The sequence below is a fragment of the Lithobates pipiens genome, unplaced genomic scaffold, assembly GCF_037356315.1.
Source record: "Lithobates pipiens isolate NorthernLeopardFrog02 unplaced genomic scaffold, aLitPip1_a1.2 Scaffold_8, whole genome shotgun sequence".
In the NCBI taxonomy this organism is placed as follows: domain Eukaryota; kingdom Metazoa; phylum Chordata; class Amphibia; order Anura; family Ranidae; genus Lithobates; species Lithobates pipiens.
This window is the reverse complement of record NW_027507903.1, coordinates 191,164,071-191,452,428: the sequence shown is the minus strand read 5'-3', so window position 1 is coordinate 191,452,428 and position 288,358 is coordinate 191,164,071.

Below are 288,358 nucleotides of genomic sequence, written 5' to 3'. Positions count from 1 at the left end.
AAAACCCCCACAAATTACCCCATTTTAGAAAGTAGACACCCCAAGCTATTTGCTGAGAGGCATGTTGAGTCCATGGAATATTTTATATTTTGCCACAAGTTGCGGGAAAATTACAAACTTTAATTTTTTTTTATTTTTTTATCACAAAGTTGTCACTAAATGATACATTGCTCACACATGCCATGGGCATATGTGAAATGACACCCCAAAATAAATTCTGCTGCTTCTCCTGAGTACGGGGATACCACATGTGTGGGATTTTTTGGGAGCCTATCCGCGTACGGGGCCCCGAAAGCCAAGAACCGCCTTCAGGTTTTCTAAGGGCGTAAATATTTGACTTCACTCCTCACTACCTATTACAGTTTTGAAGGCCATAAAATGCCAAGATGGCACAAAACCCCCACAAATGACCCCATTTTAGAAAGTAGACACCCCAAGCTATTTGCTGAGAGGCATGTTGAGTCCATGGAATATTTTATATTTTGCCACAAGTTGCGGGAAAATTACAAACTTTTTTTTTTTTTTCACAAAGTTGTCACTAAATGATATATTGTTCACACATGCCATGGGCATATGTGAAATGACACCCCAAAATAAATTCTGCTGCTTCTCCTGAGTACGGGGATACCACATATGTGGGACTTTTTGGGGGTCTAGCCGCGTACGGGGCCCCGAAAACCAAGCACCGCCTTCAGGCTTTCTGAGGGCGTTACAGTTTTGAAGGCCATAAAATGCCAAGATGGCACAAACCCCCCCCCAAATGACCCCATTTTGGAAAGTAGACACCCCTAAATTTAGGGGTACACTAGTGAGACTAGGTAATAAATGGCGGGTGCCCTGAAACTATAAAAAAATAACTAACCAACCAGCGTCACCTGTAACAGTTATATGGTGATCACTGGTGAAAGGGTTAACTAGGGGGCAATCAGGGGGCTTTATGCGGTAGTATATGGGGGTCCCTGGCGCTATAAAAAGCTGCGGCAAACCTAAATACCTACCTGCCTAACTAGCGTCACGTGTGACACTAATACAGCGATCAGAAAAACGATCGCTTATTAGGCTGGGTTCACACTGGAGCGATGCGGGAACGCCACTAATCCGCGGCGGGTTCCCGCATCGCATGCCTCCCGGCGGCAGTTCACACTGCCCTATGCGAACTGCTGGGAGTGTCAGTGAAATGTTAATGACACCCCCAGATCAGTTCGCATATCGCAGTGCGATCTGCAAACTCGGATCGCATGGTGTGAACACCCATGCGATCCGATTCTGCTGCGGACCAAAAAAAGTGTCCCGTGCGAGTTTGCGGTGGGTGCGACACGAATTCAGCCATACTATCTGTATGGCTGAACTCGAATCGCACAGAGATCGGATGTGATTTGCACTGCAGTGCGGTTCGAATCACATCCGTTCTCATAAACCACTGCAATGTGAACCCAGCCTTAGTGACACTGGCGACGGGGGGTGATCACGGGGTTAAACCTTTATTGGGGGGGTTAGGGGGGTACCTTAGAACTAAAGGGGGCTAACCCTAACTGCCCTAACAGTTATTACAGTCACAAATGACACCCGCCGGGTGATCAGGGGGTTAAACCTTTATTAGGTAATAAATGGCGGGTGCCCTGAAACTATAAAAAAATAACTAACCAACCAGCGTCACCTGTAACAGTTATATGGTGATCACTGGTGAAAGGGTTAACTAGGGGGCAATCAGGGGGCTTTATGCGGTAGTATATGGGGGTCCCTGGCGCTATAAAAAGCTGCGGCAAACCTAAATACCTACCTGCCTAACTAGCGTCACCTGTGACACTAATACAGCGATCAGAAAAATGATCGCTTATTAGGCTGGGTTCACACTGGAGCGATGCAGGAACGCCACGAATGCGCGGTGGGTTCCCGCATCGCATGCCTCCCGGCGGCAGTTCACACTGCCCTATGCGAACTGCTGGGAGTGTCAGTGAAATGTTAATGACACCCCCAGATCAGTTCGCATATCGCAGTGCGATCTGCAAACCCGGATCGCATGGTGTGAACACCCATGCGATCCGATTCTGCTGCGGACCAAAAAAAGGGTCCCGTGCGAATTTGCGGCGGGTGCGGCGGGTGCAACGCAAATTCAGCCATACTATCTGTATGGCTGAACTCGAATCGCACAGAGATCGGATGTGATTTGCACTGCAGTGCGGTGCGAATCACATCCGTTCTCATAAACCGCTGCAATGTGAACCCAGCCTTAGTGACACTGGCGACGGGGGGTGATCACGGGGTTAAACCTTTATTGGGGGGGTTAGGGGGGTACCTTAGAACTAAAGGGGGCTAACCCTAACTGCCCTAACAGTTAGTACAGTCACAAATGACACCAATGCAAAAAAAATAAAAAAATTACATTGGTGTCACTGTGACTGGGGGGCAGGGGTAATTGGGGGGGGTGATCGGGGGGGTGTGAGTGTGCCTGGCATGTTCTACTGTGTAGTGTCGTGTTTGTGCAACTCACCGATCCTCTCTCCTCGGTGTCGGAACGAAAAATACCGACACGGAGGAGAGATTACATCACTTCCTCTCCTGTGTTTACATTACAGGAGAGGAAGTGATGTCACGGAGCATTTCCATTCGTCGGGAGCGATCGCGAGGGGGTGGCCATGAATGAATGGCCGTCCCCTCATCCCGGATCGCTCCCGAACGAATACCGACCGCCGCAGGCACCGATCGGGCCCCCCACCCACGGGAAGGCAGGGACGTACAGGTACGCCCATATGCCTGCCCGTGCCATTCTGTCGATGTACATCGTCGTGCGGCGGTCGGCAAGTGGTTAATCACCCCCTAGCATTAACCCCTCCCTGCCAATGTTATTTATACTGTGATCAGTGCATTTTTATAGCACCGATCAATGTAATAATGTCACTGGTCCCCAAAAAGTGTCATTTGGGGTCAGATTTGTCCGCTGCAATGTCGCAGTCCGGCTAAAAATAGTAGATCGCCGCCATTACCAGTAAAAACAACAAAAAATAAATAAAAGTCCCTAAATCTATCCTATAGTTTGTAGATGCGATAACTTTTGCACAAACCAATCAATATATGCCTATTGCGATTTTTTTTTACCAAGAACATGTAGAAGAATATATATCGGCCTAAACTGATAAATAAATATTTCTTTTTTTTTGGAATATGTATTATAACAGAAAGTATTTTTTTTTTTTTTTTTTTTTCAAAATTGACAGTCTTTTTTTGTTTATAGCGCAAAAAATAAAGACCGCAGAGGTGATCAAATACCAACAAGAGAAAGCTCAATTTGTCTCAAAAAAAGGACATCAATTTTGTTTCATTACAACGTCACACGACCGTGTAATTGTCAGTTAAAGCGACACAGGGCCGTATCGCAAAAAATGGCCTGGTCATTAAGGGGGCAATCCCTTCCGGGGCTGAAGTGGTTAAATACTTGTATCATTGAATCCCCCACACACTTCTACCCTTTTTAGACCTGTATCAAACCTCAGACAATTGTGAGGTATTTTCATCTGCCCTAAATTTGCAATAGCTTGTATGCTTTTCTACCAAGCAATATTATATTGAAAGACAGCATTGAACAGTTTACTAAAACATTGGCAAGGTTTTGTTTTTTGACTTATAATTGTAAAGACTGGCATTCTTAACGGATGTGTTATATGCTTCTAATCTGCCTGCCTAAGAATATTCACTCTACCTTCTCAAATCCTTCTCCATCTCAATGGAAAACATAAATGGCAGTTTGCACCTATGTTTTAATTTTTTATTTTGCTGATTAGCTGTGGTTGGAAGCAGGTAAGCTGATGCTGGGTCAGAGGGGATTTCACAGCAGATGCACATTCTGGTTACAAATTGGTGCTAATAATGGTGAGGTGGGTCATTTTGCAGGTATCCACCTGCAGCAAATAGACGGAGTCTTGTAGTATTCACACAGGCCTGCCTGATTGTCCCTCATGGGAACCAGCAGCAAGTTCTGTCTTCTGACTATGTAATGATATCTCCAGGCAGCTACATCATTTGGCAAATAATTATAAATAAATTGAATGTAGAAGGAGTTCTGGAACCTCTACCAGGTTGCAGTGAAAGCTGATACTGTGCTACTGTTATTAGTGCTTACTAATGACAAAAGTCTCAGTAATAGAGCTGGCTTTGGATGAAGGCCTGAAGGTCAAGGGTCCAATAATTACCTCTAATCCAGGATAAATCGACAGAAAAGTCATAGCTTATACAAATGAATCATCTTTGTACAGAAGACTGCTATATGTAAGACATATGCCAAGACGCCAGTGATTTGAACAATGCTAGGTGCTTTGTGAAGCGATCGCAATCAATTGGTACTGTAGCATCAGAGTTTATGCTAACTTAAGGCGATGTCTTGCTTTGCTGAGTGTATGAAATTTACTGCAGCTTACTTATTGCTAGATGTGTTGGCTGCATTAAAGGATAAGTTCACATTTTGGAAAAAAATAATAAATGCAAATTTTTTTACAGGTAAAAAAAATGTTACATATACAGTATCTCACAAAATTACACCCCTCACATTTTGTAAATATTTTATTATATCTTTTCATGTGACAACACTAAATAAATGACACTTTGCTATAATGTAAAATACTGAGTGTACAGCTTGTATAACAGTGTAAATTTGCTGTCTCCTCAAAATACCTCAACACAGTCATTAATGTCCAAACCGCTGGCAACAAAAGTGAGTACACCCCTAAGTGAAAATGTCCAAATCAGGACCTATTAACCATTCTCCATCCCCAGTGTGATGCGACTCATTAGTGTTACAAAGTCTCAGATGTGAATGGGGAGCAGGTGTGTTAAATTTGGTGTTATCGCTCTCACTCTCTCATACTGGTCACTGGAAGTTCAACATGGCACCTCATGGCAAAGAATTCTCTAAGGATCTGAAAAAAAGAATTGTTGCTCTACATAAAGATGGCATAGGCTATAAGAAGATTGCCACAACTCTGAAACTGAGCTGCAGCATGGGGGCCAAGACCATATAGCGGTTTAACAGGACAGGTCCCACTCAGAACAGGCCTCGCCATGGTCGACCAAAGAACCTGAGTGCACGTGCTCAGCGTCATATGCAGAGGTTGTCTTTGGGAAATAGACGTATGAGTGCTGCCAGCAATGCTGCAAAGGTTGAAGGGAGGGCAGTCAGCCTGTCAGTGCTCAGACCATATGCCACACACTACATCAAATTGGTCTGCATGGCTGTTGTCACAGAAGGAAACCTCTTCTAAAGATTATTCACAAGAAAGCTGAAGACAAGCAGACTAAGGACATGGATCCATGTCCTGTGGTCTGATGACACCAAGATAAACATATTTGGTTCAGATGATGTCAAGCGTGTTTAGCGGCAACCAGAGGAGGAGTACAAAGGAAAGTTTGTCTTGCTTACAGTCAAGCATGGTGGTGGGAGTGTCATGGTCTGGGGCTGTATGAGTGCTGCCGGCACTGGAGAGCTACAGTTCATTGAAGGAATCATGAATGCCAACATCTACTGTGACATACTGAAGCAGAGCATGATCCCCTCCCTTCAGAGACTGGGCCGCAGGGCAGTATTCCAACATGATAACGACCCCAAATACATTTCCAAGTCGACCACTGCCTTACTAAAGAAGCAGAGGTTAAAGGTAATGGACTGGCCAAGCATTTGTCCAGACCTAAACCCTATTGAGCATCTGTGAAGCATCATCAAACAGAAGGTGGAGGAACGCAAGGTCTCTAACATCCACCAGCTTTGTGATGTCATCGTGGAGGAGTGGAAGAAGAGTGGCAACCTATGAAGTTCTGGTGAACTTCATGCTCAAGAGGGTTAAGGCAGTGCTGGAAAATAATGGTAGCCTCACAAAATATTGGCACTTTGGGCCCATTTTGGACATTTTCACTTAGGGGTGTACTCACTTTTGTTGCCAGTGGTTTAGACATTAATGGCTGTGTGTTGAGTTATTTTTAGGGGACAGCAGATTTACACTGTTATACAAGCTTTACACTCACTACTTTACATTGTAGAAAAGTGTAATTTCTTCAGTGTTGTCACATGAAAAGATATAATAAAATATTTACAAAAATGTAAGGGGTGTACTCACTTTTGTGAGATACTGTAATTACATAGTAGGTGAGGTTGAAAAAAGACACAAGTCCATCAAGTCCAACCTATGTGTGTGATTATATGTTAGTATTACATTGTATATTACCGTATGTTGTGTTCGTTCAAGTGCTTATCTAATAGTTTTTTTAAACTATTGATGCTCCCCGCTGAGACCATCGCCTCTGGAAGGGAATTTCACATTCTTGCCACTCTTACAGTAAAGAACCCTCTACATAGTTTAAGGTTAAACCTCTTTTCTTCTCATTTTAATGAGTGGCTACGCGTCTTGTTAAACTCCCTTCTACAAAAAATTTTTTATCCCTATCGTGAGGGTCATCAGTACAGTATTTGTAAATTGAAATCATATACCCTCTCAATCGTCTCTTCTCCAGAGAGAATAAGTTCAGTGCTTGCAACCTTTCCTCATAACAACATAACAAATATCCTCCAGACCCTTTATTAGCTTTGTTGCCCTTCTTTGTACTTGATCCATTTCCAGTACATTCTTCCTGAGGACTGGTGCCCAGAACTGGACAGCATACACCAGGTGAGGCCAGACAAGAGTCTTGTAGAGCGGGAGAATTATCGTTTTATCTCTGGAGTTAATCCCCTTTTTAATGCATACCAATATTCTGTTTGCATTGTTAGCAGCAGTTTGGCATTGCATGCCATTACTGAGCCTATCATCTACTAGGACCCCCCAGTCCGCTGGACTTTTGAAATGAATGGACTTGCCCACACATGGAGTAAAGTCCGTTCATTTTGAACGTGACTCCAGATAGATGGGACTAGTGAAGGAAGTCAATGTCGCTGCCTCCATCGGCAAGATTGACACCTGGCGAGCCCCATCGCCTGGTATGTATTTAAAGGGGAACCCCTACGCCGAAAAACGGCTTGGGGGTCCCCCCAAAGTCCATACCAGACCCTTATCTAAGCACGCAGCCCGGCCGGTGAGGAAAGGGGGTGGGGACGAGCAAGCATCCCCCCTCGAACCGTACCAGGCCGCGTGCCCTCAACATGGGGGGGGTGCTTTGGGGAAGGGGGGCGCCCTGCGGTCCCCCCACCCCAAAGCACGTTGTCCCCATGTTGATGAGGACAAGGGCCTCTTCCTGACAATCCTGGCCGTTAGTTGTCGGGGTCTGCGAGCGGGGGGCTTATCGGAATCTGGCAGCCCCCTTCAATAAGGGGGCCCCCAGATTCCGTCCCCCCACCCTATGTGAATGAGTATGGGGTACATGGTACCCTTTCCCATTCACCTGAGGGAAAAAGCGTTAATAAAAAAAACACACGTTTTTAAAATACTTTATTATTTATTTAAATAAAAGATGCTGATGGAATCAGGAAGTAGTTTATGAGGTTGGTGGAGTGCACAGAAGGTGAGAACCAGTGTTGGTCATCTTACTTTAAAAAAGTAATTAGTTAAGTTACAATTTACTTCTCCCAAAAAGTAATTGCGTTTGTAACTCGGTTACTACATTGGAAAAGTATTTAGTTACTCAGCAAAGTAACTGTGACATTTTTTAATATTCTATAGACGGGACTAGTGAAGGAAGTGAATGTCGCCGCCTCCATTGGCGAGATTGACACCTGGCGAGCCCCGTCGCCTGGTATGGATTTAAAGGGGAACCCCTATGCCGAAAAAACGGTGTGGGGGTCTCCCCAAAGTCCATAGCAGACCCTTATGCAAGTTGCAGTCCGGCCGGTCAGGAAAGGGGGTGGGGACGAGTGAGCACCCCCCCTCCTGAATCATACCAGGATGCGTGCCCTCAACATGGGGGGTGCATAGCCACTATGCTCCCACGCCGACTTTTTCCATCATATATACGCATCCAAGCATATTGTTTTGCCCAATGGTCATCTGTACAGGCCTAAATTCTTTGCCACCTGTCAGTCCGTTGGGATAGTTTACATTATGATTTGCGATTGTCATGCGTTCTATGTCGGCAAGACTAAACGTCCCTTTTTTCCCCTCATCAGGGACCATGTTTCCATGGTACAGGGGAAGAAAATGGAGACGCCCATAAGTCGTCATATGGGTCTGTATCACAGCTTTGATGACACCAGAATGCGTTTTTTTGCTCTTGAATATGCCCCCCCCCCAAAGAGGAGGTGACAACGATCGGATCCTATTGCAGTGTGAGGCATGCTGGATCTTTGACCTTGGTGCCCTTACCCCCCCCCCCGGCCTTAATGATGCCTTAAGTTTTAGGTCCTTTCTTTGATATGTTTGGCCTTTCTTTTGTGTTTGTCTCTTGTTTTCTTTAATTGCAATTGTACTTCTAATTATTGCAATTATCCTTTCTATCTTCTCTTTTTTATGAATTTTTTATTTATTTTCTATCTTTACTTGCCTTTCCTCTTTTCATTTAACATTCCTTGCTGCCTTATAGTTTATTACATTTAAAATATTGTTTTGTACAATTTTGATGTGGTCATTAACAATTAAATTATAGCAATATTTGTACAAACAGGTGGCCACTTCCTTTGAACCTTGTCTGCCTCTTTACTGCTGATTGCCCTAATGCATGTTTATTGATCTTAACACACAAATTTATTATGGTTTATTGATTATTTGAATTAATACTTAGATTAATTTTTTTGTACATTCCATGTTTTTACACAGCTGTTTGCCACCGTAGTTATTGCTTGTATGGGCGCCCAGGGCATCCACTGGCTGATTTGTTAATCAATAATTTGTCTGGTTTATTGCCCTTTCTTGGCTTTGTCTCTCTGCTTGGCCCTGGTTTGCAGAGTTCCCACTATGTGATCGGGATGTGATGCCCGATTTTTGACTGCCCTCCTCCACGCATTGGTTATGTCCTCATTACAGCATGGTGAGGGCATTGAACTTTTCAAGATGGCGGCCGTATACCTATGAAGATTTGCGTCTGTGGCGCACGCGCCTTCTGTCATCCTCTGCGCCTGCGCAGAGACTATCCACGTTCATGCCTGAGACTCGGCGTGATGTCAGACGCCGCAGAGTCGCAGAGGGGCTATGTAAGAGGCAATAGTTTTCCCCTACAGTCTGACGGAGGTAGCCGACTAGGGATGAGGCTATATCCCTCTCGGCTCTCAAAGGATTTGCTCTAGAATTCATTCAATAAGATGCACATCTAACCCTTTAATTTATTTTCTCCCTTCCCAAACAGTTAATGAGAACAATAATTTTTTATTTCACCTCAACTACTTTATACCATTTTTAGGTTATCTGACAATTAATGTCTGGCTCGTTCCTAACCTTATTGCCTGCGATGTCTTTTATTATTCTGAAAATCATCTGCCATTTACCTATAGTGGCATCAGCCTAATCTTTCATTGATTCAACTTCATTGATTAGTCAGGTAATTACCTCTCCTGCAAATATATTGATCAGGACTTAGATTTTTCTATTTCTTTTTAGTTATCCTAATATATTTCTATTTATATATTTCCCTTTAGAAATATTATCAATTTAGCTCCTCTCTGCAAGCATCTTAGCCCTTGTACACACGGTCGGAGATTCCGACGGAATGTGTCCGATCGGACCGTATTGTCGGATTATCCGACTGTGTGTGGTCTCCATCGGACTGTTTCCGTCGGAATATCCGACGGACCAAGTTTTCCAACTTGTCTATAAAATTTTCCGACAACATACTCCGATCATGTGTAGCCTACTCCGATGGACAAAGTGCCACGCATGCTCAGATCAAATTCCTAGACCAAATCTATTGGCTACTAGCCTGAACGTAGTCCCGTCTTAATGAAATAATGTCCTCACGTTATGTACAATCGGATTTTCCGACAACTTTGTCCGACCGTGTGTATGCAACAGTTTTGGACAAAATCCGTCAGACAAAATCCGTCGGACAAAATCCAATGGATTTGGTTGTCAGAATGTCCGACTTTGTGTACAAGGGCTTAGGTGGCTCAGCTGATCGAATGGTTTGCCATATACATCGATTGAATCTCTTGTTTTATTTAAATTTCCTTCTTTGGAATTAAAGCAGTTTTGGTGAGGCATGGTTCTCTGTTGTGACCACTTGTTTCTGTGTCCTTTTGTTTTGATATTGTTTTTCTCTTTAAAATTAACCCTGCATAGTTTCCTCTATAGACTATGCCAATTTGCATGTTATTGTATTTTTCTTTAATATGCTCATTCAATTGTTTTGTTATTTTAGTATAAAAAGAGTCATACCAGCAATCTCCTGAAGAAACTCTATCGAGTGAAACATGTCGAGAGTGGTAGTGCCTTGTTTGTATATGCTTTAATAATTAAGTTTATTTTTTGTTATGCTTGAATTTTTCTTTCTCATGTTTTTAATCTTTTTCGAATAAAACCTTACATTTTATGTTACTCTTTGAATCTTGATCTTTATACATTACACCTCTAAAGTCCCGAGGTTTGTTACCTCTTAGCCGACGTTTTTAAATTTTTTAAAATTCTTAATATTTGGGATGTGGTGTTTTTTTGAAGATGGTGAGGAATGGTGTGATCTTCCTGTTTGGAATCCTGGGAATGCAGAGGACGGGACATCTCTCTGGTGGGTTCCCATTACTGGATCCATCCGGTGATGTAAGGGGCTGCTGATTCTCCATCATGACGTCCTTGTAGAGATCCTTGTATCCTTCTAAATACTCCCACTTCTCCATGAAGAAATAGACAGTGACATCCTAACACCTTAACACCTTATAGGAACCTATCCTGTCAGCAGCTCACTGATATTGTTGGTGACTTATAGAATCTGCTGATCATTGCTTCTCTTAAGTTTCAGGGAATGAGGTAAAGACACTCTTATGGTAAAATGGTTACGAGACTTCACCAAAGGAAAACTCTCTCCAGTTAGCAGGTAGATGATCTCCAGGGTGAGGTCTAATATCCTCTCAGTCATGTGAATCAGGTCCTCCGCCATCCTCATTGATGTGATCATGTGATCCATACAAGACTCTGATCCCTCCTCTGCTGCCAACTCTAATGTCTTGTCTCTACTGCCTCACATTTTTTTTATTTTTTTTGGAGCCTGTAAATCATTGTACCAGTGATCAAAAGATTGCTGGTGCCATGCAAATCTGCCAGTGTATCTCCCTGCGCATACATCCTGTATGAGTAAGCAGATACAATATGACAGGAAGCATGAATGAACTGTCATGGTGCTCCACAGTGCCATGGTAGTTTATTTAAAACTACAAGCCGGCAGCTGCAAAGACCTTGTCGTTTTCCATACACAGAGCCCTGTCAATCAGTGACATGGCCAGGTGGGCGGGGCCCCACTCAGCCACATTTTTGTTTAAATTGTGACAACTAGTGGGGAGCGAGAAGAACTCCTCTAGCTGTAACAACGGGGATCTGGAAGGTTCGGGGGCCGGTCCGTTCATAACATGTTACATGTTAAACTCTGAATATGGGTGTAACATGTTACGAAAGGCAAACTTATCCTTTGAATTTTATAAAATTTTTTAATTTTAGGCTTTTTTACTTGATTTTTACTTGGTAATCAAGCCAGTAAGTCAGTTATTTTTTAAATTCCTTTAAGAGCCCAACCTGCTCAGCAAAAGTGACAGCTGGGGGTTGAGAAAACCCCTTTACTACCAACAGGGTTGCTTACAATAGTCAATTTCTATTAATTTACAGTAGATAAAAGCTTTAACCCTAAGCAAAAAAAAAAAAGACTGTTGCTGTAACGCCTTAAAAAGTGTTAGCTGGAGCTGGGTTTTAATTTGCTACTCAAATCTGCCCACATTTGCTAGTGCATTGAACACTACTCTTTCCCCAGGCTGAATATGTTGCTGTCCAAGAGTGGCTTTGTTGCTTCTCGATCCAGATTGGAGACGCCCTAAGGCACCTTTCACACTGGTATGACACGACAGTTGTACAACTGTGGATCCCACTTTGCCCTGCGAATTGAAGTCGGACATGCGTCCGACTTCAGTGAACAGGTATCCGACTTTGAACCCCGACAATACCAGGCATTGTCTGATATGAATCTATAGGGGGAATGCCATGCACAATGTAAAAAAAATTGCATGGGTTCCTCCTCCAAGAGCATACCAGGCCCTTCGGTCTGGTATGGATTTTAAGGGGAACCCCCATGGCAAAAATACTGCATGGGGGTCCCTCCCAATCCATAGCAGACCCTTGTCTGAGCACACAGCCTGGCAGGTCAGGAAAGTGGGTGGGGATGAGCGTGGGCCCCCCCCTGAACCGTACCAGGCTGAATGCCCTCAACATGGGGGGTGGGTGCTTTGGGGCAGGGGGGCCCTGTGCTCCCCACCCCACAGCACCTTGTTCCCATGTTGATGTTCCCATGTTCCCAACAACCCTGGCCTTTGGTTGTCAGGGTCTGCGGGCAGGGAGCTTATCAGAATGAGCTTATCAGAATCTGGAAGACCCCTTTAACAAGGAGGCCCCCAGATCCTGGCCCCCCACCCTTTGTGAATGAGTATTGGGTACATTGTACCCCTACCCATTCACTTAAAAAAAAGTGGCAAAAATAGAACACGATACACAGGTTTTTAACCACTTGATCACTGGGCACCCCCTTCCTAACCAGACCAATTTTCAGCTTTCAGTGCTCTCACATTTTGAATGACAATTACTGGGTTTTTTATTTTTTGCGCTATGAATCAAAAAATACTTAAAATTCAGTAAAAATAAATAAATGGCAGAATATTGGTGAATATTGCAGCGTATTGGCAAGTATTGCAAAGTATTGGCGCATATTGGCAGAGTATTGCAGATTATGGGCAGAGTACTGGCAGAGTACTGCAGAGTATTGACACTGAGCAGCGCTGTGGGCACTACAGATCCAGCCCCCAGCGCTGCTACAAATGATCTCTCCTCCTCTCCCCCTCTCCCTTCGCACTGAACAGATTATTAGGGCAGCTCCGGCATCTTTTCCTATTTCTTCTCTCCTCTCCGGCTCTTCTGCCTCTCCAGCTGATGTCTTCTGCCTCTGCCAGTTCTTCCCCCCTCTCCGGGTCTTCTCCGCTGATGTCTTCTAGCTCTCTCCAGTTCTTCTCCCTCTGTCCACTGTCTATTGCATCTGCTGGGTCTTCTCTGCTGTCTTTTCCCTCTGTTCATCTTCCAATGTAGACTCAACGCTCTCTCCCGCTCTATTGCTGGGTGCGTGGTGTGCTACTACTTATATTGGCATGGGGCGGGGCCACCAGAGGCCCGTCCCTTATGACGTCACTTTCCATCATGCCCTGGGCGGTGACATCATAAGGGGAGAGTCTCCAAATGATGTTGTCAGGTCATCTGAGACCAGGTGACAGATGCACTCTGTAGGAATCGGAAGTGCACCAATAAGATAGTGGACCCTAGGACTGACTTTTGCGTATTGTACCCAGGGAGGTTCAGGAAGCAGGTCTACTGGATCATTAACACAGATCCCAGTTGGAGCTAGAGCATAGATTCCCCAGGGCGCGGAGTCTAAGAGCCAGCAGGTGTTCACCACAGCCTCTAGTGGTGAGTATGGACTGCGCTGACAGGAATAGTCGCGAACACACCAAGGTCAGTAACAGAGACAAACGTAGAGCACATGGCAAGCGGGAAACAGGAAGCCAAACACACAGTGAATACACAATGGTTGATCAGCACCACTGGCTTGCAGTGCACAGGTTAATATAGGGTTCCCTGATAGGGCCTGGGGTGGAGCCATGCTTAGAGGAGAGGTTATAAAAACCACCAAGTGGAAGTGGCTGGCCTCTTAGTCTGAACACATGAGGAGAGGTAAGCAGACAGAGGAAGATTACTGCATAACCATGACAGTACTCCCCCTCTTACGAGGCCTCCCCCTCCCCCACCTTGGTCCAGGCTTAAAGGTAAACTCCAGATGGAACATCCTCAACAGACGAGGAGCAAAGATCTCAGGTGCAGTGATCCAAGACCCCCTCCTCAGGACCAAACCCCTTCCAATGTATGAGATACTTTGCTTTGGATTATCCTCAGAGACCGGAACCAAGGTAGGGAAAGGATGAGAGGACTTATTGAGGACTAAAGGCTTCTTAGGAATGGGTAAGGGCATGAGAAGACCATCAGGAGTCTGAGCAGGGTCCCCTAGACCCTCAAAGTCGAGCTGGACATCCAGCACAGAACCATCAGACTAGGCAGAGGTCAGTGGATTCCTGAGGTCAGGTTGGTTAGAAGGTCCTGAAAAAGCAGGACGCTCACTGAGCACAGGCTGGACTGGCATAACTGGTGGAGAGGCCGACTGAATAGTATCGTGAGGTGTAGCGACCATCTCAATCGCATCACGGGGCGTAGCGACTGTGGAACTTGCGGACAAGTTAGCTTGGCTGTGCGTCCAAGGGAGATTAGGGACAGGCAAAGGTAAATGGTTATGCAAACTGGAGTGAATGATCGGCTCAGGTTCATAGGTGGGCTCCTCATCCAGAGTGCCACATGACCTAGCGAGTGCATCAGTCCGACTATTGCAGGACACATCCCAGAGATCGCTATATACAGCGGGAAGAGCAGATGGTACTGGGATGGTGGCAACAGGAAGTTTCTCTTTTGGGGTAACCTTGAGTAGGCAGGAAGAGGAACAGACAGAACCCCAAGCCAGGATCTGTCCAGCAGTCCAGTCAATGTGTGGAGAATGGAGCCGTAACCAAGGAAGACCTAACATGATAGGAGATGAAGCCTTAGGTAAGACAAGGAAGGGTATCCACAACTGGTGAGTGTCCCTACTGACATCTTAACAGGAAGGGCCTGGAAGCGGATAGGGTCCCTTGGGAGAACAGTGCCATCAATCGCCAAGACCACCAATGGCGTTGTAAGGGGCAAAAGGGTAAGTCTCATGGAGGATGCAGTTTCGCAATCCATGAAATTGCCAGCGGCTCCGGGAATCCAGATGTGCCAAGACAGAACTAGAGGAAGCGCCGACATGAAGGAACACAGAAAGGAGAAGACAAGAAGGTGAAGGTGATATTTCAGGGTCTAATACTCCACCTTCCAGATGTATTAGCCCCGAGCGGTTTTCCGGACAAAGAGAACAAGTGTCACGGAAATTACCTTTGGCCCCACAATAGAGGCACAGGCCCAGAGTTCTGCACCAAGCACGTTCTTCGGGAGATAACTTGGTCCAGCCTGGCTGCATAGGTTGTTCAGCAGGCAGGAGGTGCTCCTCGGATCGAAGAGAGGGGACAGGGAGCTCAGGCTGCCTAAAGAACGGGGAGTGCTAGCGTCTTTTTTCCAGGGCCCTCTCCTGAAAGAGAATATCGATCTGGTTACACAAGGTGATGACACCGTCCAGATCAGCAGAAAGGGATCTTCCTGCTAATTCATCCTTCACACTATCAGAGAGGCCATGTAAAAAGATTGTAACTAGGGCCTCATTATTCCAGCTCAGCTCAGCAGTCAAAGTATGAAAATGAAGAGCGTACTGTCCCACAGAAGTGGACTCTTGATGGAGACGTAAAAGAGTGCTGGCTGCTGAGGAGACACGACCCGATTCCTCGAAGATATTCTGAAAAAGTTTAAAAAAATCAGACAGGCTAGAAACCACTAGATCATTCAGTTCCCATAGAGTGGCAGCCCAAGTTAGCGCCTCGCCAGACAGGAGGGATATTATATAGGATATTTTCGCCCGATCGGACAGGTAGTTTTGGGGCAGTCGTTCAAAATGAATTGTGCACTGGCTAAGGAACCCCCTGCAGGCCTTGGAGATCCCAGAGAAACGGGCTAGAGTTGGCAGTTGTAATGAATGTGTGGCTGTGACTGGTGCGATAGGTACAACAGCAGATAGCAGTTGAGGATGTTGAACCAGGGGTCCTACTGAGCCCTGAACCTGTTCAAAACGGGAGGCCAAATCCTGAAGCAATCGCATCACCTGGGTCTGATGCGATTCTTGGGTCTCAAGTCTGTGGACTATGCCCTGTAATGGATCATCTGCATAAAGCTGCACATCAGCCAGGTCCATGGCTGATCAAACTGTCAGGTCACCTGGGACTAGGTGACAAATGCACTCCGTAGGAATTGGAAGTGCACCGCTATGATAGTGGACCCTAGGACTGACTGCTGTGGATTGTACCCAGGCAGGTTCAGGAAGCAGGTCTACTGGATCATTAACACAGATCCCAGTTGGAGCTAGAGCATAGATTCCCCAGGGTGCGGAGTCTAAGATACAGCAGGTGTTCACCAGAGGCTCTAGTGGTGAGGATGGACGGCCCCTAGGGTCTTACAGCTCACGCTCACGGTAGACCAAAGGAGAAGGAAACAGCAGGCTGGAACAACAAGGATAGTAAAGGGATAAGGAAGAGGTCAGGGCAACTAGCAGACAGGAACAACAGAGTACACGCCAAGGGTTCAGGGTCTCAGGCAGACAGGGATAGTCGGGGACATGCCAAAAGGTCAGGGTCACGAGCAGACAGGAATAGTCGAGAATGCGCCAAGGTCGGTAAAAGAGACAAATGTAGAGCACACAGTGAGCAGGAAACAGGAAGTCAAACACACAGTGAATACGCAATGGTTGATCAGCACCGCTGGCTTGCAGTGCACAGGTTAATATAGGGTTCCCTGATAGGGCCTGGGGTGGAGCCATGCTTAGAGGAGAGGTTATAAAAACCACCAGGTGGAATTGGTTGGCCTGTTAGATTGAACACATGAGGAGAGGTAAGCAGACAGAGGAAGATTACTGCATAACCATGACAGATGTCACCCGGTGACCCCGTCCCATGCCAATATAAGTAGTGGCACACCGCACACCCAGCATTAGAGCGGGAGAGAGCATCGAGTCAACATCGGAAGAAGAACAGAGGGAGAAGACAGCGAAGAAGACCTGACAAAGAGCGAGAAGACAGCGGAGAAGACCCGGCAGAGGCAGAAGACAGCGGGCAGAGGGAGAAGAACCGGAGAGGGCTAAAAGACATCAGCGGAGAGCAGAGAAGACCCGGAGAGGGGAGAAGAAATGCCAGAGCTGCCTTAATAAATTACTTTAAAAACATGTGTACTGTGTTTTATTTTTGACACTTTTTTTAGGTGAATGGGTAGGGGTACAATGTACCCGATACTCATTCACTTAGGGTGGGGGGCCGGCATCTGGGGGCCCCCTTATTAAAGGGGGCTTCAAGATTCCGATAAGCTCCCTGCCCACAAACCCCCGACAACCAATGGTCATAGTTGTCGGGAAGAGGCCCTTGTACTCATCAACATGGGGAAAAAGCACCCACCCCCATATGGTGAGGGCATGCGGCCTAGTATGGTTCAGGAGGGAAGGGGGCGCTCGCTCGTCCCCACCCCCCTTTCCTGACCTGCCAGGCTGTGTTCTGGGGTAAGGGTCTGGTGTGGATTTTGGGGGGACCCCCACGCATTTTTTTGGCATCGCGGTTCGCCTTAAAATCCATACCAGAGCGGAGGGCCTGGTATACTCTTAGAGGGGAACCCATGCCATTTTTTTTTCAAATTTGGCATGGAGTTCCCCTTCAAGATCATCAGAGCACAAGTCGGATGAGTTAAGACGGCAATCCAACTTTGATCAATTCAATGGGCTGAAGTAGGATCAAAGTCAGACCAAAGTAGTGCATGGGCTACTTTGAAGTCAGCACAATTTGAAGTCGTACTAATATGCATGGTTGTCATTGGGAAACCATGGGTCGTACAAGTATGAAAGGGGCCTTAGAGATGAAGTGTGCCACTGGCCAAATCACCAGGTGAAAATAAAGGAAATAAGAACAAAAAAAGAAAACCAATTCAACCATCACATTTGAAGATAGGTAAGCTGCAAAATTTTAAATGTTTGGCCCCTTTCACACAGGCAGTGTTGTAGGGTCTGCCTGTCCATTTTTTCAGACAGACCTGACCAGACCCTCCATTCTCCTCTATGGGTAGCCAGATGTAAATGGACATGTGTCCATTTACACCCTGCTGCCTGTGATCCAGTTGGCAAAAACAGATGGGGGATCCATTTCTCTATGTCTGGCCAGATCATACATTCGACAGCTCCTGTTAGGTGATGAGCAGATGGATTCCCTGCTTAACAAAACCAAATCTGGCCTCTGTGAAAGGAGACTTTCATTTTGTGTTTAACTTCTCCCCTACCACACTGTAGCCAATATATGGCTACAGCGTGGCTCTCCAGTTCTGGGAGGGCATTCCTGGATGTCCTCTAGAGAATGTGCTTCCCATGCACTGGGGTGCACATCGAGAAGTGTCTGTGACTGTTGTGTGCCTTTGACACAGCAGACCGCAGAACAGGGTAAAGGGCCAATCACAGCAGCCCTTTACCATGTGATCAGCTGTGTCCAATCTTCGTCAGTGCCGCCTCATCAGTGGCCATCAGTGTATCCTATCAGTGCTTATCAGTGTCGCCTCATCAGTCCCCATCAGTGCAGCCTCATCAGTGCTATTTCATCAGTGCCCATCAGTGCCGCCTCATCATTACCCATCAGTGCTGCCTTACCAGCGCACATCAGTGAAGAAGAAAAATGACTTATTTGCGAAACTGTATTACAGAAACTAAGAAAAACTTTTTTTTTTTCAAAACTTTTGTTTTTTTGTTTTTTTGTTAATTTAACAAAAAATAAAAATCCCAGTGGTGATTAAATATCACCAAAAGAAATCTCTATCTTCTCAAAAAAATACAAGTTTCATTTGGGTGCATTGTTGCATTACTAAGCAATTTTTATTCAAAGTGCGACAATGCTGAAAGCTGAAAATTTGCCTGGACAGGAAGGGGGGTGAAAGTGCCTGGTATTGAGGTGGTACTTGTCGTGTGTTCCTATTATGATTATTAACTTGCATGCTGCTCCATGCGCTTTTCTTTACTGTTGTACAGTTTAAAATGGCTACTTTCATGTTCGTGGGCACATTAATTAGTTTGTAGGAAACATTGTTCATTTGCCAACTAAATACAATGTTTTTAGCTGATGCAGGGTTAACTACATTTGGTCATGCTAATTTGTATTAAAAGAAGTTTAGGACATTGTTGTCTAGATGTCTTTGAAAGTAGAATGAATTGCAAACTTGATTCAGTGTAATGTAAGGAGAGGACACTCAGCAACTGGACTCAGGAGCACTAGTGTGGGACACCAGAGCACATTTTTTAGGGTGACCCACACAGGTGATCCAGTGGATACTTGGGGTGTCTCCATGTGTGAAACTTGGCCACAACAGGTAAGTATTCCAGCTTGGTTAAAAGGGAATTAATCATGTCTTCAACTTGGAACTCTGCCCAAACAGACAATTGTACCCTACTTCCAAGCAATGTTTCACATTCATATTTCTGACCACAAATATCTGTATGCTAAGTATACCTTTTGTTTCATTCTCATAGGGGAGAAAAGACTCACTCCGTCGAAGGACAACATGAACCCCCCACCTCCTCAAGAAGGGGAGCAGAGTAGTGTGGTACCTCAGAATGTGGAGGAAGGAGAGGTCGAAGAAGTGCTGGAATTTGGCACCACAACAGGTCAGTGTCGGACACCACAGATTCAGGTAATAGATGTTTGCCTGCATATTTTTAATACATGGTGTGTTTTTTTATTTTAGGTGATGTTCAGGTTGTGGTACCAAAATCCAGTAATTTCACCAGTGACAGTGCATAGCGGCTTATCCAGGAAATTATGTCTTGTAGTCGGGATTTGGACCTTATCAAAGAAAAAACCAAAGAGATTGAACAAAGACTAAAGAACATGATTGATATACTAGGGAGAATCTAAATCCTAAAAAAGATTCCTGTTTTTTTTTTTTTTTTTGCTAAAAATGTTATCTAAAGTTAGTTTTAATACAGTTTAAAAGCCAAATTTGGAAGATATAAACATTACAAGTAGATTAGACAAACATTATTGGCCAACATCAGTATAACATTGATTTTAATGCGTATTTAAAGACCAAAACATAAGGTCCACTTATCAGATTATTCACCCTCTCTGATGGCCCATTGTCTAAATTTCAGGGGGGGGGGGGTTCTAAATGAGTTTTTGAGCCCAAAAAAAGCCTATGACACTCTGCATGAATTTAAGGACAACAATAACATTTGTACACATTATAGGGGGTGTTTAGGGTAAAGCACTACAATGAAGCTGACAAAATACATTGTTAAGTGACTAGGCTAATACATTGTTAAGTGACTAGGCTAGGTGTGTATGGGCCCAGGATAGCATGCTGGGGAGGTTAGTGAAGGCAAATATGCATGTAGGCCAAAAAAGGAGCATTAAAGGATTCAAGAACGCAAGAGGACATTCACAGCATATTACAATCAGGGTAATTATGGAATGATGAAATAAATACAAAACATTAGCAAACATTTAATACAGGGGTAGGGAACCTCGGCTCTCCAGCTGTTTTGAAACTACAAGTCCCATGAGACATTGCAAGACTCTAGCAATCACAGGCATGACTCCTAGAGGCAGAGGCATGATGGGATTTGTAGTTTCAAAACAGCTGGAGAGCCAAGGTACCATACCCCTGATTTAATACATAGAATGTGATGTTAAAGGATAAAACTTACCCTTATATAGTCCTTCTGCAGGACCTGAATGATGGCAGAACAGGTCTCTGGAATAATGATCCTCAGAGCCTGGAGGGAGATGCCTGTAGACAATTTGAGGTCCTGTAGACTTCTCCTTGTCGCCAAGTACCACAAGGTGGTAACTAGCCTCTGCTCCGTGATGGCTTGCCGCATGCAGGTGTCCTGCCTGCTAATATAATGGGTGAGCAAAGCCAAAAAACTGTGAAAAATGGGTCCGTCATCTGAAGAAAATTCCTGAAATCATCAGGGTTATTCTCCTGGATCTCACGCAGCAGAGGCATATGAGAGAATTGGTCACGCTGGAGTAACCAATTATTGGTCCATGAACTCCTCGCCCTGTTCATGGACTTGTTCATGGGCTTGTGTCAAAGTAAGAACCCCAACACCAAGCCCCCATATAGCACGGACTCAACGACAAGTACATAACCGCAGCATGGCTTCAAAATGATCGGCTGGTCAGAACAAACTAACCAAACTCACTGAAGAACAGCACGGCCTTTGAAGAGCGATCTGAAAATCAGAAACGAGCGGACAAGAACACACTGAAAAACAGATACGAACTGACTACACGCACTGAAAACCAGATACAAACCCACAAGCACAAACTGAACAGCAGAAAAATTATCGGAATAAGCACGAGTCTGAAAAGTGTGAATCGTCTCTCACCAAACTTCGACTAACACGAGATTAGCAGAAGGAGCCCAAAGGTTGGCGCATTGGGTATAGAACTTCCTTTTTCTAGTCCCATCGTACGTGTTTTACGTCACCACGTTCTTGACGGTCACAATTTTGTGTGACTGTGTGTATGCAAGACTGCTTGAGTGAAATCCCATCGGAATTTGGTCAGAAAAACCATCAGAGCTTTTTCCAACCAAAATTCCGATCGTGTGTCTGTATCTACCCATTGTTGCTGTTCTCTAATTGAGCCATCTGCCATCTGCAGGAGTTAGTGGGCGACTGGGTGTTGTCTGTGTGGCTGCACCGCAGAATACACATGTATCTACCCTTTGTTGCAGTTCTCTAATTGAGCCATCTGCCATCTGCAGGAGTTAGTTGGTGATTGGGTGTTGTCTGTGTGCCTGTACCGCAGAATATACCTGTATCTACCCTTTATTGCTGTTCTCTAATTGAGCCATCTGCAGGAGTTAGTTGGTGTTGTGTGCCTCCAGCACAGCACAGTATACACCTATATCTACCCTTTATTGCTGGTGTTCTATAATAAAGGCATCTGCAGGAGTTAGTGGGTGTTGTGTGCCTCCAGCACAGCACAGTATACACCTATATCTACCCTTTATTGCTGGTGTTCTATAATAAAGGCATCTGCAGGAGTTAGTGGGCGTTGTGTGCCTCCAGCACAGCACAGTATACACCTATATCTGCCCTTTATTGCTGGTGTTCTATAATAAAGGCACCTACAGGAGTTAGTGGGTGTTGTGTGCCTCAAGCACAGCACAATATACACCTGTATCTGCCCTTTATTGCTGCTGTTCTATAATAAAGGCATCTGCAGGAGTTAGTGGGTGTTTTGTGCCTCCAGCACAATATACACTACCCAATTGCTGGTTTTCCCATCTCCCTGCAGGCCATTACCATGTCTGGAAGGCCAACAAGGAGAGACAGACAGGCACGAGCCAATAAAAGAGGGCAAGCAGGCTCTGTGTATAGAGACAACAGTGCTGGTCGTGGATGCGGTGCATCATCATCAGCACATGGCCATGGGACACACTTGTCCTTATTTTCAGCAACTGGATGTGTTGAGCTGCATCATGCTGAAGACTTGGTAGAGTGGATAACCAAGCCCTCTTCATCCTCCTTATCCTCTCTCACCCAGGCTCAGGGTACTACCAAAGCAGCTGCCAACACATCCTCTTCCCTCGTCTCAATGTCATCATCAGTGACTCCTTCCCTAGACCCACCACGTCCTCCTGAGGAGTCCCCTGAACTGTTTGAGCACAGTGTTGGGTACATGCTCCAGGAGGATGCCCAGTGTTTTGTAGGCTCTGATGATGATACTTAGCTAGAGGAAGGCAGTAGCGTGAGCGCAGAGAGAGGGGATGCTCAAGAAGGACAGTAATCTAGCAGTCATGTTCCACAATCTGCAGCATACTGCCAGGTTTGCTCCAGTGATGAAGAGGTAGGGGATGATGAGGGCGCTGACTCCATGTGGGTGCCTGGTAGGAGAGAGGAGGAGGAGGAGGCACATCTCCAACGAGGCAGGATGCCCTCCGGGGGCCAGCTTAGGGGCAGAACACCCCAGAGCTCCACCTGTGCAGGGCGCTGCCTCTGCACGTTATTCTAAAAGTTCTATGGTGTGGGCCTTTTTTGAAACGAGTGCATCAGATCGCACCGCTGCTATTTGCAACATATGTCTCAAGCGTATCTCGCGTGGCCAAAACATCAGCCACTTGGGCACCACATGCTTGACCAGACATATGTTGACCTGCCATGCAGCTCGTTGGCAAGCTTACCTCAAAGACCCACATCAAAGAACAAAGCGGACCTCTCCTTGCTTGATCCATCAGCTGGGATCTCCAACCCCACTAGACCTTCAGTCCTTTCTGAAACCTGTGCTGAGAGGAATGAAGGTGTAGAATTAGGTGTGTCACAGCCAAGTGCTGGCGGGCACTCTGCTAGCAGTACACCCACGTCCGATTGTAGCATGCAAATTTCCCTGCCCCAGCTGCTGGACCATAGAAAGAAGTTCACTTCCAGCCATCCACATGCCCAGCGGTTGAATTCTAGCTTGGCTAAATTGCTAGCAATTCAACTGCTACCTTTTCAGTTGGTAGACTCAACCCCCTTCCATGCGTTTGTGCAATGTGCGGTTCCTCAGTGGCAGGTCCCCAAACGCCACTTTTTCTCATGGAAGGCGATTCCGGCTCTCTACTGGCATGTGGAAGGCAATGTCCTTGCCTCGCTGGACAGGGCAGTCACTGGTAAGGTGCATATTACCACTGACTCATGGTCCAGCAAGCATGGACAGGGATGTTACCTGTCTTTCACGCCCCATTGGGTCACTCTTCTGGCAGCTGGGAAGGATGCAGGACAAGGTGCAGTAGTGTTGGAGGTTGTTCCGCCACCACGCCTCCAAAATGCTACTGCTGGTTGTGACACACCTCTCTCCTCCACCCCTCCTCTTCTTCTTCCTCCATGGCCTCTTCCAGTGCTCTGTCCTCGGAACCAGCAGTGCTCTGTAGGCATTGAAGGGGCTACGCAAGTACGCAGGCAAAACGATGCCATGCCGTGCTTGCGCTGGTTTGTTTGGGGGACAGGAGCCACACTGGGGCAGATATTTTCTCAGCTCTGCAGGGGCAGGCCGAGAGGTGGTTGACGCTACGCCAGCTTAAGCCAGGATTGTGGGTTTGTGACAATGACACCAACCTCCTCTCCGCCCTCTGACAGGGACAACTGACTCATGTGCCCTGTGTGGCTCACGTCTTTAACCTGGTGGTGCAGCGGTTCTTGGGCAGGTACCCGGGCTTACAGGATGTCCTGAAGCAGGCCAGGAAAGTCTGTGTGCATTTCTGCAGATCATTTAATGCCTGTGCTTGGCTGGCTGAGCTCCAAAAGGAGTTGAACCTGCCCAAGAACCGCCTTATATGTGACATACCCACCAGGTGGAACTCAACATTGGCTATGCTGCAGTGGCTGCACACACAACAGAGGGCCATCAATGAGTACCTGTGCGACTACGGCACCAGGACAGGGTCAGGGGAGCTCAGTTTTTTCTCACCACGCCAGTGGGGCATGATCAGGGATGCATGCACTGTCCTGTCACCGTTTGAGGAGGCCACAAGGATGGTGAGCAGTGACAGTGCATGCATCAGTGACACTGTGCCTCTTGTCCACCTGTTGGAGCATACGTGGAATAATGGACAGGGCACTTGAGGCAGAACAGAGGCAGGAAGAGGAGGACTTGCTTGCCTCTCAAGGCCCCCTTTATCCAGACAGTGTTCCTGCTGTCCCACCCATCACACAGGAAGAGGAGGAGGAGGATTGTGTCAGCATGGAGGTGGAGCCTGGCACTCAGCATCAGCAGCAGCAGTCTTGTAGGGATGATTTACAGTCCCAAGAAACCCGTGGACTTGTACGTGGCTAGGAGGAGGTAGCTGCGGATCATGTTGTCCTTAGTGACCCAGAGGACTCTGGACCGAATGCCTCAGCTAACCTACGCTGCATGGCCTCCCCGATCCTGCAAAGCCTGCGGAAGGATCCTCGTATTCTTCGGATCAAGGAGAGGGACCATTACTGGCTGGCCACTCTCCTTGATCTACGGTACAAGGGTAAGGTTGCGGACCTTATCTTGCCGTCGCAGAGGATGAGACATCTCTGGAAAGGTCTGTGCAATGCGTTCCCAGAGACTGGGAGGTTACAACTCCTGGTCCTGGACAACGTGTTGCTGAGGCATCGGTCAGAAGGAGCGGTGGAGAAGGTGTCCGTCTGACCAATGCATTCAGACAATTTTTTAGTCTGCAGCCCCAAGGTATGATCGGTTCCAGCAAGCATCGCCAGCGTCTGATTTACATGGTGCAGGAATACCTAGGGGCAAGGTCAGAATTGGACACCTTTCCCACCGAAAATCCTCTGGCTTACTAGGTCTTGAGGATGGATCACTGGCCAGAGCTTGCACAGTATGCAATTGAGCTACTGGCCTGCTCTGCATCCAGTGTTCTTTTGGAACGCACCTTCAGTGCTGCTGGAGGCTTTGTAACCGATCACAGGGTGCGCCTGTCCACCGTCTCGGGTGATCGACTGACCTTCATAAAGATGAATCAGTTTTGGATCACCACCAGCTACCAAGCACCTGAAGCTGATGTAACCGAATAATTTTTTTTGAAATGTCACATCCCTTCAAGACTGCCTATGCTGATGCTGAGTGACTGTTCTGTTATGTTGACTGTCTATCCTCTTCCTCCTCCACTGATATCTTGGAAGAACATTTTTGGTTCTGGGTGATGCCACCAGCCCAATTTTTTAGCCCCTGTTTAACAGGGGCGTGTAATTACAATTTTTGATGCAATGCTTTGCAGCAGGGCTCATTCCTGCACTAAAAATAGAGTATATGGGAGAGATTGCAGTGTCATGGCACCAGCACCAGTGCCTAAGGCCCAATTTTTCAGCCCCTGTTTAACAGTGGCATGTAATTACAATTTTTGATGCAATGCTTTGCAGAAGGGCTCATTCCTGCACTACAAATAGAGTATATGGGAGAGGTTGCAGTGTCGTGGCACCAGCACCAGTTCCACCAGCCCAATTTTTCAGCCCCTGTTTAACAGGGACGTGTAATTACAATTTTTGATGCAATGCTTTGCAGCAGGGCTCATTCCTGCACTACAAATAGAGTATATGGGAGAGGTTGCAGTTTCGTGGCACCAGCAAGCAGTGCCTAAGGCCCAATTTTTCAGCCTCTGTTTAACAGGGGCATGTGACTACAATTCTTGATATAAGATTTCACAGCAGGGCCCGTTCCTGCGCCCACTGAGAGTAACTGTGAGGACTTACAGTGTTGTGGCACCAGCACCACTACAACCACCAAAGGCCCTATTTTTCTACCACTGTTCAACAATGGCATGTAATTACAATTCTTGATATAATTGTTCACACCTTAGGTGCAAATTTCTGCAGAGCATATAGGGCAAGCCCCTACTTTCAAACATCCAACTTAAAAACGTCTCCTACTTGCAAACGGAAGGAGACAACAGGAAGTGAGATGAAAAAAGACGGACAGCAAAACAAATTATACAGGGGTGATAACCCTTCCCTATGTTTTCCAAAAAGCTTAAAAATAGATTTTTTTGACTGGAGCTACACTTTAAAAATGTACCAGTTCAAAATTACAAACAGATTCTACTTAACACAACAAACCTACACAGTCCCTGTCTTGTTTGCACAGCCTGTATACTCCTGTTCTGAGTATATAGGGTCTGGGGGCCCCACGCCTTTCCCTTTTTTAATATGGGTACGGGGTTCCCCTTAATATCCACACAAGACCCAAAGGGGCTGGTAATGGGCAGTTTCCGTTCGAAAGTTCTGGTGCGAACCGAACGGGGGGGGGGTGTTCGGCTCATCTCTATATGTGGCATAAGAGTACTACCCCAGTACTCATCAGCCATCCATCAGGCAAAAATTTCTTCCCCTCCCAAGCATAATTTCTTACCTACTTTCTTTTCAATAACCCCTATTCCCTAATTGAACCCCACTCCACTCACACACTTCCCAAATAAACCCAATTCCCAGAGAAAAAAATTCTTAGATAGTTTTTGGAGTATTTATGAGTGTGTACCTTAGGCCGGCCATAGATTATGCAATTTTCTTTCCTTCCACCATGGGGCACCAGGAGTTCACAATGATTAGTGTTGCCGACTAGTGATGGACGAACTTCCGACGGGACGTTTCGCGAACGCGAAATGCGAACGGACCCAAACGTTCGCGAAACCGAACGTTCGCCGCGGGCCCCATTGACTTCAATGGGAGGCGAACTTTGCAAACCTTCATGTCGAATTTGCGGCCACGTGGTAATTATTAGGGGGTAAAACGTAGTCCCACCATCTGGACAATGACATAATACATGTATGAGGTGAATTTGGGATCGATAACTACAAGCATTTTTATTTTATTTGGGAAATTGTTCTAACAATTCAGGACTATGGAGCTAATGAAGGCAATGGAGGAGAGGGAAGGTCAGGGACCAGGGTAGGCAAAGAAGAGGGTGCAGGAGATGATCACCAGCAGCGTGACATACCGGAATGACACATGCACCGTGATAGAGGCATCTGACAGCAGCACCGTAATACAGAGCACTGACAGCAGCACCGTGACATACAGCGCTGACAGCAGCACCGTGACATACAGCGCTGACAGCAGCACCGTGACATACAGCGCTGACAGCAGCACCGTGACATACAGCGCTGACAGCAGCACCGTGACATACAGCGCTGACAGCAGCACCGTGACATACAGCGCTGACAGCAGCACCGTGACATACAGCGCTGACAGCAGCACCGTGACATACAGCGCTGACAGCAGCACCGTGACATACAGGGCTGACAGCAGCACCGTGACATACAGCGCTGACAGCAGCACCGTGACATACAGCACTGACAGCAGCACCGTAAGCAGCCCCAGGAGGAAGTCAGCACAGCACAGGGATGGTGTGATCCCCTCATAATAAGAACCCCCAGGAGGAAGTCAGCACAGCACAGGGATAGTGTGATCCCTTCATAATAAGAACCCCCAGGAGGAAGTCAGCACAGCACAGGGATATCATAAGCAGCCCCAGTAGAAATATGACACCGCTCAACCTCTTCAAAGAGGAGGGTAGGGGCATATAGTACGGTGTGCTTTTTTGGGTCAAGGAAGTGAGCCAAATGAATTAAGAAGGTCTGTGTGCTTGATTAAAAAAATAGTTTATAGACATATACATGGTCTACTGGTCACATGTGTTGAATTCCTCCGAGATCCATGCCTCATTCATTTTTAGAAATGTGAGGTAGTTAACACTGTGGTGAGCTAGGCGAGTACGCTTATCGGTCACAATCCCCCCTGCTGCGCTGAACGTCCTTTCGGACAGGACACTGGATGAGGGGCAAGCCAACAGTTCGATTGCAAATTGGGCAAGCTCTGGCCAGAGGTCAAGCCTGCCCACCCAGTAGTCTAGGGGTTCATCACTCCTCAGAGCGTCCACATCGGCCGTTAACCCAATGTAGTCGGACACCTGACGGTCTAGGCGTTCCCTGATGCTGGATCCGGATGACACCTGTCGATGGGTCGGCTGAAAGAATGACCTCATATCCGAAGTCACCAACACATCTTCAAACCGGCCTCTTCTTGCAGGCGCTGTTGGATTGGTACCCGCAAATCCTTCTCTGGGAGTGGGAATTGCTCCTCTGCCAGCGCACGCAAAAGCAGAATGCAGCATTTCTCGAAGCAAGGCCTGGAAGTGCTGCATTCTGACAGCCCTCTGCGACGGCGGTAACATTTCCGCCATTTTGTGTTTGTACCGGGGGTCTAAGTACGTTGCCACCCAGTACTGGTCCTTGACCCTCATGCTTTTTATACGGGGGTCCCTATTAAAACACTGGAGCATGAAGGCCCCCATTTGCACTAAAGTGGAAGCGGTGTGGTGGCCTGGCTCCTGCTCATCATCCAGGATAATGTCGTCCTCTTCATTCTCCTCTCCCCATCCTCGCACAACAGGGATCCCAGAAAGGTTTAAAGCATGCTCTTCTTGCTCCTGCTCATCCGCCCCGGCACCATCCTCCTCTGACTCCTCATCAGACTCCTGTTGTTGACTTGTCTCAGATAGAGTAGCCCCCCCTGGGAATTCATCCAGCATTGCGACTTCCTCATCTTCCCGCTCCTGCTCCTCCACAGCCTGATCAATGACACGACGCAATGCACGCTCCAGAAAGAAGGCATAAGGTACCATGTCACTGATGGCGCCATGGCTGCGACTGACCAGTTTGGTGATCTCCTCAAATGGCCGCAGAAGTCTGCATGTGTCGCGCATGAGCAGCCACTGGCGCGGTGAAAAAAAACCCAGCTCCCCAGAACCGTTTCTTTCGCAGAGTTCATACAGGTAGACGTTAACTGCACGTTTCTGCTGGAGCAGCCTATCAAGCATATAGAAGGTTGAGTTCCATCGCGTCGGGCAATCGCAAATAAGACGTCTGACCGGCAGATGGTGTCGCCGCTGAATGTCAGCAAGGCGAGCCATGGCCGTGTAAGATCTTCTGAAATGGGCCGAGATTTTCCTTGCCTGCCGCAAGATGTCCTGGACCCCAGGGTATTTGACAAGGAATCGCTGCACGACCAAGTTTAAGACGTGTGCCATGCACGGCACGTGCGTGATTTTGCCCTGTTTCAATGCGCTAAGCAGATTGGCACCGTTGTCACACACCACTTTACCAACTGTCAAATTGAGCGGTGTTAGCCACTCATCTGCCTGTGAACGCAAAGCTGAAAGGAGTGCCGGGCCAGTGTGGCTCTTTGCTTCCAGGCACAACAGACGCAGCACGGCATGGCAACGTCTCACCTGGCATGTGGAATAGGTTCTGGGGAGCTTGGGCGGTGCAGTGGAAGAGACGCTAGCAGCGGAAAAGGAGGAGGCAGCTGAGGAGGAGAGGGAGGAGGATGGAGTAGGAGGAGGAGAAGAAGAGTCAGGCCTGCATGCAATCCGTGGCGGTAAAACCAAATCTACACGGGTGCCACGGGTTACATGCTTGACGGCCGTCAGAAGGTTCACCCAGTGGGCAGTAAAACTGATATACCTTCCCTGCCCGTGTTTGCTAGACCACGTGTCTGTGGTCAGATGTATCTTGGCACCGACACTGTGTGCCAGAGATACATTCACTTGCCGCTGAACATGGCCATATAGCTCTGGGATGCCCTTCTCTGAGAAATACTTCCTTCCTGGGACCTTCCATTGTGGTGTTCCAATGGCCACAAATTTGCGAAAGGCCTCCGAGTCCACCAGTTTATATGGCAGTAGTTGGCGGGCTATGAGTTCTGACAAGCCAGCCGCCAACCGTTGGGCAAGAGGGTTATCCGGCGTCATCATTTTTTTACGCTCAAACATTAGGCCCACGGAAGCCTGCCTTTTTGCAGAAAAATGTGAGCTTGGCGTGATGGAAGGTGGAGTGGAGGACAATTGTGAGGAGAGAGGAGAAGGAGAAGTAGAAGACGAGGCTGGACGGTGAGAGCCTGCAGTGTGGCTTTGTGTGTTCCGTTGCTCCCACTGGGCTCGGTGATGGCTGCTCATGTGCCTTCTTAAGGCGGTCGTCCCTAGGTGAGTATTGGGCTTACCGCGACTAACGCGTTGACTGCAAAGATTGCAGATGGCAACGCTATTGTCAGCAGCGGACACGTTAAAAAAAGCCCACACTGCGGAGCCATGTGCCGGTGTCCTGGGAGCGCCAGATGTGACCGTACATGGTCGATGACTCGCTCCTGATACATTTGCAGTCTGCTTTGTCCCTGCTGTGCAATGTAAGTCATTGCTGCTTCTCCTCCCTATCTGCTGGTCCATATCTCCCTCTGAACTCCCCTCCTCTTCCTCTCTTGTGGGCACCCACGTGACATCACTAGACACGTCATCATCAACGTCACCTTCCCCACCGCTATAAGTAGAGATCTCGGAGTAGGCAGCAACACCGGGGACCAACCTCCTCCTTGGGCTGATCTGGGTACTGGCGTCAGACTGCTGAGTAGCGCTTGTTGCTACCTCCTCTTCCTGATCCAATACCAAGAGTGGCTGCGCATCAGAAATGTCCTCTTGATATGGATCGGAAAATAATTCCAGTGACTCAAGCGGAAGGTATGTGGTGGTGGTGGTGGTGGTCGTGTTGTTGGTGGTAGTGTCTTTGGGGGTGCACATAGCAGAGAGTGAAGAAGAGGGTGCAGATCGAGAGGATGAGGAGGGTGCAGAAGAGTAAGGCTGAGCGAGCCACTCAACCAAGTCTGGTGCATCCTTTAAAGTAATTGAACGCACCTTCTGCAACTTCCCACTTTGGCTCAAGCCTGTTGCTCCTGCCCTACCCCTACCACCCCTGCGGAAGGGCCTGCCTCTTCCTCTGCCTGTCATTTTTTAAATGACCCTGTGACAAAACTCTTAGTCCCTATACCGATGAAGGACTGCTGCAGTATAGGGCAGCGGTCAGCAGTGGTGCACGTCAACCCTATCTATTGTGGACCGATAGCGGTCCTTACAGAACAGCAGACTGTACCGCACTCAAGCCTATGTACCGTAGCACCCTATACCAAGTTACCAGTCCTTATAAGAACTTTTGTGGAACAAGCAGGTTGTGTGTTAGTGATTAGCAGACTGTACGTCAGTCCCTATACCGCTGAAGGACTGCTGCAGTATAGGTGAGCGGTCAGCAGTGGTGCACGTCAACCCTATCTATTGTGGACCTATAGCGGTCCTTACAGAACAGCAGACTGTACCGCACTCAAGCCTATGTACCGTAGCACCCTATACCAAGTTACCAGTCCTTATAAGAACTTTTGTGGACCAAGCAGGTTGTGTATTAGTGTTTAGCAGACTGTACGTCAGTCCCTATACCGCTGAAGGACTGCTGCAGTATAGGGCAGCGGTCAGCAGTGGTGCACGTCAACCCTATCTATTGTGGACCGATAGCGGTCCTTACAGAACAGCAGACTGTACCGCACTCAAGCCTATGTACCGTAGCACCCTATACCAAGTTACCAGTCCTTATAAGAACTTTTGTGGAACAAGCAGGTTGTGTGTTAGTGATTAGCAGACTGTACGTCAGTCCCTATACCGCTGAAGGACTGCTGCAGTATAGGGCAGCGGTCAGCAGTGGTGCACGTCAACCCTATCTATTGTGGACCGATAGCGGTCCTTACAGAACAGCAGACTGTACCGCACTCAAGCCTATGTACCGTAGCACCCTATACCAAGTTACCAGTCCTTATAAGAACTTTTGTGGAACAAGCAGGTTGTGTGTTAGTGATTAGCAGACTGTACGTCAGTCCCTATACCGCTGAAGGACTGCTGCAGTATAGGTGAGCGGTCAGCAGTGGTGCACGTCAACCCTATCTATTGTGGACCGATAGCGGTCCTTACAGAACAGCAGACTGTACCGCACTCAAGCCTATGTACCGTAGCACCCTATACCAAGTTACCAGTCCTTATAAGAACTTTTGTGGACCAAGCAGGTTGTGTATTAGTGTTTAGCAGACTGTACGTCAGTCCCTATACCGCTGAAGGACTGCTGCAGTATAGGGCAGCGGTCAGCAGTGGTGCACGTCAACCCTATCTATTGTGGACCGATAGCGGTCCTTACAGAACAGCAGACTGTACCGCACTCAAGCCTATGTACCGTAGCACCCTATACCAAGTTACCAGTCCTTATAAGAACTTTTGTGGAACAAGCAGGTTGTGTGTTAGTGATTAGCAGACTGTACGTCAGTCCCTATACCGCTGAAGGACTGCTGCAGTATAGGTGAGCGGTCAGCAGTGGTGCACGTCAACCCTATCTATTGTGGACCGATAGCGGTCCTTACAGAACAGCAGACTGTACCGCACTCAAGCCTATGTACCGTAGCACCCTATACCAAGTTACCAGTCCTTATAAGAACTTTTGTGGAACAAGTGAGTTGTGAATGTTTAGCAGACTGCAGCAGAAGGGCAGCAGTCAAGTATAATATCCTTTCTATATTTGGAAGAAAGAATATTATACATGTACAAGCCTATTACTGTACCACTGATACCAGTCCTGAAAAGAACCTTTGTGGAACTAATAATAACAGCAAGTCTTTAAAATTACCCTCACTGCCTGACAACACTGCTTCCTTCCTGTCCCTATACAAATTGGCAAAAAAAGAGAACGATTAGTGGTTACTGGAACAGCTCTTTTGTGGACCTTGATAGTAACAGCTAATGATGATGATGATGATGATGATGATGAAAGACTAATCTGGCTGTCCCTGTAGCATACACCGTCCTTTCCCTTTCTCTAAACTAACAAAAGACACTCAGGCTGCTGCAAGAATCAGCAGCACAGCAAACCTATCAACACCTAACACCTATACCAGTCCTGAAAAGAACTTTTGTGTACCAAATAGCTAGTGGTTTATCTCTCCCTACTCCACACAGGAACCTGTCCCTATCGTAACAGAAGAAAGAATGTAAAATGGCCACCGGATCGGGTGTATTTATAGGTTAGGGGGAATGTACAAGTGTCCATGTGCTGTCATGTCTCAATTGGCTGTCCTGTATCACATGATAAACGTGTCACCAAAGGTTAAAGTTCTTGTATACATTAAACACGTAAGTCCGCCGCGGCGAACGACGGAAAAAGGCGTTCGAACGTGCGGACCGCGAATGTCGGAAATTCGCCGCGAAACGACCGCCGGGCGAACCGTTCGGCCATCACTATTGCCGACTATAGCCAGCGGCACTAATCTTTTAGGAAAAATCCAACAGGCTGTTTGTATACAAGTCGATCGGTAAACTGTACAACCAGGGTTCCCATATATGGATTTAAATTCCACTGGTCCCTGCTGAACCAGACAAATTTCAATCCATGCATGGCCAGCTTTAATATCATTAATATTTGTTGTCCTGACTTTTTTAACCTTCTAATTTAACCATCAAAAACCCATAAAACTCACAACACACACTAGAAACTTAAAGTATTTTTGCATTTTGAATGCAATCCAACCCCCTAAACATATATAAGATACTTATTTAGTCAAATTAACAATGCATAAGATAAGTTGTTTGCTCTAGCAATCATAATACTATTAGATGGCTGTGCTCATTTGGCACATTCTTTTATAACTTAGAAATAATAATTACATTTAATTTGGTCTTATGATTTGTATTCTACATGTATTCTACATATTTTTATTATCATAATTTTTGTATTAGGTTTGCTTGTATAAAATAAATGCATGGCTTAAATGTTGGTAATCCTTTTAGAAGTATGATAGATGACTTACAGTTAAAATAGAAATATGAGATATTATTTTACAATAATGTGTAGTAAGCTGGTAAACTGTAATTTAACAGGAACAGTTGAGGAAACACCAAAGGCATTTCCTTACATAATCACTATGCAGAGCATGTCCACTCGGTTAGCAGACAGTTTAAGCTGGGATGTTTCAGCAGGGAAAGCATATTTTATACTGTCGTTTGCATATATTAAATCAAGGGACCTGTAAAATGCCATGATCAGGGGCATAGGGAATAGAGAAATCAGTCAAGGTGATGGATGAGCTGCTGTCTCCATTATTTTTCAGAGTACTCCCTCTACCATTCAGTTTTGCTAATGACTGACACTTTTTGTCATAATCATTAGAAAAGCTATTGCCCCAAATAATAATAGTAGTCTTATAAGTAGCTTTTACACAAATATGTTTTAATTGGTTATATATTTGTAATAGCTCTTTGGTTGGAAGAAAGTGTGGGAAGAGAGCCTTTTTATTTTCAATTTAATTATCAATGAACCCAATTTAAGACTAAGAGAGGTTAAATATCTATCTATCTATCTATCTATCTATCTATCTATCTATCTATCTATCTATCTATCTATCTATCTATCTATCTATCTATCTATCTATCTTTCTATCTATCTATCTATCTATCTATTTAGAGAGAGAGAGAGAGAAATAGGAACATTTCATGACATAAATATGGAAGCTGTGATTAAGGTACATGCCCATGGGCTGTCAAAAATGGTGGTACATAAAGTGGACCTACACTGTATCTAAGCACCGCAAGCTTAAAATGCAATTTAATTGCATTTTTAATAATTAAAGCATACTCTTCTGCTAGCATTTCTAGCTATACCCATCTTGAGTAAGAGCATATGATACATGTAGTATTTAATTCCTGGAATCAATCTGCAATCAATCTGCCCTTAACTCAGGCAGGCAGGAGGGTGCGCTTAGCTGAGAAAGCTCTGACACCCCTCCTCCAGGTGAAAGAAAAAAACGACCATGAAGACTCATGGATGTATGGCATCATGTGGGCCTAGGCCAGAAAGCAATTGCAGAAATGTAAAAAAAAAAATTAAAACAAGTAAATATAATATACCTTTCTATCTATTTACTAATGCTAGAAGCATAAGAATTAGCAATAGAAAAGGTTGATAGAAAGAGTTTAGTTCTACTTTAAAGGATAAGTGTACTTTTAGTATGGTCCTTATTAGGGTCAAACATTGTCCACCAGCACTCCTTCCAAGGCTTGTCTCCACATTCCCCATTCCACTGAGATCTTCATTGTGAATCCCACTTAGGTGCACACAGCTTCTTCTTTTAAATTCCCCCAGCTTACGCCACAATCTCCTTTCAATTTTGTGGAAACCTCTCGTTCCAGCTGGGCACGGCCTTTCCACATGAATGGTGATTGTGGTGCACATGTGCAGGGCCAATGTAAGGGAATTTTAAGGGAAATGCTTTGTGCCAATCGGAGTGACACACATCAAAATTTCAGCAGAGCTGAGACAGGAAAGAAAGAAAGAATGGAGGGCCACATAGTGTCTGACCCTAATAATGATAACTACTAAAAGTACACTGTTCTAAAAGATCACATGTGATTGCACACCAATCATTGCTAAAACCTGCAACAATAATGTTTAAACTAGCTATACCCATACATACATTTTTGCATGAATTATTTATTGCTCATGATTACACAATGCTGTATCCAAATACTAAGAACTATATAAGTCCATTATTCTGTAGTTATAGATTGTTATAAACAGCACACAGTTCTTGGTTACCTGGATTATATGTATAAAAATTGTCCAAGTACGGTAAATTAAGACTTAAATCTCCTTCTGCAATAGGAAAGGCAAATGACTGTAAACTCTATGAATATTACAAAGAAGTTATTGCACAGCTTGAAGAAATTTCCAATGAAATCAAAATTTAACAAAAAATGTCTGTCATCCAAACTATATGTTCACTCTACAGGTACTATATAGTTCACCAACTGTGATCTGTGTGGTGGCGGAGAAAGCTTTAAAAAGTGTTGAATAAATGCTTGGTATGGTTTTTCAAAAGATTCCCGGAGAACAGCATGCCCTTTAAAACATAACGTTCTTAAAAATCCAAAAACAAAATGGTTAGCTTTTCTGGCAAGTATCAACATGCATTTCACAGCTGCTCTGCCAAACAAGATATTGATGCAAACATAACCTGAAACAAGTGCAATAAGGTATATTTTTATGTACCTAAAAGTTGAAATAGATTGTCAGCTTCTCTACCAAGGAAAATAAATCTGTAAACAGAGTCTAGCACAGTTTTCAAAGGTGGTATTATCTGCCTCATGCTTGTAAATAAGACCCTTGCCTGGCTAAAAATACAAATGAAACTATTTTTAGAATAGAAAAAACAAAGCATCCTCGCAAATGAGGCATGTCATAAAAATTAACTTTTACAAGCAAACCCAATTTCCCTATTTCACATTGGCTCTTCTATTTTCTGAAAACTGTAACAATAGTAACTTATCGCATTCATTCAATATGACTAGATCTTGACTTAGCTGCCTCTAAAATGTCTCTAAAATATTGATATCCTAATGATATTCAGCACTATATTATATTCTTAAACATAATTAAAATGAACTGTTATATAGTATAACAATATGAAAGAGTAATCGTGTTATAAAGCCTTCCTGTTGGCCATACAAAGGCTGCCCTAATCCACATGGCCGCTGGAGATGCAGATAATAAAGTTGAGTACAAGCCCGGACCCTAGAGTGCAGTTAACATCAATATTAAACATAATAAAAAGGCTATAAATCTGTAATACATGTTTAAATAACTGTCTGTAGACCATACCATTTATATTGATATAACATGTAAGTAATACACACTTTACAAACATTGTCTCTTATCGTAGTTAATTATGCCTACAATACATTTGCATAGTCAAGATTCTTGATTCATACAGACTGGGCTATTAGATATTGTTATTTAATTACACATGCTGACAGCATTCTTTCTATTAATATTCATAAATTATTAACATTAATGAAACTATTTGCAAACTGCAATTCTCAGTGAAATAATCTCACAGCTAATTTTATTAAATCTCTTCTACACCTCCCAACAGGATGAAAAATATATAATCTACCCACTGATCATGTATTTAAGCATGACTTCAAGAGCATAACAAATTCTTTCATTCTGCACTTGATTGCCCAAAATATTTCTCTTCTAAATCATTATGGAAATCAGGCTATTTTTAAATCCAGAACATTTTGTGATTTACAAAACGTTGCCTACATTAATTCACTCATAGTTATATGTGGGATACCAATTATGCTCTATGCAACAACTTAGTCCAGAAAAAAACATAGAACATAAGTTAAGTATTTAGTCTTAAAGTTTAAATCAAACTAATTACAGCTTTTCATCTGTAAATTACCATAGGTCCTTGAAACCTGGATGCCTGGACCAATTGCTGAACTTAACTATGACTAGTTCGTCTGATCAAAATCTGACTAGCTGCATTGAAAAAAATGGTTTGTAAACTATTTTATTAAATAGGTACCCTGTGTTCAGTGGAAACTGATGACATTAGGTATGTACTGGTTTGACATTTGGATTTTTATTTGCATTATGTCACTTCCTCTGACACTTAAAAACAAAGGATCAACCACTGTGAGACACATTTGCTATAAATGAACTGCATCAATTCTAGAATGCAACAACTTTGCAATAAAATTATAGACGGCCTTCTTTTGGTGCATGATATATTCCAGGCACTCTAGGAACCATATGTTTCACATCATGAACAAACGGAACCAAATTATATAACCAAATCGACATAATCAGTAATCAAATCTCTACATGACGAACTGTAAGTGATCCAAAAACTAAGGGGAGAAAAAAAGGGTGTCTACTCCAAGACTAAGTTCTAGCAGAAATAGTAACTAGATACTAGCTATCCACATTAGCCCAAGCGTAGGTCATTCTGATACATCACATAGCTTGCATACCTGAGAAATGTCAGTTACTTAATCTCTTTTTTTAAAAAGGATTGTCCTAGCCAAGTTTAAATTTGACCTTTGCTTAATACCCATTAGTAATTAGTCATAGCCCATAAAGGACTATTTTACCCAATGTGACAGTCGACCATCACATCTTTGGTTCTTACATATGGGGTCATTTCATTTTATCACATCACTGTTTGATTTATGGCAGTGGGGCAATCTAGTTTAACAGCTTCTTCAAGGTACAGTTGGAGCAGTCTCTTTTGCAGTTATCCAACTCTTGACAGACTCAGCATCTCAGCAGACCACCAAGCTCATCAGCTACTTCCTGATTCCATCAGCATCTTTTATTTTACCAACGTAATTGCTGTCTAACTGAAAATGTTGAGACAGGACACACACCTGATGCGGTTACTATTGAGCTGCAGACCTGGACTCTTTGATACGCAATGATTCTTCCTCATATTTGTGAGTTGCCTACTGTATATGTATTTACAATGCCTTTATATGCTGCCTTTAGTCTGGTGCCCTCTGGTGTTCTCCTAGCCTTATACATATATCCAGCTGACAGCCCTGAACACTTTACCCTGCACTGGAATCTGGCTCACTACTGCACTGAGATCTACACCTCCCAAGCCTGATTTTATTTCTAAGTAAATCTTTACTGGCTATTAGGGATGAGCTGAACACCCCCTGATTTGGCTCACAGCAGAACATACGAACAGGCAAAGAATTTGTTCAAACGCGCAACCACCATTAAAGTCTATGGGACACAAATGTGAAAAATCAAAAGTGCTAATTTTAAAGGCTTAAATGCAAGTTATTGCCATAAAAAGTGTTTGGGGACCTGGGTCCTGCCCCAGGGGACATGTATCAATGCAAAAAAAAGTTTAAAAAGAGTCAAAAAGTGAAACAATAAAAATGAGGTGTCCTTAGTATGCATGTAAAGTAGTGCATCTTTCCCATGTTTATAACAGTGTCACAGCAAAAGGACATTTCTAAAGGAAAAAATGTCACTGTAAACTGCTCGCAGCTGTAATATATTATCAGATCCCGACAATATAGATAAAAATACCAAAAAAAAGGGGTGGATGTCACTCCCAAAATCCATACCAGGTCCTTCAGGTCTGGTATGGATATTAAGGGGAACTTAACATTTTTTTTTTAAAATAGCGTGGAGGTCCCCCAGGCCCTATATACTCTGGACAGCGCTATATATATTATACGGCCTACCCTATATACTCTGCCGAAAATTGGGCCTTAGGTGTTGGTGGTACCAGAGCATTGTAAGCCCTCACAGTTACTCTTGTTGTGTGCAGGAACGGGCCCCGCTGTGAAATATTATATAAAGAATTGTAATTACATGCCCCCGTTAAATAGGGCCAAAAAAATTGGCCCTGGGCGATGTTGGTTCCACAACACTTTAAGCCCTCACAGATACTTTTGTTGGGCACAGGAACGGGCCCTGCTGTGAAATATTATATCAAAAATTGTAATTACATGCTCTTGTTAAACGGGCAGAAAAATTGGGCCTTGGGTAGTGGTGGTGGTGCCCTAAACCAAAAATATTGTTGGAAGCTAGCATTATCAAGATTGAGGAGGACTAGGATAGTCAGCATAGGCAGTCTTCAAGGGATCCCACATCCATAGCAAATTCAATCAGTTACAACAGCACCAGGTGCTTGATATTTGCTGATCCAAGACTGATTAATTTTTATGAATGTGAGCCTATCAACGGATTACGATGACAGGCACACTCTTTGATCCCTTACAAACCCTCCAGCAGCACTGAATGTGCATTCAGAAAGCATGCTGGGTTCAGGACAGGCCAGTAGCTCAATTGCATATTGAGCAAGTTCTGGCCAGTGATCCATCCTCAAGATCCAGTAACCCAGTGGAAGCTCTGTTGGAAAGGTCTCCAAGTCTGCTCTTGCCCCTAGATATTCCTACACCATGTAATGCAGACGCTGGTGATGGTTGCTTGAACCTATCAGACCTTGGCGCTGAGGACTAAAAAATCGTTTAAAGGCATCAGTCAGCCGGTCGCCTTCTACACCGCTCTTCCTCTGACTGAACGAAGCCTCAGAAACACGTTGTCCAGCACCAGGAAATTGTAACCTCCCAGAGTCTGGAAATGCAATTTATAAACCTTTCTTCAAGGCCTCCTGAAGATGTCTCATCCTCTGCTCCCTCTGTGAATGCAGGATGAGTTCATGCATCCTTACCCTTGTAACATGGATCAAGAAGGGTTGCCAGCCAGTAATGTTCCCTCTCCTTGATACCACGAATCCTAGAGTCCTTTCGCAGGCTTTGCAGAATCAGGGAGGCGATGCAGCATAAGTTTGCAGAGGCATTTGATTCTGAGTCCTCTGGGTCACTAAGGATCACATAATCCGTAACTACCTCCTTCCAGCCATATACAACTCCTTGAGTTTCTCGGGGTGGAAAACCATCCCTTGAAGACTGCTGCTAAGTGTTTTTCTCTACATCCATGCTGACACTAACCTCCTCCTCCTCTTCTTCCTGTGTGTTTGGTGGCCCGCAGGAATGCTATCTGGATAAAGGGGGCCTTGATAGGTAAGGAAGTCCTCCTCTTCCTCCTGCTGTTCTGCCTCAAGTGCCTTGTCCATGATTCCACAAAGCGTGTGCTCCAACAGGAAGACTAGAGGGACAGTGTCACTGATGCATGCATTGTGGCTGCTCACTATCCTTGTGGCAAAATGGTGACAAGACTGTGCATGCATCCTTAATCAGTAGCCACTGGCGTAGCGAAAGGAAGTCAAGCTCCCCTGACCCTGTCCTGGTGACATACTCACATAGGTACTCATTGATGGCCTTCTATTGTGTGTGCAGCCGCAGCAGCATTGCCAACATTAAGTTCCACCTGGTGAGCCTGCCCCTGTGTGGCTCCTGTCGCCTAGGCGGGCCAACTTAAACACCGCATGGCATCTTTTAGTTTGACTGCTCGCGTAGCCCTTGAACGCTTACGGAGCACCGCTGGTTCAGAAGACAAATCTGCAGAAGAGGCCATAGAGGAAGAAGAGGAGGGGGTGGAGAAGAGGGCTGTGGCAGATTTACCACTAGCATTTTGGAGGTGTGGTGGAGGAAAAAGCTCCAACAAAACTGAACCCTATCCTGCATCCTTACCAGCTGCCAGCAGAGTTACCCAGTGTGCCATGAAGGAAAGGAAATGGCCCTGCCCATGCCTGCTGGACCATCAGTCAGTGGTAATATGAACCTTACTTCTGACCGCCCTGTCCAACGAGGCCAAAACATTGCCTTCCACATGTCGGTAGAGTGCTGGAATGGCCTTCCATGAAAAGAAATAGCGTTTTGGAACTTGCCACTGAGGTACAGCAAATTCCACAAATTTACGAAAGGGGGCAGAGTCTACTAGGCGAAAAGGCAGCAATTGCAGTGCTAGCAATTTGTCCAAGCTAGCATTTAGACACCGAGCATGTGGATGGCCGAGACTGAATTTTTTTTTATGGTTCAGCAACTGGGGTAGAGAAATTTTGCCTGTTAAAATCAGATGGTGGTGTACTGCTATCAGATTGGCAGGGATGCTGTGCCCGCTCCAGAAGACGTGCGCCTATGCACACACGCGAATCCCAGACAGATGCATGCACACGCGAATTGCGGACTTCGCGCACAGATGCGCGCACGTGCGAATTGCGGACTTCGCGCACAGATGCGCGCACGCGTGCATTGCAGACTTTGCACATGAATGTGCACATGTGCACGCATTAGGTGCGTGTTGGCACCCAACGGTCTATAAAAGACGCTCCCGGAGTGCAGCCCATTGCGGTATAATCTGCTTATGCTGTTCACCCTCATGTGTATGACCCAGCTAGTCTGACTCTGCTTCTGTCTGCAAGCCTGTATCTGCTGACCTGCATCTACTGCTCTGCAAACCTGCATCTGCTGCTCTGCAAGCCTGCATCTGCTGACCTGCATCCACAGCCCTGCAAACCTGCATCTGCTGACTTGCATCCGCTGCTCTGCAAACCTGCATCTGCTGGCCTGCATCTGGTGCTCCGCAAACCTGCATCTGCTGACCTGCATCCACTACATTTGCTGGACTGCATCCGCTGATCTCCATATCTGCTGTTCGGTCATCCACTTGGTTATAGAGCTCCAAGCAGTGAGAACTAGACAGGCACCTTTACCTCACCATGCTCTTACCACCACTGTCCCCACTCCAGTGGTCTCAGAGCCGAGGTAGTACGGGAGTTCTCTCTCCACACATCAGGCTCACATCCAAGGTACGTTACAGGCTGCAAGTACTTGGGACACCTATTGCTATACCTTCATTCCTCTCAATGCTGGTTTTAGAGAGTACTGGAGGTATAGTAGGGTTGGAGATCCCAGATGAGGAACAAGGAGAAGTCCACCTTTTTTTTTGATGTGAGTCTTTCAAGTGCTGTTGCCAACGTACTGCATGGCAGGTCGTCATATGTCCGTTCAAGCATGTGGTGCCCAAGCAGCTGCTGTTCTGGCCACGCTCGATTCAGACATAGGTTGCAAACAACAATTGTGCGATCTACTGCACACGTGTCAAAAAAGGCCCAAACCAAGGAACTTTTAAAAGTCAGCGGGGAGTCAGCAACTCCCTGCACCTGCGGAGCTCTGCAGTGTGATGCAATAGGATGGCTACCTTTAAGTTGCCCCCTAGAGGACATCCTACCTCGTTGGAGATGTGCCTCCTCCTCCTCCTCTAGGCACTGTCAGTGACCTCATCTTCCCCCCCCTCCTCGTCCTGGAGCAAACTTGGCAGTATGCTGCAGCTGGGGGAACATGACTGTCAGTATCATGTCCTTCTTGGGCACCCCCTCTCTCTAGGCTCACGTTACTCCCTTCCTCAACCTGAGAACCAACATCCGAGCCTTCAAATCACTGCGCATCCTCCAGCAGCATGTACCCAACACTGTGGTCGAATAATTCTGGGGGACTCCTCCGTGCATGATGGTGGGGTTATGGAAGGAGTGACTGTGGACAAGAAGCTGTGGAATATGCCATTTTGGCAGCTGCATTGGAAGGCAAACTACTCTGAGTCTGGGTGACAGAGGATGAGGAGGATGAGAATGGCTTTGTTATCCATTTCAAAAAACTCTTCTGCATGTTGTGGCTCAATAACATGGCCAGCGATAGAAAAAATGGACAAGCGTGCCCCACGGCTATCTGCAGAGGATGCACCATGTCCACGACCACCACTGTTGTCTGTAGACATAGAGGCTGCTTGCCCTCATTTAGTGGCCTCTGAGAGCCTGCCTCTCCTTGATGACCTTCTGGACCTAACGCCGGCGCAGTTACTTTTAAGGCGATTTGTCTTTAGTGGACATTGTGAGTAACCTAACTTTTAAACAAATAAATCATTGAACAACAGTATTGCACTATGGTTGTACTTCTGTTTCCTCCTATGTTTAATTGCTAAACGGACCATTTGTGGAAGGAAAAGTGTAAAAGCATTCCCCCAGCACAGCAGAAGCAGAGCCCAAGGAAAGCTGCACAGTGGCTCATACTGTGACTGCTCGGTTAACCCCTTGTGGGTTCTTGATCTGGTGAGCGCATATACAGACCTCTTTTTTAACACAGAGTGGCGCACCGGAGAGGAATGCATTTAACCCTTCTGCACTAGTCACCTTGCTCTACCCCCCTCACCTGACAGAAATTCCATGCGTTTTCCAGCAACTAAATGATGCGATTTTGAACAAATTTCTGTTGGACAGTGAAAGAATTTTTTTAATTTTAATTTTTTTATTTTTTATTTTTTACTTTTCATTTTTTCTTGGTACTTTTACAAACGTTTTTTGACTGTCACTTTTGAGGATTCTGAACATAGAGCATATATTATAGACATTGGTTTATGGTTTGCGTATGATCACTAAGCACGCATGTATTATTATCATTTTTAATTGTTTATCTTCATGCGACTTATCCACTATTTTCTTGCAACATATGTGTATTTTTGAGCTGCAAGTTAACAGATACACATTTTGTTTTCTCCTTTTTTTTTCTCTTTATTTTTTCCTTTCAACACACGTATTTTGGTAGACATCACGTATACAGTGGATTTTAGGAGATTCCCACATTATTTCACAATAATTATTTAGATCATTAGCAGAGACTACAGATCACTTCACACATACACATAATTTTGGCACCCACAGTGCACGTAAAAATATAAAAAAAAGGTTTTAGCGCCAAAGCTCAATTCTTACTTCAGATTTCCAGCCTACCCCTATTTCCAGGGATAGGTTTCAAGCACAGGCAGCTTTAACCTTTGGAGTTCACTTTTATTTATTTTTATTTATTTTCATTTTACTTGATCTCGCTCAGTTTTCCTCCTAACCTGTGTAGTGAACAGGTAGAATTTGTCCATAGCGCAATCTTATTTATTTTATTGCATGATGTATTTTTTGTTTTGAAACACCACAATACACTGTATAGATATTGTGTACACTGCCGGAAGTGTATTAGAAACTGTACACACTGTATTAGATACTGTGTACACCGCCTGCACTGTGGTGTCCGTTTAGTATATTTTGATATTTTGTATCTCTCGAGTTCTCTGCTGTTCTCGGAGATATTTGTTCTCCCCCATGTGGCAGCTTAATATATCATGTAGATCACTTCTCCCATTGAGAATAGATGTGATCTACAAACGCTCTGAGAATCCTGAACGGCTTCTGTTTCTGTAATCTCACGATAGCTCATGAGATTTCAGTATCAGAACCCCAAAGTTAAATACGAAGCATTCCACATACACTGCACATATTAATAAAATATTAAAGATATAATCTCCCTAACCAATAAAGAGACACCCCATAACTGTAAAACATTACAATGATTAATACATAAGCATAACACATGTGCACATTTATGTGAATGGTGTAATCTGAAATGATTGTACTTTATTTATCATGCAGACATGTACCATTCATATAAAAACAATAAATATATATATATTAAATAGTTCTAAATAATTTTAAAAAGCATAACAATAAAAATATTGTTAAATTATAAATTAAATTAAATATTAAATATTAAAAATTAAATATTAAATAAATTAAATAAATTAAATAAATAAAAAATATAAATTAAAAATAAAAATACAGTCACTGCCCTATGCGAACTGCTGGGAGTGTCAGTGAAACGTTAATGACACTCCCAGATCAGTTCGCATATTGCAGTGCGATCTGCAAACTCGGACAGGAATCAGATCGCATGGTGTGAACACCCATGCGATCCGATTCTGCTGCGGACCAAAAAAAGGGTCCTGTGCGAGTTTGGGGCGGGTGCGATGCAAATTCAGCCATACTATTTAGGCCGGGTTCACACTGCTGCGGGGGGAGATCCGGATGTGATTCGCACCGCACTGCAGTGCAAATCACATCCGATCTCCATAGCGATGCGAGTTCAGCCATACAGATAGTATGGCTGAATTCGCATCGCTCCCGCAGCAAACTCGCACGGGACCCTTTTTTTGGTCCGCAACAGAATCGGATCGCATGGGTGTTCACACCATGCGATCCGATTCCTGTGCGAGTCTGCAGATCGCACTGCGATATGCGGACGGAACTGGGGGTGTCATTAACATATCATTGACACTCCCAGCCGTCCGCATAGGGCAGTGTGAACTGCCGGCGGGAGGTGTGTGATGCGGTAAAACGCCGCGGATTCGCGGTATTCCCGCATCGCTATAGTGTGAACCTGGCCTAAGGCTGAACTCGCATCGCATAGAGATCGGATGTGATTTGCACTACAGTGCGGTGTGAATCACATCCGGTTCTCGTAACCGCAGCAGTGTGAACCCAGCCTTAGGCCGGGTTCACACCGCTGCGATGCGGGAACGCCGCGAATCCGCGGCGTTTTCCCGCATCGCATTACTCCCACTGCCCTATGTGAACGGCTGGGAGTGTCAATGATATGTTAATGACACCCCCAGTTCCATCCGCATATCGCAGTGCGATCTGCCGACTCGCACAGGAATCGGATCGCATGGTGTGAACCCCCATACGATCCGATTCTGTTGCGGACCAAAAAAAGGGTCCCGTGCGAGTTTGCTGCGGGAGCGATGCGAATTCCGCCATACTATCTGTATGGCTGCACTCGCATCGCTACGGAGATCGGATGTGATTTGCGGTGCGAATCGCATCCGGTTCTCCCCCCGCAGCAGTGTGAACCCAGCCTTATAAACAAATGTGAAGGACTCGGAGGATATATATATATATATATATATATATATATATATATATATATATACACACATACAGATATATATATATATATATATATATATACATACACATACGGACACAACAGATATAAATATATACACACACAGATATAAAAAATTGTATATATATATATATATATATATATATGTGTGTGTAATTGGTAATTGTATAGTTAATGTAAATCTAACCTGCTCTTGATGGATGTTCCACTGCAGTAGAGAAATTTTTTACTTTCAGTATTGACCATGCAGGCAGATGGACGAAGGAAGAATCTATTCTCTCTCAGAGATCTCCTGATATCTCCACCTCTGGGCTGGAGAAGCCAGAAAAAAGAACTTGAAAGAGAATCACAGAGATAAAGTGGCATCTCTGTATACTAAACATGCCGTTTCTATTGCAGTCAATGCAGCCGTTCTGTGGACTGAGATGAGAAGAGAAAAATAGTTCTCCATCTTCTGATCTCAGTATATTAAACCTGCAATGCTCTGAGATGAGCAGAGATCATCCTGATCTCAGCTTATCTCAGTTTACTAAACGGACACCTGTATTAGCAACTGTACGCCGGCTGCATTGTATTGTGTACTGTGTACATCACCAGAAGTGTAGTAGAAACTGTACACACTGTATTGTGTGGGGCATGGACTTAGTTCCGCTGAGCCATGTTTGGCCAAAGGCACCCTGTCTTTGGCCAATTATGGCTCTCTTAACAGAGTCTGCTGTGATTGGCCAAAGCATGCACTGCGATCTCACAGTGCAATATGGGGTGTTCCGCAGTGCTCAAATTTTCCGCAAACGCCCCATATTGTTCGCTGTTCAGTGAACACCCGATGTTCGAGTCGAACTTATGTTTGACCTGAACATTGAGCTCATCCCTACTGGCTTTATGTGAGTTGTCAATTTGCTGTTTCTATTAATAAATGTACTACTACACTCAGGTCCGCCCTGTGCTATTTTTATTTGTACACATAGATATCCTTCAGTCTCATGGAGGTGCTGCACAGAGTGTTTGGAGATCAGCAAAAATTCACCCTGGAGTTTCCATGTGAGGACTTTAAGCTTTTCATGCTGAAAACCCTATACACAAGCGCTTTATACATATTGGCTCAACCAACTTTATACAGGCGCCATAACCACTATTTATTATTGCAAAAATGTTCTAAATATGTTTTCTTTTTTTCTTTAACCCCCTTGCACCAACATCACACAAATATGCAGCCCCACTGGACTGGGCTTTTTTTTCTGTGAGGCCGCATATTTGTGCTTCTCCCATTCCAGAATTCCAGATTCTGAGTGACCTGATCGCTGTTTTTGGCTATCACAGTGATCAGTCACTGTGAAGTCCGCCCTGTGTTTTCTGTTTGTCAATGGACTAGAAAGATACATTGTATGTTTCTCTGTGTTTTCAGAGAGAGGTTAAAAAGAAGTATGTGTGTATGTAGTGCTACCCCCACAGGAGCTGCTGGTTAATGTTGGTTATCTCCCACCCTGCACAGCCAGGCACATGGATTTCTTTGTTTTGTTTTTTTTATTTAGGGAAATTGAACTTGGATGGTGGAGGGTTATTATGGCATGCCCATTTGATCAGTAGAACTCTTGAGGGACACAACCTATATACATCCAGTATCAGTGGTGTATTTAGGTTTTGTGCTGCCCTAGGCCTGACTAAACTTGTGCACCCCATAATTTAAATATGACCCACCCCTTCCTGTCAATGTCACATCCCTACCTGTTTAAGACCCGCACTGCCATCTGTAAACCACACCCCTTCCTATTTAGGCTCCACTTTTTCCTCTTAAAGCCCCACCTCTTCCTCTCTGGACATTAAAAGTGGGTATCAAGTGCAGCCTCATCACTGCCCATCAAGGTAGCTTCATCAGTGCCCATCAAAGCAGCCTCATTAGTGCCCATCAATGCAGAATCAGCAGTGCCCATCAGTGCAGCCTCATCAGTGCCCATCAATGCAGCCTCATCCATGCCCATAAGTGCAGCCTCACCAGTGCCTAGCATTGCAGCCTCATCAGTGCCCATCAATGCAGTCACACCAGTGCCCATCAGTGCAGCCTCATCAGTGCCCATCAATGCAGCCTCATCAGTGCGCATCAGCGCAGCCTCATCAGTGCCCATCAATGCAGCCTCCTCAGTGCTCATCAATGCAGCCTTGCAGTGTCCATCAATGCAGCCTCACCAGTGCCCATCAATGCAGCCTGATCAGTGCCCATCAATGCTTCTTCACCAGTGCTCATAAATGCAGCCTCACCAGTGCCCATCAGCGCAGCCTCATCAGTACCCAATAAGGGTCTCCAATTGTATTCCAATTGTATTCTAATCATACCAACTTATGTGAGCAGACTGTAGTTCCTCTTTAAGCACCTGTTCACATCGGGCCAATTTGGCAGCAATGGCACCGTCCAAATTGGTGAGACACTGCAATGTTTCCCAAAAGTAGTTCTTGTACTACTTTTGGTGACTTCGGGTGCGATTTGTACAGACATCTGTGCATGAACCCGCACAGATGTCTGTCAAATCGCCCCCCAAAGTCAAACTGCATTGCCAGTTTGAAATCGTGCAAGCTCAGCTGAACTAACACGATCTACAACCCGCATCAGTGTGAACCTGGGTTTAATGTAGTCAGCAGGATGGGTAATAGCAGGTAGCTATGAAAGGTAACCACATATACAATTAGACAACAGGTGTTAAATACAATTTTTTCCAGAAGAACCAGCCTGTTGATAGAGTTAACCATATATGTAAGCAGCAATGCACATGTGTCCATTGAAGCAGAGAAGAGAAGCACAGTCCTCCTCTAGCACCAAGGACACAGAGGGTTAATTACCAGAGAGTTGTCCCTATTTCAGATAACAGGGAGATCTGAGAAACAAAGTGAAAGCAAGAGCACAGATAAGTAGAGGTGTGAGGTTTGTAAGGCTAGACAGCGAGGAGGCTTGGTATCTTACTTTCACTCCCTCCAGGATATGCAGAAGGTAGCTAGGTTTGCCAGCTAAAGCCACAATCCAACCGTTCTGGAGGTTCCATGTGCACCTGGAATCACAACACAGGAGGCTAACCAGTTATCTCTCTACTCTCCTGTCTGTGCAGAGGGGAGGGGAGAACTGTGAGCACACCTCTGGCAGTGAATGGACTGACTCCAGAGGGGGAGGGGGGCTTTTTCTTATGGGGGGACTCCCCCCAGCAATGTGCCTTCTGTTGAGGATTGGTCAGGGCCCTCAGAACACTCCAGCTAGCTCCTCCTGGACCTCTCCCAACTGCTTCTGGAATATTCTCTAAGTTTTCATCTAGCAGGGGGTGTCACTAGAGATGCTGTTGATGAGTCATCCAGTCTACCTGGGTCACTCACTCGACCCAGAAAAAACACACAGGCTTGGCTGCCAGCCAAGCCTGAAAATTTACCTATACTAACAGAAACAAAACTTCTATCACTAGCATTCTAGCAATGCTAGGGAGTGCTACATGTAGAAAAAAAATAAAATAATAATTAAAAAATATAATTAAAAAAATACCTAGATCAAGGTTTGACCTAGGTCAGTGCCAGGGTTAGTGTTTGGGTCAAGGCCAGGGTCTAAGGTCAGGATCACTATTTTTTGGACAGATTTATTTTTTTAATCAGACTAGGTCCGACTGGATCAGTCCGTCAGACAATCCGATCGTGTGTGGGATAGTCCGATCATTTTTCATTCTAAAAATCTAACGGAACTAGAAATAGAACACGTTTCAAATCTGTCCTATAAGGAATACCGTTCGTCTGTATGCTGGTACACATATGTGGTATCGCTTACGATTGTCAGTAGAAGGAGAATTTATTTTGGGTTGTTCTTTGGTGGTAGGTTAGGTGGTAGGTTAGGTATAATCTGCCTAAATGCACAAAGCAGTTGTGATGATACAGTGCCTTGAAAAAGTATTCATACCCCTTGAAATTTTCCACATTTTGTCATGTTACAACCAAAAACGTAAATGGACTTTATTGGGATTTTATGTGATAGACCAACACAAAGTGGCACATAATTGTGAAGAGGAAAGAAATTGATAAATTGTTTTCAAGATTTTTCACAAATAAATATCTGAAAAATGTGGCGTGCATTTGTTTTCAGCCCCCACTTTGATACCCCTAACTAAAATGGAACCAATGGCCTTCAGAAGTCACTTAACTAGTAAATAGAGCCCACATGTGTGTAATTTAATCTCAGAATAAATACAGTTGTTCTGTGAAGCCCTCAGAGGTTTGTTAAAGAACCTTAGTGAACAAACAGCACCATGAAGGCCAAGGGACACACCAAACAGATCAGGGATAAAGATGTGGAGAAGTGTAAAGCAGGGTTAGGTTATAAGAATATAGCCCAAGCTTTGAACATCTCGCGGAGCACTGTTCATATTATCATCCACCATTAGAAAGAGTATGGCACAACTGCAGACCTACCAAGACATGGCCGCCCACCTAAACTAACAGGCTGGGGAAAGGAGAGCATTAATCAGAAAAGCAGCCAAGAGGCCCATGGTAACTCTGGAGGAGCTACAAAGATTCATAGCTCAGGTAGGAGAATCTGTCCACAAGACAACTATTAGTCGTGCACTCCACAAATCTGGACTTTATAGAAGAGTGGCAAGAAGAAAGCCATTGTTGAAAGAAAGCCATAAGATGTCCCATTTTCAGTTTGTGAGAAGCTATTTGAGGGACAAAGCAAACATGTGGAAGAAGGTGCCCTGGTCAGATGGGACCAAAATGTAACATTTAGCCTAAAACAAAATACTATGTGTGGCGGAAAATTAAAACTGAACATCACCCTGAACACACCATTCCCACCATAAAACATGGTGGTGGCAGCATCATGTGGTGAGGATGCTTTTTTTCAGCAGGGACAGGGAAGCTGTTCAGAGTTGATGGGAAGATGGATGGAGCCAAATACAGGGCAATCTGGGGCAGAGGTTCACCTTCCAGGAGGACAACGACTGCAAACATATAGCCAGAGCTACAATGGAATGGTTTAGATCAAAGCATATTCATGTGTTAGAATGGCCCAGTCAAAGTCCAGAGATAAATCTAATTGAAAATTGCTGTTCACAGACACTCTCCATCCAATCTGACAAAGCTTGAGCTTTTTTTCAAAGAAGACTCTGCAAAAATTTCACTCTCTAGATGTGCAAAGCAGGTAGAGACACACCCAGCTGTAATTACATCGAAAGATGGTTCTACAAAGTACTGATTTCAAAGGGTATGAATACCTTTTCAAGGCACTATATGTACGATTTTACTAAGACATGTCAAAGTTGAAAAATTGGGCTTAGGCGTTAAGATTTGTTTAAAAAAGAAAACCCTTTGAACCTATGGGTAAAACCATCTAGTGACACAATAGAAGGGGCAAGTACAGTGAAAAATATTATGCCCCAACCAATTTGGCTATACCTAACTTAAACATTTTAAAATCTGGATAATACATAAAAGAAGAGATTAAAAGTTAGACTTGCAAATGAAGAAAAGAATCTGTAGCACTATTTGAATATGAAATGTGGCATTTTATGATTGTTGGAATGGCATGATTCCTCTAAAAGGACTGAATTCCATCAGGCTCAGTAAGAATTACAATTATTTAAATTTCCTGGTGGCAGTACAATGTCTCAGTGATCTTCCTGTGGCTATGGTGGATTTACTACTTATATTGAAATGCCTCTTTCCTGTTCAATTTCTTTCCTCTTTGTAGCAAGTCAAATAGCTCTTATACAGTTGATAGAAATGTAAGTGTAGGTTAATCTATCTATCTATCTATCTATCTATCTATCTATCTATCTATCTATCTATCTATCTATCTATCTATCTATCTATCTATCTATCTATCTATCTCTATGTATCTGTCTATCTCTCTATCTATCTATCTATCTATCTATCTATCTATCTATCTATCTATCTATCTATCTATCTATCTATCTCAGCAAAGATGCATGCGTTTCAAAAGTTATCTACACAAAACTTTTTTTTTTCATACACAGACAGAGCTCCAAGAAGCTGTGGGTGTTTTTGGAGTTCAGTACTGTGATGCCATAATGAGTAACAGATTTCAGACTTTCATCCTAATTAAAATGTTATGAATGCAAATTACAAAACAAAAACAAAGCTGTTCTAGGTAGAAGTAAGACATATTTGAAATTTATGAATGCAATTAGGATTTCAGATTGTAGCAGAACTGAATGTAGTCATCTTGTGTTCAGAAGCCAGTAGTACTTTAGAATGAACAGCAGCTGCCAGCCACGTACAAATCCAGTTTAATTGTAGCCACGTCGATACAGTATTATGTAAGAGAAGAGTTATCAAGAATTAATATTTTGTTTTAACTAAATTCATACATTAAAAAAAAAAATCTTGAAAAAATAATGTGGACATTTATTAGATGCATATTTTTATGAGAAAAATAATTTTCAAGCAAAACATTGTACATTTTCTTCTCTAGAGTTTGTCCTCTTAAAGTGTAACTATAGCTAATACATTGCCAAAATTCTGAATAGAGTAGGAAAGTGTTACAATCTTTGTCAGGTTTGTAATTACTGTCTGTCTCTGTCTGCTATGGTAAATCATGATTATTATTGGGATGTAAATTCAACTTTCGGTGAAGATATTTGCTAGCACACCATGGAACGACACAAGTAGCGTCCAAACAGGTGTTTTATTGCATGATCACAACACAATGGTAGTGCAACGTTTCGGAGCCGCGCATGGCCCCTTTGTCAGGCATGTGATGACATGCCTGGCAAATATCTTCACCGTGACTTGAACCAGTATCCAGCTGGTTGTTGCTACAGCACCCAAATCTGAGAGCGCATCCAGGAACGTGTGCGATGGGAATATGAAGTAGTAAATTCAACTTTGACACTTGGTTCATGGGCACAACTGTTACAGTGACAACCACCTCTTACTTTGGAGAGATGTCCTTGTGGACAGGGCTTAAGGAGCCATAGCAGGGGCACTGTGGAACTGCACTCATTTTCACTGATACCATAGGAAGGAACTGCGCTTGTGTGAAATCAACATTAAGGCTGAATATAGAAGCAAGCTATATTTGCACAGGTAACTTCTTGTAATTTGTGGTCATACTTCTTACACTGTTAACACTAAGTACTCGCTCCTGGTGTGCAGCATTTTAAGTGGTATTACAGAGCATGTACCGTTCTCCACCAACTCAGCAGTCCCAACATTTCACTTCCAGTGACAATATTCTGTATGTTGCTTTTGAACACAGGAAACACACTTCTCCATAACCTCATAACTTCATGTTTGTTCTGCTTCCCAGGGCCCCTTCTAAATCTTTCTTTCTCTCCCCAGTAAGTGGTAAACCGGCTGCTAGTTAAGGGGCCAAGCATAATACCTTCTCAAAACCACAGTAAATGTCACCTTTGTCATGGCACTTGTTTCCTGGCTAGTTGGCTGCATTAACACGTGACACAAATACATTAGTCTTTAGCAATGGCACTCTAGCTTCCTCTGGATGGCATTCTGTTCATTAGACCTCTGTACTATCACCTTGTTGTAAGCCCTGTTCTTTTCATATTCCATGCATGCACCCCTTTGGAGACATTTGAACAAGCAGTTTAGATGAACAAATGAAGATATTTTTCTGAAGTAGTTGCAAGTAACAAGTAACAGTTCTCAGAGACATCTTCCACACACTTTCCTATACAAAGCTCTCTAGTTCCGCATGAATTATCTGTACCTTAGGCAGATAGCTATATCCATAACAAAGCAAGAGTCGATAGAAAACCACAAAGGCAACAATGAACTCCCAACATTTGATCGATATGAACAGGCAAATTGAAGACCTGGACAACCGTGGTAGACGGAACAATATCAGAATCAGAGGAGTGCCCGAAACGGTGTCCCCAGACCAAATTAGACCAGCCCTAACAACCATCTTTAATACTGTCATTGAACGGCCGGAACAATCTCCCATCGACTTTGACAGGGCACATAGAGCTCTCAGACCCAGAGCGCAAGACGGAATCCCCCCAAGGGACATCATATGTTGCCTATCTAACTTCAGCTTGAAGGAAGACATCCTCCAAAAAGCACAGATGAAGGAAAGGATAGTGCACGAAGAAGCCACAATTCAACTTTTTCAGGACCTTTCACCCATCACACTTAAAAATAGAAGAGTACTACGTCCACTTCTAGAAGTGCTGAAACAAAAAATGGAATCAACTACAGATGGAAATTCCCATTTGCACTGCAAGCAAACTTCCTGGGGAAACAACATATGCTAAAAGTCCCTGATGACCTCAAAAAATTCTGTGAGGAACTACAAATCACACCGATGGACCTCCCAGACTGGTATGCTGAATTCCTCACACCACCGGCAATTAACAACCCACAATTCTCAGCGGGACCTCCCCACGCACAATCGCCTTACCAGCTAGGCAAGCATCGCAGAAGCACTGACAGAAACAACTTTGAGTCCCCGGCATCCTCTAAAAGTGCTAGGAGCCCGAGAGGAAGGGAGCCAAGAGGCTACTGAAGTGGCCATACCTTCTGCAATATACATCTTGGCCTGATGCAGGTTGTTATAACCCAGTTCCCTAGTATAGCACTTTGATATGGTGCAACCCATCTTGTTTTGTTTTTGAAAGACTCGCCCATTATCCCACCTTGGCGGCTGTCTCAATTTTATTGCAACAGGGGGGCTCACAACCCTAAAAGCTAAAAGTTAACAATCTGGGGCTGCTCTTTGAGACTCATATCTGCAACTATAACAACCTGTCTATATGGGGCTTTTTTTTCCCCTCAAACAAGGTTTGAATTCCGTACTCTGCGGAGAGACTATAATAACCTGCAGCAACACCGTATACTTCTATTCTGTTATGCTCTAATTTTTATCTTTCATTTAGGTTCTGAGAATGGCAAAATTGTTAAGTGACTTGAATGTCGCCATTTGCGCATATGACATTCCCCTACATCCCCCAAGATGGTGTCTCTCTTTTGACTGCGGAACTGTGAGTAACATTGCCCGAGTCACCGCTTTACATTCCCCTCCCCCCAAAAATAAAAAGGGGGAAGGTATATCCTAGAGGCTCACGGCAGGGAGTAGCAACAGGTTAATCCTAAGGACACTATTTAATACATCTTGACTATACCTCTTTAGGTATAGCCCCGGCAACCACTAGTGAAGATCCTCCTCCCTACCTTGCTATGATATATTTTGCTCTAGGACTGTAAGAGTGGACAGGGCCTATACGGGACGGAAACCAAACTGTGCCTTACTGTGGAAATCGACACACCTGTTATTGATCTTGTGGCTCCCCTACTTGGTGTGGGAAACTCACCGTCCTTGCACAGGGACTGGACATATGCTTTCTTAGGGAAAACACCAACTCTTATCTCACATAATGTAAATGGTCTGAATATACCTGAAAAACAGTCTAAATTGTTAAGAGAACTTAAAAAAGTGCGCCCCTTAGTTGTATTCCTACAAGAAACCCACTTTAAAGACAAGAGTATTCCTAAACTCACTGACAATGTATTCACGAAAGTTTACCATTCTACCAACCCCCTTGCCAAAATGAAAGGAGTGTCCATCCTGCTGAACAAAGACGCGCCCTTTGAACTGAAGCACCAACTTATTGATCCTGAGGGAAGATATTTGTTTCTGAAGGGCACCTGGGAGGGATCCCCTATAACATTTGCTAATGTGTATTTCCCAAATACCTCCCATGTGCCATTCTGTGGCAAAATAATTAAAGAACTTAAATGGTTTGTGGAGGGGTGTGTCCTTTTGGGTGGAGACTTTAACATCCCTCTTTCCCCCCTCAGGGATACTTCTTCTGGACACACCCATGTCAGTTACATGCTTTTTAAACGAATGAAATCGCTACCACAGTCTCTGACTCTGGTTGATGCATGGAGATCCATCCATCCATCAGAGAAGGACTTTACCTTTTTTTCCGCACCTCACAAATGATACTCAAGAACTGACATGATCTTTGTCTCACAAAGAGACCTGGGCAACTTACTCGCAGCTGAGATAGGAATTATTGCCCTTTCTGACCACGCACCCACAGCTATCTCAATAGAACTGGATGCACACCGCAAACCTGCATTTAATTGGAGACTCAACCCTACACTCCTTACTGACCAAATAGTGAGAGATGACATCCACAACACGATCAATACATACTTTCGCAACAACGCTGACACTGATACGAACCCGCTAAACAATTGGGAAGCCCACAAGTCAGTGGTGAGGGGTGAACTTATAAAATGGGGCGCCAGGAAGAAAAGGGAAAGAGAAGCAGAAATTACAAAACTATCCCTACAAATTGCTAACTTGGAATTACAACATAAACAATCTCACTCTCTCCGGGTAGAAGAGCAACTGACTGAATGCAGAACGGCATTACACCTTCTACTAGATCTCAAAATCAAAAGATCCCTTTTTTTTTTTTTAAATATTTTTTCCGAACAAGGGAACAAGAGTGGGAAACAACTAGCTAGGGCCCTGAAGGAAGCAACACTATCAAGTCATATCCATGCCATAAAGGACAAAGAGGGGACTCTGAAGTACAAATCTAAAGAAATGGCAGACCTGTTTCACAATTATTATGCCAAATTATACGATCTGCTGGCCCAACACAAACCATCCCACTTAACACAGACAAAACAAGAAGCAATCAAAGACTTCTTGGGAAATACTAAATTACCCTCCCTGACCAACGATGATGCACACAAGCTAGATGACCCTATAGCTATATCAGAAATCTCAGACGCAATATCAGATTTAAAAACAAGAAAGAGCGCTGGCCCTGATGGTTTTACATCACAATACTATAAGACTTACACAATCTCTCTCTAGAAACCCCTTCAATCTGCTTTTAACTTTCTAGCAAAAAACAGAAACAACTCCAATTCATTCCTAATGGCACACATAGCTGTGATCCCCAAACCTAACAAGGACCACTCCGAATGCGCAAACTTCAGACCCATCTCACTTCTAAATGTTGATCTCAAGATCCTGGCCAAAATACTTGCCAACAGATTAAAACCCCTCCTAGCAAAGATTATAGGCCCTGAAAAAGTGGGATTCATGCCCGGTAGGGAAGCTCGTGATAATACTACTAAGGCACTGAATCTAATCCACTTTGCTCAAAACTCTAAAACAGATGGAATATTGCTTTCTACCGATGCAGAGAAGGCTTTCGATAGAGTCTCCTGGGACTACATGATGGACACCTGTGCCCCTATTGGATTACGGGAAAACATGCTGTCATGGATCTCAGCCCTCTACCGAAACCCCCAGGCCCAAATTAAAGTAAATAACACACTTTCTGACCCCATCTCGATCCACAATGGAACACACCAAGGATGTCCTCTATCACCACTCCTCTTCATCATCCCCTTAGAACCCCTAATAAGAACAACCAACTTACACAGAGATATTCAGGGCTTCACAGTAAACGATAGAGAATACAAAATAGCCGCTTATGTGGATGACCTCTTACTCTTCATCACCAACCCACATATATCCTTACCAAACCTTCAAAAAGTGTTTCAAACCTTTGGGTTTATCTCCAATTTTAAAGTGAATCAATCAAAATCTGAAGCACTCAACCTTACCCTCCCTCCTGACCAACTTAAGAGATTGAAAGACAACTACCCTTATAAATGGGAACAGACCGCACTCAAAAATTTAGGAATAAACTTAACTAGCAACCTCGGCGCTTTATACAACTCCAACTATAAACCCCTATTATCCACAATAACAAAAGACCTGCTAAGGTGGCAACCCAAAAAATTCTCATGGTTTGGTAGAGCGTCCATTTTGAAGATGAAGATACTGCCCAGACTATTGTACCTATTTAATGCTCTACCCATAAAAATTCCGGAAACCTTTTTTAGCACTCTCCTTAAAGCACAGAGAGGCTTCCTCTGGGCAGATAGAAAACCCAGAATCAATTTTACTCTACTAACACTTCCCAAAAGCAAGGGGGGTATGGGCCTTCCTGATTTTAAGAAATACTTTCAGGCTGCACATATCACCAGACTCATAGACTGGCACTGCCATGGCCCAAACAAAGATTGGGTCCAATTGGAAAGCAATTTAACCTTACATAAAACACTTTACTATCCATGGTCCATACACTCCAAAAAAGATAAACAGATAGGCCACCCACTGATTGAAAACACAATCAATATTTGGCACAAAATAGCGAGTCTACACAAAATCGCATCCATCCCGGGCCCACTGACACTTTGACGCACTTAGCTCCGAGGTGGGCGAGGCATTTCCTGGCCTGTGGTTTTACATGCAATTAAGGGACTTTGGGGTAAACAGTAAGCACAAATCCAAATTCTGCCTCCCGTTGACGCAGTTGGAATCCATATGCTTAAAAAGATCACCGGTAGCTCACACCACATCCCTTGCATACTCATGGCTAATTTGTACGCCACAGGTGGATAACAATAAACACAAAAGGAAGTGGGAACATGATCTTAAAATGAAAATTTCTGAAAAGCAATGGGAAAAGGTGTGTATTTTGACACACAAATGCTCGTTAAGCTCCAAATACCAAGAGATTTCCTATAAGGTCCTCACTCGGTGGTATCTGACACCGCAAAAGGCTGGGAGATGGTCTCTTCCCACCTCGGATAAATGCTGGAGATGTAAAACTTGTATAGGCTCATTTATACACATTTGGTGGGAATGTCCTCTCATTAGCACCTACTGGGATGAAATTAAGACCTGGATAAGACATACAACGGAAACTAATCTAGAACTAAACGCAGCCGCATGCCTGATTGATTTAGTCCCAACTACCTTAAGCCATTACAAAAAATCACTCTCTCGACACCTACTCATTGCTGCTAAAATGCTCATACCCATCCATTGGAAAACCCCCACAGTCCCAGGAGTTAAGGACTGGTTAAATAGAGTGCAATACATTTTTAAAATGGAGGAAATAGTGGCAATGAAAAAAGAGAACAGCACATCCTTTAAAAAAACTTGCCAACCTTGGCTGGCTTTTACCCTCTCTTCAGATTACCAATTACTTATGGCCTGAACTTCCCTTCTCCATTACTCTACAGAGAAAAAGGAAATAGAAAGGAGAAAATAGAAGGATTGAGTTATACATGTCTCTATTAGATACACACTTAACATAAGGAAACAAACCCTAGTGCAATGGTATCCCCACACTTGGCTACCAACCCCCTTTACCCTGTACCCTCTTTCACCCTTCCCCAAATACATAACCTACCCCGTGATATCACTAGTTTCTATTTTCTCTATTTGTATTTGCTTTCATCTTTTGTTCTAATTGAGATACTAGCTTACAACACAAATGCTACCTAATTGTATCAATGCTTGTATACATACCATTGTTGACAACATTTATAATTCCATGCTAATTGTAAACCTGAACATACTCTAAATAAACCCTTTTTGACAGTGAAAAAAAAAGTTCATGTAGATCCAGACTCCCTTGGAACGCTAACTGGGTTCCCATAAAGGGGGCAAACTGGCAGCATAACAGCTACATCTTGACATCAGAAATGGAACTCGCCCAGGGCACTAATGAGCCCCTATTTATATAGCAGGATGTTCAGTGGGCTGTACTTTCCTAAAAAGAGTGGGAAAACCTGGCCAGCAGCATTACCCTTCCTTCTCAGACACCATCAGCTTAGCAGGTCAACCTGACGACACAGTGCAACATTTATGCATTGTAACAATTGGAAACAAAGTAAACCTGATTTACCCCAGAGCATAAACACAGTAAAATAAAACTGTTAATCATTCAGAACCCTCTTATTAGAAGCACCTGCTTACATCCTTTCACTTTCACTTTCTGCTTTGAATCCAAGGTGTGACGTGAAGGGAAATTGTCCTAGCAGGACAAAAAAATCCTTTTAAGGACTTTAAATTACTAGCACCTAGACACTAGAAAGTTACTAGCACCTACTAAAAGATCTTGCAGACAGTGTAGCTCTATTCAAACATCCCAGACAACGTTTTGGGCAGTCCTGTCTTGTTTGCACATTAATATCTTGTGTCATGTCAAAGCATTATTAAAAAAAACAAAAAAACAGTATTGTGCTATTTGAGTATACGTTTTGGGCAGTCCTGTTTTGTTTGCACATTAATAAAAAATATCTTGTGTAAGATCAAAGCATTATTAAAAAAAATAGTAGTGTGCTATTTGAATATAACTGTATTGAAAGTGGAAGTGTAGGTTAAATATAAGTCTTAAAATAAAAACGTTCCTCCTCCTACTCGGCTGCATACCATTTATAAAAGAGGGCAGTGTAAATAAATTTTCTGTAATCTAGAAACAAAACCAGCAGAAAAAGTCCCAATCTACAATTACATATACTAACAAACAAAGTGAGTCACTGGTACTGTATTGGAACATCAGACAATTAGCATAAAAAACTGGTTTAGACTCAACTGCAGTATGTAACTCTAAACCTTTGCAAAAAATATCCTTTTTTATTCAGACAGCCCAGCAATGCTTACTTGTATGTTATAAAACATTTGCACTCATTGAAAAACATCAAAAGCCCATGTTAAAATCATGTAAAGCAGGGGAGGGGCGGAGAGTATAGGGAAAAGGAGGGGTGGGGGAGCGTTGCAAAATAATGGACAAAATAGTCCAGGGGGATGGGAAGGGTGGAGGGAAAAATAAGGGATTTATTTGCTTCATCTTCTCCCCCTGCTCAAGGGTGACAGCAGAGAGAGGAATATGGATGGCAGGGACCAATGCTCTTCTAATGATGCATAATGGTTAGATTGTGACTTGGATTGTCAGGCATTAAATCCTGGTGCAGAGAGGAGCATGTGTAGGCAGTCCATGGCAGCCATGTATCCTTAAATTTGAATTCCCTGTTATATAGCATAGCAGTCAGGCTCTCAATGAATATAATTTCATTCAATCTAGAAAACCAATGACTAATATTCAGTGGGCGCATTTGCTTACATAGGTCAGGAATGCAAGCTGTCACATACCTGACTGTGGAGCCTGAGATGATGAGGCTGGTCTCTTGCACAATGCTTGTCCAAGCAGCGGAAGGGTGCAGGAGTCGGGAAGCTGGAACAGTGCTCTTGAGCTTGGAAACAGAGAAGTCCTTCCAGTGGGACTATGAAATCAGGTCACAAGCTATGTTCATCAGCAACTAGGAAGATATGCGCAGGGTCAGGGTCAAGTTCAAGATCAGGAATAGGAAGGAATCGGCAATGTGCTGGCAGCAAAGTACCAAGTCAAGATGCAGAATTTTGGTCAGAAGCCCAAGCCGTGGTCAATAGCACAGGTGAGCAACAGACATAACAGGCAGGGTTGAGAATTACCAGGTTTGCCAGGTCAGGAACAAGTTAAACAGATGTTCAGGAACTTGGGATGCAGGAACTAGAGCAGAAGAGAATCCAGCACTAAGGCTAGGCAGACTTTGAGTTTAAATAGGCCACTGGGTGCCAGTATCTTTGAGAGTGCCCATGCAAGCACCTAGATATGCACCATGGTCCGTTTGTGCTTGTGCATATGCATTCTTGTCCTTACATGTCTATCTAGGCTTCTGTGTGCATGACTCTACACATGCGCATGAAAATGAGCACTTGCCACATGGGAATTAGCAATTGTTGCATGAGTTTGCCTGACACAGGCACAGGCTGCTTTCAGAAAATGAACAGTCAGTGGGTTTTTGTAGCGATATAGAATACTGAATTGAAGTGTAACAAATAGGCCAGGGGATTTTTGCCCAGATCTACAGAGGTCAATTGAAAGACCAAATTCTTGACTCCTGTTCAAAACTGACATAGCTGGGCATGTCGACAAAAATATAAGAGTGTACCTGGTTCTTTATGACATTTCCTGAACATTTTGGAGACTTTATGATAAAATGGGGTGTAAAGCCTTTTTCAATACACAAATGTTTGGGTCAGTTGTTTGGTATAGAGGCCTGAGTCTGGGATCATTCGAAAAAAATTGTAAAACTGATCAGGAGTTCAGCAGGTGCTGCATCAAGGCACTGATATCTTGTAGAGACATCCATCCCTGTCTGGTTGTGAAGTGCACACATCTAATCTTAGCCTATCTCCACTAGGCATCTGGAATGTCTGTTTTTACTGCAAGGTAAGAACTCAGGATTAGATAGCACTAGAATTAGCAGACAGGGATAAGAGAATAACCCCTTTTGGAGAAAAGTTTGATGAATAACCTCCATCTTGGCTCCAATGGATGACCTTTAAGAGATTGGTAGTGTTTGACTGGTATACAATCCAGTGCCCATAAGAACACTGGGAAGCAATGTTGTTCAGTCTTTAAATTGTGGTGAGATGCAACACATCACAACCCTGAATAAAGTAAAGCTTTGTAGCAGAGCACCGTGAATTAAACATACAGTATAATTTGGTGCAATATCGTAATTCTGAAAGCGTTACAATGACTGAAATATTTGAGAGTTAAGCCCTGCCATTTTTGAAAATCTGAATGGATAGTTGACAGAGGGCTAAAATTAGGCTTTGTAAACTTAGATGGATTTGAATTATTGTTTGCACCTAGGTATCTCATAGGGGAAAAAGTTCAATTGAATTGGTAAGAATGCTGAAGATCTTGTATTCCATATGCAAGAGGTAGAGGTCGGTAACATATGGGTCTGATATGACCTGGCATAGAAATGGTTCAAGAGTCAATATAAAAATGAATGGGGAAAGGGGACTGCCCTGCCAGGTTGACAAAAAAAGCAATTGGCTCAGGTTTTGTTGATCTTCACTGTAGCTGGGGGGTGAGAATACAGTTCCAAGATTCACATAATCATTTGACTGCAAGGCCAAATTATCATGGATCATAGAAATTGCCAGTCCACTCAAACAAAAGCCTTCTCTGTGTCAGTAGGCAAAAGCATAAGAGGTTGAGCACTTAATTGGGTGGAATGGATTAGGTCTATAACCTTTGTCATGTTCTCCCTGGCCTTTCAGTGATTTTTAAGAACAATTTCAGGTCCACATTTAGAAGAGCAGGACATTTACCATATGGTCCTTATCTAATGTCAGCATGACTGTTATATGGGCCCTCAACATGTCTGGAGGAGTGACATGGCTGTGAGTGATCTAGTTATAGGAATTTAGGAAGTATGGTTAAAGAGTGTCTCAGAAATTTTTATATTAACTAAGGGTCAAAAAGCAGAGTCTTATTGGGTTTGGTAAATGAGAGAGTGAGAGCAAACTCCTCCTCTCTGATTCGTCTTACCATCTCCTCACACATCTGTGATGGGAAAGCATATCTGGCGACGACAAGAAGAAGGCAATCAGGTCCACCCTCTGAGAAGGGAGCCGAGGAACAGGACTGTTAAAGTTGTACAGTTGTACTGATTCTAATACATATGTATATGTATATATATATATATATATATATATATATATATATATATATATACTGTGCATCCAGAGTGTAGCCTATATCTGTAGTGCACTCAGTGATTTACTGTTTCTAATACACTTCAGGCAGTGTATTAATATATATATATATATATATATATATATATATATATATATATATATATATATATATATATTCTGCATTCAATGTAGCCTATATATACAGTGCATTCTGTGGTGTATAGTTTCTAATACACTTCAGGTGGTGTACACGATATATGATACAGTGTAGTGTGGTGTTACATAAATAATGACAAAAATAATAATATAAAAAAATATATCATGTCCAGAAGGCCACCAAGGAGAGGCATATGCTCACCGGCCACTAAAAGAGGGCAAGCAGGCTCTGTCTACAGGCAACAGTGGTGGTTGTGGACATGGAGCATCCTCTGCAGGTGGCCGTGGGGCACGCTTGTCCTTTTTTCTACTGCTGACCGTGTTATTGAGCCACAACATGCAGAATAGTTGGTGGAGTGGATAACAAAGCCATTCTCATCCTCCTCATCCTCTGTCACCCAGGCTCAGAGTAGTTTGCCTTTCAACGCAGCTGCCAAAGCAGCCTATTCCACTGGCTCCTTGTCCACAGTCACTCCTTCCGTAGCCCCACCATAATGCACAGAGGAGTCCCCAGAATTATTATCACCACGGCGACGGTTATATGCTGCTGGAGAGTGTGCAGCGATTTGAAGGCTCCAATGTTGGTTCCCAGGTTGAGGAAGGGAGTAACGCGAGCCTACAGAGAGGGGGTGCCCAAGAAGAACAAGTAACTGGCAGTCATGTTCCCCCAGCTGTAGCATACTGCCAAGTTTGTTCCATTGATGAGGAGGGAGGGGATGATGAAGTCACTGACTGTACTTGGGTGTCTGAGACAAGAGAGGAGGAAAGTGAGGAGGAGGAGGCACAACTCCTAGGAGGCAAGATGTCCTCTAGGGGGCAGCTTAAGGGCAGCCAACCTATTGCATCACACCACAAAGCTCCGCAGGTGCAGGACGCTGCTGACTTCCTGCTCACTTTTAAAAGTTCCTTGGTGTGGGTATTTTTAGACACACATGTAGCAGATATCACCATTGCTGATTGCAACCTATGTCTGAAGCAGATCAAGCATGGCCAGAACAGCAGGCGCTTGGGCACCACATGTTTACCAGACATATGACAACCTGCCATGCAGTCTGTTAAAACTCCAACAATATAATGTAGCGCTAAAAAATACTGTGAAAACACATGTGACAAATAGTGAAAAAGAAAGAAAATAAATAAAGTCCAAATGTTCCGTGAGTACAAAAAGTCCTTAGAGTCCTCACAGTACATATATTGTGATATATCACATAATATAAAAGCTAAAAGAGGATCCTGAAGACATCTTGAAGCAGTGGATTCTAAGTAAAAACGAACAAGATGGGTACTCTTACCAGAACCATGAGGTCATATGTGCATATAGAGATAGGTGGATTCCCACAGGTCTACCAGCCGTTGAGATTGCTGAAGGTCCTCTGGTCATAGGAGGAATGATCCGTATCGTCCCCAAGATTCGTCGCTCAAAAGTCTTTTGGAATATCGTACTGGCAGTGACGAAAAAAATCCAAGGAAGGGATGATTGCAGATCTTCGTCTTTGCATCTAAACCAGTCCACAGACCGTGTAGTCACTGACAACCAATAGGATTTTATAATCAGTGCAGTCTGTATAAGAGGGCTGTACATGCAGTCTGTTGGCAACAGCACTTGAAAGATCCACATCATAGAAAAAGGTGGACTTTTCCTTGCTCCTCATCTGGGATCTCCAACCCTACTATACCTCCAATCCTCTCAAAAACCTGCACCGAGAGGATTGAAGGTATAGCAATAGGTGTTCCAAGTACTTGCAGCCAATCTGCTAGCAGTATTTTAGCAGGCAAATTTCCCTACTCCAGTTGCTGAACTGTAAAAATAAATTTGGTCCTAGCCATCCACATGCTCAGCGTCTAAATGCTAGCTTGGCCAAATTGCTATATTTTTGATATAATATTTTTGATATAATATTTCACAGCAGGGCCTGCTCCTTCATCCAACAAGAGTTACTGTGAGGGGTTACAATTTTCTGGCACCACCAAAACCAAAGGCCCAATTTTTTTGCCCCTGTTTAACAGGGCCATGTAATTACAATTTTTGATATAATATTTCACAGCAGAGCCCATTCCTGCACCCAACAAGAGTAACTGTGTGGGTTTATAGTGTTCTGGCACCACCAACACCTAAGGCCCAAATTTTCTGAAGAGTACATAGGTAAATCTGTATAGTATATATACTGCTGTTCAGAGTATGTAGTGTCTAGGGGCCTGAGCGACCCCCACACCATTATTTAAAAAAAATTGGTGCGGGGTTCCCCTTAATATCTATACCCAAAGGGCCTGGTAATGGACTGGGGGGGACCCACGCCGGTTTTTTTCAATGATTTTTATCTATATTGTTGGGATCCGACAATCCATTACAGCCACAAGCAGTTTTAAATGACATGTTTTCCTTTAGAAATGTCATTTTGCTGTCGTACTGTTATAAACATGGGAAAGATGCACTACTTCTGTTTTAATAAAACTTTTTTTGCATTGATACATGTCCCCTGGGGCAGGACCCAGGTCCTCAAACACTTTTTAGGGCAATAACTTCCATATAAGCCTTTAAAAAGAGCACTTTTGACTTTTCACGTCCATGTCCCATAGACTTTAATGGTGTTCATACAAATGCTTTGCCTGTTCACATGTTCTGCTGTGTTTGGCTCATCCCTACTTATAGAATATATCTGAGGTCTGTACATTAAGTTAACAAATTAATTGGTTTTACTTCTACATGACTTTACTGTGCTCTCATAAATATAGCATACAAAAGGAGTACTAAACTGTTAAAATGCATATCATATAGGAAAAATAGGGTGTAAACTGTTTCCTTATTTCAAAGGTCGGGTGTTACTTCAACTTCTGTGTCCAGGGAACAAAGCTCCCAATAACCTCTGGTTATTGCAAAGGAATGGAAGTGTAAAGCACATTTTCATACTGAGACCTGGGTAAGATGAAGACATATTTTATCAATTTAATTTATGTAATCGAAGCCAACATTTCATTGTATGTCTTCCTGTCTTATAGAAATTTTAACACAATAAACTGAAGAAACAGTAACTTTGTTTAGTCCAATGGACACATGGTGTGCATCTTGCTTTTCTTGACTTCCTCCCACGCATGGAAACTGAAGTAGTGACAACCAGATTTGTTTATATCTGAGACTGTTATGTAATATGATGAAAAATTACATGTTCCAAAACCATCTCTTTCATAAATGTTTTTTCATATATCCTCTCACTAAACATTGCTGATTCTCCCAGTTATATAATATACAAAAAAAAGATAGTATCATAAAATACTGTAATATTTTATCGATTATACATTGAATATTTTGCTTTGGCTGCATTCATACTTGAGCAGAGCTTGTTCCTAGTGATTTTAAAGTGTTTTTTTCTGGACATTTTACAAGCATTGTGTAAGTGTTTCAAGCTTTAGGTATTTGTTTCCTGGGCAAATGGAGGAGAACAGTTCTAGAGGAGGGGAGGATTTTCAGGTGCAAAATAATGTGCAAACATGTGTCCTGTTTACAAACATACCTGTAGTCAATGAGGGCAAAAATGCCTGAATACATTTTAAAAAAAGCTCATGTACTTTTTTGAGCATAGTGTGCACAGCATAGGACTGAGCATGCAAATTAAACAGGGACAATTAGAAAGAATGTAATTCTGCATTCTGCATAGTCAGACATTGACAAAACGAGCTAAAATGCACAAGAGTGAATAAGGGCTTAGGGTGCATTCATACCTGTGAATCATTGGGGTATTTTTCTATCCTCTGCTCTCCTATAGAATCAATATACATCCCATCCTATAAGTATACACATACACTTATTTGCTTCTTCTTCCTTTCCATGATATACTTCATAACCAACAAATGTTGATTCTTTCTTATTGCCCACTGGTACGTGGGCATGTGCAACACGTTTCTTGTCTTTTTAGTAAAATTACTTGCTAGCTTAAGAGAATTGTGTACATTATAGTGTCAGGGCTGGGCTCAGCCCTTCCTTCTCTGAGCTGGCTGCTAAGCTGTTGGCTAATTGCCGGCTTCCATCCCTCTCCACAGTTACTCAGCTGTTGTTGATATCCTGCTCATCAGTCCTGCCTACTTAAGCCATCCAGTCCAGAGGAGTTCTGCCTTCGCTTTGGTCAACATCACAGAGACAATCTCCTGCTTTCCTGTTTAAAGACTTGCTTTTATGTCATCCCTTCTGACTCCTGACCCTGCTTGCTGTTTCACTACATTGATCCCTGGCTTCTGGCTTGGCTGACTATCTGTTCCGGTTACTGAACTGCTATATTTTGACTACATTTGTTCTTTTTTACTTTTATTATTAAACAAGTGTGATTTAACAGTACTTTAGTCTTGGTCTGATTTCATGGTTCTGACATATAGTAAGCATTTTGTTTAGTAACACACCTGTGAATTTGCACAAGTACTTTGGTGCTACAGTATATTATTAGTATACTGTATGGGAATATCTCAGAAAATGAAAACTCTCCAGTTAAGAATAGAGTGTAGAGTGCATATAAACCCTAATAAACATCTTACCAGTTCCCTTACCTGCTCTTCTTTAACCATACATAGTTACATAGTAGGTGAGGTTGAAAAAAGACACAAGTCCATCAAATCCAACCTATGTGTGTGATTATATGTCAGTATTACATTGTATATCCCTGTATGTTGCGGTCGTTCAGGTGCTTATCTAATAGTTTCTTGAAACTATCAATTCCCTCCACTGAGGCCACCACCTGTGGAAGGGAATTCCACATCCTTGACGCTCTTACAGTAAAGAACCCTCTACGTAGTTTAAGGTTAAATCTCTTTTCTTCTAATTTTAATGAGTGGCCACAAGTCTTGTTAAACTCCCTTCTGTGAAAAGGTTTTATTCCTATTGTGGGGTCACCAGTATGGTATTTGTATATTGAAATCATATCCCCTCTCAAGCGTCTTTTCTCCAGAGAGAATATGTTCAGTGCTCGCAACCTTTCCTCATAACTAATATCCTCCAGACCTTTTATTAGCTTTCTTGCCCTTCTTTGTACTACTACTTGCGCCATTTCCAGTACATCCTTCCTGAGAACTGGTGCCCAGAACTGGACAGTATAATCCAGGTCAGATCAGAGTCTTGTAGAGCAGGAGAATTATTAATTTTATCTCTGGAGTTGATCCCCTTTTTAATGCATGCCAATATTCTGTTTGCTTTGTTAGCAGCAGCTTGGCATTGCATGCCATTGCTGAGCCTCTCATCTACTAGGACCCCCAGATTCTTTTCCATCCTAGATTCACCCAGTGTATAGATTGCATTCATATTTTTGCCACCCAAATACATTATTTTACATTTTTCTACATTGAACCTCATTTGCCATATAGTTGTCCACCCCTTTAATTTTTTTCAGATCTTTTTGCAAGGTTTCCGCATCCTGCGGAGAAGTTATTGCCCTGCTTAGCTTAGTATCATCCGCAAATACAGAGATTGAACTGTTTACCCCATCCTCCAGGTCATTTATGAACAAATGAAATAGGATTGGTCCCAGCAGAGAACCCTGGGGAACCCCACTACCCACCCCTGACCATTCCGAGTACTCCCCATTTAGCACCACCCTCTGAACTCGCCCTTGTAGCCAGTTTTCAATCTATGTACTCACCCTATGGTCCATGCCAACTGACCTTATTTTGTACAGTAAACATGTATGGGGACCTGTGTCAAATGTTTTTGCAAAATCCAGATACACCATGTCTACGGGCCTTCTTTTATCTAGATGGTAACTCACCTCCTCATAGAAGGTTAATAGATTGGTTTGGCAAGAATGAATCTTCATGAATCCATGCTGATTAATGCAAATGATACCGTTCTCATTACGAAAATCTTGTATATAGTCCCTTATCACCCCCTCCAAGAGTTTATATACCATTACCTGGGAATTACAGACCAGTTAGGCTAACTGGTCTGTAATTCCCAGGGATGTATTTTGGGCCCTTTTCAAATATTGGTGCTACATTGGCTTTTCTCCAATTAGCTGGTACCATTCAAGTCAGTGGATTGTCGGTAAAAATTAGGAACAATGGTCTGGCAATTACTTGACTGAGTTCCTTAAGTACCCTTTGGTGCAAGCCATCTGGTCCCGGTGATTTATTAATGTCAAGTTTCCCAATTCTAATTTTAATTCTGTCCTCTGTTAACCATGGAGGTACATCCTGTGATGTGTCATGAGGATAAACACTGCGGTTTTGGTTACTGGAGCCTCCCAATTCCCTTGTGAAGACTGAGGAGAAGAATAAATTCAATACCTTTGCCATCTCCCCATCCTTTGTAACCAGATGTCCATCCTCATTCATTATGGGGCCAATATGATCTGTCCTCCCTTTCTTACTGTTTACATACTTAAAGATTTTCTTGGGATTTTTTTTGCTCTCCTCCTCTATGTGTCTTTCATGTTCTATCTTAGCCGTCCTCATTGCACCCTTACATTTCTTGTTGCATTCTTTATAAAGTCTGAATGCTGATGATGATCCCTCAACCTTGTATTTTTTGAAGGCCTTTTCCTTTGCTTTTATATTCATTTTTACATTGGAGTTAAGCCATCCAGAACTTTTGTTCACTCTTTTAAATGTATTACCCAATGTGGTATTACCCTTAAAGTGGTTGTAAACCTCACATTTATGTATAGGTAATCCTAGAATAAGGCTTACCTATAGGTAGTGGAAATATCTGCTAAATATGCACTGTTTAGGAGATATTTGCTGTATACTGATGTTATCGACACATGCGCTGTGAAAAAAAGGCGTTTCTTCACTCGCAAGTGTCGAGACTGACGGCTCTCGCATACATGTGGGAGTGACATCATGCGCCTCCGGCCAGTCACAGAGGCCTAGTCCGCGGCCCCAGAAGGAAAAGGAGAGAAGATGGATGCGGTCACCAGGGGGGCCAGCTAAGGCTTCCTTTGCAGGTAAGTGCCACATGATGGGCTAGTATGCGAGGCATACTAGGCCATTATGCTTTTACTTTGCAGGGGAAAAAAGAGTAAGTAAAATCCATCAGGGTTTACTTCCTCTTTAACTAATGAAAGATTTGCTGCAATACCTTTTAGCAGCTCTGGATCTTCTTTAGATACCGGTGTCAGAGCACAGCTGCAATTGGGAGACAGAATGTTTTCAAGTAGAATCCTTAATGTGTCCTTCATGCTTTCTAGTCTTGGGAATTAGAATAAGCATGAAGTTGCTAAAATATCTTACTATAGAGAGCAGTGGGATGTATAAAATATGCAAAGATTTACTTTGGGTTTAAGGCCACTTTAACTGGCTCTATTAACTTAAATAAGCAGTTTGACTATCTGTAAGTCAAGTGATCTACAGTATGAAAATCTTCAGATATTCACATTTCTTGTGTAGCTTAAATAAATGTCTTTTTTATATTAATGGTACTCAGTATGTAAATAATTCACTGCATATAAATATATACTGTATATGAAAGCAATATTTAGCATGTAACAGCAACCTGTCAAAATAGATGATGCTTCTTCATAGCTTGCACTTCAAATTGGATGTGAAGTATATTATCATTCACACCTACAGTGTCTTGCAAAAGTATTCACCCCGCTTGGCATTTTTTGTGTTTTGTTGCCTCACTACCTGGAATTAACATGGATTGTTTGAGGATTTGCATAATTTAATTTACAGAACCTGCCCACAACTTTAAAGATTTTTTTTTATTGTTGTGAAGCAAACAACAAATAGGAGAAACTAACTAAAAAAAGGTCAATGTGCAAAACTATTCACCCCCTAAAGCAAATACTTTGTAGAGCCACCTTTTGTGGCTATCACAGCTCCAAGTCACTTTGGATAAGTCTCTATGAGCTTGCCACATCTTACCACTGGGATTTTTGCCCATTCCTCCTTGCAAAATGGCTCCAGCTTCTTCAGGTTGGATGGTTTGCACTTGTGAACAGCAATCTTTAAGTCTCACCGTATATTTTCTATTGGATTGAGGTCTGGGCTTTCACTAGACCATTCCAACACCTTTACATCTCTCCCCTTAAACCACCCAAGTGTTGCTTTAGCAGTGTGTTTGGGGTCATTGCTCTGCTGGAAGGTGAACCTCCATCCTAGCCTCAAATCACACACAGAGTGGTACAGGTTTTGCTCAAGAATATCCCAGTATTTAGCACCATCCATCTTTCCCTCAACTCTGACCAGATTCCCAGTCCCGACTGCTGAAAAACATCCCCACAACATGGGGATGGTGTTCTTCGGGTGATATGATGTGTTGGGTTTGCGACAAACATAGTGTTTTCTTTGATGGTCAAAAAGTTCAATTTTAGTCTCATCGGACCAGATCACCGTCCTCCATACATTTTGGGAGTCTCCCACATGCCTTTTCGCAAAACTTAAAACATGTAATTTTGTTTTTTGCTGAAAGTAATGGCTTTCTTCTGGCCACTCTGCCATATGACTTATATGTCATCCTATGTACAGATACTCCAGTCCCTGCTGTGGAACTCTGCAGCTACTCCAGGGTTACCTTAGGTCTCTGTGTGGCCTCTCTGATTAATGCCCTCCTTGCCCGCTCCGTGAGTTTTGGTGCACGGCCGTCTCTTGGCAGGTTTGCTGTTGTGTCATATTCTTTCCATTTGGTTATGATAGATTTGGCGGTGCTCCTAGGGATCATCAAAGATTTGGATATTTTTTATAACCTAACCCTGACCCTTACATGTTTGGAGAGTTCCTTGGTCTTCATTGCAGTGTTTGGTTAGTGGTACCTGTTGCTTAGAGGCCTTTCAAAAAGGCGTGTATATGTAATGACAGATCATGTGACACTTAGATTGCACACTGGTGGACATAATTTCAATAATTATGTGACTTTGGAAGGTAATTGGTTGTACCAGAGCCTTTTATGATCTTCATAACAAAGGGGGTGAATACATACGCACATGCCAATTATCATTTTTTTATTTCTAAAAAATATATGAATATATTTTTCTCATTTGACTTCACCAACTTGGACTATTGTGTTCTGATCCATCACGTATAAATCAGATTAAACTAAAGGCTTTAATGTAACAAAATAGGTGAAAAGCCAAGGGGGGTGAATACTTTTGCAAGGCACTGCATGTAATTTTAGTTGTGCACACAATTAGCTTTTTTCATCAACTTCATAAGCAGGTTTAATTAGTTATCATGTTACTTTGTAGATGTTAAATTGAATGTATAATTTTATTTTTACTTCACACTTTAGGTTTTGTTAAAGCCCTCTCCAGCCTGCTGCCTACCACACATTCCCCTTCCCCTCAATCCCTCTAGGTAATCATTACCATTCTCTAGAGTTGGACTAAATCTAATATTAAAGGTACACTAAGCTACTGAGCCCCTGTTTGATTCAAACTTTAAAAGACTTAATCTGTATGTAAAGGCAAATAATTTTTACTAGCTTTGATTGAGTAGATGGCAGGTCCTCGGAGCAGAACCTGTGGTAGGGAGACCCCATGCACCTAACTGCATTGTGCGGGAGAGCTGAAGGAGTTAACTAAATGCACACATGATTTCCACGCTATGGCGGTCCCCAATTCTGTCACTGAGAGTGAGGTGACAGAGATACGCTGGACTGGTGGAGAGGGCATGGGTTCAGCAGTGTCCTTCCTAAATGGAACGTTCATTGGGCAAAGGTGTGTAGTGACATGGGACATAATGCTTCTAGAGAAACGCTGTACATCACATTACTGTACACTGTGTACAAGTCATCTGTAAGCTGGGGTACCATCTTAATGTTGACTTTCACATGAATGTGGCCCTGCCTGGTCCCGGGCATTGATGAGTGCGTACACCAGAGGAGAGTAGAGGTACTCCCCCAAATGTGCACGGGCGAGTGGGTTCCACCCACAGGCTTCAAAGTTAACTGGGCAAAATCCCATATACTGTACATGTATTCGGAATAGACCCAGGACTCCACTTTGTCCTGACACCCAACTGCCCACTGCAGATCACAGATAAATGTAGGTATCTAGATGTGCATTTTCAACTAACGTTATCAAAATATTATGACAATAATTTACTGTCATGTATATTCTCTCTCTATACCAAAACTATACAGTGGCTTAAACTACATCTTAGCCCTTGTACACACGGTCGGACATTCCGATGGACAATGTCCGATAGAACCGTGTTGTCAGATAATCCGACAGTGTGTGGGCTCCATCAGACTGTTTCCGTCGGAGTATCCGATGGACCAAGTTTTTCAGCTGGGCTATAAAATTTTCCAACAACATGATCCGATCGGACTTTGTCCGATCATGTGTAGAGAATTCTGATCGGACAAAGTGCCACGCATGCTCAGATCAAATTCCTAGACCAAAGCTATTGGCTACTAGCTTGAACGTAGTCCCGTCCTAACGAAATAACGTCATCACGTTAAGTAAGATCGGATTTTTCGACAACTTTTTCTGACTGTGTGTATGCAACAGTTTCGGACAAAATCCGTCGGACAAAAGCCGTCGGACAAAATCAGACAGATTTGGTTGTCAGAATGTCCGACCGTGTGTACAAGGGCTTACACTTATGCGAAAAATGAATTTATTTAAAATGATTTTCCTTCCAGTTCTTGCTTTTTGACCTTGCTTTGTGCACTGGTGCGCAGTCTTGTTGAAACAGGAAGGAGCTATCCAAAATTGTTCCCACAAAGTTGGGAGCTTGAAATTGTCTAAAATTTTTGTGCATGTCTTGGTTTCCCCCTCCACCAAATGATTTGGACCAGTGCACAAAGCAAGGTTCATAAAGACATGGATGAGTGAGTTTTGGGTGGAGGAACTTGACTTGTCTGCACAGAGTTCTGACCTCAACCCGACAGAACACCTTTGGGATGAATTAGAGCAGAGACTGCGAGCCAGGGGTTCTTTTCCAACATCAGTGCCTGACCTCACAAATACACATAGACACACTCCTCAACCTTGTGGACAGACTTCCCATGAGGGTTGAAGCTGTTACAGCTGTTAGAGCTGCAAAGGGTGGGCCATGTGCATGTATATGTGTATATATATATATATATATATATATATATATATATATATATATATATATATATATATATATATATATATATATGAAAATCAATCAACCCTGATGTACAGACAGCCATTTCTTGAGCCTCTGAAAATGCCTGAACAGTACAAATATCTCCTAAATGACCAATTTTTGGAAAATAGACAGTCAGAGGTATTTAGTAAGAGGCCAATTTTGAAAGGGGTTGTAAAGGTAAATGTTTTTTCACCTTAATGCATTCTATGCATTAAGGTGAAAAAACATCTGACAATGCCAGCCCCCCCAGCCCCCCCGTTTTACTTACCTCACCCCTCGAAAGTCCCAAGCTCGCCCCCGACTTCCTCTTCACCACTCAGTCTGGCCGCTGATTGGCTGGAGTAGATGGATTGAAGGCAGCGCAGCCATTGTCTCTCGCTGTTGTCAATCACATCCAATGACGTGGTGCGCCGGGGGCGGGGCCGTGTGATACAGCGAACGGCTATAGCTGTGTATCACGGGAGCGCACCCGTAGGTGCTTCTCACCATGCGAGGGAGCTCGCATGAATGTGAGAAGTACCTGCGGGAAGAAGCAGAGACAGCCGCCGAGGGACCCCAGAAGAGCAGGTTCGGGGCCACTCTGTGCAAAATGAGATGCACAGTGGAGGTAAGTATAACATGTTTGTTATTTTAAGGAAAAAAATACCTTTACAATCCCTTTAAAGTTGTAATTTTTTGTCACATTTTTTTGGGGGAAAATAAATAAATAAATAAAATCAAAAAAAAAAAAAAAATGTCTTACATACAGTCACCAGTGCAGTACAGATTCATCATATAATTAACTGATGTGGTGGTGAGCATGGACACTGACTGGTGGCAGCATTACAAATATATATATATATATATATATATATATATATATATATATATATATATATATATATATATATATATATATATATATATATATATATATATATATAATGTATTTATTTATTTATTTATTTCATACCGTGACCAGAGCACTACAGTTTTTACAATAGTCACACTGTACTACACTGGAGAGGTGATCAGGGTATTTTTTTGTCCACTTTGTTTTCTTATAGCAGTGAATTTCACTGTTACAATCAAGTATTTTTACTGAATGAAATAGATTAATTCAGTGTGTATTGTTGAATTAGCTGTGATTGACCACAGCTAATCACATGATACAGATGGGCTGTGATTGACTCTGTCTGTACCATGTGATCACTGTGACCAATCACAGAGATCCACACAATAGTACACAATGAATGGCATGAGTCAAAGCAATTTATTGTTTAAGTTTTCATGTGATCTACTATGATTGGTCACAGCAATCACATGGTGCCGACAGCAGGCCGGTACACTCATCTGTCATGCAATGTGTGCAGTGCAATGTGCTTTCTAGGGAAGGACGTCATGTGCAGTTCACTCAGATTAATAGGGCTGCCGCTCTGGGGTCATTTCACAATGGTGGTAAGTGGTTAAATGGGTTCCTACCTAACGCTCCCCATACGTTGATCAAAAGCAAATAGGGTGTTCACTTTGCAAGTGAATTTCCGCCTAGCTTATTGAATGAGGCGAAGTTCAGCTGACTTCCATAATACAGTCTTGTACAAGCAAAAATACTGTTTCGTTTTCTTAATTTCATTTCATCTGATAGGATATTCTTTGCAAATTAATAATTTCCATCACGTTCACTAAGCTAAGAGAAAGTTCCCTTTTGAAAATGAGCAGCCTGTCTGGTTTTGGTAAATTAACTCCCAGCTTCTCAAACATATTAGATCTCAACAGAAAAGCCAAACGTACAGAATGAAATGCTTCATTTGCTCACCTACACATGTAGCTAACATTTTGGGTAGGCAAAGACCAACAGAGGTGACAAGTGTGGCTGAAGGGTGATGTCAGCAGATGGAGGGGTGGAGGTGAAGAAAAAGCTGAAAGTTTCAGCTTGTATGCGAAAGATTGAAATCTGCGGGTTTCTAAAGTTTCTAATATTTATGTCTAAACAATGTAGAATAACAGAGTCTGAATAAAATGTTCAACTTTAATGAACTTATAGACAGTTATTAAACAAAGTTCTTATCAGGTGGGACATCAGAGCTTTATTCACTAATTATTGTTTTCTCTTTCCAGTAAGTGGCACATTATATATACTCTGGACTCTTATGATGTCATGTTAGTTGTTACATTGTATCTAAATATATAAAATGTTTTCTTAATTTATACACATATATCAAAAAACATTTTTCTTTATGGGTAAAATCTGGTGTCATTCACAGTGACATTGGTTTCAGGAATAAATGATACAAATATTTCTCCTTAACAGACATTAAATAGATGGACACAACTTACATTGTAACAATCATATGAGTCTCCCTTCTGAGTCACAAACACTGAATTAATTTACAAAAATATACTTGCAGATGCATGCATGACTAGTTATTTATTGTTTAGCAAAATACACTGAGTCATAGCAGATCTAAAAATACTGGAATTCATCCTTGTAATAGTAATGTTATTGTGATAAATATGTACTACTACTTCTATACATAGTTCCAAAGTGAACAAGCTTAAAGATTTTAACCTCTTAAGCCGCGTACACACGTAGCGGTATGTCCGACGTACTTAGTCTGGCGGACTTCCCGCCAGACTGTCCGTCGGACTTTCGGAACGGGCTACTTGCCCACACACGGCACTTTTTCAGCGGACCAATACGGCGTACTAAGTCCGCCATACTATCCACCCTACTTTTGAAATGAACGGACTCGCCCACACACGCGGAGGAAAGTCCGCTCATTTCGAGCGCGTCTCCAGGTAGGCGGGGCCCGCGAAGGAGACGTCGCTGGCCCCGCCGCCTGGTATGGACTTAAAGGGGAACCCCCCAAGTCCACAACAGACCCTTGTCCGAGCACGCTACCCGGCCAGCCAGGAAAGGGGGGCGAGCGAGCGCCCCCCCTCCTGAGCCGTACCAGGCCGTGTGCCCTCAACATGGGGGGTGCCTTGGGGAAGGGGGGCCGCACGGCCCCCCCACCCCAAAGCACCTTGTCCCCATGTTGATGAGGACAAGGGCCTCTTCCCGACAACCCTGGCCGTTGGTTGTCGGGGTCTGCGGGCGGGGGGCTTATCGGAATCCTGGAGCCCCCTTTAATAAGGGGGCCCCCGGATACCGGCCCCCCACCCTATGTGAATGAGTATGGGGTACAATGTGCCCCTACCCATTCACCTGTAAAATAAAGTACAAAAAAAAACACAACACACAAGATAAAATAATTTATTGCACAGCTCCGGGGGTCTTCCGTCTTCGGGGGTCTTCTCGCCGGACTCCTCCGCTATCTTCTTGTAGCTCTTTTACTAGCGGAGGAGCCCGGCATTCTTCTTCGTCGCCGCGGCCTCTTCTTCCGACTTCGGGGGTCTTGTCCCCCTCTTCGGTTCTTCTGCCGGGCCACCGCGCCTTCTTATAGCTCTTTTACAGGCGGTGGCCCGGTCTTCTGTCGCCGTCGCCGCCTGCCGTTCTTCTTCTTCTTCTTCTTCTCCAGGAGATGTTGACTCGACAATCTCTCCGGCCGCAATGCCAGGGACGCGCTGCGCTGCCACTTATATAGGGACAAGGGGCGGTGTCACATGGCTTTATGTCACATGGGTTGGTCACATGGGTTGATGTCACATGGCGACAGTCCCAGCATCCTCCGGGACTGTGACATCGTAAGGGGGCGGGGTCACCATGTGACACCAACCCATGTGACATTAAGCCATGTGACACCGCCCCTTGTCCCTATATAAGTGGCAGCGCAGCGCGTCCCTGGCATTGCGGCCAGAGAGATCGTTGTGTCAACATCTCCTGGAGAAGAAGAAGAAGAAGAACAACAACAACAACGGAAGGCGGCGGCGGCGACAGAAGACCGGGCCACCGCCTGTAAAAGAGCTATAAGAAGGCGCGGTGGCCCGGCAGAAGAACCGAAGAGGGGGACAAGACCCCCGAAGTCAGAAGAAGAGGCCGCGGCGACGAAGAAGAATTCCGGGCTCCTCCACTAGTAAAAGAGCTACAAGAAGATAGCGGAGGAGTCCGGCGAGAAGACCCTCGAAGACGGAAGACCCCCGGAGCTGTGCAATAAATTATTTTATCTTGTGTGTTGTGTTTTTTTTGTACTTTTATTTTACAGGTGAATGGGTAGGGGTACATTGTACCCCATACTCATTCACATAGGGTGGGGGGCCGGTATCCGGGGGCCCCCTTATTAAAGGGGGCTCCCGGATTCCGATAAGCCCCCCGCCCGCAGACCCCGACAACCAACGGCCAGGGTTGTCGGGAAGAGGCCCTTGTCCTCATCAACATGGGGACAAGGTGCTTTGGGGTGGGGGGGCCGCGTGGCCCCCCCTTCTCCAAGGCACCCCCCATGTTGAGGGCACGCGGCCTGGTACGGCTGAGGAGGAGGGGGGCGCTCGCTCGCCCCCCTTTCCTGGCTGGCCGGGTAGCGTGCTCGGACAAGGGTCTGTTGTTGACTTGGGGGGACCCCCACGCCGATTTTTTTCGGTGTTGGGGTTCCCCTTTAAGTCCATACCAGGTGGCGGGGCCAGCGACGTCTCCTTCGCGGGCCCTGCCTACCTGGAGACCCGCTCGAAATGAGCGGACTTTTCTCCGGGCGGGAAAAGTCCGCTCATTTCAAAAGTACGGCGGACTGGCATACACACGGCCGGATTGTCCGCCGAAATGCGAGTCCGGCGGGAAGAGTGGAGTGCAACACGGCATTCTAAGTCCGCCGTACTTTCGGGTCAAAAAAGTATGCCGGAGGCTACACACGGGGGGATTGTTTGGTGGACTTGAGTTTGCCGGACTTTTCCACCGGATTGTTTGATCGTGTGTACGCGGCATTAGAACAAAACTGCAGTTTTAGTCTAGACTCCGCAGGCCAAATGCAGCCTGCCAGAGAATTTTATGTGGCCCTTGCACCTGTCCTGCAGCTGCAGCACACCCCTCATCTCCACCTACACCTTGTCTCAGGAGCAGAGGGAAGGACAGAACTCCTCCTACAGATCCTGCACCTCTCTGTATAGCTGCAGCAACCCTAAGTTTTTTCTGCCACCCCAGTTCTTGACATTCAGCAGACTCTAGCAGCTGACTCTAGCCCTCCTCTGGTTCTCAAACCTTGCACTTTCTGCTTCACAGCTCCGCACCCCAGCTTCTTACCAGCAGCAGCACAAGTTAAGAGGGGTACACTGTGATATAAGGGAGGGTGGGGGACTCTTGACTTTTGATGGGAGGGGTATCTTGACATCTAATGTAAGGGGGTGCTCTGGACATCTAGTCTTACAGAGACAACTGACCCTTTCAGGGCAACCATAATGCTGATGCGGCCCGCAATGAAATTGAGTTTCACACCCCTGCTCTAGAGAAAGGCAAAACAAAACCCTCTGGATAAATGTTGTCAATTTTGTCTCATGGGAGAAAAAAATATTCTCATTGGCTCACCGAGAGGAATCAGATAATTTCCCTGAACCGAAAAAAAAACTGGTTTGTTAGCCTTTAGGACCATTCAGACTTGTCTGCTTTGGGGTGTTCTATTAACACATGCATATTAATGTGCATTATATTGTGTTATGGTACGAATGAGCTGCCATTGTACCAGAATGGACAATATATATAGACGTGCTATTTTTTTTATAGTGCAGTACACCACAGTGCACTGTAATGCATTACTATGTATTGTGTTTTGTGGATGTGCACTACCTTAGTGCAGTGGGGCATCATTGTAAAAGACTGGCACAACAACTTGTTAATACAAGTAACATTTAACAAACATTTGTGAATTACATTGCAATTGAAAGGTGTGGCTGAGCCCATAGATTTTCTAACCTTGATCATTGTTAGTTACAAAACAATTATTGTTATAGTCATTACTACCCATTGCAGTGAAGCACTTCACAGCTTAAAGTATACAGTATCTCACAAAAGTGAATACACCCCTCAGATTTTTGTAAAAATTTTATTATATGTTTTTATGTGACAACGCTCAAGAAATTACACTTTACTACAATGTAACGTAGTGAGTGTACAGCTGTATAACTGTGTAAATTTACTGTCCCCTCAAAATAACTCAACACACAGCCATTAATGTCTAAACCTATGGCAACAAAAGTGAGTACACCCCTAAGTGAAAATGTCCAAATTGGGCCCAATTAGCCATTTTCCCTCCCCGGTGTCATGTGACTCATTAGTGTTACAGGGTCTTAGGTGTGAATGGGGAACAGGTGTGTTAGATTTGGTGTTATCGCTCTCACTCTCTTATACTGGTCACTGGAAGTTCAACATGGCACCTCATGGCAAAGAACTCTCTGTGAATCTGAAAAAATAATTCTTGCTCTACATAAAGATAGCATACGCTATAAGAAGATTGCCAAGACCCTGAAACTAAGCTTCAACATGGTGGTCAAGACCATACAGTGGTTTAACAGGACAGGTTCCACTCATAACAGACCTCACCATGGTCGACCAAAGAAGTTGAAAGCATGGGCTCAGCGTCAAATCCAGAGGTTGTCTTTGGGAAATAGACATATAAGTGCTGCCAGCATTGCTGCAGAGGTTGAGGGGATGGGGGGTCAGCCTATCAGTGCTCAGACTATATGCCGCACACTGCATCAAAATGGTCTGCATGGCTGTCATCCCAGAAAGAAGCCTCTTCTAAAGATGATGCACAAGAAAGCCTGCAAACAGTTTGCTGCAGACAAGCAGACTAAGGACATGGATTACTGCAACAATGTCCTGTGGTCTGATGAGACCAAGATAAACATATTTGGTTCAGATGGTGTCAAGCATGTGGGGCGGCAACCAGGTGAGGAGTACAAAGACAAGTGTGTCTTGCCTACAATCCTACAATTCCTACAGTCAAGCATGGTGGTGGGAGTGTCATGGTCTGGGGCTGCATGAGTGCTTCTGGCACTGGGGAGCTACAGTTCATTGAGGGAACCATGAATGCCAACATGTACTGTGACATACTGAAGCAGAGCATGATCCCCTCCCTTCAGAGACTGGGCTGCAGGGCAGTACTCCAACATGATAACAACCCCAAACACACACCCAAGATGACCACTGACTTGCTAAAGAAGCTGAGGGTAAAGATAATGGACTGGCCAAGCATGTCTCCAGACCTAAACACTATTGAACATCTGTGGGGCATCCTCAAACGAAAGGTGGAGGAGCACAAGGTCTCATGGAGGAGTGGAAGAAGACTCCAGTGGCAATCTGTGAAGCTCTGGTGAACTCCATGCCCAAGAGGGTTAAGGCAGTATTGTAAAATAATGGTGGCCACACAAAATATTGACACTTTGGACCCAATTTGGACATTTTCACTTATGCCGTGTACACACTCGACCGGACTTTGCGGCAGACTAGGTCTGACAGAATCAGTCTGTCGGACAATCCAATCATGTGTGGGCTAATCCGATCATTTTTCATTAAAAAAAGCAGACGAACCTAGAAATGGAACATGTTTCAAATCTGTCCGACTGACTCAATTCCTATCGGGAAAACCGTTCGTCTGTATGCTGGTCCGATGGACCAAATATGACGCAAGGGAAGCTATTGGCTACTGGCTATTGAACTTTCTTTTTTAGTCCTGTCTTACGTCATCACGTTCAAAACGAACGGACTTTCGAACAGACTTAGTCCGTTCGTGTGTGAGCAAGTCCGTTCATTCGGAAAGTCCGTCGGAACTCTGCCGAAAGTCCATCAGGAAGACCGTCAGACCTAGTCTGCCGGAAAGTCCAGTCGTGTGTACATTAGGAGTGTACTCACTTTTGTTGCCAGAGGTTTAGACATTAATGGCTTTGTGTTGAGTTATTTTGAGGGGACAGCAAATTTTCAATGTTATACAAGCTGTACAATCACTACTTTACATTGTAGCAAAGTGTCCTTTCTTCAGTGTTGTCACATGAAAAGATATAATAAAATGTTTAAAAAAATATTCTCACTTTTTTGAGATACTGTATGTAAACAACCCATTCAGTATAAAATAGAAATGCAAGGCAAAATAAGTTTGTGTATTTACAGTATATATATATAAAATTATAAATCCTTTTTTCATTTTTTTCAGTTTCATGATCACATGCTTTATTTTCTCAGCTGCAAAGTGGGCTTAAGCCAGCCATACATGGATCGAAATTTGGCCAGTTCAGCAGGGACCAGACGAATTTCAATCAACTGTATTCTTCTGGCTGGGAATGCTCCCTGTGTCCCCTGCTGGCAGAATACAATAGTCAGTGGGAGGCATTGCACCATCAACACTGTGTTGAGTGGAAAGAAAGAAAATCATATAATCTATGGCCTGCTTTAGAGAGGTGGGGGTGGAGACTGCATGCGGGCATGGGGTAATTTCAGCATGAAGCAGAGCAAGAGCAGTACACTGATCTTCCCAGTGAAGAGCTCTGTATGAGAAGGGGTGTCAGCACAATTATTGGCCATTGGAGGAGAGGCAGACAACTGACCATGCTGGGAAGGCAGGAGAACTGAAAGGATCATCAGGTATTTTATACAAAGGAAGAAATACTGTAGAAAGATAATTGGTATATGGTACAATGTACACGTCAGGAATATGAAATGTTGGTTTAACATACACTTTATCCATTCTAATGCCGTGACACACAGTCAGGAAATGTTGGATGTGCGCTCATTGTCAGAAAGTCCAGCCATGTGTATGCTCCATCGAACATTTGCTGTCGGACTTTCCACCAACAAATGTTTGCTAGCAGGTTCTCAAATTTTCCGAATAACAAAACTTTGTCAGAAATTCCGATTGCCTGTACAAAAGTCTGCGCACAAAAGTTCACACGTGCTCAGAATCAAGTATGAACCAAAAGCGATTGATTGGTCTTGTAAAACTAACATTCATAATGGCGATATCACATTCGTCACGTGGCAAATTATGAAATCTCTCAATGCAGCGCATTCTCTTCTTCTTTATAATGCTATAGCAATGAAGTTGCTATGCTGCTGATATTCACAGAGTTCTGGCAAACTTATTTTTTTATTATTTCTCGTGATCTCCAGAAAAATCTTTTATTTTTTTTCTAGTGATCTCCATATTTTTTTTTCCTTTTGTGTGTCAAGTTACCACAACAGCATTATTATCTTGTATTTTTTAACCTCAAAGATAAAACTATGTTGGTGTCCCTTGTTAATTTAACATTTTATTTTTGAAATGTACTTGCCTACTCACAAACTGTCCTTTTTGAAGTAAAACTCATAGCCAAGTATTTGTCAAAACAAAAATTTGAAATTTAATAGGGTTTCATAACAAAATAAAGAGGAAGGCAACACTGGAGAAACAGTTGGAATTGGTAAAGCCTTTGTACCCCAGGGCAGACATCAATTATTTGACTGTCAAAATAGGTAAACTGAGGAGTCCATTTAACAGGGAGCACAATACGGTCCAGGACTCCGAGAGATCGGGAGCAGCAGCAGATAACATATATGTCCCGAGGCTGTGGTCTTACAGCAGCCTGCGTTTTTTTCCAGAGCACACCAAACCCAGGCCATCACTGTCAACACTTCCTTCCACACTTCCTTCCATGCTGCTCTGGTGGGTTGGGTAGCTGTGGTGTTGGTGGTGTTGCTGGAGGTCGTGGAGGAGTATGGTCCAACTAACACAGGTGGGTTTTATTGGGAGTTCGCCCCTTGTCCCCTTGTTTAGGGTCTTCAAAATGATTTCCTCACAGATTGGCCCTCCGCCGTGTGTTCCAGTTTGCTTGCTGTCACACAGCCAAATGTCTTGTGGTCACCAGGGGTCATGGTAAGGGCCACAGTAGCCTGGCAAAGGAAAACAGTCGCTGACTTCAGGTTCCTTGCCTTCCTGGTCCCTTTGGTTGGAGGATGGAGGGGAGGAGCCTGAGATTCCGTCAGGCTGCTTGCCACGGCCACCTCCTGGCTGAGTCTTTCCTGTGTATGAAAATGATACATAGTTTTAGTTTTTTGGTCATCACACACTATTTTGAGCTCATCACTGTTGCTAATTGAATGTTACCAAATAGAAAAGACTATTCTTCTGATCCCAGCATTTTTCATTCTTGTCCCAATCATTTTTGGCTACTACTGTCTATTGATATGTAAATAACTTTGTTAAATCAAAAATTTGTGATTAATAATACCATCTAGTTAACATCATTAAATTTTTTACAAGAAATATGTTCAACAATGCTATACCTGGGTCAAGCTGGGTTCCTCCACATCTTCCTGGGTGGAAGGCCCAGTTTGGACTTCAGGAGCCTCAGCTGATGTGGAAGGATGTGTTGAAGGAAGTGTAGATAGTGATGGCCTGGGTTCCATCTGGTCTGACAAAAAACGCAGTCTGTCGTAGTAGCACAGCTTGGCTACATATACGTCATCTGCTGCAGCTCAGGATCTCATGTTATCCTGGACCTTCTTGCTCTCCCTATTATATGTGCTCCTCAGGCTATCAATTTTGGCCTTCAAATAGTTGATGTCTGCCGTGCGACGTGGGATACACTGGCTTCACCAATTTCAACAGTTTATCCAGCGCTGCCTTCCTCTTTTGCTACTTGGATTAGTCCCTGCTTTGGACTTGCCAGAGACATGGCAGCTCCCTGTACATGTCTAGGAATTTGGGCAGGAAGTCCGGGTCAGTGAATTTATCCACCATTTTAGCTGCAAGACACAACACAAGACAGACACTAATGTTAGGCTAAACTTTCCTTATCTTGTCCCAATATAGGCCTCAATCTATAAGCAGTATAGGCCACTAACCACTGATGCCCCAAGTTACAATTGTACCTTTGTTTGCACTATCAGCACTTACGATCCTCCATCCTCCACTCACAGATCATATGTACAATGCTTGTTATGCTTTTTATACACTGCGCATGCGTGAAACTCCACCCCTCTCCTTCTTTCTAGTGTATCCTCTTCTATTTCCAGACAGTGGCTGAGACACAGCAGGTGTGTGCTGTTATTATCAGCAACAATGAAGACAGCCCAGAGCAAGGCAGTTCCAGATCCAGGAAGAGATATAAGAACACAAATATGTCCTTTAAAGAGATGGTGGAGATGGTGGACATCTTGAAGATGGCAGACTATGATGAGAAGCATGGATCATACAGAAACCCAAATGTGGGAAAGGCCAAGATCGTGGCTAAAGTTGTAAGAAGTCTGCAAAGGACTTTTGGGGTACGACGATCCAAGGAGCAATTGAGGAAATGCTGATCAGACCTGAAAATGAGGGAGCAGGATCAGTATCGAAAGATGAGGAAAGTGCTTCAAAAAAGTAAGTATTTGTCCTGTGTTCCTATTATTATTATTATTATTATTATTATTAGTATTACTTTAGTGCTGGTCCATTTGCTTTTCTTTACTGTTGTACATTTTAAAATGCCAAGTCTGAGGTTCATGAGCACAGTAATCGATCGTATTAAAAATTGCTTGTTCCACCACTAATAAAAAGTTTTTGGCAGATGCAGGTTAACTACATTTGTTCATGACTATTTGTATTAAAAGTTTATTACATTGGTGTCTAGATGTGTTTGTAACTATAATGAAATGACAACATGATTCAGTGTAAGGAGAGGACACTTGCAGCTGTTTATACATCTGGATGCAGGAGCACTAGTGTGGGACACCAGAACAACCTTTTTATGGTGTCCCATGCAGGTGCTCCAGTGGATACTAGGGGTCTCTCCATGTGTGAAACTTGAAAAAAATAGGTAAGTATTCCAGCTTTTGAAAGGGAAAAAAATCATGTCTTCAGCTTGGAACTTGCCAAAACAGACAATTGGACATCACTTCCAAGCAATGTTTCATATTACTATTTCTCGCCTCAAATATCTGTCTCCTAAGTATGCCTTTTTGTATTCACATAGAGGAGAAAAGAATTGGAACATCTGAGGACACCAGGAACCCCACACCTCCTGAAGAAGGGGAACTAAGCACACAACCTAAGGATGTGGATTCAGAACCTGAGAATATGGGTGAAGAGGTTCAGGAAGTGGCTGAAATGGTGTCCACAACAGGTCAGTGTCTGAGACCACAGCTTCAGGTACCGTATTTTCCAGCGTATAAGATGACCTTTTACACTTAAAAAAACTGGCTGAAAATCGGGGGTCGTCTTATACGCCGGATCAGCCCCTCCGATGCCTGCTGAGGGTTCAGTAATACTGTATGTAGCTTCGGCTACATACAGTATATACCGCTGAGCCAATCCCAGCGAGCGATGTATTCAAATGAATACAGAGCCTGCTCGGATTGGCGTAACAACCTCTGCCAATCCGAGCAGGCTACTCTGTAGCCTGCTCGGATTGGCTTTGAGAGTCAGAGAGGCGCGGACTGATGATGATACAGCCTCTGCCAATCCAAGCAGGCTTTGTATTCATTAATAGAATACATGGCTCGCCTTGATTGGTTCCAGCAAAAGCAGGAAGAAGGATATGGCGCCAGCTCCTACTCCAGCAAGAAGGGCTAAATATCAAGCGTCGGAAGCCTTGGAAGGGGGTCGTCTTATACGGTAAGTACAATAAAAAAAATGCTTAAACAACAGTAAGATTAGGGGGTCGTCTTATAAGCCCAGTCGTCTTATACACCGGCATATACGGTAATAGATGGATGCCATATTAATAGTACATGGTGTGTTTTTTTTTTAGGTGATGTGGATGTTGTGGAAGAAGAAACTCACTTCAGCAGTGCAAGTGCACAAGTCCTCATCAGTGAGATCATGGTGTGCAATCGGGATTTAGAAAAGCTGAAGCAAAATATAAATGATGTCCAAAAAAGACTGAGCAACATCATTGATGTTTTAAGCAAAATCTAAACCCCCCAAAAATGTAGAGTTTTCCGTTATTGTTGTAAGTTTTTTAAAAGTTGTAGTGTAATTTCAAAGCCAGATTTTGAAGATGCACACAGTGTGTCAACATGTGCTATCTGCCATCATGGGATATCAGTGTACATCTTTTGTGGGTGCAACCCCTTCCTCAAAACTAAAGTAGGTGAGAGGAAGGGGTTGTACCGCCAAAGCACGTCCATTGATCCCCCATGATGGGAGCTAACAAATGTTGACACTGTGGCTTATTTCAAAAAAGCAAAACCACTTTGCACTACAAGTGCAATCCAAGTGCACTTTCAAGTGCACTTGTAGGGCAACGTGGATTGTCCTTTCTGAAATAAGACCCAGTGTGTCAACATGTGCTGGCTCAGATCATGGGGGATCAATGGACGTGTTTCAGGGGTGCAACTCCTTCCTTTCACCTACTTTAGTTTTGAGGAAGGGGTTGCACCCACAAAACGCATACATTGATATCCCATGATGGCAGATAGCACATATTGACACAGGGGGGTTTATTTACTAAAGGCAAATCCACTTTGCACTGCAAGTGCACTTGGAATGCAGTCACTGTAAATCCGAGGGGGACGTGCAAGGAAAATAAAAAACAGCGTTTTTGCTTGCACATGATTGGATGATAAAATCGGCAGAGATTCCCCTAATTTCAGATCTTCCCCTCAGATTTACAGTGACTGCACTTCAAAGTGCACTTGTAGTGCAAAGTGGATTTGCCTTTACTAAATAAACCCCACTGTGTGTTTTGTGGCTTTATCAAAATAGATGTAGGGAAAAGACACACATTTTAGGCATGGGATCATGAGAGAAATGTATATTTTGAGTCCCAATTTGTGTGCATCTTCAAAATTTGGCTTTTACAGGGGTGAGATTACTCCATCTGGTGAAGGCAAAATCAACATAGTTTTGACATACTAATGTCTCATATGGCCTTCACTTTATCAAAGTTGAACTTTGTAAATTCCTGAGTTGGGGATGTGTATGTTATGGTTTTAAACATGCCTGTTAAGCCACAAAAAGGCTATATACTGTCAAACATACATGTTATACACCAAAGATGATGGTTTGTCAAAAACCCTTTTATAACGCACATGTGAATGTGCTTGGAATCAAATGTTTTCTACTCAACAATGTGTGGCTTCTTCTGTCAATGCTCAATACCAGTTTGATTTGTAAGTTGGCATAGTTACAGTGGCAATGGTGGGTATTTACTAAAAGGGGTTCCACCCCCAAAACACGTCCATTGATTCCCCATGATGGGAGCTAGCACATGTTGACACACTGTGGCTTATTTCAAAAAAGCAAATCCACTTTGCACTACAAGTGCACTGCAAGTGGATTTCCCTTTAGTAAATAACCCCCACTGTGCTTTAAAATTTGCCTAAATAAGGCCATTTTAGGGACTACAAGCAATTAATTCATTGAGATGAAAAGGATGATTAAATATGATTTTAGTTTTTCAGAAAAAAAATATTTTAAAGAGTTTCCAGATTCTCTGGTATATCAATTGCTCCCCTACCCACAAAGTACTCCACATAGTTTTGCCATGCTTCACGGGGGGGCAAGCCAGGATGGCCAGTTTCAAGCGCCATCATTGTTTGTGCTGGCGAGTCGGCCTCAGTCACAACTGAGGCCAGATAATTGGCTGCATTCTTCCTTAGGAAATTATGAAGAATGTAGCAGCTCAGAATTATATGGTTGAGTTTCTATTCGGCCATGTTGATGGCCGTTTGGAAAAGCCAGAACTGGCTGACCATTATGCCAAAGGCATTTTCGACCACTCTTCTGGCTCTGGCCAGCCGTTAGTTAAAAACCCTCTGCTCCGGGATCAGGTTCCTCATGGGGAACGGCCTCATCAGATGGTCCCCCAGTGCAAAGGCCTCATCTGCCACAAAAACAAACTGGAGGCCCGCCACGTTATCTGCTGGAAGTGGCAAGCCCAAGCTGCCATTCTGGAGACACCTGTAAAATTCGGTCTCTGCGATCACTCCACCATCTGACATATGGCCATTCTTCCCCACGTCCATATAGTGGAACTCGTAAGTCGCGGAGACAACCGACAACAGCACAATACTACTGTACCCCTTGTAGTAGTATGACGCCGAGTTGGGGGGTGGGACGATCCGGATCATGCTTCCCATCTATCACACCACCGCAGTTGGAAAAGTCCCACTGCTGGTCGAATTGGGAGGCCACACTCTGCCTTTCCTGTGGGTTGGAAGGAAACTGTGGCATCAAACAAGAAAAAAATAATTAGTACTTTTTCACGTAACATTGCAAGCAGATTAGACACAAACATTCTTGGCCAGCATAAGTAGAACATTTATTGAAATGAGTATTTAAAGACAAAAGAATAAGGTCCACTTATCAGATTCCTCACCCCCTCTGATGGCCCATTGGAAAAATTTTATGGTGGGAGTGGGAGATGTTTTGGACAGGTAACCGTCTCCACTTCATTGAGAGCTGAATGCATAAATAATGTGTGTTACTTTGGCCACTAACACTATTGGCAGCCCACTGAACAGGTAAGAAGTGTCATAATCCAAAAATATGAATACACACTGTCCGAATTGAGGACATTTTTACATTTGGCAATTACCTATCAAGATAAAAGGAGAACAAAACATTAAACAGTACCATTTGAAAGTATTCAGGCAGGCACTTGCACTACATGCTTTGGTGAATTCATCCATAAATATGAACACAAAAGAGGTAGGTAGTGTGTATGGGTTTGACAACATCAGCAGATAGAGTATTGGTATCGGATGACTTAGCAGAAGGTGGGAGGGTGGGTTCCAAATGAGTTTTGCCCACCCCAAAAAAAGCCTCTTGCACTATGCCTGAATTTATGGACAACAATAACATTTGGACACATTTTAGGGGGTGTTTAGGGTAAGCACTACAATGGAGCTGACAAAATACATTGTTAAGTGACTTGGCTAGGTGTGTATGGGCCCAGGATAGCATGCTGGGGAGGTTAGTGAAGGCAAATATGCAAGAAGGACAAAAAAGGAGCATTAAAAGCTTACAGCATTCATGAGGACAAAGAGGACATTCACAGCATATTACAACCATGGTAATTATAGAATGATTAAATAAATACAATAAATTAGCAAACATTAATTACATAGAAAAGTAATGTTAAAGGATAAAAATTACCTTAATATAGTCCTTCTGTAGGACCTGAATGATAGGAGAACAGATCTCTGGAATAATGATCCCCAGAACCTGGGGGAGATCCCAGTCGTGAACTTGATATCCTGGAGACTTCTCCCGGTCGCCAAGTACCGCAAGGTAGTGAGGAGCCTTTGCGCAGGAGTGATGGCTTTCCGCATGCAGGTGTCCTGCTTGGTAATATAGGGGGACAGCAAAGCCAACAGACGGTGAAAAACGGGGTCCGTCCTCCGGAGATAGTTCCTGAAATCGTCAGGTTTATTCTCCTGGAGCTCCTGCAGCAAAGGCATATGAGAGAATTGGTCATGATTAAGTAACCAATTCTTGGTCCAAGAACTCCTCCTCCCCCTGTTCATGGACTGGACTTGGGTCAAAGCAAGAACTGCAACACCAAGCCCAACAACAGCACACACTCATGAGTACGTAACCGCAACATGGCTAGAAAACGGTTGGCTGCTCAGAACGAACTGACAGAATGTACTGAAAATCAGAAAGGACCTTGGAAGAATGAGCTGAAAATCAGAAACAAGTGGACAAGAATGCAATGTATAAATAGAACGCAATGAAAGACAGGAATGAACTAACAACACGCACTGAAGTATAGCTACGAACCGACAAGCACAAACTGAAAAGCAGAAACAAACTGAAAAGCAGAAACAAACTGAGAAGCATGAGGCTGAAAAGCAGGAATCGTCTCTCTCACAAAACCTCTACTAACACGAGATAAACACGAAATTATCAGAAGGAGCCCAAAGGGTGGCGCACTTGCTATTGAACATCCTTTTTATCAGCTCGTCGTACACGTTGTACGTCACCACGCTCCCACATTCAGAATTGTTGGCCAACATTTGTGTGGCCGTGTGTATGCAAGACAAGTTTGAGCCAACAACTTTCGCACAAAAATCCCAAAATTTGCGGAAAGTCAGATCGTGTGTATTACAGTAATTACAGTAATGAAGCCTTTCCTACACTGGTGAAATCTTTTTTTTTTCCTTTCATACACAGCTAATTCCCTTTTCTTTTGTATAATAAATATTAAGCTAAATATGTAATCTGTCACATATTTATGCTAGATATGGATCTATTTAAAGTAATCTTGTACTAAGAAAAACAGAACAGTGTGAATCAGTTACTCAAAAAAGTATCAAAAACATTGTTTCATCATATTATCCAGGCAATGTAAATATGTAAATCTCAAGGTTTTGCTTGCCTGTGCAGCTATTGCTTGGCACTTAGTGATGCTGTTAAGCTTATCAATAACCAGCATTTCCAAATCCTTTTCCTAATTTTATTTGCATAATTGTACTATCTTTAAAATATATTGGTCAATGACTTAAGTGCTAATTCTTATTTTTTTAACATGAAATTTAATTTACCATGTAATTTATTTTGTGATATATCACTATTTTGTTGAGAATACATACCTCTAAGCATTTTTTCTGGGCAAAAATGGCAACTAACTATTTAATTAACAAAAACAGGTTGAAAATATCATCAATTCCTTTGGTACACCACTGCAACTACCCATTCTTTTCGTTGTTCTCTTTACAATTATTACTTATCCTCTGTCTTTTAAATAAATGTGCTATTTCATGTTTGTTATCCTGCCCTAAGCCTTGGCTTTATCATAGAAATAACCAGGAAAAAATAAACTGTCACAATGGAGAGAAAATTCTGGTCATAGGTAGATATTTCAACAATATTTATTCTAACATTTAGGTAGTAAGCACGAAAGGGTAGGGGTTGAAGTGTAAATAGTAAGGCCATTACGGTGGTCTAAAATTATGGGAAGAGCCGGGGGGGGGGGGGGGGGGGGTATTTAACCACTTCAATACAGGGCACTTTCCTGCCCAGACCAATTTTGAGCTTTCAGCGCTGTCGTAATTTGAATGACAATTGCGCGGTCATGCTACACTATACCCAAATAACATTTTTATCATTTTTTCCCCACAAATAGAGCTTTCTTTTGGTGGTATTTGATCACCTCTAGCGTTTTTATTTTTTTGGTAAACAAAAAAAGACAGAAAGTTTTGAAAAAAAAAGTTTTTTTTGTTTCAGTTTCAAAACTTTGTAAATAAGTATGTTTTCTCCTTCACTGATGGGCACTGATGGGGCTGCACTGACGGGCACTGATAAGGCGGCACCGATGGGCACCAATGAGGTGACACCAATGAAGTGGCACTAATGAGGTGGCATTGATGGGCACTGATAGGCGGCACTGATGGGCACTGATAGGTGGCACTGATGGGCGACACGGATGGGCACTGATAGGTGGCACAAATTGGCACTGATAGCTGGCACAGATTGGCATGGATAGGCGTAACAGATGGGCATGGATAGGAGTCATGGATGAGCATGGATGGGCACTGATAGGTGGCACGGATGGGCACTGATAGGCGGCATTGTATTGTATTATATTGTACTGATGGATGCCAATCAGTGTCAAACAATAATTCATGCCAATCAGTGATGCCCATTGTGGGCACTGATTGGCATCCATTGTGGGCACTGACTGGCATCCCTGGTGGTCTAGGGTGGCATACCTGGTGCTGGGCATCCCTGGTGGTCTAGTGGTGTCCCTGGTGGTCCAGTGTGGGCATCCTTCGGGGGGCTGCACTGATAATAGATCAGCACAGACCCCCCCTGTCAGTGGAGCAGCCGATCTGCACACCGGCTCTTCCTATTTACACTGTGATCAGCCGTGATTGGACACGGCTGATCACATGGTAAAGAGTCTCCATCAGAGACTCTTTACAAAGATCGTAGTTGCGGGGTGTCAGACTGACACCCTGCAACAACGATTGCCGCGAGGGTGCGCAGCGGCTCAAAATCTTGAGGACGTCATATGACGTCAGGTCAGGATTTTGAAACCACTTTGCCGAAGTCATTCTGCTATAGGGCAGACGGCAAGTGGTTAAGCAGACCACCCACACTGGTCTGTGTCGGTTCCAGTGTGCGGTATTACGTCAACAGGCCAACTCTGCCAGCTCATTGTGTGTTCGTGAGTCTGTGTTTATGAATTCCAGAGTGTTGCAGTTCTCACGTTCGTAGGTTTTTGTTGATTGTTCCACGCTCACTGGCGCAAGTATGATTTGTTGTTACCGTTCCTACAAACGAGCCATTAGTTAGCATGTTCCCATTCGTAAAAAACTGTCTTCACCTCATGTCGTAAAATCCCTTGCCTCATTCTCACAGCTTCGTAGAAATTTCACCATGTAACTTGTATGTACTCATACTCATTTGTCAAGGGTTGTACCTCATTCAAGCCCAGACGCATCAGCGACGTAACGACTCATGGCAGCCCACTACTCAGGACCATCCATATCTAGTCACCTAGGCGGCATGAACGTTACAAATCACGTAACTCACTCACACTACAGCCACTTCCGAATCAAGTCGCATCAGCAACATATGTCTCAAGTCCGTTGCCCTACATACCACACCTCCTACTAAGCCTCCTACAAATACTCACACCTACAGTCGATCCAAGTCTTTTCGCATAATCAGCACAAACGATCTGGATTCTCAGCACTACAAACCCCCCTTCCACACTTTCTACAAACACCACACCTTCTACTAACACCACCGTTACTCTCATCAATAGCCCAATCCGAGTCTAGTCGCACCATCGGCACAACTATTCCGATCCACGGCACCACACCTACAGCCTAACCGAGTCTTGTCGCTTCATCGGCACACCGATTTGGATCCTCGGCACTGCAAAACACCGACAGCCCGATCCGAGTTTAGTCCCATCAATGGCGCAAGGACTCAGATCCTTGGCACTACAAACCCCACCGTTACTCACACCCCAGCCTGGTCTGAATCCAGTCGCATTGACGGTACAAATACAGCGGCACAATGATTCAGATCCTCGGCTTTACGTTACTCTTATCAAGCATCAACATACGTATCTCATTCCATCCATTTGTATGAGTTGCGGTCGGTCATTCCTACTCATACTCAAATTCCACTATCTTTTGTTTTTGCCTTCCTCATAAGGCTGCCTACTTGCAGTCGATGCAAACATCTCTGCAAGTGGCTCAAATCGGCCACTCTCCATCTCCAGTAGCAAATCATCTGCTCACCTATTCTCTGTAACTTCCCCCTTTAGGTCAGTAGAGTTCCAGTTGGTTTGGACGGTATTCCATCAGGTAAAAAAAAAAAAAAACACACACTGTCGACTTCACTCGCACCTTCAAAGGGGGGCCAGCCACACCTCAAACAGCTCTTTGCAATCCCCCTTGTGATTAATGTGCCTATGTCACCTTACTACAGGCTCTCGGTCGACTCAGTTCTCAGCCCCAACCAGGCCTTCACAAGCTAAAGCATTGAGTCAGGTGCGTAGATCAAGGGATCCTCCCTTGCATTTCTCTTCACCTTATCGCAACTGTCCCCTCCGACCTTTTGCAACCTATCTTAAACATATGCATTCTCCCCGCCTTGTCTTTTAGCTGAAGGCATGTTGCAGGCTGACAGCGAAGACTTCACCTCTGCCCCTCCAGCACCCTCTGCGGGTTCAGGAAGCGGCGACACTCAATCTCCCAGAGCTTGGACCAGTCCCAAACTCACAGCAGAACTTCAGTGCAGGGGTATTTCCTACCCTCCCACAGCTAGGAAAGCCGAGCTCTTTGGTAGTTCACTCCTTGGTGACCACACTGTCAACAGCAGTTACCGACATCCAGGCCAGAGTGGGAGCCTCATACACACCAGAAATTCTGCCAGCAAAAGTCTGAGCTTTGGGTCAGAAATTCCGACCATTTGTATGCTCCACCGGACTTTTGCTGGCAGAATCCCAGCCAGAAAAAGATTGAGAGCAGGTTCTCTATTTTTCAGTTGGAAAAAGTTCCGATCGGAAATTCCGATCGTCTGTACAAATTCCGACGTGCAAAATTCCTATGCATGCTCGGAAACAATTCGATGAATGCTCGGAAGCATTGAACTTAATTTTCTCGTCTCATCGTAGTGTTGTACGGCACTGCGTTCTTGACAGTCGAAAGTTCAGAGAACTTTTGTGTGACCATGTGTATGCAAGCCAAGCTTGAGCAAAATTCTGTCAGAAAAACCATCCAAGTTTTTCCGACAGAAAATCCGCTCGTGTGTATGAGCATAAGGGACAGAAAGTGAAGGTAAATCTCCCCAGTGGGACAAAGATGGCAAAAATAATCCTTACAGGGGATATAACCCTCTCTTACTCTATCTAAAATAAAAATAAAAGTTTTGCCTAGAGTTCTAGTTGTGGGACAAATTTATTTAAAAAAAAATACAAGTAGAAAAATACATTCAGTTTGAAAACTATTTCTATGCTGAAAGGTAAAATAGCAATGAGGGACAATACAAAAAATTAAGCATGTTAATGGAGTGCCCATCAATCTCACAACCCCAAGAAGGGGATAGGAATGGGAAGGAGGATAAGAGAAGGGAGGAAATTACCCCCTAATAAGCAATCAATGATAGGGAAGCTAGGAAGACAAGGAGCAATAGTTAACGTTGTAGCAGAGTCCCAACGTATTTTGGAAGTTGACTATAAGCAGTTTCACATTTGGGAAAACAGCAAGATACTCTTGTTTGTCAACATTGTAGGTTGATAGAATAAGAAGTAAAGAAGTAAAGAAATAAGAAGCAGTGGCGTAACTAGAACCTTCAGGGCCCTGATGCAAGAAACCATGAAGGGCCCCCCTGAACCCCAGCCAGGGCCCTTCCCTCCGAGTCCGGCAGTGGAACTCCAGGGCGTGGTCACAGGTATGACCTTTGTGAGCCCTGTAGTTCCACCACTGGTTGGGGAGAACAGACATCGGACTGAGCGGCAATGCATGGAGCAGGAGAGGGGTACTCTGAGGACACAGGTCATGCGGGGAATGCACAACTAAAGAGCAGCCAGTGCGATAGTAGAGCATGGAGCTCTGCTAATCACCCTCCGCTTCCAGCCACCCGTGTGCATGGTGCACTGGTACCCCTAGCTGCCTATGCTGCTGCTGGCCATATGTAGAGGGGGCTGCATGGGCCCCCTGCATCACAGGGCCCGGTTGCGGTCGCAACTGCTGCACCCCCTATAGTTACGCCCCTGATAAGAAGTAAAGGCCCCACAAGTAATGCAAAGATTCCATCAATAAATTTCCTTTTAGCAGGGAGTGGAAATTGGAAAAGGGGTAATATCCCAAATATAGAGTGCAGGCAAAATATAAGTCCTATGGTGTGGGAACCTAAATAATGTTTACTGCTGTAAAGGAAATTCAGAGACATTAAGAAAAAACAATAAACCATATGCCTGGTTACAGTGTCTAGAGTAGATGCTACAGCCTTAGCATTGAATAAACTTCTAAGAAACCTAATAGAATGAGGAAATCACAACTCATCAGTAAAAGTAGGGGTACACTTCTGCACAGAAGGTTTATCACTATGGGATCTGTGGTTCACAAGGCAGACAGACTTTGATTGCAGATTTGATTGCAATCAGAAGTGGATTTAAGAGGCATCTAGACTGCATGTCTCAGGCACACATATAAGTTGCTAATGAGGGTTATCCTATGGAAAAAAGGGATACAATACACAAGCATCAGTTTCTTTTGAGGGTGCTGGTGATTTGCTCCTCGAAATAGTGTGGGGGGTGTACTGAGGTCACCCCTTGCAGCGAGCTTTCTTATGAGTACCTTTTAACCACTTCCATACTGGGCCTATTCTGGCACTCCTCTCCTACATGTAAAAATTATAATTTTTTTGCTAAAAAATTACTCAGAACCCCCAAACACTGTATATATCCTTTTTTAGCAGACACCATAGGGAATAAAATGGCGTTTGTTGCAACATTTTATCACACACAGTATTTGCGCAACAATTTTTCAAACGCCTTTTTTTGGGGAAAAAAAAACTGTTTTATGATTTAAAAAACAACAAAACAGTAAAGTTAGCCCAATTGTTTTGTATAATGTGAAATATAATGTGTTATTCTGAGTAAATAGATACCCACTTTTAACATTCTTATGGTGCACAGAATCCCCGGCTAAAAACAAGGATATCTGAATGATGCCTGTAGCTGCAGGCATTATTCAGATATTCCCATTGACATCCTTGGGCGGGAAGTGGTTAAGAGACATGTTGCACCATATAGCAGTAAGCACTATACTCTAAAAGAAGCAAGGTCCAGTGCACCCACAAACCTAGGCAATAGGTACTAGTGAGGATCGTTGGCTGCTGGGAGTGATCAAATCACTGAAGGCCAGAAGAGGAGTAAAGACTAGAAACCACATGAGCCAGAATGTTTTTGAAGCATCAGTAGCAGCTGGATGAGATGTAATCTCTGGATGCAGTTTATGTTTTTTTTTTAATGTAATAAAGAATACAAATTCTTGAAGAGAGATTGTTTGGAATCCTTTGTTATTATGTCTATACATTTTAATTGGCATACAATATTATTTAAAGCATTGACAGTCAAAAATGCTTAATAAAAAATATTAATAAAGAGAGGAAAATGTATCTCAAGACTCATGATGTTGGGGGTTCAACTATGACTGCTCATCTCCTTTATATAACAGCTGTGTACCCATCTATAAGAAATGGCTTGCGTGACAATATCTTTAGCCTATTGTTAACAACATGGACATTAAAGGGGGCAGTGTCATATAACATTATGTTAAATTGCTAATATTTGAGAAGATAGAAAGTGACACAGTTCTCTGCAAGGTCATTTGCTGCATATGAATCTGTGCTATGTATGTAATATCAACAAAGACGTTTTCAGAAATCAGAGTAAAGTATTGTACTAGTAAAAAAAAAAAAAACATTACATTATACTGTATAATGCACTGTATAACACTTAATATAAACATATAAATTGGGGGGAGCTGGGCACTGCCGCAAGGAACATGTACTAAAGCATGAAAGCTTTTAAAATTCCATTTGGTGGGGGACGGCGATTAGAATCATGCTTAAAGTGTAACATTAAAACTGCAAAATTCCTCTAAATAACTTACTGTGGTGGTGGTGGGGGCTTGGGGGGGGGGGGGGGGTAGCCTATTCCTGCTTGTGAAGGGGCACATTTGTACAATGTACACAACCTACTACAGCAAACCTGACATTTGGAAATGAGAAAAGTTATTTTGAAATTACTAGTAAATGGCACATAAGTCAATAAAAAAAAGCATGACTCCAACTCAAAAATCCACACCACACCCTTATCTGAGCATGCAACTTGGTAGACCATTAAAGATGGGAGGGGAAAAAAGCCCTCCAGACAATAGTACCTTGCCCACGTTGAGGAGGACATTGACCTCTTTCCCATGGGCCTGGTCCAGTGGCTGTGGGGTCTGTAGGCAGGGGCTTTATCTGAATTTGATAGCCCCCTTTAAAAATAATGCCTCCCCGCATGAATGAGTACCCCTACTCATTCACAAAAAGAGTAAAAGGGAAATAAAAATACATACCGGCCTACATACGCAAGGTACCTGGTCTCATTATAACATCTTGCTGGCTATCTTGGCCTCTATTGTTGGAGTGATTGCATCTAAAGGCTTCAAGGGGGCAAAACATCCATCGGCAATAATAGTCTTCCTGGCCTTCTGTCATGTTTTTAATCATATATTCTGATGGAATGTGTACCTAACAAATTGTTATAAACATATTATTCATTATTATTGCATATACCCCCTGAAGAAGGAGACCTATTTTCTCCGAAACGCATAGGGTATTGTAAATAATGGGTATTGTGAACAACGTGTATATCAGTATATTTATGTACTCTTTGTTTTATGTAATAATCTTTTAATTTTTTCAATAAAAAACCTTTGTATTTTCAAAAATCTGATATCGATTAAAGTGCCTTAAAAGTCCCCCTCTAGGGGTATTCCAAGATTTTTTCCAAAATATGCTGTTTTTATCAGTGACACCACCAAGCTACTAATTCACTCTCTTTTTATTTCTTGCCTCAGCTACTGCAACTCACCCCCCACTGGCCTACTGCTACACATCATGAAACATCCATAAAGCACAATAACAAGCTTTATAACCTTCCACAATTCTAACAATAGTGTGTACGCCGTGTGTACGCGGCTTAAGATGTATTACCCTCTGTATTATTTGAACGTGTCTTTACATCCTGTATCTTGTTTGTACTTTATGGCAATCAAAAAATTCCAATTATGTTCACCAATTTATTCTTGTGCAACCACGTGCCTTACTTAAAGTCCCGCCCCCTTGTTCTCTCCCCTTTTTGATTATAATAGGGGTGGAAATGTGTGACCTTACCGGGCCACAATTTCATTTAAAGTCCCAAGGGATGGAATAATTGACCTTACCAGGTCATGTCTTCACTTAAAGTCCCTAAAAACTAGCTCCACTTCATTATCATGATCAATCCTGTTATGAGTAAAGTTCATTGCAAAATTCCACACGCAGGAATAGAGCCCTAAAGCTCCTGATTTAGTTAATGCTGAGCTCCAGGATAAGCAAATATTGTCTAACTACAAAAGACATGTGCACTTTTACTTGAATCTTGGTATGCTTTGTGTATTTCTCCCACATCAGCGCAGCGAGTCAGTGTGAACCTCAGATACTTACCTGGCCAGCAGATCCAGCCTTATCCAAAGGCATCAGTCCAGAGTCCTGCACTGCTATATTGGTCCTCCTTAGTAATTGGAAGTCGGCTTTCTCTTCTGGCTTAAGGCAGCTGGCCTCCAGTTATGTCCACCAGTTATGGCCAGTCTTAAGTAGAAAAAAAAGTGTTGGTTTAAACGATAAGTTCACTGTTTGTAACATGTTAGATTTTACACCCATGTTCAGCATGTAACATGTTACAAATCCAACGGCCCCCACACCTCCCCAGCTCCCTGATGTCACAGGCGGTACAATGGGGTGCCTTGATTTGGCCACTGTGACTTACACGTATATTTGTAAATGTGTGCTACTAAATTCCAGTTTTTAATGTGAACTGTTAGACAAGGTCAATTTGGTTTTGTTGCAGGCTAGCTGGTAAGTGAGCTGGGAATCTATGTTTATTTTTGATGTTCTTGCAGCTAGGTGTCAGAGAATGCCTATCAGATGTTTGGCTTGCATAAATGCACATGTATGTGGAATTCTTAGCAGAATAGTGATCAGGTGCATGCATGCGTGCAGGAATACACACGGGCATGCACACAGTGAATGTTAGTGCCAGACGGGTTGCTTAAGGATGCTTCTTCTCTTGCTTAAGTGCTGACTGGTCTTTCAGCTGTTCTCTACATCCTGCTTTCTTCCTGTGTGTTTCCCTCGTTGCTGACCCAGATTGTCCCTGACCTGATCTTGTATCCTGTTCTGATTTATCGCTTAATTGTTGACCCCCCGGCTCTGTTTCTGACTTTGGTTCTGCTTATGATTTGGTACCTCGCTGCCTGACTGTTGATGACCCTGTCTATAATATTGACTGTGTTTCTACCATCGATCCTGGCTGTCTTTCTTGCTCGAATGATTGCCTGACTGTCCACTGCAGCTGCTCTGCACTTTGATAGTTCTGACATGCTACATGTCCTGAACCTGCAGCACAAGTAGTGTGCCTCCTTTAATCTCAGCAAGTTTTGCCTAGCATAGCTACTGTTCCTGTCCTGATGCTCCATCTGTTTCTCAGGATCACCTACTCCAGCTGCAAATTCTCCTATCAACACCTGCTGCAACTCATGTTCCTCTTGTCCCTCGGTACCCTATTTTCCACTCTCAGTGGGACCAGGGCTGGAGATACAGTATCTCACAAAAGTGAGTACACCCTCAACATTTTTGTGAATATTTTATTAAATCTTTTCATGTGATAACACTGAAGAAATTACACTTTGCCACAATGTAAAGTAGAGAGTGTTCAGCTTGTATAACATGTAAATTTGCTGTCCCCTCAAAATAACTCAACACACCATTAATGTCTAAACCGCTGGCAACAAAAGTGAGTACATCCCTAAGTGAAAATGTCCAAATTTGGCCCAATTAGCCATTTTCCCTCCCCGGTGTCATGTGACTCATTAGTGTTACAAGATCTCAGGTGTGAATGGGGAGCGGGTGTGTTAAATTTGGTGTTATGGCTCTCACTCTCTCATACTGGTCACTGGAAGCTCAACATGGCACCCATGGCAAAGAACTCTCTGTGGATCTGAAAAAAATGAATTGTTGCTCTTCATAAAGATGGCCTAGGCTATAATAAGATTGCCAAGACCCTGAAACTGAGCTGTAGCATGGTGGCCAAGACCATACAGCAGTTTAACAGGACAGGTTCCACTCAGAACAGGCCTCGCCATGGTCGACCAAAGAAGTTGAGTGCACGTGCTCAGCGTCATATCTAGAGGTTGTCTTTGGGAAAAAGATGTATGAGTGCTGCAGAGGTTGAAGGGGTGGGTGGTCAGCCTACCAGTGCTCAGACCATCAAATTGGTCTGCATGGCTATCATCCCAGAAGGAAGCCTCTTCTAAAGATGATACACAAGAATGCCCGCAAACAGTTTTCTTTAGACAAGCAGACTAAGGACATGGATTACTGGAACCATGTCCTGTGGTCTGGTGAAACCAAGATAAACTTATTTGGTTCAGATTTGGTGTCAAGCATGTTTGGTGGCAACCAGGTGAGGAGTACAAAGACAAGTGTGTCTTGCCTACAGGCAAGCATAGTGGTGGGAGTGTCATGGTCTGGGGCAGCATGAGTGCTGCCGACACTGGGGAGCTACAGTTCAATGAGGGAACCATGAATGCCAACATGTAATGTGGCATACTGAAGCAGGGCATGATCCCCTCTCTTTAGAGACTTGGCCGCAGGGCAGTATTCCAACATTATAACGACCCCAAACATACCTCCAAGACAACCACTGCCTTGCCAAAGAAGCGGGAAAAGGTGATGGACTGGCCAAGCATGTCTCCAGACCTAAACCCTATTGAGCATCCTTGGGGCATCCTCAAATGGAAAGTGGAGGAGCGAAAGGTCTCTAACATCCACCAGCTCCGTGATGTCATCATGGAGGAGTGGAAGAGGACTCCAGTGGCAACCTGTGAGTCTCTGGTGAACTCCATGCCCAAGAGGGTTAAGGTAGCGCTGGAAAATAATGGTGGCCACACAAAATATTGACACTTTGGGCCCAATTTGGACATTTTCACTTAGGGGTGTACTAACCTTTGTTGCCAGTGGTTTAGACAATAATGGCTGTGGGTTGAATTATTTTGAGGGAACATCAAATTTACGAGCTGTACACTCACTACTTTACATTGTAGCAAAGTGTCATTTCTTCAGTGTTGTCACATAAAAAGATATAATAAAATATTTACAAAAATGTGAGGGGCGTACTCACTTTTGTGAGATACTGTATAATAGTAAAGTAAAGTACTCTAAAGTACGTAACACTAGCTGTGAAAGATACGAGTAAAAGCTATTTCTGTATGTGGGTCCAAAGGCCAGTTTAAATTTACATTTTAATGTGAATTCAAAAAATCTATTTGACCAATCTTATTGAGCTTTTGGAGCTAAAATAGATAGGTCTAATCATCTGAATAGTTTTGTAGCCAGTACAAGTTCCACAAACTTCTGATTCCAGACATAGTGTATTAAATAACCTGTGATTTGGCAAAGAGAAACATATTCTTTCAATGAGTCAGCTGAGGCAATATAAGCTTATCTTAAATGCAAAATGCTGATTTACACATTTCTTCCACACTTGTATCTCAACAGCTTTTACACGCAAAACAAAAATTGTGTCTGACTTCTGACAAACATTCCGAGTGTGGGAAAAAAAGACACATGGAAATAAAAACTTACATTGTCAAAATGCTAACAGCTGCTAAAACCAACTTTTCACAGACAGCATAAAAAGAATATTGCTATTTACTGATTTCTGGGGAAGATTTATACGAAAGCTTCTTTTCTAAGGAATACTTGATGAGATTTATTGTATTTTGTGCATAACTTATAGAGATGTTAAAACCAAAAGCAAACAGCGGCTTGCTTATTCTTAGATGTGATGGCTGCATTTGTGTTCTTTTTTAGGCTCTTTTCCCTTTTATTTTCACCTGGTGATTCAGTTAGTAAGTCTGGTGTTTTTTTAACAGAACAAGCTGTCCTGCAGATGCAGCAGTTGAAGGCTTGAGACAAACTATTTACCACTGACAGGTGTGTTTACAATGATCAGCCACCACATATAAGGATTGGTAAGCTGCAAAATATTAGATTTTTGGTTTTGGGTTTAATACCCCTTCAAAGTGGAAAAAAATCCCTAACTATAACTATTCCTAAATATGTTCCCCCCCACCCCCTGTGTTTAGTCCACTCCTGTCTGGTCATATGATCCTGCAGCTTCGGCTCCCCTGTATAAGGAAGCCCTCGACAACAGCTGTGAACTCTTGGAACCGTGATGTAATCCATAGGCTACCATGGCCTAGCAATTGTAACTGTGCCCTCCTCTCCCCTGCAGCCGCAGCTCAGTGACACAGGAGAGTCAAAGATGAGGGCTCATGTGACCTGACCACAGCAGAATAAAAATAGGTAGGTATACTTTTTATACAGGGTAGGCAGAGCGCATGCATGCCAGTCGGGACCCCTGTGAGTCCGGTCGCGGGTCCCACAGACTCGATCGCCGTGGGGATGCCCGCGATCGTCTCACAGGGACTACAAGTCCCATCATGCCTCTGCCTGTGGGAGTCATGCTTGTAACTGTCAGCCTTGCAATGCCTCATGGGACTTCTAATTTTGCAACAACTGGAGGCAGTGGCATCCTTAGGGGGTGGCTATTGAGGCTAGGGCCCCAAATCTGGGACCCATAGCCTCGAGGCCAGTGCTGGCCCTACTGTGAGCATGTCATGGGCTGCCTGACAGATCACTGTCCTGCACAGCAGTGGCACTCGAAGGTTCACTGACAGCCAGAGCCAGGAGATCGGTGTGAGAGTGAGTCTCCTCCCTTGCTCCAACCATATAATTTTATATATAACTTTATCACACGAGCTTCTGAGCTGTGGAGGCGGCAGGTGAGTGCAAACTATGGAGGAGTGGGAGGGGGGAAACTCTGTACTACCCTAGTTTATCTTCTGTATACCCTAGCCTCTCTGTATACTCAGGCTCTCTGTATACCCAGCCTCTCTGTATACACTAGCCTCTCTGTATACCCAGCCTCTCTGTATACACCAGCCTCTCTGTATACCCAGCCTCTCTGTATACACCAGCCTCTCTGTATACCATGCCTCTCTGTATACACTAGCCTCTCTGTATACCAAGCCTCTCTGTATACCATGCCTCTCTGTATACCATGCCTCTCTGTATACACTAGCACCTCTTCTATATACCCTAGCCTTTCTGTGTGTAACAATCCACATCTGGTGGCAGGTGGTGTGGCAAGTGACAAGCTGCATCTTGTGGCAGGTAATGTGACAAGCTCTCTGGTAACCCTGATGTAAGGAGGGGCGCTGGGGACCCTGATGTACAGAGAGGGGCTTTCGGGACCCTGATGTAATGATAATATACAATGATATATAAATATATATATAAATATATAAATAAATATATATATATATATATATATATATATATATATATATGCACACGTGTATTATATGCATGTGTGTGCCTACCCAAGCACATGACCTTCTTTACTTCGCTGCTATGGGCTCTAGCCCCAGACTCTTTTATAGACCTAGCAACGCCCCTGGCTGGAGGCCCACCAGTTTGAGACCCCTGGTCGAAGCTGTCATAATATTTGTTAGGAGTGCTGAGAAAGTTTCTGAAAAGCACAAGTAGCCTTGAGCTGTTAGCTCTTACAGTGTATCAAATACACAGAAGATTGCTGGGGGGTATTTAACTTTAACAAGCGCACCTGACTGTCACAGGCATAAAATGCGAGACGTTTTATAGAAAGAGTTGTCATTTTTCTACATTGATTAAAATGTGTTATATTGCAGAGTACTACCACCTTAGTGGAGTTTCATACTAATAAATAGGATACACTGTGTTAGAAAACCATCACACATGAGCAATAAGGATAAGGAAAAGACTGTTGAGGCAATTTATATTATTACAATGGAAACATGTGTTAAGGTTCTCCCCAGTTCTCAGAACTGTGTATGAATTCACAAAAAGGATGGAAAAAGGGGGCAATTCTATCTTTTTAATATTTTCTGTAAGTGAACTGCTTAATATCTAAAGCTGGCAATACACTAGTACATTTTCCAAAGAATATTAGTATGAATATTCATGCAAAAAACTCTTTATACGGTCGATGACTGGACCAATGTCACTGAAAAAGTGCAGAGTAGGGATGGGCTTCGTGTTCGAGTCGAACGTACGTTCGACTCGAACATTGGCTGTTCGTCCGTTCGGCGAAATCCAAACATTTTTGGCCGTTCGCGTCAAATTCGCGTGGCGCTCACGGCCCACAATGCACTGCGATGGCGCAGTGCATTGCTGGCTCATGATTGGCCAAGCATGCACTGTGACCCCGCATGCTTGGCCAATCGCAGCGCCAGCAGCGAGGAGAGCCATGATTGGCCACAGGCAGGATGCCTGTGGCCAATCATAGCTCAGGCTGTGTAGTGCACGCCCCACACTATATAAGGCCGCCATCACGGCGGCCTCGTGTAGTGTGTTGGCGTCTGAAGCAGTGGGTGCTCTGTGTACCTTCAACACAGTACACACCGATCGTTTTCGGCCGATTTTCTATCTTGCTGTTGTGTAGTGGTTATTGTCTGCGTGCCCTGACCGCAGTATACACCACTATATTCACCTCACCTATATAGCTAGTGATCTATCTTTTATAATAGAGCTTGCAGTCAGTAGTGTTAGGAGATAGTGCGTGCTGTCTGCGTGCTCTGTACCCAGTAGTGTTAGGAGATAGTGCGTGCTGTCTGCGTGCTCTGTACCCAGTACATACCGCTATACCCACCTACATAGCTGTTCTCTATTTGAGCCCACTTGCCATCTGCAGGAGTTATTGGAAGTTGTGTGTGCCTCCAGCACAGCACAGTATACATCTGTATATACCCCTTTATCTCTGGTGTTCTATAATAAAGGCATCTGCAGGAGTTAGTGGGTGTTGTGTGCCTCCAGCCCAATATACACTACCCAACTGCTGTTTTACCCAACTCCCTTCAGGCCATTACCATGTCTGGAAGGCCAGCAAGGAGAGGCAGACAGGCGCGAGCCGATAAAAGAGGGCAAGCAGGCTCTGTGTCTAGAGACAACAGTGCTGGTCGTGGACGCGGTGCATTGTCATCAGCACGTGGCCATGGGACATGCTTGTCCTTCTTTTCGGCAGCTGGACATGTTGAACCGCAACATGCCAACGACTTGGTAGAGTGGATGACCAAGCCCTCTTCATCCTCCTCATCCTCTCTCACCCAGTCTCAGGGTAGTAGCAAAGCAGCTGCCAACGCATCGTCTTCCCTCATCTCAATGTCATCATCAGTGACTCCTTCCCTAGACCCACCACGTCCTCCTGAGGAGTCTCCTGAACTCTTTGAGCACAGTGTTGGGTACATGCTCCAGGAGGATGCCCAGTGTTTTGTGGGCTCTGATGATGACACTCAGCTAGAGGAGGGCAGTAGCGTGAGCGCAGAGAGAGGGGATGCTCAAGAAGGACAGCAATCTGGCAGTCATGTTCCACAAGCTGCAGCATACTGCCAGGTTTGCTACAGCGATGAAGAGGGAGGGGATGATGAGGGCACTGACTCCACGTGGGTGCCTGGAAGGAGGGAGGAGGAGGAGGAGGCACATGTCCAACGAGGCAGGATGCCCTCCGGGGGCCAGCTTAGGGGCAGCACACCGACTGAATCACACCGCAGAGCTCCGCCTGTGCAGAGCGCTGCCTCTGCGCGTTATTCTAAAAGTTCTTTGGTGTGGGCCTTTTTTGAGACGAGTGCATCAGATCGCACCGCTGCTATTTGCAACATATGTCTCAAGCGTATCTCACGTGGCCAAAACATCAGCCGCTTGGGCACCACATGCTTGACCAGACATATGTTGACCTGCCATGCAGCTCGTTGGCAAGCGTACCTCAAAGACCCACACCAAAGAACAAAGCGGACCTCTCCTTGCTCCTCATCAGCTGGCATCTCCAACCCCACTAGACCTTCAGTCCTCTCTGAAACCTGCTCTGAGAGGAATGAAGGAGTAGAATTAGGTGTGTCACAGCCAAGTGCTTCCGGGAACTCTGCTAGCGGTACACCCACGTCCGATTATAGCAGGCAAATGTCCCTGCCCCAGCTGCTGGACCGGCGGAAGAAGTTCACTCCCAGCCATCCACATGCCCAGCGGTTCAATGCTAGCTTGGCTAAATTGCTAGCACTTCAACTGCTGCCTTTTCAGTTGGTAGACTCGGCCCCCTTCCGTGAGTTTGTACAATGTGCGGTTCCTCAGTGGCAGGTCCCCAAACACTTTTTCTCACGGAAGGCGATTCCGGCTCTCTACCGGCATGTGGAAGGCAATGTCCTTGCCTCGCTGGACAGGGCGGTCAGCGGTAAGGTGCATATTACCGCTGACTCATGGTCCAGCAGGCATGGACAGGGACGTTACCTGTCTTTCACGGCCCATTGGGTCACTCTTCTGGCAGCTGGGAAGGATGCAGGACAAGGTGCAGTAGTGTTGGAGGTTGTTCCGCCACCACGCCTCCAAAATGCTACTATTGGTTGTGACACACCTCTCTCCTCCACCCCCTCCTCTTCTTCTTCCTCCATGGCCTCTTCCAGTGCTCTGTCCTCAGAACCAGCGGTGCTCCGTAGGCGTTCCAGGGGCTACGCAAGTACGCAGGCAAAACGATGCCATGCCGTGCTTGCGCTGGTTTGTTTGGGGGACAGGAGCCACACTGGGGCGGATGTTTTGTCAGCTCTGCAGGGGCAGGCCGAGAGGTGGTTGACGCCAGGACAGCTTAAGCCAGGAATGGTGGTTTGCGACAATGGCACCAACCTCCTCTCCGCCCTCCGACAGGGACAACTGACCCATGTGCCCTGTGTAGCTCACGTCCTTAACCTGGTGGTGCAGCGGTTCTTGGGCAGGTACCCCGGCTTACAGGATGTCCTGAAGCAGGCCAGGAAAGTCTGTGTGCATTTCCGCCGATCATTTAATGCCTGTGCTCGGCTGGCTGAGCTCCAAAAGGAGTTGAACCTGCCCAAGAACCGCCTTATATGTGACATGCCCACCAGATGGAACTCAACATTGGCCATGCTGCAGCGGCTGCACACGCAGCAGAGGGCCATCAATGAGTACCTGTGCGACTACGGCACCAGGACAGGGTCAGGGGAGCTTGGTTTTTTCTCACCATGCCAGTGGGGCATGATCAGGGATGCATGCACTGTCCTGTCACCGTTTGAGGAGGCCACAAGGATGGTGAGCAGTGACAGTGCATGCATCAGTGACACTGTACCTCTTGTCCACCTCTTGGAGCATACGCTGCGTGGAATAATGGACAGGGCGCTTGAGGCAGAACAGAGGCAGGAAGAGGAGGACTTCCTTGCCTCTCAAGGCCCCCTTTATCCAGACAGTGTTCCTGCTGTGCCAACCATCACACAGGAAGAGGATGAGGAGGAGGAAGAGGAGGTGGAGGATGATTGTGTCAGCATGGAGGTGGAGGCTGGCACTCAGCATCAGCATCAGCATCAGCAGCAGCAGCAGCAGTCCTGTAGGGATGATTAATGTCCCAAGAAACACGTGGACTTGTACGTGGCTGGGAGGAGGTAGCTGTGGATCATGTTGTCCTTAGTGACCCAGAGGACTCCGGACCGAATGCCTCAGCTAACCTACGCTGCATGGCCTCCCTGATCCTGCAAAGCCTGCGGAAGGATCCTCGTATTCTTCGGATCAAGGAGAGGGACCATTACTGGCTGGCCACTCTCCTTGATCCACGGTACAAGGGTAAGGTTGCCGACCTTATCTTGCCATCGCAGAGGGAGCAGAGGATGAGACATCTCCGGGAGGCCTTGCAGAAAGGTTTGTGCAACGCGTTCCCAGAGACTGGGAGGTTACAAACTCCTGGTCCTGGACAACGTGTTGCTGAGGCATCGGTCAGAAGGAGCGGTGGAGAAGGTGGCCGTCTGACTGATGCTTTCAGACAGTTTTTTAGTCCGCAGCCCCAAGGTATGATCGGTTCCAGCACCCATCACCAGCGTCTGATTTACATGGTGCAGGAATAACTAGGGGCAAGGTCAGACTTGGACACCTTTCCCACCGAAAATCCTCTGGCTTACTGGGTCTTGAGGATGGATCACTGGCCAGAGCTTGCACAGTATGCAATTGAGCTACTGGCCTGTCCTGCATCCAGCGTTCTTTCGGAACGCACCTTCAGTGCTGCTGGTGGCTTTGTTACCGATCACAGGGTGCGCCTGTCCACCGAATCAGTTGATCGACTGACCTTCATCAAGATGAATCAGTCTTGGATCACCCACAGCTACCAAGCACCTGAAGCTGATGTAACCGAATAATTTTTTTTGAAATACCACATCCCTTCAAGACTGCCTATGCTGATGCTGAGTGACTGTCCTGTTATGTTGATTGACTATCCTCTTCCTCCTCCGCTGATATGTTGGAAGAACATTTCTGGTTCTGGTTGATGCCATCAGCCCAATTTTTCTGCCCCTGTTTAACAGGGGCGTTTAAGTACAATTTTTGATGCAATGCTTTGCAGCAGGGCTAATTCCTGCAATCAAACAAGAGTATATAGGAGAGGTTGCAGTGTGGTGGCACCAGCACCAGTGCCTAAGGCCCAATTTTTCTGCCCCTGTTTAACAGGGGCATTTAATTACAGTTTTTGATGCAATGCTTTGCAGCAGGGCTAATTCCTGAAATCAAACAAGAGTATATGGGAGAGGTTGCAGTGTGGTGGCACCAGCACCAGTGCCTAAGGCCCAATTTTTCTGCCCCTGTTTAACAGGGGCGTTTAATTACAATTTTTGATGCAATGCTTTGCAGCAGGGCTAATTCCTGCAATAAAACTAGAGTATATGGCAGAGGTTGCAGTGTGGTGGCACCAGCACTAGTGCCTAAGGCTCAATTTTTCTGCCCCTGTTTAACAGGGGCGTTTAAGTACAATTTTTGATGCAATGCTTTGCAGCAGGGCTAATTCCTGCAATAAAACTAGAGTATATGGCAGAGGTTGCAGTGTGGTGGCACCAGCACCAGTGCCTAAGGCCCAATTTTTCTGCCCCTGTTTAACAGGGGCGTTTAAGTACAATATTTGATGCAATGCTTTGCAGCAGGGCTAATTCCTGCAATAAAACTAGAGTATATGGCAGAGGTTGCAGTGTGGTGGCACCAGCACCAGTGCCTAAGGCCCAATTTTTCTGCCCCTGTTTAACAGGGGCGTTTAAGTACAATTTTTGATGCAATGCTTTGCAGCAGGGCTAATTCCTGCAATAAAACTAGAGTATATGGAAGAGGTTGCAGTGTGGTGGCACCAGCAGCAGTGCCTAAGGCCAAATTTTTCTGCCCCTGTTTAACAGGGACATGTAATTACAATTCTTGATATAATATTTCACAGGAGGGCCCCTTCCTGTGCCCACCCAGAGTAACGGTGAGGACTTATAGTGTTGTGGCACCAGCACCACAACCACCAAAGATCAATTTTTCTACCACTGTTCAACAATGGCATGTAATTACAATTCTTGATATAATCGTTCACAGCAGGGCGCTCCAGCGCCCACCAAGAGTCACTTTGAGGGCTTACAATGTTGTGGCAAAACCAACACCTTGTTCCGCCATTTCTGCAGAGCATATAGGGCAGGCCCCTACTTTCAAACATCCAATTTACAAACATCTCCTACTTGCAAACGGAAGGAGACAACAGCAAGTGAGATGAAAAAAGATGGACGACAAAACAAATTATACAGGGGTGATAACCCTTCCCTATGTTTTCCAAAAAGCTTTAAAATAGTTTTTTTGACTGGAGCTACACTTTAAAAATGTACCAGTTGAAAATTACAAACAGATTCAACTTAACACAACAAACCTACACAGTCCCTGTCTTGTTTCCACCGCCTGTATACTGCTGTTCTGAGTATATAGGGCCTGGGGGCCACACGCATTTCCTTTTTTTAATATGGGTACGGGGTTCCCCTTAATATGCGTACAAGACCCAAATAGGCTGGTAATGGGCAGGGAGGGCTACCCATGCCATTTTTCTCAATGATTTTCAACCATATTGCAGGAACCAGATATAACATTAAAACCGCAAGCAGTTTTAAATGGTGTTATTTCCGTTTAATGTCATTTTGTGCAGGGACTGTTCTAAACACGGGAAACACGTGGCACTTCACAGGCATACTACAGACACCCCCCAGGCACCATATTTAAAGGAATATTTCACTTTTTTTTTTCACTTTAATCGTCATTAAAATCAGTGCTCCCCCCAAAACAGCCATTTTTAAAAACATTTTAGGCATTGACCCATGTCCCCTGGGGCAGGAGCCAGGTCCCCAAACCCTTTTTAGGACAGTATCTTGCATATTAGCTGTTAAAATTAGCACTTTTCATTTCGAACGTTCGAGTCCCATAGACTTCAATGGGGTTCTAACGTTCGTTCGAATTTGGGGTCCGTTCGAAAGTTCTGGTGCGAACCGAACCGGGGGGTGTTCGGCTCATCCCTAGTGCAGAGTACTGAGAATGCATTAAGATAAGATACAGGATAAATATTACAAGATATATATGTTACAACATAATATATTACAAGATAAATTGCACTTTACAAGGGAATTTCCCCAGAGCTTAGTGAATGTAGTGAAGCTCTGCTGACCTCCATCATCCAGTCATGTGCAAGATTTTTTTCCATGTGGTTGGGTATTCTGTGCAAAGTGAAATTTCACCACATTCACTGACCTATGGGGAAAATTCCTATGCAAAGTGCAACGTCCCTTGTAAATCAACCCCATAACCTCCAAATTGTTATTTTGAGCCTAGAAATTCCCAATCCAACATACGGTATATCTGCAATGTTTACTTAGCTCTTTCCAAAGCTCTAATTGTCATTTCTCTCTGGTGCTTTGTTCCTCTGTTATCACCATGATTCACTTCTGAGAAGTATTCCCGACATGTAAGATGCATTTGTGTTGGGGGGGTGCTCACTTCTCTATTCAGTACACGGTTCTTCTGCTGTGTGATAGGGGGTGTGTCCCTTTCCTCTAATCAGCTCTCACACACTGTAACTTCAGTCGCTCTGCCCCCTCCACTGTGCTCCTGACAGATGAAGAAAGATTTTTAACACAATCTGCCCATTGAAGGGGTGTAGAGAGGGGAAGACTGCAGATAAACAAGTAATACCTATGTACAGTGGGGACGGAAAGTATTCAGACCCCCTTAAATTTTTCACTCTTTGTTATATTGCAGCCATTTGCTAAAATCATTTAAGTTAATTTTTTTTCCTCATTAATGTACAAACAGCACCCCATATTGACAGAAAAACACAGAATTGTTGACATTTTTTGCAGATTTATTAAAAAAGAAAAACTGAAATATCACATGGTCCTAAATATTCAGACCCTTTGCTCAGTATTTAGTAGAAGCACCCTTTTGATCTAATACAGCCATGAGTCTTTTTGGGAAAGATGCAACAAGTTTTTCACACCTGGATTTGGGATCCTCTGCCATTCCTCCTTGCAGATCCTCTCCAGTTCTGTCAGGTTGGCTGGTAAACGTTTGTGGACAAACATTTTTAGGTCTCTCCAGAGATGCTCAATTAAGTCAGGGCTCTGGCTGGGCCATTCAAGAACAGTCACAGAGTTGTTGTTAAGCCACTCCTTCATTATTTTAGCTGTGTACTTAGGGTCATTATCTTGTTGGAAAGTAAACCTTCGGCCCGGTCTGAGGTCCTGAGCACTCTGGAGAAGGTTCTCATCCAGGATATCGCTGTACTTGGCTGCATTCATCTTTCCCTCGATCGTGCTGTCACTGCAACTGAAAAACACCACCACAGCATGATGCTGCCACCACCATGCTTCACTGTTGGGACTGTATTGGACAGGTGATGAGCAGTGCCTGGTTTTCTCCACACATACCCCTTAGAATTAAGGCCAAAAAGTTCTATCTTGGTCTCATCAGACCAAAGAATCTTATTTCTCACCATCTTGGAGTCTTTCAGGTGTTTTTTAGCAAACTCCATGTAGGCTTTCATTTGTCTTTCACTGAGGAGAGGCTTCCGTTGGGCCACTCTGCCATAAAGCCCCGACTGGTGGAGGGCTGCAGTGATGGTTGGCTTTCTACAACTTCCTCCCACCTCCAGACAGCATCTCAGGAGCTCAGCCATATGGATCTTTGGGTTTTTCTTTACCTTCGACTCGAACACAAAGCTCATCCCTAATCCTCATTTGCTCTGACATGCACTGTGAGCTGTAAGGTCTTATATAGACAGGTGTGTGGCTTTCCTAATCAAGTCCAATCAGTATATTCAAACACAGCTGGACTCAAATGAAGGTGTAGAACTATCTCAAGGATGATCAGAAGAAATGGACAGCACCTGAGTTAAATATATGAGTGTCACAGCAAAGGGTCTGCATACTTAGGACCATGTGATATTTCAGTTTTTCTTTTTTAATAAATCTGCAAAAATGTCAACAATTCTGTGTTTTTCTGTCAATATGGGGTACTATGTGTACATTAATGAGGGGAAAAAATTAACTTAAAGGATTTTAGCAAATGGTTGCAATATAACAAGAGTGAAAAATTTAAGGGGGGTCTGAATACTTTCCGCCCCCACTGTAGGAGAATTTGTTTCATCTCTGTGTATCATCTAAGGCTGTTCACTTCACTGGGTATATGTGAGGGTTTACAACCGCTTTAACTAATCTTGTGTGTTCCAAGTCCAAATCAGTCAAGAAATGTAGACTGTGGTAGCATACATCGCCAATAGTAGTGGTTATCAACCCTGTCCTCAGGGCCCACTAACAGGCTAGATTTGCTAGATAACTGAAATACATCACAGGTGATATCATTTGCTGCTCAGTGATTGCAGTATTCTAGTCTGCATCTCCCTAAGGTAATACATAAAACCTGGCCTGTTAGTGGTCCCCGAGGACAGTGTTGATGACCACTGGTATAAGTAAAAGGCCCTTCTATGTTTTACAAAATTCTTCCGAAGAAATCCAATATGGCCTATATCATTGAGAGCATACTAGTCTTGCATGATGACGTAATTAATATGAGAATACTTGTGTGAGCCAGATGTGCTCAATGTTTTGGACTGAGGTAAGCCAAAACCATGGACTGCTCCAGAAAGTGTCAGTAAAAGGTGGTAGGGATTACACGTATATATTTACTAAATTTACTAGGGTTTTAAGAATTAATTATTACTACATCCAGTTTTATGCTGCAGATGACATGTTCTCTTTAAAATAAAAAAGTATGGAAATGTGGTAGAAAGAGCAATTTTGTTGTCCATGGTTAAGCTTCTCCAACCTCTATAGCTATGATAAAGGTGTGTTTATGTCTGAAAAGTCTATATAAATCAATAAAAATATTGGTGAACAAACTGTCCAATATTAAAATCCCAAACCACGATTAAATGGTTTCATTCTGTTACAGAAGTCTGGAGGCACATACACTGGAAGTTTTTGTATTGAGCTGTTAGACCTTCTAATTTTGCCAAGGACACACAGTATACTTTGAGTTTTGTGTTCTTTCACTATGCATGCAGATTCTACATAAAAAAAAAAAAAAAAAAACGACTCTGTCTGGAAGCATAATTTTTTCCTAAATTCTCCAAAATGCTTCATATTATTGGAGTACATTTTGTACAGTATGTGCAATGTAGACATTTCTGAGGCTTATTTTCCATTCTGGTAATGCATGTTCTGAAAGCTACTCGCAGTAAGGCAGGTCATGTGAGGATACAGTGAGCTAAATGTATGCTTTTAGCAGAAGTCTTAAACTGTTCTAGACAGTCCTTATGCCTGAACAAAAAAGGGAAGAACAAAAGAAAATATTGAAATCTGACACAACTTTGCAGCACTTCAATACCACACATTCAAATCCATTCAAGGACACATAACACGACAGAACAAATTTAGAACAGTGAAGCGAAAAGTACTTACGTATAACATAGTATATAGAAAACCTGTACAAAGTCAGAAATTGCTGGAGGCCATAAGAATGTTTAATTAATCAACTTGAATTTGATTTCATGTTTATATTTCACTATAATTTCTTTCCAAAATGAACAAATTGACTAGGAAAAATATTTACTGTTTTATTTTTGAAAAAGCCAAATTTTGCCTAGGTCTCCCAACTACGTGGAAACATCCGTGCTTGTAAAAAAAATGTAGATATTTGGTTTAAGCCTGCAACACTAGGAATATAAGAATATGGGTCTTGCATGCTGTATGGGTCTTTGCACCCATGTGCCTGAGCCAGTGGTGGCTGGTGCTCAATTTTATAGGAGGCCCACCCAGTCAGCCAACCAACCATCCTCCATCCCCTCTTACACCCCCGTCGCTCAATCGATCGCCGCATCACTCGCCCATCTCCCTCCAGGCCCCCCGCAAGTCTTGCACTTACCCCATCCAGGTCATGGCTTTTGCAGCTTCCCCCTGCATCTCCTCCTGTGTCCCGATGGTTGCGTCTCCTCTAATCATGTGCAATTTGTTTCATTCTGGATTTGTTTGTTAATGAATTTCGACAAATTTGTTAATGCGGAAACATCAGGTATAATGAAAACCCATTAACAAATTTTTTAGAATATTCTAAAATTCTAAAATCTAAAAACCTGAAAATTCACAAATCTGAAATAATAACTAAATATTAAATTATAGGTATTGGAATATCTTTTCAAATTTGGCTGTTAGTGAACGTAACAAATACGAATTTACCGAAGTTACGAATTACCTGAAATAACAAATGCCGTATCTAAACTAATGGACTGTAATGCATTAATAATAATAAATAACAATAATAATAATAATAATAATAAAAACGTTTTATTATTATTATTCATTATTAATGCAGCACTAAACCCCAAAGGAGCTGCTGATTTTATTGGACTTACCGTTACCTTCTTGATTGCTTCTCTGTCTAGGGTTTCCTGTGGTAGATGGCCCAAAGAAAAGTGGAAACTGACACTGAATCCTCTTTTAGGTTATTTATTGAAAGTATAAACAGAGTCTCTCAGTTTAGGGTAGAGGGTTAAGGTTAAGTTTAGGTACATTGGACTGCAAAAAAATGACAAGTCTCGTAGACCCCTTTCACACCACACAGCCCATAGCGTCGGTGGTAAAACGCTGCAATTTTTAGCGTTGTGAAAGCCCTTGTAGTAGTGAAAGACAATGGTGCAGCTTTTTTAGGGCGGATTGCAGGCGATTTCTAACGCTATAGCGCCTGCAAAATGCCCTGGTGTGAAAGGGGTCTTATATAAGAAATCCAGAGAATAACCGTTTCACAGCTGGATTTTCTTCCCCCGGATGGACCTCCTCTCACTAGGCCTAGTCTCTGCCACAGACTTGATGTAGAATACTTGAGAAATGTCTCTTCCACAGAATTGAATGTAGAATACTTAAGAAAACTCTGCAACAGACTTGAATGTAACTGAGGGACATAGACAAATCTAAGAGCTATCATACGGTACCAATATTTCTCAGCAGATCCGGCGATACCGTATGAGTGTAGGTCCATGAAGTGTCCTTCAACTGAGCCTCCAGGCTCCTTCAGAGAAGCCAGCCTTGTGCACAGCCTTCTTCTGAATAGTCCTCCCCTAGGTGCTTCTCCAGTTGCTGGGTCTCGCCCTTAGATGAGATGGCTCCAGACCACCTTTGAATCAATAGTACCCCATATCCATTCAGGCCTGTCCCTGCAGCTGTGTAGCCCCGGGCCAGCTAGCCCCGAGACTTGGAAATGCATGGTTCCGCACACCAGGCCAGGAGGGCCATGGGGCTGGTCTGGAGGACCAGAACCAAACAGACAGAAAATATCCTCTGGACCGGAACCCAGAACTACGTGATGTCAGTACCTTAAATACCATCTCCCAGAATGCACAGCATGGGAACACTCCTACTGGTCTGGTTCCAAAAGAAACGTGGCATTCAATACACCCAGCTAGACTGTGTTCTCACACTTGCCAGCGGTGATAGCGACACCAGTGGTCAAGGAGAACCCAGTGCAACCCAGCCAGACTGGTACTGAAACCATAAATTTAGTAAAATTAGCCCCAAAACCCAACTGTGGTTTCAGGAGAATTAACTTTGAAAAACATACAGCGCATGCTCGTCGGGAGCCAGCGCTACATTCATTTGTTCCGTTCCATTTGTTTAGATGCGGCATTCATTATTTTGGATAATTTGTAACTTCGGATAAATTTGTATACCTTCACTAACAGCCAAATTTGAAAGGAAATTCCAATGCCTATAATTTAATAGTTAGTTCTTATTAGTTAGTTAGTTATTATTTAGAATTTTCAGATTTCGTTCTTTAGAATTTTCAGATTTTCTTTCTTATTTTCAAATCTACGAAGTTTCAAAATTACGAATTTTCTAATTTACAAATTTATGAATTTACAAATTTTCTAATTTAAAAATTTATGAATTTACACATTTTCAAATTTACACATTTTCAAATTTAAGAATTTACAAATTTACGAATTGTGATCATAACAAATGACCTGAAAAACCAAAAATTTAACAGAAAGGAAAACGAAAATGAACAAATTTTTTGGCAGTGTACATGTCTATTCTCCTCCCAGTCAATCAGGCCTCAGGACTCCTGGCCAATCGGGTCTTAGGACTCTCGGACAATTGGCTCTAAGGACCTGCTTCATGATTAGTTGGGAGGAGAAACATCAAGACATATTAATTTGCTAATGCCACACAACTGGGTGGGGAGCCCACCCTTTTTTAAGACAATTAGGAACACATATAAAAAGAAAAACTCCAAACACACTTGAAGAGGCTTAAACTTAAAGTTTGTTACCCCAACATTTCATATTCCTGATATGTGCCTGATGTACCATGTACTCATATGAGAAAGTATCCTGTTCTATTTCGTGTTCCTGCTCTCCTAGTAAAAACTGACCACACTAAGCAGGAGAACACACTGTGGTAAGTTCTCAAGCTGTGCTGGGAACTCAGTGTGCTCTCCTCCAATGATCAGACTTGTCCTGAGATGCTTCCCCTGCACAGCCATTAACTGGAAAGCTCAGTGTATTCCTACTTCTCCTTCCCCCAGCTCTTATACATCTGAGAACAAAGGAAAGGTACTCGCTTATATGAAAGGGAAAAAAAGGTACCATATTCTTCACTCTATAAGACACACTTTTTTAACCCCCAAAAAATGGGGGGAAATGTCTGTGCATCTAATGGAGTGAATATTGACCTCATTTGTAGGTGGAATCCATCTTTAAGTTTGAACCTACTCTTATGTGAAAGTTGTGGAAACAGCCTTCAAACTTGCCAGCTCTACTATATAATATACTCATTGTGATTATACATTTTAAAGCTAAGATCACCAAAGCAGTGCATAAAAAGTAATAACATTATGTCATTTCAAATACAAATTGATGTTTAAATGCCTGGTTCAGTGTATCTGCTTCATCTGTCTTTGCCTCAGGCATGTAAATGCTCAGTACAGAGGGTTCCAATAAATTATATATGCAACGGAAAACAAACTGACAGAGTGGATTACATGAAGCGCTTAATGGCAAGAATAGACCTAATGGAGTTGTTTGTAATCATTTGCTAGAGCTTTCCATTAGAATCCCAAACAAATATTTTTGCATAATGGACAATGAAGCTAATTTACACCACATCCATAATAATGCTACTCTGCGTATTTATGCAGTAAGGAAACAGTGCTAAGATTGTAAGCAGTGGCAGCTTCAATGCTGTCTTTTGTAATAGAGTCGGAGTGCTTCAGGAAGAATGTGTTGTTGTAATCTTACACAAGAGCTGGAGCTACAAAACATGCAGGTCACATGAGCTTGTTTCCTGTCACACGCTGTCAGCATCAATGGCATTGTTTCTGCCAAGTCTACTTGATCTACCAACTTAGATGGAATGTTAGTGCTTATGTGTAGGAATGAGCTTCTTGTTCAGATCAAACGTCAGTTCAACCTAAACCCAGCCTGTTTGCAAACCATCAAACAAACTAGCCAGATGACATTAGTTTGCCCATCTGAACCCTTGGCTTCTGTTGGCAAACAAACCAGCCAGAGATAATGACCATATCTGATTAATGACCCCACCAATGATTACCGGCTGGTTTGTCTGCAAACAGAAACCTGCCAGGGATTTATCTTTAATCATAGGAGTAACGGTGGGGAAGCATTATCACATGATGGGACAATATCTTCAGGTGGTAGTGTCTTGTGGCAGCAGGTTACTATGATTGATGAGGTTCTTCATTGGTAGATGTTGTGATTGACAATGGATTTACATCACAAGACACTATTTCATTTTTTTTATATCAAATATTATTATTAATATTATTGTACAGGATTTATTTAGCGCCAACAGTTTGCACAGCGCTTTACAACGTGAGGGTAGACAGTAAAGCTCAATACAGGAGGAATCAGAGGGCCCTGCTTGTTAGAGCTTACAATCTAGAAGGGAGGGTAGTAATAAAAGTTATCATCATAGGTTCTGTGTTCCTATTGAGGAAGACACCTGGGTACCCCTTAATATAAAAGACTTCCTATCTACTGTACAGTGACTGTGTGTTTGTTTCCTATATTTGTAAATGATTAACCAGGGCTAATATGTACACATTCACGTGGGGGATGAATATTTGGGGGGCCTCCCTTATTTTAAAGGGGACTTCCATATCCCCCCTCACACCTCTACATCGCGTTGGGGGGCAGGATATGGAGATCAGTCCTTGTCCCCTCAGCATGGAGACAAGGTGTTTTGAAAGGGGGAGGCTTTGCCACACTTACTGCCCTTCCCTTCCTTGGCACCCAAGTAGCATGCCTGGATAGGTGCCAGGTATGCATTTTTGGAGGATTCAAATACATTTTTTCAGGTTTTTTTTTCATTAATGTGTAATGATCCTTTAATAAATGCATGGGATCCCCTTATCCCAGACATGCAGCTTGGGTAGCCAAGCAAGAGAATGCAGTGAGCATGCAGACCCCCACTGAACCATATCAGGCCATTTATTTTATCCCCATCTTTAAGTTACCTTAACTACCTTAATTAGTATATAAATATGTACCCATTTTTACTCATTCTCTAAAAAAAATGTTCCATGATGTAAATCCAGCATCAGTCAGGACTGGACTTCCCATTGGGCTTGACTGGGCTCAAGCCCATTAGCCCCGTCCAATAGGGGGCCCCGCGGGCCCCGCCGAGATACATAGCCAAGTGTACCCTGCTCAGCTCTGCTCACAGTCACGCCCTATGATGGACATAACACAGGGACTGGGCGTGAATGTGAGCCAAGCCTAGTACACTCGGCTACTCTCGGCTCCACTCAGGACTGCGAGAGGACCCGAGAGCAATTTGCTACGGAAGTGACGTTCCATTGCCGCCATTTTGCTACACCCCACACTCGTTCTCAGTAAGGATACACTAAGAAGGGGTAAAGCGGACATGTTGTTACATCCACCAGAGTTTTGCATTTTAGACGTATTTATAATATTAAAGTTAGTATATATTGAAAAACAGTACTTACAACTCCGTCTGACTACTTAGATGTTGAATTTTAAAAGCAGCGAACTTCTGTCGGATTAGCAAACCTGTGAGATGAGCAGGTTGCCACTGCTTTTAAAATTCAAGATCTAAGTAGTCAGACGAAGTCCTGTATTTCATTATATAAACTGACTTTACTGTTATAAATACATGTAAAATGCAAAACTCCAGTGGGTGTAACAATCTGTCCGCTTTACCCCTTCTTAGTGTATCCTTACTGTGGACGAGTGTGGGGTGTACCAAGATGGCGGTGACAGAACGTCACTTTCGTAGCAAACTGCGATGGGTCGCCAAATATGTCGTTACACCGCCGAGAGGACCCGAGAGCCGATGAGAGGATCTGAGAGCCACCGAGGTACACAGGACTCTGCATCTTGGCGGCGCCACTTTTTTAAACTTCAAGACTGCAAAGACAAGGCTGCAAATGACACTGGGGCAAGGCTGCAAATGACACTGACAAGGCTGCAATGACACTGGACAAGGCTGCAGATGGACACTGATAAGGCTGCATTGATGGGCATTTAAATGTAAGTTTTTTCCTTAAACTTCCCTCCTAAAAGTTTATTTCCTTAAAATTCCCTCCTAAACTTGGGGTGAGTGTTATATGCCGGAGCGTGTTATATGCCGATAAATACTGTAATTTATAGAAGGTAGGGCCCGAAAGTGACTTAAGCCCAGGGGCCCCCGCCACCCTGAGTCCTGCCCTGCCCACCACCTGACAACGTTGCCCTGTCATATGAGCAAACTGAGCAAAGTTCGGTTCACTGCACATATGCCAAACACTTGAAAATATTTTCAAACCCTGAAGATAGTAATTGAACCACCTGAAATCTATAAGAGCAGAATCTTGTGATTGTGTCTGTCCTTTTTCCAGTCCAAATTCCAAACTTTTGGGAAAAAAAAAGACCAAAAGTAGTTGTGTGTTGCCATGGGGGGGAGGGGCGGCGTGTACCAATGCAAAAAAAAATATTCTTCAAAGTATCTTTCTGCAAAAAGTGTGTCTTTTCAAAAAAGTTTTAAAATGTTTACATTAAAACAGCACAATTCCACCCCTGGACCCACTTTGAGGTTCCTATTTAAGTTGTCTCTGGGGAAAAAAAAGTGTCCATTGTCCTGTTCCTACCCATATCCCCTTACTCGCTTATTCCATCCTTTCCTCTTTTTTACATCTTTCCTCTGTCTTCTTTAGTCCAATGTTCATATCCCTCCCTTTTTTTACTGCCATATTTTCTTTTGTTTGTCTCAAGCTACAATACCTCTTGGAACATGCTGTAAGAACAGAATTATAGACTTTTGTCCAGTAAGCCATTACCTTTTAGATACATGTGTTTATTATAGTTTAATAGGAGATTACAAAGAATAATATTCCACACAATTTGTTAACCAGATAGTTACCTTTCCTTTTCTTACTTATTGTTAGCCCTGTTACTTCTCGCTTTATTGAAGGCGACTCGTTTTTTTGTTTTTTTTTGAGATTTCTGAACACCTGACTATTCTCATGTGTAAAGACTATAATATAAATGCTGTATTGTATTGTATCAATGAAAAACTCTCCAATAAAAATCACATAAAAAAAAATACCGTACAGTTCAATTCCTTAAAAAAACAGGCTTGAGGGTTGCCTTAAACCTGCAAATGAAGCCGCGCACCTGCAAGATGCACTCCATGTGGTACATGGGGTACCAGCCAAAATCCATACCATAGCCTCATCTGAGGTGACCCTCCATATACCCTCAACATGCGGGGTCATCTTGCCAGGGGGGGCCATGCAAAGCACCCTGCCCCCATGCTGATGGGGACAAAAACCTCTTACATACCTGTCCTGATGGATGAGGGGGTCTGTGTGGGTGGGTTCTTCTGAATCTGGAAACCATATTAAGAATAGAGGGCCCTCCAGATATCTGCCACCCTACAACCATGAGTAAGGGATACATAATGCCCCATGCTACTCATCCACAAAAAGATACATAATAAATAAACATAAACATGCCATAGATAAAGGATTTTAATTAAAAGATATGTCCCACTATGTCAAAAAAATAATTTCCAACAAAATATCCAACTAATATTGACTAAATACAGTCATGACCAAATTCGATCAGTAATGTTAACTGGGATGTCTGTCCACCCGTCAACCTGTTATCAATGTGGAACAAGCCAGCAGGTGGAAAGTCATTTATTTAATGGTGGTTGCGATACTGCTACTAAATGAATGACTTTGGCTGTTCTCACAGATCATCCCAGCCTGTATTGACAGCAAATGATCTGTGAGCATTACTGCTATCATTTCAGAATTGGCAAAATGCTAGTAACAAAACTACGGGTTTGTTGTAAGTGTTTCCTTGCAAACCAATCATATTCTCAAATCTTTAAAGTAAAAAAGTAGATTGCAGTATTCCTATTTAAATGCACTTACCTCTGCAATGAAATTACAAGAAAATAGGGATTTAAGGCAAAGTAGCAAATCTCATATCTTTAATTTGACTGATCTGATTATACCAGCAGTTTCCTATTGTGTAATAATACTATTGTACCTGTAGCGCCCTCCTATGTAGGTGCTAGCGGAAAGTTTAGTTTTTGATCCTTCTGCTTACCAAGATCATGGTCAGGTAAAACTTGCCTACCAGGGAGCAGGATCTATTGGTTAGGTCAGCTCATTGTACTCAGGTGCAGGGCATCTTGTTCTGACTATCCCCCATTTATCCAATAGAGAGGTATATTGGACATTGGTAGGGGACCTGGCAAGTAAGTGCACTGGCTTTATTACAGCCCTGGCAATTGGCAGACTAAAAGTGCTGCATTGCATTGTGGGATACTGTATAAAAGCTCAGAGTACATGTGCTCCGGGGAGTTGAGCCAGGGAACAGAGCCTAGGAGGGAGAGGGGCAGCTGCCCTCTCCTCCACAGAGGAGGCTGTGCGGCCCTGGGTGGTCGACCTAAGAGCCTAGAGAGAGAGAAGCTGAACCCACAGGTCCTGCAGAACTGACTGGAAGGATCTGATTATGCCTACTGTGAGTACAGATCTGTGTCTTTGGGGCCTGTAGAATGAGGGCCACCCCCTTCAACTAGAAGAGTCAGTGGACAGGTGTCAGTAAAGGGGATGCTAGAGTGTGTCCTGAAGATAATTTAGTGCATCAAGTCTGCTGCTAGTGAGAGCAAGAAGACTTAACCCTTCCATACATGCGGCTGTATGGTTCAAGCAGTGTGTCTGCTTCCACAGATAATCTGGTGAGTGAGAGTTGTCCTCATCTATTGTGAATAGTTCATGTTGGAGTATCCCACTCATCACTTCTTGCATTCAAGTTCCAAATAAAATGTAAAAACCCAAATACCCTGGTCTGTTCTTTGAGTAATGAGCAAGCGGGAGTAAGGGTGAAACAAGTGGGAGCTCTTAGCAAGCAAGCAGGAGCTCTCAGCAACCCAGAAAAAACCCTTAGCAACATAGTGGTTAATCCTCGGTAACCAAGCAGAACCCATAGCAACATAGTGGGGAATCCTAGCAACCAAGCGAGGACACTCAGCAACGTAGGGGGAGCCCCGTGTACCTAAGGGGGAAACCCTCTGTTCCTGAATGGGAACCATTGGCAACCAGCTGCAGGTAACCAGGACAAGACTTATGAATTCAACATTCAGCCAGCCCTGCGGAGACAATGCTACATACCCAAATGATGAAAAACATCTAAACTGACTACTAAGACCAGCCATACACAGAGAAAATGTATTTTTCTGCAACCATGGGTTGCATTAAAAAGAAAATTTGCTTGATTCCCCCATCAACACAGACAGTGTTGATGCGGTAATCCCTCCTGCCGGGCCATTGTCTACTCCCGGCAGGGGGGGCAGGAGAAGCCATCCCCGCTGGGAGAAGACAGTGATTATTGCTAGCAGGCAATAGCAGCCGCTAGTGATAATCGCAAGAGAATCCGGCAGGCTGGTTGTACGTAAGTTGATTGATCGATTCCTACTGAATCGGCCAAGATTCAAACCATGTATGACTGGCCTAACTTGACTGCTCATTTAAGCGTGAACTATTTTCTAGTTAAGAATCAGAGGTAAGTGTATCAAGACAAGTTTATATTTCAGCTTTTGCTGTTCTAGCAGGACAAGTAACCCCCTGTCTAAAGATTAACATCTTCATGTGAAATACTGGAAAGCAGATTATAAGGCCTGGGTCAAATTGTTATTTTAAATAAAATTTATATTCAGATACATTAATTTCTCAAAGAAGAAAAGAATAAGTAATGCAGATTCTGTTAACCTGACGGGGTTCAACTGAGCAATTTGCAATGTACGGGAGTAACATGAAAAGCTTAAATGTAAGGAACGTACAACCTCTCAGCAGTCATGAATGCTTCCTTTGGTTTGTATTCATCATGTAAGACTAAGAGGTTTTATTTGTTTTGGAAATGAAAAAGCACTTTGCTCGCAAATTCCCATAAACAGCTGGCTGAGACAGTGGGAGCTAATCCAAATTTTAATTATTTTGCCAATGTTCCAAAAGTCTATTACGTTCAATAAGAAATGTGTACTGGAATTGCAAAAATCCAAACATATTTTGGGGACTAAATTTGTAAGCTCAGAAATGATGGTAAAGGAAAGAATAATGTGCCAGCTACTGTATAAAAAGTGGAACAGAAATTCAAGCCCAAAACAAAAATATAGTTCAGTATAGAAAACCTAACCAAGTGCATTGACCATTCTTAATGGTTTCCCATTTCAAATGATTCAGCCTAGGTTCTACCAATTGTCACAAGACATTGGGAGTAGATACAGTATTGTACGAAAAACTCTCAGTAGGCAAGACACATTTACTATGCGGTAAATATATATTTTTTGGGTAGAGGGAAAGGAGGCAATGATATCACTTAAAGGTTCAACTTTTAATATAGTATCTAAAGCTGTCCATACACAGTTAAAGTGTTTGTAACCCTAACCATTATAACAGGTTAGACAGCACAGTGCTTGTGCTGTCTAATCTACCCCGTAAAAAACCTGGCTGATCCTGCCTGGTTCCACCCTCCCCCTTGTAAACTGACAGCTTCTAAAAAAAAATTGTCATGGCGGATTCTAATGCCCCGTACACACGAGAGGACTTTTCAACATCCAAAGTCCGAAGGACCGAGTCCGTCAGACTATCCGATCATGTGTGGGCTGCAACGGACTTTTGATTCGCCAAAGTCTGACGGACTTTAGAAATGAAGCATGCTTCAAATTTTCCCGAAGGAACTCCGCCGGACCCGGTCCCCTTCGAAAACTCCGCTCGTGTGTATGCTACTCCGACGGACTAAAACCGACGCTAGGGCAGCTATTGGCTACTGGCTATGAACTTCCTTATTCGAGTCGGGTCGTACGTCATCACGTTCGAATCCGTCGGAGTTTAGTGTGATCGTGTGTGGCCAAGTCCGTTCGGCCGAAAAGTCTGTCAGAACTCCGGCGGAACTCTGGCGGAACTCCTTTGGAAGTCTGTCGGACATAAGTCCTCTCGTGTGTACGGGGCATAAGAGTTTCTGGAGAGCCACACCGAGGCTCAGTCCCCACGTAGACACTAGCTAGCCATCATTAAAGTGATTGTAAAATCTCTTTTTTTTTAGTTAAAAATAACAAACATGCAGTAGTTTTGCACAGAGCAGCCCAGATCCTCCTCTTCTTGGGTCTCTCTTCTGTGCTCCTGGCCCCTCCCTCCTGTTGAGTACTTCCACAGCAAGTAGCTTGCTATGGTGGGACTCGAGTCGAGCTGCAGCACTCCGTATCCATTCAGACACAGAGCTGCGGCCCAGGCTGCCCCCTCTCTCTCCTCACTGGCTAACTAACTCTGATTGACAGAAGTCGGAGTCAATGGCGCTTCGCTGTTGTCTCAGCCAATGAGGAGCAGCTGAGTCTCTCGTGCAATATCGCTGGATCTAGATGGGGTTCGGGTAAGTATTAGGGGGGCTAAGAATGCATTAAGATAAAAAAAAAACTCTGCCTTTACAGCCACTTTAATATACAATGAAGGAGGGCAGTTTCAAAATGTGTAACCCTTTGTTAGGACAGACAGTGTTTCAATCTAGTTGAATTGTATAATGAATAACTGCAAACACAGTACATACAGAGTTAATTCTGTTAAACACTATTCCACAGCCTGCATCACAAATCAGGGAGAACATGTACTGAAAGGGTTTCTAAACATGTAAAAAGCACTTAAAAACTTTTTTAAGTTATGATATATTAATGGGAAAACGTAACACCTACAAAGTAGGTGTTATCCCAATTTGTCTGCTTTCAATAATATTGCTCCTCCTTTCCCACAACTGCAGACATAAATATATATTTTATGTTATGAAGTGGAGAAATACCCTAATTTTCTCACTTTTCTCACTTAGGCGCAAATTTCTTATTGTCAGCTGTAAGCAGCCTCCTTGGATACTCACGTCATGCATCCCAGGAGGCTTTGAGGCAATCTTTAAAACACTGTGCATGAGCCCCTGTGAAGAAATATCTTAATTTTGCATCAAGGTACCATGGGACATGTAGTCCATTGAAATATAAACAGCAGAGGAGAAGCTGCAAAGCATGAAAAGAAACAAGTATGTTTATATTGTATTGCCAACAATAACTGTTGTATCGCTATTCCAATGCAGATGTTATCAAATTAAAGTGTATAGTGTGGCCATGAAACTCATTTAACTCTGTCAAGTGTCTTCTTTTCCAACATATGTGTAGGTCCAAATGTATGACATTAACACAAAGACCCATTCAAATATAAGAATTTGTCTGGGAAATTCAAAACACTACAAGCTGAATAATATTTAACAAACTTTACTAGATATGTTTTATGAGAAATAAAACTATTTTTAGACATGTGACTATTAATCTTCTGGGTGACATTAAAATGGCTTACAAAAAAAAGAGATTCTGTTACCTTAGAGTATGTTTTGCAGCACAGTAATTATGCTGGGTAATTTGGCCCTCTGTATCACATTAAATACCTGATTGATCCAGCCCGGTTCTGCTCTCCTCTCTGTAACTTCACCATGGTTTATTATGGCTGCTGAGCCCTGACACCGTAGTCAGTTTACATGCCTCCGTCATCTGCAGCTCTCCTCTATCCCCCTATCCCCCCCCCCCTCATGACAGTGCTGTTCTGCTCCCCACCCTTTCCCTTCCCGTTGCTATCATAATTGTTATATATTCATGCAATCCCCTCTGTTTAATAGGGACATGTGCCCCAGTGTATTTGTTTTATTAAAAATATGACGATTTCTACGTTTTTTTCACAGCACCTCCCGGTGCTCATGTGACTGCTCGCCTCTCTCCTCCCCTCCTCCGCGGCTGATGTCAGAGGGAGTTCTCAGCCCCCCCCCCCTCCCACTGTAGTTGTCAGCCCAGGAGAGAGGCAAGCAGTAATGTGAGCGCGGGGGGGGGGCACTGTCAAATATGGTAGAAATTGTCATATGTTTTAATAAAACACATAATAAAATCGTCATACACTGGGGCACATGTCAGTAATAATTAGAGGGGATTGTATGTTCCTAAACAAGTGTCTTTACAACCACTTTAATTTGCCAAATGTGGCACACATGCCTTAGTTTACTGACCCCTGATAGGACAAGGGGTATGTTTAAAGCATTGAATCTACTATTTACCAAACTTTCACTGCAGGTGACTTTTTCAGGTGCATGTGTTTTAAATGGCAGCGATTGATTCACCACCAGTACAGTTGGACATAAAAAAAAAATGCTGAACAATAAGCTATCGGGTTTCTAGAATGCAACCTGCGCATATTGGAATATATTAACCACTTAAGGCCTGGAAGGATTTTCCCCCCTAATGACCGGGCCATTTTTTGCGATACGGCACTGCGTTGCTTTAACTGACAATTGCACGTCATGCGATGCTGTACCCAAACAAAATTGGCGTCTTTTTTTTCCCACAAAGCTTTCTTTTGGTGGTATTGTATCACCTCTGCAGTCTTTATTTTTTTGCGCTATAAACAAAAAAAGAGAGACAATTTTGAAAAAAAAAACGATATTTTGAACTTTTTGCTATAATAAATACCCCCCAAAAAAATGTAAACACATTTCTTCTTCAGTTTAGGCCAATATGTATTCTTCTACATATTTTTGGTAAAAAAAATTACAATAAGCGTATATTGATTTGGTTTGCGCAAAAGTTATAGCATCTACAAAATAGGGGCTAGATATACCGATGGCCTATCAATGAAGAAAATGAAAAGTATGCTAAATACAGTGCACCATCATCCAAATAGTATGTTATATATATTAGTAACTCTGGTCCTCCACCAGAGGGACATTGTTGGTATAGAAATCATGAAAAGCCAATATAAAAAAGAATATTTTTATTTAGAAAATTCATAAACACGTAAAAACATATAGAAAAGTAATAGCTAATAAAGGCGGTAAAGTATTTAGACTAGTTTTCGCTTTCTATAGCTTCATCAGGAAATACAGACATCAACGGCGTAGTAGTCCATTACAAAGCTCAGGTACTGCAAAATGTCTCCACTGGCGACTGGGGGTGGTATACTAGCCACAGTCAGGCCAAAGTCTTGGTGGTTATCAATGTAATTGGGACCCGGAGGCAATATAGATAACACCCAAAATAAGATCTGGATACAGCCATAGAGCACATATACCGGAGAAGAAAAGCAATTAAATGCTTGGTTGTGCCTGAATTGGCAACTGATAGTAGGTGTGTGTAATGGAGATCCGGGTCAGGCGGCTAGTATACCACCCCCAGTCGCCGGTTTATGTTTATGGATTTTCTAAATAAAAATATTATTTTTTATATTGGCTTTTCATGATTTCTATACCAACTTTGCACCGCAACAGTCCGCTTGCTCCTTTGCTCCGCTTGCTCCTTTTCGATACAATGTCCCTCTGGTGGAGGACCAGAGTTACTAATATATATTCCAAAATAGGGGATAGATTTATGGCATTTTTTTTACTAGTAATGGCAGTGATCAGTGATTTTTAGCGGGACTGATCGGACATTTTTGACACTTTTTTTGCATCATTGACATTTATACAGCGATTACTGCTATAAAAATGCATGATTACTGTGTAAATGTCACTGGCAGGGAAGGGGTTAATACTAGGGGGCGGTCAAGGGGTTACCTGTGTTCCCTCATGTGTATTTCTAACTGTGGGGAGAGGGGACTGACTGGAGGAGGAGACAGATTGCTGTTCCTAATTACTAGGAACAGCAGATCTGTCTCTACTCCCCTGTCAGAACGGGGATTTGTGTGTTTACATACACAGGTTGCCATTCTGGCTCTCATGCCCGCGATTGCGGGTGGCCGGCAGACATCGCGGCGCCTGGCCATCCTGCTTTGGCTCTTAAAGGAGCCGACATACAGGTATGGCCATTTGCGGGAATGAGCTAACCTGCCACTGTATAATGACGGTGGCTGGAGAGCAAGTGGTTAATATTAGTATAAAACTGTGTAAGGGAGGGCCATGATACAGTCATAAACACAGATAATTGGTCAGATGGCCTCTGTCAACAACCTTTTGAATATATTTGAATGGGGAATATCATATCAAACAAATCAAGGTCATACATGACTACGCCAGAGCATACAGAAGGGGAGATAGCAGTCTCCCACATCCTGGGTGAGAGGCCCATCTGATATACTCTTTGTTTGATATCACTGTACATAAAATTGGATGCTGAACAATAATCGGTTTCAAGAATGCAACCCGCACATACTGGAAGATATTAATATTAGTATAAAACTGCGTGTAAGGGAGGGCCATGATACAGTCATAAACACGATGGCCATTGTCAACACCCCTTTGATCACAGAAAAAAGGGAGATGCCAGGACAGTTTGACAGTTCTTATGTACCAACATCCAAGGAACATTTGTCAAGTTATGAGAACCAATTACACCTTGCTCATTGACTGAATTCTGCTGAAATCAGGACATTGCAAGTATTCTTCCATTTTAACTCTTTTTTTCTCTGTTGTTTTATTGTCTCTTTATTTCTGTGTAACACCTTTTTCTGTAAATATTGTATTTGCACCATTTTTGAATAATTAAACCCAATTTTGAAAAGTGTTAACATTGTCTCCAACGCTATTATTGTGAACTAAATAGAAGCCCTGTCTCTTGAAGAGTGCTACTGTATAGTATAACTCCCCTGAGCATACCTGTCTGTACAGACACTGTGTGTTACAGACGTTTATTCTAAAATCATAGTCTGTATTGCTAAAATTGTGCGTTTCCTCCTTCTCTGTCAAAAAGGTGGTGGTGGTAGCTTAACCACTTCAGCCCCGGAAGGATTTACCCCCTTCCTGACTGGACCATTTTTTGCGATACGACACTGTCGCTTTAACTGACAATTGCCTGGTCATGCAACTCTGTACCCAAACAAAATTGAAGTCCTTTTTTCCCCATAAATAGAGCTTTCTTTTGGTGGTATTTGATCACCTCTGCAGTTTTTATTTTTTGCGCTAAACAAAAAAAGCGTAAATTTTGAAAAAAAACTAAATATTTTTTACTTTTTGGTATAATAAATATCCCCAAATTAAAAAAAAAAAACTCAGTTTAGGCCGATTTACATTCTTCTACATATTTTTGGTAAGAAAAATTGCAATAAATGTATATTGATTGGTTTGCACAAAAGTTATAGCATCTTCAAAATAGGGGATAGATTTATGGCATTTGTATTACCGTATTTATCGGTGTATAACATTCACTTTTTTCCCCTTAAAATCAGGGGGAAATCGTGGGTGCGTGTTAAACGCCAATTTCCCGCTGATTGTGGGGAAAGGAGCGTGCGGAGCCAAGATACAGAAAGCTGAGTGTACTTCGGCTAGTCTTGGCTCCTCTCGCAGTCCCGCCCACCTCCACTAATTGCGAGAGGAGTCGAGACTAGCCGAAGTACACTCGGCTTTCTGTATGTGGTCAGCGCTCGCTCCTCTCACAATCAGTGGAGGTGGGCGGGACTGCGAGAGGAGCTGAGACTAGTCGAAAGTACATTCGGCTTTCTGTATGTTGTCGGCGCTCGCTCCTGTCCGCTCAGTCGGCACCAATTTTAAACCAGGCCAGTGCTGCAACTAGACTAGCAATGTTGCAAAGGCACTGGGCAAGGCTGCAAAGGCACTGGGCAAGGCTGCACTGGGCAAGGCTGCACTGGGCAAGGCTGCAAAGGCACTGGGCAAGGCTGCAGATGGACACTGGACAAGGCTGCAATGATGGACAAGGCTGCAGATGGACACTGATAAGGCTGCATTGATGGGCATTTAAATGTAAGTTTTTTCCTTAAACTTCCCTCCTAAAAGTGTTTTTCCTTAATATTCCCTTCTAAACTTGGGGTGCATGCTATATGCCGACGCGTGTTATACGCTGATAAATACCGTATTTATTTATTTTTTACTCATAATGGCGGCTATCTGCGATTTTTTATCAGGACTGTGACATTGCGGCAGACAGATCTGACACTTTGACACTTTTTTGGGACCACTGACATTTATACAGCAATCAGAGCTAAAGATAGCCACTGATTACTGTATAAATGTCACTGGCAGGAAGGAAGTTAACGCTGGGGGTTATCAAGGGGTTAAATGTGTTCTCACAGCGTGTTCTAACTGTGGGGGAGAAGACCGATCGGTGTTCCTATATACTAGGAATACACAATCTGTCTCTCCTCCCCTGCTAGAACATGGATTTGTGTGTTTACACACACAGATCCTAGTTCTGGCTCTGTCTCGATCATGGGTGTGCGGTGGACATTGCGACCACGGCAGGCATGCACACCTCTAGAGGCAGGTGCACGCCCCCTATTCCCCTTTAAGCAACTGTTGTGAGTGTGGTCTGGAATCTTAATGATAATAAATATTGGGAATTCTAATTAAATAGAAGTTAGTGTTTTGGTGAATGGTAAATTATAAATAAAAGGGAAGTGTCTGACTATAAGTACAGTGGATTTACAGTGCCTCCAGACAGTTACGAGACTAATTAAAAAAAAAATTGAACTTTGTTCAGACAATCAGTAACATACCACAATTAATTACGGAGTTTTGTTAATCTATGGGGAATTCTTACCAATGTATAAATATCTCCCAATCAAATTAATAAGTAAATATTTAGCGCATGATTGGATAATAAAATCAGCAAAGCTTCCACTCATTTCAGATCTACCCCTTAGATTTACAGCGACTGCACTTCCAAGTGCACTTTCAGTGCAAAGTGGATTTGCCTTTCGCAAATAACCCCCATTATCTCTTGCTACTCGGAAGACAATTTTCTGCCTTTCACCGAAAGAGAAAAAAAGTCAAAATATGTCTTGAGGAGCCAACAGATAGGTATCAATTTGAAATAAGTCTTAATTTAACAGGGCTACCAGGTTTTGGCAATAAATAATTTCCCTGGGACCAAAATAGCCAAATTTCACCCACACATGGCTTCAACACACGGCAGACAAATAATGTGGAGCAACTATTAAATACTAAACTACCCTTCACACAGTACTTGATAAGATTAAAATATAAACAGTAAAATATAATTCTTATAATTTTGTGAAGAAAAAGTTGATCAATATTTATATGGTCAGTATCTCACCACTGTTTAACTACTTGCCCTATAAAAAGATAGCTACACCGTGGGCCTTAATTGCCAGATGGGCGTCCATGGACGTCCTCCCGAGCAACTGGTATGAATACTCCTTGGCTGAGTGTGTCATGAATTATGAAAATTTTTATGTGTACTGGCCATGGCATCACATAGCCCAGTGACAATCACTCTCTGGCTGCTAGATTAGGTCCTGCAAGCTGGAAAAACTTTGTGAAGGGTGCAGCTAAGAGTGGCATTGTTATGTAAGGGACATCGCAGTGTGAGATTGACCAAGCTTTTGTCAGGAGTGGGTGCGAAGTGCAGGGATCTGATATGCACTTTCATCACACCTGTCAGTTATTGTTTTGGGCATGTAAGTAAGAGGAAAACCCTATAAAATTAGAAAAGATGTCCCTATTGGAAGATTACCCCTCTATTCCTGTTCTGGTGGGAATTTATTTAAATCTCTGTGATAATAGTAAACAGGACAGTTAAAGGGTTTTGCCCCTAGTCATACCACACACAATATATATATATATATATATATATATATATATATATATATATATATATATATATATATATATATATATATATATATACAAAAGAACAGAAGCAAATGCTTCGACAAAATGAACCCCCCCCCCCTTCCTATTCCTGACTCCGCTCCATTTTTTGTTTTTCACAATAAGATGTAGAGCATGGTGTATATATAAAAATTGGTGGTAATAATCACTAATTTGACAGCATTTGGCTATTGCACTCTAATTTTAGTAAGGTATCAGTCAGTATTTTGTACCATCACTTTGGCATTCTGACTGTATCTGATTGTTTGCAATAGCATTTCACACCCATTCTAGTTATATGGTCAATGTAGATTAGTTGCCATAATAAAATTTTATTGTATCATATATTTAGTATTGTTTATTTGACTTATCCTCTAGCTGAGCACTAAATTACAGAGTTTACAACAGAAGGTAAAGACAACAAAGCATTTACTTTCATAGTCCATACACCTCAGTAAAATCATTTCATTAGTACACTTACCATTTATTGTTTACAGTTAATTAGGTAACACATTAGCAGTAAAATGTGTTCTAATTTAATTACTGCAATATGAAAATCAAGGGATAATAAAGGCAGATCACCATACACAGGACTATATTATTGCCTTCTGTGAGAGTTGTGGTAACCAAAAGGCAGCCATTCAATTCTGCAGTTGTATATAAATATTTCATGCTATGGGTTCACTTGAAGACAGAAGTGTGATGGATATTCCATTTCATGCCAAAAAAATGGTAACAATCAAATGTGAGTCCACCCCACCTGCCATGTAGCTGAAATTTCATCAAAATGAAAATCAATGGACTGGCAACAAAGTATTAAACACAACCAGTCTAAATTAGCAAATTATTATAGCTTTGCCAAAGAATTCTGTGGATGGGATAAGTGAGAGACAAGCACATTGGTCTGTTGATTATAGCATAAAATGAGGAAGGAGGTGGAGAATAGTATAAATGTTTGCATGAAATATTCTGAAAACATTTTTACGAGGGTAAATGAGAATTGGGATTTTTTATTTCTTTATGCTTTAGGCCCCTTTCACACTTGTATGACTTGCCCTATGTATGTATGACTTGCTCTACGATTTGGGACCGCAAAGTCGCATCACAAGTCGTTCCCCATGATTTCCAATGACAACCATTCATATTAGTACGACTTCAAGTCATGCCGGCTTCAAAATAGTCCACTACTTTAGACCAACTTTGATGAGAGTTGCACAGGCATTCCCTGAAATCGCTGCAAAAATTGCGGTAAAATTGAGCGACTTTGAAGTTGTGTTAGTGTGAAAGGGGCCTTATGCCGCGTACACACGTAGCGGACTATCCGGCGGACTTCCCGTCGGACTGTCCGCCGGACTTTCCGAACGGGCTACTTGCCCACACACGGCACTTTTTCAGCGGACTATCCGCCGTACTTTTGAAATGAATGGACTCGCCCACACATGCGGAGGAAAGTCCGCTCATTTTGAGCACGTCTCCAGGTAGGCGGGGCCAGCGACGTCTCCTTCGCGTCGCATCCTCCGCTCACAATTGCACGGACGTGACATGCGGCGACTTATATAGGGACATCACCGGATGATGTCCCCACCTATTATGATGTCACATTCCCTCTGGTGATGTCCCTATATATGTCGCCGCACTTCGCGTCCGTGCCATTGTGAGCGGAGGATGCGACGAGGCAACATCTGAAGAGAAGAAGAGAAGAACAGAGGAACAGAAGAACAGAAGGTGGCGACGACAGCGGTGACAGAAGACCGGACCACCACCTGTAAAAGTGCTAGAAGAAGGCGCGGTGGCCCAGCAAGAAGAACCGAAGAGGGGAATGTAACTATGAAGATGTATGTAATTCAGCCTTGTAACCTCCTTGGGTATAAATAAAGAATATATAAAAAAAAAAAAAAAGAACCGAAGAGGGGGACAAGACCCCCGAAATTGGAAGAAGAGGGCGACGGCGAGGAAGAAAGCCGGGCTCCTCCGCTAGCAAAAGAGCTAGCAGAAGATAGCGGAGGAGTCCGGCGAGAAGACCCCCAAAGACGGAAGACCCCCGGAGCTGTGCAATAAACTATTTTAACCCTTGTGTGTTGTGTTTTTTTTCCTTTTTTTTTCAGGTGAATGGGTAGGGGTACATTGTACCCCATACTCATTAACATAGGGTGGGGGGCCGGTATCCGGGGGCCCCCTTATTAAAGCGGGCTCCCGGATTCCGATAAGCCCCCCGCCCGCAGACCCCGACAACCAATGGCCAGGGTTGTCGGGAAGAGGCCCTTGTCCTCATCAACATGGGGACAAGGTGCTTTGGGGCCTTCCCCAAGGCATCCCCCCATGTTGAGGGCACGCGGCCTGGTATGGCTCAGGAGGGGGGGTCGCTCGCTCGTCCCCCCCTTTCCTGGCCGGCCGGGTAGCGTGCTCGGACAAGGGTCTGATGTGGACCTCGGGGGGACCCCCACGCCAATTTTTTCGGCGTTGGGGTTCCCCTTTAAGTCCATACCAGGTGGCGGGGCCAGCGACGCATCCTTTGCGGGCCCCGCCTACCTGGAGAAGCGCTCAAAATGAGCGGACTTTTCTCCGGGCGGGAAAAGTAAGTTCATTTCAAAAGTACGGCGGACTGGCATACGCACGACCGGATTGTCCTCTGAAATGCAAGTCCGGCGGGAAGATTGGAGTGCAAAACTAGGGGCAGCACAGTGGTGTAGTGGTTAGCACTCTCACCTAGCAGTAAGAACGTCACTGGTTCAAATCCCAACCATGACACTACCTGCCTGGAGTTTGCATGTTCTCCCTGTGCCTGCGTGGGTTTCCTCCGGGTACTCCGGTTTCCTCCCACAATCCAAAGACATGCAGGTAGGTTAATTGACTTCTGTCTAAAATTGGCCCTAGTATATGAATGGGGACCTTGGATTGTGGGTGTAGCAATGTACAGGGAAAAGGGACAATTGTAGACACTCACTCAGGTTGAACTGGATGGACTGGTGTCTCTATTCAACCTAACTAACTATGAAACTACTTTCGGGTAAAAAAAGTCCGCCGGAGGCGGACTTGAGTTTGCCGGACTTTTCCACCCGATTGTTTGATCGTGTGTACGCGGCATTAGTGGGGTTTTTCTAGGTTTATATGTATTTGATTTGATATATGTGTTGGCTTTCTGTGAGCAGCATTGGAAGGGACTACAACTATATTTCATTACATGATTTTTCTTGTAGAACGACAAATACTTTTCTTTATTCTTGTAAAATTATTTGAGTTATTATACCTCGGATTGGTAAAATGATTAAATATTCAAGAATGTGTATCTGTATAAACATAGCCACCTCAGAGACATTTGCTATGCTGTTGTTTAGTTGACATCAGAGGGAGAAATTTTCTGAAGGACAGTCTGGGAGGAAGGAGATGGAGACTTTAGCCTGCAGTCGCAAGAGGTACAATTTAAAGTAGTGCAATGTAAAGCCTGACTTAAACCACTACTTCAGCACTAGTTCTGTGAGATTTGTAATGATCTGATAAGACTTCAGTGCTACTTTATGAGAGGGGCTGTCCATGTCACAGGGAGAAACAATGATGTCATATACAAAAGTTTAGCCACTTACGGACTGCCTGCTGCAGTTTTACGCCGGCTGTTTGAAGGAGGATATCGTTGTTATCCAAAAGAGAAAGCTGCGCTAAAACTTCTAAAATACCAAAATCATAATATGGCATAATGTATCCTATTTTTTGCAAAAATTTCAAAGATTGCAAAATGGTGCAAAAATCAATAAAAAAATTATTTTAAAAATATAAACAGTCCAAGAAAGAGGGGAGAAAGACAGGATGATGAATCTCAGTCCATTTCAGTGACTTCATAAAACACCCTTCAAGTATGTAGCAGGTGCACCCAGAGGAAAGAGGTTTATCCACCACCAAATTCAGTGAGGCTTACCAGCTGCCAAGATCTCTTTTTTAAGGAGATCATACGAGCTTGCAAATAGGACAATCACTCCTGGTCCCTTTAATAGGCTCTGCTGGTGTCTCCAACTCCTGTACCCCCTTCTCAGAGCGTCTCCCGTTCCACCACAATCATTTAGCAAGACAAAAGAGAAAGGCTCCCATAGCGTAACTCCATAAAATTTTAATTCAAACACAATAAAATAAAGTGACAAACTCACGAATTTCCAGCGGAATATAAGCGTGTATAAAATCACGAGCCGGCCGGCTCTCTCCTGTTTACACTGCCCGCCCTTCCTGGTTAACGTGGAATTGCGGTGACGTCAGCACGCCGCTCACCCAAGCTAGCTGCCATAACCCCGGTATCCCCTTCTTCAGCAGGCGGTCTGCTACAAGATAAAAGTGGTCTCTGCAGCAGATTCACCTCAAGATTACTGTTATCAGCGGTGGAAGAGGGCCCCCTCCGCTGTGATCCGATGCCCTCCGCCGCTTATTTGAGCCGTCGGCAGTGGCTGTTCTCCTATCAGGTATGAAGACGAGTGGAAGGGGAAGATGGAAGGGGAAGATGGCCCCCACCCGTCTCCATACAATTGTTGTTGGTGGAAGTGATGTCAAAATGTCACTTCCGCCCACAGCTCTTAAAGGGCTATTTTTTTTAAATATTTTTTTTTTTATTGCATTTTAGTCTAAATATGAGATCTGAGGTCTATTTGACCCCAGATCTCATATTTAAGAGGTCCTGTCATGCTTTATTTTTTTTTTAAAAACCAGTGTAAAAAAAATAAAAGAAAAAGTAAAAGAAAAAGAAAAACTAAATTTTAAATGCACCTCGTTCGACGAGCTTGCGTGCAGAAGCGAACGCATACATGAGAAGCGCCCGCATATGAAAACGGTAGAGTGAGAGCAATAATTCTAGACCTCCTCTGTAACTTAAAACATGCAACCTGTAGAATTTTTTAAACGTCAGATATTTTTATGGGTAAAAGTTTGTCTCCATTCCACGAGCAGGCATCAATTTTGAAGCGTGACATGGGTATCATTTTACTCAGCATAACATTATCTTTCACAATGTAAAAAAAATTGGGATAACTTTACTGGTGTCTTATTTTTTAATTGAAAAATGTGTATTTTTTTCGCCAAAAAAAAAGTGCGCTTGTAAGACCACTGTGCAAATACGGTGTAACAGAAAGTATTGCAGCGACCGCCATTTTATTCTCTAGGGTGTTCGAAAAAAAATGTATAATGTTTGGAGTTTCTAACTAATTTTCTAACAAAAAAAAATGTTTTTAATTTGTAAACAACAAATCTCAGAAAGAGGCTCTGTCCTTAAGTGGTTAACAAGCAAATGGTTAATCTTTCACTTCTTTCAGGCTCAAGTAGTGCTGATACTATTTACATTATAGTCTATGGCAGTGAAATTGTGCTGAATTCCTGAAAAAGTAATAAATGAACTACTTCTCAAATCGTACTACTTGAAATCATACAGTATCTATTAAGACACTGCCATAGATATACATTAGATACTACTTCAGGTACGATTTGTAAATCATATGTAGTGCCTGAAGTCTTACTGGTGTGACCGAGGGTTCAGGGAGACATCATACTGAATTCCTTGCATCCATCCTTCTGGTTCACTAAACATTCATGTTCCATATGCTATGTGGCCCTAGGGCCATGTTGGGAATCACACATTGTTGAGAGGCCCCTCTGTCTCCAGTGGTTCCAGATCTAGTCCTCAAAATACCCAAGTCCCATTAAACATGGGGGCCCAGGTTACCATGCATGTACACCTTTTCTAAAGGCAACAAGCAGGCAGACCCACCTTCTGTAAGCCAGCACTCATTCCTGACCTGAACCAGTTGCAATGTAAACTTTCCTATGTATTGGCCATATTGTAATTTTTTTGCAAGGTTACCTGACTAGACCAACGCTTATGCCTAACTGATGTGTACGTATTCCCACCAATCAAATCAATCAGTCTGGCTTACCTAGGCTGATAGTCTTAATCCCACATATCACAGAGGCACCATCACTGTCACAAAATGACACTTCATTCATGTCTGTGAATAGCAATAGTGCCTAACAGTGACTGCCATTTATCCAGTGTGAAAAAATGGCAGTCACTCCACTATGTGTGAACTTTTTTGATGGGTTTTAGGCCTCGTGTACACTCCAGCTGCTAAACTGAAGTTTCGGAACAGTTGGTTTTTTTTTCAGCAGCCCAAACTCTCCTCTGTTATCTTATGTATACATGTACACTCAGTCCTTTTTAGTAGTGTAGAGGCAGTAGAGGTTACAGGTATTTATTGAAAGCAGAAAAATCGTGTTCAGGACTGTAGTTTACTGGCATTTCAAATGCCAAATACTTGTAACCACTTTTTAACTGCGGTAAACCAGCGTTTATGCGCATTTGTGTTTATAAGCGTTTTAAGGGGGAAAAAATTCCTGCAAATTTTTCAACATATATAAATGTTGAAAAAAACACAAATTTCTCCACATGTTTGTTGCGTACATCAATAGATGAGTCTAGTGGCGATGAACTCTTGTCCTTCCACGCAATTTTCGACGTCTTCGGAGCCTTAACAACATCACCATCAGGAGTATTTCCTCACACATGCTCATGATAGGAGCCATAGTGAAAATACAAAAGAAAAGACAGCTATCTACAAGCACACTGCTCTCTCAGAATGGCTGAAATAGTTAACAATTTTTCATGCATTGTGGGCATTTGGGAGGGTCTCTTGAGGTTATCTTTAAAAAACACTTCTAACATTCAAATGCTCCTAACTGCTGTTAAACTTGCATAAACTCAGTATGTAAAAGCTGTAAAAAGGATTTTTCACTGTTGGTTTTCAGCTGTCGGTTTCAGAAGAGGTTTTCAACTGCCTTAAGTACATGAACCCTAAAGGGCTTTTTCACACCATGTGCAATGACCTTCTTCTGCATTGGATCAATGCAGGTCACTGCAAGGGGATCATAGAAAACAATGGTTGGCTGTGTGCCTTTACACAATGCACATGAACGTATGTAAATGCATGCAACTCAACTGAAATGATTGATATAAAAAACAAATTGTTTCTAGCAGTTTGAACCTTCTAGGGCAAGGGGGAAGGAGATCCGATGCACTGGAGGCTGTCTGTTCCAAAAGCCCTTAGTGAAATGAATAAAACAACAATAATAATATCACTTGGGAAAAGTCCAATAAGCAGACTTAGTGGCAGCCGCTGGGGAGGAGCTAGAAGTGATTTTGCAGGGGAGACAAGAAGAGAGGCCGCACCATCTAAGAGTAGCAGTATGAGACTTTACTAGCCGCAATATGTGAACAACTTACAAGATTATAGTAGGTATGTTCGTCAAGTGGGTCAATCATCGCTGTGCGCGGCCAGATGGCCTGTACACACGGGTGCAAATTCAGATGGAAATGGCTTGATCGAATTATGTTTTCGGAAAATCCGATCGTGTGTGGGCTCTATCGGACTTTTTCCATTGGAAATTCAGATGGAAAAAGTTTGAGAGCTGGATCTAAACTTTTCTGACAACAAAATCCGATCAGACTTTTTCCAATCGTTTGTAGAGAATTCCGACGGACAAAGTACCACGCATGCTTATAATAAATTACGAGACGAAAGCTATTGGCTAATGGCCTCTACGTAGTCCCGACGCACGCAACGAATGTTACCGCGTTCAGAACGATTTTCCCAACAACTTTGTCCGACCGTGTGTATGCAATACAAGTTTTGGCTAAAATCTGTTGGAAAAAATCAGACGGATTTTGTGGTCAGAATGTCCGACCGTGTGTACAGGGCATTAGATGAAGGGTCTAGTATGAATTTTGGGGGGACCATTACGCTATTTTTTTTATTTGGTGCAGGGTTCCCCTTAATTTTTGTATAAGACATGGAGGGCCTGGTATGGATTTTGAGGGGACCCCACGCAATTTTAAAAAAAATGTTGGTTTGGGGTTTTCCTTAATATTTATACCAGACCCAAAGGGCCTTGTGGACTGGTGGGGGGGGGCCATGCTGTTTTTTTCAATGAGTTTTATCTATATTGCTGAGACCCGACAATACATTACAGCCGCAAGTAGTTTTAAATTACAATATTTCCTTTAGAAATTTCATTTTGCTGTGGTACTGTTCTAAACATGGCAAAATGCACCGCTTTGCAGGCATAATATAGACACCCCCAGGCATCATATTTAAAGGAATATTTCATTTTTATTGTTTCACTTTAAGCATTAAAAAAATCACTGCTCCAGAAAAAACTTCAGTTTTTAAAACTTTTTTTTGCATTGATACATGTCCCCTGGGGTAGGACCCAGGTCCCCAAACACTTTTTATGGCAATAACTTGCATGTAAGCCTTTAAAATTAGCACTTTTGATTTTTCATGTTCGTGTCCCATAGACTTTAATGGAGTTAGTGTGTCCGTCCGAGTTTTTTGCCTGTTCGCATGTTCTGGCGCGAACCAAACCAGGGGGTGTTCGGCTCATCCTTAGTGGTCGCTACAGCACCCATCTATATGCACATCCATTTCTACAGGAACATGTGTGTTGGGAATAGTGCCTTACAAATCCAATTAAAACGAATATATATTAAATGCAATACACTGCAGTCCATTTTATGCCCTGTATGGTGTGAAAGGACACATAATTGGTTTGTCTTCTACTTAAGCCCAACTCTAGGCATAAAAAATAATAATCTTTTGCAGTAAAGCTGTGTCTGCACTGCACAGGTTAATAGCTAATTTTGTCTAGGGAGGAGGATAAACAGTTTTACTTACCTAATTCTCCACTCTCCCAGCAGGTAATGCTCCCCCACGCTCCAGCAGTGGACTGTCCCTCAGCGTCAGCATTAGCCATGCAGCCCTATAAAACCTGCTTTGGTCTTGATGACATCAGGATCCTAGACCACTAGAAGAGAATCAGGTAAGTAAATCTTTTTTTTTTTATTCCCCTAGACCAAAATGAGCAATTAACCCTTGTAGTGCAGGCACAGCTCCATTGCAAGGGATCTGCTGTCAATCAAATCCAGTGACATGAGAGCGGGGGTGGCGCCAAGTCCAGCTGTCTATATCAATTGATGCAGCAATGGGACTCCGAAGCAAGCCTGCACGGGTGCCCCCTGGGAAAGCGGCTTTCCAAGGGGGGTGCCCGATGAAGAGGAGGGGCCCGGAGCGCCAATGGGGCACCCCAGAAGAGGAGGATTAGGGCTGCTCTGTGTAAAAAGATTGCACAGAGCAGGTAAGTATAGACATGTTTGTTATTTTTATAAAAAAAAAAAAAAGGGTTTACAGCACTTTTAACCACTTTCCATCCAAGCCATAGATATTTCTCACATGCATGTTAAAATCAGCATTTTGTTTACTAGAAAATTACTTTGAGCTCCCAAACATTATACATCTTCTGAAAGCAGAGGCCAGAGAGATGTTTTTGCAATTTTTTATGTTTCACAATATTTTGCACGACCTTTTATCAAATGCAATTTGTCAGATAAAAAATACACTTAAATGCATTTTAGTGCACACAAACACAATATAATACTATTTTTTTCTAAAATATAAAGGATGATGTTGCGCCGAGTAAATAGATACCAAACTTGTCAAGAAATAACATTTGTATGCCTGTGAAATGGCAACAAACGACGGTACCTAAAAATCTATATAGGCAATGCTTTAAAAGCATTAGCAGGTTACCAGTTTAGAGTTAAACATGAACTATGGTACTACAATTTTTGCTCTCTTTCTGACCCAACACCTTACATGTGTGGTGAAATCACAGTTCGCATACGTGTGCGTGAGCTGCATCCATGATCCTGGTATAACCACTCCTCATCCAGGATGCTGGATGGGAAGCGGTTAAAGTGCATGCCAATCCAAAAACTTTTCAGTAGCTTTAGATAGAGTAGGCTAAGATTAGAATTTCTGCTCAGTTTTTACTGCTATTCTGGGCTTCCTTAGAGATTGAGGGGAAATCGCTCTTACAGAACTCTGAATAGAAGTAAAAAAACCTGAGTGGGGTTCTAATAAAAAACGAATGCCGCGTACACACAACCGGACTTTTCGACGGATTTGGTCTGGCTGACAATCCGACAGACTTTGCAGCTGAGGTCCGCCAGACTTTCAAACGAATGGACTTGGCCACACAGATCACTCCAAAAGTCCGACGGATTCGAACGTGATGACGTAGGATAAGGAAGTTTATAGCCAGTAGCCAATAGCTCCCCTAGTGTCGGTTTTAGTCCGTCGGACTAGCACACAGACGAACGGCTTGTCTGCTAAAAGCCGAGTCTAGCGGACAAATTTGAAGCCAGTCTTATTTGTAGGTCTGCCGGACTTTTGGGAAGAAAGCCCACACACTATTGAATTGTCCGACGGACTCTGGTCTGCCGGAAAGTCCGATCGTGTGTACGTGGCATAAGGAAAAGTGTTTTGGATGGACCTATGCTTTATGCCAATAGTACGTTAGACCACCTGAATGTATAAAGTAGCTGTGCCAAACTGTGTGGCTGCATAAAGTAGATTGTGTCAACAGTTAGTTGTCATGTTCTATATTTTTTACATAAAAAAAAAATCTAATTAACAATGTCTAATGTATAGTAGCATTCATGATATCATAGAATGCTGTGGATAATTATGCTATCAGCTTACACTTTGTGATTCATCAATGAATAAATTGTAAAACTGAGTCTACCATTTCAGGAAGTGCTGTATTTGTTCCTGATGTTACAGATCGCTGTTATTATGTTTCTATTATTATATTAATTCCTCTTTCCATTTGTCTAAAATTAAACTGTTAGGTGATTTCTGAGTAGGAAATCCCAAATTGTTCACGTGAAAGCTGAAAGCTGCTTCCTTCCTCTTTTTAATACTGTATATTCCTAAAGTAATAAAAATCTGGGGTGTTTTTACATGCAAAATATTCCCTATTGTAATGGTCATGTAGATGTATCTGAATAGATTGTACGTATGAATAACAGGCAAGGAACTGATAAAATTATACCTAAAACAATAGGGGCATGATCACTTTGCTGTATTTTTGTATTTTTTCAATAGAATTTGAGCAGCAACAACCCTTCAAGCTAAAGATGCTTATACATTCGGAAAATAATAAAATTTTGCAGAATCTTTAAACTGGAACTACAGTGCTAGCAACAGGTTTTGCAATCTGCTAGACTATTATTCCATTTGTTTATCCTAAGTGATGAACAAGAAGGAAAATTAGAAGAACTACTGTTGGACCTCTAGAACATAGATGAGTAACTGGATGAGCAGAATGGTGCCATCGTAAAAACCTCATAGATATTCAACAGTAAAGATGATCACTCAAGTCCACAGGGTGAGGGTAGGTAGGCACAGCATACTTGTATATTATGGCATACTCAAAGCTTCACCACCAGTTTCCCACCAGGGTTCTCTTCAGCCCATGCGCATCTCTTTGGCCCATGAGCACGTTGTCCGAAAGATACCAGAAATGGGTGCAAAGTAAAACTCTCTGCACCTCCAATATGGCTCTTACAGGTCAAGGTGGGCTCAACAACCAAGGTGCTGTTAATATATATATATATACATACACCATCCACCATACTGTTGAGTATGGTGGATAGGTATCCAGAATAAAGTCACAGAAATCGATGAGCACACATGTCTTCACTTTCTCCATTTTGAACTTGAGTACAGGGATTACCAACTATTTAGCACTGAGTGTACAAAACCCGTAAAGTGCTTATGCACCATTTTCAGTGCTAAACATCTGGAAGAGTGGCTCAGTGAGGTGATAATGTTTCTGTGTGATCACTCCTTCCATATCAAGTCGTAAAATTTTGGGACTCCCCTCCTTATTGTTGCTTAACCAATATGGAATAATGGTTCCCCATGAGAAACGCTTATCTAAATTTATCAGACTGCTAAGATGAAAGTACTGTCAGTACAGAGCTCATGCATTGGGATTCACTCTGACATGGGGCAAAGAAAGACATGGACCAGAGTGAAATAAGGCATATATGTTAACCAATGTTTAGTTGAATTATTATTTGCAATACTACATGTATTACATGATGCTCTCAAAAATGTTTTTGTGCTCCTGCTGTAAATACCTTGACTGGCATTAGCTAAAGAATGGGAAAGCTTCACTTACATTAAAAGAGTTCTGGTTTAGAACTCTTTCAGTCTTAAATAATGGATTTGATCTACTAAAAGAGTAGAGGCCATTTGCTTAGTACCATGAATGTTCACGTGACACATTGAATGAACTGAAGCTGTTTTCACTTTAATCATCCAATCAGATTCTAGCATGAGACACGTTTCCCTAATTTTCCTTGCTTTGGATATTTAAAATGAATAAAGCTTCATGAATTTACTAAGCCAACTGAACACTCTCATTGTATAGTGAACTTTACAAGGGCAATATTCTATCCCTCCAAAGCAGTTACAGGTAACATCAACATAACATTTTCACAAATTACGTTTTTCTAAAATTATGACGGGGATTCTGGTATGTGACCAATTTAGATATTTATTATGCTTATTGAAGCTCTTTTTTTTCACTAATTTTATTTTAAATACCCATCAGTACTTAGTCTAGCCACAACTATTTTTCTATATACATTCTTCAGCTTGTTAAAAAAATTAACATGGTGTTTTGATATGTTCAATAAGAGATCATTATTCATACTAGATTCTGTTTTTTTTTTTATTTTAAATAGTATTCATCAATTTTAATTGCAGATTTAAGTCTTGATTCAGCCAAGTTTGATTCTTATGTGGATTATGCTCTCATATGAAACTGGATGTAACATCTGCAATCTCCAGCAGGTGTGTGTAATGATGCAATCTGTAAAATACAGCAAGAGAACACCCTGGGAAAGTAGGCTTGGCTGAAATCCCAATAAATATTACATTCCTTAAGGTATTAATCATCATATTCTTTGCTAATTCTCAAGACAACCACAACCCAATACCACTAACACTTACTATTTTCGGGAAATATATAAAAAGTACACAAACAGATTTTATTTCTGTTTTGCATAAAGAAAACCTCAAATTGAATTTAAATATATTACAAGTATGATGATATTATGTAATATACGACTCCAGTCAGAAGCCCCCTTGCACCCCAGTTCACCTCAGAACCTTCCGTGTAATTTTTAGAACCACTTTTAGAATACATGCATTTTAAGGCACTCTTTTCATGAGGTGAGCAGTCTTCAATATTAAAGGAATCATCACTAATGATAAGACAACAGCTCCACCCTCTACAGTGTTGTACTGTGAGCCCATACTGACATGGTAATGCACCCCTAGGCAGGGCCGTTGATAGAAATCATGGGGCCCCGTACAGCCTACCTGACAGGGCCCCCTTCAGCTCCACCCCTGGTCCCTCCTTCAGCCCCCGCCCCTGGCCCCTCCCCAGACCCCACCTTGAAACAAAGCATTGACAACACGGGTGGCACTGTCTGCAGCACATTAAGGCATGGGTGACACTGTCTGTAGCACATTACGGCATTGGCGGCACGGGTGGTACTGTCTCTGCAGGCAGCACATGCGTTATGGGCCATAAGGCATGTGCTACTGACAGACAGTGCCACCGATGCCGCCAATGCCGTAATGTGCTGCAGACAGTGCCAGCCATGACACTTATGGCATAACACATGTGCTACTTGCTGACAGTGACACCCATGCCGCCAATGCCATATTGTGCTGCAAATATTTCCCTTCCCTCCCGCCACCTAGTCTGCAGATAGCTATCTGCAAAAAAAAGTTGGTAGTTGAGTCGGACGGGCTCTGATCGGCTGTGGCTTATAATATTAATTATTTTTCTGCTCAGCTTGCCCGGGCCCCCCTGCTGTCTGGGCCCGGTACAACAGAGCCAGTTGTACTGGCCTATCAGCGGCCCTGCCCCTAGGGGGGTGTGTCCATGACAGCCTGGGCTCACAGGAAGTGGAATGACACTAAGCTAGCACCTTGCTGAATGATGTGTCTTATTTAATTAGCTCTAAAAAGTGAATATTACATTTTTCTTTGGTAATCAAACTCAAAAGATCATTGTCACACTGCTACACACACACAGGAAAGTAGCAGGGTTAAGCAGATTTAAGGCTGTTAGACTAGGGCTACTTCTATGATTTTTACAAACTCAGTTGCTAAGAGATGAAACAATAGGCATACAGTGGTATAAGCTGCACAGAGTGCATGCACTAGCAATCGACTGCATATAATTGAAGCATTGTGTAATAATGCAAGATTAATCTTTACTATATGTTACTTCTGTAGTTTACATAGGAAGAAGCCATGTGTTCCATCCATTTAATAGTTGATTGTTGCTCCTAGCTTCTGATTATTAGGCATTTAAAAGTGTGATTGAGATACTAAAAATCTCTTGTGTATCGCTATCCTGAGTAGGGATGGTCCCAATCTTCGATCTTCACATATCACTTTCATAATCTGGCCGTTTATGACAGAAAGGTCATGTTATGTTATGAGAAGCGGAGAACATGTTCTCTGCTCCTCATCTCAGCTACATAAACTGATGCAAGCCAGAGATCAACCATGATTCTGAGGATCATGCCTGATCTCTGTTTCATAAATGGACACCTTAGTTAAAGAGCAGTTGGTTTAAAAAGCACTTTTTGGTTTTAGCTAAGCTAAAACTGCTCTTTGTGTTTTATGTAATATTTCCAGTGGTTTTACGCTGATCTAAATTGCATGTTCCTACAATAATTATCTTTTCTGAGAAGGGTACTGGCACTTTTAGTGGCGTAGAAGCTTCAGCATTACAGCCAACAAGAAAATGAATCCATCGGGTATGCTGTCAGTTAAAGTAGCGAAAAATATATTTTACGAGCAATATTCTATAGTTTTTGGTTGAAAAATACTGACTGCCAAAGCACCAAATGATGAAATGAACGACATAAACAGCATCTGGAAAATATGGTCAGAGTGCACACAGACTTCTCCCTGGTTATAAAATCACCAGATTATGACGCTCAAGAAGTAGTGAATGTGTAACTAGATCAAAAGCCTAAGCTGACCTAGTTTGCCATCAATGTAATTGCTTATTTAGAATCAAGAGAAACGAAAAAAGATCTCATGACCAAGAAATAATAACTTAAAGTGCATAACATGTATAAATAGATAATTCTTGTGAATTTAGTTGCTGAAGATTAAAAGAAGTGCTATATAATTAAAAGACTGAGTACAAAAGCTAATTTCATAAAGTTGGTCAACTTCCTGAAGATGTCCAATCACAATGAACCTGTTCGAGGTTTGATCTACGCGCTGACGAAATTTCTGGCAATGTCATATACTCCTGTTGGAGCACACGCTTGTTTGCTATATATACACAGCCACAAACAAATTTTTCCTCCCTATGCAAGTCATACATACCCAGTGCCGGTTCTTATAGGCACCTACAAATGTTAGCATGAATTTCTTACAATATTTTTGCGTGTCTTAATAAAATCAAATGGTTTTATGATATGAGATCCTCCTTGGTATTTTATTTGCAGAGAAGGGCTCATAGGAACAAACCATTGAAGACTTAGGAGTACCCCCCCAAACAAGTGTTACTGACCTAAGGAGCAATAGTAGGTCAACAAGTTGTGGTGAGTATCTGTCTGTATGGGAACACTGGAGGCACTGAGAATTGGAGCACCTGTTTTGTTTACAGTTGCTCAAGCACTCTTTTATCTGTTTTTTTTTTCTCAGATTTATTTACTTTTAATATGATTACTTAGCCTTAACCCCCAAAGTGGTTTCAATATCCTAACCAGACGTCATATGACGTCTCCAGGATATTAAGCCGCTGCGCACCCTCGGGGGCACGCATGGCAGCAATCTAATCTAGGTAAAGAATCTCCGACGGAGACTCTTTACCACATGATCAGGTGTGGCCAATCACGGCTTATCATGATGTAAACAGGAAGAGCCGTTGATCGGCTTTTTCTCACTCGCATCTGAGTGACGCGAGTAGAGGAGAGCCAATTGACTGCCTCTCTGACAGGGGGGTCTGTGCTGATCGATTATCAGCGCAGCCCCCCGAGGATACCCACACTGGACCACCAGGGACGCCACCAGGACCACCAGGGATGTCCTGGTGATTACAGTACATCAATGCCACCTATCAATGCCCATCCATGTGTATCCGTGCTACCTATCAGTGCCCATCCATACCGCCTATCAGTGCCCATCCATGCCACGTATCAGTGCCCATCAATGCCGCCTATATGTATCCATCAGTGCTGCATATCAGTGCCACCTATCAGTGCCCATCAGTGCTGCCTATTAGTGCCCCATCAGTGCCATATATTAGTGCCCATCAATGCCACCTCATTAGTGCCACTTCATTGGTACCACCTCATCGGTGCCCATCAGCGGCACCTTATCAGTGCTCATCAGTGTAGCCCCATCAGTACCAATCAGTGAAGGAGAAAACTTACTTATTTACAAAGTTTTGTAACTGCAAAAAAATAATAATTTTAGTCTTTTTTTATTTGTTTAGCAGAAAATAAAAATCCCAGAGGTGATCAAATACCACCAAAAGAAAGCTCTATTTGTGGGAACAAAATGATAAAAATTTAGTTTGGGTACAGTGTAGCATGACCACGCAATTGTTATTCAAAATGCAACAACGCTGAAAGCTGAAAATTGGTCTGGGCAGGAAGGTGTATAAGTGCCCTGTATTGAAGTGGTTAATGTTATTTTGTATTGTCTGTCTGTTGTGGTCATGCTTTATATTTTGTCTATGAAGATTAAGAACAGCAAAGTTTTTTATGAAATTAGCTTTTGTTTAGAATCAAGTGTCTTGTTACTAACATAGCACTTTAGGTATGAAGAGAGTAATATTATCGATGTCAACCAGTTCTGGATAAATACAAGTTTTTAGCTTCCCACTCCAATACTAGTAAATAGATCGACCACGACCAACTTTAGCTGTTACCATCCCTACAGGCTCATCAAATATATGTCTGTTTTTCAGTCCAGAGAATTAATAATTGTTCTTAGTCCATGTAACTGGGGTTGAGGTGGATGTGTGTACTATTTTGGGGTGGATTTACTAGAGGAAAATAGACTGTGAACTTTGCAAGTGCAGTTGCTCCAGAGATTAGTAAATGAGGGGAAACTCTCTTGACTTCCATCATCCAATCATAAGCAAGCATTCACCCATATGATTGGGTAATCTTTGCAAAGTGAAGCTTCACCTCATTTACTAAGCTCTGGAGCAACTGCATTTGCAAAATGCAAAGTCTATTACTCTTAAGTAAATCAACCTCCCTTTGTAATTAAAGTGGATCTTCAACCCCCCTCCAACGTTGTCCTACTGACACCTGCTTCTTTTCTGCTAAACCCCCTCTGTCCCACTCCACCATCTTTTTCTGTGACATCTTCGGTAAGCTGCTGGCTTTTCCGGGTTCAGCTGGTGGCTTCCTGATGACACACCATCTGGCCCCTCCTTTTTCAATGAAGGACGATGATTCATGGGATATGTGACGTACATATCCCAGGCTGCACAACGGGAAAAGTGCACTTCATTCGCCTAGGCAGGTGACATGCATGGGGGGTGGCCAAAAAGTTTCTCATAATAAAGTAAACAAAAAAAAAGACACTCCAGTTGTTCAAAGCTGAGAAGAGGAGTGATAGACAGGAAGCAACATTCGACTGAGGGTAAAGATCAACTTTAACCGTGTCCCTCTTTCTTATCTCAGATAGAGGGAAAGTATTCATGCTACAGTGTCTATAATAATTTCTTCCATGTTAGGTACAAAGCAGACATTTTGGTTTATACCCCAAATCCACATTAGGATTCCTAAATGACGTAGATGGATTTTTTACCCAGCCCCTCCACCATTGTCTCTCATTACTAGCTCTCTTTCTTGCATCAGTTATAAGAAGGAACTCAATTAAGTTTCCTTTGCCATAGTGTATTGATAATACTCAGATAACTGGTACAACTGGAAGCTTTGTCATTGGCTGTTCTACTCACAGTAACCAAGGGATCTGTCATTATGTGTGAATAAGTGCTTTTAAACAGGTACTCATACCTAAACATGAGAAGGACATGGCCATATGCAGTATTCTCTTCTGCATCGGACCAACCATAGCCTTATGGCGCTTACACACGACCGGTTTTCCCATCAGAATAAACAAAGGTTTTTCTGACTGAGTTCCAACGGAGTTCCGCTGAAACTGTCTTGCGTACACATGATCACACCAAAGTCCGATTGTTAAGAACACGTTGACGATGAGGCATACACGCGATGCGTGTACGTGGCATTAAAGGAATTATATAGTGTCCTTTAATGGATATGGTCACAGGGTGATTCTATTTACAAAGCATTCAGTGAAAACATATATTTGGCCATAATACATAAATCATATTGCAAAAGGAATGGCTTCCAGCTGTGGATGCTTCTCAGAATTCAACAGAAAAACTGTTATTTCCAGCCACCCAGCAGTGATTATAGTCTTTATAGGCTTTACAGCAAATTCCATCTAGCTTTTATTGGGTTAACCTTACTGTAGGAGCAAAAAGATTTAAATAATGCATTAGTGTACATACACATCCACTGATACATGTTGTGACCTCTGTTTGAACCACTTGTTCCTTCATGCAATTTTAAAACTTCTTGGTTAGAATTAATCTGCCATTTGCCAATCTACTTTCCAATCCACTTTCTTTTTTCTTTGTGAAAATGACTGTTACAAATCTCTATACATGACGTCTGGAATTCCCTCTTGCCGTACTGGCAGTAAATGGCGAAACTCTTTTCCTGTGTAATGTTACATAATTTCTCATGAAACAGCTTTCCCAGTCAGAGATACATGTTATTATGTGGAAATGATTATTGTGCTACAGGCTTGTAATGGAATGAATGTCTACTGCGTTGATTCCAGGGAAATTCATCAATGGCTTCATGTTTAATTCACAAACAATTTTCCAAAATGGAAGTGAGTACTGTAGAGACTACATACTATCAAATTACACCCGACTAAGGCTATCAGGAAACGTTCAGGTTTAGAGATAAATCAATACCGATTATCCTATATGGAATAAATTCAGTGCCACTGACAGTTATGCAGTTGTTATATTGTTAGTTGTTTTTATTTATATATATATATATATATATATATATATATATATATATATATATATATATCAGTATTGTTTTGGTAGAGGAAACCTTTTTAGGCAAAGAAGCCCACTGGTGTCGCCATAACAGCGCATTTGGTAGCTTGGCATTGTTGGCATTGGCTTTTGCCAGTTTAGGCCTAACAGTAATTTGTGTTACGTGGGATAAATTGCCTATGCAAACTTAACTTAGAGGGCTCTATTTAAAAGGTATGCTTCCCTTAGCCATTATGAAAGTGGATGTAAACCCGCTCTCATCCTTTCTAAACTACTACAATATTGGTTATCTAGAAGGATATACATGCCTCCTGCATGTATACTTATCTGTCAAATGTCTCCCTTCTGTCTGCTATGAGACCCGAAAAACTGCAGATTTTGTGGGTGGAGTCATGATGTCAGTAGACTCCCTGCCCACCTCTACACTCCCCTTATCAACATGCATTTTCTCCTGTGTATTTCTTACACTGAACTTCTGCTATGATCACTAACATCCAGTCAAAATTCAGAAAAGTCCCCAAATGACTTTAGCATGCCAAATCATGCTGAGGTGTGGAACAGCCAATCCTTGCAGAGCTCCTGAAGAAAGGAGTGGGGGTGGGAATTAAAAAATAATGCATGTCTTAGGCTAGTGCACGAGATATGTAAAACACCTGTCAATCACAGCAAGGGGGAAGAACGGACAAAGATTTCACAGTTTGTCCGTTTTATTTCACTGTATACTCTATATTGTGCCAGACAAAAAAAAATTAAAAATGTTTGGGTTTACAATGTTTTTAAAGGCTCCACCCTATTTTGCTATGTTTTTATGTTACCATATTACATTATATGCAGGGCTACTTTTGGGCTCTACAGTCACCAATGAAAAACTTGTAGAGAAAAAGGGAGACGACTATAGGTTCAGCTGTCAAAAGGCATTTAAAACACTATAGAATGAACACTATAGAATGAATAGTAAGTGTACTATTATTGCGTGACACCTTTATTAACCACTTACAGCCCGGAAGATTTGCCTCCTTAATGACCAGGCCATTTTTTTGCAATACGGCACTGCGTCATTTTAACTGACAATTGCTTGGCCATGCGACATTCTACCAAAACAAAATTTAAGTCCCTTTTTTCCCACAAATAGAGCTTTCTTTTGATGGTATTTGATCACCTTTGTGGTTTTCATTTTTTGTGTTATAAACAAAAAAGCGACAATTTTGAAAAAGAAAAACACAATTGCTATAATATTGCTATAATAAATACTCCCAAAAATGTTTTTCAAAAACGAATTTCTTTATCAGTTTAGGCCCATATATATTCTTCTACATATTTTTGTTAAAATCATTATAAGCATATGTTGATTGGTTTGCATAAAAGTTATAGCTATAGTCTACAAACTATGGGCAAGATTTATGGTATTTTCATGGTACTTTTATTATTATTTTTTTACTAATAATGGCGGTGAGCTGCAATTTTTTTCAGTACTGCAACATTGCGATGGACAGATCGGACACTTTTGACACATTTTTGGGACCAATGACATTTATACAGCGATCAGTGCTATAAAAATGCACTGATTACTGTATAAATGTCACTGGCAGGAACAAAATTATTAGGAACATGCAATGGGGGTTATTTACTAAAGGAAAATCCACTTTGCACTGAAAGTGCACTTGGAAGTAAAGTCACTGTAGATCCGAGGGGGACATGCAAGGAAAATAAAAAACAGCATTTTAGCTTGCACATGATTGGATGATAAAATCAGCAGAGCTTCCCCTCATTTCAGATCTACCCCTTTGATTTAGAGCGACTGCACTTCCAAGTGTACTTTCAAGTGCACTTGCAGTGCAAAGTGGATTTGCCTTTCGTAAATAAACCCCAATATGTCTCTTCTCTCCTGACAGAACAGGGATTTGTGTGTGTAAAATGTGTGTGTGGATTTGTGTGTTTAGCTCTTGTTCCCAGGTGGCTGGTGGCTGGTGGCGATCGCGTCCGCTGGCCACGTGCATCGTGTCCCCTACCATGCCGCGGGCATGTGCGCGTCACCGGCGGCTCTTAAAGGGGACGCCGTATCCAGCGGGTGTTTGCCCTGCTGAACACCCTGCAATGCACTGCATGCTGAACAATGCATTCCAAGCCCTGATTGGGCAAAGCTTTGCCCAATCAAGGCACAGTGAATAGCTGGTTGTTAAGGAGTGGGGCCAGAAAGCTGGCCGCGGCATCCTTAACAATGGATTAGTCATGAGCTGTCAATGGGCTTCCCCGCTGAATAAGACAGTGGAATAAACAAAAAAAAACACATTTCCGGCAATAAAAAAGTGAAAAAAACAAAACGGCATGGGTTGTCCCCCCAAAATCTGTCTGACTGTAAAATGGCACATCTGTACCGTGGATAAAACCTACTACAGCAAAATTGGCATTTCTAAAGAACAAAAACAAATAAAATAACATTTAAATTGCCGGCAATACACTACCATAAGGTATAAGAGAAATGGAGATTAAAAAAGGAAGAACCAAACAAGGACAAGGAAGAAGAGAAAATAAAAAACTATTTTCCTGATATGGAGGGATGGTGACACCCTCCACTAAAATTTTATACAAATATCATCACAAATAAGAGATAGAAGATAACTATATATGAGATGCGAGATATGGAAGGGATGGTGAGAACTTCCAGCTATAATGTTATATATAATTAGAATTAGCTCATAATATGAGAAGTGCAGCAAATATAAATACAACTGAAAATAAAAGTGAACTAGAATACTGAATGATACCAGTGTGCATAATTAAATGCTGGCTGTCCAATGAGGGGTGAATGTGTGGATTTCTAGTTTCTGATTAAGACCGCGTGTAGGTAGGATATCTAAGGTGTAAATTCAGAACGTCTCTCTCTCACAAACTTGCTTGAATCTTTTCGTGGTTGGTATATTGCGGGGAATTGGAGGTGTCCCTATTGCAGTCCCTATGGGGGTGTGCTACACAAGTGAACCCTTAAATTAACCAGTGTATGTCCTGTGTAGACCACCATTTCCTGGCAGTTTCCACAAGAGGGGGATTACTTGCTACAATGTTTTGGGAATATTTTTGTGAAATAAGGATATACCGTATATACTCGAGTATAAGCCGAGATTTTCAGCCTCTTTTTTGAGGCTGAAAGTGCCCCCTCGGCTTATACTCGAGTCACCGCTGTCTGACTGCCCGAACAGCGTGTCGAGCAGACAGACGGCGGACATTAAAATTCAAAAGCCGCGCCTCCTTCTCCGCCTCCGCCTGTGATAGGCGGAACACTGAATTTCCCAGCAGTCAGTGTTCCGCCTATCACGGACATCCGTTCATTCTCATACTACGGACGAGTATGAGAGGATGTCCGTGATAGGCGGAACACAGGCTGCTGGGAAATTGAGTGTTCCGCCTATCACAGGCGGAGGACGGAGGCGCGGCTTTTGAATTGTAGAATGGCCGCCGAGAAGAGCGGCGATCCATCGGCACGACACGGGACGGAGGAGGCACGGAACGGAGGAGGCACGGGACAGAGGAGGCACGGGACAGAGGAGGCACGGGACAGAGGAGGCACGGGACAGAGGAGGCTCGGGACGACGGCGGCTCGGGACGGAGGCTTGGGACACAGGTAGGCTGGACACACACACAAGGCTGCACGGACACACACACACACACACACACACACACACACACACACACACACACACACACATGGATGGATGGATACACACACACACACACACACACACACACACAGGGATGGATGGATGGATGGATGGATACACACACACACACACACACACACACAGGGATGGATGGATGGATGGATGGATGGATACACACACACACACACACACACACAGGGATGGATGGATGGATGAATACACACACACACACACACACACACACACACACACACACACACACAGGGATGGATGGATGGATGGATACACACACAGGGATGGATGGACGGACACACACACAGGGATGGATGGATGGATGGATGGATGGACACACACACAGGGATGGATGGACGGACACACACACAGGGATGGACGGACACACAGGGATGGACAGCCATGTCTCACCCTCGGCTTATACACGAGTCAATAAGTTTTCCAGTTTTTTGGGGGTAAATTGGGGGCCTCGGCTTATATTCGGGTCGGCCTATACTCGAGTATATACGGTATTCATGTTTAACACAATGTATAAGTAAATAATGTAATATTTTAATTCATGGAGTCATGAGTCAATAGATGCACCTTAAAAGCCCCATTTAGCCTCCTTTTGACATCCAGATTTGGTTTGAATATATAGTTGGTGCTGCTTCACAAATCCTTTTGAAAGCACAAATTTTATATTTTTAACCCATAAATATATACAGTATAATATATATATATATATATATATATATATATATATATATATATATATATATATATATATATATATATATATATATATACATACATACATACATACTGTATCTACTGCAGTTGTTAATGACTATATTATCTTTAAAACTCACCAATTCACCAGTGTTCCCAGATATTTTACCGTAACTGTACCTGTTTTTTCTGCCTTGCTTTTTCCTTCTTCAAAGTAAACAAACTGTCTCCAGTAGCCAACTCTATTTTAGTGGAATCTTTGCTTTTTTACTCTGCTTGCCCAGACAAGTTAATAATTGCTTTCAAACAGGGCAACACACATATTTTGATGTATTACAGTTGCAGATTCTGTAGTATTTTCCATTGAATTAAACATTCCTATAATTATTTTGCATCGTTTAATAAAAAAAAAAAATATATATATATATATATATATATATATATATATATATATATACTGTAAATACACACAACATCAGATCAACCTAAAAGGTAAAATATAACATAAAGGGATATTAACAAAAGCATGTGTACACCCTCTAGCTTAGGGAGGTAGGTTTTAGTGTAGGTTTTTGTGTAAGCTGCCAGCCCAGGTAAATTTAAGCAGGCCTATGCTGTGAGATAGGCCTGTTTTTTTTTATCTGGGGGCAGGGAGAAGGTTCTGGAAAAGGGGCAGGGCAGAGAGCTGGGGTTACATGGGGTGCATGTGGGAGCTATGACCAATCCCCATCTAAGACTGGCAGGGGGCAGGCCTCCTATATATACCCATGGTCAGCATTCTGGGGGAGGAGTTGTCAGCTGGGTGAACTGGATGATGAAGTGTTAGACTGTCATGTCTGAGGGAACCCCCATTTATAGGATGTGTACCTCAGGTGGGGAGCTCGGGAGCTCGGAGCTGGGAGGGAGCCCTGGAACAGGAGCTGGAAGGACAGTTGGTCAGCACGTCCAGAGTAAAGTCATTCAGGAAGGATCCAGGATAGGTGTCGGTGAGTGGAAAGCACAGTGGAAATCTCTGGAAGAGACATGCCAGGGGAGCTTAATGTAGAGCCAGAGGGAGAGACTGTGGAAGTTTTGTCTCAAGTCGCTCCAGCCAGGAGGGCAGGCAGGATTTGCAATTGGACTTGCTGGGATAAGTAGTCCATCTACATTTATTCTTCTCTATCAAATCGGTTGCTACCACAAAGGGGTACTGCAGACCTCGGCCTACAAACGGCTATCAAGTAAAGATACTGGGACTTATTCAGAGTGAGGCCTAGTCATGTGCTAATGATGTGACAGGAGTACTAAAGTTGGATAGTGACATAAGAGCTCCTAAGTAGTGTGCTAGAGGAAGTTTTCTGAGGTAAAGGACTGTCAAGTTTAGAGTCAACCATTTTGTTCTGCTGAGAAGTGTGACACAGTTATTTTTATTCTGCCAAACAATATTCATCCTATGGGCATCCCATGTCCCCAACCAAGTTCAATCCCCTAATAAAAAACAACAAAAACAAGCTAGAGATTGTTCATTGACTGAGAAGTGTGTCTAATGGAGGTCTGGGAACAGGGTGAAATGTGTGGATGCTGTAACACATAGCAACCCCGCAGGGGTCATTGCTACATTTGGAGGTCCCACCAAGATCCACCTTCATGGTTAACCTGCTGCAGCCCTTATCAATGCAGAAAAAGGGGAGACTTTGCTTGTCCTGTTGCATAAAGGATTCAACTAAGGGATTTTTTTTTGTACATCATTTATTTGTACTATAGCCCTGTCCAAGTTATTTCCTTTCCTCCATCCTACTTGTAACATGGGATGCTCTTGCTCCTGGGCCCAGGAGCCATTTTTTTATGTATTTTTCACAGCTGGGGACCAGGTGTATTCTGGTGTAGGGTAAGTGTAAAATGCTCTACCTTAGGGTACCATGTAACTTTAAGCGGAACATCTTCCAAAAATCTTGTTAGCTTTGGATGTAAGGAAAAAAAAACCCTACAAGAAAGCAAGAAATTGGAGACAAGTGACTCATCTCAGAGCTACCCAACATGAACATATTTGGGCAACAAAAAAAAAGTAGTAGGGGTACTTTGTGCCTCTTGGCCTCATTTACTTACATGTGCTGATCTATACCCCCATGTGAAGGGGCTGTCTTCACCCATCTATGGGATGCACAGGTGTTCTGGGCAGTCCTGTTAAAATCAAAGATAGGCGGCCAGCTGAAAAGACCTGCAAGGATATGCAGGTGTCAGAAACCATGAAACAGACTAAGGCAGAAGTACAATCAAATCACACTTGTTTATTAATAAAAATAAAAAGGTAAATAGAAAAAAGCGTAGTCAAGCAAAGCCAGAGTCCTGTAGCCAGATCTGGTAGTCAGCCAGTCCAAAGCTCGTTAACCAGATCGGGTAATCAGCCAGGCCAGAAGTCAGGGATCCAAGGAGAGCAACCGCAAGCAGGATAAGAAGCCAGGTGGGATGTCAGCAAGCCAGTCTTGAAACAAACAGCAGGAGATGGTTCCCTGTGATGTGACCAACGCGAAGGCAAATGAAAAAGTGAGCAGGAAGGCTTTAAATAGGCAGGTCAGACGAGCATCATCGGGAACAGCTGGTAACTGTGGAAAGAGAAGAGAGCTGGCAATTAGCCGACAGCTGAGCGGCCAGCCCAGAGGAGGAAGGGCTAAACCAGCCCTGACAGCAGGCACATTCCTAGAGATCCATGCAGGTCCAAGCAGCTGGCTCTCTGTCATTGATTTGAACAAAGATTAAAGAAGAACAGACAGTTGGTGGTAATAGGGGATTCTTATAATCATAATGACTAATTTGTCACCAGGGTGGCCTCAACCGAATGGTTTGCTGTCTCCCTGGTGCCAGGGTTCAGTATGTGGTGGACCGGGTTGATAAATTACTGGAAGGGGCTGGGCATGACCCAGCTGTCTTGGTCCACGTTGGAACCAATTACAGAATATATGGAAGGTGGATGCTCCTTAAGAACCAATTTAAAGAACTAGGCGGCAAGTTGAAGGGGAGGACCTCCAAGGTGATATTCTCTGAAATATTGCCTGTGCCATGTGCAACACAATAAAGCAGGGGTTGATCAGAGAGCTAAATGCATGGCTAAAGACCTGGTGTAAAGAGGAAGGATTTCGGTCTTTAGAGCACTGGGCTGACTTTTCATTTCTGTGTAACCTATATGCTAAAGATGGTTTGCACCTAAATTGAAAGGGATCTACTATGCTAAGGGGAGAGGCTTATGGGAAGGCTGCAGGAGTATTTAAATTAGGATTGTGGGGGGAGGGTGAATTAGATTATAATGGGGCAGACAGATCAGACTGGGGTCATCTCCTATTGGTGGGTGGAAAGGGGAAAGATGGGGGAGGGCTATGGCAGATGATATAAAGTTTCCTAAGTTACAAACAACTATTGGAAATGGTACTATTTGTACTAAAATAAAACATATGCAACATACATTTTCAAAATGTGACAATGAATTAAAGTGTTTGTTCACCAATGCCAGAAGTCTGCCAAGCAAAATAGGTGAGTTGGAAGCTTGTGCATGAGGAGAACTATGATCTATTTGGTATTGCAGAATCTTCAAACATTTTATTAAAGTATAAGAAGTATTACAATACAATATCAACCAAGTTTAAGCATTACTAATACAAACAATATATCAAGTACAATCATAGTCGGGAAAATCATTCAATCAATCAGATAAGAACAGCAGGTTTGTAAAGAAATATAATCGGAGGCAAACAGTATGATTATCAGAAGCGTTCATATGTTTATATCCACATTAACCGAGTCATATAAGCCAGGTCAAGGTGGGATGTGGAAAGGGAGGTCAAGGGTAACAACATTGGACGAAATAACTAAAGAACCAAAGAAGATCTCGGGAACCCGGTTACCCTTAGGAGTTTTATGTGTATCTTTCAACCATCCACCCCTTACGGGAACTTGCTGTGGATGGGAAAGACACACTGTAGGAGACCTATCGGAGGTATGACAGGGTTGTTGAACATCACTGCACGGAGTTATAAACCGCTTAATTTGTGTTACAAAGGATTAGGGGCATGAAGGTAGGAAAGAGCAAAAAGTTTTTATGTAGGGGTTATGAGGGAGAAATAAGAGGGGAGGTCAGGTTAGGGAGGTAAAGACTAAAAAAGGGGTGGGGGGGGAGCTTAAAGTGCCAGCGGTAAAGGAGTCATAGAGGTGTAGAATGTCTCCGGTCAGAATGAAAAGGGGATGCCGTAGAGCTGGATCGGAAGTGTATCCAGCAAGACCAAATTTGGGTATATTTATCATGTTTGTCATGCGATTGAAAAATGAGTCTTTCCATTTCTTCAGTCCTATTAATCTGTCGGTACCAGTCTTCCAAAGTGGGGGTTGATTTTGACTTCCACCATCTGGGAATGCACTGAGTAGCTGCGTTAATCAAATGTAGAGCAAGGGAGCGCTTATAGCTGCGGAAAGGAATAGGAGTGTGATGTAAGAGGTATTGGGCTGGGGAGAATTCTAGTTGATAAGTCGTAATTAGAGTTATTTGGTCGTGAACTTTTTTCCAAAATGTTTGTATGGCTGGGCAGTCCCACCATATGTGGAGAAAGGAGCCTACCGCTGAGTCACATCGCCAACACACTGGGGATACATCTGGGAATATCTTATGTACCTTATCGGGGGAGCGATACCATCTCGAGCACAGTTTGTATCTGTTTTCCTGTGTGGAAACACTAAGGGAACCCTTATGTGTGTGGTAGTAAATAGATTCCCAGTCTTTATTGGACTAAGTAGCAGAAAGTTCAGTCTCCCACAATTGTCTAGTGGGGGCGTGCGACACATTGTCTGTAGTGAGTAGGGCCACAATCTGAGAGATAATATGTGTTTGGGGTTCCTGACTATTGCATAAATTCTCGAAAGGGGTCAAATCGCTGCACCAACTCGAAAGAGGCTTGGCGGAATAGAAAAAGTGTCGAATTTGTAAATATTTAAAAAAAGGTAAATGTAGGTCTGGAAATGCAGCTGTCATCTCCGGGTAAGAGAGCAGCATCTTGCGCCTAAAAAATTGGAATGCTCTATAAGAAGGTTGGGGCTGTGGAGTCGAGTGGTCGGTGGACAGAACACCTGGTGGGAAGGCCGGGTTGTTAGACAAAGGTGTCATTGGACCATTAGGAAGGTGCAAGCCAAGAGTGTTGGAGGTTTGGTGAACTGTCCTAAGCGAGGGTCCAATCAAAGGGTGCGTCTTGCAGGACTCGGGGATATACGATTTGGGAATCCATGGTAGATTAATCAGTGGGAGCGGACTCATTGTTTGTTCTAGGCGGACCCATGCTTTGGAATCAAGGTGCAAATGCCAATCTAGTATTCTCTGTAGAAGGTTAGCGTGGTAGTAAGTGCGAATGTCCGGCAAACCTAGGCCTCCCCTCGTTTTAGGAAGAATTAGTTTTGCCCAACTTAGACGAGGGGATCTATGAGACCATATAAAGGCTCTGCACATCTGTTTGTAAGCGTTAAAGAATCTTTTAGGGAGATCAATGGGTATAGCTTGTAAAAGATACAACAGCCTTGGGAGCACATTCATTTTTAAAATAGCAATCCTCCCAAACCACGAAAAAGACGTCCTGTGCCATTTCAGGAGGTCTTCTTGGATGTTTAGGAGAGCTGGACCAAAATTGCAGTCATATAGTTGGGAGAGCGTATTCGGGAGTTTAATTCCCAAGTATGTCAATGTGTTACGTTCCCAGTGGAAGGGGAAGTTATCTTTACATTGTGATACAAGGTGGTCCGGCAGGGTGACCGGCAATGCTTTAGATTTGTCAAAGTTAATTTTCAAATTGGAGATGATATGATAAGAGTCTAAATCTTGTAGGAGGTTGGGTATCGATATGATCGGGTTGGAAAGGAAGAGCAAAATATCATCCGCATAGGCGGCTAGTTTGTACGTATGATTAGTAATCGATATCCCCATTATGTTTTGGTTTTCTCTAAGCATGTTAAGGAGAGGCTCTAGGGTAAGCACAAAGATGAGCGGAGAAAGTGGGCAACCTTGACGTGTGCCATTGGTGATAGAGAAGGCGTTCGACAGGTGGCCATTGACTTTCACCCTCGCAGATGGAGCTGAGTATAGGAGCTGTATCATTTGTATTAATCTAGAAGGGAGTCCAATATACTGCAAAGTGGAAATCATATAATCCCAGGCCACCCTGTCGAACGCCTTCTCAGCATCTCAGGGATAGAAAACGCCTTCTCAGCATCTAGGGATAGAAAAAAGCCTTCCGAGTGGGACGTGGTGAGCCAGTGGTGGATATTTATTGCCTTAATGGTATTGTCCCTAGCTTCTCTACCAGGGACAAAGCCAACTTGGTCATTGGAAATCAAATCTGGGAGTAGGGGTGACAATCGGTTTGCTAAAATTTTGGCATATATTTTCAAATCTACATTAAGTAAAGAAATGGGGCGATAATTAGTGACTAAGGAAGGGTCTTTTCCTGGTTTGGGAATTACAGTAATATGTGCTTCTAGGAGGTCCGAATTGTTCCTAGTGGATTGAGGAAGGGCATTAAGGGTCTTAGCTAAGTGTGGGGTCAGCAGATCAAGAAAAGATTTATAGTATGCCGCCGTTAAACCGTCTGGGCCCGGGCTCTTCCCGGATTTCAAGTGCTTAATGGTTTCCCTAATTTCCACCAGCGAGATGGGGGCCTCCAGGGAAGAGGCGTCAATGGTATTCAGGGGGGATGGGGCATATTTTGACAGAAAGTCATGGATCATGTCCGCTCGAGGCGTGGGGCCAGCAGCATGGGAAGCCCGTGGCAGATTATATAAAGATTGAAAGTAGCTAACAAAGTGGTTTGCTATGGCATCGGGTGCTACAACAGAAGTCCCAGTAGGGGTCACAATCTTATGTATAGTATGTAGCATTCTCTTATTCTTTAGAGCTTTAGCTAAAAATTTGCCAGCCTTATTTCCAAATTCGTAAAACAGTTTGTGCGTGAGAGCAAATTTACGTTTAACTGACAATTGCAATTCCTCCAAAAGCTCTTCCCTTGCTGTGGTAAGGTCGGTGAGACTGGAGGATGCAAGGGTACGTTTATGGGCCCGCTCCAACGTGCGAATGCGACTGTGTAACTCTGTAATACGAGCTTCTCTAAGTTTTTTCCGCTTAGCAGCTAATGAGATAAGCAATCCCCTCACTACACATTTGTGCGCAGCCCATATGGTTTCCATAGAGGAATCAGCACCGGAGTTGTCTGAAAAATAATTTTGTAAGCATTCCAGGATGGCTTGTTTGTGATCAAGGTCTAGGAGTAGAGAGTCATCGAGTCTCCACAGCCGTGGACGTGGGGGTGTAGTCGTCAGGTTAAGGGTGATAGTAATCGGATTGTGGTCTGAGAGAAATGCCGGTTCTATGGTGGCTTGCATCAAGCAGCGCACATCAGTTTGTGTAAGAAAAAAATGGTCTATGCGTGAATATTTATTATGAGGTGGGGAGAAAAACGTGAAGTCTTTAGTACTTGGGTGTAACATACGCCATGTGTCATGTAGCGTAAGAGATTGGAGTTCCATTTTGATGGCCCTTAAAGCTCTATAGGTGATACAAGAGGAACCATTAGACGTGTCGATGTCTGGGGAAAGCGGGATATTGAAATCTCCCCCCAGGACTAGCATCCCGTGTTGAAAAGTGGTGAGTAGAGAGAGTGCCTCTCGGAAGAAGGGAACATGTCTAGAATTTGGAGCATAAATGTTAGCTATAGTAACAGGTCTATTGTGCAGATATCCTTTGAGGAAGAGATATCGGCCCATCGGGGCCGACAGGACATCAGTGACCGTGAGAGGGCAACGTTTAGAAACTAAGATAGAGACTCCTTTAGATTTCGATTCCGCCGTAGTAGCATGATATACTATCGGATAATTTGTGTCATGTAGCTTGGGTATAGAATCAGTCCTAAAATGTGTCTCTTGGACCAGAGCTATGTGTGCGCGTGCTCTATGTAAAGTAAGAAGAAATTTTGATCTCTTTTCGGGAGTGTTTAAACCTCTAATATTGATCGAGTAGAATTTTGTACCGGCTGTGAAATCAGGTGGAGAAGCACGATCGTCTCGAGAAGAACGTGCTTCCGACATGTTCAGAGAGGAGCAAGTAAATCAAAACAAAGCAATGGGAGTTAGGGTGGGGGAGGGAAGTCCGGAAGGTGGGAGCAGTCCGAACAGTAGTTAGAACGGATCTGAGTGCAAAAGGGGCCAATTGAATGCTGTGGGAGGAGGAAGGACGTGTATGGAGAGGGAATGAGTGGGGTGGAAGGGCAGAGGGAATCAGACCACTTATTCGGTGGTACAAGAAAAACAAAGAAGGGTAGGATGAGGCAGGGGGTCCCGACGCTAAACGAAGGGAATACCAGACGACACCCTACAGTGGGGTTGGCCAAGTCTCAGCCCAACTACGGATCACACACAAAAATAAGAAAAATAAGTCGATTAGACGGCCTCACGACATCCCAGGACTATAAGACGTGCGTGATGGGAGCAGGTCTACGGTATGATTGGTGAGTATTTAAAAGGACTAACTAAGGGATAACAGTTAACAGAGGGTCCTGATGTGTGAGTAAACAAAGCAGCTGTGGTTCGTGGTAGAACACAGTGCACACCAGGGGAACAGTCAATTACACATATATATAAAGTTGTGAATAATCCAACTCAGGGTCCACAGGTACGACCGAACAATCAACAATTATAAACCTTAAGCTATTCGGTGCGTACGTCCGAGTCCGCAGGCGACATATGAGTAAATAGTCGTCTTCCGGAGTCGATCGCAGCAAATGGTAGAGTATAGAGAATAAGCTCGTGATACATAATGATAGTACCGCAATATAACAATAATAAATCAGGACAACAATACTTATCAACTGGAGAGCCTGTGAAAATAAAAGAAGGGAAGACCAGTCTGATGTAACGAGTGCACAGTGTGGATTCTTGCGAGTAGAAATCGTCTGCAGTCCGGCATTGTCACTGAGGGGGGTTTAAACAAGCGTGTTCGGGAAATGACTAAGGATTCCAGGATACAGAGCTATCAATAGTTCCGCGAAGAAGACAGTTCGATCAGTCTGCTTAGGGTACACATGCCAGATAGTACATTGAGAAGCGTATAGAAGGAGATCAAGTAAACATCCAGAGTGGGATGGCTGGGAACAGACTCGTCTGTAATCGGTAACGAACGGCGTCCCGCAGTAAGGCTGGATCCAAAAGTTCCTCTAGTAGTGCATGAGTGATCGTATAAAGTCATGTCCTGAAAGCAATACAAATCCGAGGGCACTGCGAGGAAGTAGTACAGAGCGGACAGTCAATACCAGAGCAGTAACTAAAAGGACACGGGAGGACCAAGTCTGTATCCGATCTGGAGTAGGTGTACTGCAGGACTAAAAGTTTTCGTGTACCGCCAACATACCGAAACGAAGAGCAGAACAGGGAAAAAATCGAGTAACAAGAACCGATGTAACAGGAACGGATGGCAACTAGTAACTCACTGCGGGTTGTGACAAGTAGAGAAGACAGGTCATTCTGGCAGGAAGGTAACTGATAACACAACCAGGTGTAAAAGTCTGACCAGAAAGATAAGGCGTTGAGTAAAGGATGACAACTCACTCAGTATTCTCTTCGTGCCCGGCGGGCGCGCGGAGAGGATGAGGGACTGTGATCTCCGCGGGTAATATCAGGCGGACGCCGACCTCGGGGCCCCGAGGGGGATCTTCGTCTTCGGAAGGAGGTGTCGTGAGTGTCCATCGGATCCGCGTGTTGTCTGGGCACTCTAGGTATCATCGGACGGAAGGAGGCGTACCAATTAGGGAGCTCAACCATGGGGATATTCAGAATCGAGCAAAAGTTCGGTAAATCTTCTGGTACTTTAAGGTGTGCAGTACGGCCGGAATCAGAGGCAGCGAGGCAGAAAGGAAACTTCCATTTGTATGGTATGCCGCGCGTCTTCAGAATGTCGAGCAGGGGGCGCAAATCCCTGCGGTGCTGCAAAGTTATACCAGAGAGGTCTTGAAAAATCTGGATAGGGGTAGAGCCAAAAGTTATGACTTGCCTTGTTCTGGCAGCTTTTAAAATGTCCTCTTTAAGGTGGTAGTTGACCAGGCAACAAACTATATCCCTTGGAGGATCATTGTCTCTTCCCTTCGGCCTTAAAGCGCGGTGGATACGTTCAAATTCAATGTTAGATTGAGGCTGTCTTCCCATAATATCATTAAAGATGGAGGAGACTGCTGAGGTGATTTGGTCAGCTTCAACCGATTCGGGGAGGCCTCTAACCCTTAGGTTGTGACGCCTTCCCCTGTTGTCCAAATCTTCTAAATGTCGTTGAATATCTCGCATTTGAAGAGTATGGGAATCCAGCTTCCTAGTTGTCTTGCGGAGCGATATTTCATGTTGATCTGCAATCTGCTCCACTGTATGCATACGATCTGAAAGGCCTCTGATGTCAACCCTGAGTTCAGCTATGGCCGCCGATAGTGTGTCCTTAATATCAGAGGCGACGGAACGGAGATCGTTCATGCTGATCGATTGCGGCGAGGAAGCTGCCTGCGGGGGATGATCAATTGGTCTCTGAGCTGCTGCGGTCCCAACTATAAGGTTGTCAGACAAGACGATCGACCCCTGTGAGGGGGGGAGAGAGTCCGCGGCCTGAGGTGTGCTGTGGCGGGAAGGCGCCATGTTTCCTCGTTGTGCCCTGAACATCTCTGGGATGATTTGAGGCGGTTGTCCGGCAGAATTTACTCTCGGGGAGCGAGATCTAGATGCGGAGGACGTGCGGGAGGCTGTACCCATCGTTAGATGTGAAACATCGGCGGGAAGACCTGCGGTAGACAATAGCTTTCGTCCCGGGATGTCGGAGCTAAGAGCTCAAGCGACCACCATCAAGCTCAGCCAGGCCACGCCCCGGTATTGCAGAATCTTGGCTTCATTCTTCTCATGACTGGGCTATTAATATTCCTGGCAATGCTCTCTTTCGGAAAGACAGGGTAAAACCAAGGGATGCTGGTGTCTGTTTCTATGTGAGAAGTGATCTCAAAGCAAGTGTGAAAGAGGACCTAGTTGATAGAGAGTGTGATGAGTCTGAAGCATTTTGGGTGGAACCGTACATGGGTATGCGTACTACAAAGTTTGTCATTGGAGTTTGTTATAGACCTCCCAGTGTTAGTGAGAAGGTGGAGACTCCTTGCACAGATGGAAAGGGCTGCAAGGGCTGGGGCAGTGATAATAATGGGGGATTTTAACTACCCAGAAATTGACTGGAGTAATGGCACTGCTGGGACAGTTAAAGGGCAAAAATGTATAAACCTATTACAAGTCAATTTTATGGTCCTGTTTATTGAGACCCGACTAGGAATGAAGCTCTGCTGGACCTGGTAATCTCAAACCATGCAGAGATTATTACCAATATTCACATAAAACAGCATCTGGGTAGTAGTGACCATAACATGATTTCATTTAATGTTGGCTGTAAGCAACAAACACATACGGGTAATAGGGATGAGCTTCGTGTTCGAGTCGAACGTACGTTCGACTCGAACATTGGCCGTTCGGCCGTTCGCGCGCGGACCACAATGCACTGCGTTGGCGCAGTGCATTGCTGCCCGATGATTGGCCAAGCATGCACTGTGACCCCGCATGCTTGGCCAATCGCAGCGCCGGCAGCGAGGAGAGCCATGATTGGCCACAGGCATCCTGCCTGTGGCCAATCATAGCTCAGGCTGTGTAGTGCACGCCCCACACTATATAAGGCCGCCTTTAAGGCGGCCTCCTGTAGTGTGTTACTTTGCATCTGAAGCAGTGGGTGTTCTGTGTACCTTCAACACAGTACACACCAATCGTTTTTGGCTGATTTCCTATCTTGCTGCTGTGTAGTGGTTGTTGTCTGTGCCCTGACTGCAGTATACACCACTATATTCACCTCACCTATATAGCTAGTGATCTAGCTTTAACCACTTAACAACTGCCCATTGCCGATTAACGGCTTCAGGGCGGTTGTTTAACTCAGAGAGGCCGTTAATTAACGGCCTCCCAGAATTCTGCTCTCGCGTGCCCCGAGGTGTGCGCACTCGAGAGCATCCGTGACCGCCGGGTCCATGGGACCCGGCGCATCACGGTAAACGGCCGCTCATAGCGGCCGTTTACCACGTGATTGCTCCATCAAATGACGGAGTGATCACTTGGAAACAAACCGGCGTCATGTTATGACGCCTGTTCCTACCTCCCCTTTCTGTACCGATCGGTACAGCGGAGGGGAAAGAGATCGGTGTCAGCAGCGATGTGGGCTGCATCTGCAGTGCCCACATCGCTGCTCACCGAATTTAACCCCTCAATTCCCTGCCAATACTCTGCAATACCAGTGCATACTCTGCAGTACCCTGCCATTACTCTGCAGTACCCCGCCATTACTCTGCAGTACCCCGCCATTACTCTGCAGTGCAGTACCCCGCCATTACTCTGCAGTGCAGTACCCTGCCATTACTCTGCAGTGCAGTACCCTGCCATTACTCTGTAGTACCCCGCCATTACTCTGCAGTGCAGTACCCCGCCATTACTCTGCAGTGCAGTACCCTGCCATTACTCTGCAGTGCAGTACCCCGCCATTACTCTGCAGTACCCCGCCATTACTCTGCAGTGCAGTACCCCGCCATTACTCTGCAGTGCAGTACCCCGCCATTACTCTGCAGTGCAGTACCCTGCCATTACTCTGCAGTGCAGTACCCTGCTATTACTCTGTAGTACCCCGCCAATACCCCGCCAATACTCTGTAATACCCTGCCATAAATTGCCATACCCAGCCATACTCAGAGATACCCAGCCATACTCGGTGATACCCTGAAATACCCAGCCATAGACGCCCCCCACCCCTCACCGCCCTCCGGTGCTTCTACCAACTCGCCAGTACGATCAAAGCCAGAATCTTTTTTTTTTTTTTTATTTCAGGCTTCCCAGCCTAGAGGTGAGATGTGGGGTCATATTGACCCCCCAGATTTCACTGTAAAGAGGACCTGTCACCCCATATTCCTATTACAAGGGATGTTTACATTTCTTGTAATAGGAATAAAAGTGATCAAAAATATATTTTTGGGAAAAAAAATGTCAAACTAAAATAAATAAAGTAAAATGAACAATAAAAAAATAAAATAAAAATTAAAGCGCCCATGTCCCCATGTGCTCGCATGTGCCACACATGTGAGGTATCGCCGAGAATGTTAGAGCGAGAGCAATAATTCTAGTCCTAGACCTCCTCTGCAACTCAAAACATGTAACCAGTAAAAAAATATTTAAAGCGTTGCCTATGGGGATTTTTTAAGTAGCGACGTTTGGCGCCATTCCACGGGCATGTGCAATTTTGAAGAGTGACATGTTTGATATCTATTTACTCAGCATAACTTCATCTTTCACTTTATGCAAACATTGGGCTAACAAGTGGTTAATAATAGAGCTTGCAGTCAGTAGTGTTAGGAGTGCGTGCTGTCTGCGTGCTCTGTACCCAGTACATACCGCTATAATATAGGGCAGGCCCCTACTTTCAAACATCCAACTTACAAACATCTCCTACTTGCAAACGCAAGGAGACAGCAGCAAGTGAGATGAAAAAAGATGGACGACAAAACAAATTATACAGGGGTGATAACCCTTCCCTATGTTTTCCAAAAAGCTTAAAGATAGTTTTTTTGACTGGAGCTACACTTTAAAAATGTACCGGTTGAAAATGACAAACAGATTCAACTTAACACAACAAACCTACACAGTCCCTGTCTTGTTTGCACCGCCTGTATACTGCTGTTCTGAGTATATAGGGCCTGGGGGCCACACGCATTTCCTTTTTTTAATATGGGTACGGGGTTCCCCTTAATATGCGTACAAGACCCAAATAGGCTGGTAATGGGCAGGGAGGGCTACCCATGCCATGTTTCTCAATGATTTTCAACCATATTGCAGGAACCAGATATAACATTAAAACCGCAAGCAGTTTTAAATGGTGTTATTTCCGTTTAATGTCATTTTGTGCAGGGACTGTTCTAAACACGGGAAACAGGTGGCACTTCACAGGCATACTACAGACACCCCGCAGGCACCATATTTAAAGGAATATTTCACTTTTTTTTTTTCACTTTAATCGTCATTAAAATCAGTGCTCCCGCCAAAACGGTAGTTTTTAAAACTTTTTTTTGCAGTGACCCATGTCCCCTGAGGCAGGAGGCAGGTCGCCAAACCCTTTTTAGGACACTATCTTGCATATTAGCCGTTAAAATGAGCACTTTCCAATTCGAACGTTTGAGTCCCATAGACTTCAATGGGGTTCTAACGTTCGTACCGAACGCGGGGGTCGTTCGCAAGTTCTGGTGCGAACCGAACCGGGGGGTGTTCGGCTCATCCCTAACGGGTAAGATAAAAACACTTAACTTAAGGAGGGCAAATTTTCCAAGGATGAGGGCTGAGGATTGAGACTGGGAGGGAATAATGCCATCAATGGACACAGAACAGAGATGGGAATTCTTCAAAAAGACTGTATGTGAACTCACTGAAAAGTATATTCCAATGGGCAATACGTTTAAAAGGCTAAAAACCTATGTGGCTCACGGACAAAGTTAAAATGGACATAAATGATAAAAAAGAGCCTTTAAAAAATGAAGGAACGCGATCATCGTTTAAGTATTACAAAGAATATAACAGAATATGTAAAAATGAAATCAAGGATGCAAAATTTCAAAACAAACCTTAGGTAAGGTCTGAGCATGTAGGCCCTTTATAAAATAATCTAGAGCGGATGACTGGGGACAAAGAGAAGGCAAATTTATTAAATATTTTCTTCAGCTCTGTGTCTACAAAGGAGCATGAGGGAGCTTATGTTCATAATGCCGGTGGTAGTGACACAGCCTCAAATGATCCACAATGGCTCAAATGTGATATGTTCTAGAAATATTTAGCCAGAATAACAGCGGCTAAAGCACCTGGACCAGATGGCACCCACCCACGGATCCTAAAAGAATTGAGCTCTATCATTTCAAGGCAATTGTTTCTGGATTGGCATAGGGCCAATGTGGTGCCTATATTTTTAAAAGGGATAAAATTCTTTGCCAAGTAACTATAGACCTGTTAATTCAACTTCTATAGTCAGGAAGATACTGGAAAGTTTAATAAAAGACCACATAGACAAGTTCTTGCTGGAAAAAAATATTTTAAGCAACAGACAGCATGGATCCATGACAGACAGAAGTTGTCAAACATACCTGATTTATTTTTATGAGGAGGTAAGTAAAACTTTGGACAGAGGGGTGGCTATGGACGTGGTATACTTGGATTTTGCAAAGTTTGACACAGTTCTCCACATACGGCTCATGTGTAAAGTAAAGTCTACAGGTTTGTGAAGATCAATTTGTAAATGGATAGAAAACTGGTTAAAAGACATGGTTCAGAGAGTAGTGGATATGACTCTTATGCCCTGTACAAACGGTCGCACTTTCCGACGGAAAATGTGTGATTGGACTGTGTTGTCAGAAATTCCGATCCTGTGTGGGCGCCATCTGACTTTTTGCATCGGAATTTCCGACACACAAAGTTTAAGATCTGGATCTAAAATTTTCCAACAACAAAATCCGATCGTTTAAATTCCGATCATGTGTAGACAATTCCAACGCACAAAGTGTCATGCATGCTCAGAATAAATTACGAGGTGAAAGCTATCGGTTACTGGCCTCTTTATAGTCCCGTCGTATGTGTTGTACGTCACCTCATTCTGAACGATCAGATTTTCCGATAACTTTGTGTGACCATGTGTATGCAAGACAAGTTTGTGCCAAAATTTTTGTAATCGTAATGTCCATTACTCTGAATGGTCTAAGGTTATCAGTGGTGTACCCCAAGGTTCAGTGTTGGGACCCTTACTTTTTAATACCTTTATAAATGATATAGGGTCCGGGATTAAAAGTACCGTATTTGCCGGTGTATAAGACGACCCGGCACATAAGACGACCCCCTAATTGTACAGGTTTTTAAAATGTTTTGCCCGTACTCACCATTTAAGACGACCCCCCCCCCCCATTCCGAGGCTTCCGACACTTCATATCTCTCTTCTTCATTCTTGCTGGAGCCATTTCCTTCTTACTTCTTGCTGGTGCTGGAGCCAATCACGGCGAGTAGTGTATTCTATTAATGAATACAAAGCCTGCTTGGATTGGCAGAGGCTGTAACATCATCAGCCCGCACCTCTCTGACTCAAAGCCAATCCGAGCAGGCTACTGTGTGTAGCCTGCTCGGATTGGCAGAGATTGTTACTCCAATCCGAGCAGGCTCTGTATTCATTTGAATACATCGCTCACTGGGATTGGCTCAGCAGTATATACTGTATGTAGCAGAAGCTACATACAGTATTACCAGACATCCAGAAGGCATCCCAGCAGCGGACCCGGCGTATAAGACGACCCCTCCTTTTTGCCCAGTTTTTTTAAGTGTAAAAGGTCGTCTTATACGCCGGAAAATACGGTACCATTTCTGCCTTTGCAGATGACACTAAGCTATGAAGTGGAATACTGTCCTTACAGGATGTCTCTGATTTACAAGCCAACTAATTGGGCAACTAATTGGCAAATGAGGTTTAATGTTGATAAATGTAAAGTTATGCACTTGGGGGCTAAGAATATGCATGCATCATACATACTAGAGGGAGTACCATTGGGGGAATCAATGGTGGAGAAGGATCTGGGGGGTTTTGGTAGATCATAACCTTAATAATAGCATGCAATGCCAAGCTGCGTTTCCAAAGTAAGCAAAGTCCTTTCTTGCATTAAGAGAGAGAGATATCCGCACAAAATGGCGAATAAATGATACCCTACTAACTGACCCAACAATCACTCAAGAAATCCCATCTCACCTTGAGCAATACTTTGCACTTAACATAGCACCAGACATGCCACCCGCAACTTTATGGATGGCACATAAGGCAGTCACGAGAGGCCATTTAATAAATATTGCCTCATCCAAAAACAAATCTAAATTCGCTGATATAAAATCTCTTACCAGAGATCTAGATCTCCTGTATCATAGGAACAACCAAAACCCCTCTAGCGACCTCTCCAAACAAATTCAAGAAAAACGCATGGCCTTGAAATCATTACTTGCTTAAAAGCAATTCATACTCTACTATGTTTGCCAGAAAACAAAATCAAACGACAAAACCTCCTCACACCTATAAATTACGGAACTCATCCGGCAACTTAGTATCCCATCCCAAAGAAGTTATGAACATATTTTTAGACTTTTACAAAAAGCTTCTCTCCACCCCCCCATCCCTACCTAAACAATCTTCCCTGAACTGGCTTAATGATATTACACTGCCCATTCTATCTAATCAACAACTAGAGATGCGCAATGCTCCCTGCACAGACATAGAAATTAACAAAATCATAAGCTCATTAAAAACCTCTACTGCTCCAGGCCCTGATGGATATTCCTCATCATACTATAAAAAATTTGCCTCCACACTAACCCCACACCTTACAAAATTATACAATCATATCCTACAAGGAAACCAATTCCCATCAGAAATGCTCCTAGCAAACATGTCCCTCCTTCCCAAACCTAATAAAGATCATTGCACCCCACAAAACTATCGCCCAATTGCGCCCAATTTCAGTTATTGATAATGATCTTAAAATATTCGTCCGAATGCTAGCTGACAGATTAGCTGCAGTTATTCCCCCACTAATAAATCCAGACCAAACAGGATTCATCCCGAACAGACAAATAACAGATAACATAAGACTGACCACAAACATCATTCAAGACTCTAACCAACACTCTAAATCTACACTCCTACTCAGTCTTGATATCCACAAAGCCTTTGATAGTGTCAGCTAGTCATATTTAGACATACTACTCCCTAGATACGGCATAAACAGAGAATTCCTACACGGTTTCAAAGCCCTCTACCATAACCCACAAACACGCATCAAACTCCCTGGCAACAATTCTGACTTTTTCCCTCTGAGCAAAGGCACCAGGCAAGGATGCCCATTTTCCCCGCTTCTTTTCGCCCTGGCAATAGAGCCCCTTGTCTGTGCGATTAGAAAGAACACAGATATTAAAGGATACACTAAAGGGTCCAAGGAATTTAAACTAAGTCTCTACGCCGCTGACGTCCTTCTCTTTCTAACAGATCCTCTCATCTCCCTACCGAATCTGTCCAAAACTCTGGACATTTTTCACAACCTGACTGGCCTTAGTGTAAACTTGTCTAAATGCTAGGCCCTACCCATTAATATCCCCCAGCCTTAATAAAAACACTCAAAGACAAATTTCCATTCAATTGGTGCACAGACTCATTTAGATAACTAGGAATTCATATTACACCCTTTTACAAAACACTATTTCACACTAATTATCCACCATTATTTAATAACATCAAAAATATAATGAAATTATGGTCATCATACCAAATATCATTCTCCGGCAGAATAGTGGCAACGAAAATGCTTATACTACCCAAACTTTTATTCTTTTTCAGAGCCCTTCCCCTTGTACTGCCCAAAAACACATTAGATTCTCTTCAAAGAGAAATCAACAAATTAATTTGGCAAAACAAAAAAACAAGGTTCAGTTACTCCTTAATGTTTAGGCCCCAACTAAAAGGAGGTCTAAATATCCCAAATTTATGGATATACTATCTGTCAGCCAGATTTAACCAACTAGCACAATGGTATGCCCCAGCCTCCCAAATCCCCTGGCTCCTGTTCGAAGAACAATCAGTCCTCCCATACCACCTACAAGGACTACTTTGGTTCAAGTCTATCTCACCACAAAAAATAAGACCGTTGAATATAATTGTAATACATACTTTACAATTATGGAACAGACATAATACCAAATTTAACTTGTCCTCCGACATCCCTCCCCTAGCATCCTTTCTAGGAGACCCTCACTTTGCTTCTATAGATAATAACCAAAACACATTAACAACATGGAAATAACATAATCTAACAAATTTAAAAGCACTTACCCATAACAATACATTTTATTCCTTCTCCGAACTACAAACACAATACGACCTAGCACCTACAGAATATGAAACTTATATTAAGATAAAACAATTCTACCAAAAATACTACTCACTCACTCTACACACCCCCCTATCACAATTCAAACAGATTTGTATATCCTCCCCACGAAACAAAGGATTAATCTCCAAAATGTAAAAACCTAAACCTATTTCATTTTCCCCAGAACAATGGGATACCATATTTGAAAACTTACACAAATGCACCAAAACTACCACCATTAGGGAATCTGCCACCAAACTGCTCTATAGGTGGTATCTTACCCCTGCTAAACTTAACTCATTCTACCCATCAATATCTCCACTCTGTTTCAGAGGCTGCTCTACACATGGAACACTACTACATATATTTTGGGATTGCCTCCACCTAAAAAACATTTGGCACAATGCTAATCTAATGATCGATCGAATTTCAGGCAGAAAGATCCCACTAACACCCCAAATGAGCCTTTTATTCTCCCCCATACAGGATATTCCAATAGCAAATTCTAGACTAATTCATACTCTATTCAGCTCTATCCACTGGACCATTGCCTTTAACTGGCATTCATCCAAGGTACCATGGCCTCAGGTTCTGAACCGTATGGCAAACATCAAATTATCAGAAAGAATACACCACATGTTATATGATACAATGCACATATACCAAAAAAAAATGGACTCTATGGGAAAGCTCACTACTGATAGAATGTTTACTATGGCTATTTTACTTAAGCACTTCTATAGATCCTTCCCCATAAATATTGTATAGATTTATAATCCAATGTGTGTATCTTGTCAATTGATTTGTCTTTACTCAAGCTATCATGTATTACCAAATTAATCTTTCACTTGTACATCACATACCACAAATAGAGCTTTCTTTTGGTGTATTTGATTACCTCTGCGGTTTTAATTTTTTTGCGCTATAAATAAAAAAAGAGCTCCAATCTTTAAAGAAATATAGATTTTTTAACTTTTGCTATAATAAATCTCCCCCAAAGATTTTTTTAAAAACTAATTTCTTCATCAGTTTAGGCAGATATATATTCTTCTGCATATTTTTGGTAAAAAAATAGCAATAAGCTTATTGATTGGTTTGCGCAAACCTTTTAGCGGGATAAAGTTATGGCATTTTTATAATTTTTTTTTACTAGTAATGGCACTGATCAGCGATTTTTATCAGGACTGCGACATGGTGGCAGGCAGATCAGACACTTTTGACACTTTTTTTGGGACCATTGACGTTTATACAGTGATCAGAGCTAAAAATAGCCACTGATTACGGTATAAATGTCACTGGCAGGGAAGGGGTTAACACTAGGGGGCAATCAAGGGGTTAAATGTGTTCCCTCAGTGTGTGTTCCAACTGTGGGTTGATGGAAGTGACGAGAGGAGGAGACATATGGCTGTTCCTAACTAATAGGAACACAGGATCTGTCTCTCCTCTCCTGGCAGAATCGGGTTCGTGTGTTCACACACACAGATCGCTGTTTGTGTCTCCCGTGCCTGCAATCCCGGGTGGTTTGTGGTCATCGCGACTGCCGGCCACGTAAATCGGGTCCCTCCCCATGCAGCGGGTGCGGGTGCCTGCTAAGGCGTTGTTTTGCACAGGGCTGCCAACCTGCTGACTTATATGTACATGTGCTGGTTGGGAAGGGGTTAAGGGGGTTTTAAACATGTGTGGATGCATTAAGGTGAAAATAAAAAACTCCTGGCAGTGACCGGCCCTTACTTTACTTACCTAAGCCCTGGAACTTGACCTGATGGGGACATGCTGTCTCTCTGCAGGGGGTTCTCGGCTCTTGATTGGATAGATTGATAGCAGTGTATCCATTGGCTCCCGCTGCTGTCAATCAAATCCAATGACGCGTGTGCCAGGGTCAGGGGTGAGTCATACATGCGGCGGCTATGGATGCTGAATGCTGGACTGAGGAGCGTGCCCACAAGCTAATCCCCTGGGAGAGCGCTTCTCCTTGGGGGTTATCTGATGTGGGAAGGCGAGAGCCACTGGGGGACCCCAGAAGAGGATGATCGGGCCACTCTGTGCAAAATGAGTTACACAGTGGAGGTAAGTATGATATGTTTGTTATTGGAAAAAAAAAAAAAACCTTGCAATCAATTTAAGCTATGCCTTTTTTATACCATTGCTTTTTCTCATAGTGATACTTCCTTGTCTATTGTTCTTCTTGAACTGGCTGATGCATTGAATGTGGTATAATTTGTCATTAAGGTTTAGCTGATGTTTATTTTGCCATTTTTTTTTTCTGTTGGCGACGGGTGGTTCCGGATGGAGTAGTCAGCTTGGGTATGGCTTACATGCTTCCCCACTATAGGTTTACCCTGCTGGAGTTTATCTACACCACTGGTATCCACCCTACGGCTTGTGGACTACGTGTGTCTGATCTTCCGAGCTAAAGTCTTTGGGAGCTCAGAGGCACGACGTCTACACTTAAGCCCCATACACACAGATTTTATGCTGATTTTTTCCTTAAAACCTTAGGAGTTTCAATTTGTATGTAATCAGGCAGGCCTTTCACTACAGGGTTTTGGTAAATCTGAAGACAAAAATCAGCAGAAAATCTGATAGTGTGTATTGGGCTTTAGTTTTTGTTTTTGCTACATGCCTTTATAATATTGTCATCTACGTTACTGTTTTTTCCTAGTCATCTGTTTTTGTGCCTCTGGTAGGGATTGTTCTATTTTATGATATCAGACTTTAAAGTGCTCTCCTACAATGTTAGAGGTCTTAGTTCCCCATTTAGTTTGGCATGAGGTCTGTGCTCTCAAGCCTGAGGTTTTGATGCTACAAGCCATTTTCAGTCCGGTTCAATTCCTAAATTACCATTTATCTGTTCAACCGTTGGTTTCAGAGCATGTCCCCCATCAAACAGGCCAAGGGTGTAGCTATAGCTTTTTAGAAGACTTGCCCCTTTATCCCAGATGCACATTTAAGCTTCATGCACACAGGAAATTTTTAAAACCTCTCCTGAACGATTTAACTTAACAGATAGTAACTGTAGTTTTACCGCGTTTACATGCCACATTTAGCCGCGTTTGCGTTTAAAAAAAATCAACATAGCCAAAATTGAAAAACGCCTGTAACCAAAACGAGGCTAAACGTGTGTTACCACATTTAGCTGCGTTTAGAAGCCTTCGGCGCTTGAAATTACTGTAAACTCAGCTTCTGAACCCATTTTTATGCATTCCAAAAAATGCCTCAGCTGCTTAGAAACTACTGTAAATGATCCTGTGTACATGGGCAGACATGGAGGAGATGTTCCTACCAACAGCAGTGTACATAAGATCTTAGGACAGATATATTATGGTCAAAGTTACCCTATATGGGAATCCTATTACATTTGTTTCCATTTATGCAACAAACTCTGGCCAGGTTACCTTTTTAGATGAAGTTCTCAATGTCCTTCATGATTTCTGGTATGGTATGGTATGATGATTGTGGGGGGGGGGGATTTCAAAGTTTGTTTAGATCTTCGATTAGACACTTCCTCAGGCAAATCCACTGTATCCTTGCCTGCTAGAAAACATATTGTTAAATCCCTGCAGGATCTGCGGTTGATGGACTGTTGGAGAGTTCTGCATGCTAACAACAAGGATTTTTCTTCAGTGCACTAGTCGTACTCCCAGATAGATTTAGTCCTGATTGATCAGGATCATCTCGATGGTGTGTGTGTGTGACGCTGCGATTTACCCAATAATATTCTGGGTCCGTGCCCAGGTTGAACTTACCCTGCAGCTACGACCTAAATCTTGACAGCCTTGGTCGTGGCATCTTAATGAAAACATTTCAGATGATGTAGCAGTGGTGGGAGAGGTTCAAAATGTTATACAACATTATTTCGCAGAAAACACCAGTTTCCGAGAGCATGATCTGGAAAGCGCACAAAGCTGTCTCTAGAGGTGTCCTCATTGCCCAAGCCACACGTCTGAAAAAAATGTACCCTATTGTCCCAAATAGAGGGCCTTTCCTTTAAACATAAATGGGGGGGAGTTGAACGATCTGAGAACACAACAGAAACAGCTTTTAGATACACGCACGAAATGTGAATTTAGATAACTGTCCGACAAATTTTACGATCAGGGCAACAAATGTGGTAGACTGCTGGCGAGAGCCTTTAGGGAGAAATCAGCGTATACGTCTGTTTCTCATGTATGCTCTGACTGATATGAACAACTCACACTATAATTATGGAGTAATGCAGAGCTATGTTTTGATGTTTACATTTTTATCTGAGGCTTTCTGACCAGGAATGTTTTTGTATACACTGTTAGTTGTTTTTGTTGTCTTTATTATCTACTTTAATTTTCTGACAGTTGGAGTTGCTGTTTTTTCCCCCCTCTCCGACATGTCACCACATTTTTGGTGGGCACACATTATGCTTATTTTCTTTTTCAGTTTTTCCCTTATACTCTCCTCTACCCATTCCTAACGTTCACCATACCACTCTAGCTATATAATGTTGGGTTCCCTGCATCGTCTTCCATTGTAGATTTAACGGTGTTATACTCACAACATGTTTACAGAACCCTATTGAAGTCCTATAGTGGACTATTTTGGCAGTTTCTTTTTCTTGGGAATGTTTATTTCTACATGGTTATTTTAAAATCTTTGTATCTCTTGTACTTTGAAAACAAAGTATAAAGGTATAAAAAAAAGATCCTAAAACCCTGCCATTTTGCAGTATATAAAACACAAAAGAATCCAAAGCCGCCCTAGTGTAACTCGACTTTAATATGGTAAAGTTAAAAACACTACAATGGTCAAACTCACATTGTGTGAAGATGGATACAGCATAAGGATTCTATTGTGGCCACAGTGGAATACTTATGATGTATCCATCTTCACTCAATGTGAGTTTGACTATTGTAGAGTTTTTATCTTTACTATATTAAAGCCAAGTTACACTAGAGACCAGATTTTTCTCTACTGCAGTTGAGTAACACTTGTCCCTCCGAAGTGTAGACTGTGGAGCTGATCTGCCTGTTTCCTCCTATCAGTGTAACCCTTATTTGCCCAAGAAGAATAGTGTCACACACCTCACTGGATCCTTGTGCTGATTCTCCTTCACCCAGACCAAGCTCTACAAAGTCTATAAAAGACAAATATCAAGTGAAATTCAGGTTCCTGCATTACCTGCATGTAAAAAATATACATTTAATGTATTAATGAATACAGAACTGCATTTTATGTGTCCTTTACATATGTCTGGAGTTCAATTTTACACTAACTGTTCTGTCATTACATCATTAATCTAACAGTGCAGCTTGGCTGGCTGCTTTAGGTCCCCACAAGGTCCAAAAATTTGAATTTGCCAAGTTTGGGCAATGTGAATGGGAAGAAGTGGGAAACAGGCTTGGGTAAGACTTTGGATCAGGCAGCTTGGAACAACATCTGGCTAACCTCTTCTAAGTACTCTTAAAATATCTTCTCTCGGGAGAACACGTTTAAAGTAATCTCCTGTTGGTATATGACCCTCAATCATATATCCCATTTGTTCTTAACACTTCTTACATTTTGGGGTTGCAGAGAGCAGAGTACTTTAATCCATATTTGGTAGAGTGCCCTAAGGTGCTTTGCTTCTAGACTTATGTGTACACCTTGATCAGAGCTGTACTGAACATATCCGTGGTGCGTAGTCTGTGGGAGGCCTTCCTACATTGGCCTATAGGCAGCTTTGTCTACGAATCAGAGGAAATTTGTGGGCTTTGCTTTCCTGGTGGCCTAAGCTTGGCATCAGCAGTATCTAAACTTAGCGGAAGTTAAACATCTACTCATGGGGACTATGGTGCATGAGAAGCTCACCTCCATTTTGAATGACACATACGCTCAATTTCTGAAGGTGTGAGAACTGTTGATCGCATATAATGACAATTTTAAACTTGACCATTCTCTGCTTTCAACTTGATGGTTCTGATTCTGTTTTCAGCTGTGGACAGGTGGTTGTATCATGTGGGAACCCTTTTCCCCACCCTCTCCCCATTTTTCCCTACCCCTCCCTCCCCCTTTTTTCTTCTTCCTTTCTTGTTCCTAACTGCTATATTTTTCATTTTTGGGCCGTGAAAAGCCCTTTACTTGCAGGCTTGCATGTGTTGCTTGGACCATCTCCTCCCCCAAGTTGTAGGTGGTACTAATTACGTACAAGGTGCTGACCCCAGGCAGGTCCTGCTGTTTCCTGCGTAACCACACTCTCAAGTCTTGGTTGTACTTACTTTATATGTTGCTACTAAAATACCGACCAAATTGTCTTGAATTGTCTCTGATATAATAAGCCTATTGGCCCACATTCTCTTTATTTTATTTTATTATTTGCTCTTACAGCATTTTTGTACTGTTATCTTTCACTGTATGAAACATGCAGAAAACTTAAACACTTTTGTAAAACAAAATTTAGAATTTGCATTTACCTAGACCGAGTGGTTTATTTGAGGGAATGAAGCAGCAAATAGGGTAGCAGGATTACAGAGTGGCCTTAGACTGAAGATGGCTATACACCACTAGAATTTTGTTTAAAAATTCTCAATTTTAGAAGGTTTGTTTGATTTCCTCATGGCTAATAGCGTCACATTAAAGCTCTGTTTTGACCATAATGACAAGAAAACTTGAAGCAGCAGGATGGAGTTTTTTTCTCAAAGAAATGAAATTCTAACTGTAAAAATGTTTTTTCATTTGGGAAAAATTATACATATTGCATTGGCAGCATGCTAGACACACAAAATACCTGTTACGATGTCTGGCATTCCATATAAAGAGATACTTAAGTGTATCTGAGCACCACAAACTGAAAACACTATGTAATACTTTTTAAATATTCAATGTAAACTCACCCATCCATGTCTCCATGCTTTATTTTGTATAGGGATAACTTTGAAAAACACCTTCCTACCATTTTTAACCACTGTTGCCTTGAGCAAGGGCATATGATTCATGTAGTGTTTACTTCCTGGAATCGATCTGTCCTTAGCTCAGGCATGCAATGAGGAGGGTGTGCTTAGCCGAGAAAACTCCTCCTCTCCTCATCCAGATGAAAGTACAAACAAAAATGCCCTTGAAGACTCATTGGAAGTATGACATCATTTTGGCCTAGGCCAGAAAGCATATGATGACCTCCCCTGTGCACGCTCCCTGCAGGGCGCACACGGAGCACGCTGTGATCACCGAGTCACCGAGACTCGGGTGATCACTGATCTGGGTCCCGGCCCCCTACCATGTGATCAGCTGTCAGCTAATGACAGCTGATCACATGATCAAAATAAAAGCTCAGTGATCTTTTTTTTTTTCTCCTCACGCTGACAGCGGAGGAGAAAAAAAAACCCGATCACCGCCCCGCTTAAAGGGACATTGGTCCCGAAACGGAAGAGGCAATTATGCCTCATAATTGGAACCTGAAAGTGCCCACAAGTTCCACCTATCAATGCCCACAAGTGCCACCTATCAGTGCTCACAAGTGCCACCTATCAATGCCCACCAGTGGGGCCAATCAGTGCCACATAGAAGTGCTGCCTATCAGTGCCCATCACTGACATCTATCAGTGCCCATCACTGCCACCTCATCAGCGTACATTAATGATGGTCAAAAATTACCCATTTTAAAATTTTATAACAAACTTGTTAAAAAAAATTTTAAATTCAGTCTTTTAACATTTTTTTAACAAAAAAAAAAATCGCACAGGTGACCGAATACCACCAAAAGAAAGCTCTATTTAGGGGAAAAAAATTATAAAAATTTAATTTGGGTACAGTGTTGTATGACCGCACAATTGTCATTCAAAGTGCATCAGCGCGGAAAGCTGAAAATTGGTCTGGATAGGAGGGGGGTTTAAGTGCCCAGTAAGCAAGTGGTTAAAACAAGTAAATATAATACATTAGAAATGTTTGGGTGGGAGGTCTTGTATGAAAAAAGGGCACAGTCCCCAAAGGTGCAACTAGTGAAAGAATTAGGTCTCCCAGGATCTCCCGGAAAGAGAGATGCGGGGAAAAAGGGTATTTTAACATGCAAAAAAGATACAGTCATATACAAAAGCAATGAAGATTAAAACCAACAATGTTTATTATACACCATTAAAATATAGAAGTCAATTCTAAAAACGTTTAGTAAATGCTAACAGGCTTGTTATACACCCAACAAAACAGAGGGGTTTGGAATCAACGTGTTTCATCTGAGATGGGCTTCTTCAGGATCCACTTCGTATTCACAACTTTTACACTTGTAAGTAATACAAACATTACATTATATTAAGACAGAATTACTACAATTTTATACACGCCATTCCAAAATAAAGAAGGAAGAGTATTTACTACAATACAGCAACAAAACACACTCAATGACTTTTATCTGTATTGCCGAGACCCGACAATTCATCATAGCCGCTAGTGGTTTTAAATGACTTTTTTTCCTTTAGAAATGTCATTTTGTGCAGGGACTGTTCTAAACATGTGCCACTTTAAAGGCATACTATAGACACCCCCCAGGTATAAAATTTAAAGGAATATTTCACTTTTATTGTTTCACTTTAAGCATTATTAAAATCACTGATCCCACAAAAACAGCCATTTTTAAAACTTTGTTTTGCATTGATACATGTCCCCTGGGGCAGGACCCAGGTCCCCAAACACTTTTTATGACAATATCATGCATATAAGCCTTTAAAATTAGCACTTTTGATTTTTCATGTTCGTGTCCCATAGACTTTAACGGTGTTCGCGTGTTTAACACATTTTTTTGCCCGTTCGCATGTTCTGCTGCAAACCGAACTGGGGGGTGTTCGGCTGATCCCTAAATACCAAGCATATAAGCCTTTAAAATTAGCACTTTTGATTTCTCTAATAGACTTTTAAAGGGTGTCCCTCGGCTTTCGAATTTGCCACGAATACCCCAAATTGTTAGATATTCGGCGAACAGGTGAACACCCGATGTAAGTTCGACTCGAAAATCAGGCTCATCCCTACTTTTGTATATGACTGTATCTTTTTCGTTTTTTGGCACATTAAAATCCCCTATTTCCTGTATTTCTCTTTCTGGGAGATCCGGGGAGACCTCCTTTTTTCACTAAATATAATACATTGCATACATTCCTATCTATTTACTAATGCTAGCAGCATACGTATTAAAAACAGTTACTATTGATTGAGAGAGCTTAGTTCCACTTCGAATAGGAAGTCTGGGCAAAATTTTAGGGGATTTTGATTAAATTAGTTGGCCCAGTCGCTTGAATTAAATTCTGCTGGTTTATGGGCAGAGTAAGAATTAAATTGTAGTTATTAAGAATTGCTGCACGTTTTTGGCCTGTCCACTGCTGCATTCCAGAATTCATAATGTAAAGATATAAATGTGATTCCAGTTCATAATAAAACAAAAATAGCAACTTCCTATAACTGACGTACATGTGTTATGTTATGGAATAAAATGTTCTTAAGTGATAAAACATTGAACGTACATGTTTTCTGGTATGTAAGGGCAGCAACCACTTGATAGAAACATTTAACTCCACCCTGGCAGAACACTGAAACCCTCAAGGAAATGAAGGCATATTGTTTCTTACCAATTGTGCTACTATGTGAAATTGCAAATCCTTTTTTTTTTCATTGTGACATTAATTGAGCAGAACAAGGCTATGGCAGTGCAGCAGCTTTTCCCACAGTGCCATCATACTAGTGTATGCTAGGCTTGATGCCAGCATAATGAATGCCTGTTTGCATTCCTTCTATTTCTACAAAGAGAAGCTTTTTATGGACACCTTATATTAGAAACCACACAGACATAATTGCTGGTCCTGTGAAGCTATTACCTACCAGTTATAGAAGATCAGGATTACATATTACAATCTTTGGATCATGTAAGGCTAGTTATTTGGAATTATTTAAAAACTGTAAGTCCTGAAATATTACATTAAAAGTATAGCATTAGAGTGAATGAATGCAAGTCTAATAATTGTTCTCTACCTGTCTATGCTCACTGAAATGAAAGGTGTGGTCCTCTGCAGGGATATTATTGGAAATATTTAACCACTTCCATACCGCTGGATGTCATATGACGTCCTGGACTTGAAGTGGAGATATTTAATGATGGCTGCAGCTGCAGGCATCATTCAGATATCTTATTTGTCTGCCGGCAATTCCCTGTCATGTAAAAACAATAAAAGCGGCTGTTCAGACGCTCTACTGTTTTTAAAGGTGGTGGAAGATGCCCACTGGTGCATCTACTGGCTCACCTGTGTAATCGGCGAGCCGGAGAAGGAATCAGCCGGCAGTAGCCATTTACCATGGAGCTGACCGAGGACCAAATGATCCCCAGCCATCTCTAGGACCTTTAAAGGGCCAGCCATGACGTTATGACTTCACTTCTGATGCCAGCAGATGTAAACACTGCTGTGTTTCTGGGAAGCTGAGATCGTTTTTTGTTTTTTTTATCTCAGGCTTTCCAGCCTAGAGGAGAGTTCTGGGGACCCTGGATCTCACTGTAAGGAGGAACTGCCAAGTCCTATTCCTATTAAAGGATGTTTACATTCCTTGTTATAAAAATAAAAGTGATACCCAGATAGCAAGGATAACGTGCCACACATTTGTGGCAGTGTTGAATTGTAAGTCTGTTAACTTGTTGCATATTTTCACTGGCAAATTTTACACTTGCAGAGCACTTCAAGCACAAATTCTAGTTGACACTTTTCCAATTTGTAGCACATTTGCATGGCAAGTCTCTAGCAAGAGAAAAGTTGCAGTGGTGAGCCTACAGCAAGAGTTCTGCAAGTCTACAGAATAAAAATTCAGCCACAGTGACCCCTGTGGTGGGATGACTATTTCACAACATAACTAAACCAGAACTTGTAGCAGACTTGCAGAATGTTTGCAAAGAAAGTTGATCTGGAGTCATGCAATACGGACTTGCTGCAACTGTGCAACAAACTTGTGAAGCCTGGAAAGTCTAATGCCGCATGCACACAACCGGTTTTCCCGTTGGAATAAACTCCGAAGGTTTTTCTGACAGAGTTCCGCTGAAACTGTCCTGCGTACACACGATCACACCAAAGTCTGACCATCAAGAATGCGGTCACGTACAACACGTATGACAGGACTAGAAAGTTCAATAGCCAGTAGTCAATAGCCTCCGTCGCGTATTTGCTTCAGAGCATGCATCGTTTTTGGTCCATCGGAACAGCATACAGATGAACGGTTTTCCCCGATAGGAATTGGTTCCGTCGGAAAGATTTAAAACATGTTCTATTTCTAGGTCCGTTAGAATTTTCGTTATAAAAAAGTCAGATGAGGCATACACACGATCGGAATATACAATGAAAAGATTCCGTCTGACTTTTTCTGTCGGACATTCCGCTCATGTGTACGCGGCATTACAATAGCTTACCAAGTCATTTTAACTACTTCAGCCCCGGACCATTTTGCTGGTCAAAGACCAGACCACTTTTTGCGATTCGGCACTGCGTCGCTTTAACTAACAATTGCGCAGTCGTGCGACGTGGCTCCCAAACAAAATTGGCTTCCTTTTTTTTCCACAAATAGAGCTTTCTTTTGGTGGTATTTGATCATCGTCTGCGGTTTTTATTTTTTTGCGCTATAAACAAAAATAGAGCGACAATTTTGAAAAAAACACATTATTTTTTTACTTTTTGTTATAATAAATATCCCCCAAAAATATATAAAAAAACATTTTTTTTCCCTCAGTTTAGGGCGATACGTATTCTTCTACATATTTTTGGTAAAAAAAAAACACAATAAGCGATTATTGATTGGTTTGCGCAAAAGTTATAGCGTTTACAAAATAAGGGATAGTTATATGGCATTTTTATTAATAATTTTTTTTTTTTTACTAGTAATGGCGGCGCTCACAGTGATTCCTGTGTAAATGACACTGGCAGTGAAGGGGTTAACCAGTGGGTGGCAGTGTATGGGTTAAGTGTTCCTAGGGGTGTGTTACTAACTGTGGGGGGCTGGGCTTTCATTTAGTGAACACTGATCTCTGCTCCAATCACATGGAGCAGAGATCAGCGTCACTAGTTGCTAGGCAGAACGGGGACATGCTGTTTACAATGGCATTTCTCCATTCAGCCGCCCTGTGAGACAATCCCGGGTATGCCCCCGGACTAACGGGGGTCCCGACTGGCACGATGGCAGGGCGGCATTAAAGATTGGATGTACCTGTACACCAATATGCCTGCCCGTGCCATTCTGCCCGCGTACATCGGCATGCGCCGGTCGGGAACCGGTTAAACCTTGCAGCTCAATTGCTTGCTATCTGGGTAAGCCCTATTCCAGGGGTCTTCAAACTACGACCCTCCAGTTGTTCAGGAACTACAATTCCCATCATGCCTTGCCATGTCTGTGAATGTCAGAGTTTTACAATGCCTCATGGGATGTGTAGTTCCGCAACAACTGGAGAGCCGTAATTTGAAGATTCCTGCCCTATTCTATAGAAGCAATGGTTTCCATATACTGAACTGATGATGGCCAAAAAGCCTGAGACAGCTGTGTATAGTTTGGAATAAATGGATCTTTAAAATAACGTTATAGATGCACCAGCAGTTCTGGATGTACATCTGGCCAATAGGGTGTAAATGTTTTGCATGGCTCAACCCACGACCCTAAAATGAGGAAAAATAATTTTATTTTTGTGATATATCATGGAATGAGACATATGAAAACCTTTTGTTTGAAGAAAGCTTCACTGTGCTGTGCAAAGGTTAAAGTGAGGACTTTAATCTTTACTTTAGTCCCATCTCACCATTACATGTATGGCTAACCTGTCTCCCTGTTAAATAAAAATAAAATGCAATGGATTGAATTTTTCTAAATAAAATGCAATGGATTGAATTTTTCTAAATAAAAAGGTTAAAATAATTATAACGGCAAAAGACAAGGACATTTAAATCCATAATAAACAAGACTTCTATGCACATACAGTAAAATGTCACATCCCTTTCATATGCCAATAGACCTGAATTTAATTCATTGAACAGTATTAATGTCCTCTGGTAATTCAGATGAATGTGGCATTTTAATCCCCCTAATCCATCAAGATCAGAGGCCTAAAATAGAATCAAAGGGGGCAGCACACGGAAGAAATTCCCAGCATGTTTTGTGTTAAATTGGTTCATGTTACATTTCACAGAAATCCCCAAGCTTTCCTCTCTGAGAATCTCTACATAAAAGACAATATATGTCACCGTAAATAAGATGAGTCTTACTATGTTGATTACTAAACATACACACACCAAGAGCTATATATATCATACTTTTTCTATGAATTCAGAAATAGGTTCACAGAGTACATTTTGCTTCCTGCAGAAGTGAAATATCCACATGCATGGGCCTGATTTACCTGATCATATGAGGTCTATGTATGAAAAAATTGCTTTGCGAATGTCTGAGCATTCACGCAAAAGTCATGAACAGTATCCATAATGTTGTGTAATATGTGTAAAATGTCAGTTTCTATTGCTTTTCAGAAAGTGAATGTAACAGAATTAGAGGAAAAAAAACATTAAAGCAGTATTAAACCCAATAGGAAACATTTATTATATTGCAGCTTAGCAATTTATAGATGTGATGGCAGCATTAGTATTCTTTTTTTAGGCTTTCTTTTTTTTTTTTTTTACCTGTTGATCTGGCCAGCAAGTCCTGCAGATGTAGCAGTTAAAGGGTTGAGACAAACCATTTAACACTGACAGGGATGCATACAATGATTAGCTTTAATTTATTAGGGCCGGTGTTGTGTTGAATACTGTCCCCCGTCGGATAGTATCTGTCCAGTACTGCTCTTGCGCAGTACAGAAGTCAAGGAGATGCCGAAAGTCTTCCGAAGATGAACCAGAGTCCAGGTTCAAGCCCCACCATCCAAGTGGACATAGAATTAGAATAAAAAATTGCTGAGAGAAGCGACTTTCAGAGTCTCCTTGTCCTCCGTACTGCGCAAGCACTGCGCCTGCGCAGTACAGGGTGGACACTATCCGATGGGGGGACAGTTTTTGGCAGGACACCGGTTCACACTGCAGCGAATGACAGACATTGCATTTGATTTGCACCGCACTGTTGTGCAGATTACATGTGATGTCTGTGCAATGCAAATTCAGCCATACATATCGTATGGCTGAATTTGCATTGCATTCGGACCAAACTCATGCAGAAATATTTTTTATGTCCACAATAGAATCGGATCCCATGGATGTTCGCACCCATCCAATCTGATTTCTGTCCGAATTGACAGTTCGTGGCGATATGCAAATCCGGGGAAGTCATTAATTTTGTATTAACACTCCCAGCGGTTCACATGCGATTCAGGTGCGATGCGGGAACCCGCACTGGATTTGCATGGTTTCTGCATCACACCAGTGTGAACTGAGCCAAAGGCCTCATGTACATTGCTGCTGGTAAATGGACGTTTAGGAGCAGTTTGGCATTTTTTTCAGCTGCCCCTGAACTCTCCTCTATGTTACTGTATCTTATCAGTACATGTACACAGGGTCGTTTATAGGCAGTTGAGTTTAGAAGCATTTTTTGGAACACACAAAAATGCGTTCAGGACGGATGTTCACAGATGCTAACTCATGTTTAGCCACGTTTCGTTTACAAGCATTTTCAATTTTTGGCCATTTGAAAAAAAAATTATAATAACATTTTTTTTTTAAACACTTCCAAATGCAAACGTGGAAAAACTGACACGGCAAAACGTTGGTTGCTATCTGTCAAGTTAAATCGTTCAGGAGATGTGTAAAAACATCGATTGGATTTTCCGACAACAAATCTGTGTTTTTTTTCCGAAGGATGTTGGCCCAAACATTCAGAATGTGAGAACACATTGACATACAACATGTACGACGAGCCAAGAAAAAGGAAGTTCAATAGCCAGTGCGGCTCCTTCTGCCATATTCAGAGCATGCGTGAACTTTTGTGCGATGGACTTGTGTACACACGATCGGATCAAACATTTGTGCACGGAAATTCCGACAGCAAATGTTCAATGGAGCATATGCACGGTCGGACTTTCCGACAACAAGCTTACATCAAACATTTCCCGTCGGAAAATCCAATCATGTGTACGCGGCATAAGTGTAAAACCTTCATCCCAAAAGAAAAAAAGAATGTTGCAGTAACTGGTTGTGAAACTGCAGTGTAATCTGGAGTTCGGCTTCAATTTCTTAGTGTAGAGTAGGCAACCTTTGAGAGGTATAGATCTGCCCAGACAACATGAAAAAAATTAAGGATCATGGGCTGCTCCACTTTTTTTTTTTTTTTTTTATAATATGAGATTAAGTAGCAAGTCCCCAATGAAAAGTAGAGACAGCATAAAGAAAACTCATAAAAATCTTATAAAACTAATGTCACTGTAGAAAGAAAAACATAATTTTAGCTTCAATGTGAAACTCAGCATTCACTTTCATTCCCAAGTAGGATGTAGGGCAGTGTACAGAGGTCAATAGTAGGTAGGGCAATATACAGAGGTCAGTAGGATGTTGGGCAATGTACAGATGTCAGTAAAATGTAGGGCAGTGTACAGAGGTCAGTAATATGAAAGGCAGTGTACAGAAGTCAGTAATATGTAGGGCGGTGTACAGAGGTCAATAGGATATAGGGCAGTGTACATAGGGCAGTGTACATAGGTCAGTAATATGTAGAGCAGTGTACACAGGTCAATGGGATGTAGGGCAGTGTACAGAGGTCAATGGGATGTAGGGCAGTGTACAGAGGTCAGTAGGATATAGGGCATTGTACATAGGTCAGTAATATGTAGAGCAGTGTACACAGGTCAATGGGTTGTAGGGCAGTGTACAGAGGTCAGTAGGATGTAGGGCAGTGTACAGAGGTCAGTAATATGTAGGGCAGTGTACAGAGGTCATTAGGATGTTGGACTATGTACAGATGTCAGTAAAATGTAGGGCAGTGTACAGAGGTTGGTAGGATGTTGGGCAGTGTACAGAGGTCAGTAATATGTAGGACAGTGTACAGAGGTCAGTAGGATGTTGGACAATATACAGAGACTAGTAGTATGCATTGCAGTGTACAGAGGTCAGTAATATGTAGGGCAGTGTACAGAGGTCAGTAATATGTAGGGCAGTGTATAGAGGTCAGTAATATGAAAGGCAGTGTACAGAAGTCAGTAATATGTTGGGCAGTGTACAGAAGTCAGTAATATGTTGGGCAGTGTACAGAGGTCAGTAGGATGTAGGGCAGTGTACACAGGTCAATGGGATGTAGGTCCGTGTACAGAGGTCAGTAGGATGTAGGGCAGTGTACAGAGGTCAGTAGGATGTTGGGCAATGTACAGATGTCAGCAAAATGTAGGGCAGTGTGCAGAGGTCGGTAGGAGGTTGGGCAGTGTACAGAGGTCAGTAATATGTAGGACAGTGTACAGAGGTCAGTAGGATGTAGGGCAGTGTACATAGATCAATAATATGTAGGGCAATGTACAAACAAAAGTAGGCTGTAGAGCAGTGTACAGAGGTCAGTAACATGTAGGGCAGTGTACAGAGGTCAGTAACATGTAGGGCAGTGTACAGAGGTCAGTAGGTTGTTGAGCAGTGTACAGAGGTCAGTATTATGTAGGGCAGTGTATAGAGGTTAGTAGGATGTTGGGCAGTGTACAGAGGTCAGTAGTATGCAGGGCAGTGTACAGAAGTCAGTAATATGTAGGGCAGTGTACAGAGGTCAGTAGGATGTTGGGCAGTTTACAGTGGTCAGTAGGGTGTAGGGCAGTGTACAGAGGTCAGTAATATGTAGGGCCGTGTACAGAGGTCAGTTGGATATTGGGCAGCGTACGGAGGTCAGTAGAATATAGGGCATTGTACAGAGGTCAGTAGGATGTTGGGCAGTGTACAGAGGTCCGTAGGATATAGGGCAGTGTACAGAGGTAAGTAGGATGTAAGGCAGTATACAGAGGTCAGTAGTATGCAGGGCAGTGTACAGAGGTCAGTAGGATGTTGGGCAGTTCAGAGGTCAGTAGTATGTAGAGCAGTGTACAGAGGTCAGTAGGATGTAGGGCAGTATAGAGGTCAGTAATATGTAGGGCAGTGTACAGAGGTCAGTAGGATGTAGGGCAGTACAGAGATCAGTAGTAGGTAGGGCAGTGTACAGAGGTCATTAGTATGTAGGGCAGTGTACAGAGGTCAGTAGTATGTAGAACAGTATAAGGAAAGGGATGGTCGGCACTCAGGATGGCATCCAAAATAGTATTTCTTTATTAAGTACATGTACAAAGCCTACACATTTCAGACATTAGTCCTTAGCTATGACTAAAGACTAACGTCCGAAACACATAGGCTGCTTTACAGCTTTGTACAGGTACTTAAAAAGAAATACTATTTTGGATGTCATCCTGAGTGCCGACCATCCCTTTCCTTAATTCTCGTACGTTGGAGGTTTCAGCAGTCTCAAGGTCTGAGCATCGGGCGCAGCTTTTACGTGGGAAGATTGCAGCGCCTACACACCTGTTTTCTTTGTATGTAGAGCAGTGTACAGGGGTCAGTAATATGTAGGGCAGCTAACAGCAGTCAGAAGTAGGTAGGGCAGTGTACAGAGGCCAGTAATACATAGGACAGTGTACAGAACTCAGTAGTAGGTAGGGCAATCTACAAAGGTCAATAGGATGAAGAGAAGTATACAGAGGTCAGCAGTATTAAGAGCAGTGTATAGAGATCAGTAGAGCAGAGGAAAGGGGGTCAGGAGAGTATGGTACTAGGGGGTCAGGAGGGGATGGTACTGGGGGTCAGGAGGATATGGTGCGGGGGGGGGTCAGGAGGGTACAGTACTAACAGGAGGGCATAGTATTGGGGGGTCAAGAGGGCATGGTGCAGAGAGGTCAGGAGGGTACAGCACGAAGGTGCCAGAAGGTCATGTATTGGGGGGTTTAGCTGGGCATGGTGCAGGGAGGTCAAGGGAGTACAGTACTAAGGTGCCAGGAGGGCACAGTATTGGGGGTCAGGAGGGTACGGTGCAGGGAGGTCAGGAGGGTACAATATTAAGGGCTCAGAAGGACATGGCATTGGGGGATCAGGAGGGTATGGAGCAGGGAGGTCAGGGGTACAGTACTAAGAGGCCAGAAGAGCATGATATTGGTGGGTCAGGGGGACAGTACAAGGGGATTAGGAGGGTATGGTATTGGGTGCTAGGAGGGCACAAAACTGTGCTCAAAAGGACATATAGTATTGGGTTAGGAGGGCATGATGTATGGAGATCAGAAGGGTATAGTATTGGAGGGTCAGGAAAGCACAAATGTGCTTTACTGATGCAGAGTGGCGCAGGGAAGCTATCCTCTCACATATTACCTTCAATTGCCTTGGATGGATCAGAGGGGGAGGACCAGTGCAGAGGCACGCACTGCTGTAAGTGCAAGAGCTCGGACATGTTCAGTCATAAGCTCGAACCCTCCCAAGCTATTTAGAAGGCTTTCCCCAGCCAGCAGTTGCACGTATGCAAGGGGCAGGGGCTGTCTCTGCAGGCTGGGATTGGTTGAGCATACTCCTGCACGCTCTGAAGCTGTCAGGGAAAACCGAGTGTCAGCAACCTGGGGATCTCTTCGCCATCCACCAGTCACCTGCCCGTGGTCCATCGACGGGTTGCCAAATCCAGCGTCTCTAAATCTGCTATTACATCTAATGTTACCCTTTTCCCCAGACCGACAATGCTGCTGTCCAAAGGTGTCCCCTCTGCTGCTTTATCCAGAGTATGGTCACTCTAGTACAGGAGGTGCGTTATTGCATACCTCCCAACTAGGGATGGCCGAATGGTTCGCCCGGCGGTCGTTTTGCGGCGAATTTCAGCTGTTCGCGGTCCGCTCAGCGGACTATTGCCGCCGTTCGCCCGGCGGACTTCGGTGTTTACTGTGTAAAAGAACTTTGACCTATGATGACACATCCATCATGCGGTACAGGACAGCCAATTGAGACATTACAGCACATGGACACTTGGACATTCCCCCAACTTATAAATAGACCCGATCCGGCGGCCATTTTACATTCTTTCTACTGTCACTATAGGGAGAGGTTGCTGTGTGGAGCAGGGAGAGACTGCAGTGACCCAAATTGCTAGCCATTAGGTCCACAAAAGTTATTTTCAGGACTGGTATGGTATAGGTGTTAGGTGTAGTTCAGGATATAGGTTTGAGGCACTGCTGTGCTAGTGTTTGTTGCAGCAGCCTGTCTTTTGTCAGTGTAGAGAGAGGGACAGGATGCTGTGTGCAGCAGGGACAGTCAGTTTAATCATTAGCTGTTACTATTAGGTCCACAAAAGTCCTTTTCAGGACTGCTATGGTAAAGTAGTACAGGATATAGTTTTGAGTGCTATTCAAGTTATTGTTCCAGTAGCCTGTGTTTTGTCAGTTTAAATAGGGACAGGCATGAAGCTGTGTGTGGCAGTGAGGGACAGTCAGTTTAATCAGTAGCTGTTACTATTAGGTCCACAAAGATTATTTTCAGGACTGGTATGGTAATAGGCTTGTACACGTATAATATTCTTTCTTCCAAATATAGAAAGAATATTATACTTGAATGCTGCCCTTCTGCTGCAGTAGTCCTTTATGAGTATAGGGACTGAGGTACAGTCTGCTAATCATTCACAATCTACTAGTTCCACAAAGGTCCTTATAAGGACTGGTAAGGTATAGGGTACTACAGTACATCGGGTTGAGTGAGGTACACTCTGCTATTCCTTAAGGACTGGTATAGGTCCACAATATATAGGGTTGAGGTGCACTACTGCTGACTGCTGCCCTATACTGCAGCAGTCCTTTATCAGTATAGGGACTGAGAGTTTTTTCACAGGGTCATTTAAAAGATGACAGGCAGAGGAAGAGGCAGGCCCTTCCGCAGGTGTGGTAGGGGTAGGGCAGGAGCAACAGGCTTGAGCCAAAGTGGGAAGTTGCAGAAGGTGCGTTTAATTACTTTAAAGGACGCACCAGACTTGGTTGAGTGGCTCATTCAGCCTTACTCCAGGAGTGCTCTCTATCACGATGCTGCTGTCAGTGCTGTATATCACGGTGCTGGTGTTAGTGCTTTATGTCACGCTGCTGATGTCAGTGCTCTCTATCACGGTGCTGCTGTCAGTGCTGTATATCATGGTGCTGGTGTTAGTGCTTTATGTCACGCTGCTAATGTCAGTGCTCTCTATCACGGTGCTGTTGTCAGATGACTCTATCACGGTGCAGGTGTCATTGCTGTATGTCACGCTGCTGGTGATCATCTCCTGCACCCTCTTCTTTGCCTACCCTGGTCCCTGACCTTCCCTCTCCTCCATTGCCTTCATGCGCTCCACAGTCCTGAATTGTCACAACAATTTCCCATATAAAAAAAGAATGCTTGTAGTTGTCGATCCCAGATTCACCTCATACATGTGTTATGTCATTGGCCATGTGGTGGGACTATGTTTGCAGAGCAATTAATTATTTTGTGGCTGCAAATTTGACCTGTAGGTTTGCGAAGTTCGCCTCCCATTGAAGTCAATAGGGCCCGCTTCGCGAACTATCGGCCACGTTCGCGGTCCGCGTTCGCGAAACGTCCCGTCGGAAGTTCGTCTATCACTAATCAGATGTATCTTGGCACCGACACTGTGTGCCAGAGATACATTCACTTGCCGCTGAACATGGCCATATAGCTCTGGGATGCCCTTCTCTGAGAAATACTTCCTTCCTGGGACCTTCCATTGTGGTGTTCCAATGGCCACAAATTTGCCAAAGGTCTCCGAGTCCACAAGTTTATATGGCAGTAGTTGGCGGGCTATCAGTTCTGACAAGCCAGCCGTCAACCGTTGGGCAAGAGGGTTATCCGGCGTCATCATTTTTTTACGCTCGAACATTAGGCCCATGGAAGCCTGCCTTTTTGCAGAAAAACGTGAGCTTGGCGTGATAGAAGGTGGAGTGGAAGACAATTGTGAGGAGAGAGGAGAAGGAGAAGTAGAAGACGAGGCTGGACAGTGAGAGCCTGCAGTGTAGCTTTGTGTGTTCCGTTGCTCCCACTGGGCTCGGTGATGGCTGCTCATGTGCCTTCTTAAGGCGGTCGTCCCTAGGTGAGTGTTGGGCTTACCGCGACTAATGCGATGACTGCAAAGATTGCAGATGGCAACGCTATTGTCAGCAGCGGACACGTTAAAAAAAGCCCACACTGCGGAGCCATGTGCCGGTGTCCTGGGAGCGCCAGATGTGACGTACATGGTCGATGACTCGCTCCTGATACATTTGCAGTCTGCTTTGTCCCTCATGTGCAATGTAAGTTATTCCTGCTTCTCCTCCCTATCTGCTGGTCCATATCTCCCTCTGAACTCCCCTCCTCTTCCTCTCTTGTGGGCACCCACGTGACATCACTAGATACGTCATCATCAACGTCACCTTCCCCACCGCTATAAGTAGAGATCTCGGAGTAGGAAGCAACACCGGGGACCAACCTCCTCCTTGGGCTGATCTGGGTACTGTCGTCAGACTGCTGAGTAGCGGTTGTTGCTACCTCCTCTTCCTGATCCAATGCCAAGAGTGGCTGCGCATCAGAAATGTCCTCTTGATATGGATCGGAAAATAATTCCTGTGACTCAAGCGGAAGGTACAGTGGTGTGAAAAAGTGTTTGCCCCCTTCCTCATTTCCTGTTCCTTTGCATGTTTGTCACACTTAAGTGTTTCGGAACATCAAACCAATTTAAACAATAGTCAAGGACAACACAAGAAAACACAAAATGCAATTTGTAAATGAAGGTGTTTATTATTAAAGGTGAAAAAAAATCCAAACCATCATGGCCCTGTGTGAAAAAGTGATTGCCCCCCTTGTTAAAACATACTATAACTGTGGTTGTCCACACCTGAGTTCAATTTCTCTAGCCACACCCAGGCCTGATTATTGCCACACCTGTTCACAATCAAGGCATCACTTAAATAGGAGCTGCTTGACACAGTAAGGTCCACCAGAAGATCCTTAAAAGCTACACATCATGCAGAGACCCAAAGAAATTCAGGAACAATTGAGAAAGAAAGTAATTGAGATCTATCAGTCTGGAAAGGGTTATAAAGCCATTTCCAAAGCTTTGGGAATCCAGCGAACCACAGTGAGAGCCATTATCCACAAATGGCAAAGACATGGAACAGTGGCGAACCTTCCCAGGAGTGGCCGGCCGCCCAAAATTACCCCAAGAGCGCAGAGACGACTCATCTAAGAGGTCACAAAAGACCCCACAACAACGTCCAAGGAACTGCAGGCCTCACTTGCCTCAGTTAAGGTCAGCGTTCATGCCTCCACCATCAGGAAAAGACTGGGCAAAAATGGCCTGCATGGCAGAGTTCCAAGGAGAAAACCACTGCTGAGCAAAAAGAACATCAAAGCTCGTCTCAATTTCTCCACAACACATCTTGATGATCCCCAAGACTTTTGGGACAACATTCTGTGGACCGATGAGACAAAAGTGGAACTCTTTGGAAGGTGTGTGTCCAAGTATATCTGGCGTAGAAGGAACACTGCATTTCATAAAAAGAACATTATACCAACAGTAAAATATGGTGGTGGTAGTGTGATGGTCTGGGGCTGTTTTGCTGCTTCAGGACCTGGAAGACTTGCCGTGATAAAAGGAACTATGAATTCTGCTGTCTACCAAGAGATCCTGAAGGAGAATGTCCGACCATCTGTTCGTGTACTCAAGCTGAAACGAACTTGGGTTCTGCAGCAGGACAATGATCCTAAACACACCAGCAAGTCCACCACCGAATGGCTGAAGAAAAACAAAATGAAGACTTTGGAGTGGCCTAGCCAAAGTCCTGACCTGAATCCTATTGAGATGTTGTGGTATGACCTTAAAAAGGCCGTTCATGCTCGAAAACCCTCTAATGTAACTGAATTAGGACAATTCTGCAAAGATGAGTGGGCCAAAATTCCTCCAGGACGCTGTAAAAGCCTCATTGCATGTTATCGCAAACGCTTGGTTGCAGTTGTTGCTGCTAAGGGTGGCCCAACCAGTTATTAGGTTTAGGGGGCAATCACTTTTTCACACAGGGCCATGATGGTTTGGATTTTTTTTCACCTTTAATAATAAACACCTTCATTTACAAATTGCATTTTGTGTTTACTTGTGTTGTCCTTGACTATTGTTTAAATTGGTTTGATGTTCCGAAACACTTAAGTGTGACAAACATGCAAAGGAACAGGAAATGAGGAAGGGGGCAAACACTTTTTCACACCACTGTATGTGGTGGTGGTAGTGGTGGTGGTGTTGTTGGTGGTAGTGTCTTTGAGGGTGCACATAGCAGAGAGTGAAGAAGAGGGTGCAGATCGAGAGGATGAGGAGGGTGCAGAAGAGTAAGGCTGAGCGAGCCACTCAACCAAGTCAGGTGCATCCTTTAAAGTAATTGAACGCACCTTCTGCAACTTCCCACTTTGGCTCAAGCCTGTTGCTCCTGCCCTACCCCTACCACCCCTGCGTAAGGGCCTGCCTCTTCCTCTGCCTATCATTTTTTAAATGACCCTGTGACAAAACTCTCAGTCCCTATACCGATAAAGGACTGCTGCAGTATAGGGCAGCAGTCAGTCAGCAGTAGTGCACCTCAACCCTATGTATTGTGGACCTATACCAGTCCTTATAGAATGGCAGACTGTACCTCACTCAACCCTATGTACTGTAGTACCCTATACCTTACCAGTCCTTATAAGGACCTTTGTGTAACAAGTAGGTTGTGTGTGAGTGATTAGCAGACTGTACGTCAGTCCCTGTACCGATGAAGGACTGCTGCAGTATAGGGCAGCGGTCAGCAGTAGTGCACCTCAACCCTATGTATTGTGGACCTATACCAGTCCTTATAGAATGGCAGACTGTACCTCACTCAACCCTATGTACTGTAGTACCCTATACCTTACCAGTCCTTATAAGGACCTTTGTATAACAAGTAGGTTGTGTGTGAGTGATTAGCAGACTGTACGTCAGTCCCTATACCGATGAAGGACTGCTGCAGTATAGGGCAGCGGTCAGCAGTAGTGCACCTCAACCCTATGTATTGTGGACCTATACCAGTCCTTATAGAGTGGCAGACTGTACCTCACTCAACCCTATGTACTGTAGTACCCTATACCTTACCAGTCCTTATAAGGACCATTGTGGAACAAGTAGGTTGTGTGTGAGTGATTAGCAGACTGTACATCAGTCCCTATACCGATGAAGGACTGCTGCAGTATAGGGCAGCGGTCAGCAGTAGTGCACCTCAACCCTATGTATTGTGGACCTATACCAGTCCTTATAGAATGGCAGACTGTACTTCACTCAACCCTATGTACTGTAGTACCCTATACCTTACCAGTCTTTATAAGGACCTTTGTGGAACAAGTAGGTTGTGTGTGAGTGATTAGCAGACTGTACGTCAGTCCCTATACCGATGAAGGACTGCTGCAGTATAGGGCAGCGGTCAGCAGTAGTGCACCTCAACCATATGTATTGTGGACCTATACCAGTCCTGATATAATGGCAGACTGTACCTCACTCAACCCTATGTACTGTAGTACCCTATACCTTACCAGTCCTTATAAGGACCTTTGTGGAACAAGTAGGTTGTGTGTGAGTGATTAGCAGACTGTACGTCAGTCCCTATACCGATGAAGGACTGCTGCAGTATAGGGCAGCGGTCAGTCAGCAGTAGTGCACCTCAACCCTATGTATTGTGGACCTATACCAGTCCTTATAGAATGGCAGACTGTACCTCACTCAACCCTATGTACTGTAGTACCCTATACCTTACCAGTCCTTATAAGGACCTTTGTGTAACAAGTAGGTTGTGTGTGAGTGATTAGCAGACTGTACGTCAGTCCCTATACCGATGAAGGACTGCTGCAGTATAGGGCAGCGGTCAGCAGTAGTGCACCTCAACCCTATGTATTGTGGACCTATACCAGTCCTTATAGAGTGGCAGACTGTACCTCACTCAACCCTATGTACTGTAGTACCCAATACCTTACCAGTCCTTATAAGGACCTTTGTGGAACAAGTAGGTTGTGTGTGAGTGATTAGCAGACTGTACATCAGTCCCTATACCGATGAAGGACTGCTGCAGTATAGGGCAGCGGTCAGCAGTAGTGCACCTCAACCCTATGTATTGTGGACCTATACCAGTCCTTATAGAATGGCAGACTGTACTTCACTCAACCCTATGTACTGTAGTACCCTATACCTTACCAGTCCTTATAAGGACCTTTGTGGAACAAGTAGGTTGTGTGAGAGTGATTAGCAGACTGTGCGTCAGTCCCTATACCGATGAAGGACTGCTGCAGTATAGGGCAGCAGTCAGCAGTAGTGCACCTCAACCCTATGTATTGTGGACCTATACCAGTCCTTATAGAATGGCAGACTGTACCTCACTCAACCCTATGTACTGTAGTTCCCTATACCTTACCAGTCCTTATAAGGACCTTTGTGGAACAAGTAGGTTGTGTGTGAGTGATTAGCAGACTGTACGACAGTCCCTATACTGATGAAGGACTTCTGCAGTATAGGGCAGCGGTCAGCAGTAGTGCACCTCAACCCTATGTATTGTGGACCTATACCAGTCCTTATAGAATGGCAGACTGTACTTCACTCAACCCTATGTACTGTAGTACCCTATACCTTACCAGTCTTTATAAGGACCTTTGTGGAACAAGTAGGTTGTGTGTGAGTGATTAGCAGACTGTACGTCAGTCCCTATACCGATGAAGGACTGCTGCAGTATAGGGCAGCGGTCAGCAGTAGTGCACCTCAACCCTATGTATTGTGGACCAATACCAGTCCTGATATAATGGCAGACTGTACCTCACTCAACCCTATGTACTGTAGTACCCTATACCTTACCAGTCCTTATAAGGACCTTTGTGGAACAAGTAGGTTGTGTGTGAGTGATTAGCAGACTGTACGTCAGTCCCTATACTGATGAAGGACTTCTGCAGTATAGGGCAGCGGTCAGCAGTAGTGCACCTCAACCCTATGTATTGTGGACCTATACCAGTCCTTATAGAATGGCAGACTGTACTTCACTCAACCCTATGTACTGTAGTACCCTATACCTTACCAGTCTTTATAAGGACCTTTGTGGAACAAGTAGGTTGTGTGTGAGTGATTAGCAGACTGTACGTCAGTCCCTATACCGATGAAGGACTGCTGCAGTATGGGGCAGCGGTCAGCAGTAGTGCACCTCAACCCTATTTATTGTGGACCTATACCAGTCCTTATAGAATGGCAGACTGTACCTCACTCAACCCTATGTACTGTAGTACCCTATACCTTACCAGTCCTTATAAGGACCTTTGTGGAACAAGTAGGTTGTGTGTGAGTGATTAGCAGACTGTACGTCAGTCCCTATACAGATGAAGGACTGCTGCAGTCAGCAGTAGTGCACCTCAACCCTATGTATTGTGGACCTATACCAGTCCTTATAGAATGGCAGACTGTACTTCACTCAACCCTATGTACTGTAGTACCCTATACCTTACCAGTCCTTATAAGGACCTTTGTGGAACAAGTAGGTTGTGTGTGAGTGATTAGCAGACTGTACGTCAGTCCCTATACCGATGAAGGACTGCTGCAGTATAGGGCAGCGGTCAGCAGTAGTGCACCTCAACCCTATGTATTGTGGACCTATACTAGTCCTTATAGAATGGCAGACTGTACCTCACTCAACCCTATGTACTGTAGTACCCTATACCTTACCAGTCCTTATAAGGACCTTTGTGGAACAAGTAGGTTGTGTGTGAGTGATTAGCAGACTGTACGTCAGTCCCAATACAGATGAAGGACTGCTGCAGTATAGAGCAGCGTTCAGCAGTAGTGCACCTCAACCCTATGTATTGTGGACCTATACCAGTCCTTATAAAAAGGCAGACTGTACTTCACTCAACCCTATGTACTGTAGTACCCTATACCTTACCAGTCCTTATAAGGACCTTTGTGGAACAAGTAGGTTGTGTGTGAGTGATTAGCAGACTGTAAGTCAGTCCCTATACCGATGAAGGATTGCTGCAGTATAGGGCAGCGGTCAGCAGTAGTGCACCTCAACCCTATGTATTGTGGACCTATACCAGTCCTTATAGAATGGCAGACTGTACCTCACTCAACCCTATGTACTATAGCACCCTACACCAGGTTATTAACAGTCCTTATAAGGAACTTTGTGGAATAAGTAGGTTGTGAATGATTAGCAGACTGCAGCAGAAGGGCAGCAGTCAAGTATAATATTCTTTCTATATTTGGAAGAAAGAATATTATACGTGTACAAGCCTATTACCATATCACTGATACCAGTCCTGAAAAGAACCTTTGTGGACCTAATATACTAACAGCTACTGATTAAACTGACCCTCACTGCCTCACACACTGTTTCCTGCCTGTCCCTATATAAACTGACAAAACAGAGGCTACTGGAACAATAACTGGAATAGCACTTTTGTGGACCTGATAGTAACAGCTAATGACTAAACTGACTGTCCCTGCAGCAGACACACCGTTCTGTCCCTTTCTCTAAACTGACAAAAGACACTCAGGCTGCTGCAAAAATCAGTAGCACAGCAAACCTATATACACCTAACACCTATACCAGTTCTGAAAAGAACTTTTGTGTACCAAATAGCTAGCGATTTGGGTCACTGCAATCTCTCCCTGCTCCACACAGCAACCTCTCCCTATAGTGACAGAAGAAAGAATGTAAAATGGCCGCCGGATAGGGTCTATTTGTAAGTTAGGGGGAATGTCCAAGTGTCCATGTGCTGTAATGTCTCAATTGGCTGTCCTGTACCCCATGATGGATGTGTCATCATAGGTCAAAGTTCTTTTACACAGTAAACACGGAAGTCCGCCGGGCGAACGGCGCCAATAGTCCGCCGAACGGGCGGCTCGCAAACAGCCGAAATTCGCTGCGAAACGACCGCCGGGCGAACCGTTCGGCCATCACTACATCTGACCACAGGCACGTGGTCTAGCAAACACGGGCCGGGAAGGTGTATCACTTTTGCTGTCCACTGGGTGAACCTTCTGATGGCCGTCAAGCATGTAACCCCTGGCACCCGTGTAGATTTGGTTTTACCGCCACAGATTGCATGCAGGCCTGGCTCTTCTTCTCCTCCTCCTCCTACTCCATCCTCCTCCCTCTCCTCCTCGGCTGACTCCTCCTTTTCCGCTGCTAGCGTCTCTTCCACTGCGCCGCCCAAGCTCCCCAGAACCTATTCGACATGCCAGGTGAGACGTTGCCATGCCGTGCTGCGTCTGTTGTGCCTGGAAGCCAAGAGCCACACTGGCCCGGCACTCCTTTCAGCTTTGCGTTCACAGGCAGATCAGTGGCTAACACCGCTCAATTTGACAGTTGGTAAAGTGTGACAACGGTGCCAATCTGCTTAGCGCATTGAAACAGGGCAAAATTACGCACGTGCCATGCATGGCACACGTCTTAAACTTGGTCGTGCAGCGATTCGTTGTCAAATACCCTGGGGTCCAGGACATCTTGCGGCAGGCAAGGAAAATCTCGGCCCATTTCAGAAGATCTTGCACGGCCATGGCTCGCCTTGCTGACATTCAGCGGCGACACAATCTGCCGGTCAGACGTCTTATTTGCGATTGCCCGACGCGATGGAACTCAACCTTCTATATGCTTGATAGGCAGCTCCAGCAGAAACGTGCAGTTAACGTCCACCTGTATAAACTCTGCGGCAGAACAGGTTCTGGGGAGCTGGGGTTTTTTTCACCGCGCCAGTGGCTGCTCATGCGCGATGCATGCAGACTTCTGCGGCCATTTTAGGAGATCACCAAACTGGTCAGTCGCAGCCATGGGGCCATCAGTGACATGGTACCTTATGCCTTCTTTATGGAGCGTGCATTGCGTCGTGTCATTGATCAAGCTGTGGAGGAGCAGGAGCGGGAAGATGAGGAAGTCGCATTGCTGGATGAATTCCCAGGGGGGGCTACTCTATCTGAGACAAGTGAACAACAGGAGTCTGAAGAGGAGTCAGAGGAGGATGGTGCTGGGGCAGATGAGGAGGAGCAAGAAGAGCATGCTTTAAACCTTTCTGGGATCCCTGTTGTTGTGCGTGGATGGGGAGAGGAGAATGAAGAGGACAACTTTATCCTGGATGATGAGCAGGAGCCAGGCCACCACACCGCTTCCAGTTTAGTGCAAATGGGGGCCTTCATGCTCCAGTGTTTTAATAGGGACCCCCGTAATAAAAGCATAAGGGTCAAGGACCAGTACTGGGTGGCAATGTACTTAGACTCCCGGTACAAACACAAAATGGTGGAAATGTTACCGCCATCACAGAGGGCTGTCAGAATGGAGCACTTCCAGGCCTTGCTTCGAGAAATGCTGCATTCTGCTTTTGCGTGCGCTGGCAGAGGAGCAATTCCCACTCCCAGAGAAGGAGTTGCGGGTACCAATCCAACAGCGCCTGCAAGAAGAGGCCGGTTTGAAGATGTGTTGGTGACTTCTGATATGTGTCATCCGGATCCAGCATCAGGGAACGCCTAGACCGCCAGGTGTCCGACTACATCGGGGTAACGGCCGATGTGGACGCTCTGAGGAGTGCTGTACCCCTGGACTACTGGGTGGGCAGGCTTGACCTCTGGCCAGAGCTTGCCCAATTTGCAATCGAACTGTTGGCTTGCCCCTCGTCCAGTGTCCTGTCCAAAAGGACGTTCAGCGCAGCACTGGGGATCGTGACCGCCTAGCTCACGACAGTGTTAACTACCTCACATTTCTAAAAAGGAATGAGGCATGGATCTCGGAGGAATTCAACACATGTGACCAGTAGACCATGTATATGTCTATAAACTATTTTTTTAATCGAGCACACAGAACTTCTTTCTTCATTTGGCTCACTTCCTTGTCCAAAAAAAGCACACCGAACTATATGCCCGTACCCTCCTGTTTAAAGAGGTTGAGCAGTGTCATATTTCTACTGGGGCTGCTTATTATGAGGGGCTCCCACCATCCCTGTGCTGTGCTGACTTCCTCCTGGGGCTTCTTATTATGAGGGGCTCCCACCATCCCTGTGCTGTGCTGACTTCCTCCTGAGGCTGTACCTCTGCTGTGCATATTATGAAGGGGTTCCCACCATCCCTGTGCTATGCTCATTATGAGGGGCTCCCACCATCCCTGTGCTGTGCTGACTTCCTCCTGGGGCTGCTTATTATGAGGGGCTCCCACCATCCCTGTGCTATGCTGACATCCTCCTGGGGCTGCTTATTATGAAGGGCTCCCACCATCCCTGTGCTGTGCTGACTTCCTCCTGGGGCTGCTTATTATGAGGGACTCCCACCATCCCTGTGCTATGCTGACATCCTCCTGGGGCTGCTTATTATGAGGGGCTCCCACCATCCCTGTGCTATGCTGACATCCTCCTGGGGCTGCTTATTATGAGGGGCTCCCACCATCCCTGTGCTGTGCTGACTTCCTCCTGGGGCTGTACCTCTGCTGTGCATATTATGAGGGGCTACCACCATCCCTGTGCTATGCTCATTATGATGGGCTCCCACCATCCCTGTGCTATGCTGACTTCCTCCTGGGGCTGCTTACGGTGCAGGTGTCAGTGCTGTATATCACGGTGCTGGTGTCAGTGCTGTATATCACGGTGCTGGTGTCAGTGCTTTATGTCACGCTGCTGATGTCAGTGCTCTCTATCACGGTGCTGGTGTCAGATCACTCTATCACGGTGCAGGTGTCATTGCTGTATGTCACGCTGCTGATGTCAGTGCTCTCTATCACGGTGCTGGTGTCAGATCACTCTATCACGGTGCAGGTGTCATTGCTGTATGTCACGCTGCTGATGTCAGTGCTCTCTATCACGGTGCTGGTGTCAGATCACTCTATCACGGTGCAGGTGTCATTGCTGTATGTCACGCTGCTGATGTCAGTGCTGTATATCACGGTGCTGGTGTCAGTGCTGTATATCACGGTGCTGGTGTCAGTGCTTTATGTCACGCTGCTGATGTCAGTGCTCTCTATCACGGTGCTGGTGTCAGATCACTCTATCGCGGTGAAGGTGTCATTGCTGTATGTCACGCTGCTGGTGATCATCTCCTGCACCCTCTTCTTTGCCTGCCCTGACCTTCCCTCTCCTCCATTGCCTTCATGCGCTCCACAGTCCTGAATTGTCACAATTTCACATATAAAAAAAGAATGCTTGTAGTTGTCGATCCCAGATTCACCTCATACATGTGTTATGTCATTGGCCATGTGGTGGGACTATGTTTGCACAGCTAGTAATTATTTTGTGGCTGCAAATTTGACCTGTAGGTTTGCAAATTTCGCCTCCCATTGAAGTCAATGTGGCCCGCCGCGAACGTTACGGTTCGCGAACTATCGGCCGCGTTCGCGGTCCGTGTTCACGAAATATCCCATCGGAAGTTCGTCCATCACTACTCCCAACTTTTTCAGAAGGTAACGAGAGACACCTATTAGCAAAAGTATGTAGGCGTAGAGCACATACACCTGCCATACCCCCTTAAAAGACAATTATACAAGAAAAATGATTAGTTAAACCCGCAAGTGATTTTTTTTTTTAACCACTATTATTCCTTTAGACTGGCTTTTGAAATTTACAAATGCAGCAATTTAAAAATTGGATGAAAGGTTTTAGCATTGGGAAACACTTGTGAACAGATAAATCATTTTATATACAATTACTGTAAACAGATCAGACTAAAATGAGGGACAAATGAGGAGGAAAGAGAGACAGATGGACATTGTTTCAAATCAGGAACAGCCCCTCAAAATAAGGGACAGTTGGGAGATATGGTTACTGAAAAATTTTATTTAAAAAATTAATTTAAAAAAAAGGCAGCCGCCACATCTAATGATTGGTAAGCTGCAATATATGACATTTTTGGCTTAATACTGCTTTAAAGCGGCACGGCACAATGCAAGCTCCTTCAGCTCATTCTAAAGATAGTTTATTGTCCAGTTATCAACCTAACCAAAGTGTGTAAATGACTGCTGTATTTCTTTGGTGGCGTAGAAGTCCGGATTGAACATATTGCAAGTGAACAGCTGCTAAGCCATCTGCGTGACAAACCCTAAGATATAGACATATTTTGTGTTATGCTTTACACAACTCATAATCTCTAAGCTTTTAGGCTGTGGAAGTTTAGATTGTATTTACCTCAATTATTTCTAATAATTCCACAGTGCATGGTCATATTGCCCTTTACTATAGGAAGGTTCCCAGAAGACACTCTGACAGCTTTTTACTGATGTGCCCAACGAAAGTATTTGGAGGGAGGAGTAATTTCGGGAAAGGTAGAGTGTTGCTTGTGTCAACAAAATCCCAACGTAAAATTATTCATATTACTTGTATTTTGAGGTTAATCTGCTTGGTGAATGTTGGCAGAAAAACATACCTATAATATTAATCTGCAGGTCTGGATTGCAAAATAAAACCTTCCCTTAAATAACTTTCAAAACTCATGAAAATGAAAGGGTAGCTGTAGTAATTCTCCTGCGCCAAATGCATTAGGTATCATTTTGAATGTTTTCTGGATACTATGGAATGTTGTGAACTCATTAAGCAAACTAGCTCTTATACAGTACCTTTATATCACTTATGGGTCAGAACAAGGTTATGATTCAGCTTTGAGGCTATACATTTAATTATAACTTTGTCAATACTTTTGATGATAAACTAACACATACTGTATGTATTTATTTCAGGAAAAAAGGGGCTTTCTTTAATAAATATTGTCTTCCCAAAATTATTTTTTTCTGACTATCCTAAAGTCATAAAGAAATGATCTCTTATTTGTAGTTTGAGCAGTGTTAGGCCAGCTATACATGGAGCAATATTCTGCACCCGTGGTTGCAGGAAAGAAATTCGCAGGATTCCCCCATCAACACAGGCAGTGTTGATGTGGGAATCCCTCCTGCTGGGCCATTATTTTCTCCTGGCCAGGGGGTAAGGGCGGGGGAAGCCATTCCCTTCGGTAGAAGACAGTGGTTATTGCTAGTGGCTAGCAATAAACGTAAGAGAATCCAGCAGGCTGGTTGTCCCCAAGTCGATCAATCAATCAATTTGTTACATTCAGCCTGCCCATTAATGCTTTGAATGAGATTGTATGACCAGCTTTAGTTTAAACACAACTACTGTCACTCTAGATAAATAGTTCAAATTTTATTCTGGGTCATCCTTCCCCAACCCCTTATAATGACACTAAATTTACATTTCTTGTACAAAGCATATCTTTTATATTAAAAATTAAATAAAGGCATTTAAAATCTGTGCATTTTATAAGCTCTTGGAATGAAAAGACAAAACAAGTGAAAACAAATTAAAAAATTTAAAGCTGCACACCATGTAAAACAGATACATAAAACCAATAAAACATATAAATGAGAGCTGAAATCTGCCAATGGATTTATATTGCTGTCCATCAAGTTCTGCCAAATGAAAATGTTGGAACATTTTTGTGGATCATCAGTTGCAGTCACTGATCAGTGTATTCTGACAATGGAGGAGTGCCGCTGTCAGAATATAATGGCACAGTGGGAGGATTTCCCCACTTGTGTGGAATGGGGGAATTCATTCTTTTTTTCTTTGTTCGGTCCACTGACTAAATAAAATAAAAATCATGAACCTGTAGGCAGTTTTACTCCTGACTCCTGTACCCTGTGTATGTTGTATGTTACAGAGTCCTGACCATAGTGTTCATTATCTCAACAGTTGCTGGTTTAAAGGAAGTTCTTCTTTAAGGTAAGCTTAGACAGGCAAAGTGATATCCTTTTATATGCAGAAAAGCATATGTAAATTAATGTTCACATTTTTTTAAATTATCTTTTGTCCTGAGGTTTATGTGTATCTGTGAGACTGTCACTTTTGGTACAGTGATTAGGGATAATTTGTTGGTATTTTGAGGACTGGCTTATGTGTAGAGTGTATACAGAGTGTAGGCTCAGGTTCTGTTTAAACATTCCCCTTTAAACCACTCCCACCTGACCATGACCACCATTTGCCATGGCGCACTACGTGTGCCTTTGGACTTGTTTTTTGTTCAATCACAAGGTTCCTCATGTCTGTCATAATCCTAGTCATGCTCATATTTTGTCACACTGTTGACCTTGTCATTTTAAATCCAGGCAGATTACTTGTTATGGGTTATTGTTAATGTTTACATATTGTTTATATTTTTTTAAATATCAGTTCTCATAGTTTATGATAGGAATTTATATCATATTTCATCATATTTCAGGTTGCCAGTAAAAAATGTGATCCGTCAGTATATTCTCCATGTTTTGTCAGTGAAAAAAAGTTGTGGGGGGGTTGGCAACCTTGGCAAGGTGGCTTATTAAGAAAAAGTTTTATTTTTTCACTTGTGAGAGAACCAGGTCACATTATGCATATGTATAGGAGAACAAATGGGGGGGGGGGGGGGGGGTTATTGCCAACAAATATTACGTCCAGTAGTAACCACTCCATTAGGGGCACAGGGGTGCCGCCCCCTAATCCATGCACCCGATCCCTAATCTACATGCAGGGCGCCTGGATTAAAGTCTGAGGCTCTAACTGGCTTCAAAAAAGGGCACTGCACCCTGAGCCCACCCAGGTGTGTGACATTAGTGAATTAATATTCTCTATTAATATTTACTATTGTCTTCCTGCTTTTCCTCCCGGCCAATCAGGACACGGGTCAAGAGGAGAAGTGACTGTAGGAGAAGATGTAGGGGGAAGCTATCGAGGAGGAGACACCGAGTAGGAGTCGCTGAGAATGAGACAACGAGGAGGAGATGCAGGCACGCGACCTAGATGGGGTGAGTGCAGGGTTTGCAGATTGTCCGAGCTACGGAGGGGGATTTTGACTGACGGACTGAACAGGGTTTGACTGACCGACCAGGGGGGAGGGGGAGTATGCGGTTGGTTTGTTGGCCGCCCCCCAAAAAATTGGAGCATCAGCTGCCACTTATTACGTCTGTTATACAATGGCAACATGCATTTATTACCAACAATTTTAACAGTCTATCTTGTTCGTGCAAACAGCTTTTTGGCTGTACCTGGAACCACAATGGGTCACAAAGAAAAGAAGAACTCAGGTAGCAGATTGCCCCATTCTGCTCTGATAATTGTGTAAATACACCAGGTGTATCTTCATAACATAGTACAACCTGTGCAGGAGAACTTTCCTTGGGCCTGTATGAACAGGCTCCTGAGGATGCAATCGAACAGCATTTGGAAATCTGGCACCTATAAAAACACATATTTATTCTTTCCTGCTTCTGAGGAAATGTGCATAAAAGTGAACCTGAAAGTCCTTGAAAATTATCACTATCAATGTTACATTACACTAATTTCTACAGAGACCAATACATAGCAATTAAAATAAAAATAATGTGTAAGCAAGGTGCACTGAGGTGTGGCAGGCAGTAAGGAGGTTGATTTACTAAAACTAGGAGTGCAACATCTGGTACAGTTGTGCATGGTAACCAACCAGCTTCTAACTTCATTGTGTTCAATTAAGCTTTGAGAAAAAAACCCGGAAGCCGGTTTCTATGCTTTTTATTCTCTTCCGTACCTGTGCAAAGGGCCGAGAACCTCTGCCGCACTGATCTGCTCCTGTTGTTATGGGAAATGGACGACTTATGGAGAGTGCTGACAACAACTCCTTCACTGCAAGAGGTTGTCTCACTTGAAACAGGCACATGCTTCACAACACGACAGGTTTCTTGATAAACCTCCATTACCCTTAGTAACCACTTGCTTTATTCTGCACCACGTTTACACGAGGATTTACACGGCGGCAGGGTGCTTTGCTGTGTATTGGACTTCCTATTTCTAGTCCCGTCGTACGTGCTGTACACGTCATCGCGCAAGCTTTCGACGGACTGTTTGGGTATCCGTGTGTGGTCAAGTCTGTTCAGTCGAAAGTATGACGGACTGTCCGTCGGATTGTATGACGGACTTAGTACACCATATAGTCCGCCCGTGTGTACGCGGCATTACAGAACAAAGTGCACAGTCTTTTCATAAAGTCCCTAATCCCTAACTCAGGTTTGTGGCTGCCTCATCATACCTGCACTGGCAAAGTCCATGATGGTGGTATCCAGGGCTGGTATCTTCAGGACGGACTGCAGGTCCCAGCAATCCCCCTACATGGCGGATGTGACAGCAGGCAGGCTTCTTTGTAAACAGCTGGAGATTACATGCTGTGGCTTGTCTGTGTCTTCTTTCCCATGCAGCAAATCGACTGTCTGGGCAGAGCCCTTCCCTCCTTTATTATCAGCACAGGGAGAGAGGCAGAGTTCAGCAAACAGTGCAAGAAACTAGGTTAGCAGTCTCCCTCCTGGCTGGGGCAGCAACTATCTCACTAACCAGCATTTCAACTTGCTAACAAGCACTCAATTCAGCAAACTCAAATTTGTTCTGGAAGCAAGATGAGAAGTCCTGTCCCCCTGCCAGGATGCAGTGCTGTAAACTGTATGTATATAGGCAGATGCAGTCTACTTTCTCCACTGCAGGTGGCGCCTTCAACAGCAGAACTGCAGTTGGAGAGTAAGGCAAGTGGAATATTCTTCCTCTATGGTTTCTTGGCTCACTGGGGAAGCAATCCAATTGGATGCTGCCACCCCATGTGAACATGGTAGAGACATGGTATGCCTCCTGGTAGGGACAGAACTAGTGTCAGGGAAAGGTTCCTGACGAAGAGAGAAATTCTAGGACTCACAACTACTCTGGACATCTTCCTGCTAGGACACAAGATGGTCAAGCCACTTTCTACCATTCTCAAAAGACACTGTCAGTTCAGCTGAATCATGCTTTCTACACGGTGTTGGACCTGTGAATGTTCCTGGCTGGGCTGCCTTCCCAATGGGTTATTTGTGAATTGTCTTAGCATTATTTCAATACAAGTTCTTTCATCTCACTGGGTTTGTATGTGTTATTGCGGTAACACCACACTGCACCCCACCTACATGTAGCCAGACCAGTTTGGTCAAACAATTTAAAGTCATAGTAAACCTGGAGTTAGGCTGTGATTATTCTGTAACAGCATGTACAGCAGGTACAGGACCTCACAAAGTTGTATATTGATGGGTATGAATATTTCCAGTCTTAGCCTTGAATCCACATTAAATGGCACCTCCTCACCTCTGTCCACATATTCCCCCTTTTTTGAATAGCAACCTGCATGGCTGGATTAAGAGCATCCTGGGCCTTGTGCTGGCAGTAGTGGAGCAGATTCAGGAGTGGCAGGGATATGCCGATATGACTTATGTATGACAGCTCTCCTCTCACTGGCTTCCCATCTACATTTCCAAGAGCCTGTGCTGGTGTGTGGCCAAACTTGAAAAGGCATTTGATTTGCCAGGCTTCTTTAAGCGCTGTGGATCCGCAGGCGCCTTGAGGTAAAAGGGCGCAGCCGCGCATACCCAATGCCACAGAAGCCCCAGGTTTCCGTAAGAGCCCTGTATCAGCGTAGAGCCTAGGGTTGCCACCTTTTATTCATTACAAACCTGAACCCTTTAGTGGCACATGGTAGGGACATGGTAGGGCAGTGGACGGTGTCTGTAGGGAGTGGACAGTTACCGTAGAGTGTCAATAGAGCAGTGGATGATGTCCATAGGGCAGTGGACAGTCTCAGTAGAGCAGTGACCAGTGTCAGTAGGGCAGTGCATGGTGTCCATAGGGAAATGGACAGTGCCAGTAGGGCAGTGGACAGTGTCGACTTTGTCAGTACAGCAGAGGACAGTGACTTCCCCACTCCCAATAGCTGATACTTCTGCATGGTGCCCTCTCTCCCACTGAACATCCCTTCATCTGCCCCAGAGCCTCACCGACTGAGCAGGCTCCAGAGATGGAGCTTCAGTGTAAGCTGGAGAGCAGGAGAGGATGGTGCCTAAAGCTGTGTGTGTGTGTGTGCGAGGATGGGTCTTTCCGTCTCCAGCTATTCACAGAGGAAGCGGAACTTTCTGCTTATTTAGTACAAGGAGAGGGTCATGGTTGGAGTGAGCAGACTGCAGAATGCAGGGCTAACCATGGGAGATCTCTCCCCATTAGTCCATTGCTTTCTGTGCGAGGCCTGTTCTTTTTAGGCAGCTGGGTCTATATTAGGTAGGGGCCTGGACCTGCAGCTCTAATAGCCCCTATGTTAATTGGGCCCTGGCAACATGTTCCTCAGACATTCCATTTCCCATTGGGTGGCTGCAGTTGCCCAACCGAAAAGAAACAGAATATTTCCCCCTTTGACTTCAATTGGATTTGGATTCAGTATCTCCTCTATCTATTCAGCCAAGCTACCCACGAATCAAACACAGTCAAGCAACACTAGAAGTGAGATAAAGAAATTATATCTTATTAAAAGGCACATGATCTGTACGTAAACAGTGACATTTCTGAAGTCTTTGTACTTTGTACTTTCATTGAAAGAAATGCCTGAACTGCCTGTTCAACTTTGCTCCAGTTCATTTAAGGCGAGGAGATCATTTCCAGCCTGATCCACACAGCACCAGACGGGTTACACAAACATCTAGCAGGCATATCCTGTGACTTTGTACTGTAAGTGTGGGAGAATGGCGCTGTCACATGATATGTCAAGTGCAGATTACTGATGAACCAGATGACTGTACGCACAAGGAGATCGTTTGTGTTTACATTACAGGAAAGGATATTATTTTTAAGGAGTTTCTAAAACAGTAATATAAATCACAAGGTATTGAACAGACAGTGACAGTGCTGACTGCAATGAATTATCCCAAATTCACAGTCTGTACTTTAGACCGCTAAGTATTATTTATTCCACTGTAATTAGACGTTAAAGCTGTAACCAGCTTGTGTTATAATGTGTAAAAGTATTTCTTAGCCGCCTATTCATCTTATTGTGCATTGTAGTCATTTTATTTCTCTGTTTAAGGGAGAAAGACAACTACCGGTCAGTTATTATGGGTGTCTGTAACCAAGCACAGGGCTCTTTGCTTTTAATATCATAAACATAAACAAAAAACCACCAACAATTTTCAACAAAAAACATAATTTTTTACTTTTTTGCTATAAAAAATAGCCATTAAAAACATCCATCCCTTCATCAATTTAGGCCAATATGTATTCTGCTATATATTTTTGGTTAAAAAAAATCCCAATAAGTGTATATTGATTGGTCTGCACAAAAGTTATAGCATCTACAAACTTTGCAATATATTTATGGATTTTTTTTGTAGTAATGGTGGTGATAAGGGACTTATACTGGGACTGCGATATTGCGGTTGACAAATTGGACACTAACTGACATTTTTTACACTTTTTTGGGGACCAGTGACACTAATACAGTGATTAGTGCTAAAAATGCGCACTGTCACTGTACTTATGTCACTGGATGGGAAGGGGTTATCATCTTGGCGATCAAAGGGTTAACTGTGTACCTACTGAATGTTTTAGTGTAGTGTGGGAGGTGCTTTTACTAGGAGAAGGCATAGATCCATGTCCCTGCTTTGCAGGAACACAGAATATAAGCATTCCTTACTGACAGAACAGCAATCTGCCTTGTTTACACAGGCAGACTGCCATTCTCCCTGTGTACCGGGCAATCAGTTGGTGCTGGCGGACATTGGGTTAGTGGGACCCCCTGATCGGCTTCCATTTTGTAGAATGACAGCGGTAGTGAGCCGCTGGTAGCACACACTCATGCCTGATACACCCACTTGGAGTGCAGGATCACGTATATATACGTGATCATGTGAAGTGCAGCTGCCCAGTAGCAGTAAAACTGCTACAGGGCAGTCAGCAGCTAGTTAACCACTTGCCGTCCACCCACCACAGATGTACTGTGACAAGGTGGCTCAGCTGCGCAAATTGCTGTACCAGTATGGCCATTCGTGCCCTAGCTTTCTTGGGCACGCTCGCCTTCGGCGGCGCACACGCGTTCTGATTGGCCAGCACGAGAGCCAATCAGCGGGTCCGGTGGACACACAGTCTCATACAGTTAAATACCCCGATGATGATCACCCCTGATGTTAACCCCTTCTCTGCCAGTGTTGTTAGTACAACAACAGTGCATATTTTTACCACTGATAACTGTAATAATGTCACTGGTTCCCAAAAAAGTGTCAAAAATGTCAGTTAAGTGTCCGATCTGTCCGCCGCAATGTCGCAGTCCTGCTAAAAATCACAGATAGCTGCCATTACTAGTAAAAAATAAATACATAAAAATGCCATAAATCTATCCCCTGTTTTGTAGACGCTATAACTTTTTCGCAAACCAATCAATATATACTTATTGGGATTTTTTTTCCAAAAATATGTAGAAGAATACATATTGGCCTAAACTGATTAATAAATTAATTTTTTATATATTCTTTTTTGGATATGTATTATAGCAGAAAGTAAAAAATATTATTATTTTTTTTTCAAAATTGGCGGGCTTTTTTTGTTATAGCGCAAAAAATAAAAACCGCCGCAGAGGTGATCAACTACCACAAAAAGAAAGCTCTATTTGTGGGAAAAGAAAGATGTCAATTTTGTTTGGGTACAACGCCGTACAACCGCGCAATTGTCAGTTAAAATAAGCAGTGCTGTATCGCACAAAAATGACTGGTCATTAAGGGGGTACATCCTTCCGGGGCTGAAGTGGTTAAAGTGTATCTATGGTCAAAATGTAAAATCATATATTCATTCCCACATTGTATTTAAATAACAATAATATTCTTAACCTATTCCTATTAATCTGAATGATCTTGAAGTTTGTAAACCTACTTTGCGTTCCGTGAATTCTATAAGTAGGCACTGCTGTGGCGCAGAATTCGCAGAGCCTGCCTTTTGAACAACAGAGGTGATGAGGAGAGGAGTTTCAGGGGGTGAAGTCAGTACAGAAATCACTGCTTGCTGACAGTAAGGTTCCATGGGATATATAGTCCTTGGAGATTTAAAGTACACAGCAAAAAATAGCAATATATATATATATATATATATATATATATATATATATATATATATATATATATACGACGGGATTAGAAAAAGGAAGTTCAATAGCCAGTAGCCAATAGCTTCTGTCTCGTAGTTGAATCTGAGCATGCGTGATTTTTGGCGTGTCGGAATTGCACACACACGATCGGAATATCCAATAGAAAGTTTTTTCGTTGAGAAAATTGAGAACATGCTATCAATTTTTGGCTACGGAAATTTGGACAGCTACATTCCGATGGAGCATACACACGGTCGCATTTTCCAATGAAAAGCTCTCATCGGTCTTTTTCTGGCCGGAATTCCGATCGTATGTATGCAGCATAAGAAGGGGAAATAAAGGCCTGTTGGGCCAGAAAGGAATCACCACTATGACTTCCACCATCTCTGTTCTGAGCCTCCAAAGGAACTGAAGAATCACTGGTAATGGAGGAAAAGCGTAGGCCTTGTGGAACCTCCACTGGTCTATGAGGGCATCTATCCCATACACTTGAGGATCTCGGAACCTTAAATAGTACTTGGTCAGCTTGTAGTTGCATGGGGATGCAAAGAGGTCGACTTCTGGAGACACTCCCAAGGTCAAGAGCCAATTAAACACCTCTTTGTGGAGAGACCACTCACTGTTGTTCTTTTGAACACGAGAAAGAATCCAGATTCCCAGAAAAAAACACTCTTTGTTGGTGTCTTAAATGAAGACTGCCTGGCTTTCCAGGATCTTGAAAACTCCCAACCAGGCCTATAACTGCGTGCCTTTCTGGCTTAATCAGCATTCTGTCTTCTCAGAAAGGAACGTCTCTGGTTCCGTAAGCGCCGATCCCGAGTGAAGAGCCCTGACTTACCACCCGTGGCTCGAGTTATGGTGCTATCGAGCTTGTTCCCTTAAAGGGAATACAGTACCAAGATTGCTTTGAAGCCAGTTCCGCCACCCATGGACGGAGCCATAAGGCACAATGTGCCGAGACAGTTTCCAGCATAACTCGAGCCACCAGATGGATGACATCAGTGGAAGCCTCCCCCAGAAAGGCGGAAGCCAGCCTAATCTCCTGGATAGGAGAACCTCTGGCCACATCACTGGAGATGCCTCTTAGGGTCTCATCAACGCTGTTTGCCTAGGTCTCCGTGGCTTTAGAAACTGCAGCTACAGCTAGGACCAGTTTACAGGCCATTCAGGTAGATCCTCTTCAAATCAGAGTTGATCCGTCTCTCCAAGGAATCTTTTAAGGAAACGGTGTCTTCCAAAGGAAGAGTTACATAGCTGACTAATCTCATCAGAGCTGCGTCCACCAAAGGGGCTGACTTGAGATGTTTAACCTCTTCCTCCTTGAAAGGATACAGCTTTAGGATTTTTGACTGCATGGAACTCTTTTTATCCATCTTGCCCCACTCATCAGAAATGATGTCACCCAATTCAGAAAGAAAAGGAAAATATTGACGTTCCTTATTGAGCTGTTTGAAACATTTTCTCTGTTTAGGAGGAGAAGTCACAGGGTCTTCCCAACTCAAGGCTTTCCTTACAGCTTTCACCAGAGAGGGAACCAAGGCATATTCATGGAGAGATACAAAGTCAGCTGCCAGGCAGGGAACCCGCTCAGTCCAGTAGAGTAATGCTTACCAGGAAGAGCCAAAAGAGGAGCCAAGGGTAATGGTTGCAAAGCCCACGATCATTCCCGAGCTCTGCAGGCTCTTTCCTGGTTTTAAAAGTGGCGCCATATGACATCACTGACAGCGGCAGGCACAAGATACTTATGCACATGCGTGAACCAAGCCTCGTTCTCATTCCGGGACCGCACATGCGAAGAGCATACACCGGAACCCCGGAGAGAGAGAGTGGCAGCTGGAACGCAGGAAGAACCAGCCGCCATGCAAGAGGCACACAGCAAAGAGAAAAAATAGAAGAGGTACAAACAAACAACAAATACAAACAATGCTGCCATGTATGCTGAAGAACAAACTCACCACTCCACCTATGATCAACTGAGCCGATGTAATATACACACGTACCGGACTTCACAGCAGATAATGGCCGCCTACATACAGCTAGGCAAACAGGCCGTGCCGCTAGCCTGTTGGTGACCAGGCTTCCAGCTCTTCCGCGCTAGTCTGCATATACACGCCATACCCTGCTTAACAGACAAGGCCTATCGGAGGGACGTGCAACTGGCGTTCGGCCAATCCTGATTGTAGGGGAATCATCTTCAGATAATAGAACCAAACACTTGGTCCTACGGAGGAGGACAAAAAAGGAAAACGGTCAGTACTCCAGAGCTAAGATTTATGGGAGAGATGTCCTATATTATGGAGGAAGACCCATCCACACGTTGCTGCCGTGGAGTCTATATTCTTCTACATATTTTTGGTAATAAAAATCGCAATAAGTGTTTATTGATTGGTTTGTGCAAAACTTATTGCACCTACAAAATAGGGGCTAGAGCTAATCAGTGGCTAAAACAGGCACTGATTACTGTGTAAATGTCACTGGCAGGGAAGGGGTTAAACACTAGCGTGCGATTGAGGGGTTAAATGTGTTCCCTCAGCGTGTTCTAACTGTGGGGGGGTGGGATACCTAGGTCATGACAGAGAACACTGCTCCCGATGACATGGAGCAGTAGATCCCTGTCATGTCACAAGGCAGGAAAGGGAAATGCCTTGTTTGCCTTCTGCCTCTCCTTGTCACGATTGCGGGCCACCGGGAGAAATCAAGACCGCGGGACCCGCGGGCACGCTCCCACTAGCCCAGGATTATAAAGGGACGTACGGGTACTTCCTTTTGTGTGACCGTGACATTCTGTTGACTCACCAAGTGAGTACACCCCTCACATTTTTGTAAATATTTTATTCTATCTTTTGATGTGACAACACTGAAGAAATGACACTTTGCTACAAAGTAAAGTTGTAAGTGTACAGCTTGCCATCCCCTCAAAATAACTCAACACACAGCCATAAATGTCTAAACCACTAGCAACAAAAGTGAGTACACCCTTAATTGAAAATGTCCAAATTGGGTCCAATTAGCCATTTTCCCTCCCTGATGTCATGTGACTCATTAGTGTTACAAGTCTCAAGTGTGAATGGGAAGCAGGTGTGTTAAATTTGGTGATATTACTCTCACGCTCTCATACTGGTCACTGGAAGTTTAATATGGCACCTCATGGCAAAGAACTCTCTGAGGATCTGAAAAAAGAATTGTTGTTCTACATAAACATTTCATAGGCCATAAGAAGATTGCTACGACCTTGAAACTGAGCTGCAGCATGGTGGCCAAGACCATACAGCTGTTTACCATGACAGGTTCCACTCAGAACAGGCCTCGCTATGGTCGACCAAAGAAATTGAGTGCACGTGCTCAGCGTCATATCCAGAGGTTGTCTTTAGGAAATAGACGTATGAGTGCTGCCAGTATTGCTGCAGAGGTTGAAGGGATGGGGGGTCAGCCTGTCAGTGCTCAGACCATGCGCTGCACACTGCATCAAATTGGTTGTCATGGCTGTCATCCCAGAAGGAAGCCTCTTCTAAAGATGATGCACAAAAAAGTGAGTACACCCCTCACATTTTTGTAAATATTTTATTCTATCTTTTGATGTGACAACACTGAAGAAATGACACTTTGCTACAATGTAAAGTTGTAAGTGTACAGCTTGCCATCCCCTCAAAATAACTCAACACACAGCAATAAATGTCTAAACCACTAGCAACAAAAGTGAGTACACCCTTAATTGAAAATGTCCAAATTGGGTCCAATTAGCCATTTTCCCTCCCCGATGTCATGTGACTCATTAGTGTTATAAGTCTCAAGTGTGAATGGGAAGCAGCTGTGTTAAATTTGGTGATATCACTCTCACGCTCTCATACTGGTCACTGGAAGTTCAATATGGCACCTCATGGCAAAGAACTCTCTGAGGATCTGAAAAAAGAATTGTTGTTCTACATAAACATTGCATAGGCCATAAGAAGATTGCTACGACCTTGAAACTGAGCTGCAGCATGGTGGCCAAGACCATACAGCTGTTTACCATGACAGGTTCCACTCAGAACAGGCCTCGCTATGGTCGACCAAAGAAATTGAGTGCACGTGCTCAGCGTCCTATCCAGAGGTTGTCTTTAGGAAATAGACGTATGAGTGCTGCCAGTATTGCTGCAGAGGTTGAAGGGATGGGGGGTCAGCCTGTCAGTGCTCAGACCATGCGTCGCACACTGCATCAAATTGGTTGTCATGGCTGTCATCCCAGAAGGAAGCCTCTTCTAAAGATGATGCACAAAAAAGCCTGCAAACAGTTTGCTGAAGGCAAGCAGACTAAGGACATGGATTACTGGAACCATGTCCTGTGGTCTGATGAGACCAAGTTAAAAATGATTTGGTTCAGATGGTGTCAAGCGTGTATGGCGGCAATAAAGACATGTACAAAGACAAGTGTGGTCTTGCCTACAGCATGGTTTTGGGAGTGTCATGGTCTGGGGCTGCATGAGTGCTACCGGCACTGGGGAGCTACAGTTCATTGAGGGAAACATGAATGCCAACACTGTGACATATTGAAGCAGAACATGATCCCCTCCCTTTGGAGACTGGGCCACATGGCAGTATTCCAACATAACGACCCCAAACACACCTCTATGACGACTACTGCCTTGCTAAAGATACTGAGGGTAAAGGTGATGGACTGACAAAAGCATGTCTCCAGACCTAAACCCCATTGATTATCTGTCGGCATCCTCAAACTCAAGGTGGAGGACTGCAAGTTCTCTAACATCCACCAGCTCTGTGATGTCATCATGGAGGAGTAGAAGAGGACTCCAGTGGCAACCTGTGAAGCTCTAGTGAACTTCATGCACAAGAGGGTTAAGGCAGTGGTGGAAAATAATGGTGGCCACACAAAATATTGCCACATTGGGCCCAATTTGGACATTTTCACTTAGTGGTTTACTCACTTTTTTTGCCAGCGATTTAGACATTTATGGCTGTGTGTTAAGTTATTTTGAGGGGACAACAAATTTGCCCTGTTATACAAGCTTTTGGAAGCTGCAGAGAGTGGCCGGAAATAGCAGAGAGCGGCCGGAAATAGCCGAGAGCGGCCGGAAATAGCCGAAAATAGCTGAAAGCTGCCGAGACCGGCAGAAAAGGCAGAAGAGCTCGCAATCGGCGGGTGATTGGCGTATAACACGCACCCACGATTTTCCCCTGATTTTAAGGGGAAAAAAGTGTGTGTTATACGCTGATAAATACGGTACTTAGGTGTTGTATATGGCCAAATTAAAGAAATAAATTGAAACTTTTTTATACCACTGGTATGTTCTTCTTGTGGAAAGCTAGGGTTCGAGCATTTGGTCATTGAAGTCGACACCCCCCATGAACATGTTGTATTCATGGATACATGTTGGCTTTTGTATTGGCCCATTCCGCCTGGTGATCTCAACGAATGTATTGTTGTGGATCGAAGAAAGCATGTACACATCCCTTCACAGCCAGAATTTCCTCATTCCGTAAACTCGCCGCTTCCCTTTTTCTTAACTCTTTGTTGACAAGGTTTTGAGGAAACCCCTTCCAGTTCGTCCTTACAGTGGCGCATGCTGGAGTGTTCTTTTTGTAAAGGTTGCGGAACAGGGGTAAGCTTGTATAAAAGTTGTCCACATACAGATGGTAGCCTTTCTCCGGGAATGGGTTTATGAGTTCCCAAACGACCTTCCCACTCGATCCAATGTATTCTGGGCAATTAGGGGGACATAGCTGGGTGTCCTTCCCTTCGTATACCATGAAGGAATATGTATACCCTGTGGCTTGGTCGCACAATTTATACATCTTCACCCCATAGTGGGCCCTTTTTGAGGGAATAAATTGTTTTATGCCCAGCCTGCCAGAAAATTTGATAAGGGGCTCATCCACACATATGTATTGGTCTGGGGTAAACAACTGGGGGAAGATCTCAGAGATATTATTTATTAGCGGGCAAATTTTGTAAAGCTTATCAAAATTTGGGTCATTTCGGGGAGGGCACTGGGTATTTCGTTATAGTGTAGGAATCTCATAATCATGAGATATCTGGTCATGGGCATTATTGAGGAAAAGATGGGCATGTGATAGATGGGGCGGAATGACCAATATGCACGTAATTAATTTTTTCTGGTTAGTCCCATACAGAATGTGAGGCCCAAATTTTTTTTAAACTCCTCCACTGTTAGAGCTCTCCACTCGTAGGGATGGGCATAAGAGGACATTGGATTACTTGCTATAAATTGTTATGCATATAGGTTGCACTGGGCCACAATCGATGCAAGCATGTCCTCAGTAAAAATTTAATGGAAAAAGTCTATCGGGGAAAAATGTTCTGTGTCCACCTGGACTCCTGGGTGGGCAGTGAAAGGGGGAACGTTAGCTTTTCCTGAATTAGGAGGAAGCCACAAGGGGTTCTGAAAGGAATAGGGAAGGCTGGCATGGGACCTAACCCTTTGGAGGTGACACCCCACTGGCACTTGGCCTTTGCTGAGGTACTGCGGTGCTGGTGGATGGCACTGCGGCACTGGTGGATGGCTCTGCGGTGCTGGTGGATTGTACTGCCTCCTCACCAGTACGCCTTTGTCTGATGGCGGACTCTCATCTTCCTCCTCTGAGGCTGTCATTGTAACACTGCTTAGGACAGGCTCGTAGTCCACGTCAGACTCAGAATCTGAATATAGGGAGGAATCCGAAACGGAGAGCTACCCATTGCTCTCGTAAGCCGCAAGAATATCGTATGCCTCCTCGGCTGAAAATAATCTTTGTGACATTTTTAGTGATCACAAATGGCAATGATATGTGACACTGATGTGGCAGATGACACTGACAGGTGACACTGTTGTGGCAGATGACACTGACAGGTGACACTGATGTGGCAAGTGACACTAGCAGGTGACACTAACAGGTAGCACTGATCACAGGTGACACTGATGTGGCAGGTGACACTGAACACAGGTGGCACTGAGAGATGGCACTGATACTTGGCACTGACGACAGGTGGCACTGACAGGTGGCACTGATACATGGCACTGACGACAGGTGGTACTGATACGTGGCACTGATACGTGGCACTGACACGTGACACTGGCAGATGGCACTGGTGGCAGATGGCTCTGGCAGATGGGGCTGGCACTGGCAGATGGCACTGGCAGATGTCACTGGCAGATGGCAGATGGGGCTGGCAGATGGGGCTGGCTCTGGCAGATGGCACTGGCACTGGCAGATGGCACTGGCAGATTGCTCTGGCAGATGGGGCTGGCAGATGGCACTGATGGTCACTGTAACACTGTGTAACACTGTAACACTAACTGTAACACTCACTGAAACACTCAATGAAAAAATCACAGATCGCTCTCCCTCCTCACACGCTGTTTCTGTGTGAGGAGGGAGAGACAGAACACCGGCAATGAGAGATGATCTCATATGTTTACATTTGAGATCATCTCTCATTGGCAGCTACGATCGCGCTGTAAACTGCCTCTGTGATTGGCCGTTTACAGCAATCTGTGATTGGCTTTGTCCAAGGGACACGGCCAACACAGATTTTCCCCGATGCGCTCCCTCGAGGGTGCGCGGGGAGAGAGTACACAGGAGAATGTCCAGGGACGCCCTCCTGGCAGTTAGAGTCCGCGCTGTAGCTGTCTTTCGGCTATAGCGTGGGCGCAAAGTGGTTAATGGGCACACTTTTGTTAGTTCAACTAAAGGAAATCTTTTCAGTCCTCATATTTGTTCTTCCCATTATTAGTACTCATTTAATTTTGTGATTACTACTGTGATGTATAGAGGAACATAGGGGACGTCAGCTACTGTAAATATATCACTGGTAAAAAGTGTCCCTGAAAATATTTTTGAAATGTTGGCAACTATGCACTTGGACACTGCCCAAGGGCCACCTGGTCAGTAGGGGGCCCCATGAGAGGCTCCTGGGATCCTGTGATATTAAAGCAGTAGTAAACTTCACTAACATTACTATTTTTAGAGACCCTGAGGTAGGTTATGCCATAATGCACCAGTATTCACAGCATATTAGAACATTAGGGTACACTTACCTGTCAGACTGAGCCCTCCAGCGTTGCTCTGTAATCAATCTGCCGGGTCCTGGGCGCTTCCATCTTCACCCGGTCTTCCTTCCGGGTTCCATGCCTTCGGTCACTTGCCTTAGCCGGACTACATTGCTGTCACTCCCATGCATGCTCATGCGCATCCTCTATCTCTCATCACCCCTCTCTCATTCCCTTTCTCTCTCTGTCATCCTCCCTCTTTCTATTTAATTTAATTTGTTAAAAAAAAAAATTTAATTCTTATTTATTTATAAAAAGCCCCACCAAAATCCTCAGCACCAAATGATATGTCTGGCGGAAATCCAATACAGATCACCATCCAAATAACACCATTCCTACAGTAAAGCATGGATATGGTAATATCCTGTTATGGGGGTGTTTCTCTGCAGCAGGGACTAGAACATTTGTCAGGATAGAAGACGGAAGAATGGATGGGGCAAATTTGTATCAAATCTGGCCATGTCAAGGGGAAGAAAGTTTACGTTCCAACATGACAATGACCTAGAGCACACAGCAAAAATGACCACACATTGTAGGGGCGTAACTCTCAGGGTCCCCTGAGAGCCCCCCTTACATCAGTGTCCCCAGAGAGCCCCCCATTACATCAGGGTCCCCGGAGAGCCCCCCTTACATCAGGGTTCCAAGAGAGCACCCTTACATCAATGTCCCCAGAGATCCCCCTCCCTTACATTAGTGTATCCAGAGAGCCCCCCCTTAAATCAGGGCTCTAAGAGTGCCCAACTTACATCAGGGTCTCCAGAGGACCCCCCCTTATGTCAGTGTCCCCAGAATCCTCTCCTTATATCAGTGTTCCCAGAAAGCCCCCCCTTACATCAGGGTCCCCAGACAGCCAACCCCCCCCCCCTTCCAGAGGTTCCCACATACCTGGCTGGTCTCCGCTGTGCACCTCCAACCCCCAGCACATCTCTGTACCCCCCACCTGGGGAGGTGGGATGTGGCGATCAGCATCTCTACGGTGTCCACAGGTGGCGGGATCTTCCTGGGGCTAGTAGTTCTCCTCCCGAGTGTATACAGGGGAGAGGGGAGGGGCCTCTGACCCGGGGCATGTATCAGCAAGAGTATACAAGCAGAGCCGATTCACTGAAGAGTGAAACTGATACAGGCCCCGGGTCAGAGGCCCCTCCCCTCTCCACTGTATACACTTGGGAGGAGAACTACTAGCCCCAGCGAAATCCTGCCACAGGCAAGATAGAGCTGCTGATCATCGTCTCCCAACTCCCCCCACTGCATTCTAAATGGACAGCCAGAGATACAGGGGAGATGCCCGGTCTTGGTCCCCCCCCCCACAGCAGCGGAACGGCAGGGCCCAGTCGCAAGTGCGACTGCTGCGACCATGATAGTTCTACCACTGACACAGTGGTTGAAGGTGGTTGAAGGAGAAAAAGGTGAATGTCCTTACATGGGTTAGTCAGAGTCCAGAATTTAACCCCATTGATAATCTGTAGAATGACTTGAAGACTGTAGGCCACAAATGGTCACCATCAAAGTTAAAGTGGTTGTTATCCCACTTTGACTACTTCATATAATCCTCTCTGTGTCCTAATGACAGGTGCTCCTGTCTCTGTGTTTTATAAAAGAAATGCCTTCCTTAGCATATTTCAGAGCATCTCTCAGTGATCACGTGACCGGCTGGCTCTCTCCTCTCCCCGTCTGACAGCTGCAGTGGGCGGGGCTGAGATCCCCACTGACGTCAGTCAGGACGAGAGGAAGAGAGGAGAGAGCTGGCCGGTCATGTGATTGCCGGGAGACGCTGTGAAATATGGTAAAGAATGCATTTTTTTTATAAAACACAGGGACAGGAGCACTTGTTATTAGGACACAGAGGATTATATGAAGCAATAAAAGTAATTTCAGCAGCAGATGGGGAGGGAGCGGGCACTAACACAGGAGTGACAGGCAGGGAGGGAGGGAGGGGAGGATGGAGGAGTGGACAGAGAAGGACAGAGCAGGGCTACGGATGATGGCACCTAAACTGACCACGGTGTCAGGGCTCAGCAGCCATGATATACTGTGGTCAGTTTACACAGGAGAGGTGATAGCCAGGCAGGATCAGCCAGGTTTTTTAAATGAAACAGGAGGAGGGAAATTACACAGCACAAGCACTATGCTGTATAACATGCTTTAAGGGAACAGGATTTTTTTTCTTTGGGGGGGTTAACAAACGCTTTAACTGAACTTTGACAGTTTTGCAAAGAAGAGTGGCCAAACATTGCAAAGTCTAGATGTGCAAAGTTAGTAGAGACGTATCCCAACAGACTAAAGGCTGTAATTAAAACAAGATGTTGTCCAACAAAATACTGACATAAAGTGGCGATCCTTTTTCCAACTCAGTGATTCTGTTTTTGATTCTTCTTGATTTTTTTCTGACATTGAGGTTATATCTTTCACTTGGATGTTTAGAAGTTGCACTAGTAAATATAGCTGCATAAGACAAAACTGTGTCTGTCTTCATTTTAGGCTGCAATGCAACATGTGATTATTTTAAAGGTGATAATTCTTTTCTATACCCACTGTAAGTGTGAACCTATGGTAGATCAATATCATGTATACACATAGTATCTCACTGCTGAGTCTCACAGTATCAGACTTACAAAGGAACCATTTTTTTTATACGTTTCTTGTTATGTGTACAGAAACTAAAGAATAACTTATTTAAAAAGACCCTGTCACTGGGGGACTGCTGCAGGTATAAAGTGCCTGTATGTACCTGCAGCAGCCTCCCAAACCTTTCTCACGGCATCAGAGAAGCAAATATTTAATGCTTTCATGTAGTGTTGGTGTTTAATGTTATGCTACGACCCCAAGAACTGGTGTGCTGAATCTGTTAAATCTTTGTTTTTGGGTTTAGAAAAACTTGAGAGCTTTTACATTACTTAGCATAGATGCACTTCACATGAAAAAATGTCTCATGTCAGGTCTCCTTTAAAGCTAAACTCTGGGATAAGCAAATATTATCTAAATACAAGAGGCATGTGTATATTTACTTGAATCTTGGTGAGCTTTGTGTATTTCTCCCAGATTGGTAATATCCCGGTAGCAAAAGACTCACGCAAAATAGATTTTTATCCTTTGTGGCTCTTAAAGGAATACCTTTATATAAACATTTTTGTGACCAAAGTTGAGCTTTAAAAGAGAAGTATGGGAATTTGTTTTGTTGGGGAATCATACTTTCCTTTGTGGATGCGGCATCTGTCCACCATTGGCTCTAAGCCTGAGAACCGATCGGTCAAACCCCGCCGATCGCTCGGTTCTCAGAACTCCATGAGCAGAGAGTTGCTGGCTGTCAGTCACCGGCTCTCTGCTCTGCCCCCTCCTCGCTCAATAGAGGACAGGGCTGTGGAGGGGTTCGGAGTGCCTGAGCCAGGTGCCAGTTCAGGCATGTGATTATAGTATAGGTTCAGCTAAATGATTTGAGTAAGGGCCTACTTGCAACCATTTGCAAACTATGATTTTACTATCAACCATACAGATTTTCTATCATGTTGGAAATGTTTTTTTTTTTACAACAAAAATTAAAATAATGTATTTTTTTGTGTTGAAAACATTTCAATTTTCAAGTGTTGACTGGAGAGAGACTACAATGGGTTAAGTGGTGAAATTAAGAAGGGCAAATCTCTCATCTTGAACTGTCAAAAACTTTAAACTGAGGCTCAAACTGTAGCTTCTTGGCCTTGTATATGGCCTTTGTCCTTGGACTTTTTGCATGTTTAGCTATCACATGCTCTGCTTAATAATCTGAAACATTTTCTCATTCGGCACTACCTGAAATACAGTAATGTCTACACCAGTATTATCAGTAGGTGTGCTGCCAGCCAACTGTGAGATAGCAATCCTAGTTTAAACTGACTTCAAGTCTACAGTATAAACAAAAAATGATCATAAACTAGATTATTGACCATGACTGTCATTGTATCACATGAAACAGAAGTCACTTACCGTGTGATCCTTTCCTTATAGTTGAAAATATTTGTATCCTTTTGTGTCCAGTTACCAGTATAATATTTATTTAATATATAAAAATATTTTAGACGTTATATTCACACATAACTGTTTCTTATTGATCCCATGTAATGAATGTGGTTTAATATCACCTGTGGTTGTCCAGAGGTTGCATATTGTTTAGGAACTTTGTAGTATAAAATAATCTTGACTCCAGGGTGCTGATGTGTGTGGCAGAAGAAGCTGATTTGGCACCTATTAGGTCTTACTACAGTCACTACATGGTGGAATGTGAGGTCTGGATGACCCCAGGTATAGTGTAGCAAAGTGTACCAGGAAGTCAGGCTGAAAGGAATTGTGGGAAATGTAATGCAAGCTAAAAAAGAAAAAAAAAAGGGAGGGGTGGTGTGGAGGGGGAAGGTGTAAAGAATGTAGGGGGAAATGTATGTAGAAAATGCAAAGGTGGAGGTGTCTGAAATTGCAGGGTTTTGGCAAAAGTAGAGATGCTATTGTGATTAGGGATGAGGGTTCCTAAATCAATCCATTCAACTTGTGTATTAGCCTTGATGGAAAGCTAAAATCTGCCTCACTTCTAAATCATGCATCAGATGACATCATCTGGTTTTAGGCATCGGTTGACTTGTAGTGTATGTAGCAGCCATAACCCTCGATGGGACGGCCTTGACCTTTTGGGCTTACCGGTTACCTCCGCTTGGCTTGTTCTTCCATGTCTAGGGGTTCCCAGGGTTAGTACCCAACGACTTTGGACGCTGACACCATAAAAGTCCTTTAGAAAGGTTTTTATTTGCAGTGGTAACATCCAACAAACACAGTCTCGTATGGGAACAGAGAGCAAGGGTGAAGAAACTCAGGCACCTTGAACTGCTAATCATTAGAAATTCTCTAATGCAACCCAGAGAGTAGCCACTCGCAACTGGGCGCTTCAAAGCTGAACATTATGGCAGTCAGCACCTTAATCTAGAACTTGCAAAGTCTCTGACCTTGAACAAATTTGCAACCAAAAGTGAACAGGAACCTTTCCTCAGTACCTGGAACGTTCTCTGTCTCCTTGGCAGTACTGGAAAAGCATGGATTCATTAGTGTCCTTGACAACATAGCAACCAGGCACTTCTTGGGATGCCAGCCTGTTGGCCTTCCTCCGGAGAGTCCTCCCCCAATCGCTTACGTGAGCTGCGGTGCCCCTCCAAGTTGAGAGCACACCCGGACGCCTTGAATCCTCTCTCAGTTACTGCGCCTCAGACCAGCCGGTTCCGAGACTCGGGAACAGATGGATCCTTACCCCAGACCATGCGGGTCTAATGGGGCTAGTCAAACTGACCATGTTGCGGAGCAGCACACACTTCTGTGACCAGCACCCCTCGCAGGGCTACCCCGGTCCAGATTCAGGAACAGGCAGCTCTGGCCTAACGAACCCCAAAACACGTGACTTTAGCCTCTTAAGTACCCTTCCCCAGACTCCAAAGCAAGGCCAAACGCACCCACTGATTGGCTCCGGGGAATGCTGATACTCAAAGCGACCAACCAGGCCTGGTTCTGGTCCTGTCATGTGCACTTAACTGTACAAATGACCAGGCAGAACCCTAACACAGCCCAGCCAAACTGATGCCAAAGTTAAACCTGCACAATCAACCCTCAGAACCCCTTTACTGTTCTGAGGAAAAACTACATTTGTACATAGCGGACACCTTGTCAAAAGTGTCGCCACTACATGTATCAAGCATGCTCAGGTTTGGGTATATTTTTGTTGGTGGTTTTGTGCAATATAAATGAGCTCTTCTATTTCTGTAATTTTGTTAAATTTTCTTCAATCATTGGATGGGGGTGCACTGCCTCGCAGCATTAATCATGTGCATAGTCATTGATTTTTGGGCTAGTGTAAAATCAGGTGCATTGTCTAATGTCAAATGACACTGGGGCAAGGCTGCAAATGACAAGGCTACACTGACAAGGCTGCAATGACACTGGACAAGGCTGCAGATGGATGGGCAAGGCTGCCGATGGACACTGATAAGGCTTCATTGATAGGCATTTAAATGTAAGTTTTTTTCCTTAAACTTCCCTCCTAAAAGTTTTTTTCCTTAACCCTTTCATGACTAAGCCTATTTTTTGGCATTTGGTGTTTACAAGTTAAAGTCCATATTTTTTGCTAGAAAATTACTTGAAACCCCCAAACATTATATATATATATTTTTTTTAGCAGAGACTCTTGAGAATAAAACGGCGATTGTTGCAATATTTTATGTCACACGGTATTTGCGCAGCGGTGTTTTAAACGCAACTTTTTTGGAAAAGGGACACTTTCATGAATTAAAAAAAAACCAAACAGTAAAATTAGCCCAATTTTTTTGCATAATGTGAAAGATAATGTTACGCCGAGTAAATAGATACCAAACATGTCACACTTTATAATTGCACGCACTCGTGGATTGATGACAAAGTACGGTACCTAAAAATCTCAATAGGCGACGCTTTAAAAAATTTTTTACGGTTACCATGTTTGCGTTACAGAGGAGGTCTAGTGCTAGAATTATTGCTCTCACTCTGACGATCGCGGAGATACCTCACATGTGTGATTTGAACACCATTTACATATGCGGGCGCGACTTCCGTATGCGTTTTCTTTGCTTCGCGAGCTCGCGGGGACGGCGGGCGCTTTAAAAAAAATTTTTTAATTTTTTTTATTTATATTAAAATAACTAAATTGTTTAAAAAAAAAAAAGTGATCACTTTTATTGCTGTCACAAGGAATGTAAACATCTCTTGTGACAGTAATAGGTGGTGACAGGTACTCTTTATGGAGAGATCGGGGGTCTAAAAGACCCCCCACCCCTCCTTTACACTTCAATGTATTCAGATCGCCGAAAACAGCGATTCTGAATACCGTATATTATTTTAAAACCGGCGCCATTGGCAGCCGAGTAAACGGGAAGTGACGTCATGACGTCACTTCCGTGTTTACGATTAGGATACTGGAACGAAGCCGATTACGGCTTCGTTCCAGTTCCTCCCCAACAGCTGGAGGCGTCGGATGTTAAATCGGTGCTCCCGATCGAGCGGGAGCACCGGTAACATCGGTGAGAGGTGGCGGGAGGGGGGGATGTCCCCTCCCACTCCTCCAGCATAACAGCCGAGCAGCTTTTAGCCACTTCGGTTGTTATGGCTGGATAGCCAATCGCCCGCTGAAAAAAACGGTACCAGGATGATGCCTGCAGGTGCGGGCATCATCCCGGTATAACCCCCGGAAGCCGAGTACGCACATCTGCGTACGCTCGGCGGGAAGGGGTTAAAATCCCATCCTAAACTTCGGGTACGTGTTATACGCCGATAAATCTGATAATGTATATAAGGTTGGGCCCGAAAGTGACTCAAGTCCAGGGGCCCCCACCACCCTAAGTCCTGTCCTGGTCAGGGGCATGAGTAGAGAACATGCTACCATGAAATGAATGTTCCCTATGGGACTGGCCCCATCTTGGTGTCATTCACCAGATTCACCAACCTGCCCTGAAACAACTGTCTAAAATTGATATGTTCAGAGTTAAGAATGGAGCCATTGTTTTCTTAGGAAGTTTGGTGACATTTCTGATTCAAATCTGGATTTATGCACAGAGGAGGAGGGTACCTGGCAAGGAAGACAAAGAGGGATTTACATGCTGCATAGAAACTGTTAGCATTGCGCCTATGAGCTGATGAGTAAGATTCTTTTTGTCAATATGTTTATCCACCAGCTGTAGTGTGGAATCTAGTGGTTATTGTGCTATATCAGTTTCCTGGCCCACCTAGTCTTTCTGTGGGCAAGTTAGACTTTTCAGGGATTTTTTTTTTCAGATTCATCTCTTTATTTGACATGGCAATACCAAAAATCGATATATAACACAAAACATGTATTATTATTGTCTGCAACTGACATATATGTAGATTATTATATAGCATAGAGGTTGATTTATTAAAACTCACTTAAAAAAGTGCAAAATCTGGTGCAGCTGGTTAAGGTAGCCAATCATCTTCTAACTTCAGCTTGTTCAATTAAGCTTTGATAATAAAACCTGGAGGCTGATTGGTTTCTGTGCAGAGCTACACCAGATTTCGCACACTTTACTTTTAGTAAACCGACCCCATAGTCTGGTTTAAAGATCATACATGTTAAAACCAAATGGATCAATTAGTTAGCTTTTATTAGGGCTTAATAAAGTAGCTGCAAGGCTCCTCAAGCAGAGTAGAGTTAGAGTTGCTAACCATTTTTCACCGTGAAGATATTTGATTGGAGACCAAAGAAACGCTTTCCTAAGGCTGAAGTTGCATTCCACTGAGAAGAAATTTTGCTTCTAATTTCAAAAAACAAATCCACAAGGTTTGAGGCCTTCTTCAAGTTTATTGATGATAATGAAAGATCATATAATCATTTAAAATCATATTTTCACATAGGACCCTATGCATCAATGGGTTTGATGTGTTATAGCTACCTGTCATGCCAGGTAAGTAAATTTTCTCTGCTATCCTTGTCATTGTAGAACAACATTTTTTAACCTTTTAACACAGAGAAACTCTTAAAATAACTTTTTGGTTTCTTGCTAATAATTACTATCTGCAGCTCACTGTTTGTTAGTATGGTCAGTGGGAAAACTACCTCTTACATTTGTGGTCAAAAGTTGCTTATCTGAGAGGCAGAAATTGTTTCTTGCTAAATGAACTATCAGCAACCTCTAGAGAAACTCTAGGGTTCCACAGGCTCCTAGTGGAGAAAGGCTGTTCTGGACCATATTGGCTGGCACACATTGTAAGTTTCAGCTAAACCGGTCAATACCAGCCAATATCAGGTCCGTGTGTACCAGCCTTAAAGTGATCATAAATGTTGGCATAAAAAAAAGAACATGTTATAGTTGCCTGCTCTATACAATGGTTTTGCACAGAGCAGCCCTGATCCTCTTCTTTTTGGGTTTTTGGGCCTCTTGCTATTGCGGCACTCAGGTACTTCAGCAGGTTCGCTCCCGAGCCATGCTCCTGTGAATTGACATTGCCCATTCAGATACAGAGCATGGCTTGGCCCCTCATCTCCTCATTGCCTCACTGGCTGTGATTGAAAGCAGCAGGAGCCAATGGCTCCTGCTACTGTGTGAGCCAATGAGGAGAAGGAGACCCAGGAGAGCCACTGCTCTCATGCACATTGCTGGATGGAGATAGGGCTCAGGAAAGTATAAGGAGGGGCTGTAGCAGGCTGCACCCAGAAGGTTTTTTACCTTAATGCATGGAATGCATTAAGGTAAAAAACCCTCTGCCTTTTGAGCCACTTTAAACTAATGTGTACATAATAATATTATTTTATACATGCATGGGTTCTTGTGAATGCTGCGGTGTACCACATATTGCCTCAAGTAAAAACATTCATCAAACATCTTTGTTTTCAAACAAGATTTTGAGCTCCAGGAATTTGAAGAGGTAAACAATGTAATTCTGGAAGGTTTACAGACATAAGAGACCAAAGCACCTCACATGGCTAAATTTCTTTTTGAGTTCAATAGCTGGAAATGGGAAAAAAAGTTTTAATGTTGGGGGTCATTGTTGCGATTATTACTATTATACCTAAAAGTTGTATATTTTTCATCACATGTTTTACTGTACCTTACATGTGCTTCCTCGAAACCAGGGGTAGCCAACCTTGGCACTCCAGCTGTGCTGAAACTACAAATCCCATTATCCCTCTTCTCCTAGGGGTCATGCCTGTGGCAGTCAGAGTCTTGCAATGCCTCTTGGGATTTGTAGTTGTACAACATGAGTGCCTGGGTTGCCTATCCCTGCTCTAAACCAAGAATTATTACATCACTCACTGAGTTATTTGTAACCATAATGCAATGGCTGGCCTTTAAACTTAGGTGGGCTCCCCTCATTATGAAAAGGTGACATTTGTTTTATGTGTGATAGAGAAAGCATATGGAAGGCTGCCGATAAACTGCATAGTAAGAGATTAATTAGTGTAGTATTTATGAGCACTGGCAGGTATTTTAAAGTTGAAGTAAATCCTTACTGAATGTCATGTAGGTAGCAATGTGTTTTAGAGAATTGAGGGTGCTGCTTGCTACCTGCCTACCTGCCTTGAATAAATCGACATACCAGTGACGTTGTGGTAGGCATGTGTGGTCAGGTATGTGTAGTGCTACCCCTGTAAGGGCTGCTTGTGACTGTGGTCATCTCCCACCCTGCACAGCCAGGCACACAGATTATTCCACTCTCTCCAAGTCAAGAAACAGTCCTTGCAGGTTTTTTTTTTTATTAGGAGAATTGAACTTGGGTGGGGGAAGGGATGACATGGGATGCCCATTTGATCAACAGAACTTGTGAGGGACTAAAACTATATACACTCCAGTATATACACACACTTTCCTCTTCTACACTCCTGCACAATCTTGATTGCAGCACAACAACTGTCAGGACCAGCTAGCACAGATTTTAGATCCAACACAGCCTCAGTTGGATCTTAGTAGGATGCCCTTTGCAGGCAGAGACTGTGGACCCCTATGGTGTAGCAAAAAAATAGAAGTCCTTGGCGCTAGCTCTCCTATATGTGGCTACTGCTTCCAGTACTACCTCTTCAGGAACTGCCAGCCCTCCTGGCTGCAGCTGCCCCTTTCCACTGCCTGTGGCACCATAGTTCTCCTAACTGGCTCTGCACCCATCCCAGACTGCTCCATTCCAGTCCTCTCAGACATGCCTCCAAGTCCTTCCTGGCCATGTGTCACTCTCAGGAAACTTATCAGAATGTGGAAGCACCAGAGGGGGCTCTCAGATATTCAGCTGGGTTTGTGGAACAACCAACACCCCCCCATCCCCAAGGATTGATCTATATATCACAAAGGAGCCAATGGTGAGATGGTGAGCTTTTAGCACTCTTTGTAAGGCTGGACAGTACTGATTAATGAACTCAGCAGAGTGCAACGCACATTTGTAAGTGACATTGAATTTTTTTTTTAAAGCAGTGGTACAGTCATGCTGCTGCTTTGTTACATATACCGCTTGTCGAGGATACAGGAAGCCTGAGACGTGCACAAAAGGAATTCACCACCGATATTTCTTTTGAATTGAAATAAACAATAGAATAAAAAAAATTAATTGTGCACCCATATAACTACTGAACCCCACTTAGGAACAGTTATGCCTAATACACACGATCAGTATTTCCGACGGGAAATGTTGAATGTGAGCTTGTTGGCTGAAAATCTGACCGTGTGTATGCTCGATCAAACATTTGTTGTCGGACTTTCTGCCAACAAATGTTGGCTAGCAGGTTCTCAACTTTTCCGCCAACAAAACTTTGTTGTCGGACTTTCAGATCGTGTGTACACAAGTCCGTCACACAAAAGTTCACGCATGCTCAGAATCAAGTACGCCAGAAGTGGAAGCCGGAAGAATTAATTCTTGTAAAATAAGCGTTTGTAAAGGAGATATCACATTCGTGACGAGGCAAATTATGAAATGCAGTGCATTCTCTTCTTTATAATGCTATAATAATGAAGTTGTTTTGCTGCTGGTATTCACAGAGTTCTGACAAATGTATGTTTTATTATTTCTAGTGATCTCCAGAATAACCTACTTTTTTTTCTTTTTTTTTTCTAGTGATTTCCATATTTATTAATTTTTTCTTGTGATTTCCAGAATAATCTATTTGTTTTCTTTTTTTTTTCTAGTGATCTCCATATTTTATTTTTATTTTTTTCTTGTGATCTCCAGAATAATCTATTTTTTTTTCTAGTGATCTCCATGATAATTATGTTTTTCATTTTGTGTGTCAAGTTACCACAACACCATTATCTTCTATTTTTAACCTCAAATATACAACTATGTTGGTGTCCCTTGTTAATTTGATATTGTATTTTTGAAATGTACCTGCCTACACACAAACAAACTGTTTTTTTTCTAGTAAAATACATAGCCAAGCATTTGGAGAAACTGTTTTTTTTTCTCACCCAACCGGGATGGAGGTATTTGCCTCATTTAAAGTTCCAAATTTACCTCCCCTTTTTTTTGCCTGGAGAAACAGTTGGAATTGGTGAAGCCTTTGTACCCCAGGGCAGATATCAATTATTTAACTGTCAAAATTGGTAACCTGAGGAGTCCATTTAATAGGTAGCACAACACGGTCCAGGACTTCGAGAGATTAAGAGCAGCAGCAGATGATATATATGTCCTGAGCTTGTGGTCTTACAACAGCCTGCATTTGAGGTGCGTTTGAGGTGTGTTTGAGGTGTGAGTTCGCCCCCCGTCCCCTTGTTTAGGGCCTTGAGAATAATCTCTTTGCATATAGTAGTAATAGGGTCTCCTCCATCTTTTCTAATTTGCTGGCAGTGACGCATCCAAATGCCTCGTGTACACCAGGGATCGTGGTAATTTCCGCAGTAACCTGTTTTAGAAAAGTAGCTGCGGACTCCTCCAGGTTCCTTGCCTTTCTGGTCATTTTGGTTAGAGGGTGGAGGGGAGGTACGTGGGATTCGGTCAGGCTGCTTGCCACAGCCTCCTCCTGGCTGAGACTTTCCTGTGTATGAAAATGGTACATAGTTTTTGGTTTTTGGTTATCAATCACACACAATTTTGAGCTCATGACTGTTGCAAATTGAAAGTTAACAAATAGAAAAGACTATCATTCTGACCCCAGCATTTTTCATTCTTGTCCCAATCATTTTTGGCTACTACTGTCTATTGATATGTAAACCACTTTGTTAAACCATAAATTTGTGATCAATAACATCTAGTTAACATCCTTCAATTTTTGATAATAAATATCTTCAACAATGCTATACCTGGTTCAAGCTGGGCTCCTCCACATCTTCTTCCTGGGTGGAAGGCCCAGGTTGGACCTCAGGAGCCTCAGCTGATGGGGAAGGAAGTGTTGATAGCGATGGCCTGGGTTCCGTCTGGTTGGACAAAAAACGCAGGTTGTCGTACTACCCCAGCCTGGGGACATATACGTCATCTGCTGCTGCTCTGGATCTCATGGAATCCTGCACCTTTTTTCACTCCCTATTATATGTGCTCCTCAGGCTACCAATTTTGGCCTTCAAATAGTTGATGTCTGCCATGGGATACACAGACTTCACCAATTCCAACAGTTTATCCAGCGCTGCCTTCCTCTTTTGCTTGTTCGAATAGTTCCTGCATTGGACTTGCCAGAGACATGGCAGCTCCCTGTTCTTGTCTATGAAGTTGGGCAGGAAGTCAGGGGCTGTGAATTTGTCAACTATTTTATCTGCAAGACACAACACAAGACAAACCCTAATGTCAGGCTAAACTCTCCTAATCTTGTCCCAATATAGGCCTCAATCTATAAGCAGTATAGGCCACTAACCACTGATGCCCCAAGTTACAATTTTACCTTCGCTTGAATGATCGACGCTAACGATCCTCCGTCCTTTACTCACAGATCGTATGTACGTTGCCCGTGTGTTATGCTTTATGTACACTGCAAATGTGTGAAACTCCGCCCCTGTACTTCTTTCTAGTGTATTCTCTGCCTCTTCTCTTTTGGGGCAGTGGGAGAGTACATTGCGGAGACAGAGCAGGTGTCTACTGTTATCTGCAACGACGAGGACGAGGAAAGCCCAGAGCAAGGTAGTTCCACATCCAGAAGGCAATATAAGGCCTCAAATATGCCTTTTGAAGAGATGGTGGACATCTTGAAGAGGACAGACTATGATGGGAAGCATGGACCGTACAGAAACCCTAATGTGAAAAAGGCCAAGATCATGACTAAAGTTGTGAGAAGTCTGCAAAGGACTTTTGGGGTACAGCAATCCAAGGAGCAATTGAGAAAACGCTGGTCAGACCTGAAATTGAGAGAGCAAGATCAGTATAGAAAGATCAGGAAAGTGCTTCAAAAAAGTAAGTATTTGTCATGTGTTCCTATTCTTATTATTTTTACTTTCATGCTGGTACATGTGCTTTTCTTTACTGTTGTGCAGTTTAAAATGCCAAGTTTGAGGTTCGTGGGCACAGGAATCGTTCATATTAAACATCACTCATTCGACCACTAATACAACGTTTTTGGCAGATGCAGGTTAACTACATTTGTTCATGCCTATTTTGATTAAAATAAGTTTATTACATTGTTGCCTAGATGTGTTTTAAACTATAATGAAATGACCATTTAATTCAGTGCAAGGAGAGGATACTTAGCAGCTGTTTACACATCTGGACGCAGGAGCACTAGTGTGGGACACCATAAAAACCTTGTTATGGTGTCCAATGCAGGTGCTCCAGTGGATACTAGGGGTCTCTCCATGTGTGAAACTGCACAAAACAGGTAAGTATTCCAGCTTTTGAAAGGGAAAAAATCACGCCTTCAGCTTGGAACTCGCCAAAACAGACAATTGGACGACACTTCCAAGCAATGTTTCATATTACTATTTCAAGCCTAAAATATCTGTCTGTTAAGTATTCCTTTTTTGTATTCACATAGGGGAGAAAAGAATCGGGGCATCTGAGGACAAGAGTTGCCCACACCTACTGAAGAAAGGGAACTCAGCATGCAATCTGAGGATGTGGATGCAGAGTTTCAGGAAGTGGTGGGTGAAGTGGTCGAAATGGTGTCGACAACAGGTCAGTGTCTGGGACCACAGCTTCAGGTAATAGATCGATGCCTGTATATTTATAATACATGATGTGTTTTTTTTTATTCTTAGGTGATGTGGATGTTTTGGAAGAAGAAACTCGCTTCAGCAGTGCAAGTGCACCAGTACTCATCAGTGAGATCATGGTGTGCAATTGTGATTTAGAAAAGCTGAAGCAAAATATCCACAATGTTCAAAAAAGACTGAGCAACATCATTAATATTTTAGGCAAAATCTAAACCAAAAAAATGTTTTTATTTTGACCTTATTGTTGTACATGTTTTAAAAGTTTTAAAGTAATTGCAAAGCCAAATTTTAAAGATGCACACAGTGTATCAACATGTGCTATCTGCCATCATGAGATATCAATTTACGCATTTTGTGGGTGCAACCCACACTGTGGCTTATGTAGAAAAACAAAACCACTTTGCACTACAAGTGAAGTGCAAGTGCAATTGAAAGTGCACTTGTAGGGCAAAGTGGATTGTGTTTTCTGAAATAAGGCCCAGTGTGTCAACATGTGCTAGCTCCCATCATGGGGGATTAATGGATTTGTTTTGGGGGTGCAACCCCTTCCTCTCACCTACTTTAGTTTGGAGGAAGGGGTTGCACCCACAAAACGCATACATTTATATCCCATGTCTTTTGTGGCTTTAGCAAAATAGATGTAGGTAAAAGACACACATTTTAGGCTTGGGATCATGAAGAAAATCCAAATTTGGAGTCCCAATTTGTTTGCATCTTCAAAATTTGGCTTTTACAGGGGTGAGATCACCTAATCTGATGAAGGCAAAATCAACACAATTTTGACATACTAATGTCTCATATGTCCTTCACTTTAGCAAAGTTGAACTTTGTAAGTTCATGAGTTGGGGATGTGTATGTTATTTTTTTAAACATGCCTGTTTAGCCCCAAAAAAGGCAAATTTATGTCAAGCATACATGTTATACACCAAGATGTTGGTTTGTTCCAAAACTGTTTATAACGCACATGTGAATGGGCTTGGAGTAAAATGTTTTATATTCAACAATGTGTGGCTTCTTATTTCAATGCTCAATACCAGTTTATTTTTTAACCACTAGACATCCGTGCTATAGCCGAAAGTCGGCTACAGCGCGGACGCCAATTGCCGGAGGGCGTCCCTGGATGTCCTCCTGTTAATTTCCCCTCTGCGCGCAGCCGTGGATGCACATCGGGGGAAGTCTGTGTTGGCCGTGTCCCTTGGACACAGCCAATCACAGATCATGCTAAATGGCCAATCACAGCGGCCATTTAGCACTCGATCTGAGTGTCCAATGAGAGATGATCTCATATCTAAACATATGAGATCATCTCTCATTGACGGCTCTCCCTCCTCACACAGAGACAGAGTGTGAGGAGGGCTGCAGTGTGAGTGTCAGAAAAAAAAGCAAAAATAAAGTGCTCACAGTGCCATCTGTCCCCAGTGTCACCTGTGCCCAGTGTCACCTGTCCCCAGTGCCATTTGTCCGTGCCATCTGTCCCCAGTGCCACCTGTCCGTGCCATCTGTCCTCAGTGCCATCTGTCATCAGTGCCACGTATTAGTGCCATCTGTCATCAGTGCCACATATTAGTGCATCTATCATCAGTGCCACGTATTAGTGTCACGTGTCATCAGTGCCACATAGTGCACGTGTCATCAGTGCCACATATCAGTGTCACGTGCCATCTGTTATCAGTGTCATGTGTCATCAGTGCCATGTATCAGTGCCATCTGTCATCAGTGTCACATGTCATCAGTGCCACATATTAGTGTCATCTGTCAACAGTGCCATGTGTCATCAGTGCCACATCAGTGTCATGTGTCATTGTAATGGTGCACCAGGGGCTTCAAAAGTGCAATAGGTAGTCAACAAGTTAGATGTGTCATTTTTGCTCCTAGAACACCTGATGGTGCTCCTTGCATGTTGAGTCTCTCTATGTGGCTAGGCTGTGAAAAAGTCCCACACATGTGGTATCGTAATACTCGGGAGAAGTAGCAGAATGTATTTTGGGGCATCATTTGTGGTATACACATGCCATGTGAGAGAAATAACACACATACAAAGACAATTTTGTGGAAAAAAATTAAATAAAATAAAATCTTAATTTTGCAAAATACTGTGGGAAGAAATGGCAACATCAAAAACCTCACCATGCATCTTACTAAATACCTTGGAATGTCTACTTTCAAAAAAGGGATCATTTGGGGGGTAATATAATACTTTCCTGGCTTGTTCGGGTCACAAGAAATGAGATAGGCCACCAGTACATCAGGTGTAATACATTTTTTATGATTTACACCATAGCTTGTAGACTCTCTAACTTTCAAGACCAAATAATATCCACTAATTTGGGTTATTTTTACCAAAGATATGTAGCAGTATACATTATGGCCAAAATTTATGAAGAAAAATTAATAATTGACAAAATTTTATCACAGAAACTAAGAAAAATTAAACCCAGAGGTGATCAAATGCCACCAAAAGAAAGCTCTATTTGTATGAAAAAAGGACAAAAAAATGTATTTGGGTATAGTATTACATGACTAATTGTCATTCAAAGTGTGAGAGCACTGAAAGCTGAAAATTGGTCTGGTCACGAGGGGGGTTTAAGTGCCCAGTTGTGAAGTGGTTAAGTTGGTGTAGTTACAGTGACAGCAATGGGGGTTATTTACTAAAGGCAAATCCACGTTGCATTACAAGTGCACTTGTAGTGCAAAGTGGATTTGCCTTTAGTAAATAACCCCAAATGTGCTGTAAAATTAGCCAAAATCAGGCCATTTTAGGGACTACAAGCAATTAATTCATTAATTCATGGAGTTGAAATGGATAATTAGTTTTATCATTAATGCATTATATACATTAACAACAAAAACATTGTGTATGTTTAGCAGACAATAGTTAGCTGAAGAAGAGATTGTCACCTCATGTATCAAATAAGTTACGTTTGCACTATTGAAGAATATGGGCAAAAATAAAAGGCCATTGGAGAACCTAAGAGACAGATAAGAAATACAAACAGTAATTCAAATGAAATATGAGTTTACTTTAAAAAAAAAAAGTATTTTACACTTTTACACGCTTCCAGATTTTATGGTAAATCAATTGCCCCCCTACCCACAAAGTACATTGCAGGCACTTTTGCAAGCCAGGACGGCCACTTTCAAGCGCCGTCATTGTTTGGTCAGGTGAAAAGTCGGCCTCAGTCGCAACTAAGGCCAGATAGTTGGCTGCATTCTTCTGCAGGAAATTGTGAAGAATGCATCAGCTCAAGATGATGTGATTTAGTTTGCATTCTTCCATGTTGATGGCCGTTTGGAAAAGCCGGAATCGACTGGCCATTATGCCAAAGGCATTCTCAACCACTCTTCTGGCACGGGTTAGCCGGTAATTAAAAACCCTCTGCTTTTTTTTTCTCTCTTTGGTATCTTGGTATTTACCTGTCTATAGAGGCGGAACCAGGATGTGTTCTTGGAGGGTTGGGAGGGAAGAGGAGGGGAAAAGGAAAAACAGTATATATCTGTGCTGGGAGAATAAGTAGGTAATTTAATAATTAGTATTCATTAGGAATAAGCTAAGTAATATGACCGTGATGTTGTTGAATATGAATTGTTTTATGATCTGATCATATCACTGTTTTTTTATGATAAAAAAGGAAAAAATAAAGAATTTATAAAAAAAAAACCTTTGCTCTGTGGTCAGGGTCCTCATGGTCAGGGTCCTCAGATGCTCCCCCAGCGTAAAGGCCTCATCCGCCACAAAAACAAACTTGAGGCCCGCAACATTATCCTCTGGAGGTGGCAACCCCAAGGTGCCATTCTGTATATGCCGGTAAAATTCCATCTGGGTGATCACTCCTCCATCAGACATACGGCCATTCTTCTCTACATCCAGATATAGGCACTCATAATTCGCCGTCACCACTGCCAACATCACAATATTACTGTACCCCTCATAATTTAAGTAGTATGATACCGAGTTGGGTGTTGGGAGGATCTGGACATGCTTCCCATCAAACGACCACCACAATTGGGGAAGTCACACTGCTGGTGGAATTGGGAGGCCACAGTCTGCCATTCCTGTGGGTTGGAAGGAAACTGTGGAGTCAAACAAGAAAAAAAATGAAGCAGATTAGACACAAACATTCTTGGCCAACATAAGTATAACCTTTACTGAAATGAGTATTTAAATACAAAAGTATATGTTCCACTTATCAGATTCTGCACCTCCTCTGATGGCCCATTGTAAAAATTTTAGGTTGGGGGGGAGTTGTTTTGGACAGGTAACCCTCTCCACTTCATTGAGAGCTGAATGCGTAAATAATGTGTGTTACTTTGGTCAGCCCCTCCTTACTTACACTATTGGCAGCCCACTGGACAGGTAAGAAGTGTCATAATCCAAAAATATCAATATACACTATCCAAATTGAAGCATATTTTTACATTCTGCAATTACCTATCAAGATAATAGGAGAACCCAGGGCGCCCTCGATAGGTGGGCGCCTTGGTCCTCCTGGTATACAAAAGCTGAAATTACTTTTTCTCCTTAGGTATGCATAACTAACTTACACTCTACGATAACAATTACAATTAGCTATCACCGACCAGATCTACCGCACTCCAAATTGAAAAGAAAAATTAAAAGCGCACAAAGGACCAACAATCTGAACCTTCACAATCAATGTAATGTTTCCAGTACTGTTCAGTTCAACGTCTACTTCACAGTTTTACTAGTGTCACTGTGTAACTGTTAACACTGTTATACTTACTCCAGTTATCTATTGTATTCTTGTTACTGTATTACTGAAAACCAATAAAAATCTATTGAAGTAAGATAATAGGAGAACAAAACGTTAAACAGTACCATTTGAAAGTATTTAGTCAGGCAGTTGCACTACATGCTTTGGTGAATTCATCCATAAATATGAACACAAAAGAGGTAGGTATGGTGTGTATGAGTTTGGAAAAGTCAGCAGATAGAGTATTGGTATCAGTTGACTTAGTGGTGGGAGGGGCAACAATAACATTTGGACACATTTTACTGGGTGTGTAAGAGAACTGCTGTTGCTCTCTGGGCGCATTTACACACACATGTGTGCACAAGGGACTGTACCAATCGTGAGCGTGCAAACGCGCATGCCAATGCGCGCCGAGGTGCACACCGATGTGCGTGCGTGCATTCGTAGGTGCGCATCCGCGCTCCCTTGGGTGCCAGGTGGAATATTTAAGGGGCACGCTGACTTGTAGCAGATGCTGACCGATCTTCATCTGTTCCTGTTCCCATTCCTTGTGATTCCTGCCATTGCCTGCCTGACATCTGCTGCTAACCCTTGGCTTGTCCTTGCTTCTGGATCCTATCTATAACCACTGGCTCCTGAATTTGGCTTCCTAATTGACTCTGTTCCTGCCTGATGATTTGGTACCTTGCTGCCCGCCTGCTTCTGAACCCGGCTATTCCTGTGACTACGCTCCTGTCTCCTGTTTGGCTCCAAGCTGCCATCTGGGTGTCCGCAGCTCCATTCCTGTGACCTGCTGTGACTTCCTGTATCTACAAAGTCGCATCACATGCCTCAAGTTTAATGGGTTACATCTGCAGGCACTCCTGTTCCTCCTTTCCCTTGGGTCCTTCTGTCTCCATCATCAGCCGGACCCGGGTTGGAGATACAAGAGAGGCCAACTTCGTCGCTCTAGACGCTGACCAGGTACGTGACAGGGTGTTTAGGGTAAACACTACAATGGAACTGACAAAATACATTGTTAAGTGACTAGGCTAGGTGTGTATGGGCTCAGGATAGCATGCTGGGGAGGTTAGTAAAGGCAAATATGCATGAAGGACAAAAAAGGAGCATTCAAATCTTACCGCATGCATGAGGACAAAGAGGACATTCACGGCATATTACAATCATGGTAATTATGGAATGATGAAATAAATAAAATACATTAGCAAACATTAAATACATTGAATGTGATGTTAAAGGTCAAAACTTACCTTACTATAGTCCTTCTGCAGGACCTGAATGATGGTAGAACAGGTCTCTGGAATAATGATTCCCAGAGCCTGGGGGGGAGATCCAAGAGATGGTGAAAGGCGGGGTCTGTCATCCGGAGATAATTCCTGAAATCATCAGGATTATTCTCCTGGACCTCCCACATCAAAGGCATATGACAGAATTGGTCATGATTAAGCAACCAATTGTTGGTCCAAGAACTCCTCCTCCCCTTATTCATGGAATGGACTTGGGTCAAAGCAATAACTCCAACACCAAGCCCAACAACAGCACGAACTCTATGACGAGTATGTAACCTCAACATGGCTAATAAACAAATGGCTGCTCAGAACTAAGTGACAGAACGCACTGAAAATCAGAAAGGACCCGAGAAGAACGCACTGAAAATCAGAAACAAACATATAAATAGAATGCACTGAACAACAGGAACAAACTCACAAGCATGCACTGAAGAACAGCTACGAACCGACAAGCACAAACTGAAAAACAGAAACGAACTGAAAAGCATGAGGCTGAAAAGTGCAAATCATCTCTCACCAAACTTCTGTTAACACGAGATAAACATGAGATTAGCAGAAGGAGCCCAAAGGGTGGCGCACTGGCTATTGAACTTCCTTTTTATCAGCCATCGTATGTCTTGTACGTCGCTACATTTGCAATTGTATTGCCAACATTTGTGTGACCGTGTGTATGCTAGACAAGTTGGAGCCAACACCCTTTGAACAAACATCCACGGTTTTGTTGTCAGAAAGTCCGATCATGTGTACGAGGCAATAGAGTTATTTATTATTTTTAATCTTTTTTTTCAAATTATCTGACATTTTACTGTATATCAGCTTTTGTATCAATTGCTTCTCTATTTAGATTGTGAGCTGAATATAGGAGAAAGAAAGCACTCAAATTGCCTCATCCATAAATAATTATGAAAATGCAAAAAGAAGGAGGTTCCTATTGTTTGCTGTGCCTTTAAAAATTTCCGACCTTGGGTCACCTTTTTGGATTCTCCCTATTTTTGCATTTAGATTGTGAGCTCTCACGAGCACAGTCCTTATAACCTTATTGTATTGAGTTGTATTGTAACTGTACCGTTTCCTTTTTTTGTAAACTGCTGTACAAACTGTTGGCGCTATACAAACCTTGCATAATAATAATAATAACATAGCTTTTCAATTGTCATGCCCTTTGAAATGCTATACTTTAGAATTTTTCCAGTTTAAACCATGAAGAAGTTGATAATATGTTCACACAGTGCCACCATCTGACATATATTAGAAATTAAGACACTGGATTTCATTAATTTTGTAAATGAAAATAGCATAAAATGTGTTCAAAGTTTTTATGTGCAAAATGTAATCCAGAGGAATTGCATCAGCTCATCAGCTATTGCATATGGCTAATCAACATTTTTATAGTAAAGATTCCTTAATGCTTCCAGTAGTCACTTCCTGGAAAACTAACTTTAGCATACCAGCAATACACCATGCAAATTGCATTTGTTTTATTATGTTCTTGATAAAAGTGTATACATTTGTTCAAACACATCACAAAAATTGTATCACAATTTCATTGCTGGCTGATGATTGGCCAAGCATGCACTATGACCCACATGCTTTGGCCAATCACAGCAACATAAGCAAAGAGAGGCATTTTATGGCTCAAGGGTTAAGTCCACGCCCCACACTATATAAGGCTGCCTGCATGTCGGCCTTGTGTAGTGTGTTGCTGGTAGAGAGAGAGAGAGAGTGTCATTTCATTTACCTTGAGCAGGCAGTTTATTCAGTTAGCTAGATCTCACTGCAGACCATTCCTGCTGTACTGTTTCTAATATACTTCAGGCAGGCATTTGATTCTGTTAGCTGCAGTGTATTTTGTATATATATATATATATATATATATATATATATATATATATACATACACATCCCTGCTTTGTGTATATATATATATATATATATATATATATATATATATATATACTGTATCCAATTTAGCTAGAGATTTCACTGCCAACTGTTCCTGCTGTACTGTTTCTAATCTTCTTAAGACAGGCAGTTGATTCAGTTATCTGCAGTGTATTTAGTGTATTTTGTATATATATATATATATATATATATATATATATATATATATATATATATATATATACATATATATACATATATATATATATATATATATATATATACATATATATATATATATATATATATATATATATATATATATATATATATACATATATATATATATATATATATATATATATATATACATCCCGGCTTTGTGTATATATATATATATATATATATATACATATATACACACACACACTGTATCCTGTGTAGCTAGATCTCACTGCAGGCCATTCCTGGTGTACATATTCAAATACACTTGCAGGCAGGCAGGTGATTCAGTGATCTGCAGTGCATAAAATATATATACTGTCTCCTACATCTATATCCACTGCATTCTAGTCTAGCCAAGCCTATATGTGACTGCAGGCCATTGCTGGTGTACATTTCCAAATACACTTTTAGGCAGGCAGCCAGGTGATTCAGTGATCTGCAGTGCATAAAATATATATATTGTCTCCTACATCTATATCCACTGCATTCTAGTCTAGCCAAGCCTATACCTGACTACAGGCCTTTCCTGGCGTACATTTTCAATGACACTTTCAGGCAGGCAGGCCAGGCAGGTGATTCAGTGATCCGCAGTGCATAAAATATATATACATTCTCCTACATATATATATATCTACTGCAGTCTAGTCTAGCCAATCCTATATCTGACTGCAGGTCATTGCTGGTGTACGTTTCCAAATACACTTTCAGGCAGGCAGGCAGGTGATTCAGTGATCTGCAGTGCATAAAATATATATACTATCGCCTACATATATATTCACTGCATTCTAGTCTAGCCAAGTCTATATATGACTGCAGGCCAGGCAGGCAGGCCGGGCAGGTGATTCAGTGATCTGCAGTGCATAAAGATATATATATATATATATATATATATATATATATATATATATATATATACTGTCTCCTACATATATATCCACTGCATTCTAGTCTAGCCAAGCCTATACCTGACTGAAGGGCATTCCTAGTGTGATTTTTCTAGTAAACTTCAGGCAGTGTTTTGCTAATCCAATTTTACAGCATGTCTGGAAGGCCACCAAGGAAAAGCAGGCGCTCACAGACCACTAAAAGAGGGCAAGCAGGCTCTGTGTCTACAGCCAACGTTGCTGGTCGTGGATATGGTGCTTCCTCAGCACCTGGCCATGGGGCACGCTTGTCCTTTTTTTTCGGCAGCTGGCCATGCAGAAGAGTGGGTAGAGTGGATGATGAAGCTATCCTCATCCTCCTCATCCCCTACCCCAGTTGCTAAACCGTCAAAAGAAATTTGGTCTCAGCCATCCACATGCTCAACGGCTGAATGCTAGTTTGGCTAAATTGCTAGCACTCCAACTGCTGCCTTGTCAGCTGGTAGACTCTGCCCCGTTTCGATAATTTGTGGAATGTGCGGTACCTCAGTGGCAGGTTTCCAAACGCCATTTTTTTTCCTCAGAAGGCCATTCCGGCTCTCTACAGGCATGTGGAAGGCAATGTCTTGGCCTTGTTGGACAGGGCGGTCAGCGGTAAGGTGCATATTACCTCTGACTCATGGTTCAGCAGGCATGGACAGGGACATTACCTTTCTTTCACGATACACTGGGTAACCCTGCTGGCAGCTGGGAAGGACACAGGATAGGGTGCAGTAATGTTGGAGCTTGTTCCATCACCATGCCTCCAAAATGCTGGTAGTGGTGATTCTGCCACACCTCTCTCCTCCACCCCCTCCTCTTATTCTTCCTCTATGGCCTCTTCCTGTGCAGATTTGTCCTCGGAACCAACGGTGCTCTGTAGGCGTTCTAGGGGCTACGCAAGCACTCAGGCAAAAAGATGCCATGCGGTGCTTGAGTTGGTCTGCTTAGGGGACAGGAGCCACACTGGGGCAGAGATTCTGGCAGCTCTGTAGGGGCAGGTTCAGTGGTGGTTGACGCCATACCAGCTTCAGCCAGTAATGGCACCAACCTCCTCTCCGCCCTCCGACAGGGACACCTGACCCATGTTCCCTGTTTGGCTCACGTCCTTAATTTGGTGGTGCAGCAGTTCTTGCGCAGGTACCCAGTCTTACAGGATCTCCTGAGGCAGGCCAGGAAAGTCTGTGTGCATTTCCGCCAGTCATATAATGCCAGTGCTTGGCTGGCTGGCTGACCTTCAAAAGGAATGCAACCTGCTGAAGAACCGCCTCATCTGTGACATTGACAATTGTCCCAAATGCAGCAGAGGGCCATCAATGAGTACCTGTGCAAGTATGGCACCAGGACAGGATCAGGGGAGCGTGGCTTTTTTTCCCCATGCCAGTGGCTAATGATCAAGGATGCATGCACTGTCCTGTCACCATTTGAGGAGGCCACGAGAATGGTGAGCAGTGACAGTGCATGCATCAGTGATACTGTCCCTCTTATCTTCCTGTTGGAGCACCTGCTGGGTGGAATAATGGACAGGGCACTTGAGGCAGAGGGAGGAAGAGGAGGACTTCCTTACCTCTCAAGGCCCCCTTTATCCAGACAATATTCCTGCAGGCCCGCCTATCACACAGGAAGAGGAGGAGGAGGATTGTTTCATCATAGAGGTGGAGCCTGGCACTCAGCATCAGCAGCAGGCTGGGAGGAGGTGGCTGCGCAATTACAATTTTATATCTAATATTTGATAGCAGGGCTCATTCCTGCGCTCAACAGCAGAATCTGTGAGGGGTTACAGTGTTGTGGCACCACCACTACTGCCTAAGACCCAATTTTTCTGCCCCTGTTTAACAGGGGCATGTAATTACAATTTTTGATCTAATATTTCCCAGTAGGCCCCGTTCCTGCACCGACCAAGAGTAACTGTGAGGGCTTACAGTGTTGTGGCAACACCACCACACCACCACCAAAGGCCCATATTTCTGACCCTGTTCAACAGGGGCATGTAATTACAATTCTTGATATAATATTTCACAGCAGGGCCCGTTCCAGTGCCCACCAAGACTAACTGTGAGGGCTTACAGTGTTGTGGCACCACCACTACCACCACCAAAGGCCCAATTTTTCTGTCCCTATTTAACAGCTGCATGTAATTACAATTCTTGATATAATATTTCACAGCAGGGGCCATTCCAGCACCCACCATGAGTAACTGTGAAGGCTTATAGTGTTGTGGCACCACCACCACCTTCAAAGGCCCAATCTTTCTGCCAGACCCTTATCCGAGCATGCAGCCTGGCCAGTCAGGAAAGGAGGTGGGGACAAGCTAGGGGGCCTATCATAATCTGGGAGCCCCATTTAATAAGGGGGCCCCCAGATCCTGGCCCCTATGTTAACAAGTAGGGGGTACATCGTCCCCCCTCACCTGGGGAAAAAGTGTCAATAAAAAAACACACTACATGGGTTAAAATAGTTTATTAGGCAGCTCCGGAGGTCTTCTTCCGACTTCAGGGGTCTTCTTCCAACTTCTCTGTGCTTTCCAGTTCTTCTCCTGCTCCCTGGTTCTTCTGTCGGCTCCTCCGCTATCTTCTTCCAGCTCTTGGGGCATGCCGGGACTGTGATGTCATAAGGGGCGGGGTCATTGTGTGACATCACCCAGTGACCCCCGCCCCTTATGCCTATATAAGTTCATACGCAGCATGTACACAGCATTACAGCGGGAGGGAGTGTCGTGTCAACATCGGAAGAACAGAAGAAGGAAGAAGAAGAAGACGGCGATGGCGACGACGAAGGAGAAGACTGCTAATCTCCCTCTAAGCTCCCTCCCCAATAAAATTTTATCTCATGTGTTGAAGAACTTGTCAGAAGAGCCTCATGCTGATAACAGAGGAAGGAAAATCCAGAGAGAAACAACACTTAGAGCTTTGTAGAGAGATATATAAACACTACATGTGCTTAGGTCAAATTTCATGAATGGGGTTTTTGAAACCCTTGAAATTTTCCATATTTTATCATGTTACAACCAAAAATGTAAATGTATTTTACTGCAATTTTATGTGATAGACCAACACAAAGTGGCACATAATTGTAAATGGAAGGAAAATTATAAATGTTTTTTTAAATTTTTTACAAAGAAATATCTGAAAAGTGTGGTGTGCATTTGTATTCAGCCCCCTTTTCTCTGATACCCCTAACTAAAATCTAGTGGAACCAATAGCCTTCAGAAGTCATCTAATTAGTAGAGTCCACCTGTGTGTAATCTAATCTCAGTATAAATATGGTTGCACAAAAAAACTCTATAAAGATAAATCAACGCTTCCGAAAGATGAATCAATCTATCAAAAGAGAGTCAGAAACAGCGCATAATATTCTAAATATAGACAATCACAGTGGTGTGCATTGAATGGTCAAAAAAACTTCCTCAAATACATTTAAAATCGTATAAGTGAATATATGTTAAATAAATTACAAGCTTAATATCTCATATTATGTCCATCTAGCCAATGTCCATCTAGAAATTAGCGCTTGGTGGTGAGTTCATTAATCTCACAGTCATTCAACATAGTTCGTTAAAACTCATAATATATATTGCATATATTGCACTATTGCCCGAAATACACCTCCACGCGTGCACACATGCAAACACCGCAAGAAATCGTTGCCAGTGAGGAGTTCCCCTTAGGTATTTCTCTTACCAGACTCAGCTGGTTTCACACAGCTGATCAAGAAATCCTCTTAGATGTAAATGCAGTTTTCCTTTCTCTTCGTATACCACACCACTCGATCTCCGAAGGAAGTATAGTTACAGAGAAAAACGCATATAGTGTAATTCCGTTAAACAAACAAGGTGCTTTATTAAATTAAAAACCATCAAACATTGCACTCACAAACGTTTAAAACTTTCAAAGCGTAGATTCAATATATGGATTAGCAGCTAGGATCAGATAGAAACAGCTAGGTTAGAGGATGATCCTACCGCCCTCAGCAATAGATCGCTCCCCGCTGATATTTCCCGGCTCGAAACCTCTCCTCTTCTATCTCCTGTCACTCCTGCTGTGTTTAATCTCGTATGGTTCCACACTGACGCGTTTCGTCGTATTGACATCATCTGAGGGTGGGGCCATACGTTCCCATCACCTTTTTGTACCTTTCGGGTGAATTATCTCATTAACCCTTCATAGACTATTCCCATGTCTCTTCCTATATACCTCTGTGATACATGTACCATGCTCACAACTAGTAACTCCCACAGGTTATTTAAAATAATATAAAATTATTTTCACTAATTACCCCTAATTCTATATCCCTCTCCCCTCCCCTCCCCTTTGGGTACCGTTACTATATAAATCCCATCCCACACATGCAAATGTTGCATATGTCAAATTTAGGTATAAACCTTGATAATATTACACATGTAAGAAGGGACGGTCGGTGTACCTTCTATATAGGCATTGTGCATTTAAAAGCGCTCGTCAGAGAATGGGGTGATGGAAATGCTTCTCGAGAGGTAGCTGCATGTTCCTCCCTGATGGGGAGCTCGCCGGGATATATTTACATCACCGGTTCCCCACTCAAAATACTATATTCCTAACGCTGATCTAATAAGCTTCCTACCTTACTTGGGCTTACGGGTGTCCAGATCCATCCCTCACTGTTCGGTGGATGGATCGGTACTCGTCACCTAATATTCTATCACTAGCCCTGCACGTATACCGCCCTTCTTACAATAATCTGGTGTGTCCTCATCTGGTCATACACTGCCCGATCTAGATCGTTAGTGAAGACCGAGCAAACTGGTAAACCCAATTTTTATTCTACTTAATCCCCTATGTAATTTCATCTAATTATACAGATGCATATTTCATACATCTATGTTAAAACTTACAAGCTGAGATTCTTATTCGGGTTTTTAATTAAAAAGGACGTATCTGCATATCTCCTACCTACTCCGTTACCGGATCGGTCACACGCTGGTTACCTATTTGTTTAGCTCAAACTTATTAAATGTTCAAACTATATTATTATATAAATAATCGTATATAAATCTAAAAAATGCCTAAATAAAATAGCATAAAAAGTATCAAATAATGCAATGAATCAACTGAAAAACCAGAAACAATGTATAAAATTACATCAACACCTCAACCTAAATGGTATACAAAAAAATATTCAAACCATATCTACCATCTCAAACCTTATTCATTATATCACCTACCCCCATCTATACGACTCTTCCTTACTTCTAAAGTGCAGTTATTAATGGGGAAATGAATTAATTATCCCAAATGAACTATTGTTTTATTTATATTTTAATTTTGATTTTAACTATATTGGCACAGACCCCCTTATAAAAAATGCATACATAAAGTTCTTGTTATTATATTTCTAAAAATCACTGATAAAACAGTTCACGTCTAATTCAATGTTCAATCCACTAGGCGTAAGAGTGTTCATTCGATATATCCATTGGGATTATTTACATAAATATGGTTGTGATGTTAAGCCCTCATACGTTTCTTAGAGAACCTTAGTGAACAAACAGAATCATGAAGGCCAAGGAACACACCAGACAGGTCAGTGATAACGTTGTGGAGAAGTTTAAAGCAGGGTTAGGTTATAAAAAAAATCCCAAACTTTGAACATCTAACAGAGCACTGTTCAATCCATCATCTGAAAATGGAAAGAGTATGGCACAACTGCAAACCTAGCAAGACATGGCTGTCCACCTAAACTGACATGCTGGGCAAGGAGAACATTAATCAAAGAAGCAGCAAAGAGGCCCATGGTAACTCTGGAGAAGCTGCAGAGATCCACAGCTCAGGTGGGAGAATCTGTCCACAGGTTAACTATTAGTCGTGCACTAAACAAATCTGGCCTTTATGGAAGAGTGGTAAGAAGAAAGCCATTGTTGAAAGAAAACCATAAGAAGTCCTGTTTGCAGTTTGTGGGGAACACAGCAAACATGTGGAAGAAGGTGCTCTGGTCAGATGAGACCAAAATTTAACTTTTTGGCCTAAAAGCAAAGCGATATGTGTGGCAGAAAACGAACACTTCACATCACCCAGAACACACCATCCCCACCGTGAAACATGGTGGTGGCAGCATCATGTTGTGAGGATGCTTTTCTACAGCAGGGACAGGGAAGCTGGTGAGAGTTGATTAGAAGATGGATGGAGCCAAATACAGGGCTATCATAGAAGAAAACCTGTTAGAGTCTGCAAAAGACTTGAGACTGGGGTAGAGGTTCACCTTCCAGCAGGACAAATACCCTAAACATGCAGCCAGAGCTACAATGGAATGGTTTAGATCAAATCATATTCATCTGTTAGAATGGCCCAGTGAAAGTTCAGACTAGACATGTGCATGACAAAAAATGTGTTTATTTTTGATTCCTCAATCTAATTATTTAATTTAGTTAAACTCGGTTGATATGTTCAATTCGTTTTCGGAATTCAGTTTCGGACTTTGTATTCGGATCTTTTGAATTTTCTTTGAATTTACCGATTTTTTTTGATTCGAAGTGATCAAATCGATAAATTTTCAAATTGGTCGAAACAAAAATGTTATATTGTTTTCGATTTGAATGCAGCAAAGTAACCAAACAAAAGAAAAATCTTCATCAAAGTACTACAATGACATTTGGCTTAACAAAAATAGCATTATTTCGAAATGGTACTCTAATAACACACACATTCGATTCGAACTTCAGTCCGAATTTCCAAAATTCTGACGAATTTCGTTACGCTTTTACATTTAAAATGTGTTTATATTGTAATTCAGGTAATTGAATATATCTGAATCTCCGAATAATGAAAAATTAGTCCGAATATTAATCATAACAAAACAAACCGCACATGTCTAGTCCAGACCTAAATCCAATTAAGAATCTGTGGCTAGACTTGAAAATTGCTTTTCACAGACGCTCTCCATCCAATGTGACAGAGCTTGAGCTATTTTGCAAAGAAGAATGGGCAAAAATGTCCCTCTCTAGATGTGCAAAGCTGGTAGAGACATCCCCAAAAAGACTTGCAGCTGTAATTGCAGTGAAAGGTGATTCTACAAAGTATTGACTCAGGGGGGCTGAATACAAATGCACACCACACATTTCACATATTTGTTTGTAAAAAAATTCTTAAAACCGTTTATCACTTTCCTTCAACTTCACAATTATGTGCCACTTTGTGTTGGTCTGCCACATAAAATCACAATAAAATACATTTACATTTTAGGTTTTAACATGACAAAAATATGGAAAATTTCAAGGGGTATGAATACTTTTTCAAGGCACTGTATACCTCAATTTAGGGCTGCTACCGCCTCCTAAGGGCTCTGATAATTAAACCAGCCAGTTTAAAGCTAATGCTTTTAGACTTTCTATAGCTCTTTGTACAACCTAGACTCCACCATCTCAGTTAGAGGGTATTTAGGTAAAGACCCAATGCCTACTCTTAAATTAGATAACAGAAATGATCTGGAATATTCTGTCTCTGACGAAGAGGTTGCAGTGGCCATAAGCAACATTAGGGCTGGTAAACCCCAGGACCATATGGCTTCTCCATATTCCACTACAAATCTTTCCATTGAAGCCTAGTTTCTACGTTTTCAAAAGTCTTCAACTCTTTACTCTCTGGTGCTCGATGTTCTAGCAATGAAACAGCGAAAAAGGAACCCTCTAGCAGGACTTTAAAAGGCAATGACTCCAAAAATTGCGTATGCAAACAGTAAATGTATATAAAAAAAAAAATGATAAGTTTAATAATACAAATTCTCTCATATGCGTATAAATCTTTTATACCACTTGCTGCTAATAAAGAGGAATGACGCATAGTCTTGAAACACGTAGAGTTTCACTTTGTACATTTGCACTAGAGTGATGTAATAAAAGTGTTTTTTATGATCCATAATATTGAACTTTTAAACCTGTGATACAAACTCCCCCATGTATCTATGTTTTTAGAATTTGTATTATAAAACTTATAACTTTTTTTTTATACATTTACTGTTTGCATATGCAATTTTTGGAGTCATTGCCTTTTAACCACTTGCTTACTGGGAACTTTAACCCCCCTCCTGCCCAGACCAATTTTCAGCTTTCAGCGCAGTCACTCTTTGAATGACAATTGCGCGGTCATACAACACTGTACTCAAATTCAATTTTTATCATTTTTTTTCACACAAATAGAGTTTTCTTTTGGTGGTATTTAATCACCATTTGGGTTTTTATTTTTTGCTAAACCAAAAAAAAAAATACAGAAATTTTAGAAAAAAAAAGTTGTAAAATTTTGCAAACAGGTAATTTTTCTCCTTCATTTATATTCGCTGATGAGGCTGCACTGATGGGAACTAATGAGCTGTACTGATGGGCAATGATGGGCTGCACTGTTGGGCACAGATAAGGCAACACTGATAGGCACAAATAAGGCGACACTGATAGGCACAGATTTGATGGCACTGATAAGACGTCACTGATGGGTGACACTGATGGGTGGCATTGCTGGGTAGCACTGATGGGCTGCACTGACGGATGGCAATGATGGGCACTGATGGGCAATGATAAGTGGCACCGATGGGCACTGGTAGGTGGCACTGATGGGCAATCGTAGGTGGTATTGATATGTGTAGATAAGGGGAAAACACTGCGCTAAACCGAAAACATCTAGTACCAAACATATGTGAGATGTGTACTCCCAATGTGTAAGTTTACACAGCAAAGCTGCTAGCATACAAGCAAACAAAGTTTAAACACAAATTCAAATATAAAGTGCAGCTCTAAGAAATGGTGGAAAAAAATAATAAAATATATGTATACAAAAAACATGTTGAAAAGGTAAAAGGGTGACAACAGTGACTTTAAATCCAAGATAAATGTCCACTAATATCTGCCCACTTTAGAGGGTCATATCTTCCAGAGCCAACAAACACAGTGGATCTTGCATCAGACTGCTACAGCATGCAGACAAGAGGATGGGTACTCTTACCATGAGTGTTGGACACATCTACCATATGGCAATGCGTCATGCGAGCTTGAGAGGCTGCGATAGCCACAGATGATGGATGTCCAGCTGGATAGTGTCCCCCTCGGGATGGATGGAATCCACATCCACTACGGTCAGAAATCCATGGTTCCAAGTTGGTAACTCAAAGGTGGATAGACAACCCAAAATTCGATCTTTCAAAGATTGGTCTAAGGCAGCTCGTCAGAGGCCAAACATAAAAGAGAAAAAAACATGGAGGCACTCCAGATAGTGTAGGTCAACCAGTGAAGGTTTATTGAAAAAATATGGAGAGCATAAAAATGCTGTCCCTACACGTTTCGAATGCAAAGTCTTCTACTGGGGCAAGTAGAAGACTGCCCCAGTAGAAGACTTTGCAGTCAAAATGCATAGGGACAGCATTTTTCTGCTCCCCATGTTGCTTTTCTTTTATTTATCACGTGATTTTTATGCTTTATCATCATTTTTATGGTGTTTTTAATATTTTTTCAATAAACCTTCACTGGTTGACCTACACTATGTGGAGCGCCTCCATGTTTTTTTCTCTTTTATGTTTGGCCTCTGACGAGCTTCCTTTATACCAATCTTTGAAAGATTGAATTTTGGGTTGTCTATCCACCTTTGATTTACCAACTTGGAAAATTGGATTTCTGACTGTAGTGGATGTGACCTCCGTTAGAAGAGCGATTTGCTCACCCACTGCCTCTAGCCACTATATATACACTGATATTTACTTTTATCCTGATTCAATGTTTTCTATCCCACTGCTGTAGGCTTATGTTTCCCATTCTAAGGTTGATATATTCATCCATCTGGGTGACCCCCTTCATTGGCGTTCATCCCATTGGATGTCGCACCTCTGCAACACCAAGTTATAAGTAAGCATATCCCTTATATATTATATATTCCTTTTTCTAATTACCCCTTTTTTCCCTTTACTTCCCTTCCCTTTTTTCCACCCTTTCTGGTGCATTAGACTAGGACCGTTATTGGTGGAAATACACCCTAATCTGAGTAGTACCTATAAAACATTTTATATCTTCTAATTGGAGATCACTACACTTGTCATCATATCATCTATTGGCCTAGGGCCCCTTCTGGGTGCCTCCTTCTTCCCCACTTTGAACCCCTTCAGTACAGCACACCAACTACTTTAAAATGAGGTAGGTTTGGATACCATTATCCTTTGAATATGGCATGCCCCCCTTGACTAAAGTCACATGCCCTTAATCTTATGTCTTGGCATCAATGTAGGTCAAGAAGGGGAGCACAATGAAAGGGGAGAAACTTGACCCACAGCCAGACCGTCTGTGGCAAGGATGTAGATGGCCCAAATCGAAGTAATCATAAGACATAAAATACACGTGGTCTTTACAGAGAGAGGCATGTCCATAAGATTAAGGGCATGCAACTTTAGTCAAGGGGGCGTGCCATATTCAAAGGATAATGGTATCCGAACCTACCTCGCTTTAAAGTAGTTGGTGTGCTGAACTTAAGGAGTTCAAAGTGGGGAAGAAGGGGCCCTAGGCCAGTAGATGATATGATGACAAGTTTAGTGATTTATAATTAGAAGATATAAGGCGTTTTATAGCTACTACCCAGATTAGGGTGTATTTACGCCAATAACGGTCCTAGTCTAATGCACCAGAAAAGGTGGAAAAAAAGGGAAGAGAGGAACAGAAATAAATAGAGAAAAACCTAAATGGGGCAATTAGAAAAAGGAATATATAATATATAAGGGATTTGCTTACTTATAACTTGGTGTTGCAGAGGTGCGACATCCAATGGGATGAAAGCCAATGAAGGGGGTCACGCAGATGGATGAATATATCAACCTTAGAATGGGAAATATAAGCCTACAGCAGTGGGATAGAAAACATTGAATCAGGATAAAAGTAAATATCAGTGTATGGACTATAGTGTCTGGAGGCAGTGGATGAGCAAATTGCTCATCCAACGGGCTGAGTAGATGCATGGAGAACACATACTTACCAAGTATCTTTCTTAAAAGTATAACTTTCATCGGTATAAGGTGGATATCCCCACTTGTTGCACCACAGCATAAGCATTCCACCTTATATACCCATATATTTGGGGAGGGAGGGGTCAGAAAGGTGGGAGGGAGGATAGGGATGGACGTGGGTGAGAAAAGCATCCATATCATTAAGCTAAGAGGGGGCATCATAATCAGTGCCACCCACAGTGAGAGAAGGGGCGGGTTTCCCCAGGTTGCTCCCCCCCCCCGGGTGGGCAGCACGTGAAACCGCCGCAGAATGACAGATGTCCGCTTTTGGCGGACCGAGCATGAAACGCTGAGATCATGAGGCGGCAAATGGACACCCACAAGGGGCATGGATGTTTTTATGATCTCATGTGGATACATAATATTAAACTTGTAAACCTGTGATACAAGCTCCCCATGTATATATGTTTTTAGAATTTGTATTGTTAAACTTTTTTTTTATACATTTACTGTTTGCATGCGCAATTTTTGGAGTCATTGCCTTTTAAAGTCCCGCCAGAGGGTTCCTATTTCGCTGTTTCTATGCTTTACTAAGGATGTGAGCAATTTCTTCAATTCCCCACTAGAATTGAGCTATTTCATATATAATGTTCTAGCAACACTCTCATGGCTCACATCTCAGTGATCCCAAAAGGAGGGATCACTCCAGTAGTTGCTGCAGTCTTAATGACTGCAGCAACTACTGCCCCATTGCCCCACTTAATATAGACCTGAACATTTTCACAAAAATTCTGGCAAACTGTCTCCTTCTTCCACTTCAGCCCCGGAAGGATTTACCCACTTCCTGGCCAGGCCATTTTTCTGCAATATGGCACTGTGTCAATTTAACTGATAATTGCATGGTCATGCAACACTGTACCCCAAAAACCCACAAATAGAGCTATCTTTTGATGGTATTTGGTCACCTCTGCATTTTTTATTTTTTGCGCTATAAACAATAAGAGATTTTTGACTAAATGTTTTACTTTCTGCTATAAAACATTTCCAAAAAAATGTAAAAAAACAAATGTATTCATCAGTTTAGGCCAATATGTATTCTGCTACATATTTTTGGTAAAAAAAATTGCAATAAGTGTATATTTATTGGTTTGAGTGAAAGTTAACGCGTCTACAAAATAGGGGATAGATTTATGGCATTTTTATTATTTATTTATTTTTTACTAGTAATGGCGGAGATCAGTGATTTTTCTTCACTCATTGAGCTGAATCACTCTATATCTTGCGACATCTCTCTAGAACAGCAAGATTTCTTCACTTGAAATTAAATGTGATACGTAAATGGTTTAGGGCCAATCGCTAGCTGGTCAGTGTGGTGAGAAGAGCCCTGATGAGACAGTTCTCGGTGCTGGTGGCTAGACACCATTATATTTATGTGTCACTGCCATACACATTAATATTCAGTTGCTGTTGGCTAAGTTCTGTTACAAAAACACAAACACACAAGGGTCACTGGACATAAACATTAACATTCAGGATGGCCTGCTGATGAACTGGTCCCATGTCTTAGCCCTTGTACACACAGTCGGACATTCCGACAACCAAATCCGTCGGATTTTGTCCAAAACTGTTGCATACACACAGTCGGACAAAGTTGTCAGAAAATCCGATCGTACTTAACGTGATGACGTTATTTCGTTAGGACGGGACTACGTTCAGGCTAGTAGCCAATAGCTTTGGTCTAGGAATTTGATCTGAGCATGAGTGGCACTTTGTCCAATCGAAATTCTCTACACATGATCGAACAAAGTCCGATCGGATCATGTTGTTGGAAAATTTTATAGCCCAGCTGGAAAACTTGGTCCGTCGGATACTCCAATAGAAACAGTTTCGATGGAGCCCACACACTGTCGGATTATCCGACAACTCGGTCCTATCGGACATTGTCTATCGGAATGTCCGACCGTGTGTACAAGGGCTAAGACTGGAGTTTCAGTGCAAGTCAGACAAAAAACTAAAGACATAGTACATTCACCTGCAGCTGATTACATTTAAAATGTGCCTGAAGGAAATGGTGATTGACATAAGGAAATGTTACCAATGTAACCTAATAGACTCTTCAACTAAGAAAATAGTAATAATAGGTGGGGTGGCAGCCATTATTACCACCATTATTCCTACTGTGTCTAGCAAACTGTTACTGCCACAACAGAAACTGCTAATGATGTAACTGAGTTTCCAGTTGTAGGTTTGGTTCATATGTTGAATAAATAACAGAATAAGTCCATATACACAGACTATAAGGAAACTGTTAATAGTTGGTTATATTGTTTATTACATCTTTAAGTTTGCTACAAGTTTTGTCAGCAGCGGTAAAATGAATGTTCCCTGAGTATAATAGTGGAGTATTCCCTGTTACACATTATTTTATTTGAGTCTTCTATCTTTAATAACATTTATTTTCTCAGTTTATCCTTAGCGATTCACTGAAATGAGAAACTAAAATCTTTTTCTCTTTTTATCTCGGTTAACATATTCCTGAGTGAGAATTTCCTTCTTCTCCTCTGACAAGAAAACAGGAAGAATGATATTCCATGGCATGAGAGGACAGAACTGGGAAATCCACAGACATTGAGAAATATAAGAAATCAGTGTTGACTACCTTTGCACTGTGAGAATTTGCTGATCTCTACAACAGATACTATTTCCTCATCTTCTTCTGCACCAGTCGAGCCAGTAACAGCTCTGAACCAGGAAGTGACATAATGCCCGTTGCTAGCTGTATTCACTGGAGGGAGCAATATACTCATAATTTTTATCCTAGGCCTGACAGTGGGACTGCAGAGCCTGGGATACATGCATAGTGAGGGTGGAGTTTGAGGCGTATGATCCAGTGCATGTGAAATGATCATAAATTAGGTGACCTTTCTTTTTTAAATAAAATCCAGCATACATACCGTATAGGCATATTTTCCTCAAATTATTTAGTGTATGTGGTATGTGTTTATGAAATAATTGTATAATACAGTATCTCACAAAAGTGAGTACACCCCTCACATTTTTGTAAATATTTGATATTTATATTTATTTATTTATTATTGCTCTAACCCTCTTGGGCATGGAGTTCACCAGGTTGCCACTGGAGTCCTCTTCCACTCCTCCATAAAGACATCAAGAAGCTGGTGGATGTTAGAGACCTTGCGCTCCTTCACCTTCCGTTTGAGAGTGCCCCACAGATGCCCAATAGGGTTAAGGTTTGGAGACATGCTTGGCCAGTCCATCACCTTTACCCTCTGCTTCTTTAGCAAGGCAGTAGTCAACTTGGAGGTGTGTTTGGGGTCGTAATCATGTTGGAATACTGTCCTGTGCCCCAGTCTTCAAAGGGAGGGGATCATACTCTGCTTCAGTATGTCACAGTACATGTTGGCTTTCATGGTTCCCTCAATGAACTGTAGCTCCCCAGTGCCGGCAGCATTCATGCAGCCCCAGACCGTGACACTCGCCCACCAGGCTTGACTGTAGGCAAGACACACTTGTCTTTGTACTCCTCCTCTGGTTCCCTTCACACAAACTTGACATCATCTGAACCAAATAAGTTTATCTTGGTCTCACCAGACCACAGCACATGGTTCCAGTAATCTGCGTGTCTTCAGCAAACTGTGGGCATTTTTGTGCATCTTCCTTCTGGGACAACAGCCACGCCGACCAATATGATTCAGTGTACGGCGTATGGTATGACCACAGGAAGGCTGACCCCCCACCCCTTCAACCTCTGCAGCAATGCTGGCAGCACTCATATGTCTATTTCCCAAAGACAACCTCTGGACTTGCACACAGGTTGCTGAGCCCGTTTAGTGTAATTGTGTAGGTGCAATGTGCAGCCCGTCACTGACATGAATAGTTGTACACTTCTGTACTCATGTTTATGATCACTGTAGGTCAGTGGCGGACTGTACACTAAACCTGCGCTGCAATTACACTGAATGGGCTCAGCCACCTGTGTGCAAGAGCTCTGGCCTGATAGCCTGGATGGAGGGAGGAATGGATGGAGGGATTGAGCAAGGGTTGGTTGGAGGGAGGGATGGATAGATGGATGTTTGGATGGATGGAGGAAGGAGGGATGGTTAGATGAATGAAACAATAGATGGTTGGTTAGATGGATGGAGGGAGGGATGGTTGGATGGATGGATGGATGAGGGAGGGATGGATGGAGGGAGGGATGGTTGGATAGATGGAGAGATGGATGAGGGAGGGATGGTTGGAGGAATGGAGGGATGGATGTTTGGATGGATGGATGGATGGATAGAGGGAGGGATGGTTGGATGGATGGTTAGATAGAGGGTTTGGTGGAAGGAGGGATGGTTGGATGGATGGAGGAAGGGATGGATGGAGGGAGGGATTGTTGGATAGAGAGAAGGATGGTTAAATAGAGGGAGGGAGGGATGGATGGATGGAGGATAGAGGGAGGGATGGATGAAGGATGGAGGGAGGGAGGAATGGATGGATGATGGTTGGAGGGAGGCATGGTTGGATAGAGGGAGGAATGGTTGGATAGTGGATAGGATGGAGGGAGGGAGGGATGGATGGGGGTGGATGGAGAGAGTGATGGCTGGATGGAGGGAGGGTTGAGTGAAGGGATGGAAGGAGGGATGGCATGAGGGATGGATGGATGGATGGAAGGAGGGATGAATGGAGGTGTGGAGGGAGGTAGGGCTGGATGGAGAGAGGGATGGATGGAGGGAGGGATAGATGGATGGAGGGAGGAATGGATGGATGGTGGGAGGGAAGGATGGTTGGACAGAGGGATGGATAGAGGGAGGTAGGGATGGATGGATGGAAGGAGGGATGACTGGATGGGAGGAGAGATAGAGGGATGGATGGAGGGATGGAAGTATAAATGGATGGAAGGATGAAAGGAGGGATGGATGGGTAGATGGAGGGATAGAGAGAGGGATGGATGGAGGGAGAGAGGGATGGATGGAAGGAGGGATGGATGGATGGATCGATGAAGAGATGGATGGATGGAGGGAAGAAGGGAGGGATGGATAGATGGAAGGAGGGATGGATGGTTATGATTGGATAGAGGGGTGGATGTAAGGAGGGATGACTGGATGGAAGGAGGGATAGAGGGATGGATAGAGGGATGGATGGAGGGATGGGAGGAGAGATGGAAGGAGGGATGGATGGTTAGATGGAGGGATGGAGAGAGGGATGAATGAAGAGAGAGATGGATAGAGGGATGGATGAAGGGATGGATATAGGAATGGATGGAGGGATGGAGGGAGGAATGGAGGGAGGGATGAATGGACGGAGGGAGGGATGGATGGAAGAAGGGGTGGATGGATTGATGGAGAGGAGGAGGAATGGAGGGAGGGATGAAATAAATTGTGACATATGCAAGTAGTGCCATCTGAGATTTGGGGGCGCTATGTACACAGTGCAGAGATCAGGAGTGCACTGCGTACACAGTGCAGCGATCAGGAGTGTGCTACGTACACAGTGCAGGGATAAGGAGTGTGCTACGTACACAGTGCAGAGATCAAGAATGTTCTATGTACACAGTGCAGAGATCAGGAGTGCGCTATGTACATAGTGCAGAGATCAGGAGTGTGCTACATACACAGTGCAGAGATCATGAATGTGCTACGTACACAGTGCAGAGATCAGGAGTGCACTATGTACATAGTGCAGAGATCAGGAGTGTGCTACATACACAGTGCAGAGATCAGGAATGTGCTACATACACAGTGCAGAGATCAGGAGGGCTCTATGTACACAAGGCAGAGATCAGTAGTATGCGACGTACACAGGGCAGAGATCAGGAGTGTGCTATGTACACAGTGCAGAGGTCAGGAGTGTGCTACGTACAAAGTGCAGAAATCAGGAGCACGCGACGTACACAGTGCAGAGATCAGGAGTGTGCTACGTACACAGTGCAGGGATAAGGAGTGCACTACGTACACAGTGCAGAGATCAAGAATGTGCTATGTACACAGTGCAGAGATCAGGAGTGCGCTATGTACATAGTGCAGAGATCAGGAGTGTGCTACATACATACACAGTGCAGAGATCAGGAATGTGCTACGTACACAGTGCAGAGATCAGGAGGGCTCTATGTACACAGGGCAGAGATCAGTAGTATGCGACGTACACAGGGCAGAGATCAGGAGTGTGCTATGTACACAGTGCAGAGGTCAGGAGTGTGCTACATACACAGTGCAGAGATCAGGAATGTGCTACGTACACAGTGCAGAGATCAGGAGGGCTCTATGTACACAGGGCGGAGATCAGTAGTATGCGACGTACACAGGGCAGAGATCAGGAGTACGCGACTTACTATGTGTGCTATGTACACAGTGCAGAGGTCAGGAGTGTGCTACGTACAAAGTGCAGAAATCAGGAGCACGCGACGTACACAGTGCAGAGATCAGGAGTACGCGACTTACACAATGCAGAGATCAGGAATGTGCTATGTACACAATGCAGAGATCAGGAGTGTGCTGCGTACACAGTGTAGAGGTCAGGAGTGTGCTACTTACACAGTGCAGAGGTCAGGAGTGTGCTACATATACAGTGCTACATACAGAGTTCAGGAGCATACTATGTACACAGTGCAGGGTTCAGAAGCATGGTATGTACAATGTAGCATCCAGGCGTGCACTATATAGGGTACAAAGTTGCAAATTAGTTAATTCTCTTGAAAATATTAAAACCAAAATGATAAAGAAGGCGCTCTAAAACTAGATACCCCCCTAACCTTATATGTGATAACAACCATACTGGTCACTAGGAATCCAAAATGCCTAGACCAGTGATGGCGAACCTTGGCACCCCAGATGTTTTGGAACTACATTTCCCATGATGCTCATGCACTCTGCAGTGTAGTTGAGCATCATGGGAAATGTAGTTCCAAAACATCTGGGGTGCCAAGGTTAGCCATCACTGGCCTAGACATATGTAGCGGATGACATTTTGGACAAAATGTCATACGCATGTAAATTTAGTTTTTGCCTCAGAACAATAAAGGTTCTGAGGGTTGATTATGTAGGTGGGCCTTAACACCAGTCTGGCCAGGCTGTGTTTAGAAATTCTGCCTGGTCATGTGGACAGTGAGGTGCACATGACAGGCCAGAACCAGGTCTGGTTGGATGTTTTGGTATCGGCCTTCTCGGAGCCAATCAGTGGGAGTGCCGTGGCCTGCTGAGGAGTCTGGGAAGGGGGTACTTAAGTGGTGTGGGTCACGTGGTTCAAGGAGAGGTGTTTGTGAGACCAGTGTGGTCTGTTCTGGTTCCAGGACTGGGGTAGCCCCTTGAGGGGGTCCCGGTCACTGGGTGTTGGACATGCCGAAACATGTTCCTGTTAGTGGCTCCTGCCTGGTCTGGGGTAGGGATCCATCTGTTCCAGAGTCTTGGAACCTGCTGGTCCGAGGCGCAGTAACTGAGGGAGGATTCAAAGTGTCCGGGTGTGCTCTCGGCTTGGAGGGACATCACAGCTCGTGGAAGACTCTTCAGAGGAGGGCCGGCAAGAGTCATCCTGAGAAGTGCCTGGTTACTGAGTTGGGAAGGACATTGATGAATTCACACTTTTCCAGTACCATTGAGGAGACAGGAAACATTCCAGGTACGGCAGGAAAAGGTTTCTGTTCACCCTTAGGTGATTGATCAAGTTTGAGTCAACGTGCTGACTGCTATGATCTCTGGCTAGAGATCTGTTCATTCTTGAAGTACCCAGCTGCGAGTGGCTACTCTCTGGGTGGAAAGAGAGACTTTGCTACACCTGCAGTCTAAGGTGCCTGAGTTATTCACCTGTGCCCTCTGTTCCCTAAGAGACTGTATTATTTGAGAGTTCTTACTGCAAAATAAAACCTTTTAAGGAGGACTTCTGTGTCAGTGTTCAAGTCATTGGGTATCAACCCTGGGAACCCCTAAACGTGGAAGAGCAGGCCAAGAGAAGGTAAACGGTAAGCCCAATGAGTCAAGGCCACCCTGCAATGGGTTATGGCCGCTAGACATATAAAAAAGAATCAGAAGGCCTCCTATGTGGACCAAGAATCATATTTTAGTCCATCTTTGCCAGACTTTCTCTCTATCTTAGCCAACTGACCAAAATACTACAGTATGATGCTAACTGCTTCTACCATTCACTTTTGGGGTTTCCTTTAAGATGCATGCCTTGCACTGTTGCCCAGTTCTCACAGTTTTCTGCTGTACGTAGTGCATGTGCACTCTGTTGATGGCCACTGTAGCTAAATACATAATTGAATTACATACCTGTGAACTCTTTTTTTTGCCAAAGGATTCTGTTCATCCAGTATTGTGATGTCTCTCCCCTCTCTGCCCAACCTCTGACTAGACAATGAAAGGGCAGGTGTGACACCACAGAAATCACCATCCTACTCTTTATTCTTGTCAGTAGGCTCCTAGTGTTAGACTGACAGCACTGTGCAATGCAGTAGAGCATATTACGGAAGGAAAATATTAGGACAGGTATGTATGCCAGTGTTATGTATGTTATATGACTTTTTATGAAAAAAATAACTGAATTAAATTTTTTTTTTTTTAATGTCTGACTACAGTTCATGTGAAACTCTTCTCTACATTATGCCTGCCAACCATCTCTGCCTAATTAGATTGGTCACTGGAGAAGGGTTTTCTTTATGACCACCTCAAGCCATTGGATGGAACCTTAGTATTCTTTTACCTAAACTGTAATAATGTCCTTTTATAATCTTTTTCATCATTAATGCTACTCATGTGTTGTTCTAGCACAGTGAATATCAAAATAGGTGACTAAAGGTAAGTTGATGAATGGGAGTATTACTGCTTGGGTATCTGACCTCAACCACATTGACAGTCCCTTTGACTTCAGGCTATAGCTGTCCCGTTCTGTCATTTGTAAAGAACTGTCTGTATTTTGCCCTTCCACTTTGTTAATGATATTTTGCTGTTAGAATGTTTTATGCAGAAAATCCTAACAAAAATGTGGCACATCAAAGTTCATGGTGTAATTAATCTTCAAAGGCTTACAAATAGAACAGATTAACCTTCTTATAGTCTCATTTCTGTATAAAACATTCCTACTTGTGTGATGATTTGTAATAAATATTATGTGTACATGATTCTATATTTGAACCACAGTTTAACATTCTTTCAAGGATAATTAACTATTAAGACTTTTCATCTCAGCAGGCATCCTTTATTAACAAGTTCTGTCTTGCTTGAAAGGAAAACTACTCCTTGTGTAAAGTTAGAGTACACTAAGATTCATTTAATGGTTCAAGTAAAATGAAAAAGGATGGAATAAAACAAGTGTTATGCAGGCAATTTAATGTATAGCTGAACTTTTTATATATTACAGCATATACAGTATCATGTCCCTCACTCAGACAGGGTTAAACTGCCTATAGGCATAGAAAACACATTTCCTAGGTGCGGCCCTATCATGTTTATGGAAGGGAAAAACACCCTGATAGGTTAAAATGCATGTTCCAAACACTATTATTCTTTCTGAACTATCCCCCCCCCCCCCCCAACCCCCATAGGCTGCTCTCCTCTTCCTCCCTCCATAAGAATAAACATGAACATTCAGTTCAGCCAAATGTTTGGTTGTATGGCACTGCCAGGACACAGAGGTCATCTATAAGGTGTCTCCATACAGTGCCAAAAAACATACTCGCCTCCTTGAAAGTTTTCTTTTTTAAGTGTCATCATTGAATGATAGTGGATTATTATGATTTCATTTTTTTACAGTTACCAACAAAAATAGGCTTCCATATGAAATCGAAACCACTCCCTGCAACACTTTAAAAGTTTTAAATGAATTATAATAAAATAAATAAATAAATAATTTTCAGAGTATACACCCCCTTCAAGTTAGGATTGTGTAGCTGAACCTCTGGCAGCAGTTTAATTCTTGAATCTGTCTGGATAAGTCATCTTTGCGCATCTGGACACTGCAGTTATTGTCCATTCCTTTTTTAAAGCTGCTCATCATGGGAATCATGGGTGAGAAGCCTTTATTAATTCCAGCCACAAATGTTCCATTAGGTTGATATCTGAACTCTGACTTGGCCATTCTAGAACATTAGCTTTGGTGGAAAACTTGACTGGAGGAACTTGACTGGCCTGACCTCAACCCAATAGAACACCTTTGGGATGAATTAGAGAGGAGATTGCGAGCCAGGTCTATCTTGTCCAACATCAGTGCCTGACCTCACAATTGCGCTTTTGGAAGAAAGGTTAAACATTCCCATAGACACACTCCTAAACCTTGTGAATCCTCCTTCCAGTTACTGCACCTCGAACTAGCCAGTTCCGAGGCTCGGAAACGGATGGATCTGCACCCCAGGCCATGAGGGCCTCTGGGGGCTGGTCAGAAGGACCAGGACCACAGAGTCAGCAACAACTTCTGGACCGGAACCCAGAACCACGTGACTTCAGCACCTTAACCACTACAATACAGGGCACTTTCACCCCCTTCCTTCCCAGCCCAATTTTCAGCTTTCATCGCTCTCGCGCTTTCAGTGACAATTGCGCGGTCATGCTACACTGTACCCAAATGAAATTGTTATCATTTTGTTCGCACAAATAGAGCTTTATTTTGGTGTTATTTATTCACGACTCCGTTTTTAATTTTTTGCGATATAAGCGCAAAAAAAGCGGAAATTTGGAAAAAAAACTATATTTTCTTTTTTCTATTTGAAAAGAAATCCAATAAAATCAAATTTTGTCATAAATTTAAGCCAAAATGTATTCTGCTACATGTTTTTGGTAAAAAAAAATCCGTTAACTGTATAATAATTGGTTTGTGTGATCACGGACATATGTACGCAAATGATCATGTACATATGTGTGCAGGTGATCACGTACATATGTGTGCAGATAATCATTGGGACATGTGATTTTAGTGGGACATATGTGGGGGACATGTTTTTATTATTAGGGACATGTGTTTTTATTATTTGGGGACATGTATGTTTTGGGGACATGTGTGGTTTGGGGACATATGTGGGGACTGTGTTTGTACTGTGTGGTGTGTTGTGTGTTGACACTAGACTGATGATCAGTGAGTAAAAAGCTGTAAAAAGCAGCCCATACTCACTGATCATCAGCCGGCTGCAGCGTTCTGCTCTCCTCTCCTCAGCGACGACTTCCGTGTGAGGAGAGGAGAGCCGATTGCCTAGCAACCGGCTGTTTGTTTACATCACATGACGGCCGTGATTGGACACGGCCTTCATGTGATCAGGAGGGCCAATCACAGAGCCCTCCTGCCGATCTCAGATGTGCCGTGTCCGGGTGACACGAGCACATCGGGATCGCGCCGCTGCGCGGGCACGCGCGCGCGCGATCCCGCTACTTCTGAATGACGTTCAGGAACGTCCTATCAGGAGTAGACGGCTCCCACCCAGCCGTATATATGCATTGGCCGGGTGGGAAGTGGTTAAGTACCCTCTCCTGGAATACACAGCGAGACAAACGCCCACTGATTGGCTCAGAGAGAAAGATTGGTACCCAATGCGTCCAACCAGACTGCGTTCTAAGGCCTCTCACAGGTGCGAACCCCACTTATGACCTGGCAGAACCTTAATACAGCCCAGCCAAACTGAGGCCAAAGCATAATTTAGAAAAATGAACCCCAAAACTTAACTATAGTTTTGTGCAAAAACTAAATTTACAGACATAGCACGTACTCATTAGGAGTACCAGCGCTACAACTATATATATTTATATATATATATTGTGAGGGGTTACCTCGGCAGCGGGTGTGTGTGACCCCCTGGATGGGTTCACAACACAAAATCAGGCACAGCAGACAGCGTTATAGGTGCAAAAAACAAAAGATGCGGTTTATTTATGCTACATGCAGTGATACATATAACAGCCAAACAAAAATAAAACATGAAAATAAATCCTGGTCAGCTTGACCTCTAACTACACACTTAGATTCCCTGTCTAACAACTGAGTGCAGCCTTGTGCTGCACCAGTCCCTGTCCCTGTTGTAGAGGTTTGCCACACAGGCGTTAACTCACCGCACAGAACAGATATCACACTTCCCAGTCTATACAACACAAAACTGGTTCCAGGATGGAGCATCTCCCTAAGCATGCTGGGGTTTTTTGTAGAGGTCTTAATGAGCCCACTTACTTCAGCTGGGCTCATTAACTCTTCCCCTCTAATTGTAAAGGTCTGCATAAAGCCTGAATCTAGGGCACACATATTTCCCATCCTGGATACCACCAGGTGACTTTACCTGCGTGTTGCCACATACCCCCCCCTCTTGTTTCAACCTTGGGGTTGTAACACAAGCAGTCAGACACGCATGTATCCGAGACAAAGCATCCACATTCCCCATTTTAACACCAGGGCGATGCATAACTGTAAAGTTAAATTCTTGTAGGGCCAGGAACCACCTATTTACCCTCCTATTGGTCTCCTTGTTCTGAGCCATCCACTTTAAAGGAGCGTGATCAGTCACCAGGTCAAAGTGCCTACCTAGCAGATAGTACCGAAGGGAATCTAGAGCCCACTTCACTGCTAAACATTCCTTCTCAATCGTGGCGTAATTTACCTCATGGGACTTCAACTTCCTGCTGAGGTAAATGACTGAGTGCTCTTCCCCGTTCCAGACCTGGGATAACACTGCTCCTAACCCAACGTCTGATGCATCAGTTTGTACAACAAAGTCCTTAGAGAAGTCTGGTGAGTACAACACTGGCTGGCTACATAAGGCTGTTTTTAAGGACTGAAATGCTTCTTCAGCCTCTGGGGACCATTTAACCATAACAGACTCTTTCCCTTTTGTCAGGTTGGTGAGGGGCACAGCCTGAGAAGCAAAATGGGGAATGAATCGTCGATAATAGCCAGCGTTTCCCAGAAAGGCTCGTACCTGTTTCTTGCTGTTGGGACGTGGCCAACTCTGTATGGCCTCGACTTTATTGACTTGGGGTTTTATCACCCCCCCTCCCAATAGTGTACCCAAGATATTTGGCCTCCTCCTGTCCAATGGTACACTTCTTTGGATTGGCCGTAAACCCAGCTTCCCGGATAGAGTCTAGGACTGCTTGTAATTTTGGCAAATGTGAGACCCAGTCTGTGCTATGGATAATCACATCATCCAGGTAAGCTGCAGCATATTTCTGATGGGGCCTCAGAATCTTATCCATTTTCCGCTGGAATGTTGCCGGTGCATTCTGTAACCCAAACGGCTTTCTCTTATATTGGAATGCCCCATCTGGGGTTACAAACGCAGTTTTCTCCTTGGCCGACTCGGCCAGGGGAATTTGCCAATACCCTTTGGTGAACTCAAGAGTTGTCATATATCGGGCTGTTCCCAGCCGGTCAATCAACTCATCTATGCGCCTCATGGGGTAGGTGTCAAATTTTGTAACTTTATTCAATTGTCGAAAATCGTTACAAAACCGCCAGCTCCCATCAGGTTTGGGCACTAGTACGATAGGACTGGACCAGTCACTCTGGGACTCCTCTATCACACCCAATTCCAGCATCCTTTGAACCTCCCCACGTATTGCCTCCCGTCGGGCCTCTGGTATTCTATAAGGTTTTAGTTTTACCCTTTCTCCTGGCGGGGTGATAATGTCATGCTCTACGCCAGATGTTTGTCCCGGCAGCTCAGAGAAAATCTCTTTGTTACGAAGTACAAACTCTTTAACCTCCTGTTGTTGGGCTTTCGATAAGGTGTCTGCTATTCCAACCTCAGGAACTAAGCAATCAGGCTGTGCTTGTGACAAAGTCTCTGCGACTAGGGATTCCCTATCCCTCCAGGCTTTCAGCAGATTGACGTGATAGATCTGCTCCGGCTTTCGCCTTCCTGGCTGTCTAACCCTGTATTTCACCTCACTAATTTTTTCAATTACTTCGTATGGACCTTGCCATTTGGCCAGAAATTTGCTTTCAACCGTAGGGACTAGCACCAAGACTCTATCCCCCGGGGAAAAAGTACGGGTCTTGGCCCCACGGTTGTACACTCTCTGCTGTGCTAACTGCGCTTGGGTTAAATGTTCTTTTACGATTGGCATTACCTGTGCAATTCTATCTTGCATCAGGGCGACATGCTCAATCACACTCCTGTGAGGAGAACTCTCATTTTCCCAAGTTTCCTTGGCGATATCCAGCAGCCCTCTTGGGTGTCTCCCATAGAGCAACTCGAAGGGTGAGAAACCCGTAGAGGATTGGGGTACCTCCCTAATGGCAAACATTAGATAGGGTATTAGACAGTCCCAATTCTTTCCATCTCTATCCACCACCTTCTTTAACATTTGTTTAAGGGTTTTGTTGAATCTTTCAACCAGCCCATCTGTTTGGGGGTGATACACAGATGTATGCAATTGCGTCACTTTGTACAACTTGCATAATTCTTTCATAACCCGGGACATAAAGGGTGTACCTTGGTCCGTAAGCAGTTCCTTACAAATACCCACGCGGCTAAAAACAAGAGATAGCTCTTTGGCTATGGTTTTGGCCGAGCTATTTCGGAGAGGAATTGCTTCCGGATAACGGGTGGCATAGTCCAATATAACCAAAATGTACTGATGCCCCCTGGCGGACTTCATTATCGGACCTACCAAATCCATTGCGATCCTTTCAAAGGGGACCTCAATAATAGGAAGAGGTACCAGCGGGTTACGGAAATGGGGCATAGGTGCCGACTTCTGACACACAGGGCAGGAGGAACAATAATTTTCTATTTCCTTTATGACCCCAGGCCAATAGAATCTCTGCAATACCCTCTCTCTGGTTTTCTCTGTCCCCAGATGACCTCCCAGAATGTGCCCATGAGCCAATTCTAACACCAACTTCCTGTAAGGTTTGGGCACTACAAGTTGCTCAATGGTTTCTTCTGCTCTTTGAGCCACTCGATACAGCAGGTCCCTTTCCATAGTGAAGTAAGGATAAGGGCAAGTCTTATCTGGGTTCACTAACTCGCCATCTATTTTCACCACATTTTCCCGTGCCTTTATTAGGGTGGGGTCTTTTAACTGTTCTGTGGCAAAATTTTCCCTGTGAACCTCAAGATCCGAAAACTCCACAGACGGCATGTTTTCATCTGAGGATGTTGGCTCCTCCCCAGTTTCTCGAGTTTCCCCCGCCAATACCGACAAGGGAAATTCAGGAGAGTCCTCACCACTCCCAGAGGAATTCTGGTCATCTTCCTGGTTTATAGGGGCACCAGTGGGGGGCTCAGGACAATCCCAGAGTTCCCAGAATTTTGGAAAATCCCTTCCCACAATAGCATCATGTGGTAAGTGAGACACTAACCCCACCTGATGAGAGAGGTTACCTTTGGGGGTCTCAAAAACACTGAAGTTACAGGATACTCTCGGGTGTCCCCATGCACACAAATAACAGCCACCCTGTTCTTCCCAGAGACCTCTGTAGTAACTAATTCAGCTTTTATCAATGTTACCAGGCTACCTGAATCCAGCAACACATCAACATTTCTACCATTAATACACATTTTACATAAATGTTTCTCAGGTCCCCGAATGGCAGTGCATGCAACTGTCGCAAACAGCGACTGACGTCTCTCCCTTATAAAGTCACATTGCATAGGCTCATCCACAACTGGGCAATTGGCTGCAATATGTCCCTCTTGCCGGCAGCGGTAGCAAATAATCTTTTTCGCTGCCTCTTGCAGCATGGGCTTCCTGGGCTGCTCCCGCCAGACCTTAGGTAGAACTCCCACCCTCTCACTCTCTCTACCCTCACCCCTTGGAGTCATCTTACCCGCCACTGGGGATGATCTGGTCTTAGGGTAGAAAGTCCGTGAGTCCCTGGAAGAGGTGGTCAGGTTCTCTGTAGCCAAGTACCTCTCAACCAGATCCACAAGTTTATCTGCATTTTCTGGGTCTCCATGGCTTACCCATTTTTGGATGGCAGTAGGAAGAGCTCTCAGGAAACGATCCATAACAACACGTTCCACAATGTTTGGTGCGGTCAAAGTCTCTGGCTGCAGCCACTTCCTGCTCAGGTGAATGAGATCATACATTTGAGACCTGGGGGGTTTTCCAACCTGAAAAGTCCAATTATGCACACACTGAGCCCGGACGGCCAGGGTGACACCCAGCCGCGCCAATATTTCTGTTTTTAGCACCACATAGTCTTTTGCTTGGTCAGGCTCTAGGTCATAATAGGCTTTCTGCGATTCCCCAGTTAACAGAGGGGCCACCAGTCCAGCCCATTGCTCCTTAGGCCACTTTTCCCTTTCAGCAGTCCTTTCAAATGTGGTCAAAAACACCTCCGGATCATCCTCTCCAGTCATTTTTGTCAATAAACGGCTCACACCAAAGGATGCGGTATTATTGTAACCACTTGCTTCATTGGTCTGCGGACGTTGCTGTATTAATGTCTCTATTTTCTGTTGAAAACTCTGCTCTTGCTTCTGCAACAGGTCTATAAAGCGGGCTTCAGATTGCTGCTGTGCTTGTTGCTGAGCTTCCAAACTCTGCAGGTGAGCTTTCTGCTGGGCTGCAAGGCTCTGTTGTTGAGCTGCAAGGCTCTTTTGTAAAGCCGCATTTGTTTGCTGCTGATTTGCATTTGCTAGAGCCAGCTGTCTCAGTATCTCCTCCATGCTGGCCTTTAAAAAAATTGAAAAAAAAACTGCCAAAATTCTCCACCAACTGTGAGGGGTTAGCTCGGCAGTGGGTGTGTGTGACCCCCTGGATGGGTTCACAACACAAAATCAGGCACAGCAGACAGCGTTGTAGGTGCAAAAAACAAAAGATGCGGTTTATTTATGCTACATGCAGTGATACATATAACAGCCAAACAAAAATAAAACATGAAAATAAATCCTGGTCAGCTTGACCTCTAACTACACACTTAGATTCCCTGTCTAACAACTGAGTGCAGCCTTGTGCTGCACCAGTCCCTGTCCCTGTTGTAGAGGTTTGCCACACAGGCGTTAACTCACTGCACAGAACAGATATCACACTCCCCAGTCTATACAACACAAAACTGGTTCCAGGATGGAGCATCTCCCTAAGCATGCTGGGGTTTTTTGTAGAGGTCTTAATGAGCCCACTTACTTCAGCTGGGCTCATTAACTCTTCCCCTCTAATTGTAAAGGTCTGCATAAAGCCTGAATCTAGGGCACACATATTTCCCATCCTGGATACAACCAGGTGACTTTACCTGCGTGCTGCCACAATATATATATATATATATATATATATATATGCAATATCATGTATAGATTTCTATATGTTGTCTTCTATTTCAAGCCCTTATGAAGGGGGGCATTATTGGACCCCCAAAATATGTTGGCTACTCTTTTGATTGTCCCCCTGCCCCTTACTGATAAAAAGTCATATCTGGATCTTTTAACAGTAGTGTGGTGCTTATATTCACCTTTTTACTTCCTATTGGCTGACCAGGTCCTCATAGGTTTCAAAAGAGGAAACTGCAGTGATAATCTCAACAAGAGCAGAACAGCTAGCAGGTGCACATCTGCATCAACAGTATTGACGAAGGACATAAACTGCAAGCTTAGAAGTGTATACGATTGCTTCAAAAGGCATTAAAAAAAAAACACTGAATGGGTAGGTTTCACTCAGTGATCAGCTTTAAAGAGTATCCTGAAGATTTGCTGTATTCGATAATTGGTCATTAAATCTCAAATATTCTCATTTGGGTTTTTTAAATGTTACTTTTATTGTCCTTTTTGAAAATATATAATGTGTGACTGTCTTTGAGCACATTTGCCATCACACACCCATAGCGCCTAAACTGTACTATACTTTATTTGCATCTTAATCGTCCTTCTTCTCCTGCTAGGCATGCCTGCATTGTGAGGCGGGAGGGGGGCTTAAAGGCACACAAAACTGAAGAAGAATGGTCTCAGACTTGGTCCATCACTGCGGCTTGCACTATTACGACTCTGGAGTTTGCCTATAAGGTCCTGACCAGGTGGTATATGGTACCTACCAGACTTGCTCACATAATCCCTGAACATTCTGGTTTATGCTTTAGGGGCTGCCAAATGGTGGTAGATGTCCTCCATACACGGGGGACCTGCCTGATGCTAGGCCGTTTTTGGTCTAAAGTGTTTACCCTACTTTACAAATGATTTGGAGTTAATTTGCCCAAAGACCCCTGTTTCGCCCTCCTACACTTCAAACCTCCAAACCTCACCAAAAAACAATTCAAATTGTCACATTACGTACTCTTGGCCTCTAAACTAACCATCACTAAAGCCTGGAGGAAGCAGCTCACTTACTTTTCTGGAGTTGAAACTAGGTTGGATGGTTTTTATATCAATGAACATTTGACAAGCACCATTACCAACAGCCACAGGAATTTGTCAGCACAGGGGCGCTGCCCCCCAAGTTTGCATGCGGGGCACCAGACTCATAGCTTTCTATGAGTTTATTTTTTTCAAGCACATGATTAGAGCCTGAGGCTGTAATGGGCTTTAAAAAGGTTGGGCTCGGGGGAAACAGGTCACTGCCCCCCAAACCACACATGATGTGACTTTTGATATGAAAACTCTGTGTACTGATTTGTTATTCTTCCCCTTTTGGGATAAACTGCAGGAACAACGTCACATCTTCACTGATCATTCAGTGTTTATTGGATACCAATTTGCCGTAATGTTGATCCATGCACTTAGCTTATTATCTCTGTACCCACAATGCAGACTGTTTGAACAGTACTAAATGCTCAAACCTATACGAATAAAATAGTGACGAATTGCCGCTCTGACGTACGTTTCACCATACTTTCACCATACTTTCACCATACTTTGCGTCTTTAAGAAGTCACTTCCCGAAGACTGCAAGTGCGGTGAAACGTGGGTCAGAGTGGCGAATCGTCACGTCATTTCTATGTGACCCTTATCCAGGCCCAGCATGGAGAACGAAGCGTGGAGAGCACGCCAGCGTTATACCAACTGTGACAGAGCGAGGCTCTGTCCCTATGAAATTAGAGGTAAAGGAGACACAGAGTTTGCATATCTGCGGACTGCAGGACTACAGAGTGTAGAGTTTAAATGGAGAAAACTGCTCTGTCAGTTTTCTCCAGGTTTTGCTAGCTCCAGATGGGATTCTGTAGTTTGGAGATCCCTGAGAGTTATGGGTGGGACGGGATCTCCAACCCTGTGTCCGGGTCTTGAGGCTAGCGAGCAGGGTGTGTGCCCAGCTGCACACAGCCCATATAACGAGGGGATTTGTGTAGGATGGTGGGGTGTGTGAGCAGCTTGCTGCTTGAAGCTGTGCATGTCCAAAGCTGTGTGAAGGACTTGAAGCTGTGTGCAGGACTTGAAGCTGTGTGCGTCCAAGGAGCCGTGTGCTGTGTGTCGAAGGGTTGGAAGCTGTGTGCGTCCAAGCAGTTTGTTGGACGGAGCAGTATTGCTGAAGAGTAGCCAGGTGGGCTAGCATTTTCGTTCTGATTTTGCTGTATTTAATTTAAGCTTGGATCCCTGCGTGGGATTACTGGATGGACTAATATTTTGTTTTCTTCTAATAAACGTGGGCTACCAGGCCCTTAACCATACACGCCTGACTGATGTGGACTAAAAAAATGCATCTACCAATTGAGTTAATCACCCCAATGTCACAAGTGGTGCTCGAATGCAGGCATGTAGACGGTGGAATCCGGGTCCTTGCTCCATGGTGAGTCGCATCAGGAACTACTGCTAGCTGTGTGTGGCAGCCAGGCGAACAGCATTGCGTATACGTTTATTTGATGGACTGTGTTGCATGCGGGTTGTGTACCTGTGAAGGAAGAATCAAACATCAGATTTTTTTTTTTTTCTTTCTCTGCTGAGAACTGTTACAAGCTGCTGTGTGCATGTGATTGCAAGGATGGGACGGTCAAAGCAAAAAAAGGAAGCAATCCTTGCTAAAGCCAGGGAGCGGCTATTGTGGCTAGAGGGTATTTCACCACATGCCCCAGCCACACCAGAGAATTTGTCTGAGTCTGACATCGCTGTGATCTGGGGTAAATTGATCATGTCACCCCGAGTTAAAGGAGAAGTGAAAGAGGATGTTGTTCCTGGCAGCCTGAGCCCAAAGGTGCCACAGCATGACGCAAGGAGGCCTCTGCGCTGCATTAGTTGTAGTGAGTGGGGACATGCTGTTGCCCATTGCCCCTTGTCACAGGAATGTTTGTGGAATAACCAAGCTGGATGGGAGGTTGATGAATTCTGGAGCTCATCTACTAATGATTGTGATCAGCTGTGTCCTCAGAAGTGGTATCCAATGGCAACGAGTGAGAGCCAGTCATGGAGGAGATGCCAAGAAGTGAGCTCAGCATGGCCTGAGAAGATGTCTCCACCTTGTAGGACCAGTAAAAAGGGGCCAGTGACATGTGAGACAGCGAATGAATGGTTCAAGCGGAATCGCAAAGAGTCGGGTGCACTGCAAGGGGCTGAGATCTTGGCCTCTGACTATGTGCAACCCATGCTGCCTACAGAGGTGGTGGGAGACTTCCTTGTAAGATTTGAAAAAGTTGCTGTAAAGAGAAAATGGCCTAGGGACCGGTGGCCAAAACTGCTGCAAACCTTATTGCGGATAGAGTTCCGGTCGGTTTACCATTTGATGGATGGGGACCAGGATGACTACAGCAAGTTTAAAGAGGAAATCCTTCTTAGAGGAGAGTTCCATCGTATCACGGGCCGCCAGCAATGCTCCAGGACGGGAGAAGTGTCGCCGGAAGACCTAGGATTTGGAAATCCAGAGAAACGTAAAGTTTTCTGTCATGGCCGCTTAGGCAAAGGGGTCAGTCCCGAAAGGAGAGTACATCAGCCTGAATCCTGCATGAGTTATAGCCAACCAGCTTTGGAGCGCAAGTCTGCAGTTACCCCTATCAACAAGGATCTTGTGTTACCTACAGGGGGCGTCAGTGGGTTCAGAAAGGCTGCAGTTTTGCTCCATGGCCACATGGGGGAGTCAGCCTATAGAGACACCACACCAGTGAGACAACGCACTCAAGTGAAGGCTATGACATCAGCTGCAGGAACTGGTAAGACTGTTTCAGTTTATGATGCTGAACCCAGTGAAGTGGGAGTATGTCCAGTGGGGAGATCCGCAGTACAAATGGACATAGACTTTCTGCATTGTGCTACCCAGAGCAGTGGGGAGGCGCAGCGTAAAGCCCAACTAGACGCAGGGCTAAAGACTGAAAAGGACATGGGGACTCTGCATATGCCTGCTATGATCCAGCAGATGGCTGGGAATATTGAGCTAGGGGTGACCAAAACAGTGCTGGTACCATGTTCCCTAGTGACAGCTGCTGCAGGGTTGCCCAGGGAAACTTCCAAGGAGCTTGCAGTGTTGGAGCAGAGAGTTTCCCAGGTCAGCTATGGAGCTGCCCAAATAGGCAAAAGTGCCCCTTTACAGAGCGCGGGTGCTGTGAAGAGTTGCTCAGAGGTTATGGTGACTCATAGACAACCCACAAAATCAGTAGTTATGTCTACACATAATGAGAATGTTGATGGTCTTGCTGACACTAGTGTTGGCCAATGTGATGTGATTGGTGATTATGATGCTGAAAAATGTGTTTCCTGTAATGTTATGACTGAGCCACACAGTGAGAGAGTGTGGGCGCAGCCCCACAACCCTACGTGTAGCCCAGTGGGCAAGGGGTTAATTCAGCCTGCAAAAGTTGAGGGTACAAAGCTGAATGTGTCTGTAGTGCCACCAGAAAAAGGTGTTCAAAATGGTGTGCTTCACCAAGCTTTAGGTGAAGCATCACCCCAATGCAACGTTGATAAAAGTGTGGTGTTACAAAATGATGTATATAGAAGTGAGGAATGTGCAGTTAAAGCTAATGAATCCCAAGTTTCTGTGCGGCTTTCTACAGCAGGTGATGCAACGCTGTGGAACACCCATGGTGGAACCACAATGGACTGGGACAGCTGGGCCAAACAATTGCTAGCCATGCTGGGTAAGGCTAGCTTAAGTAACAAGGGTGTGGACACAACTGCTATGCCAGACAGGGGGATCACAGAGCCGCCGGTGGTTGAGGGCGTCTTGGTCCCTGCAAAGGTTGCTGCCCTCCACTCTGAAGAAACAGTTCAGGGCACTGGCATCGCAGATGTGTTGTCCACAGCTCCACAGCTAAATGATATTGAGTATCAAAGTGATGGTGTGACTTGTAATGACCTGCAGAGGCTCACCAACACTGGTGCAGAAGGGATAAGTGTGAGACATGTGTCTGACAGCTCTCCAGGGGAGCAACAGGCCGTGATGATGAGTACCTCCAAGGAGGATGAGGTCTCTTCAAATGTCTCACCCTCTCAACCTGCAGTCGCTGAGCCCCTCCATGTCTTGGACAGGGTAAAAGACCCTAGAAAGTTCTGGTGTTTAGACATGGGATGTTTAGAGATGACCGAAACCTTACTGGAAATGCTAGAGTTGGTAAAAATGAACTTGCTGTATACTTGGGTATCTCCACCGCAGTTGGACCAGGTGGTGCTGCGTAGCACCAATGGGTGGAGCCAGGTGGTACAGGCAGTGCTGGGAAACCATGACCAACAGTGGAATTGGTGGGACCAATGGTTAACCATTTGGCACAGGATCTCCAGATTCTCTGTGAGCGTACTTCTAGTTATTGATTGGTATGGAAGGCACGCGAGAGAACTGCTTGAGATATCAGAGGTCTCTCCGTCTGGGGCGGTGACTAGAAAAATCTCTGCTGGTGTGGTCCGAGGTGCGGCGGAGCAGTGGTCAGTAGAGGGCACAGATACTGCCTTACCCGCTAGGCCTCATGAGAAGGAAGGGCCCAGAATGGACTCAGCAGTAGCAGAGATGCTTTCTGTCACTGGCCCAGGGGTACAAGTTAAGGTGCCCGGAGACACTATGGGAGAAAGTGTTAATGTTGGTTGCCGTAACAATGTAATGTGTACACCTGGAAAAAATGGTTTATGCTTGGGTCAGGGTAGTTTGTTAGAACAGGTACCCATGGAGTGTTTGACAACGGGTGAGGTGGAGCTGTGCTATGGTCCCGTCGGACGTAGTCCCTCCTCAGGTCTTCTTCTAACAAACACTGAATTGGAAAGCACTGATGATATGGAAAGCTGTGATCTGTTAAGCGTTCGTTCTGTAAACAATGATTTGGTTGCAGTGGGTACCAAGAAAAACTGTTTTGAACCTGAAATACCGATGGTGAAGGGTAAAATGGGTATTTGTAAGTTGAAAGGAGGGCTCAAGGAAGGCAGAGTTCCCCCAAGAAAAGTGAATAAGCCCAGGGACCCCAAAAGAAGAGGAAGGCTGAGTATAGGACAATATAGGAACCTGTTAAGATCCAGGGGGGAATGTTCCTGGAAGCGCACCCGGAAAAAGGGTTGGGCCTACGTGGCTGACAGCCAGCACAGAGGTGTCCCAACCATCATGATGGGTGCTGGTGTTCCTCCCTCCGGATCGAAACAAAGGGGGGGGATATGTGACAGAGCGAGGCTCTGTCCCTATGAAATTAGAGGTAAAGGAGACACAGAGTTTGCATATCTGCGGACTGCAGGACTACAGAGTGTAGAGTTTAAATGGAGAAAACTGCTCTGTCAGTTTTCTCCAGGTTTTGCTAGCTCCAGATGGGATTCTGTAGTTTGGAGATCCCTGAGAGTTATGGGTGGGACGGGATCTCCAACCCTGTGTCCGGGTCTTGAGGCTAGCGAGTAGGGTGTGTGCCCAGCTGCACACAGCCCATATAACGAGGGGATTTGTGTAGGATGGTGGGGTGTGTGAGCAGCTTGCTGCTTGAAGCTGTGCATGTCCAAAGCTGTGTGAAGGACTTGAAGCTGTGTGCAGGACTTGAAGCTGTGTGCGTCCAAGGAGCCGTGTGCTGTGTGTCGAAGGGTTGGAAGCTGTGTGCGTCCAAGCAGTTTGTTGGACGGAGCAGTATTGCTGAAGAGTAGCCAGGTGGGCTAGCATTTTCGTTCTGATTTTGCTGTATTTAATTTAAGCTTGGATCCCTGCGTGGGATTACTGGATGGACTAATATTTTGTTTTCTTCTAATAAACGTGGGCTACCAGGCCCTTAACCATACACGCCTGACTGATGTGGACTAAAAAAATGCATCTACCAATTGAGTTAATCACCCCAATGTCACACAACATTCTTTATCTGCACATGGTGTAGATCCCAAGTGCAAGGTCCGGCACTGTCACATGTGAGTGAAATATTTTCTAAGCTTGTTTTAAATTACCAATAAACCTATTACACTATTAAGCCCTTCTTTGTGTTCCTGGTGGAGTACATCATTACCTCCCTAGCTAAACCTGAGGAATCATTGGAGTGAAATGGTGGAAGTCCAGATGTGGTTTTCAAAAAGTGCATTTTGACCTCCAGTAATAAGGGGTCAAACACCTCTGGTGAGTTGCCATCTACCCTCTGAGCACCCGTGGTGAAGCAATCAGAAGACATGTTTTTGGTGTCGGGCATAGTCACATTGGAATTATATTTACATTTTTATTATTTCATGGTTTTATATGTATACATTTATATATATTTTTCCACATATATGAAGAAACATGTATGGTTTCTGTTTCTAATGTTTCTTTTCTTGCTATCTTATCCTGGAGTTGTCAAACATGCAGGAAAATTATGGTAAATGTTCTTTTTCACCTTTGTGAGCATTCGAATCTCGTGAACAATGCATAATATAATAATAAAAAATATTTATTCAGGTAGAGGAGAGTAGCGTACGGCTAAATGATTTTTAAGATAAGCAAACAAGCAGTTAAATGCCTAATTAAGCCTTCTACTTTAGAGGAGGAGCATTGGACAGCACTCAGGCTCATATTGTCTGACTCTTCATCTTTCTATTACAGCTGCAGGGATTGATTTACATTTCAATCACAAAAAAGAAATACTCTATCACCTTATTCAGTTACAGTATGTTACAGAGGGGAAATCTTGCTCCACCATCCTGGAATGAGGCATGGGCTTCCCCAGTGACCTGGCTCAAAGGATCAAATTGCCTGGGGAATAAAACATCAGCAGCATCAGGATATCATATTAGGGACAATGAACCTAGTGTGTCTTTGGATTGTGAAAAGTAAACCACACAAGCACAGGGAAACCATACAAATTCCATTCAGGTAGTGTCATGCTTGGGATTCACTCTAGTTCTGTAAAGCAGAAGTGCTGAGGACTAAGCCACAGTGCTGCTTTGGGGCTCAGGCTCTTCTAGGTGAAGGCCCTAGACACTTAAAAACTACAGAACACTAGATGGTAAGACTCCCACTTAGCTTAAGGCTTAAGAACTCCTGCTACAGTGTGGAGATGTAATGGGGGCCAATGCCATTGTACAATATATCTAAAGTGCACTTTGAAACACATCCTATCACGATACGATTATGTGATGTCCAACACTGAAATTCTTGCATCACTTGCTCTAGTAATTTACTTTACAGCTTTGAAGTATATGCAAGCAAAAATCCATGCCAGTAAACACTTGAAAAAATGCATGCTGAGACTTTACCGGACTAGTTGTCATAATTATAGCTTTGTGTTAGTTTTTTGTTTAGTGTAACACATATTATACCTTGTAACATGTATCAATACATGGTTAGGACCACGAGAAGACTATGTGATAGAATGTGGGATCACATTTCCAATACCAACTCAGGCAAGGACACTAACTTGGCAAGGCATATCAGAAATTCTCACAACTCCAATATTCAGCCTCTCAGCATTCAAATCATTGAAAGAATCAATTATCCTGCCAGAGGTGGAGATTTTCTATTCTATGTAAAAGGGAGGTATACTGGATATTCAAACTTGACATAGGCATTCCTAGGGGGTCTAAATTATGAATGAAATGTCACCCACTATTATGAATTATCTCTGCACCTCTTTATTTGTGTTCTCTTTTCTTCTTTCCTTTACTTTCCTTTCCTTTCTTCCCATGCCCTTTCCTAATATCTGAACATTTATTCCTCTTTTATCTCCCCTGTACATTCCTGGCTGACTGAATAATGCCTATTTGGAAGAGGTTCTCCATAATCATACATATTATCTTCTTTCATGTTTTTCCTTCTGGGTTTTTAATAAGCAATTCCATTAAACATAGATAGTTTTTTTTTAATGCATGGGGGGCCTTATTTGGGGTTCTTTATAGGGCACACTTTGTTGTTGATAGCTTTTTTTTTTTTTAATAGGTTGGGAGTCAAATGTGCTTTAAAATCTATGCCAACACCTGATATATATTTTGTCACACATGAAGAAGTCTAGAAGTGGCTGCTGGCTGTACAAATAATTTTTTTTATCCTGTGCAGTGCCCTTGTTCTCTCTCGTTCCCTCCCCCCCCCCCCCCTCTTCAGTATTCCCCTATTTAAAAATCACTACAGCAGCACATGATTTAATGCATACTCTTGCTACTACAGGGAAATCCTTACCTCCATGACCAACCCCCCATTGGTGGGGCGAAACATATTGGATGGTGAAACAGGGTTTCTGATCAGAACTGTTCACAGAGGTGTGTTACATCCCAATTGAATATAAAGAAAGGAGGAACTCCCTATGAGTGGGACTTTAAAGGCACTACCACTTCAAGTTATAGAAAAAATATAAAATTTATGTATCGGCCATAACCCTTTGCTGGGCGGCCTTAACTTTTTGGGCTTACCGTTTACCTCCACTTGGCTTGTTCTTCCACATCTAGGGGTTCCCAGGGTTGATACCCAACAACTTTGGATGCTGACACCAATAAAGTCCTTTTGAAATGTTTTATTTTGCAGGGGTAACATCCAACAACACATTCTCGTATAGGAACAGAGGGCAAGGGTGAAGAACTCAGAAAGTGAACAGAAACCTTTTTCCTCAGTACCTGGAACGTCCCCTGTCTCCTTGAGAGTACTGGAAAAAGCATGGATTTGTCAATGTCCTTCCCAACTCAGTAGCCAGGCACTTCTCAGGATGCCAGCTTGTTGGCCCACCTCCGAAGAGTCCTTCCCCGGTCACCTTAACGAGCTGTGGTGCCTCTCCTAGCCTAGAGCACACCCGGACACCTTGAATCCTCCCTCAGTTAATGCGCCTCGGACCAACCAGTTCCGAGACTCGGGAACAGACAGATCCCTACCCCAGACCAGGCGGGTCTATTGGGGGTAACCAACAGAAGCATGTTGTGGAGCGTCGAACGCTCCGTGACAGGGACCCGCTTGCGGGGCTACCCCGGTCCAGGAAACAGAAACAGACTGCTAGGGCCTCACGAACGAACCACCTGTAACACGTGGCCTCGACATCTTAAGTACCCCTCCCCAGACTCCTCAGCGGGGCCCGGCACACCCACTGATTGGCTCAGAGGAAGCTGATACCCAAAACGTCCAACCAGGCCTGGTTCTGGCCTGTCATGTGCACCTCACTGTACACATGACCAGGCAGAACTCTAACACAGCCCAGCCAAACTGATGTTAAAGTTAACCTACATAATTAACCCTCAAAACCTCATTACCGTTCTGAGGCAAAAAACTAAATTTACAATCGAATGACACTTTGTCCAAAATGTCATCTGCTACATTTATTAGAAAAGACATGATAAAAAATATACATGTAAAACACAAGGTCAAGAATGCAATACAATGTACAAAAAAAAAGGCAAAGAGGAATGATACAACTTCCTTAACCCAACGACGTTTCAGAGATGAAAATGTTGTCTCCTTGATCAGGGTTTTCACAGGGACTACAGTATCTATGAGATTCAAATGCATAATGGTCAGCCAACAGACCTTAACATACAAAATACTGCATAATCATAGGATAATATAGGCATGGCATTACTTACATCATAAACACTTAGCCAATACATTAGAGCATCCATTGAGGAAATAATATCGTGGCACAGAGTCTCCCCCAGGTCCTATCCAATAAATGCTAGTTGATTTAGCTATCAAGGAGAGAGGGGGGCCATGGAGAATAATGGGGTACTGAGTCCCCTGATCACACCCACCAGCTCAGCTGAAGTCCGAATACGGACAGACAACAGGCTGGCATGTACATTGAGGCCCAGCCAATGGGGAGTCTGGAAAAGAAGAG